Genomic DNA, 288,358 nt, shown 5'->3' on the forward strand with positions numbered 1-288,358 from the left:
TTATCTGTGAAATTTTTCTAAAGACCAAGTTATTCATTGTTTTATATTTCTTAGATTGGTGTTATAAAATTATTAATAAGATTTGCAAAGAATAGAGGTAATTTTGAAAAAATACACCAAGAAGAATAGTTTACTTCACTCCAAGATCATGTTTGTAACTTTGGACTTGTCAATTGTACTTTTTTTTTAACTCTTACACTATAGGCTTGAATATGCAAAGGAGATGGTAGTCAAACATAATCCTACCTAGCTAGATGAGTGTGACAAGGGTATATGTAGAATTTAAATAAATAGATAAGTATTATCCCTAATGAATGGATTGGTAGTCAAAAAAAATCCCATGCCAAGTATCCAATGAGAACTGAAAATTTGAGGGCTTTTGAGTGGTGGATTCAAACAATGAGTTAGAAGAATGTGTTGTCATTCATTGGAAATAGGTTAACAAGAAGTCACAAAATTTTGCAAGTGAAAGTAATGGTAGATTGGCTTACTAGTTAAGATAGTAGAATGCAAGAAATGTATGAAAAAAAGGAATGGATTTAGTTTAGTTACCATCAATGTGATAGTACGAGGGAAGGTCTAAACATGACAAGAAATGTATTAAAGTTATGCAGTGGAAAAAGACTAAAGCCTATGCTATCACAAGTCTAGATGTAGGTGTCTTGATGATCAAGCTAGCCTATAAACATAAACATTAAAAATAGGTAGTCATGGGTGTCTTGTAATTATACTGACTATGCATTTAAAATTTCAAACTATAATTTGAGTAGGATAGCTTTTAGGGTTTTCATTTGTAATCAAAGATTGTGATTTATAAAGAAAAATTTAACATTGAGAAGTGTGTGAAATAAAGATTTGGCAAGAATACAACAAGGAAGAAAAAATATCAAAGAGAGTAAGGACATTATTTCATCTGTGTGAAATAAATAATCCAACAAACATAGTCAGATATGAATTGAGAGCAACAAGAAAGCAAGTGCAAAAATGCATGAGAAGAAGAAGGGCAAAGTACAGAGAAAGATAGAGCCAAGCCATAATATTAGTGGAAGATTAAAGAATCTTCAAGGAGTAAAATTAGAAGATCTATCATGAAAGGTGTGCTAGATACTCAAATCTATTACTCTAGCTTTCTTTCTAACCATTTTATCTATTGCAAGCCTTTAACATGGTAGACTTGTAATAAGTCGTCAAAATCCTCTAACAAGGTATCTCTCAAAAGTGGATCTAAATCCTCTGGTGAGGTAGGCTTAACTGATTAAATGTAATCTTAATAGTTTACTAGTATTCCTAATAGGATGCATTCTTAGAAGGAATAAATGTAATCTCTTAATTAGATACCCTAATACTTGTAAGGAAATGTTAGTGCATATATTTCTCCGACCATGGTTCTCATCCTCTCATTGAGGATTTCCATGTATAAATATATGTGTCATTGATGTATGCTTCTGTATGGAATATTGTATGGTTTTAGTTCTTATCTTTCATTATTTGTTTAAGAGTCAAAGAGGGAGTAAATAAGTGTGTGAAAAGGGTCATTGGTCTAACTAGTAGAATTTTGAAAAGTAAAGATATTGATTCACCTACACCCCCCCCCTTTCTCAGTACTTGTTGGGACCAATAATTGGTATCAGAGCTCATATCCTGACTCATGAGACAACTAGAAGAAGAAATAAACACAATTAAAGAGTTGAAAGATAAATAGATAAAATCCCTAGTCAAGAAAAAATAAGTTGATGAAAAGTTGGGAGAAAGTCAAGAACTAATAGAGAATATTGAGGAACAAAGTTTCTTTGAAAAGTTAGAAGAAGCTATATCAAAACTCATGGAAGAGAATAAAACTCTACAAAAAAAGATCAAGGTTCAAAAGAAAGAATAAGAAAACTCTATAGTAAGACTAGGTGAAGCTATGGACAAGAAAGGTAGTGCCATTCAAGAAAAAGATCAAGCCTACAAAGAATTGAGACTAGCCTAGGAAGCTAGACAACTAGCTAAAGATTTGGTAAAATAAAAAAAAAATGAGATATCTCTCATTATAGAACCGAACTGGTATGTAGATCAAGAAAACTATTGGAGTAACTACTAACATTCCCCTTCGAGATTCGTGACATGGCTTAACCACCTCCTATGTTCTATAAGTTTAGTGGTTGCATCGGGCATTGACAGGTCAATCTTTTGGTGCAACAACAACTCTAGCTTGTAACAAGTGGTATCAAAGCTTGGTCATAGGCTTGAACCTCCTTGGTTAACACTAAAGGGGGGATTGTTAGACTAATCACCAATGTTCCCCTTCAAGATTCATGACATGGCTTAAATGCCTCTTGTGTTCTATAAGTCTAGTGGTTGTATCAAGCATTGATAGGTCAATCTTTTGGTGCAATGGGAACTCTAGCTTGTAATAAAAACAACATACTACATGAGTATGATCATGAAAAGAGAGAATAAATGAGTACTCTAAAAAAGAAGCTAGACAAATGGAGGAGAAAATTTGATAGTTGATGTCAAGCACCAATAAACTATAGTATTTTTCAAGTTATCTAGTGGATGATGATTGGAAGATCAGTATGGAAGCTGAGTATCAGCATATTGATGCAGAGTGCTAGTGTTCATGTTAAGTCATAGATTTGACAAATTTGAGCTGACTATTTTGTTTTCTTGAATTGTATGAAGCATGTAGAAAATAACAATGATAAGTTGGTGGCACAAAATTCAAGGGAGAAGTTTCTAGAGAAACCAAATAGAAAAGTGGGTAGATTCATTGTATCCTACCTAATCCTACCTAGCCCTAAAATGGGCAATTGAGGTTGAACAATAAAAAATATGTAATCTCTATTTATAGAGAGTGTTGGTTAGAAATAAAGGTTGTCATGTGTGAGAACCTAAGGAGGACAAAGAGTCTATAATATGTGCTTCATTTAGTGGCCAAACAATAGAGACTACTATTGGCATGTAAAGAAAGAAGGCTTAAGAGTATGAATGCTTGAAGGGTGAACAAGCTATCAGAGCTGAAGTGTGTGAAAGCCAAGTGAAATAGAGGATTGAAATAGAGATCTGTAATCTACAAGTGAGTTATAATTTGTTATCAATTCAAGCCTTATTGTTACTCTCTAATCATTGTATCATTCTAGGGTAAATCCTTTGGATTAAGGTTGACCTAACAGTCATTTGTAAATCCTTTAACTGGGTGACATTCCAAGTGAATGGTTTAAATTCCTCTAACAAGGCTCACTCCTAATAGGGTGATTGAAATCCTCTAACCAGGTAACATTTAATAATGTGTATTATAACCTTTAACAGGGTTAACCTTCCATAGGACATCACTTCACAAGAGTGAGAATTAATAGCATGTTACTGGTGCTTTTTCCCAAATTGAGTTTCCACATAAAATCATTGTGTCAAATGTGTTATTGAATCTATATTTTTTTTTATTACATTTCAGCAAAGTTGTTTTGACATTCACCTACAAAGTTAAAGTATTGTATGATCTAATGGATGCATGTATGAAAATTTTTTATGGATATGGGTTCACTAATCTATGAAAAGTTTTATTTGTACATGTGGACCTTGGATAACTAATTCACCCCCCCCCCCCCCCACCGCCCACCTAGTTATTGTAAAGAATTCCAACACTAGGATCTGAAGGAGTCCATACATCTAAGAGAGGAGAATCATCAAAGAATAATAACTCAAAGAATAAAAAGAACAAAAGGAAGGTGAAAAGAGATATGTCACCAATAAAACACACTTTCTTTACTATAGTAAAATAGGACATAAGCTACATAATTTCTAGCATAGAAAAGTTGCAACCGACAGTGTCAATGAAGACATAAAACTATGTTATAATTGTCACTAATATGGGCGCAACACACATGAATGCAAAGATCTTAAAAATGAATCAAGAGGAGATAAATAATTATACTAATATGACATGTATGATCATAATTTAAGGAACTATGGATCAAGCAATGGAAAACACCAGTCATCCCATCCAAACAAAATAATATTTTTCTTTGCATGTGGAAATGATGAGCACATTGCATCACAATACAAGTGGTGGATGAAAAAAAAAAGGAAAGAAAGACCATAGAACAACACAAGAAAGATATGTTATAAATATCATAAGATAGGTCATGTAGTCAATAACTATTGGGTAAAATAGAGATCCAAATAGTGCAACATTGGTGAAAAAGGCAAAGGAAAAACCATTGATATCAAGAAAGTCAACAAGGACTTTGCCAAGATGTGGATCAAGAAATAATAAGAAAATACTAGTATAAAGATTGGAGAAGAAACAAGTTCACTAGTAAGTGGTGAGTCCTCTTAATCAAGTTAAGTACATATGAGCTTAATAGGGGCCACACAAGAAAGGTGAATCTTACACGGTCCCCTCATGAAAACCAGTAGGTTATGACTAAGTGACTCAAAAGGTAGTGATTGAGCCTCTCCAAAAGTGGAAGACAATTTTTCCTTAAAATATGAATGTTGGACTAATTTTCATAATGCATTTATTTCTCAATGATAAAGGTAAGTAAGAAACAAGGTTACCATTTGGAGTGTAATGTCACATTTTGTGATGAGTCTATAAATAGGTATCTTTCCAAAAAAAGATTAGTTTTGTAGACTTGAGATTAATAGAATTTTTTCTTGCAAAACCCTAACTATCAAAAGACATTTTTTGTGAAAAAATTGTGTGCAAGAAGCTAAAAATTATTTTGAAACCCTAGGTTTCACTCAGTACAATAGATCAAGAGATAGAGTTAGAGTCAAAGGCATAGGAAAAATTGAGATCTACTTCAAGAAGTTTTAGGAAGACATGCAGAAAAGAAGAAGGATACTAGTTAATTTGATAATTGATTACAAGATAAGAATTTTCTTCTTAGTAGACACAAATAACTTCATGGTACAAGAAGTTGAATGGAGAACTCATTGGTTAACTAAACTTTGAAATGAGATTGAGGAAGAAGCCACATCACAAAGATGCTAGAGAAACATGTTGATAAGAAACAACAAATACTTCAAATAAGAGATGAGATAAACAAAAAAAATCACTAAGAAAGAAGTAGAAGGTTCAAAGAAAATAGAGCCAAAGAAGAATAAAGAAATGAAACAAGTTGTAGAGAAAAAAAAGGAAGAGGTAACACAAAAAGACAAAGAAAGTCCATAGTCTGAAATGGAGAAAAGCTCCACTCTAGAACTTGGGTCAGAAGAAGAGGAAGAGGAAAGAAACAAGAGAAAAAATGAAACATCTAAGCCCTCTATAGTGAATACTTAAAAGAGAAAAAGAAAAAAGGAAAGAAGTAACCCTCTATTGAACTAAAGGAAGAAGAATGAGATCCAAAATTAGATCCTAAAAGATTAAACTCTGCAAAAGAAGGTAAGAATATTTCACCATGAAACATCTTAGATGATATTGAAAATAATGGTAATTGCAATACCAATAGAGATAGATTCTTGAAATTCAATAAAGTAAATAAAAATAAGATAGTACACTCTATACTAGTAAGTTTAATAGCATTTAGTAGAACACCACAAGATGAAGAATCTTAACTACCAAAAGAGTTTTCAGAGATTATCAAAGAGAAGTGGGACAAGGTCATCATTGAGTGGAAGGGTATGTTGGATTAAGATCTCATAAAAATTTATACCAGACCTAAGAAGACAAGAGATCAAAAATCTTGTAAACTCATGTAAATCAAGAACTAATAATGTAGCTTTCATCATCACAAGGTTAAAGATAGATGCATAAGCCAATGCAAAGAAATTATGGTCACAACTCTATGATTGAGACAAAGAAACTCTTGAGAAAGGAGAAGTTAAAGGCCAAAAAGACAAAGAGAGACCTAAAACTATAGGTCCTAGAACCACCAAGAAGAAGCTAGCAGAGAAGCTTGCTGAACAAGTTGAACAAAGGACTTAGATCAGCCAAGATTTGAATAAAAAACCAAAATAAAGTGGATAAATGCAATAGGCCTCCATGGGACCATCTACTACAAAAGAGAAACAAGATGTACAATCCAAAATTATTGGCATAACCATAAGAGAGGAAAGAGATAGTGTACAAGGTGCAATTGGTCAAGATAAGGGTACAAGCCAAAGAGAAAAGGAAGAAGTAGTAAAGGAGAGGGAAACATACCAAGAAATAAGGGATACTTAGTTGCCTCCAATGAAAATTCAAACTGTTGCAAGTGAAAAATAGGAAAAATATATAGATGATGAACAAAGGTAGGAAGTCTTGCAATTCACTCAACTCTAGTAGAAACCAACAATTGAGCCAACTTGAACATCGTCCAAGAGACCGAGGAGTGACACAAAGCCTAAAAAGAGGAAGATATATTTAATGGAATAAAAAAGTAAAAGGATTGAGAAAAGGGATAGAGGAATCCCTAGAACCTAGAGAATCTGACATAATAGAAGATGAAGGAGTGGTATATGATTCTGATGTAGCCCAAGTAGAAAAAATGATGAAGCTAGGAGTATGAGTAAATGAGATAAGAAAGAGAATAAAAGAGATGAGATAAAAGGAGTTAGGAAAGTTTACTAAGCTCACTAAGAGATATAGAAAATGAAGCAAAACAACAAAAGATACAAATTAGCAATAACATTGGTTGATGCTCGTGACATTCTAAAAGGACTTGCAATTGAAGAAACCTTCAATAAGGATGATGATTTAATTACTCAAATGAGAGATGTGATAAGATAGCTTCTTGAAAAGGTAGGTTAGCTTCCAAGGATAGTTTAACAATAGGTTTTAGTGAGACCACTTGAAATGGAAAAGAAACTTATTAAAGAAAAGAAAGGGGAACTTATGACACTCAAGAATGAGTTATCACAAGCTTTGAGAGAGATATCTTTAGTAATCCAAAAATAAAGCATATCACACACCCTAATGAGTGACTTTTATAAGTCAAAGGAAAAGGCTCAAAAATAACTTGATATTGCATCACACGCACTTGATCAAATCCTCGTATCAACATCTGAACACATAACCAAGATACAAGAAACAATGTACCTGTAACCACCAATTTCAATCTAAAGAAGAGAAGAGAACTATTAAACCGATGACACTTTAGTTCTTTATGATTCAAAATGTTGGGCCCATCATTACCGTTCTCAAAGGAATAGATGAACTACTTAGTTTGGCACTGGAAGAGAATGATGAAATGTTTTATTAGAAGCTAAAAAACTATGGAGTGTAGTGCTTGGACTCAAAGATCTGAAGGAGTCATGGGAGATCCTTCTCAAATCATCTTGAGCAACTTACAGAGACATGTTTTAAAATCTATGATGAGTATGACACAAAGAGATTTCTATAACATGGGGAGAAATCAACATAGATCATACTTCCATCCTATCTCTAGTTGTCCCATTTTCATTGATGAAAAAAAGGGGGAGAATAATGAAGTCTATATAGAGAGGGAGATGGATTATGAAGAGGAAGACAAACAAGGAAGGAGAAGATTGAACAAAGAAGGAGAATATTACACAAGGGGAGTAAATAAATATAGAGAGAAAAATAAGAAAGAAATATGACAAGGGGTACAACATAAAAAATTCTAAGGCACCAAACAGGGAGCATGAACCGGTCATATCTCATCCTATAAGTCTTGTTAACATACAAAGTATAAAAGATTTTTCTGTCAATGCCAAAGGGGAGAGTGTTGCACTAGGTTACATCAACCATTAAAATAATGAGTGATGAACCCAAACAATGAGTTAGAAGAATGTGTTTTTATTGATTAGCATTCTATTAGAAAAAATTCAAAAAATATTACAAGTGCAACTACCAATAAACTAGTTTACTGGTGAAGATGGTAGAATGCAATAAATCTATGAAACAAGGAATGGATTTAGTCTATTCACCATCAATGTGATAATACAAGGGAAGGTTTGAACATGAGAAGACATGTATTAGAGTTATGTAGAGGAATATAGCTAAAGGTCGCACTGTCACAAGTCTAGATGTTGGTGTGCAAATGATCAAGCTAGCCTACAAACATAGGCATCTATGGACAGGTAGTTACAAGTGTCTTATGATTATGTTGATTGTACTTTTCAATTTTCAAACTATAATCTGGGAAGGATAACTTTTAGGGTTCTCATTCATAATTAGAGATCATGATTTACAAGAAAAACTTAACACTGAGAAGAGTGTGAGAGAGAGATCTAGAAAGAAGACAAAAAGGAAGAATAGAATATCAAAAAAGCTAAGGATTTTTCTACAACTATGTGAACTAGATAACCCAACATCAGTAGTCAATTGTAAATTGACAGAAATAAGAAAGCAAGTACAAAAATACACAAGAAGGGAAGAGCACAAAGAAAGCCAAACCTAAGCTAGAGTAGTAGTTTAAGATTAGAGCATCTTCAAGGAGCCAAAGTAGAGAATATATCATGCAAGGTGTGCCAGATACTCAGATCTATTACTCTAGTTTTCTTTCTAACCATTTCATATATTGTAAGACTTTAACAAGATAGAATTGTAATAAGTCATCAAAATCATCTAACAAGGTATCTCTCAAAAAGGGATATAAATCCTCTAGCAAGGTAGTCTTTAACTAATTGACTATAATTCCAATAATTTACTGGGATTCTTAATAGGATGTGTTCTTAGAAGGAACAAATGTAAGATCTTAATTGAGTACCCCTTTAATTGCAACGAAAGGCTAGTGGGTATATTACTCCCACAATGGTTGTCATCCTCTCATTGAGGGTTTCCATTTATAAATGTCTATTTCATTGATGTATTCTTATGTGTGGAATATTGTATGGTTTCACTGCTTAGCTTTCATGATTTTTTTAACAATTAAAGAGGTAGTAACTAAGTATGTGAAAAAAATCATTGGACTAACTAGTATAAATTTGAAAAGTAATGGTACTAATTCACCGCGCCCCCCCACCACCCCCCCCCCCCCCCCCCCCCCCACTTAGTTTTTGTTGAGACCAATAGCATGGATGTTGGGTGTAAAAGTCTTTGGGTGATCGAGGAAACCTCTTAGATCGATTCCTTTTTTAGGGATTATGATACATTCAAAGGTGAGATAGGTGGTATAGTATCTATTAAGGTATTTAGTAAAGACTTATGCTCAATGCCAACCCTTGTGTAGTCTCATAAATGAGATTAAGACCTCTCAACCCCATTGACATCTAAAACCATACAGTTTTGCAATGTGAGATTCAAGTGGCTCTTCCCTACACATCACTCAATATCTCCATTGATTGATCATGTAAAGGATACATTAGATAAATCTTGCATGTATTTTGATATTTTAGTCTCAAAGAAGAATATTGATTAAAGTGAGATAAAAAAAAATTGGCTTCTCCTTGCTTTCACTTGGATTATTCCTAAAAGTTTTTTTCCTTGACTAATAGGAACAATAAGGATTAAAAATCATAAAAGTAAGATAGAATGAGAGATTATATATTTCTAAATACCCTGAAAAGGAGAAGAGAATACTCTTATATGAATTTTCTTCACCTCAAATATACAAAATACATGTTAATCCAAGCTTCTAATTAATCTAGGTTCCTTAAAAAACTTAATGAAGACAAAATGTTTGGTTGGAAATATCAAGGTAAATAGAAAAACCACATTTAGTATTTTGATATTTGTATCCTTGACCAAGGCAACCTATAATTTGTAGGTTCAAAGAAAATTTATAGCCAAGTAAGATATTAAGTGAAAACCCAATCAAAAACTCTACACAAAATTGGGTTAGTTGTTACAAAAGATAGTACAAATGATTAGGAATTAGAATCCAAAATATTTTTTTGAAAATTTTGCATCTAGAAGGTAAAATTCACATTTTTTTGGTGTGATAGAACATATAAAATTATACTCTTCACCATATTATTGTGTGATACATTGCAATGAATGATGTAGTGAAATATGTTGTGTAATAAAAATTTACATAACAACATAATAAAGTTTAGCAAAGGGTGCTAATAAGTATAAGGAATGTAAGTGATGAAACTATGTAGAATTTTATCACATTCATTATATTGTTCTATTTCACAATAATCCATACTTATATGGTATAAAATAATTTCAAATTTCAGAAAATAAAGCTAGAAACTTTCTCTAAGTCCCATAGTGGGGGCCAAAAATGTGTGTGTGAAATGTGGTTATTAGTCTCTATCACATAAAACTCTATAGAACCTTACTTCTAAGAGAGAATAGATTCAAATAAGCTAATGATAAATCACACATAAGATCATTTATAGATTTTTATCTTAAGTGCGTAAGATCTATGCAATAATGCTCTCAGATTCACAACATGCCTTAAGAGTACACTCTAGAACCAAAGATTCAAGATAATATATGCAATGAGGATTCAAAATCTAAAGATCTTATCAAATAATGTCATACAAAGTTATATTAAGTGATAAATATTAAGCTAAACATGAATGCAAGTTCAAAAGCTAATAAAGATTAGATAATATTAAGCTATGAAAATAAAATGCTTTATGCTCTAATTGAAAAATGAAAGAAAGGTGATAGAATGCAAAAGTTAGTATGCTTTGAGATAAGGAAGAGACCTCATTCTATTTATGCATAGAAGTCATAACGAGTGTTTGAGATGCAAAGACTAGCAAAAGTGGAGATGTTTCCTTGTTTGATTCATGTGCTCTCATTTTTAGGAACTTCCAAAATGATGTGCTTTTTCACTTTAATTATTTTCTTTTAATTTAATTTTAGAAAATGATTTTATGTGTGCATAGATGTGGGGTCTCTTCATTTATTTAAAAGGTGGGTTTTCTTTTAATTAAATGAGTTAGAAATTGTTGCAAATTTAGGAGATCAAAACTTAGGATAACATTGGACTTTTATTTGAAGGTGGCAAAAGTCTATGTGTAGGCACCCCTATGATTATTTATTTTTCAATTTGTGAATTTTTCAATATTTGTGTAAGATTTTTTAGCTTCCAATGGATTCTTTATTCTAATTTTATAATGCCATCAAGTTTATAAAACACACAAACACTTGCATTCAATTCCTAATATAAACATCAAGTGTATGGTCTCAATTATTTTCATGAGTCATTTCACAAAGAAAATACTTCAATCTACATAAGGTCAATTTTGGGTTTTTAAATGGATGAAGTAGTAGAACTACTAATTATCTAGTTCTTGGTAAGGATTTTGTTTGAAGATCTTTACTTTTACATCTCTTTCAAGTTCTTGCCAAGGCTAAGAAGGTTTTATACAATTTTTGAAGATTACTAGGTGATGACTATTGCAATGTTTTTTTTCCTTCACCCCATTAAGGATGAAGAAATTTCATTTTATAGTGGTTTGGATTACCATATAAAATTTGATTGTTTCCTACTTTAGTCCTCACATCTCATTGGATTTTTTAAATCAACTCGACATGTATGCCTTCTAAGGCTCAAAATTATAAATGCACTACTTTAAAGAAAGTTGAGATAAATATAGGTCTAGAAGCTTGATCATCCAAATAAGTGTGAGAGGATATCACTATTACTTTTATTATCCAAAAATAGTAGACATGGTGTTCATTCTTATAACTTTTATATCTAAAAAAAATATGACATACTTGAAATTTTAATCATCTTAAGAAAAGTAAGAGCATAGGCTTAGTAGCTCCATTCACAAAAAAGGATCCTATTTAAACTATGTGTTTAAAAATTAATTCATTTCAAAATTAAAATGAAAGATGCATTAGACGTAAGGTTTATTGTGTGCACCTTGCTCAAATTTAATAAGCATTTTTTAGTTTTTTTTTTTTACGTACACCTTGGTGATTGTTCCACTTCCTAAGCATCCCCTTCAACAAACATTATCTCAACATAATACAATAAAAGTGCGGAAATACAAAGTAAATGAAAATTGATTTATAACTGTGAAATAAGAAGCCCTTAAACTAAGAATTGGAATTAGCTTTATACAACTTAGGGATTTTCATGAAATGTTCATAAACTTTAACTTCTTCATCTAACTTTTCCAACTCATTTTTATAATGAAACTTTATTTCCTACTTGTCAAGCCTTTTAGTTATTTGGAATTTTGAAAGTGGATTTTTGTACTTTCCTAAAACCTTCCACCTACAAAATAGATGGAACCAAATCAGATTTGGAATTTTATGTCATTACTTGCCAAACACTGAAAGTGTTATCTTACCATTAAAATGTACTAAATTTAAATGTACATATACTGTATTTACTATGTACATGCTAAAATTTACTTAAACAATCATTGGCATTTTAACTATAAGTGCTAAAATAGTAAGTGAATTAATATTTTACTTGCAAGCACTACAAAATATTAAATAGGAAAAATGCATAAGTACTAAAAAAATTCACAAATTGCAACTCCCTATGTGTAAGCATTGTTCTTTTCAGCACTGGTAGATAAGGGTCATGCCATTTTTTATTAGCACTTGCTATATTTGAATAAGCATTGAGTTATTCTCAAATTATTAAGCTATTTTGTCCTTTACACCTTTTAAATGTTTTCCATTTATATGATATATGAATAAATATTTCAAGACCTTCAACAAATATTGTGGCTTTCCTTCATATATCATACTCTTCATAACTCAACATAATTAGAGAGAGGCACACCTCTCTCTCCAAGTTTGATGAAAAATCATATTGTACTTAAATGCATAGGGTTGTTGAGATTAGGGATGCAAATAAAACTAATGCTACATGTCAAGGCTTGGAGAATTGGAGAATAAAGGGCAATAAGAAAGTCATGTTAAGCGGTAAAGCTAACAAGGGAATCCCAATTATAAAGCAACGAATTTTATGATATTGGGATTAGAGATTTTGGAGTCAAAAGAAGATCAAAATTTTAAATCCTAAAGGTTATATACTATATGTAACACCCCGCCAAGGGATCCAAAAGAATTAACCTAAAGTTTCACTAAGTTTGGTAGCATTATTTATTTATTTATTTTTGAAACATGAGAATTAAACTATTCACAACACACACATAGTAACAAAAGCGATAACAACATTCCACTGAAAGTATACATAAATATACATAACAGGTTACATTCCTTAAGGATCCCTTAACATTGAATCACCATTATATCAACTAATATTAATTCTATCTAATACCACATCCACATGAAATAATAATGAAAAGTCTAATGTTCTTAAAACAATATACTTTGGTTCCAAATGTCCCTTAATAAATTACATTTCAGAATGCTCAATCATCCACTGTACATGTCACAGGGTATGAAAGACATAAAAGAATATACATGTAGGAATATAAAGTACATCATCATATTCTAATCCATGATGCAAATGCAATAAAGTAAATGAAACCAAATTCCATACATGATACATCATCATAGAAGATATAAACATACATCATAATTATCTAAGTGTACGGTTCATCACAACCATAAATAGCATCATTAGACCATCGTGGGCCCTAGCCATCCCTCCATGTGTAACATCCCAAGTCATCGAAGAGATCATTGGTATTATCATAGTAGGAATGTCACTCCTAAAACATACTACATCATATGCAGAAAGAAATCTAATCATGCAAAGTAAAGCATAAGATAAGTAAACAACATCATCTATCACATGCTAATCATCAATATAAGGATATGTGTCCACCATCATAATCCATGAATAGAATGAAGATAGATGCCAACAAAGAATGCATCAGCCACAATGTCTCAGACGGATCTCAAATGGTAAGAGTGAAAAAGTACTACCACCCGACTGCATGGAACCTAAATGGCCCACTCCCACCACACTAAGGAGATAATCTCAAGTCCCAAACAGGCTATCAACTCACATAGCAAAAATACTCTCTAAGTCCAAGAATCCAAAAAGTATACTAACTCAAAGGTTTCAACACAAACTGACATCTAATCACAGAGGTACACAAAAACACGTAGGAACCTACTATGTAAGTGAGAAAGTGTCATCACACGGATCACACTAGAGTTACCTTGGTAGTCTCTCTATAGACCCTGGCCCCCTATTAATCCCTATGTGGCCACTAGTATCCTCTCGTACTAATGAGGCATACTACAGAATGCAAGGTCGCAACCAAGCGTTCTCTCTACTCCCATCCTAGTTCGTACTAGCACTCAAGGCATGGGCAAGAACAAGCAATTATCTTATTAGGTTCATTTAAGTCAGTATTAGGTGTAATGTTTTCACTTATTAAACAACTTACAATGAGTTACCCCGGTAACCTCTTAGGGCCCTGGCCCCCATTGTAAGCCACTTCTCGACACTACAAGTAGATAACATACCCTAGGCTCATGGAATCACAAATCACAAAATTAGCTCAGTCCTATACAAGCAACTGGAAAGCATCATAAAGATAATCAAAATAACCACATCAGTTCTCCACGATCAACTGAAAAGCATCCAATGATAATCATAATATCCATCGATTCTCAACAAGCAACCAGAAAGTATCTCAAAATAAATAATATTGATCGAAGACTCCAAAATGGTTGAGTCAACACATGCCACATCATGACATCATCAAGATCAAAACAAACACTTCAATCCCATCATGGCAACTAGAAATTAGTCCAAGTATAACTGATCAATGACTCAAAAATGATTAGGTCAAGTGTCTCATACACATAAATCTCAACTTCACACAAGAAGACTAGAAGCAATAACAATTCAGTAAATACAAACATCTCATAGAGCATACCATCACATAACCATGGTTGGGTTATAAAAATATTGAGATCAAATAACATCAACATGACATCACATTCGCATAACCCCCAAGCCTCTGGTAGACGTCCTATAACTGGTCAACAATCTAGTCAACCCAAAACCCAAAATAGATAGCATATAGAAAACACAAGATGGAAGCACATGTTTTGGTTTGTTAAAATAACTTAGTTGAGTTGAATATGGGGTTCTTAATTTCGTTTAAGAGATAAATATCAAGCGAAGAAAATTGTACGTTTTTCCTAACCCATGTATTGTTTTGATGGATTAAAGTTTTTCCCCATAGCTCTTTTAAGAAGAATTTTCTAAAATGTTTTAAGAATATTTTACTTAATCACTATATTGATAAACAATTCCTCCTTTTAAAAGATCAATTTCCTCTAAATTACTCTAGGAAGAATTATCTATTTTAAATCATTTATCACTTTCAAATACCTAGATTTATAATCTCAATAATTTATAAAACATCCTCGTAATTTATTAAACATCCCCATATTAATTATAATTTATTCTAATCTTTGTAAATACATACTACATCAATAATTGATTTTTACAAATTTAATAACTAAATAAAATTTCATCAACAAATTATATAATAATATATAATAATAATTAATATTAATAAATGTGTAACCCCCCCTGCGGTACGTGGTACCATACTCTATGACTGTCGTTGACGTTACTATTTTTTTTTAATTGTGGTCATACCTTCCTGCGACTACTGTCGCAATTTAAATATGACAGAGCTATGGCTACCTGCTGACACAAGCTTGTGACAGCACTACTGTCGCAGTGCCTGCAGCAGCACAGCCGTCGGCATCGCCATTATTAAGGGGGTGGGGGTATGGTAAATTTGCAAAAAAAAAATTTAAACATTTTTAAAAAATATTTTCCTAATCGCACTCCAATTAAAGTTTTAAGATGTAGCGTTTTAATATATATGATTTTTATATAAACATTTTTTTTAATAATGTTTTCATATTTGTTATTTTACACACACACACACACACACACACACACACACACACACACACACACACACACACACACACACACACATATTTTTAAAATATTTTTGCAATCTATACATAATTAAAATAAGAATTCTCCTATCATGATTGTTCTTCAAATTTACCTATTTAATCCATCTAATAGGTTTGTCTATAAGCATTTAAGCCCTAATCCCATATATTCCTCAAATCTATGCATGTGGGGTTTCTCATATAGAAATTTAAATATTCGTGACAAGATTACATACAACCAAGATATTCAACACATGAAATCCTCAGAAAGCCTTCAAATGACACGAAGAAGACAGGAAGTGGAAGAAGCGAGAATAACATATGCAAAATCACAAGTGTCTACCTGGACACTGATGCTAATTCACTTCTCCTCATAATCTGCAGAGCAAGCTCCTTCCTTCTCCAACATTCATGGATCCACCCAAACACGCTCCCCGAGCTTCTAGGAGTGCTTGAATATAAAGAACTCTCAGGAAGCACCTAGAATGTCTCTAGAAACAACCAGAAGATGAGATAACCGTTGACAACTAAGCACGAGTCTTTTCCAACCTTCTAGATGAGTCACAAGGTTGTAGACACCATGTGCTTAATTTGTGCGCTAACTCATGTGTTGTAGACACATGTGCATTCAAGAGGTGCACTTACTCCTAGGTAGACTTCTAACTTTTATTTTAATTCTTTTATTAATATTATTAATATTATTTATTTATTATTTATTATTATTATTAATTTTAATTTCTTTTATTTAATTCTTTTACTCAATTAATTTCCATTTAATTAATTAAAATCAAAATATCATAATATTATATTAATTTTTCCAAAATAATTAAATTATTAATTAAATCTTTTAATTTTAGACTTAATTAATAGAAAATTCACCAAAGGCCTCCAAAATAAAATATGAAAACCCATCATAGAACAATCCACAAAAAATCAGTCTAAGGGGTTAAAATCACAAATTACGTCATCTGACGCATTCGAAAGGTAAAACATCTCAGATACTTGTCCTACCTTTCTAGGACAAATGGTTTAAGTGTTTAGGATTTTGACTTGAGAATTTATCTCCCCTCTCTTACTATTGAGATAATGCGATAGGGTACTTTCATCCTGGCAATTCAAGGAAGTTGATACCCGATACCTGCAACCTGCATAAAATCTATGCATGTACATATGTGTGTGTGTGTGTGTGTGTGTGTGTGTGCATGCTAAGCTAAACAGGCAATGGCAGGAAGTGGTGCATCGTGTAGATCCTGACTAGAAGGTGACTACGACTCCCTTCCTTAACCACATCAGAAATGCCATACATAAAGAGAATAGACATGCACACCATAAACATGCAAGTATGGGGTAAGTATCCATAAGAAAACACATGTGATAATAAACCATCTAACTAATCATCATCAATAATTGAGAATAATGTAACAATCATCATGCATACATGAAATGTAGAGTTTAAGTAATCTCATTATATATCATTGAATCCATAGCACAATATTTGATAGTCTCAAAACAATGCTACTAACCATCAACATAAAACTGACCTAATAAAGTTCGGCCATGATAGCAACAATTTATCTAGAAAAATGTAAACGAGGGCAAGCACTACACTATAATGAGTAAGATTTAAGAATTTTTGGGATTTGTGGAAACATGTACTTGAATAAGGAAATGTTGAATATGATCTTTACAAAAATTAAAAACTTTTTAGAGTGAAAGGGATCACAATTTAGAGAGAAAGAAGGTGAATGTTTTATGTTACAAAGTGATGAATGAATGAGGACTTTTGAATGTTCAATAAAGTGGGAAATGACTTAAAACCTTAATGAGATTTTTGATCTTTGAGTCTTGGGAATAAAAGGGGATGTTATCCATGAATAGATACATTTGATACTTTGATTATGGAACTTAGATGAGTTGAGAAGACATAAGTAGGTCATCTACATAAGATAGGTAGGTCATCTAGGAAAGATAGGAAGGTCAAATTTCCAACAACATATAAAATATAAAAGAAAACAACCACTAAACCCCACTTATGCCTATGATGAGTCTTCACCATCTGACACTCAGAGGAGGCTATTTTTGATTTATTATATTAGGTATTAAAAAGGGTGGATAAGGTCAAATGCACAATATATAAATAAAACAAAGAAAATATGAGAAAGAAAAACTGGAGTGCTAACATCAACAAAGAGAAATTTTGTGTCAATTTCCTATTATCATGCTTTGGGGTAGCTAAGTGAACTCTCTCTTTAGAGAGTAAGTTAGTGTTTAGTGTCGTAATTTCATGATGAAAATGATAATAATTCATGAGAATCTCTTGAAATTTTAATTAAAATATCAACTCCAAGGTTCTAGGAGGTTGCTTTTCAACTGACTAGGTAGCTCAATTGAAGATAAATGTTTTTGTTTAATGAGGAGGCCTTTGCTAGCTCGATGAGGTCTAATATATAACTCCTTGACACTTAAAAATATTTAGTAGAAAATAAAATTTATATTATTTTATGAATTTTATGGTGATGCATGCAAGTCTAGATCAACATGAGTTCTTAATTTAACTAGATTTTCATGAAAAGAAAATTACGAAGAGATAAGGTAATGAGAAAATAAGAAAATTACTAAAATTAAAATATAAACAAACATAAACCACAAAGGAAATGCATCTACATATTGAATATTCAAAAGGGATAGTAGGATACCAACAAAATTCAGAACAACACAACTACAATCTCCTTAATGCAATTGTCAATGGAACTTTGTAAGATAGTATGATTTTTTGCAATTGATCAAATTGTGCACCCAAAGAAAGTGTGTCCACATGAGAAAAAATTCTATAACACATGTAATAAATCCCCTTCTCAAATTAGTTCACAATATGTGGTTATTTGTGACAAACTCCTAGAATACTAAAATCACACGATAATTCAACACAATAAGAATATAGATCCTTCATTATTTATGAAATATTAATTCACAAAGACAATTCACATTCCAACAAGAATCACTACACACAAAATGAGAGCACAAATAACATACTTTATTGCATAAAATATTGGCCTTGAATACATGTTACAACCCTATATTTACAATGAACCCTCTCCTTCATTTGAATTTTAGAAATAAGGTTTTTGTCATGCAAAGAGTATGCCAAGAATATTAAAACAAAGAAAAATATATAAAAACTAACTCCTAATATGGTTCTAAGTAGGCTTGCACACTTGTTTCCATCAATTAAATGGTGCATGAGCCTTTACATGACTTAAAACTATAAAAAGAAGAAAAAGATATAAGACAAACATCTTTGAGTGGTAGCTAGAGCTTAGGAGCCTTCTAAAAATAGAAACTCATTCTCCTCCATGTGTGTGTTCTAGTTAACCACTACCTTTAGAGGTCCAAGGGTCAAAATTGGAATTTTTTCTTCTAAATCAAAATCTCAATTTTTGAAATCTACTTCTTGTTGATATTTGACCATAATTATGTTTGGATAAGAAGCCTTGAACTTTTGAGTAGATGTAATGATTTATAAAAGATCTGGAAAGTCTAATGATTGATTCTTGGCCCTCACTTCCCCATGAAAATCATGTACCTTTGAGCACACTTCAACAAAATCATCTATCTTAAAATCTAACTCCTTCAATGTCTCCTCAACCTTGAATACACGTTGAATATCATCTTTACAGAACAGTGATTTAAAATATTCTCATAATTATTGTACTAATTCCATCAACCATAAATGTTCCTTGGAGCTATCATCAAAATTCTCTAGGCTTCTCATGCTAGAATAAGTATCTACTTCTAGTATCTGGGCATGAGCCCTTGCATATCTTAGATGTCCTCATACATTGATAGAATGACATTATTCCCACCCTATATCTTGTCAATCTAATCATATATATTATCCACCTATTCCCTTGTGAAAACATTAACCAACATCATATACTTCTACCCTTAATCATTTGTAAAGAAACTAGATCATTAGTCTAGGTGGACACTACATCTACCAATTCAAAATCTTGATTGATTGTAGTTGACAATTTATGCACATTATTGTGAATGTTTTGCAATAAATGCATATTTTCCTTGATGATTACTATCCTTATTCTTCAAAACAAAGATGTCATCTCTTGCAAGCATCCAAAAATAAGTCACTTGGTGGAGGGGTCAGAGCTTATTTCTTAAGGACATCCTTCAAAGCTATCTTAGGGTGAACATTATCAATGGTACCACTACCTCTTTTAAAAACTCTTGCAAAACATTATTCTTTTCCCTTAAAAGTTGTATCTCTTCTTTTCCTTGATCCAATTGATGGAATACTTTCTAGAGATTCATGGTCATCAAAACTTTAGTTGTATAATTGGTAGCCTTACTCAATATAATTTCCTTCATTTGGTAATCTTAGGGGGTTATCGTTTCTATATTGGCATGGCATGTAGGAATGGCTATATGTACAACCAAGTCATCATGTATATTCCTTACTATGAATTCCATCTAATGTGGATCCTTTGGAGGGGGGACAGTTGGTTGTACATCTATCAAAACTCCAATTCCTTTTGTCAAACTCATTATATATCTCCTTTTTTAGGTCTTTACTTCCCATTTTAGCCATGTTGGAGTGGCTCCCAAGGGATACATCTACTGAATAGATGAAAAGGTTGTCACTAATGCTAGCCCTCTGAAATGTCCCTTTCTCTGATTTTATATGTTATTTCACACCTCTAATCAGATTTTCAAGATCAAACAACTAATATCATAAAGATCCACCAAATTTCTGAAGAAACCCCAAATCGGGTATGCCAGAAATAGTGCCAAAAGCTTCACAGCTTCACCTATTATTAATAAATATGAAAGTAAACATTTTTACAAAAATTTGAGCAGAATAACAGCCTATAAAATGACATTTCCAGATCTTTATAACATGCACACAATAGCTCCCAAACGGAGGACAAAAATAATGCTCATCGGGTTCCCGAAAATAGCACAATATAGCCCAGAATCACCACAAAAACTTAATAATCTATCACAGAAGTATAATCATATCCAAATACATATATTCAGCTCTATTTTAATATTTTAAAGTCTGATATACAGCAGCAACCCAAACTGATATGAAATACTCAACTGGAAACACCAAACTCTTACAAAATATACACCCAAAAACCCAAAAATCTGCATTGTTCAGCACAAAGGCAAACTCTGCATGAGCATGCACATGGAATGGCTTCAAAATCCCATCCTTAGCCTTCCTAGAAACCTGCAAACTCCCATTCTTGGGTCTCCCTAGAAACCTGCAAACTCCCATTCTTGGGTCTCCTTCACCACAGGTTTGGCAGCCTCTGAAGAATAACAAAGAAATGAGCAAAAATCAAGTTCTGGAATCAGCCCAAAATGCCTCCAAACCCCTTAAAAGAGGGCATAACCCTAACTCACATCCAAGAGGGGTTAATAAAATATATTTTAATAATAATCTTCATTTATTCTTCCATTAGCTTCCAAAGATTATCCCCTTTTGTTGAAACTTCACCTTTTTGGGCCTACCTGCCTTAGCAAAGATTATTATTTTTTAACTATTTGAAAAGGGGACATGACAAGTCCTCCCCTCCAAAATATTTCTTGTCCTCAAGCAATGGTTGAACAATCAATCAATCAATCCACCTAGATCCCAAATGTAGTCATGAACTATACTACTGCCAATTAACACAGGCTCCTGCAATATCCCCTGCAATATGACCAAGAGGAATCCATAATCAAACTGACAATTATAACTCAACCCAACTCCAAGATCACCACTGCCACAGTTAGAAACCCCTGAGACACAAAATCTTAGAACATCAAAACCCAAGTAAAGTGGACAAATCAAACTACCAACACAGTAAATACCATCAACGCATCCCACTGGCCTATACGGAATGTGCAATCCAACTCTGCAACAATGGTGAATGCTCTCGAATGAAACTGTACCAAGTATGGAGAATCCACACACTGTACAACTCCTGCAGTCAACACAACTCTGCAAATCATTGGCCACTATCTCATAACCATAACTCCCATGCACTGCTGATGGTGAAAAGACATTACAAGATAAAGAGTAAGAAATGGAACCCAAACCAAATTTGCCATGAACAAGTGATATAGCCCATTGTGACTGACTACCAGCTAAGCTAGGAGATGTCATAGCCAAAGCAGTAGAATGAGTAACAATAACTGCTGAAGCATCACTCCCAAACTCCTGCTCTAAGTCATGTATTATCAAGCTGTCAATTGCAGAACCTATCACCATGTCATGCCCATCACAACTCTCATCTCGTGACGTCAAACTGTACCATAATTGATGACAAGCACTAGGAACCAAAGTACATCTTTGTATCATCATCTCATCAACATGGTCATCAAAGGTAAATTGATGAGCGTACCTCACAGTGTAATGCTGATAGAATGCGCCAATCTCAATCAGTGGCTCAGACTATAATCCAGATGAAACTAACTGCAATTGATCATTAAACATGTTGGAACTGACTACTACCTTTGAAGATATCATCAAGGGAGTAGTATTACTAGCAGGAACCATGCCAACTGCCGACTCACCAACATCACACATGATCTTTGATACATCTCTAGTCTCCATGCCATCAGTACTAGAGGCCACCACCATGTCAGGCATACAACAATCTACTACAACACCGACTCAACTGAACCTGACTCTAGTGGGAATGAACTTGATATGCCAATGTTAGTATCAAGGATGGATGCATCCCCATCTCCACTGTCTCTAACAATCTCGACCATGGACATCCTCGGATCACCAAACACCATAGCTTGTGACTGTCTAGAATCAGGTAAAGACTATAGTTGCTCTAACTCCATGGTCACCTTAGCCAAATGAAACTGTGACTCCTTGAAAGCCAACTGTGTACTCTCAAGAATCTCAGAAGTCACCTCAAGCTGCTGAGTAAGCTCACTCACCTCATCTTCCTTGGCCAACAATGCATCGTATGTTGTACTGCCCCACTCCATAAGATAATCTCTATCAGCTACCAACTGCATATAATCTTGTCTTAGAATCTGGATAGCCTCCCATAAAGAGTGGAACTCTGTCAAGGAAAGATAACTGCCTCCCTGCTCATCACTAGTAGGAGAACCCCATCCATAAACGGCTAACAACTGACAAGTAGCATCAAAATGCTGGCAAGCGATAGCAATGTCTCATTCACTAACTCTCAACTGATTAGACACATGATGGCACTGGCTAGACTATCTCCTACAAACCTCCTCTAATGCACTATCTAAAGAAGTATCCTCAAAGTTACTAGTCTCTAGAGTATTACCATCCATATCCTGTGAATCAACTCTAAAGCTCATATCAACATATGGAGTATCAAAAATTGTAGCACTGCTGTCCAACTCCTCTGTACCCAAGGAAACTAAGTCTTCAAAATTTCCCATTGTATCCTCCTCGATGTCATCAATGCCAATATGATCCTAGGACTCATCTGTACACACCGCCAAATATGAAAGATCATCAACACATTCTAGCAAGTATGGTCGACTGGATATATGAACAAAGCCTAACACCGGTGTGTAAATACTAATACCAACATCGGATAAGCTCCTGTCTGACATTGTCCCTATATCCTGGATGTGAATGCAAGATGAACTCGCAACATTATCAATTTCCACATATGATCTACCATTCACAGAAAGCTGAGTATTAGAAGTGCAAGATTAAACTAAACTCAATTTCATGTCATGCTTATCCCCATGTCTCTCCCAGTCTTGTAATGCCAATGGAGTATTCACCAAAGAAGATCGAGTGTCCTCAAGCTCATGAGAAAGCCTGTCAACTTCCTCCTCCTTCCTCCTCAAGGCATCTGAATAGTCTCTGAAAAGGCTAAGAAGATGGTCACGATCTGATAGAAGATGTAAATAACTCAACTTCATCGTTCCCATTCCTTCCCTAATCACTTGTAAGTCAACACAAGGAGACTTTGCCTGAACGCCCTTATGTCTACCCTATAACTAAATCATTTGAATGTGATCCTCTATCATATCCCGCATCCTGTCATGATGAGATAATGAACTCACAATACTATCTTTGTTCACCTTCAGCTGGCTGGACAAATCATGTGAAGTACTACTTGCCTCAACCTCATGTGATGAAGCATCTAACTGTGCCTGGTACTCTTTCTCAGAAAAGTCATGAATGCTCAATGTCTGCTCATCTCTACCAGGTATCTCACCATGATGCACAATAGCATCCTCATAATCATCATCTGAAACCACTATGTTGTAGTCACTGCCTATTGTAACTATACCATCCTGAATAACTGTGACATCACCCTTTGATGACCTGTATACACTTGTCTCAATTTGAGTATCAAGTTGACCATTACTATCAATCTGCGTAATATCCTTTCTCACTACCTCATGTGGCAGAGCAGAATCTGAGACCTCTACCTGGCTATAAGCTAGCTTCTTAGACTCCTCATGCAAGTTCTTGGTAATTGTGTCATCTGCCTTGTGAGAAAATCTACCAAATAGAAATCCAGTCAACTTATCCACCTTAGCTGGGTCGGACAACATGTCATTCATCAGACGGTGGTGCTCAACCAACTGTTCAGACATGTCATGGCTTATTTTTCTAAGTTTATCTTGAATGTCTAAATAACCATCCTTTCTACTGTTCTGACTCTGGATATCAATTGTCCAAGATCGTGTCCTTTGAGACTCTGTACTATACCTGTCCATTCCAAATAAAGTAGAGTGTAACCCCAATAGGTTATAACTTCTTCAAACACCAAGAACTAACATGCAATTGATTAGAAGTAGCATGCAACCATAGATTTTGGCATGCAACTGATTAGAAGCAACATGCAACCACCAAACTCACCAATAACTAACATGCAAATGATTAGAAGTAGCATGCAACCATAGATTTTGACATGCTGCTGATTAGAAGCAACATGCAACCAAAAATTATGACATGCAAGATTTGAGTAGTTGTCAAAACTGACATGCAAGATCTAGGTAGTTGTCAAAACTGACATGCAAGATCTGGGTAGTTGTCAGAACTGACATGCAAGATCTGGGTAGTTGTCAAAACTGACATGCAAACTTCTACAAACCCTCAGGCTGGCAAGATCATGGCTCTGATACCACTAAAATGTCCCTTTCTCTAATTTTATATGTTATTTCATGCCTCTAATCAAATTTTCAAGATCAAACAACTAATATCACAAAGATCCACCAAATTTCTCAAGAAACCCCAAATCGGGTATGCCATAAATAGTGCCAAAAGCTTCACAGCTTCACCTATTATTAATAAATCTAAAAGTAGACATTTTTACAAAAATTTGAGCAACATAACAGCCTATCAAATGACATTTTCAGATCTGTATAACATGCACACAATAGCTCCCAAACGGAGGACAAAAATAATGCTCATCGGGCTCTCGAAAATAGCACAATATAGCCCAAAATCACCACAAAAACTTAATAATTTATCACAGAAGTATAATCATATCCAAATACATATATTTAGCTCTATTTTAATATTTAAAAGTCTGATATACAGCATCAACCCAAACTGATATGAAATACTCAATTGGAAACACCAAACTCTTACAAAATATACACCCGAAAACTCACAAATCTGCACTGTTCAGCACAAAGGAAAACTCTGCATGAGCATGCACATGGAATGGCTTCAAACTCCCATCCTTAGCCTTCTTGGAAACCTAAAAACTCCCATTCTTGGGTCTCCCTGGAAACCTACAAACTCCCGTTCTTGGGTCTCCTTCTCCACAGGTTTGGCAGCCTCTGAAGAATAACAAAGAAATGAGCAAAAATCAAGTTTTGGAATCAGCCTAAAATGCCTCCAAACCCCTTAAAAGAGGGCATAACCCTAACTCATGTCCAAGAGGGGTTAATAAAATATATTTTAATAATAATCTTCATTTATTAGTCCATTAGCTTCCAAAGATTATCCCCTTTTGTTGAAACTTTGCCTTTTTGGGCCTGCCTGCCTTAGCAAAGATTATTATTTTTTAATTATTTGAAAAGGGGACATGACACCCTCTCCCTTTATTCTTTCTCTCTAGAATATTTTCCATAACTAGGGTGGTCATTATGGTTCTAGTAGGAGAGGGAGGTGATTTTACTATTGGAGGAGCTTTCTCTTAACTAAAGTCACTTTCCATGATATGGGAGATTCCTCTCCTTGAACCATATGTGTCTTTCTCTCTATAGTAACTTGAATTTTCTCTTTTGGAATGATATTAGGCACTAGCATGGTATCCTACTTTGGTGGAGAAAGAGGTGGTATTTCTGGCCTTCATAGAGGTGGAGGAGGTATCTGTTAGCATGAACATTGATAGTATTCCTATGTGGGAGTATGTTAGAAATTCTAGAGACATAATTTAGAGCTCATGCATTGCATTCATGATAGTATTTTTCATTGATGTCAACATACTTGTTATTCTATGAAGACTAGAAAAGTTAAAGAGGAAGAAGTGTTTAGCTTAGTTTGAGGACTAAAGATCATATTATTCAAACATGGGGATATGTTCACTAGTATTTCTGGATGCTATAGCTATGAGCATGTACAAAAATATGAAGACTAGTTCAAGTTATGAAGGATTTAGTAAAGACAACTTTTAGACAATATTTCTGGAAAGTGGATGCTAATTTTTTGGTTGTATCTCCTCATATGGATGGAATTGGCTTAAGGATATAAAGGTTTAAGACATGATAGAGATGTTTTGGTTAAGAGAGCATAATGAGATGATCTTTGTGTAAAATGTTATGAAGACTATGAGCTTACAATTTGTTGGTAATCTTGAAAAGCGTAAAACTTGTAATAAAACATGTATTGCAACATCTTAAGGATCTTCTATATTTATTAGAAACTTGGAAAGCCTCAAATCTGAACCATTAATTTTTTTAAGGATTTGGTATAAAGGAAAGGTCATTTCCTTGGTTGTAATCATTAGTGAGATCAAATGTGGTATCCAATGCAAGTAGTTATTGTATAAGATAGCTTGAATGCAAATTTATTTTGATCATGGAAAAGATTGATGATAATTAATCTATTGTTAGCTTCAAGGGAACTATATTGACAAAGGATTTGTTGGTTAGTCACTTCCAAAATTCTGGATATGCTTATCTTGAAGATTGTCTAGTGAATATTGTGTCTAAGGCTATTTGGATAGTGGGTTTAGCTGTCCTCCTTTCAACTCCTAACAGGGTTGGAATCTCCTAACTAGGATTCAATGTCTCTTAATAGGGACTCATATGTATTGATTGTATTTCATTGAATCCTAATAGGGTTTATCCTTTCACAAGGAAATTTATACTAGTACATCATCTTGTGGGCATCATCCCCATCGAGGTTTTCCCTTTTCTCCAGGGTTTCCCTAGTTAACATAATTTGTGTTATTGTGCATGGTTATTTTTCTTTGATTTTTGCATCTAGTTTTTACATATTTTAGAATTAATAAAGATACTAAGAGTTATTCCAATTTCATAGCTAATTCATGCCCCCCCCCCCCCCCCCCCCTGCCCCCCCCATCATGCTCTCAGTTATCTTTGTGGACATTATTTTCTAACAATTGGCATTAGATAATCATTTCCTTGAAGTAAAACCTTAACATCTTTAGGATATTCATGGTGTATTTAAGGAAAGAAAGTCCAAATTTTGATGGAGTTAACTATGATAGCTAGAAGGAAAAGATGAAGACACATTTGCTATGCATAGGTCCAGGATTTTGGTTGGTTACAATAAATAAGAAGATTTTGATTGAAGAAGACATTCTTGTCTCTTAGAAAGAAGCTCAGAAAGATTTATTCATTTATAATATGCTTGCTAGAGAATCACTACTAACAACCCTTTTTGAAGCAAAATATGGATAGGTCAAAACTTTAAGACTTGCTAATGAGATTTGGCTTACTTTAAAAATAATGTTTGAAGGTGATAAACATGTTAAGAAGGCTAGATTGAAAAGTTGGATATGTTTATTTAAAGATGCTAAGATGTTGGAAGATGAAACTATAAGGGGATATTTTTCTAGAATATCAGAGATTTTTATAGGAATTAAGAGTTGTGGAGGTGCAAAGACAAAAAATGAAGTTGTGTAGAAAATTGTGAAGATCTTAACATCTACTTATCATCAGAGAGCACAACTAATTAAATAAGTCATTTCTTGCACTGCTAACTTTACAAGAGAGACTCTACTCTTCTTACAAAAATATAGACATTTAAAATGTGGATGAAATGGAATGGAGAGTTACTTAGAATAGAAATTTATTTTAGCATATAAAGAGATAGATCTACATTGACAAGAAGTGCAAGTAAAGTGGAGATTATACTAGTAGCATCTAAACAAAATATGAAGAAGACAAGAAGATTGAGGAAGGAATTTCCCTACTTATGAGAAGAGAACCTAAAGATTAAAAAAATCTTCTTTGTTGGACATGTGAAGAACTCGGTCATTATTCTTCTAAGTTTCCCAAAAGCCCTTAAAAATTGAAAGTACCTAAGGATGGATTCTATATTGATAAGGATGGTGAAGTTGATTTTAGGATGATAAATTTCGTAGAAGGTAGTGATGATGAGGATGATGAAATTGGATTTTTTTCTATTAAGGAAGAAGGCCCTGAAAAAGAAGAAGTAAGAGAAGAAAAAGAACTGGTATTGTAAATTAAAAAGAAAAAGTTTGATTATGTCTTAGATAGTGGTTGGTCCCATCATATGACTGGAGACATGAATACATTTGTTGAATTCAATAGTTGCGATGGAGAAGTAGTTAGAGTTGGAAATAATGAAACATGTCACATAAAAGGAAAATGATCTCTCGCACTTGATGGAAAGACTAACATTGAAGATGTTTACTTTGTGGGTGGTTTAAGACATTATCTTTTTAGTGTTGGATGACATGTAATAAGGGATATTAGTTATAATTTACAAAGAATACTTGTATCATCAAGAATAAGGATTGTAAATTAATTGGTACTAGTACAAGGACAAGAGGTAATGTATTTTAGTTGAACCCTTTTGAAATGAGATGTTTAATTGTAAAAGTGGATGATAGTTGGTTGTGGCATAAGATATTTTGTTAGATCAACTTTAATAACATTGTGAAGGTTAGTACTACATTTGCAGTTAGATATTTGCCTAAGATTGTGAAACCTACTAATATGATGCACAAATAATATATAATAGAAAACAAAAAGAAAAGTTCATTTCCAAGAAAGGCATTCACTACTTCAGTAAAATTGGAGATTGTGCATACAAATCTAAGTGGCCCCAAAAGAACAAAATCATTTTATGGTGAAAGGTATTTTATGCTTCTTATTGATGATCACACTAGAATGATGTGGGTTGTATTTCTTAGAGATAAATCTAAAGCTTTTAAGAAATTCAATATTTAAAGAGTAGAGTTGAGAATGAATATAGTCTAAAAATTAAATGTTTGAGATTTGATAGAGGGGGAGAATTTATTTCAAATGAGTTTAAAAATTTGTGTGAGGATAGTGGTATAAAGAGACAACTTTTAGCCCCTAAAACACTAAAACAAAATAGATTAGAAGAGAGAAGGAACATATCAATAACAAAGGCAACAAGAGAAATGATTTTTTCGAATAATGTATATATGTATATTGGAGAGAAACAATAAACACATCAATATACACTATGAACAAAGTGAAAATTAGACAAGGTGTTGGTAAGACAATTAATGAACTTTGGTTTGGACATGCACCTTTTGTGAAGTACTTTTAGAATCTTTAGAAGTAAATGCTATATTAAAAGAAATGATGATATTCAAAAGTTTGATTCAAGAAGTGATGAAGGAATTTTTTTCAGTTATTCATTGAAAAGAAAAGCATATAGATGTTTTAATCAAAGATCAAAGACTATTGTTGAAATTTATAATATAAGATTTGATGAAAAGTTTAGAATTCAAGAAAGTATACTTGACTATGATTGTGATTGTTGAAAGTGATAATGTAAGATTTGATGAAAAATTTAGAGTTCAAGAAAGTGTACTTGACTATGATTGTGATGGAGAAGATAATCAAAGAAAGAACAATAAGAATGATGGGCAAGAATTATTTTATGAAGTTGACACTGATTTGTAGACTGAATTACAAGGAGAAATACAAAGAAAAGAACCTAGATTTGAGCCTAGAGAAGAATTCAAAATTGAACATGTGACATTTAATAGAAATGTGACAAAGAATCACCCTACAAAATAGATAATTGAAAGTGTGACAAATAAGTTATGACAAGGAAAAAGGTAAGTGAAGAAATGTGTTTGATTTCTCAAGTTGAACCTAAGAATACTAATGAAGCTTGTAACGATGATAATTGGACTAAAGCTAAGAAAGAAGAACTAGAGTAGATTGAAAAGAACAAGACCTAGGAATTGGTCCCTAGACCTAAAGATAAGAATGATATTGGAACTAAATGGGTATCTAGAAACAAAATGAATGAACAAGGTAAAGTTGTGAGAAACAAAGAAAGATTGATATGTAAAGGTTATTCATAGAAAGAAGGAATTTATTATGAAGAGATTTTTTTACTAGTTGTTATATTAGAAGTAGTGAGAATGTTTTTTACATGTGCAGCTAACAAGAACTTTAAAGTTTATTAAATGGATGTCAAGTAAGCTTTTCTAAATGGAGAACTTTAAGAAGAGGTATACATTCAACAACCTAATGGTTTTCCTTTGAAAAATAAAGAGGATATGATTTATAAATTGAAAAACTCACTGTATGGAATAAAACAAGAACCTAGAGCTTGGTATGCAAGATTGGATAAATATTTAAAAAGTTTGAGATTTGAGAAAGGTGATGATGATAGTAACTTGTATTTGAGAAAGAATGATAATGGCTTACTAATTGTTGAAGTATTTGTGGATGACATTATTTTTGGAGGTAACGATGAAGCAAGTAAGATATTTTTTGAAAAAATGAAGAAAGAATTTGAGATTAGTATAATTGGAGAAATGAAATACTTCTTAGGATTGTAGATTGCACTAAACAAAGATGGGATTTTTATATCAAAAGCTAAGTATCTTAGAGATTTGTTTAAAATATTTGGACTAGAAAGCTGTAAACCTATTGGAAAACCTATAGTAATTGGTTGTAAACTATCTAGAAAATATGAATCCCCTAGTCCTAAATAGAAGAAGTACAGATCTATGATTGGTGGATTTTAGTATTTGATACATACTAGATGTGATATAGCTAATGCAGTTGGAATTGTGTTAAGATTTTAGGAAAATCCTAAAGAGACACATTATACAACAATAAAAAGTTTTTTTAGATATTTGAAAGGCACGCCTGATTATGGTTTATGGTATGACAGATCACTTGATTTCACTTTATATCTGTACGTTGGTGCTGGTTGGGAAGGAAATGTAGGTGACAGAAAGAGCACTAGTGGTGGAGCATTCTTCTTGGGAGGAAAATTGGTTTCTTGGGAAAATTGGTTTCTTGGATAAGTAAGAAATAGGATTGCATTTCATAGAGCACAATAGAAGTATAGTATGTAGCAACAACTAATAATTGTAATCGAATTATTTGGATGAAGAAAATGCTAAAAGGCATTGGGATAGAGTTCATTGAGCCTATTATCACATTGTGATAACACAAGTATAGTGAGTGTGTCAAAGAATCAAGTTTTATATTTTAAAAAAAGCATATATATCTATTAAGTATCACTTTTTGAGAGAGAAAATTGTAGAGAAATAAATTAGATTGGAATATGTTAGTAAAAGGACCACATAGAAAACATATTTACAAAACCTTTGGCTAAGGACACATTTGATTACTTGAGAGGTATGATTAGGGTTATACCCCAACCTACTTTTAAGTATTTGATGCAGAGATTGCATTAATTCAATTTGTAGTAGAGCACTATTTCTTTACCTGGATTGGATGCTTGATGCTTCTCCTATGGGGGAGTATATATGTCTGAGTTGAGTCATTGAGGACTCTTGGTAGTGGCATTTAAGTAGTGTATTTGGATACTTGAGCTTGAATTGATTGTTTGGAAATGATTGAACTTAGAGAATTGACATAATGATACCTTTGTCATTGATGTCAATAGGGGATAGATGTGAACATGAAAAACATTATTGATATATTCATTATGAAAGAGATGTCGATGTATAGAGGGGATTAAAACCTTCCTTATGCATGTTGGTTATTGTATGGTTGTGAGTTGAACATGAAAAACTCTTTACAACCTATTTGAGATTGCAATGTATGTAACATTCATGGGTAACATGAATGGAGGAGAAAAAGTAGATGAGGAAAATATATATTTGGTATTCATGGAGCTTAGATATTATTCATCTATGTTGCCATCAATGCCAAAGTGGGATATTGTTAGCATATATGCTAATGGTATTCATATGGGGGGTATTTTAGCAATGTTGTACATAATTCAAAGCTTATGTGTTGCATTCATGATAGTATTTGTCATTAACATCAACATACTTGTTATTCTATAAAGACTAGAAAAGTTAAAGAGGAAGAAGTGTTTAACACATTTCAAGGAGTGAAGATCAGATTATGTGCACTTGAGGATATTTTTACTAGTATGTCTAGATGCTATAGCTATGAGTGCATACATAAATATGAAGACTGGTTCATGTTGTGAAGGATTTATTGAAGATAACTTTTAGAAAACATTTCTAGAAAATGGATGGTGATATTTTGATTATATCTCCTCACAGGGATCGAATTGGCTTAAGCTCACTGAGATAGAGGTTGAAGACATGACAAAGATGTGTTGGTTAAGAGGGTATAATAAAATAATCATTGCGTGAAAATTTATGAAGGTTGTGAGTTGACTGTTTGTTGGTAATTTTGAAAAGTGCAAAAAATATAATGAAATATGTATTGTAATATCTTAAGAATGTCCTATATTATTATTGTAAATTAGAAAATCCTCAAGGTTGGCTCAAAAACTTGTTTTAGGACTTGGTATAAAGGAAAGGTCATTTCCTTGGTTGTAATCATTAGTGAGATAAGATGTGGGATCTAGTGTGGATAGTTATTGTATAAGAAAACATGAATACAAATATCTTTTGATCTGAGTAGAGATTGATGAGGATTAATGTGCTATGATCTTCAAAGGAATTGTATTGGAAAAAGAGTTTTTGGTTAGTCAGTTCAAATTTTATCTAGAAAATTGTCTAGTGGAGATTGTTTCTGAGGCTATTTGGACAGTGGGTTTAGTTTTCCTTCTTTTAACTCCTAACAAGGTTGGCACAACTCCTAATGGAGTTGGAACCTCCTAAAAAGAATTCAAATTCTCCTAACAGGGACTCATATGTACTTATTATATTTTATTGACTCCTAAGAGGGCATATCCTTTCACAAGGAACTATTATATTAGTTCATCATTTTGTGGGCATCATTACCAATGGGGTTTTCCCTCTGATCAAGGGTTTCCCTAGTTAACATATCTAGTGTTCTTGTGCATGATAATATTTATATGGTTGTTGAATCTACTATTTGTATATTTTGAAATTAATAAAGATATTGAGTGTTGTTTTATATGTATAACTAATTCACCCCCCTCTTAGTTATCTTGGTGGAATTTACTTTCTAACAATATCTCCATTTGACCCTATAGGAATAAAGGAAACATGCCCATATAATCACCTTTCATATCCATGTATAGTGTGTCCCTTATTTCTCTATCCTTTGAGTAGGTTTCCACAGGAATGAAATCATTTCAACAAAATCAAACTCATCCAAGCCATCCCCCACTATAGATTCTGTCAATCCTTCCTTTTCCTGATTGATAGAGTCCTTGATCTGGATAAGTTGGTCATGTGTAACCATGGGATTTTATGTTAGGCTTCTCCTCATTTCCTATTCAACTTCCCTAGCTAAGTGCATCTTTCTATTCAAGGGGATATAATCCATCTGATCCTCATATTCTTCTTCCTTCTCTTCCTTGGGTATAGTTTCAGGGATTTGGGGTGAAGGAGTTCTTTACTTCTTCAATCATCTCCTCTTTACTCCAATAACTATTATTTACGTTCTTCTATTTGGGGTTGACAAAGAGGCTTTTTCTTGACCTCAATGCTCCTCATATTGTGCTTCCTCTTCTTCTTCTACATCCTTTCTCTTTTTCTTTCCCTTTTCCTTCTCCTCCCTACACACATATGCTACCTCTTTTTCATGCATGTTCACTATTTTTGGCCTTATTGGGGACTTCTCCTTATACTTAGGGATAGGAATGTTGGCCCATTTTCCCTTCTTTTTCCTAGCTGGTGCCTCCAAATATGGTACATTGTCATGTTGATGACATGTTAGGCTCAATGCTAGATATCATCATTTTTCTCTCTATTTACCTCAATATTTATGATAGGGTTCTCAAATATCTTATCCTCATTGTAAGTGGGATCTAGGATATTTGGTTTATCCTTATTCCACACTTTAAGGGTATATGCAGTTTCAAAACATTTTCTTCCAGTGCAAGCTCCATCCTATAGTAGTCCTTAATTCATACACCATAATCATCAACACACTTCAACCAATGATCTTCAATAGATGAGTCAGGAATAAAATCCCTTCCTACAATGTGCTTTAACATCCCTATATTATCAAAATAGGGGTAGGCCACTAGGTACTCCTCAAGAGGATTTTTCTCCCATTCCACATCAAAGGTGAATATGTCTTGCTTCCATCTCACTTTATAGGGCTCGAAGGTGGTAGGCCATATCCATGTCTTTCGGCTATGTCTATCCCAAATCCTATCATATGTTGAACTTAGCTATTGGGAAATATCCATTATGATTAGTCTATGTGATGGATAGTGTGGCATCTTCTTTGGGTGTAGTAGAATGCTAACCACCCAGATGTAGGTCAAGGACATGCGGTATTGGATGTAGTATGCTCTCACTTGTATAACCCTCATTGTTGCCTATATTAATAGCCTTTTTTTGTAATCTACATCGATGAACTAGATTACTATGAAGATGAAGTCATTGTTTACTATCTTATACTCTGGGATTTCATCTTGAAGCTTTTTTTCTACCAAGGGTACATAATGTGCGACCAAGCATTGAAATATTCTATACTCCCTCTTCTTATGAACCTTGGATATGTTTAGGCTCTGGCTACCAATAGGTAAAATACATAAGAAGACATATAGAATCGAAGATCATTCTATACTAAAGTAAATTGTTCATCCAATGAGTTGTTGGTGTTTGTACCCTAGTCAATCTTGTTGACTCTAGTTTTGACCATTTCTATAAAATGGACCATTCATGTCTCCAGATGGCTTGTTGCAGGAAGTCCCATCACTATGCTCAAGAGCACTATGTAGTAATCAATATCTACTATCATGTATCTTAAGTCATGTCAACTTTGCCTGGTTTTTTGTGTGTGATTTTCGTAATCAAATACTTATCCTGAACTATATTTTTAACCTCTTTCTAATATTCTTTATACCACCTATATTCACTCTCATATGTAATCTCATGGTATTTATTGGCAACAAGTAGGTGGAACACCTTTTGTATGTTGTTAGACCTAATGTCTATGACAATATCCCCAATAACACTCTTCATGACCTTCTCATTGGAGATGTAATGTTGTGCTAGAGCCATGATTAGTTGTGAAGCCTATATTGATACTAGTGTGAAGCAACATTGAAAAACCCACTTTGTATGAAAAGAGACCATCATCAATCTCTTGTGGGGTTCATTGCAAAGTACCATAAATTTATTCCAATCGATGTGTCCCATCTCTATGTATCTAATATGTGAGTGTAAGTAAATGGAAATGTGAAATATTTAGTACTCCTTGGAACTTGAAGGTTACTGGATTTGGTGATATCTTTGTTGTAGCTTATGATGAGGATGTCATGGTGATCTACAAAAAATGACAAATGTCAGTACGCTTTGTTTCCTAGTGGAAGGTAAAAGGATGCTTGATGACTCAAAACAAGATGACAAAACATACCGACTAGTGAAAAAGGAATAGAAAATAGGAAATTTTACACTTGTGGACCTTGTACACTTGCGCAAGTTACAATGTGTGTAGAAGGGGAAGTGTGAATTTGAGGTAGGGGATGTGTGCACATTGCGCAACTATGTAATGCACACAATTGTGTACATGGGAACTAGCATCAACATTTCTCCTATCATCTTTGTTAAGTGGAGGGCATGGATGTTGCTCACTTGTGCACCTACACATGTGCACAAGGTGTGCAACTATGTAGGTGGTGTACCTTAGTGCACATGCAGTTGTATTTTAAAGGTTACAGATGCTATTATGTATGCAGGTCTACACTCAAGAAGTTCATCGGTAAGAATGTAAGAATAAGGGGCTTGGCATATATTTATAGGGGGGTTGGCATGTAGTGTGGGGAGTTACACACTTGCGCAAGCACACAAGGTGCACACCTTTTGGCATTTCCTTATTAGGGGGAGATTGGGTGTTGCACGCCTTGTGCAATTGTATAACTGTGCAAGTGTGAAAGTATGCACTTTTTTAGTGTTTGCATAAAAATTCACTTGAAACTACCAAATATAGGTGACATCACCTTCTCTTGATTTCTTGACTTAACCAATGGTAATCCCACTCCCTAAGGTACCTTAGAAGGCATCCTATTCTAAGGAGGTTCCCACTAATTAAAATAAAAAGGGGGTCATCATTTTCAAAGTTGAAAATAGGGTGTATATTGTGAAACCACAACAAATACATTTAGAGAAAATAGTTCCATGATATTGAGGAATGAGCTATCTAGGTGAAAGGGGCCCAAGGAATTCAAAATAAAACTCATATTGATAGATGAATGGTTTTGTTTTCTCTCAAAGTTATTTTCTTTGGACATTGTGTACATGTAGAAAATAGAACTATGCAAAAATTTAATTTAGTTCTCATAAATATTTTGGTATGTTAAACTTGATTAATGTAAATGTAGCTCATGTTGTTAATATAAATTTGATTTTTTTTTTTTACATAGGTAAAGGCCATAAGGCCCAAAGTTAGAAATAAATTTCCTATCCGCTTTTGTGAGGTATCCAAGATTAGGGATGGATAAATATTTTTGATCAAAGGTTAACTAATTTAAACATTTGATGCCATCTTTTTGACTTCCATATTTGTAGTTCTACTTTTTTTAGTACTTATTGAAGTACCTATCAAAATAAATAAGCTAAGATCAAGTTATTAGAAATGAGATTAATGTTGTCACAAAATCTTGCACCCTTGTCCAAAGTTTTTACTTAAGGACAACCTTGTGAAACATGGAAACAACCTCCAATTTGTGGGACTTGAACAATGAGGTTGAGTCTCCAGAGAAGGCCACTTCCTTTGCTATCAGGATGCACCTAAACTACACTTGAAAAGAAAAAAGGAGAAGGAATACATGAAAGAAACTACCTAATCTATTCTAAGGAGTTGATGCACCAAAATAGGGTGTTTAATCCTACCTCTTCCCATATATGCATAGTTAACCGATTATAACCTCAAAGAATACAGATTCAAACCTTGTTTAATCTAACAACCACATGTAGATCAAACAAAAAAAGAATGCTATAGGAAGAAACTTCACTCAATATCATTCAAATGCCAAAAATAGATACAATCATGTGAATTGTAGAATATAGACAAGAACATTAACCGAAGGAAAATAAGTCTTGCATAGCGTGTTAATGGTTGAAAGAGATACAACAGAGAATTACAATGGCTTAGAGGCAAAGGGAATTTACAATGTGAATGCAAAACATGCTAAGGAAAATAGAGAAGAATCTCACTATACCTTAGAAGGCTATCAAAATGTGTTTTTATAGCTTAAGCATAACTAGATATTTTTGATTGAGAAACACTTTATAACCACTACATCCAACCATTATTGTAAATCTAGAAAATATCTAATCATGGTACAAAAATGGATGCTAGAAATTCACTTGTACACCAAACAAAGCTTTGAGAGGTCAGGAACAATGGCTATTAACTTCTAATTGAGTAGATGGATCAACAAGTGGTGATGGAGTGTTCTTTTGCATTCATCAAACCTGGGGATTGATGAAATTGGTTGCAGGAGATCAAAAAGATTGGATCTAATGTCAAAGAGTTGCTTACTATGTTATCAATTTGTCAAATTGGCCGCGTCATCAGTCAAGTGGAGTCAAACCATCAGGCCATGTTACATGGACCAATCATCCTTTACCATTATGTCACTCTGTGAAGTCTTCCTACTTTGACCACTAGTGATCATAGCTTCACCACTACCTTTCTTCATTAACAAATATTGCTTGTGAGATCGTGATCAATTGAATGTCGTTTCTTCACAACTTGTCCTTGACATCTTTCATTAACTGTCACGACCTTGTGAAGACTGAGATCTTGACCACATTTGCACCATAGCCATTGTGATCGGAGGTTCATCTCTTAACCTTGTGACCAAGAGAAACAAAGGAAATTTCTTGATTGAAAATCTAACTGTAGCTTTCTCTTAACATGTTATGATAGCACACTGGCCATAGAAAAAAGATCTAATGGTGTGAAATGCAACCTTGAAACATTGAAGATTTTCCCCTTATTGCACTGTCACAATTTAAACCATAGTATGTCAATCTAACCTTGCAACCAAGTGAACACAGTGCAATCGCATTGTCGGGGCTTGAACCTTAGTTAAGCCAACTAACTCTGCGACAATGCAAACACAATGTAATCATGTCTTTGTCATTTGAGCTTCGGTTAAATTTTACCCTGCCTCGATTGTGCGGACCAAAGGGTGATTTGCACAGTCGCAACTGAAAACATTTGAAAGCATAACATGAAGAAAAAGGATATAGCCAATGTTAAATTATTTCATGAAAACCCTAGGTGACCGTTGAGCAGCCTATTATTTGAATTTGGTTTTTTGCAGGAGGGCACTTTTGGTTAACATTTCTGGTGACTCAAAGGGGATGCAAGCCTTCTTAGCATAAGACCAGTGACTGCTAAAGATCCTTTGGGCTATAGAGTCTCCAAAATTGAGAACATATCCACTTCATTACCTCCACTGCATTCTGAGCCATAAAATATGCCCTTCTACCTCTGCAACTCTACAAAACTAGAACCAAAATTCTCTACAATAAAACATGTGTTTGGCACTTCTTGAAAAGAGAAACAAATAGAAAGAAAACTATTCTAACTATGTACATGAAACATTCATTTTTATGAAACAAGGCTTGATATATATTCCATTGACTAAGATAGGCAAGATTTCACCATTAGTTCTACTTAGCTGGAAAGCATTGTCTTGCTTGCAACTAATGATCACATAGGGACCACTCCATAGGGCATCAAATTTTGAATGTTTCCCTACCGTCGCTCTACCTACATCCCACTTCAACACAAGATCACCCTTTATAAAAATTCTAAACTTAGCCTTCTTATCAAAGCTTTCCTTCATCTATTGCTGATGTGTTTCCAAGGTTTGTATTGCTTGATGTCTCTTTTCCTCCAACTTCATTAATTCTACTATTCTTACTATCATAGCATCATTTTCAATTAGTCCCAACTAATGGGCTAATTCTAGGGATGGAAACTCCAATGAAATAGGAAGCCTTGCTTCCCTGCCATAAACCAATGTGAAAGGAGAGTTTCCAATAGCCCTTTTAGGTGTTATTCTATCAACCCAAAGGGAAATTCTCAACTTATGATGCCAACACCTTTGATTATCTTCAATAGTTCTTTTCATTATCCTAATCAGATTCTTGTTGGATGACTTAGCCAAGCCATTACCTTGGAGGTAATAATTGGAAGTTCTCAAGTAAATACCATGATCTTCTACCCATGCACATATCTAAGCTCCTATAAATGACTTGGCATTGTCTAAAATTATGGTGGAAGGGGCACCAAACCTTGTAACAAGTCCATTTATGAATTCAACAACTAAATTCTTAGTAGCATCTTTTAATTCAATTGCCTCTGTCCACCTAGTAAAGTAATCTATAGTAGCTAGAATCCATTTATGACTAGATCTAGAAGGATGATTAATAGGACCAATAAAAATCTAATTCCCATTGGGCAAAAGGTTGATTCACTTGAATAGGATGAAGTGGAAGAGCCACAAGTCTCTACTTACTTGAAAAGAAAGCACATCTTTCACATTTCCTGACATACCTATCAAAATCATGGAACAAGGATGGCCAACAATATCCTACCCTCATTATCTTCATAGCAGTTGTTCTTACTAAAAAGTGGCCACCATTAGGACCATCGTGAAGCTCCTTAATCATTCTCTCTGCTTAACCTACGCCAATACACCTTAACAAAGCTCCATTGAAGTCCTTCCTAAATAGAATACCATCAATTATGGCATAAGGAATGGATTGCAATCTAAAATATCTTCTTTCTTCCCTATCTAATCCCTGAGGATATCCATTTCCTAATAAGAAGGCCATCATGTCATCTATTCAACTCCTTGGATTGTCATCTATGGCCTCATGTTGTTCTGTCAATACTAAGGCAACTTCTTCATCTGATTCATGGGATGAGATCATCTGCTTGCACAACCCTTTCCCTCTTACCAACCTAGTGATCTAGATGTCCACATCATACTCCATCACCTTGGTGATCCAACCTACTCTTTTCTCACTAATATCTCTGCTCAACAAAAAAATCTTTAACACTTGCACGAGGGACCAATAAGTGGATCTTATTGTGGAATACAAGATGTCTAAATTTATTCAAAGATCTTATGACTGCAAGGGCTTGCTTCTCCAAATAGCTATATGTGTCTTCATATTCCTTTGGTCCTTCACTAAAGAAAGCAATAGGTTGTTCTTCGTTCTTATCATTCAATTGAGTCAAAACAGCCAAAATACTTGACTCACCTTCTAAGGTGTAAAGAATGAAATACTTATCAAAATTTGAATTGATGAGAGTGGGAGCTAAGGCTATGTCTACTTTGATCTCTTCAAAACTTGCTTTCCTTCTTTGGTCCATGAAAATACCATATTCTTTTTAAGCATAGTTGGAAAAGGTTTCACCATGGTAGCTAAATTAGGGATATATCTCCTCACAAAATTTATTCTTCTAATAAAACTTTGTAGACCTTTCTTATGACTAGGAAGGGAAAGAGAAAGTATTGCCTTTGTTCTTTCTGGCTTAATGGTTAGACCATCCTTACATACAATTTGTCTTAACAATTTCCCTTGATTAGTGGTAAAGATGCTCTTGCATGGATTCAAAGATACTCCATACTCTCTACATCTTATAAATACTTGCTTGAGATGGCCAAAATGATCTACTACATTCTTTGAATATATTATGATATCATCAAGGTAGACCAACACAAACCTTTCAATCATGTTCTTAAAGGCCATCTCCATTGCCTTTTGAAATGTGGCACCTACATTTATTAGTCCAAAAGGCATTTTACTATAGGCATAGGTACCCCATTTAGTGGTGAAAGTAGTTTTATATTTGTTAGCCTCTTTGACTAACACTTGATTATAACTTGAGAATCCATCCAAGAAAGAGAATCTTTATGAACCACTAACCTTAGATAATATATGTTCCATGAAAGGGAGCAGGTGATGATCCTTAAGGAAGGCTTGGTTAAGATCCCTAAAGTCTACACATAGTCTGATTTCTCCACTTTTCTTCCTAACAGGGACAAGGTTAGCCACCCAAGAGGAATGCTTGATGGGTAAAATGATGTTGGCCTCAATCAATTTGGATAGCTCTTTTGTCATTAATGGCTCAATCTTCAGATTCACTTGCCTCTTTTTGCCTAACAGGTTTGACATCATCAACTAAATCTATAGTATGTTGAAACAAACTTTGATCAAATCCCTTTAAATTGTCATATGTCCAAGCAAATACATCATTAAACTCTTGACACAAATGAACAAAACTTTCTTGTTTGGTTTAGCGTCCTTCCATTGGCAACTATAACTGGCATATGATCATCTTTGTTTGTTGCAAGGTTCATGCCTCTATCCCTTGCTTGGTCATCAGGATAGAAGACACTCTCTAAGGTAATAAGACCCTTAGGAAACTTATTGGAGTTGAGGTTGATGATTTGATCACCATACTGATCATGCAATCTCGACTGCTTTCTATCGAAGAACTCTTCTTTACTTTGTAAGAAACTTACAATTTGTGCATCAAATTCAAAGACCTTCCAATTGATATTATTATTAGGCATAGCGGATCTAGTCACCACTTTAATATTCTGTCTCTTCTCATCTTCAGGACTCCTTGGGACATCATAAGATGCACCCACTACTACAATTCTGTCAACATGTCTATTCTCTTTCCTAGAGATGCTTTGAATATTAAATGCATTGAAATTTTCAAGAAAATCCCATACTCTATGTTTATAAGACTTGAGCAAACCATTCTTGGTAATATTTTGATTCCTTACTTGATTAACCACCAACTCGCTATCTCCATATACACTTAAGATTTGAATTCCTCTTTTTTGAGCAAGTAAGAGACCTTGAATTAATGCCTCATACTCGGCCACATTATTAGTACAACTTAGTTGAAGCCTAAATGAGAAGTAGTACCAATGTAGGAGAAACCAACATCACACCAACCCCTAATCCTTTTTTATTTCTTGAGCATCAACTTGATAGAGAAGTTGGATACTTTAGGGAACAGAAGGGTAAAAATAAAAGGATAAAAACTTTCTCTCAGCAAGTTGAGCCTGAAGAAGAGGCAACTCAAGCACCAGAGCACCAAGGGGCACAAAATGTAGAAGGGGCAGAAAATGTCGAGGTCATCTAAACTCAAGATAATCTGCTAGTGCCACTGCTAGAACAAGGGCAAGGAGTTGAAGTAGAAGCATGGGAAGTGTCTTCACTTGCACAAGAGGAAGAAGCCTCTCCATCAGCTCTCGAGAAAAGAAAGATGAAAACTCCAATTAAAAGGACAAGGAGACAAAAGGTGATAAGAAAGGTTATTTATTTTCTATTAGTCCTAGAAGTTATTTCGGAGGACGAATAATAGGATCACAAAGATGAAAAGGATAACCTTCCCTTGAGTCAAAGGACTCGTCTTGCTAGGGCTACAGAGGTAGAATGGAGAAGAAGCTCCACTATAACACCACCATCCATTCCTACACAACCTATTTAGGTTACGACTTCGAAGGATGAGTTACAACAATGAATTGATGAGCAAGAGGACCAAGGGGCCGATGTCTTTAAGATGTCAAATTTTGATTTCATGCCTTTAGGCACTAAGCTAGTAGGTGACAAGATAAGGGATACCCCAAAAAATCAACCTCCACAAGAGGATTGGAGTCAACTTCCACCTCACCCACAAGGACTTTTAATTGCTCCAACATCATCAAGTCAATATTTATCTTGTTTGGATAAAGGTTAAATTACTCCTCTTCCTCCAAGTAATGAAGAACAGGTACAAGTTGAACATGAAGAAGAGCCACAACAAAGAATTGCCAATGAAGTATCAGAGGAGGGACAAATATATGAGGAACCTCAATAGACTTTCCAAGATACATAGGTGAGGACTGTGGACACAACAGGCATAGAGATGCATGATGTGGATCTCTCACAAAAGGAGAAGACTCTAGAGACGAGTGATAAGAGAAAAGGCCTAGTGGTACAAGCTCCTTCTTCATCTAAGAAAAAATCTCCAATGGAAGATACTCCAAGATGGTTGAGAAAAGAGGTGATGGTTAGACACAAAAGGCAATTGTACTGTACTGAGGAAGAGAGAATGATAGAATTAATTGAAGCTCTCAAGAAACTTGAGCCACCCGTCAGTGATGCACAAACATTGGCCTTTGTTATGAGTGATCAAAATCAAGACTTGTTCACTCATGTTTCTATCCCTCCTCTACATGCAGATATTGAGGATTTGACTCCAAAAGATTATCAAATTAAGGAGGTCTTGCTTGGAAAACCCACTGTGGATACTGCCAAATTAATGGTCACTACAGGAATCAAAGAAGTGTTTAGGAACTTAGAATAGGATGAGTCTAAATTATTAAACCTCCAGAAGCATAATGAAATCCTAAGAGGTTATTTGAATGAAGTAGTTGGTCTGGTGGATCTTGAAAATCTAAAGGAAACTTTAGGTGCGACACTTGATGAGAGGGATAAGGAGATTGTACAATTAGATCCATTTTTGAAGGCTTGTCAGCAATGGCAAGAAAGTTTTTAAGAAAAAGGTGTGCAGATACACCACATGTAGAATAATGCAAATAAGCTAGTTGCTATATTGACCTAGGATTTTGAGTTAATGGATGAAGTACATACCTGGGGTAAAGACTTCCAAGTGTTACAATCAATAAAGGCTCAAAGGTATCGTATGTTGAAGGATGTATATATTGTAGATGAGTTATATAAGACAGATAATTGGATAGAGAAGTTTTTGGATGGTAATTAAGTAATGGAAACATTACATGTGGATATTCATAAGCTCAAGGATCAAACTGAAGAGCAAATTTTGGAGGCAGAGAGACATTATAGTGATGCTTGCCTTGACATTTTTGAAGATGATTCAAGGGATAAACTCATGACTACGCAAGAAGTTGTTGAACAATTTTGCAAGACTTTTGAAGAAGCTTCCACACATGAGGATATTAGACAAGTATTTAAGATCGAAGAGGCATTGCTAGAACTAGATGGGAAATTAGGAGATTTTGCAGAGACTCGTATCGACAAAAAGTAAAGGACAAATACGATGCTTTAGATTTTACGGATGCAACTCAAGTGAGGGAAATTATTGAGAAATTCAAAAGAAAATACGCAAACATAGCTCTAGTATGAAGGGGAACAAAACCTAGAAGCTAGAATTTCAGTTTTGACACTTGGTAAAATTTTGCATTTTTTGGTCTTGTCTTCCAAGGTGCACATGGTGCACTTCTCCCAAGGTGTGCTTCTCCAAAGGTGTGTTGGAAGTTTTTGAAGAAGTTAGAGGTGCACCGACAATTAACTTTCAATTCAAAATTTAGAGCTTTCCATGCATCGAAAACTCATTATGACAGCAATTTAACTCCTACAAACATCTAGAGAAGGTTGAGCTTCTATTTTTGGCATCTCTAGAGACTCCTACATCATCTAATGGATTTCTTTTTCTTAATTTCTCATGCTTTCTTTGTTTTAAGACATGTAAAGGCTCATCCACCCATTAAATGATATAAATAAGGGTGGAGTTCTACTTAACACTAGTTAAAGAGTCAGTTTGTATATAAATAAATAAAAATTATTAGTTTAGAAGCGTATATTTACATGAAGGAATCTCTCACTCTCAACACAAATTGAGGAGAAGATTGCCTATAAATTGAGCAATTAAATATGTATTCCGAACCATTATTTTGATGCAATAATATATGTTATTGGTGCTCTCATTTAGAGTGTAGTTATTATTGCCTGAGTGTGTTATATTTTGTGAATGTATGTTCATGGAATGTAATGAAGCCAATAGTTTTGTTGTGTTATTTTGATTGAGCAATCTTTTAATTTTGGTGTTTGCCAGGTGTTTACAAATTTCGTTGACGTACTTAGTTGGAGAAGAGATCTTATTGTTCCTACATAGCTTTTTGTCTCACATGAGAATACTTTCTATGGCCTTGTGATTTGATGAAAAGTGAAACATTTTACAATTACTAAATTCCCATCGATGATTGCATCAGTAGAATTAAGGAAGCACTACTCCTATTTTTATTGGTTACCTACTAATCTTTTCAAAGGCTTAACTTGCAGATGTGTTGTTTCTGTGGCTTATGTCCATTAGGGATTTACTTTTCAAGTCATATGCTTAAACTTCTTGTTACCCTATCTTTCTTATTTGCTTTTACAAACACTTGGTTAATTTAGAAATTCATATAGTTGCATAGTTAAAACTGCATTCATCAAAAACAAAAATATTTATTTTGTGTGTGGTTATTCTTTTGAGATAGCAAGAAGATTCAATATCTTATCCAAAATCGGTTTGAACCAACAAAGGCCTCCTTGTGAACAAACACATTTATCTTCAACTGAGCAGATTATAGTAGGTCGCAAGATCACTCAGAACCTTGGAGTTGATCCCAGATTAGCTTTTCAAAAGAGGAGTTTGAAAGGATTTATGTCATTAAGCATCGTGCAAAATGATAGCTCAACACTATTTAGACATCACACATTCCTATCGCATCATGTTAGAAGCTTTTACAATCTTTGGTAGATCTCTAACAATAGTACTGTTACTTACCTTCACAATATTATGAAAGTTTATATGACAAAACGTTATATGCCATTACCAATTGTCATTCACTTTAGCAACTAAACAACTTATCTTAAGAGGATTCAGCTGAAAATATTACCTTTGGTTCTTGTACCGATACCAATCAGTTTCCCATACTTGTCCTTGATTATATGTCTTCTCGATGAATTACGGATGATGACCCTTATCAAAAAAATTCCCAACACTCAGCAAATTATGTTTTGAACCATAAACAAAGTATACATCATTAGTGTTAGTCTTACGATAAAGTGTAATGTATCCCTTTCCCTTAATAAGATAAGGAGCATTGCTACCAACTCTAACTACACCATCATTGTAACTTTTAAACTCAACAAATTTATTTTTGTCCCCTGTCATGTGATGTGAGCATCCATTTTTTATTAACATATCAAAATCATTTTTCTCAACCTGTGATACAAGTGTTTTTCTTCTCTAATGGGACTTTCTTCCTTAATAGAAAGAAATCCCATATCATTTGCATTATCATTGTCTAAGAAGTTTATTTTCTTAAATTTAGTCTCATCGTCACTTCCATGCAAACAATCCTTCGGTATCTTTGACTTGCAAGACTTTCTAGGCTCAACTTTTGGTTCTCTCTTTGAACATATGAAAGAAAAGTTATCAAACTCTTTGTAATGCCAACAAATAAAAGTTTTGTTACCTTTGCATTCTCTCTTTACAATTAGTGGAACAAGCTCATCAATTTTCCTTTCCTTCTTGAATTTCTTCCCAATCTCTAGCATAATCTCCACTAGTACATGCACTCTTTGTTACTCTCTTTTATCATTATGTGCACACTAGTTTTGAAAGAAGTTTCACCTCTAGGAAAATTATCTCTTAGTCTATTAGATTCAAATGCTTGCAACTTACCAATCAAAATTTCTCTATTAAATCTTTCATAAGGATAACTTTATTTTGATGCATTCACCTTGTTATCAAAATCAAGGGTTAAATATCTCAAGATTTTGTAGCATCCTCATCTTTTAATAATATTTCTCCACAACTTTTTATGCATGTGCTACTGTTAGTGATTCTCTAAACATATGACCTAATAGATTCATCTTCTTGCATTTTAGCACTTTTTAGGTTAGATTTCCAATTATGTAACCTAACTTTCTTTATATATTCATCACCTTCATATAATCCATCTAATCTAAGCCAAATTTCATAAGCAAGATCAAGACCCTTTGCCTCAACAAATTTTGATTTTGGAAGTGCAGTGATTAGTGCTTCCCTTGCATACATATTGCACAAAATTTTATTTTCCTCATCTGTACTTGAAGGTAGATTGCTTTCCTTCTTCACAACAATTTGGTTTTAGTAATCAATCCCCATGCAGATCAAATGAGTTCACATCTTATCCTTCCAACTATCATAATTGTCTCCATCAAATCTTAAGACTCTCCTTGAATGCCATGGATCTCCTCAAGCTGCTAAGCTTTCTTTATCAAAGACAACTTGATGTTCTGATACCAATTGTTACAAAGTAAAGTCTTCACACACAACTGAGGGGGGTGTGGAGGGCGAATCAGTTGTGACCAAATTAAAACTTAAATCCAACTTATCATATCCAACTTCAATAACCAAAACAATGAAGCATAACAAGGGATAAACCTTGCATAGTCACACAATGATTTGTTGACTAGGGAAACTCTTGATTTGAGGGGAAACCTTGGTGGGGGAGGCACTCACAAGATAGTATAGTAATATATAAGTTCCTCGTGAAAGGATGTGACCCTACTAAGAGCCAAATACAATGCAATCAGTACAATAGTCCATGTTAAAGAACAAATCCCTATTAGGTGGCCTTGAACCCTTGTTAGAAGGTTCTAACCCTATTAAACGTTAATAGGAAGACAACTAGACTCACCGTCCAAATCACTTCAGTCAAAAACAAAGAGTAGATCTTCAAGATCACAAATCCAATGTACTAAATTGATCAATACTGCAACTACATTGCCAATACAATTCCTTTGAAGCTCAAAACCATCAACCAAATCAATCTCTTCTATGTTCTAATGTTGTAGCAATCAAACTTGCATCCTCTAACAAGATCCACAATATTACATATGATTGCATCCAAAGAATATATTTTTCCTTTATAACCTATCCAAATAAGTAATTAGGTTGACCTATTAGAGCTTCCCCAATGCACAATTAATTACATAGGACCTCACTAAGGCATACATGCCTCTTAAAGCATCATTAGAAATTTTACAATCAAGATCAACATGTTACATCATCATAGTCAATTGCTATTAACACATATCACATGTTTCACTTGAGTGGCTTCGTGAGAATGATCTCTAAAATTTGCTAACACAAACATAGCTTTACGAACATATCTTCAATCACAATCCAGGCTTGCTAACCTTTATTCCACTTCGTTAATAAGATACAACTGATTTCCTAACATCTATCTCTAACAATATTTCTTGCACACTAGTTTGCTACCATTCTTCACCAAATGAATTGTAACTCAACCAATATTCAACACAAACATAAGAAAACATAGATATGGCATCTATACTTGTCTATGAACATAATCCTAAGCTCACATAGCTTAACCTATATTGTGCCAACTTCAATGTGTCAATAATCCTCTCCAATGTACATAATTGTTGTTTGTCATGAACTCAATAATATATATTGTCATCAATGACAAAACCTGTCATCAATATACCACATAACTAGCATATCCAAGTGCCAATGAAACCTGTATTCCTAAAGAATTAAACTCAGAATGCTATAATTTAACTCTTGAATAGTTTTTTTTGCCTAAAAAAGTTGACATTAAATTTGTTTATATCCTATGCATTTTCAAACTTTGCAATAAAAACCTTTAACCTAGGGTAAATATGAACTATACCAGAGAGGATAGGCTCCCAGAACTCTAAACTTCATGCATGCAATTCAGGTAGGCTAGGCCAAAAACCTGTAAACCGACAAACGACCCTAGAGCCCAAAAATAGACACATTACGACCTATATCCTCCTCAGCAGCCTCAATCAACTTCAAAGAAATAGCACATGACATGAATATATCCCCTAGCAAGAAGAAGACAGTTGGACACCAGCGAACCATTCGTAGACGCACCCAATCTACTAGAGGCTCCCCCAACAAAAGCTACCCCCGCTGTAGGAAAGGAGGCCAATGATTGAGAAGCAAAAACGCAAAAATCACTTGCAAACGCAGATAGAGAAAGCCCAAGATCTGGACGGGACGCTTTCAAAATTGTTGGGCGTGAGGCTTCATTTAAACCTGTAGACATGTTGGGCCCAATTTTTTTGAGGTTATGTTTCCCTCACAAGTTGGTTGCGTTTCTAGAGATCAAAACAAGCTTAAAAGTTAATCCATAGCATCTTAACATAATGTCTCAGTGAATAGCAATGACACAATCAAGAATAGAAAGAATAGCAATGACACAATCAAGAATAGAAAGAATAGCAATGACACAATCAAGAAGAGAAAGCTAAACTGTTTTTCGATGTGAATGATAAACTTTTACACTATCACACTATGATTTGATGAAAATTGATGATTGGTTGTGATAAAATGAAGTTGGATAAAGATGTGAGCTTATTAAAATCGTGAATATAATGATTGTATTTATGAAATCTTGAGAAGATGAATATAAGAATGATGACAATGATCAACTTAACTACTAATTGATTTTTTTTTCAATTTATAGAGAATAGATTTATTTTTTAATAAATAAGTTTTTATTTAATAATTGTGGAATTAAAGTTTGCATGAGATTGATTGACATAAGAAATTTAAGAAAAATGAAGAAAAATTGATATAAGAAAGAAAATTGAATTTTCTAAACAGAGAATTAATTCAACTAATTTGGTGGATCTAAGAATTTTAAAATATCCTATGTAATGAAGACTAATGAGACAAAAGAGAAGTTACTCAAAATGAAAGCTTACATTTAAGTGATTTATTAAAATGTTATTTAAACAATTCAATATTAAAAAAAGGAACTGAATATTCAGTAAATAAACTATTAGAATGAAAAAAGATTACTCACAGATATAATTAAGGAAATATTAGTATCAAACATTTTTGAATTAAATAATGAGTTCTTTCCCATCAACATGTTGAACTATACAATTAATTTGGTGGATCTAGAAGTATCCTAAGTAATGAATACTCACATTCAAACGATTAATTCAAATGTCATTTAAACAAATAGATATTTAAAAATAAGGTAATTATTCAATAAATGGACAATTAGAATGAAAATTGATTAGTTACATATATAATTCAGAAGATATTAGAATTGAACATTTATAGATTAAATTGTGTGTAATTATCCACCATCAACGTTTCAAACCATACTATATGATTCACATTAGGATGAAGCAATAGCTAGACAAAGTCGTGTAGTATAATCCAAAACATTGGTAAAAAATTAGATATAGATTAATCTAGAAACACTTGATACTAACATAATGGACTATAGAAACTACATGACTATTAAGGAAATAATTTCAATTTCTTCATACATCTAAATTTCAATAAAAAACAGCCAAAACAGTTAGCATGATAAAAGAGCTGAAGAAAGAGAACACAAAAGAAGTTTGCAGTTTCAAGTCATGACCAAGAAAAGGTCATCGACAATCATTAAATTCCCAAATTTTGATACATTAAATTGTTGGTACCAAAACTAGGGGCAACTCAACAGAAGACAGTAGCAACAGGTTGGTTCGTGTATACAAAGGGAACAAATTCATTCTCGAAGATAACATTTACTATCAATTTTCAAAATTCCAATGGCAAACGCAGAGAACTTCAAGATGTACGGTACGTGTCCCGACTTTAGCCCAAAACTCATAGCAATCAGTACCCTCAATGTTTGCATACTGCCATATTTTGACAGCGATGCATGCCTTCTCAAGGACATGAAACGAATTATCATTATTACTAAGGGGTTATAGAGGGAAACCTTGTAAGCTTATTTTCATCTATAAGATACCCATAGTCCGTGAAGATTTCAAGTTAGAAGCTAGTTGTTAGTGCTCACTACTATGAGAAATATGTTGTAGCGCAATATGATCATGTAGACGATGTTTTTGTCTAGTAACAAATTACATTCCAACGACTACATCAGATCATAGAACATGTTTATATGACAGACACGTACCAGAGGAATTCCTATTCTATTACAACATCTTCAGTCTTATTTGGTAGATGAGACCAAGCCATTTTTGTTATAGCAAATGGTTGACTTCCATCTAGATGATGGTAACCATTTTGAGAGCAACGAAACTGAACAAACACGTAAAAGTGATCGAGTTATAAGCTGTCTATTATTAGTGCCCTCATTAATGATTGTACGGGCATTATTGTATTTCTTCTAATATGATGAACCGTTAAACCCATTAATCAGTATTAAGGCATTGGTGCAACTAATCAATCTTAGCATACCTCCATCTATTACAAGTATTATGACTTGTTCTGTGTAACATGATTTATAAATGCCATTTAACTTCCACAGAATGCTAAGTTACCTAGAAAAATAAGATACATAATTAGCTAATTAGCTTAACTTGTACTAGAACTATTTAGCTAGTTTACTACTAGTTCCCTGTGTAGCTTAATAATCGGTGAATTTTTAAGAAGTAATTTTCAAAAGAAACTGGTATAGCTTCTATTAAATTTAATAGAGCTTATTATTAATCTCACAATATTATCATGTAAACCCATCCTTCCCTTTTACCCCAAACCTCTTAATAAATAAGAAACGTTTAGCTTTAAAAAAATTGTATGTTGTCAAGAAACAGGTATAGCTCAAGTTAAATAGAGCTTATTACTAATCTCGCACAATATCATCTTGTTAACCCCTCCTATCCCTTTTACCCCATAATCTTTACTAACCAAGCAAAATATGATACATTGGTTATATTCAGGAAGTGCCAATACTATAAGCTTAATATTATCATGATCAAATAACAACGTAGTGAGAATTTATTTTGCACATAGTTAGAAAAGAAAATTGAAATTCGAACTCAAATCTGAGTACGTTCCACCATGGGCCAAGTACAAATGGAGCTTAAGTATATTTGGTGCACATTGTTTAACAAGCTTGTTAGATATTCTTTTCATCATGACTCAAAGCAAGCTTGCAAACTCCGAAAAACAAAAAACCTCCAAGCAGGAGTACCAAACTTTGCTATTTTTTTCTGATATTCTTCGTCTTCACCACAAGCCTGCTTGCTTATTGTGGCCAAAATTTACATATAGCAGACAACTGATTATCCTGATCAATTAATTTGCAAGATTTCAGCCTATGTGAACAACCCCATTCCATACAGATATTTTCTCTTCATAGCAAGTTTTATATTCTTGGCTAAGCGATTGTACTAGATTCATTATTGGCGATATTTCAACGATAAAAAGAATAGCTTTCTCACATGGTGTGATTCGTTACCATAAATGCCACCAAATTTGACCGTTTTCTTAACATGGAATAGTTGGTAAGAACAAATAATTCTTCCAAACCTGAAATTGCTACTTAAAGATGACAACAGAAAAAGCTTGGAACAGGTAGGACTTTAATGATGATATTTGTGAGATCTGGATGTCTCTTTAACAATTGCCCTTAAGATTTACCATCCTGAAAAGCATACTGAAACTAATTTAAACTTAAATGGTTGGATAGATGTTATCAAGCTGAAAGATTCTGTTCGTCCGATTCATTAAATCCTGCAAGTGTAGCAACCAATACCCAAAACATTAGGAAAGCCACTATGATTGCCCTTAAAATGTGACTGCCAAGTTCTTGTGAGGTTTCGTTGTCATAGGAAGTTCCTTCAATCTCCACCTCATCAGTTCTGCGAAGTGATGCTTTCCTGTTCGTAACTATATCCTTGTCTTCATTAAAGCAGACTCTGGTACAGCATGTACATCTACAATCACCACCTAAGAACAAGGGGACCAACTCAAGATATTCAGACAGTATCCTTGGGTAGTCATCTCCAAGAATGTGTAGCTTCTCATGTGTAGCAGGCTTCAAAACCTGAAAAAAAGAGTCAACTGACTGCTCCAGACACAAGATGCAGAAGAACAAATATGAAATATGTCATGTTTCTTACCTATTGAATGCAACCAAAAAAGATCTTATTTTCATTCTTGATGCTAGGGCATTCTTTATGTACAACATAATAAGTACAGAGCTTATGCAAAAGCATGTGCATGTGTATAGGTCAGTCTAAAGGTTTAGTTAGAAAAACAAGTGCTGCAGGAGTTCCATAAATAAGAATTTGCAATTATTAGTTAAGAAATCTAACATTGTTACCATAGCTGAAATTCACTTTACATACAGTAACATTCATCTTGTGCCATTATTCAAAACGATTTCCCAAATTTACAGTTTCCAATGAAAAATCGAGTTTATGAACAAACTTCTATAATGAGGAGCACAAAGCATCTCAGATACAGGGTAATTGCAAACTAAATAAAGTTTATTCATATTGAGTATAGAATAAAATTATAAAAGTACATATGGATCAAGGCACACATTCAATGGGAAATGTCCTTAAGATGAGGAGTCATTTCTCTTGGTAATGACAACTTTATATTTTATTAGGTCTATAACATGCCTTTGTGGAAAGAAAGAGTCAACCTCAAAGCACTGGTAGAATTAAATATCCAATTGGATGCCTGTTATATTGCAATTGTACTTATGACGGGAATAGGGTCAATCTGCCCAATATCAATCTTCATGTATAATCTAGTTCGAGAAAACATTGGAATCATGCTATTAAAACTTCTACCATTATTCACAATTTCTTGTCCCTATAGATGATGAAATGATCACGTTTTATATTTTCCATAAATTTTAACAACTTGATAACTCCTAGCAGATTGTTACTAAAGGATTTGAACAATAAAACAGATATAAAAGTATCTTCAATGTGGTATTTGGCAATGTCTCATTAAATCTTAACATCTAAGTTTTGTTTACTTTTCAAAACAAAATCTCCTCTAATTCTTATTAAAATTGATTGTTTTGCTTCAATATGACCTTAGGAATAAAAGTTTACTGTTATGAAAATTTAATTTTCACTTAAGAATCAATTTAAAATGTTTCTTTTCAAAAGTCAAAAAATATAGCATAGAAGACCATTACCATGTGCTAGCACTTTTACTTTTAATAACTGAATTTCTTTAGTGATGCCACTTACTTTAGAACAACTAAAAGTGCCTCTTGTTATACTTGCACTGCTATGGAAATTCATAGTCACAATATTTAGACCTTTGTTATTCTAAGCTTGGCACGCCTCATTGATGCAGAGCACATTGTGCTAGACTCAAAACAAGGTTCCAATATTCAGTTTGTTCATTCAACCATCCAATGGTTAGATTCTAAGGGCCTTCCCAAGGACACCCTAAGGCCCTGGCTTACCTTCCCAAGGTTTCTCACTAGCAAGCCTAACAATGAGTTTCCAATTCGAAGCCCCTATTGGCAAATTGCACCTTCTAACTAACAACTACCACATTCACTGTACCAACCAGGACTCTATGCTTCCCAAACCTTCGTGACCTTCAATTAAGGTGGTTTGATACTATTCATCCATTAGAACAATGGGTTTTGATTGTAATAACCCCTGCTGGTACCAACTTGACAAACACCAATTTTCTTTACTTCTCAGATGTTTGACGTTTCTTCAGACACTTTGCATGCAAGCTTAATCTCGTTGTACTTTATTTTCAGATTGTGCTTTTTAAGTTTATAGGCTGCAAATGAGGGTGTTGGTGTTTAAATCTACAGATTTAAAACAAAACCAGAATACCACATAAGGAGATACCTAGGGATTAGCTACTTCCCATTTGCAGCAAAACCTATTTGGATCTGAACCAACTAACGAAGCAATAGTGCTTCCTACACTTTAGGCTCTGCTAACCAAGGCGGGTTTACCTAAGGATTTCAACATCTCTGCATATTTTCACACTACACATCCCTTAAAACAGATTTGGTCTCTTAATCTTCTTGGAATTGAAAACAACTGTTGAATTATAGCAGCTAACTACAAACTCAAAAGCTATTACAATAAGTGAATGACCAACATATAATTCTTTGTCACAAACTTTAGATATTGATTTGATTTAAAATGTTATTTGTGCTATTAAATGATTGCTTCAACTCGTGACCAGTGCCTTATCCATTGTTACACAGAGTCATATCAGTAAATTTTGATCTATTTAATTGACTTGCAACCAAATATATCAATTGTTAACCCTAAATCCCATTCTTATAATATCCCCTCCATATACCTAGAAACCCTATCAACTCACAGAAGCACTTACTTAATTGCTTGAATTAAAAACAACAATGAATTAATATACAACCTATCCAAGCTGCATTAAATGAAATGAACTTTGTTCATTTAACCTCAATGACAAATATATGAAAATGGAGACAAAAATTAAGGACAGATATTTAGTAATTCCCCTTTTTGTATTAATCTTCTTGAGAATGATACATTTATCTTATACAAGACTCAAAAAATAACTCAGGATTTGACTAGTATCTCCTTCATTCATTCACCACGTTCTTGAGATACAAACTTGAAACAACATAAAATCAAAACAAGAAATTGGACTGACTACAAAATAGCATTATCACTAAAAGAAAACAGAATTTGGACCATCACTCCACATCTTGGAAATCCTTTTTATAGAAACAAGGATTGCAACAAGCTTCAGATGGTAGGACACGTGCTCAAAATCCAGTTACAAAACTTTTGCACATGAGACAAAAAAGTTACAAACAGAATATTGGATGTAGCCAAAATTTGAGCAGTTGTTAGTTCGATGTTCAGGATCAACTCTGCGATTTGTAATAGGAGCACACCCATAGCAGGTGAACCGCAAAGATAAGGTGTCTCTATCAGGGAGTTGTCGTCCCTCTTGAAGTTCTTTGACTTTGCTACATGCTCAGTCGCTATCTCCAGATGGTAAGGCTTAGTCCCAAATATGATCTCACAGATGGCAATGTCAGTATCAATATCCGGCTAGGTGGCATCTCTAATTGTATTTAGCTCATCAAGGCACCTGCTCCATTTTTCATCTATTATTGCCTTTACCTCCATAGTAACCTTTCCCATTTTTGTTTCAATTTTGTATAATAGATCAATCGTGCCATACACCATTGTGACATTTGTTTCATTATTGCAATATGCAACAAACCTTGCATGTCTCAAAATGCCATGAAAAGAGGAAGACCACTCCTGCCATTCCTTCACGTTTCCACTTTCATCAACTATAATAGGCACAAAATTTGGGGTCCCTATAGCAATTGTCTTCATTTTATTTTGGACCAATTGTAACTTCCCCGAGAAAAAACCATTTAACTCTTTAACTCTAATCAATTTTCTATCAGAGATAATTGCTCCCTTAGGTAACTCCTTTTTCTATGGCAACATTAGTACAAGGCTATCAAAAAATTGTGTATATGGCCCCCATGTTGTAAATAAAGGGAACAACAAAGATAATGCTTCTGAGCATTGATATTCAGCTCCCTACAAAGCAATATAACTGTTATGCACATTCTGTGAGGAGTACTTCAAGGAGCCTATCTTATGGATCAACAAATTCTGAATTGTTCTGATCTCTACCTCCTTTTCAGCATCAATTCGTCAACTTCCATCTGCTGACTCACAACCACATCTGCTGCATCAGCCTCAGTTTGGGTTTCCTGATCTATGACCTCTCTAATAACCTCTCTAATAAGCCTGGTCACATTCCTCAAATTCTTCACCTCATCTTCAAGGGCAGCCATTCTCTGTTCTAGCACATATGTCTTCTTGAGTTCCTCATATTTCTTTCTTGCATCAATGGATATGCTGTATGTTTGGTAAGCTGCTCTTCAAGCATATACATTTTGTATTTCCTCATTAACGATGCAGTATTGATCAAGTTGTGAATATAGTCACTTGAAACAGTAGTCACATTCCAAAATATCACATTTCCCTGGGGTGAATCTCTTACCTCCATGAGAGTTGGCTTGTCTGACTCAGGGGCCATAGTCTATACAGCCATGGTCCTGGTGTCTACATTGAACCCTGACCCTTGCAACTCTCCAACAATGTTTGTCTCCTCAACTGAGACTGATTTGTCCTGCCTCCTAATCTGGTCAAGCATGAAAGATGAGCTAAGCTCCCATCCTAGGAAAAGTAGCATTCCGCTTCTTTGAACTAGCTCCCTAGCCTCATCCACAATGAGAGTCTCACTGCTTGGGTCATATTCCTGCAACTTTTGCACCAGTTCAGTTGTCTTCTCAAGTGAATCTCTTGGTTGTAGTTGCAATGTAAGTTCATTTTGTTTAACTTTAAACAAGAATGACTTGAATTCCTCTGAATTTATGAAATCATCATCCTTCATAAATTCCTAAGCTTGGACTATCCTTTCATCCAGCATTCTTATTTGAAGATTAGTTTTATTTGGGATTCTTTCATTTTGGTAGGCCTGCCTGATTAAGAAATTATGCCTGATGTTATCAAATTATTGTGTGCCCCTTGGCAGTATCTGCAATGCCTTCTACTTGGCCTGATTTGGGATCTCTATTAGTTTCTGCTTTTTCTTGCCTCCCTTGGCCCATAATGAAATTTCAGGTTGATCATCCTCAACCTCTATCTCAATCACATCCTCCTGTTGTGGGGATTGGGGCTCTACTCTGTCCCTTATTTCTGTAGGCACTTGGGACATTATGCTATCAAAATTGTCCAGGCACTTGTTGTACCTATCTAGGTATTTGATGCAGGGAGGACGATGGATAACTAGGGCCAAAGGCACACCCAGCTACCAAAGTCACGTGCAAGAGTAAACACAGCAGAAACACAACACAAAGAAAATCAACCAAAGGAGATAGACGAGCAAAACACTTTATTGATTCATCAAATCATCAACATACATGCCTAGTTGCAAAGCCTTCTATGTTACAGCCAACATTGCAATTTAGACTTCAATGACTATCTTCACATTCCAACTCCTACTTCTACTCTTCCTTCTATCCTAAGACTCTACCCAAGACCCCTTTAAATACTTGCACGGCCACAAGTGGGCTCTCAACAAATATTAAATGCACATACGAAATTAACATGCAAGGTTGGCCCAAACTAAAACCAAACACAAACAGCTTCGTCAAAGAAGGACCAAAACAAATATTGGCACTCGACAACAGTCGACACATATACAAGCTTGGCACCAACAAGCACTCAACACCAACACGAACTCAGCAACCACAAAGAACTCGACATCAACCACAAACTCGACAGCAACTACAAACTCAACACATATAGAGAACTCGGCAGGAATACAGAACTCGACAACAACTAGGAGCTCTGCAACAACTAAGAAACAAGAAATAAGGATAGCAATGCAACTCAGGATGGTCCTGCATCAAACAATAGGGGTTGAAAGAAATGATTCTCTTGAATCATGCAAGTGTCACAACCTATGTTGAATCCAACTTAGATTGAGATATCCATGTAGCATCTTCAACTGGTATGTTCTTCCACTTTACCAAATGCTCGTAGTAATCTTTATCTCTTGTGCTTTTACCAACTCTTTGATTCAAAACCTGTTCAACCTCTTCAATCTACTTCTTAGGATAATCATTTGTTATAGCAACTTTATCATCTGACTCATGGTACTTATACAAGTCAACAACATTGAATATAGGAGATATATCCATGTCATCAGGTAACTCAACTTTATAAGCATTACCACTGTCTTTTTTAGTTATTGCAAGGTCCAAACTTCTTCATCTTCAACTTACTGTATGTTCCACTAGGAAATTTGTCTTTCTTTAAACGAACCATCACCTCATCACCAACTTCAAAATCATGATGTCTTCTAGACTTATTAACATTCTCCTTATACTTCTGATTACTTTGTTCCAACCTCAACTTCACTTATGCAAAGAATCCATAAAATCAACAAATTCTACCCCTGCAACACTTCTCTTTCTTCACAAGCAACATCCCTCAATTGAGATATTCCTCTAGGTAGCACTTCATTAACAATCTCAAAAGGTATCTTCTATGTACTCCTATTCACAGAATTATTATATGCAAACTCAGCTTGTGTCAACACAAACTCCCAATTATGTGATTTATCTCCAAGTAAACATCTCAGCAAGCTACCCAAGGTTCTATTCACAACCTTTGTTTGTCCATTTGTCTGTGGATGGAATGTAGAACTAAACTTCAATTTGGTATCCATCTTCTTCCACAAAGTCTTCCAAAAATAACCAACAAATTTACTGTCTCTTTCAGAAATAATACTTCTTAGTAATCCATGCAATCTAACAATCTCTTTGAAGAAAATCTCAGCAACATGCTCGGCATCTGATGTCTTCTTACATGGCATAAAATGAGCCATCTTCGAAAATCTATTCACAACAACAAATATAGAATCATACCCCTTTGTTGTCTTAGGTAATCCAAGAACAAAATCCATACTAATGTCACTCCAAGGTTTCTCAGGAACAAAAAATAGGTGTATACAAACCAACATTCTGATTTACTCCTTTTGCAACTTGACAAACTCCACAACTCTTTATAAATTTCTGAACATTCTTATATATCTGTGGCCAATAATACTTCTCTTTTGACAAACTCAATGTCTTATCAATTCCAAAATGTCCAGCCAATCCACCACTATGTTTTTCCTTAATCAAATTAACTCTCATATCACTTTTAGGGACACAATTCAATTCCTTTGAACAACATAACTTCTTGAATGAAATACTCATCATACTTACTCATGTGATCTGATAGATTTGGTGCTCTGCACTCTCTCCACGCCTCAGAAAAATCAGGATTAGTATGATACAACTCCATCTCATCAAAACCAAGAACTTCAACCTTCATCTCGGTCAACAAAGAACGTCTTTTGCTTAATGTATTAGCAACTCGATTAGTGATTCCACTTTTATGCTTAATCACAAATGTGAAACTTTGCAAGTACTCAACCCACTTCATATGTCTCTGATTCAATTTATGTTGACTTCCCAAGTACTGTAAAGCTTTATGATCAGTATACAACACAAACTCCTGAGGAATCAAATAATGTCTCCACTTCTTCAAGGCTTGAAAAATTGCATAAAACTCTTGATCATACACAAAATACTTCCTTCTAGTATCATTCACTTTTCATTAAAGAAAGCAACAAGTTTACCTTCTTGACTCAAAACAACTCCTATTTCACTATCACTTGCATCACATTCAACTTGAAATACCTTATTGAAACTAAGCAAAGCCAATACAAGTAACTCAACAACCTTTTGTTTCAAAGTCTTAAAACTGTTATTAACTCCATGTGTCCACTTGAAATCCTTTTTGTCTCCTCTCATTGTCTCAGTCATAGCATTACAAACAGAACTAAAATTCTTTATAAACTTATGGTAAAAACTAACCAAACAATGAAATCATCTTACCTTACCCACATTCTCAGGTGTAGGCCATTCCAAAATTGTTTTAACCTTCTTAGGGTCCATTCTCAAACCATCAGCTGAAATCACAAATCCCAAATACACAATCTCCTCTTGCATAAAAGAACACCTTTTCAAGTTAATCATCAACTTCTCTTTCAATCTTTGCAATACTTGTCTAACATGCTCAAGATGTTCTTCCTTAGTCTTATTGAATATCTTAATATCATCCAAATAGACAATCACAAACCTACCCAAAAATCTCTTGAGAACCTCATTCTTCAACCTCATGAAAGTACTAGGTGCATTAGTCAAACCAAAAGGCATTACCAACCATTCATACAAACTATCTTTTGTCTTGAAAGCAGTCTTTCATTCATCACCTTCTGATGATAACCACTCTTTAAATCAATCTTGATAAAATACTTTGCTCCACTCAAGCAATCCATTATGTCATCCATCCTCGGCATAGGAAACCTATATTTCACTATGATCTTCTTAATAGCTCTGGAATCAGTACACATTCTTCATTCTCCATTCTTCTTAGGTGCTAATACAACAGGTACAACACATGGACTTAAACTTTCTCTAATCAAACCTTTTTGCAACAACTCATGCACTTGTCTGTAAAGTTTTTCATTCTCTGTAGGTGTCAATCTATATGGTGCTTTATTTAGCAAACTAGCTCCAGTAATCAGATTCATACAATGACATACTTCTTACTGGCGGTAAAACATCAGGAATATTGTCTACAACAATTTATTTATATTCATTTAGCAAATTTTCAATTTCCGCTTGTACTTGGCTTCTACTAGTTTCTGCCACTCGGCCATCACCACCTGTCACTCGGTCACCACTGTTTTTTGTCACTCAACTACTACTAGCACAACTCGGCTTCCTAGGAATTATAGCAAAACATACTTAATTCTTCTTCATTTCTTTTTCAAATTGTTTTCCATTAACCATGCAAATTCTCACAGTAGTACAATTAACTTCATCTAGACTTTCAATTAAAGGCAACAATATTTGTTTTCTCCCATTCACCCAAAGAGTATATTGATTCAATCTTCCATCATGTACAACATATCTATCATATTGACAAGGTCTACCCAACAAAATATGGCAACAATCCATAGGCATAATATTACACAAAACTTCATGAAAACAATATCCAATCTTGAAATTTACAATACATTGTTCACTTACCAATATCTTATGCTCATATTTGATCCATGAAACATGATATGGTTTAGGATGCTTCAGCCTCTGCAACTACAACTTTGTAACCAGCTCTTCTGATGCCAAATTTGTTGAACTTCCACCGTCAATGATCACCTTGCAACATTTTCCAGCCATCGTACATATGGTCTTGAAAAGACTTCTCCTTAGAACAGGTTCTTCAACACTTCCCTTATTACATAAGATTCTTCTCACCATCAGATTTTCTCTAGCCTCAGGTTCACTAGGTGAACCCTCAGTGTCTCCTTGAACCACAACATTTCGGTTACCTTGCCCATTTTCAGAGGATCTACATTCAAAGGATATATGCCCTTCTTTACAACATCTAAAACAATTACCACGAAAACTACCTCTAGAATAAGAATCACCTCATCCTCGGTAAGAATCACCACCTTTCCACTTTGTCTTTCCTTTGTTATCATTTCTCCATTCAGATTTTCCCTTATCTTGCACAAAATTGTTAGATCTGCCACCTTCTCCATAAGATCTACCTCTACCTCCTTAGAATCTACCACCTCTACCTCTTTGTCTTTGTTCATGCTTCTTTGTCAAGATCTCCTCAGCTTTCAAGGCATATTGATATGCTTCCTCCACACTTTCCAATTTCACAAAACTTATTTCATCTTGAATCCCATATCTCAATCCATTTATGTACCTTGCAATTTTCTCAACATCATCATCTACATGTCTAGATCTGATGTCCAATCTATAGAATTCTTTAGTATACTCCTTCACAGTCATGTCTCTATACCTCAAATTTTGCATCTTTCTCAACAAGCTAACTTGGTAATCAGTAGGAAGGAACTTGTTCTTAACCTTGTTCACCTTTTTCACCTAAGTCCTAACCTTCCCCTTTGCTCTCTTTTGTCTATCAGTTTGCAAATGCTCCCACCACAGTGATGCATGACCCTTCAACCTAGTAAATGCAATTTTCACCTGCTTATTATCAGGAGTGTTTTCATACTTAAAGAACTTCTCCATATCAGAGATCCAATCCAACATAGCATTGGTATCCAATTTCCCATCATAATGAACAACTTCTACAGCAGACTTTGAGTTTTCCCTAGACAATACTCTCAAGAATCTTGCCTCATCTTGATCTTCTTCAGGTTTTGGATTAGGGTTTGGTGCAATAGCTTCATCATTACTCACATCATCAAGATGCGCTCCTCTCATTTGGGTTATCTCTATAGCATCTAATCTCATTGCAATTTGTCTCAATGTATCCAGTACGACATTGTCAGCATTTCCTCTACCTCGAAACATCTTTATAGGTTCCTCCAAGATCGTAACCCTCTGCAAGTTGCAGGTCAAATTCTCAGATCTGCTACCCCACAACCAAATCAGCTCAGGGTTCTACACGATCCAACCTCCACAAGGATGAACCTCAAACTCTAATACCACTCGACACAGGGAGGACAATGGATAACTAGGGCCAACGACACACCCAGCTACCAAAGTCACCTACAAGAGTAAACACAGCAGAAACACAACACAAAGAACAACAACCAAAGGAGATAAAAGAGCAAAACACCTTATTGATTCATCAAATCATCAACATACATGCCCAACTGTAAGACCTTCTGGGTTGTAGCCAACATTACAATTCAGAATTCAATGATGATCTTCACATTCCAACTCCTACTTCTACTCTTCTTTCTATCCTAAGACTCCGTCCAAGACCCCTTTAAATACTTGCACGACCACAAGTCGGCCTGTTACAAATTACCAACTAAATAAACCCTTACATTAAATGTATAACCAAGCCACGTCGACTCTCAACAAATATTAAATGCATATACGAAATTAGTGCGCAAGGTCGGCCCAAACTGGAATCAGACACAAACAACTCTATGAAAGAAGGACCATAACAAATACTGGCACTCAGCAACGCTCGGCACCAACAACCACTTCACACCAACATGAACTCGACAACCATAGAGAACTCGGCATCAACCATGAACTCGATAGCAACTACAAACTCGGCAACAATGGAGAACTCGACAACAACTAAGAGCTCGGCAGCAACCAGGAGCTTGGCAACAACTAAGAGCTCGACAACAACTAAGAGCTTGGCAACAACTAGGAGCTCGGCCACAACTAAAAAACAAAAAACAAGCAAGATAGCAATGCAACCCAGGATGCTCCTACATTAGTATCTCTCCTCATGGTAAAAGCCTTTGAATGAGGGATCAACTTTCTTCATTTCTTCTTCCACCCTCATGATCTCTCTCCATGTTGTGGTCGTATTTCTGCAATCCTCTATCTCTAAACAGTTCATTATTACATCCTCTTCCCAGCAAGGCTTTCTATTTGGGAGAGCGTATTTCCTCATTTGTTTTAGTGCATGCCTGACCAAATCATTTGGATCATAGGTTCTAGCAGGGGCCTAGGTAACATGAATTCACTCATACATGCATCTAATTCCTCTGTTGCATCCTTCCCTATAACAAAATCCCATGTCTCGGAATTCCTAGGGACAAAAGAACCCTTTTTAACAGTGGGATTTAAGTACTCCCTATTCATCATTATAAATTGCCAAAAGAATTCTAATTGCCCCAATCTTTCTGGTATATATCTTATCTAGGTAAGACATGAGGGGGTTGAGGACATCTGTAGACCCTTGTCAAGGAAAAATTGTCAAGAAAAAACAAACTAGCCCAATCATGGCTTAGTCTTCTATCCCCATTTGGGCATGCAAAAGGCCTTATTAGCATTTTTACCCCCCAGGAACCCTCTCTATTATGTCAGCTAGCAAATTAGAAATAGGAAATACAAAATCATTGTAAAAAGCAATGGCATTAGAGTAAGGATAAAACCTCTACCAAAATCGAGTCCAGAGTTGCACAGGTAAATTCTCTCCATTTTCCTCAATACCTTCAATGAAATTTGGACTAATGTGCCCTATGTTCTTGTATAAAATAATGTGCATCAATAGTGAGTAGTGGTGGAACTTGAAGTTCTCCATTTCTCTCTTCTGAGCAGCAACAATTTCATTGTGCATCACATTGATTATGTGTGTCACAAAGTCATATCCTGCATTGTGGTGTGTCCTGGATGTCTAGGTCCATTATAAAGATATACCCAGGAGCATTCATGGAGTCATCCAGTCCAATCACCTTATCAACTCCAAATACAGTGTACTGGAAGTATTTGCAGAAAAAATCCAAAGGCATGAAGTCACCTACCACCTTTGGTAGCTCGCCTTTCTCCTTCTTGGCCTTGGGAATATACCTTCTCATGACCTTACCAGTGAAAAAGCTCTTCTGGTTCTTGAAGGTCTCATTCATTTTCTCTTGCTCAATAGGCCTTGTCATTGGTCCTCCAAGGTCGAAGACTTCAATAAAAGTTTCTTTATCAAATTTGCAAAGTACACTCATATCTTTCCTATGGAATCCATGCATGGTAGGATTACAGGACTTGATCAGAGCTTTAACTAGGTCTACATCAACTATTACTTGTAGCATAATCAATTTTGCTAGGTTCCTGATCCAGGGATTACAGATTGGTGGCTTCTCAAATCTATTATTGTAGAAATACCAAAACAACTCATTTCCATTTGTCTCTGGCATAATGACATCCCTACAAAAACTGTATGCATCCTTGAAAATGTGAGAGTTCATTGTTTGTGCATGGGATGATCCTGGGAGAAAATAAACCCATTCGTCAACATACAAGCTAGCTAATTTAGTCTTAGGCTGCTCAACATCTTGAAAATTTTCTTCCACATTGACTTGAGCAATCATCTTTCCCTCTTCTTGCGCCATCTTTTTTGAATTAAACTCCTCAAAACACTCTTTCTGCAACTAAGAACTCTGAAAAATCTTCGCGCTCAATCTTCTTTGCTCTGAATTCTATGAATGTTGTAATTAGAAATCCAATGCATCAATTCTTTATTAGCAATTAAGCAAGGGAACAACATTTATGGTGTCTTTAAGTTAGCATGCATGAGAATTCTCAAAATCTCCAAAAGCATGACAATCTGGGTTTATAGCGCTTGTACTGCCAGCCTTTCAAAATCTTTCTTGCACTTTCAAAAAGTACCTATCTTTTTAATTATCACGAGGTTTCAACAGCCACTTTCTTATAAAAATCTTATGTTGCGACCAGGCGAACACTATAGACTACTTAGTTGTTCGTGGCTTTGCAAGGCTCTTTTACCCTTTTATGCTTTTGCTTGCAACCATGCAAATCCTTTAGTCACTGCTTCGCGGTCTTTCTTTATGCTTAACCTCTCAAGCCTATGACCCAATGATCACTACTTTGAAAGCCTTGTCGCTGCTTCACATCTTCTTTTCTGCTCCATGCACTTAACTGTCTGACTGAGCGAAAACCCTTTAGCCTTGAGTGATCACTTGGTCGCTGCCCTTAATTCCTTTTATTATTTAAATGCACGACATTCTGATTTATAGTAAGACTTGGGATGATCATGTGGTTCATCTAGATACAGTTTTGGGTATTTTGGATCAAGCCTCCTTTTATGCCAAAGAATCTAAGTGTGCTCTTGGTATAATAGAGTTACTTTATCTAGGGCATATTATCAATTTCGATGCAATTCGTATGAACCTGGATAAGATCCGTGCTATTGTGGAGTGGCCTACACTAGAGACCCTGACACTAGTTAAGAGGGTTTATTGGTCTTTGTGCCTTTTATCGTAGGTTTGTGGCCGATTTCTCATGACATGTTGCACACCTTATAGATTTGACCTATAAGGGTGCTTTCCAGTGGTCAACACAGGCAGAGGAATGTTTTGAGAAGTTTAAAACTATTATGACTTCATGTCCAGTGTTGGCTTTGCCTAATTTCTCCAGGCCTTTCGATTTGCATTATGATGCTTCCGGAGAGGGTATTGGTGTCGTTTTATCCTAGGATCGACATCCCATCGTTTTTTAGAGCAGAAAATTGCGGGGTCCTAAGAGAACTTTCAACATTTATGATAAGGAAATGTTAGCTATCATGCACGCTTTGGCTAAATTCAGGGAGCATTTGGTGGGCAGCAAGTTCTGCATTAAAACTGATCATAATAGATTAAGACATTTCTTGGGATAGAGAGATTTGAATGAAAGGCGGCAGAAATGGGTCAGCAAGCTACAGTCTTATGATTTTGATATTTCCTATATCAAGGGGACTCAAAATGTAGTTGTGGATGCTCTTTCGAGGAAACCTCACCTTTGTGCAGTTTCTGATATTTCAAAGGATTGGAGGCATTTAATTATAGCTGAATACGTCAGGGATTAGTGGGCAATAGGTATTGTGGATGGTAGTATTCAGGATGACAGATATTCCCTTTTAGGTGAGTTGATTATCTACAAGGGGAGGATTTATCTGATTCCAGAGACAGTGGTATGTAAGATTATTTTACGGGCATTCCATGATTCTCCTATGGCTGGTCATCCAGGGTTTTTCAAGACTTATAGACAAGCTCAGGAGAGATTTACATGGAAGGGGTTGAAGGATGATGTTCATCACTATGTCCAAGAATGTTCGATTTGTCAGCAGAACAAACACTAACACACATACCCTGCTGGTTTATTACAGCCACTTCCTATTCTCGAAGGTAAGTGAGAGGGGATCTCCATGGACTTCATTGTGGGCTTGCCTAAGGCCCAAGGCTGGGATTGTATATATGTGGTAGTAGATAGACTCACAAAGTATGCTCATTTCTTCCCTATTATCACTACCAATTCAGCTCTGTAGTTGGCTAAATTATTTTTCAGAGAGATCTTTAGGTTACATGGTTTACCTAAAACCATTGTGAGTGACCATGACAATAGATTTATGAATCATTTTTGGCAAGAGAATTTTAGATTGTGTGGGATTGAGTTGACTCCTAGCACCAGCTACCATCCGCAGATTGATGGCCAGACGGAAATAGTGAACAAGTGGGTTGAGGGTTATCTGCGGAATTATGTCTCTTCTCAGCAGAAGGCATGGGTAAAATGGATTCACTTGTGTGAATATTGTTAAAATTCTACTCATCACATGACTATACAGATGTCACCTTTCAGAGCTCTATATGGTTATGATACGTCTAGTTTTGTGGATTTGTTATGTGGTGATAGCAAAGTATCGAGTGTTAGGGAGTTTCTACAGGACAGTTAGGATGTAGTAAGGACCTTGAAAGATAATATATAGAAGGCATAGAATCAGAAAAAGCAGTATGCTGATCAGAAGAGAACAACTCAAACTTATCAGGTAGGGTACATGGTCTACTTGATGTTGCAATTGTATCGACAGTCTTCAATCAAGAAGAGTGGAGCTGAGAAACTTAAGCCGCGATATTATGGACCCTTTTGGATTGTGCGGCGAGTTGGTGAGGTAGCATATGAGTTGCAATTGCCTGATGGTAGCAAAGTTCATAACGTGTTTCATGTTTCACGCCTCAAAGGGGCCTTGGGTAATCATGTGAGACCTTCTCCTGTTTTGCCTCCGTTGGATGACGAAGGGAGATTGGAGTTGATTCTAGAAGCAATACTTGATACTAGAGAAAAGCAATTCCGACAGAGGACCATTCGTGAGTTTTTGGTTAAGTGGCAGAATCTTCCAAATGAGGATGCTACCTAGGAGCCTGAAGATATTCTACAACATTCCGGACTTCGATTGCTTAAAGACAAGCAATCTTGGGGAGGGAGGACTATAATGTCCCTAATTATCGCGACTCTCATGAGCTGATGTCTGGTTTTGGGGGTCTTTGTCATGAGATTGTTATTGCTGGACTTACTATTTTTAGTAAGTAATTATTGGTCAGTTGCTATTTTTGGATTGAGTAGTTCATGCAGGATGGTTCTCTGATTCTGGATATTTGATCTCTCTAAGATTCTTTATTGAAGTCTTTTATCAGCGAGCTTGTTGGCTTAATGATGATTTAATTCACATTTAATAAGCATAGTACTTTATATTATAAAGTTGCTTTTTAAGCGGAAGGTGTGAGAGTGAAGCTAGATGGCTCAATTTGTGTTATAAATACAACTTTTTGTTGAGGAAAGATCATCTTGAAAATATTTTTAATTTGCTCATATCGACTGCATGAGGGTTTGAAGAAGTTTCTAAGTTCTTTCATTTGATAATTGTGTTGAGGTAAACAATTATCTTCTTTCTCCAACTGTACCACTGTGGCTCTGGAGATTTTGTTATTTTAAGGGATTGTCAGAGATTAGTTTCAAGTTGGAATTAATTCGAGTCGGCCTCACTACTCTGCTAGGATACATCTAGAATCTTGACGCCAAGAAGGAAGGCGAATTTGTTTGGAATTACAGTCAACTGAAGTGAAACGTCAAACCACACTATTCTGACCCACGATTACTGCCACTACTACAGATGTCTTTGTTGGGCGTTCATAATATTGGCTGCCAATTCACATATAGCATGACTTTCCCCTGCATAGGGTCAGGCCTGTTACTAATTCTACTGGGGCAATAATCTTTGGTGGCATTGGGATCTGCCTGCTAGATTTCATAGCCACCTTCAACCAGCTCAAAGCCAACCCTACAATTTATTCCAGGTTCTTCTAATATTACAAGTATGAAAATGCAATTGTATTAATTTTGTTTTCTCTTACCAAACGATAATACTTAAACGTGAAGAGAATTGTTTAAATTGAATTGGCTTTATACTGTTTATTTTCCTGAAGTTCAAATAAGCAATCTTGTTCCTTGTCACGGGTAATTCCTTTGAAGTCGACCTTGGTTCTTTACAAATCAAATATAAATGAACTACCTGGCTGCAATGAATGGAATGTTGCAAAAAAACCAAAACTTGCAAATTGCTCTTTTTCTAGCTTCATGGATCTCCCTATTCCAACCCAAGCTCTCAAGTGAGGTTGTGCACCAGGAGTAGAACGTGGTACAAAAAAATTATCCAGCCTAGATTTTTTGATTCTAGAATCAAAGGTAATGTCAGTACTGCTATTAGGGCAGCGCCATTAGCAGGAATAGATGTAAAAGCAATAGCACTAGCAGAAGCACTAGGATGATAGGGAGGAAGGTAAGAACCTTCTCCAACACAACCTACTGAACCTAGGGGTGTAAAACTAGATATAGATGCAGTAATAGATGAGGGTGGACGGGAAGTGGAACTAATTTGAACTAACTCTACTAATTGTTTTTGTCTTAATTCCTTTTCTTGTTCATATTTTTCTAAGGCAACATAACAAAAACATTTAGCCTCATCAGTTGCAACTTTACAAGGCTCAACATCATGTCCATATATGCCAACAATATGGTATTTCAATCTATTTATCCCCCCACTATTAATGGTCTTACAAAATAAGCATTTTGTTTGATTTCTACCTCTACCCGAAAAGCCTATGATGTACTTCCAACACTCATCTTTTCTATTGCCTTTAGAGAGCTTGGGTTTTTTAGTTGGAGGAGCCATTATGAGTAAAGAAGAAAATGTTTTCAAAATGTCAAGGTTGCTGCAATAAGACATTTTAAACCAAAAATTACTATTTAAGCATTGTATATTATGAAGATTTAAAGTAAAAGAAAATCCATAAACATAGAGTAAAAATTCATCTGAAAAACCCATAAGCATATTGAAAAAAATAATTTAAATCCAAAAAATCAACTCTTACCTCTTTCAAATGACTTGATAAGTGTTATAGAAGAGCTCCTATAAACTCTTTGATGATCTAAATGCAAGTATATAGCTGCTCCAATGTCACAAATGCAATCTTTTCTCCTCTTCCTTTCAGCTGGTTGCAAAACAATGACACCTTATTTCTCTTTCTTCCTCTCTTTCTTTCTTTTTCTCACATTAGAGTGTTATGAAAGCCCTTTTAGGGTTATAAGTAAAAGAAACATAAAGAAAATTAGAAAAATAACAAGCAAAATTTTATTTTTTTTAAAGTCCGGATTTGCCCAGCCGCGGTTGGGTCACACACATCATGACCCGCAAGTTACAAGGGTGATCCGCGAGTCTCGAGAGTTGGGCGAATCACCCCAGTTGACCCAGTGAGTCAGGGTTACGGGTTTTTTTTACCAGATCAAGGTAACTCAACTCGCCAACCCGGACGACTCACTTGACTTCCAGCGAGTCTTGTTACTCTGCTCTAAATAGCAGACGTAGGTATCAATAATACCTCCAATTCCCTTCACAAATTCAGTCAACTAAAACCCTCTCCTTAAAAATAGTAGCAATGGTTAGGAGAAATGAAAAATCGAATACCTCAGCACAATTTGTCAAGCAATCTCGAAATAATTCTCAGAATTGAATCTACAATACTTTAGTTGTAGATCCCAAACCCTTATACCTCAGCACGGGCACAAAAATTCAAAACTTCAGAACTGTCACAAAAACAACAAAAGAAAAGTAATATTCAATCGGATGCTTTTCTCATCAAATGGGCTCATATTTATAATCTCCAAATGGCACAAGTTTCCCAAATGAACTCCACTTAAGAAAATATAACAAAGTTCCATTATAATATAATTTATTAATTGCTTTTGGCTCCCAAAAATGACCTTTTCCACCATAACATAATATTCTGACACACAAGGCCACTATTTCTTGTGCCCACGATTTAAAACTTTTCATCCTGGTTCCAACGAGCTATGATACTGAGGTGGCCAACATACAACACCAATAAAAATATCAACCTCAACATATTTAGATGAATAATAATAATAATTGATTTGTCTTGCGAAAATTACTATGGAAGCATCAGAATCAAAATCTGACAACACCACAATAATCCAGATAAAGAAAGATAATGAATGAACCTGACGAGGTGACTTACTATAAATAGATACTCCCTCCAAGATTCTTGGAATCCAAACCAAAAGCCCAAAACAAAAACTAAGAGCATCACTCAACTCCTCTAACTCGATTGAGTTCATTGAAACCAACAATTTGACTTACTATAGTAAGTCCCTCAAACAAAGCCAAAACACACCATAGGTTGTTGGAAAGCCTATAACCCCACAGTCGAGACCCTCAAATCCCACTGTCAACTCACGAGGGCAGTGACAACTCATGAGGGTCGCGATGGTGAACTAACCAAGCCAATCACAAGAGCTTGCTGAAAATCGGGACATTACAGTCCTCCCTCCCTGGGATTGCCTTTCCCCAAGCAATCCCAAAGCAAAATGAACATCATAGTCCACCTGGATCCCAAGAGTAGAATGACGTATTATTCTTGTTGTGTACAAGCAACTCCTATAGCATCAACACCCAAATAAATGATATTAATGACAAAATCATTTAGAAACTGATTGTAGGCATTGATGGCAGTAATAACTCATCAGAAGTCAATCCAACTAAAATACCAACTCTATCAACATCTGAGTCCCTATCAAACTAACACTCACACCCAACTGCATTGTGGAGATGATAACAACCATAAGTAACTAAATCACCAACTCTAACCTCAAATAAACTATCCTAGGTGTGTACATACTGCAAGTGATCTAACTTGTAGCTATCAATCCCATCTGCAAAAGATGGTGCTAACCCATTCCATAATGGATGGTATGAAACTAGAGCCAAACCGCATCGATGTGAAACCAAATCCACTTCCTATGGGTCAAAAGAGAAATGATGAGCACTCCTCACAGTGTAATGCCAATAAAAATTCTCAATCTCTATCTAGGGCTCATCAGCATCAAACTGGGAATCAGGAGATGACTCCAGTCTCTAACTCCAAACTACTAGTTTGGCAGGAATTTGGGCAACCCTCTCAGCAAACCCAACCTCAAAATCCGTGTCGAGAACCATTGTAGCCAAGGTCTCTACAATCTTCCCCACCAATCGTCATGTAGCACGAGAGTCCCGAATGAGTGTACCCTCAATACTCTATATGAATCCTCTTGCAAATCTGAACTCTCAAGTAAATACTCCATGAACAACTTAGTGCATTAGAAGTTATAAGCGGAAGCATCAACCAGCTCCCCTACGATCCACAACTAATCTCTCTGAAAAAATGGCACTACCATCTAATGGTACCAGTTGTATGAAATGAAGAAATAGACTCGCTTCCAATAGAAGGAAGCAAATTACCACAAGAGCTCGTCTCCACTGATGCTCTCACCTCCTCTGTACTTACTACACCCATATCCTAGGCGCATGTGACTGCTATATCATCACGCCCCTCATCACCAACCGTAAGAGAGAAGTCACCACTAACCATAATATGCAATTGAACAGGGTCTGGGGCTGGTGCCGACTGTACCTGCTCCAACTCCACGATAACCTCATCCAACCATGACTACGACTCCTGAAGAGCCAACTGAGTACACTGAAAAGAGTCTACAGTCACCTCAAGCTCCTGGGTGAGCTCTACCACCTCTTTCCCTAACAATGTCTCATGATAGGTGTTACCCCACTCCATAAGGTAATCCTTATCAGCAACTAATTGAGTAATTATGCTTCAAGATCCTGACACCCTCTCGAAGCACATGAATCTCTTCTAGGGAAAGACTACTATTACTCACCTTCAGCTGACTACTCACATGATGCCTATATAACTCTTGACTCCTCTACAAGCATACTGCCTCACTATCTGCATTGTGGTAGGAAACTAAATCAATACTACTCATAACATGTGTGCTATCATCCTCGCACACCTCTGCAACCGAGATACAACTACTCGATACCTCAACCAACACTTCCTCCAGAGAAGTGGAAACCCTCGTTGTATCGTACTCCTCATATGACTCGATTTCCCCCTCAACACAAAGTCCATGTAAATCCTGATCCTTGGACCCATCCAAAACCTTCTCAAAGTCATCACTTGATACCTGGCAAGGTTTATCATACCTAGTGACACTCATAGCATCATCCAACAAATCATCAAAGGTATCCATACTATATGTATCCACATCTCCTAATAGATGCTCAACTGCTATCACCTCACTCTGTACACACGACTCAATGTCAAGTTGCAAATCAATAATGTTAGAGCATGATCCAACATCTGCTAACTCCATTGTAACACCCAGATCACCAATAACACAATTGGATGACTCCATACATACATTAGTACCACCTCAAGGAGCAGCTGCCTCCTATAATGGAGCAACACTATGACAGCTGGCATATAAATCTCCAATAACAATCCCCACCTCGAGAGAGTTAGAACAATCAATAGTAACTACTACCCCAATAGCACGTGTACTATCTACAGCAACAACTTTGGAATCCTCAACCTACTGAAGCTCAGTGCTGCTAACCACCAATAGTGCTGGAACATCCACATGTCTCCATGTGGGAAGTCCATCATCAGAACAATGGATAGGACTAGTGGTTGTCGTACTGAACATAGGTACATCTACCTCTTGAATGCTAACCGGACAGAACTCGAGCCTTCTTCTCTGCATCTTCGATGCTCGTCTCCTGCAAGCGGAAACCATATACCTAGCTACCCTATCACCTGTCTCTAGATCCAATAGCCTCTCAGCCAAACTTTGCTGATGAAGCATAAGTTTCTCCACACTCTCTCTCAAGGCATTTATTTTCCTGCTATCTTCCTCTCTACTTTGCTAGCTTCCGAAACTACCTCTCTACTTTGCTAGCTTCCGAAACTACCAGGCCTCTTATGTCTGTCCATAAATGGAAACAAAAAGAGTGCTAATCACTCCAATCACTACTGCAGATTTGGAATAAGAAAGAATTTCCTACTCCACGGGATGGCAGGAAACTACTCTGATACCACTATAAAGACCATGTCTCAACTCCATTGCTGTGCTGATGACAAAGTTGCTTGTTTTTGTAGATTTTGTTGTTTTCTGATTTTTTTGTATTTTTTCAAGTGTTTTCTTTTTTAGTGTTTTTGAGAATATATAAACAATGGAACATATTTGCCAGGAAAATAAAATGTAATTCTGAAATTTATTTTTGCAATTATAAATGACAATGCAAATGACTATTTTTTAGCGAATTCAGTACATTTCAAATAGTAAATGGGAACCTGATTCGATAATTGCAAAAAGACAATGCAAAGATTATCTACTCGAATATATAAGCCTGTCGTCCCAAATAATTGTATAGAGCTGACTGAAAATCATGTCGTTAGTGGTAATTGCAGACCCTCCTTTCCAAACGCAGGTCACAGGCCCTTCTTCCAGCCCGATATGCAAACGCTGATCACTCAAAATGCTAGTGTTGAACATCAATAGCAAGCCGCAAGCCTTAGGAATTAAATTGCTGGCTTGTTAACACCTACAATTCCTAGAAATATTATCGCAGATCTCATAAACTAATCACCCAGATTTCAATGATGACGTCTAGACCTTCAGAAAGGTTGCAGAAGTCTCTAATGCCAAGAACACTGCCTCCTAGGTGAATCGACAGCCTTAAATGCCCAAAATGTGGCTCTATATAGTAGACACAAGTATCAATAATACCTCTAATTCCCTTCACAAATTCAGTCAACCAAAACCCTCTCCTTAGAAACAACAGCAATAGTCAGGAGGAATGACAAAACGTATACCTTGGCACAATTTGCCAAGTAATCTCAGAATAATTCTCAAAATTGAATCTACAATACTTTAGTTGTAGATCCCAAACCCTTATACTTCAGCAAGGGCACAAAAATTCAGAACTTCAGAAATGTCACAAAGACAACAAAAGAAATATAATATACAATGAGATGCTTTTCTCATCAAATGGGCTCATATTTATAATCTCCAAATGGCACATGTTTCCCAAATGAACTCCACTTAAGAAAATATAATAAAGTGTCATTATAATATAATTTATTAATTGTTGTTGGCTCCCAAAAATGACCTTTTCCACCATAACATAACATTGTGGCACATAAGGCCACTATTTCTTGTGCCCATAATTCAAAACTTTTCATCTCGGTTCCAATGCGCTATGATACTGAGCTGGCCAACATACGACACCAATAAAAATAGCAACCTCAACATATTTAGATGAATAATAATAATAATTCTCTCGTCTTGCAAAAATGATAGTGGAAGCATCAGAATCAAAATCTGACAACACCGCAATGATCCTGAAAAAGAAAGACGATGAATGAACCTGACAGGGTGACTTACCACAAATAGATGCTCCCTCCAAGATTCTTGGAGCCCCAAACAAAACTGAGAGAAACACTCAACTCCTCTAACTCAACTAAGCTCATCGAAACCAACAATTTGACTTACTATAAATTGTAAGTCCCTTAAACATAGCCAAAACACACCATAGGTTGCTGGAAAGCCTATAACCCCACAACTGAGACCCTCAAATCCCTTTGTTAGCTCACAAGGATTGCAATGGTGAGCTTACCAAACCAATTGCATGAACTTGCTGAAAATGGGGACATTACATAGATCCTCTTTAGAAAAGCTTGATGTCGATTTATTTCCTTCATACTTTGTCGCACAAATCCTAAACCATGCCCGTTGTATCTATGTTTAGAAAGGACTTTGAAACCAACTCTATAATGTTTTCCATAAATCTAAAGTAGGAGTTCGATTCAAAGTTGAAATGTCAGGAGGAGAGAATTGGCTCTTATTCTTAATTGCATTAAAGCCTAAAGAGCCCCACTCATCACCAAAATGTGTTAGAAGAAGCTACAATGGATGTAGTAGTGAACAAGTGACACACTAATCCACGTTGAGGCTTCAACTTCAAGTTTGAATTCAAGCACTTTATATTTTCCACGAAAGATAGTGTAAAGCCTAAATTTGTCTCTAAGAGCACTTCTTTGAGAGTAGATGTTCTATCAACTTGTATCATAGAGCAATATAAAAGAGGTTTGGATCCCAGCTCAATTTTCAAACAACTGCTTAATTCTTTATCACCTTCTAGGGTATACATGTGATTGTTATAGATGAATTTGAGTTTGCAATGAAAGAGTGGATAAGATTTCTTGTATAGAATGAACCCAAGTTCTTCTTAAAAGAAGATTATAAGTAAAAGTCATGGACTGATGTAGGTTAAGTGGCAACATCGACTTGAAACATTCTTTATTCTCCAAGGATTATCTCTATACGAGAGAACATCAAGAAAAGTGTCGATATCATCCTCTCCTCTTCTTCTAGTGTATCCTCATCAGTAGAACAAACTTTAGGACAGCAACAAACTTTAGGACAGCAACTAGAAATATTCATCAATGCTTCATCTCTAAAAGAGATGACATTTAAAAAGCTGCTTCTGATATCATTGTCTTGTTCCAAATATCCTCAAACGGGAGGTACACTTTAGGAGAAGGTTCAACATCTTTCCTACAAAATTCATCCCTAGGAGGGAGATTTTTAAAAGTGCTGATAATCTCTTGTAGCATCAAAATGTCCTTATGGGTGGGAACAATTTTGGGAAGAGAAAAATCATAACTATGTATGAAAGGTAGAGCTAAATTATCATCATATACATAAAAAGGAACATCTTGAAGATCTTGGATAAAACTTGAAATTGAACTAGCGAAAGAAGACAACAAATCCACTAATAAAATACACTATAAGCAAACAAGGTACTCATAAATGATATATTTCAAATATGCATGTAATAATATCTGAAAATCAAATGTTTGCAAAATGTTAGTAGCATGGGTTCACAAAAATGTAATGTGGTGAAAATGAGGTGTTTGTTAGTTTGTGCATGAAAACTAGGAACTGGGCCTATGTCCCTTGATTAAATTAACGAGAGTTGATCCACTTGGCTCAACCTCAAATTTGATTGAAAATGATTGAGTACTAGGTGAATTCAACACTCCTTGATTCATTGAAATCGACTATGCAATACATGTCAGTTGGATGCTAGATCTAAGGCCAAAGATAAAAACAATAGAGGATTTTTAACATGCACAACTAGAGAATAAATCTGCTAACTAGGGTTACAGATCAGGAAATAGTAGACATAAAGGAACCTATGTCTGAAATCTAGGTTGAAATTAGGAAGTCAATGTCATTTGGGGTGACCTTGACCTAGGAAGGCTGAATGCCGTTGTAAACAATATTTCTAGGATCATAATGCCACTAAGAATCTTTCCCAAAATTTTGTTAGAAAAGTGCAAGTGAATGTCATGTGTAACCACCTCAACACTGCTTTTTCAGATCTGTGAAAGCTCAATTCGTCGGTATCTGTCTACTCAGTCTACTTCCAGACATATTGTTCCAATTAAGTTGCCCCCACATGCAAAGAAGAGAAAATGTTGCGTTGATCAGGGCTTACCTACTCAAACTCAGCTTTGGAAATAACCATGAAATGAAATGCAATTGAATTGAAATAGAAGCTTTCAAATAGAATGTTAAATCTTATACCTCGGACTTGTTAATGTAATTCTCTTTGAATGTGATCACAAGAGTTGATGCAATAATATGACATCACATAAACTAGATCAATCAAAAGACATGCCTACATGAATATTGTTGTAACTTGCTGGTCCAAAATGCTTAGATCTAAAGAATGTTTTAAGGATCTAATGAGATGAAATGTCACTGGTATGAGTAGCTGCTTGATGTGTCTTGGATGTTCATGATGTGAAAATAAGTTGAATGAATACCCTTTTATAGGTTTCTCAAGGTATTTTGTGAACTAAGACAACCACCATGAGTCATTGAGACACAAGAATTGAGTAACAATTGGCAAGAACCCGACACTGACATATTTGAAATTAGGCCCAATTACGTGCGTCAATGGCACCCAAGGCACCACGACCTCCCAAAACAAGTCAAACAAGCAGGAAATCAGAAAATTTAGTCCAAGACAGCAACTTGGATCACCATGCAAAGATATGATATTAGAGTTTTCAATATTTATGCCTGAAAAAGGCTTGGATAAGAGCTAGGAGACCACACATTAGGCAAGGGCACAAAATATGGTGTAAATTGTACAAGGATATAATTTATGATGCTACATTAGCCTTTAGGCATTTTGACACGCGTACCATTACTTTTTTATTTATTTTTTAATATTTATATCATATGCATATTGACATAAATTGCAGAAGCAATTAGATATTAATTTGTTTGACTTGCATGTGAACTCTGCTGTTGCACTTTCAGGATTCTTCAATGTACATGTCAATATGATTAATGCTTCGTAGCTTTATTAATCTTATGACATGAATATTTAAAAGTTATAAATAAATAACTATATTTTTATATAGCCATTCCCTGTCATACTCAAAAATAGGATAAAAAATCCCATCCCTAAAACATGTCCCCTCTTCACTGTGTCCCAGTGTCCCAAAAACAAGCTGGAATATAGTTTTCCACTTCTCACAGGTGTTCTGAAATAGTAATGAACCCTTAGGAACAAAAAGATTTCATTTTCCTACTTCCATTAACCAATCTCTCTCTGTACCACAGCAGTGTTTCATAACATGCAATGCAGTTGATTGAGACGAAACCTTTATTTTCTCAAGGCTGCAACTCCGCCTAGCTACTACTTAAGTTTAACTTCAAACCCTCGTAACACACAAAACTATACCTTTATAATTTATGATATATGTAAACTGATCGATTACTAATCAATATTTCTTTGATGTAAAAAGTTAATGTTTGTAGCTATGTATTTTGACCTTAATATCCCTAGTAGACCCTCCTAAAATTAGACATCATGGACTTGCAGTCAAAGTTGATTTTCGCTTCCCTATACAATATCAAAAAATAGCTATCTCGTATTAGTTATAGTCTACCATTACTTTCCCTATTTGCATGAAATGCAAATAATCAATGAATTACATTGCCAGTGATAAAATGAAAGACTTAAAATTCCTCATACATATATTCTACATTCACTGCATTGCTTCCTTCCTTAGAAAATGAAGAACTTAAAACAATTAGATCAAAAAGCCTAAATGATTTGAATGCAAGAGAATAAACTCATCCCTGTACAACCATGAACAAATAGTAAACATTACCTGAATAAGTGTTTGTGCAATAACTCGCACAATAGGTGAGAGATTGGTCACATACAAGGCAGCAAGGCGAGTTGGGTAATGATTTTGTAGAAGAATAGCGCAAGACTTCACCATTTGCATTGGAAATCTTAAAGCAGATATCCCTTCACAATCCATCAGAACTGTAATCCTTGGATCCTCCAAATTTAGTAGATTCAAGATTCCATACTCTACCTGAGAAACTGGAAGAGATTAAAGAATTTAGGATGTACCAAACTATATTCACTTTAAAAGCAGCAAATTTTGTTATCGAGAAAATCAAAACCCAAAAGGACATTCATAAATAACTATGATTAAAAATAGGAAGAAATAACTAAAAAAGGATAATAAAGTTAGAGAAAGGCTCTGAAAATAGAATCTTGTAAAATTCAAATATGGAACACTGCAAAAAAAAAAATTAATTTAAGAAAGATATTAAAGCACAAATGTAAAGCAAAACTATTAAAATGTCATTTAAAGTAAAGAATGGGGAAATTCCAACTTCCCCAAAAGCCATAACTTAGCAGTTATCACATTGTTTAGTTAAATTTCTAGATCTGATGAATTGCACCTATAGTATAATGATTATCTTGTAAAGAAGAGCTTTTACCCCAAATCAATATTTTGATTTGAGAGTGTGCCTTTGATATACCTAAGATGCATACCAAGAAAAATTCTTAATAGAATGGAATGTATTGATATACAAATAGATACACTTGTTAGATATGTACTCTAATATAAATGCAGATGAAATGGCATTTCTTGACAGAAACACGACCAAGAGTTAACTAAATTACCATTGCAAACATTGTTTGGACATTGGAGCACAGAACAACCTTCTCAAAAGACTTCAAACTCAGATGAAGCACTGCCAGTTGACAGTAAGACTGACAAAAGTACATGAAGAATAGCAGTGCGTAAAAGCAACATCAATAAAAAATCAAACTTTAGAGAAATCACATAGGATGAATTCTTCAATCAAAACTATCTTGATTGTGACTGTACAATAAGAAAATTTGACATTTTAACTGTTTTTGTTAGTTTGAAACTTTTGTTGGCTTTTATATGATGTGGAAGTCAACAAACTCACTTTCAGAAACAATAACTTACATGACTGGGATGATTATATAGTTCTATTTTAGAATGTATTAAAAAAATCACTGATCAATTTAGGGGTAGCAACAAAGTTCTTATGACAGAAACAAATGCTATATTAGCAACAACAAACTTATTTGAATATTTAATTTTGTGGATTTATTTTGTCACTAACTTGCATCCAATTTCATCAAGTAGGTAAAGCTTTGTCGCTTTATCAGTTTCAAACAAGTGATTTTCATCCTTATCAAATTTAGTTTCATCAAAATCTTGCAATTTTATCTTGTCAATTCACTTCCAAAATTTAAAATATCTGATTCATAACGCAAAATTATTTACATCCCTTGTTCTGACTATCTTGTGATTTCACTCTTTCAAATTAGGTTTCCAAGGCCTTCAAAGTCTACCCCAAATTTAAAACATTGTTGGTTTACAAATGGCACAAAGCTACTACCAAATTTCCATAGGGGAGTGTCCTCTACATTCTGAATGCATAGGCAATGTCCCTTATGTTTTGGCGAAGTGGGGTTGTGCATATATATATGGACATACCATTGCTCATGTATCCCTCATTTTCCATCTTCCTTGAAGATCTCCTTGCCATCTTCAAGTAATTTACAAGGGATATCTTCTAATCAACACCTACATGAGAGGGTGTCCTTGGAATGTTGGGACTCTCAGGGATAAGTCAACTTTAATAATATAACAAGTAATCAAAATTTGACAGAAAATTCAGATTTTAGTTATAAATAATATATTTTTTATTACATTTTGAAATTTTAGCACAACACTTTAGAATGTTTAACAATGTTTATTTATGCAACTGAAACCCCACAAAATATTTATTACTGAGAAGTAATTGGTAAAAATATATGTTGTATAACCAAATGATCGAAAGGATCATTAAATAGAATTTACAAGAATACAAAATTAGCAAGTATCTAATTAGAAACAAAAGAAGATCGTAGTGAGAATCTTATCTACATAACTTACATATTATACATAGATGACTATAAAATAGTAATTAAATACTATTCTAATACCCTACCTTATGGTCAATCCATCAACAACACCAAGCTGCCCCCTAAACTTCACAAACTTATCCAGGCCAAGAGGCCTGTTGAGAATGTCTGTAGTCTGATCCACAGTTGGAACATATCGCAACAAAATTGTTCCGTCTTAGAGTTGGAATATGGGATTCCTACTCAGAAAAAGACTTATAACATTAATTTCTAAAGCTACAGGTTGTTCTTTTTCCTCGAAAAAATTATAATACTGATTCTTTTTCCCGAAAGTTAAAGTGGACAGACGGTCCAATGCTTGTGGATGTTTCTACTAAACGAATTTATAAGATGCTTAAGGATGACTCATCTATTTTCAAATGGATAAATCAATGTTGGGGCCTAGACTGGCCAGACACTGAATGGCACTTTATATTTTTCTTTTTTGGCACTTGCCTACTGAACCAATGAAATCTTGTTTCCATTGGCTTTTACTTCTCAAAAGTTTGGTTGTGGGCTCTGTTTTATCCTCTGTGGATGTTGAGTCTCTCAACTGTGCTCTCTATAATCTTCCTGAGTCTTTTGAGCATCTGTTCTTTGAATGTAATTTTGCTTGTGGTATTTGGTCTATCTTCTTTGGATCTCCTATTGTCTAGATTAGTCATCTTTGCTTATCTTGGAGTGAGGTCTTTGCTGCGTTTGTGGATAATTTTGATCTTAAACTTAACAGGTTTTGATCTATCTGATCTTGTGAGATTTTGTGGTTACTTTGGAAGCAGAGGAATGGAGAGGTGTTTCAAAACAAAAAGAGGAAGCATACTACGTTCAATCTTAAACTCATACACTGCTCTATTATGTTTCAGGTGTCTGCTGTTCTACAGATACCAAAATGTAGCTTCATGATACTTGTTCGTGATGGTGCATTGCTGATCTACAAGGCTGATATACACTGATATGCTGGACTCTAAAGAGCTAGAAATTCTGAATCAATTCATCGAAGATAACAATATTAATGTCGAACGAGAAAATGTCAAGTTAAAGAATCATAGAGACCTGATGCTTGAGTTGGGAAGATCTTGCCAACATCCATCTGATCTCCTGCTTGGTGCCTTTGAATGTGATCAAGCTTAATGCAGTAACAATATCATAGGCCCATGGGGGTTGTAATATTTACTAGAGTGTTTCTTTTTCAATCCACTATTGCTAAGTGTATAAAGTAAAGCAATGTAATAGGTTAATTTGCCAAAGGCACAACCTCATTCTTTATTGATCACGTACATAAGGTAGGCACAGCTGACATGCCATCCAAGGAATTGATATAGTTAGCTCTGGTACTTCAGTAGTTGCTTTTAGATACTGAACTCTCGTTTATTTTAGTCTATATGGTGTAGTAGGCTACTAGCTCTTTAAACTTCTATATGTGCACAGGAGTTTAATTGATTGATTTAATAATATATACAGCTCAGAGCAACCTTTTACCACTTTTTAAAAAATAATGCCATTCCAGTCCTGATTTTCCTGTCATTTCTGTTTCAAATTTAATTTTTTTTATGTCATAATGCTGGTCATCAAAATCAATATAATTAATCTTTGTTTTGTTTCCATCTGCTTTCACACTTTTAACATGTTCTTTTTCTTTTTCTTTTTCTTTTTTTGCATTTAAATATAGCCAACTCAAGTATCCTCTTACCACATTTTTTAAAGTAATGTGATTGCCATCCTAATTTTCCCATTATTTCCAAGTGTTTCAAATTTAATTGTTTGTTATAATGCTGGTTATCAAATATCAGTATAATTAATCTTTTCTTTGATCATATCTATGTTTGCAATTTAACAGGTCATGTTCTTTATTTTTATGCACTTGATATTCATTATGGTGACATAGCGTATATAAAAATTTACTAGGTTTAAATAAAATTTTAATTTTTAAAAAATTTTGCCATTTTGACATGCCTGTCCCAATTTTTTTGAAAAATGGCATAATAGTACCTCTTCGCAGATCCAATACCAATTCCAGTCCCTGGCTCCAATTAACTATGATATTTATATTGACAATTTGCAAACACTTTAATCTTTAACCTAGCATAAACACCTATCCATCTATATGTGGAAACACATGCATACAATAAGCCTCCTAAAATATTGAGTTTCATTTTCATTTTGTGTTGTCTTCACTTTCCTTGTAAATCAAAATTCAAGGTTATTTAAACTTGTCTATCATGACCATATTATTTCTTTCAAGCCATTTATTAAATTCAACACTTGTCACCACTATTCTTTAGTTTATTTAGCCAAAACACATTTGACTGGTTCAATTTATACTCCTAATATTTATCACAATTAGTTGAATAGGTTCACTTCCAAGATTCTTCCAATGCCTTTCTTTTTATTTTTCTATTTGGCCTCAGTTTAAGAATCCTATTGCACCCTGTTTAATGGTTACGGAAGAAAAGAATGCAAGTAGAAGGGACCAAAATTTCTGTTCATGCAGGCACACTCATATATATTATATTTAAGGACAAAGTAATGAAGCAGAATGGGGTTGTTGTTTGGAGGTCTATAGCTGCATTTTGCTAAAGCAAAAGTTTACTAGTTAAAAATGATTAATGATGGTAATACATCCAATGAATAAAGGGAGCAATCTAAATACAATGCTAAATAAATATGTAGAAGAAGTCTCCCCGGTTGAAGGAGAAAGTCAATTCTATCACCTCTGAACCCAAACACATTCAAACTTTGGAGTAGATTATATTGCTAATGAAGAGATTATTCAAGAGCCCATAACAGTCATATAGTCAGTTACAAAAATTCATGGAATGATTAAGTTTGGCACCAAAGATTAAAATGCAGACTAGGCTCCATATTGGCGGGCCAAAGTTAGGACAAGTCATTATTTAAGTACCTGATTTGAGGGCTTCATATACCGTTTCCTGGTGAAGTACCCACATTATGTGCAAAGCATGTGTGAAACTAAATAAGGAGTATTTCTTCAATTACAATTCGGAGTGTGGGGATTCGCAAGAATGTAAGTGCTAAATCCTTTGGCAATGGTATGGCGTACGATAATATTAATCATGTAAATAATCCAAGCATGTTAAGAAATTGATATCAACAGGCATTGAAAGCTCTAGAGTTGTCCAGTGCAAAGTTGAAAAACTCGCCAAGGACTGAAAAAATAACTACACGAATGCTCGGCAACTTTAAAAAATCATAAAATTAATTAGAAATACATTTTTTACCAAACTTCAATGAGGAGTTGCATACAATGAGTACATAAAAGAAACAAGCTGAGTCTAGTTATATTTGATTGATTTAAATGCTAATTGGGTACAAAATGGCATCCTCTCGTGGGATGTTGATGGTTGGAAGTCTAATAATCTTGAGCAAAATTAAGATGACAAATTGTTTTTGTAAAGCTAAAAGTAAATACAACCATAGATGAAATACTTGCCAAGTGGTAAATATTAAATAACATCACTAACTTGCCAAGTTTTGGGCAAGTTCTTCACTAAAACTCAGCAAATCCGACTCAAAAACTTGGCCATAGATGCATAAAATGCCCATCACCTCACGAAAAAAGCATCATTCATTTTTTTGAGGTTTATTTTGCTGCTCAAGAGGCAAAACAGCCTCCCAAGCTTCTCCAAGTTCATTTGAAAGAATTCTAGTCTATTTGGAGAACATTTAAACTGGATTTCTAAGCAAAATTGGAATTCCAAGGAGGTTTTCTGATTTTTTTCTTTCTTTTTAAAATAATTTGATCTTTTTTGTCATATCTAAGTTTATAGAAACTACATAATGTCATTTCCTAAGTATTCTAAATTGCTTAGAATCCAATGAACAAGTTTTAACACCATCTTTTGACAGATTTTACAGATTTCTTCATTGTTTTCTCAAGAATCCCAAAATCTTCAAAAAGTTTCCATTATTTAAACTAGTTTAGTTTATATAATAACAAATAGAGAAGGATTAACTGGTTCATTTTCAGGGTCTGCCTCAGAAGACTTATGCCCACTGGATATGCAGGCACTCCTCCTAAAGGTGCTAGAGATAAGACTTGGAAGTATGCCTTTGAAAGACCAAAACCTGGGTCTATAATTTGCATCAAGTGTAGAAAACTATTTCATCGAGGCATAAACCACCTGAAATAATGTAATGTCCCCATCTTTCTAGCCTCTCAATGGAGTTCTTAGCCTTTCATTCTCCAAAGGCTAAGAGGAGAAACAAGGGAGAAATCAATTAATTATAAAGTTATCAATTATATGAATATCAAAAGATAAACTTATATTTAATTAATGTTAAAACAACAAAATAAAATGTCTTTAGAAGCTTCTTGAAGGATCCACCTCCTCATGTTCCTAGAAGCTTCTCCTTATGTTTCTAGAAGCTTCTTGAAGGATCCACCCCCTCATGTCTCTAGAAGCTTCTTATGTCTCTAGAAGCTTCTTTGTTTCTAGAATCTTCTTGAAGAGTCTACCTCCTCATGTTCCTAGAAGTTTCTTGAAGGATCCACCTCCTCTTGGAGAAAAAGTATAAATAGGGGGGGATCATCAAGTTCTTGACAATTGCTTTGATATGTTCATTTGTGGAACCAAGGGTTTCTCCAAAGTTAGATCAATAGTTGTTAAAAACGATCACTCCCAATGATAAGCATAACTGAGGTGATGAAAGATCCTTCGAAGGGTTGTGATTGTTTGAGTGAGATATTCAATCTTTCACATTGGTATAATTATGTTCAAATTTCATGGATGTCAACTTTGTATGAGAGAGCTTCTAAAGAACATTCATGTGTAAGCCAAGAGTCTTAGCCATTACTCAATGATTATAATCAGTCATTTGCATTCTCATTATAATACAATGATTAGATATTTTTGAAGACTTTTGCAAGCATTTCTATTGTTACCAACTGAAGTTAAGCATATTAGAAGCACTCTACAAGATATACCTTTGTGTAAAGTGTTTGATAAGGTCAAAAACCATAAAATTGAAATCAGAATTAGTAAGGGAATTACAAATAACAACTTGGAGGCATCACTAAGCATGATGTTAGAGGTTGTCATGGGGCCACAAAATAAATAGAAAGAGAAATTAATGCCTTACTTGTAGCCTAGGAAGAGAAAAAGATGCAAAGGGAGAGGGCAACACAAGCCATGAGAGCAACCATAGCTAAATCCCAACATGTTACGATCGAACTTGAAGAAGACGAAGCAACACTTAAGGGCATAATGGACTCTCTTTGTGGCCCTTATCAACATATCCAATGCCACCTTAGCCACCACTTCTAGTACTTCTAATAGAGCACAGACATCAGTATTGTAGTCTCTAGGTGATTATTTGGTGTGCAAAACACATCTAGTGCATACCCGTCATTGGAGGCAACTAGGTGGAATAGGGAGGTACATGAGTGTACAAACATTACTTGTGCTAACTTTTTGTACTTCAAAATCCCTTTCAATGTGGCAAACATGCCACATTGGCTTAATTTGGTTACTGCATTGACTACTGCAAGAAAAGGCTACAAGGCGCCATCTTGTATAGACTTGAGAAGTAGGTTAGTCCAGTTGTTTTAATTTTTAAATGTTTTACATTTAGTTTTAATCAATTATGTTGATTTTTAATTTTTAGAGTATAGAATTAATTTGTGTTCTTTATTTAAATATATAGTATCTACTATTTTGTGTCGAACTTTAAAAAAAAATTTAAATCAAAATTGTGTACTTCAAGTTCATTTCAATTTGTACTTTTAGGTTGCTCACAAATGAAGTTGGGCAAGGGAAGTCGTGGAAGAGAAAAGAATGGAATGGAAAAATATGAATGCACTATTCTTTTTGATGCATAGATGGATCAAAAAACCCGCACCATCATAATTTTTCGGTTATTTGCAAGAATAATGTAGTATTCTTGAAATCGGTGGATGTACATAAGTGACATGTAGATGAGCAAGGTTGACCTAAAATTGGAGTTCCCATAGGTCGACAATTTGTTAGGGGTCGTAGTCAAAGAGCCATGGAGCTTGCAAGGGCTTTGTGAGTCGTCACAAACATTTAGATGGCAGTTTTTAAATATTAGGAGGGATCTCTAATTTTTTGAGAATGATTGATAGTTGGTCCCGAGGTGTTTACGGACCATTCTAGGTGATTTGACACCATCTAGTAAATTTAAGGAGCGTCCTCTTTTTCAGGGAGGTCTATCAATTGACTAGTTGACCACCCAGGAGGAATGTGAAGGAGAGCAAGATGTCTTTTGAGCAATTTTTAATTGGTTAGTGACAATCTCCTACATTTTAGGGTGGATCCTTATTTTTTAGGGGGAACTATCATTATGCCTACAAGACTTAGGCATCATCAGTGATCAAGGGGTTTCAATCAAATTCTAATTATGAGTCCAAATTAGCATTTTATGAATAAATTGGGGCATATTTAAATGTTTCCTGAGTTGCGATTAAATAAATTAATAATAAAGTGGGTATTATTATCACTTCATATTATTATCAGTTAGAATAAGTCCATGGGCCCATTTCCCTAGGAGTAGTCATAATTATTTTGATAAAGAGGCCAATTTTATTAATGGAAAATAATGCCTTGAGGTTCAATTTCTTGAAAGAATAATTTAATAAAAGTATTAAAATAAAAAATGAAAACCCTAGATCCATTCACGCTTCATGGAGAAAGAAGAAAAGAAAGTTGGGTGCTTTTGTTTGAAGCATCAAGGTTTATTATTTTCCTTCTAAAATTGTGGTTAGAGCTCTAACTTCGGAGTTTGTAGTGGTTTTAAGCTTGAAGAATGATATGGTATTAAATCCGAGGATGACCCACCTAATATGAGCTCATATGATATGGTATTTTAATATTTTATTAGTGCAGCAATATCGTTAGCAGGGTCAGTTTACAAAGGAAGTAGCATGATTTGGCGAGCTGTAAAAAAATGGTTAAAAACCCACTTGTAGTTTTAAATATCACAACTCCTCACCAATTTTTGTGGCTCCAAGAGGTCTGGTTAACCCGTGGTGAAATTATTAGAAAGTGGCTGCAAGGTAAATTAAAAGTTCTGCACTCTCTTATATAAAGTAAATTGGTTTGAGAGCAGCAAATTAAAACATTTTAATAATGATTTAAGAAAATTGGATGACAAGAGTTTCACGGGAATGTCGAATGGTTATTGCTTCCTATTGAAAATCAAGAATCAGTTATAAAAACCAAAAGGTTACAGCAGGCTATTTATTGTGCAAATTGGAGGTAAGAGGGGTTCTTTTCCAATAGTCATATGTCTACAGTTGAGAAAGAATACATTTTTCTAAGCTCTGATCGTAACAGAGATGAGGGGAGAATAATATAATTAAATTTTTGTATAACTTGTTTTGAGAGCAGGGTTAACACGATCAAAAGATACAAAGAAGTAATTAAAAATGGCAAACCTTCATTGGATGGACCTGTCACTGCAGGGACTGACGTGGATACTCTTCTTGACCTATTATTGTATTACAAAGCTACGTCAACTATACTCGGTCAAAGCACATGGATTTTACAAGTTACATCGCCAAGTCGACGAAGAAGGACAGAAGGAAAAGTGCCCGATACAAAGGGCAGGTGGAGGAAATTACAAAAACTTCACCGTACAATCAAATGCAGCAAGGTAAGGAGGCTATCAACTCTTTAAATCGATAAAGAGTGTTGAGTTCTTCCCTCTATCACGAATGTCTCCTAATGTTTCTAATTGATTCATGTGATTCAATGTTGCCCACGTGTCTCCTTTATGTCTGCCTTAATCACTTTTTTGTTATACATGTAAAGATTGAAAAGATAAGAAGATAATAAGTTTTGGAAAGATAAGAAGAGAGTTGGTGGATGAAAGAGTATGATTAGTGTAAAGCACGATAAACACCAAGAAGGAATTATGACAAATTCTAAGAGAAATATATACAACTATGTGAAGGGAAGTATACGAAATTATGAGGAAAAATTTTGCAAGGATCTTTCACAACATTTTATTTTCATAACAATGGTAGCTTGGAAATTGATATGTAAATAAATTCTTCAACGATATAAGAGGGGATTTTATGAGAGGAATAAGAACCAATGTTTCATTCCCATTGTTTGAGAAATGCTTATATGGAAGCGTTTTATGATTTGACGCATATGAGTTACGTATTTATTATTATTGATTATTTCATTTATGTACTCTCTTTTTTCTTTTTAATTTTAATACGTACTATAAGAGCTATTTACCCTGACCTTTTCCTTCGAGTATGTTCCTGCAGGAAGAAAGAGATTGATATCAGATTCAAAGGGAATCTGACACTTCTTCAAAAGTAAAGGAGCTCAGAAGATTGATGCTCAAAGGGAGGTTGACACATCTGTTTGAAGAAGTGGATAGAGGATATGTTCCAATTGATTCTTTTTGAAGATCTTGATCATATCATAATAAGAGGGAGTTTATCATGTGTATGACTGCATGATTTAATGGGCCTACCATGTGCGTACACCATGAGGAAGTGACAACTTTCAAATGATATCACTTGTATTTGTAGAAGTTATTGAAAGGTGGTGATCTTACAATAACTTAATTTTCTATTATGATAGATAGCTTACGATATCTGTGCAGATCATGATGGCTTATACCTTACATGGTGGATGTTTATATGGTACGCATTATGAGAATGCGTGTGCGCATACCTTACAAACAATTTTGAGTACGAGGTGAATGTAATGCAAATTGATGTTCTAGAGGCCATTACATAGAGTACTTGGGACTCCTTTCTTTCTTGTAGGTTGCACTACCAGTGCAATAGGCTAAGCCACTTCTATGCCCTCTGGTGTATTTATTTTCACATATCACCTTAGTCTAGGTCTCCGGACCTAGGGAGATCAAATTGCAATTGTCGGAAGGGATATTCACTTCGTCCCACACTAAGGAAGCATCTATCTACTCTTTCTCCTTCCTTATCCATTGTACGAACCTCTTCTGTTGGTTGTGTGCAAACTCCCATCTGCGTACAACCTATCTCTTTTGTCCCTTCCATACGCATATGCTCCTCTGTACAAACTTTTGTATTGGCCAATGCTTGCTATGAACATTCCTTGTTTGCCATCCCCTCCATATGGACTTTTGTACATGTAAAGCCCTTTGTCTCCTTTGTACGCTTCATATGTGTAACCTTCGTACATACTTCCTCTGTATGGGTTGTGTACGTATGACCTCCTCCCTAGCTCTCCATACAGTCGCCTTCCAACATTACTTCATCCTTGCGAATTTTGGTTACTGGGTTATGGCTCTAGGCAATGGGCCTTCTTCTAGTGGGAAAAATATGACATCCCCTGGTGTGCCTTTGATGTGACTTGGCCGGAATTCTTCATGGTTCGAGTTTGAAGACGAGGATGATGCTTCTATATTTGCCCCTTCTCCATCCAAACTTCCATCCTCCTCACCTATGCTCTGTGTCTGGATTGAAGCCTCTTGATCAACCATGAGCCTTAGTTTCTTTTTCCTTGGCTCTCCCCCTATAGTGCTTATTCCAAATGTATCCATATGGAACCAATATGCCACGGCTGGCTTGTAGGGTTCCACCATGTTTGTTGGTATGAAAGTCCTCCTATGCTTTGGGGCTACCTGTGTTCAAACAACTTTTACAAACAAAACTATGGCATGACGGGGCATGTAGTATACCTTATGCTTCAGCTGAAAAAACTCCTTACACCTTTCTGAAAGAGTTGAGCCCAGTAGTATACTCTTCCTACATTCAACCCATTCACTATGGACGGCATCCAAACGGCAATGTCCAATGTGCGGCTCCCACCAGTGAGTTTGCTCTTCACTAAGTCTGTAATGCACCTTCATTCCTCATTTGTTATAAATGGTTTCTTCAGCCCCCAACTGTTATTCTTGCTCAAAATACTATCCAATTCCTGTTCTGTGAGATCACTCTTGCACATCAACCCCAATCATTTTCTTTCTTCCATTATCATTTTCATTGGTGTTTTGGTTGCATACTGCACTCTGTTGGGGACACCGAACACTTTGTTTACCTCTTTTGGGGAGTATGAAAATAGTAAGGGTTTGCTGGAAATATTGAATCTCAGATCTATGCCTTTTTTCTCGTATCCATCCACCATAGTTTTTAAGACAGGATCAATTTCTTTTAGATCAAAAATAGGCATAAAAATGATCTTATCTACTTCAGCCTTGCGCAAAGCCTCCTTTAGTACATGATTTTCCTCTGCATTCTCCCACCATGTTCGGCACTCACTTCCCACCATGCTTTCGAATGTGACATTGGCAATTGTAATCTTTTCTGTGCTCTTCCATCTGTCCTTCTTAGTACCAGACGCCATTTGCCTCACTTTTAATGCCTTGTCTTTTCTTGGATCAATAATTGTTCCTCTCTTGGTGTTTCCTATGCTTGTCTTCACCATCTTATGATGTGTTTTAAGTCTCCAAGTGGCTTTTGTCGAGTTTGATTCACAACTGTTTTTTATCGCCACATGTCTAAACGTATCACCCTGCTTCCTATTTATGGGATTTGTACAGCACAACTACCTGTGTAGGTCCATACATTGTATGACAATTCCCCCAACCCGTACGATCTTTGATTCATCCTTTCACGTACGGAGATTCTTCGTATGACGATATGAATTAATGCTCATATCTTGTACGGTTTGTTGAATTTATTTTGTATGATTGTGTGCTTCAATGTTTGTGCATTGTACAAAAATCCTCCTGATCTTCATATTGGTGTTTGTATGTCGTACAAAACTAGTTTCTCCTCCTTCATGTCTATGATCATATGAAATATGTTCTTCAGGCCTTGTCCATTTGGAATGCAAGTGCTCCCAAGATCTTCTTTTCTCCTCTTGTCGTACGGATTTCTCCTTCTTGACTGCTTCTCTATGTACTTCAATTCCTTCCTCCTTAAGTCATACGGGTTCCTGAGTCCTTATGCTTCTTCCTCGTTCCTTTATAATAGATTTATAACCCTCCTTTTTCTTGTGTGTTTCTTTTTTCCTATTTCTCCGATAATTTTAATTTTATTGGCTTTTCTCTTCTTTTATTACTATGGAATAGATATGAAAAGTCTCTTTACTCTCCTTATAAAGTTTCATCTTGGACCCATTAACGAGGGCTTTTAAAGGGGTGTTGTCCAAGGTGGATAACTTTATTGCTCTGTTGGCCCCCACTTTTGTTATTTTGTAGGGTCCCAACCATCATATTTTGAACTTGTCAGGCTTGATTTCATTCTTGTCATTAAACTTAAGTACTAGATGTCCTAGTTGAAAGTTCAATCCTTTTAAATGTTTGTCATACCAAAATTTTGTTTTGTTTTGTGCTATCTTTGTAGCCCACTGCACCAACATTCTTCTTTCATCTAGTTTTACCAAGGAAATAAGTCTCTATTGTAGGCTCTGCATATCTCCCATTCGGTGCTAAACTGCCAGTATTAGACTTGGTACTATATGTTCGATGAGCATTATGGCCTCTTTCCCGTACATTAAGTCGCAGGGGGTTTGTCCAGTGGTGGCTTTATAGGCAGTTTGAAACACCTAGAGGACTGCAGGCAACCTCACTTCCCAATCCCCTTTTTCAACTCCACATGTCTTGTATAGAATAGTCACCAATACTTGTAGCTTCGGCTTGTATGTTTGCCCTTGAGTAGTATGGACTGGAGAAAGTTTGGAAGATCTTGAACGCACTTGTCATTGTCTCGATTACTTGACTCAAAAGTGTACTCCTCTATCACTTGTGATTTGTAGGGGTATGCCAAATCGAGTAATGGTTTGTTCATAGAGAAATATTGTCGTACTCAGCATCATGTTGTTAGAAAGTGCCTTTGCTTCCACCCATTTGGTGAGGTCCTGTATTGCCACCACTATGTATCTACATTTGTGGGTGTTTCTAGTAGGCAGAGGCCCCACAAAATCAAACCCCCAACGTTCAAATAGCACCTTTGGTTGTGAGGGAAAAAGTGGCATGAAATCTCTTTTGAGGGGCTTGCCTGCCCTTTCGCATGTATCACAACTTAGAACCCATTCCCGAGCATCTACATAAAGTGTAGGCCACTATAGTCCTACTAGTAATACCTTCCTGGCTGTTGCTTCTAGTTCCATATGACCTCCCCCGCCAAACCTTCATGAGACTCTCAGTACTCCCAGGATCTCCTCCATCACACACCTTTGTAGTACCTCATATGGCCCCATTTTACATATCATTGATAAGATGGAATGTCTTTCTTTTCAATGCGATCTTTCTCCTTTCTGCAATTGGCATTTCTGAGGGAAAAGTAGAGGTTGGCAAGTACTAGCAGATACCTTCATACTAATGCGGTAGTAAGGTAATTTGAAATAGATGTGCATCTGGAAAATCCTCGTTCACTCCATTTCCAACAGGTTCTCCTAACTTTACCCTGGACAACAGACCTACAATCACATGGTTCTTTCCTAGACGAACTATGATTTTAAAGGTAAATTCATGTTGAAAGATTCCATGACAGCATCACATTGAGAGAGTTTGTGATGTACGTTGGTTGTGATCTTTGTAGGCCTATCTTATTGAGTGATTCCATGATTTTTATTAATAAGTCACTTGTTCTTTTATTGTCATGTTGAGAGAGTTCATGATTAATCAATTTAGTAGATTTCATATTTGCTAGAGTGAAAGCCCTTGGACCACCCTCTGCGAGTAGGCATGGTGGAAGTCATGACTTTAATTTTATGTGCTTATAAACGAACTATGGTGAATTATGCTATGCTGAGATAACATGTTCTATGAGAATCTTCAATCTATGTAATGAGAATTTATCATTAACATCTTTGGTTTCAGCTACATGTGACTTCCATAATAAAGATCTCTCTCTTGCTAAGAGAGAGTGTTGAAGATTGTAGCAGTGATAGAGATATTTATCTCTGATTTTATGAAATAAAAATACGATCGTTATAACCGTTATGGTCATCTTTAGTTGAAGAAGACATTTGTGATAATTTTTTAAAATAATATTAAATATAGAGACATGTGTCATGCATCATGCATAGAGGCAAACATATGGAAATATGAATAGTTTTTATATTTGGAAATTGAAGAGACCTGCAGTTGTGTAATGAAGAGTCTCTCTATTCCTTATATATGTTGTATCAAGCAAAAGCATTGTACACTTGAACATTTTCTTAATCAATAGAAGTGATATTTTCGTTGTGTGGCTGGGTTTTTCCCTTCAAGTGGAAGGGTCTTCCTAGGTTAATCTGGTGTGTCTTTTGTGCATTTTTTTCTCTCCTCTTATTGTTGTTTACCCTTATTTTCTAGGCTTAACATTAACAGCCTTGACCTTTGGTCTTTGGAGGACATGGATAAAGGTGAAAAAACCAGTCCTAGTTTTCTAATTTCTAGCAGCAGTAATAAATCCTTAACTTCTCATAACATTGTAGCCTCTAATCATACAGAAGTGAGTAATAAAGACTTCTCTTATTGGCACACAAGATGCAAGCATTTGGAGATGGTAAATTCGTTGATGCATCTCATTATAGGTCTGGTTTTAAACACTTTGGATCAGTTGACATAGAGCAGTCTCAAGAGCTTAATGAGGATTGGTTAGAAAAGGCAAGACATGGCAAGTTATTGGCTCATCAAGCCAAGCTCCGTCTTCATAATATTTGTGACTGCCACCACTCATTACATGATGCTGAGAAAAGAATGGCCAATTCAAACAATTTAGTTGTTGGTAACTTTCTTGATGATAATAATAATTTTATTACAGCAACGCTAGTGGGCCAGCCACTCAAAAATTGCCTATGACAGGTGTAGCAATCCATGACTCATATATGGCTGTCTCCTTTGATAGGACAGTGTTATCTTTGTCAGTTGGTCACTTCACATTTTTTGACTCCATATGGATTAGTAGATGCCCTAGTTGGAATCATATAGAGTTCCCTGAGATGGCATTGACTACTTGCGTGATTCACAAGTGTGGGAGTACTAAGAGGTATATCCTTCGGATAGAGACGAAATATGGGATGAATTTCTTGGATTAGCACTGGTTGGATGACATGTCTGGTATCATTCACTTGCTGGTCAGAGTTATGAAAGCGAGGCAAGGTGGCCATTTGTATGGATTGCTTGCCATACAAGATTTCATTCTCACATTATTTAGGTATGTTTTCCATTCATAAATGGTTACTTTACGGTGATGGTATCTTCTACTTCTACATTTCATAAAACAGGCACCAAACTTTGATGTGGGATTTGGAAAGTAGCTTTAAAGATGCATTGGCACTTCAAAGCCCTTGTCACGAATCTCAAGGGGAGAGTTGAACAAATTTCCAACAGTTCCAAGTATTGAGGATATAAGGCATTTTATAAGAGTGAAGCATCGAGAACAATCCATGTTCCACCCAAGGTTAGTATGGGATTGTGCTGGTATAGTGATGTGTTGCTTGTGGACAAGCAATCTCTGAGGAAGGGAGGACAGTAATGTCCCCTTCCTAGCTAACAAGCAAATGAGTAGGGGTTGGCCTATTATTCAATTCCTCATAGGTCGATAGTATGGATAGGGGATTCAGTCAGAGGGCCATGGAGCTTGCAAGGGATTTCTAACCCGTTACAGACATTCAAATGGCAATTCTAGCATTTTAGGAGGGACCCCTATTTTTATGGAATGACAGTTTCGGGGTATCTATGAACCATTACAAATGATTTGAGACAATCTACTAAATTTTAGGGAGGGGTCCTATCTTTTAGGGAGGTCTATCAATTGACTAGTTGATCACTCAAAGGACTATAGGGCAGAGCAAGATTTCATTTTGAACAGTTTCAGTTGACTAGAGACAATCTCCCACTTCTCAGGGCACAACCCTATATTTTAGGAGGAACTATCAATTAGGCATGCATGACATAGGCATCATCAGTGATCACGTGGTTTTGGTCAAATTTCAAATCTGGGTCTAGAATAGCATTTTATGAATAAATTGGGAAATATTTAAATGTTTTTTAATTTGGGATTAAATAAATTAATAATAAAATGAGTATTATTATCACTTTATATTATAATAAGTCCATGGGCTCACTTCCCTAGGAGTAATTAGAATAAGTAATTTTAATAAAGGGGCCAATGTTATTAATGATAAATAGTGCCTTGAGGTTCATTTAATTGGAGGAAATACTTTAATAAATCCATTGAAATAAAAGATGAAAAGCAGAGTTCCAAGAATCCCCATGAAATCGCCTGAATTGCCTATTTGGCGATTCGATTCAACTTGGGCGATTTTTCATTAATCATGAATCAGAATCACCGATTTTTTCCCATGAATCGCCGATTCATGCGATTCATGGAAAAATCGCCTGAATCGGCCGCACAGCAAAGCTTTAAGTTGACTTGATTTTTAATAAAACACATGTTTTTTTTCTTTTCTTTTTGGCCTTTCCTCTTTGTTTTAACCCTAAAGAACCTTCTAATTGTTAAGCATGAGTAGAAAAGAGAAAAAGTGAGAGAGAAGAAGAGAAAAGAAAAACCACAGGTTTCCAACCAGCAAGAAGGAAAAGCACCAAAGAGATTAGAAGTCCATCTGGGGAGGCCATAAATTGCATTGGGAGCATTAAGGAGTCAATAGAAACACTCCCCAACTCATTTGCAAGAGGTAAGTGCTGATTTTTTTTTGCATGTTAGTGTATTATGCATTTTTTGTTAAATTTTTTTAGTTTTCATTTGCAAATCTTGAATGTTTTTTAGTCTTACTAAATTGCAAACTAAGGTTTGTTGTTTTGTAGATTTTGTTTATTATTTTCAAAACTTGATATTTTACTTGAATTTTTTTATTGCAGCAGCTCTTTGCTTTCATTTTCCACAATGGGTAAAAAAGATCAATGTTAAAAATATACCGAAGAGTTTCCTATAAGAAACAAATTTCAAACGAAATGTATGTTTTGTAAAAAAATAAATGGTGGTATTTATAGATTCAAATACCACATTGCTGCTATACCTGAACATGATATTACAATTTGCACTCAACAAACTGCTGAGGCAAAATGCACTTTTTTAGTGGCATTAGAAAATTATGAATAAGAGAAATTGAATAAAAAAATGCAACTTGAAGGGTTAAGGGCTATTGGTTCCTATGCTCCTATAGCCGCATCTGCATCTGCATCAACTTCCGCATCAGTAGGTTGTGTTGGAGAGGGTTCTTCCAAGCCTCCTTTTCATCCTAGTTCTAGTGCCCATGCGAGTGCTAGTGCTAGTCAGTCTTATACCAAGATTGAGGCCAACTCCAACCTATTGTGGCCTAGAGTGCGGAAAAACAGAATGGATAGTTACTTTGTGCCCCGCACTACTCCTAATTCACAACCCACGCTTGAGGGCATGGGTTTGAACAAAGAGATTCATGATACTGTCAAAAAAGAGATTTGCAAATTTTGGTACTTTTGCAACATTCCATTTTTTACAGCCAAGTAATTGACTCTTTTTTCTTTGTTTTTTTAAAGTTAAACTTAAAGCAAATTTTTAATTATATCTACTTGTTTTATGATTCATTGATTAATTATAGATTCGCTTTGCAAGCTTACATAATGATGTGACATCTAAATTTCTAATCATAATCTATTTTGATAGGGCTCCTTATTGGCAAAACATGATAGATGCAGTTGTTATTTGTGGTCCGAGGTTTAAAGCCCCAACTGAGGCTGAGTTGAGTGGAAACCTCTTGGATAAAATGGCAGAGGATATGAAGGTTGAGGTTGAGGAGCACCGAAAGGAGTGGATTGAAAAGGGTTGCACCTCATGACTAATGGTTGGACAGATAGGAGAAATAGAACACTCCTCAATTTTCTTGTATCCTGTGGAGGTGATTGATCATTCTACTTTCCTACATATATAATTGTGAATCGTGATTGAATATTTCAAATTTTGGTTTGTTGATTGTTAATTTGTTGATGATCCATTATAATTCATTGTTTTGTAGGATATACCATGTTCTTCAAATCCATTGATGCTTTTGCTCATATAAAAAATGCCACATACTTATGTGAGGTTATTGAAGAAGTCATAGCAAGGGTGGGGGAACAACATGTGGTGCAGGTGGTGACGGATAATGCAGCAAGTTATGTTGTTGCAGGTAAACTTTTAACTTTTCAAGTTTTGAAAATAAATTTATTTGAGTTTTGAACTTTTTCTAATTCAAAGTTAACTAAATTCTAACATGTTTGAATTTCTAATTAACTTAAAATTGTTGTAGGTAAACTTTTGATGGAGAGGCACCCCACCATATTTTGTCATTTGGTCCCCTTGTGCGGCATTCTACATTGACCTCATGTTGGAGGAAATTGGCAAGCTTGAGTGGGTCAAATCATATGTTGAAAGGGCAAAAAATATATGCAAGTTTATTTATAATCATTCATTTTTCCTTAGCACAATGAGGAAGTGCACAAGAGGCAAGGAGTTAGCTCGTCCAGGCATCACGAGGTTTGCCTCGAATTTCATCACACTACAGTCCTTATTGACATCAAGGGACGATTTGAGGAGCACGTTTGTTGGGCGGGAGTTGATTTCATCTTCCTATGCTACGACCATTGCAGGGGTAGATGTGGTGAATTGCATCTTTGATGATGATGGTTTTTGAAAACCTGCTAAAGAAATCCTTAAGGTAAATTTATTGCAATTTAACATTTAGTATTTAACATTTAATATTTAATTGTTTAATGGTTTAGTTTTACTTTAAGTTATATTATTTTATATTTAAGTTTTGACTGAAATTTTTGTTTTACTTTATATGCAGGTCACTAAGCCCCTTGTATCTCTCCTACGAACTGTTGATGGGGAGAAGCCCTCTATGGGCTACATATATGGGGGCATGGATAGAGCCAAGGAGACCATTAGAGATACCTATGCAAGAGTGCAAGAGAATTATGCCCCTATTTGGGATATCATTGATACGAGATAGCAGAATCAGCTCCACCAACCCATCCATGCAGCAGCTTACTTTTTGAATCCGGCATTTAATTTCCGTCCAGACTTCATGGCGAATGAGGAGGTTCTCACCGGCTTATATACAGTGATCTAGAGGTTGAGTAGTGATGAGGATAGCGCAGCTGCAACCATTGAGCTTGACAAGTTCAATAATAAAGAAGGGCCACTTGTCTCTGGCAAGATGGCCATAGATGCACGGACAACAATACAGCCAAGTAAAAATTAAATAATATATTCATGAATCTAAAGTGTATGACTTATAAGTTGTGCGTGCATTTTAAATTTTAATTGTTGATTATATAATTTTAAAGTTGTAAATGAGACTAATTGTTTTTGTTTTCCCTTATTTCAAATAGATGGTGGCAAATGTTTGGGCCCACAACCCCAAAACTTAAAAAAATTGTCATCCATATTCTGAGTCAACCAAGCAGTGCTTCTGAATGTGAGCGCAATTGGTCCATGTTCGAGCACATCCACTCAAAGAGGAGAAATAGGTTGACTGTGCAGAGGTTGAATGATTTTGTCTTTGTTCCTTACAACCTTCATCTTAGGATCAGACAGATTTTGGGTGTTGGCTCCTCTCTGATCATTCTAGAGGAGATTGATCCAAAATCAGAGTAGCTCACTGAGGTTGTGGATCCAGTCTTCACTGAGGAAGACCATGAGTGGGTTGACCAAGTGGATATAGAGGTTGAGGTTGTAGCCATGGTGGAGGAGGCAGCTAGAGCACGTTTAAGCACTGGTAGACGCACTCGCGTATGCATAGACACAGGCTGTAGTGATATTGTTTGTGAGCCCATCTTACATGCAGGGGATATGGCTTGGCAGTCCTCTAGGACCTACCTTAGACGCCTTTCTAGTAGGCAGACTAGATACTCAGAGGCTGAGGCTGAGGCTACAACCAAACTTGAGGATGATGATGAGGATGATGATGAGGCCTGAGTTGGAGCCTTGTTTTTTCATTTTGTTTACATATATTGATACTGATAGACATACATTTCATGGATCTTCATCTTAGATTTTTACATACATTTATGATTTGATGTCTTATGGATCTTCATCTTACATACATTCTATGTTTTGAATCATTATGATCATATGATTTCTATGTACTTCAGCTAGCCTATTTTACATGTAACATAGTTACGTATGTGATGGATTTATCCTTTATGTTCCATGTTTATGTATGTTAAGTTTTAACGTCTATTTGATGATGTTATAGTGTGTTTAAGTTATATTCAATAAAGGGTGCATGAAATAAGTTTTAAATTGTTAAAATCTCTAAATTTAAAGGGTTTTTTTTTAATTTGTTGATTCATAGCCGATTCATGGGCAATTCATGGCCGATTCACGATTTGATTTGGCCTTGCCGATTTCGATTCTCGTTACTTTGATGAAAAGCCTAGAGCCATTCAAGCTTGATTGAGAAAGCATAAAAGAAAATTGGGGCTTTCATTTAAAGCAACGAGATTTATTATTTTCAATCCAGAATTGTGGTTAAAACTCCAATTTCAAAGTTTGCAGCACTTTTACACTTCAAGAACAAAAAAATCTTTAATTGATCAACTTGGGCGTCCACCTAGCTTGATTGTAGCTTTTATTCAGATTGATTTGTCAACTGGAAAGAGAAATTGAAGCATCAAATTTGTGAGGTGATTGTAATTTGTTGAAGGCAGAATTTCCATATCAGATTCACATTTCAGATTAGTTGCAGAGTAGTGGTAACTTCAAACCCATATATCTCAGACACAGGAGAAGGATTGACATCATCTACAGCTGAGGATTTCATCATTTCAGATTAGATCAGGGCAAAATTCAACATAATAATTGCAAGGTTCATCAGCATTTCTTACCAATCTGTGGGCTAATAAACTTAGCTATACTACCCAAGCAAGCTCATCATCTTCCAGCTGGCCATACATCACTGGGCAGCAGCTGACATCAACATTCGCAGTAGAATTTGTAGCAGATCAGAGGTATTTTGTGTCCAGATTCTTCAGGATTAATCAGCGAGCATAGTTTGGAATTGTAGAAATTCATCACCAATCATATTTATGCAATTTAAACTTGATACGGTTTTTCATGTTGTGTATTTGGCCTAAAATAAATGTCAATATTTTTTCAGTTTAGTTTGAAATTGATTCATAGTTGCTTCATTTCAGCTTTTAGTCCTTTTGTTCATTGAAATTCATATTATCAGAAAAGACAAAATATCAAAATATTAAAAAACAGAAAAATCAGAAAATTGAAAAAAACTCAAAAAACAAACAGATCTTCATAAAGCTGTTCAAAACCAAACAATCAGAGAAATCTGCAGAGCTATTTGCTTGAAATAGTATGCGGGGTCTTTCATTGGATTCCTCCAACAAGGTGAAATCTGCTGAAACTTTTTCTCTGGTGTTGGAGCAAGTTATCGTAGAGGTGGGAGCTAAACATGTGATGCATCTAATTACCAATAATGTACCAGCATATGTGGCAGCTGGTAAAATCCTTCAAGAGAAACACAAAACACTTTTTAAGACACCTTGTGTGGCACATGTCCTTGAGCTCGTCCTTTGGAGGACATGGGCATTGGAGTTCCTTCCATCTTTTAAGCATATTACCATGAATCATATCTATAGGGAAGGAAACTCTTTGGCGGATCATTTGGCAAATGAAGGAGCTGATGGCTCAAATAAGACTGGCGTCTCTCAAAGATCTTGGTCACATGACCTTCTAAATAGGAATGAATTTTTGGGTGATCTTCATATTCTAAGCCCTTGATAATAATTATGTCTTATTTTATTAGATGTCTCTAGGAGGATAGTCTAGCTAGATATATCAAAACTTTAAGTTAGTATTTTTATTTCTAGCGAACTTTATTAGACTAGACATTTAGTATATTCGTGTAATGTCCCCATCTTTTTAGCCTCTCAACAGAGTTCTTAGCCTTTCATTCTTTGAAGGCTAAGTGGAGAAATAAGGTGAAATAATTAAATTAATTTCTTATAAAGTTATTAAATAATTTTAAAATTAAAAAGTAACTTTATATTTAATTAATTTAATTAAAAAGTGACTAAAATAAATATTAAATCATAAGTCACTAAAATAATATTATATTATATGGAAAAGAGAATTTTCTAGAAGCACAACTAATAATTGTTGGAAAGGAGGAAGCTTCTAGAAAAATGCAATAAAATAATATTTTATGTTCTTCTAGAAGGGGTGAAGGAATAGAATAAATAGAGGAGAGAGCCTCATTGTAGGGCATCCAAATTTGATATTGACATTTGCTTGTGCACTTGTGGAGCCAAGGGTTTCTGCAGGACATTTCAGTCATTGAGAACGATAATTCTCTTTGATTGGCAACTTTGAGGCTGTGAAACTATCAGCTGATATTGTTGCATTTGTTGGAGGTGATATTTCAGTCATCTCATTAAAGCTTATTGAGTTTTTGTAGCAATTCATGAAGAAGATACACTTCAGATTTAAGGTTCATTCGATGCCCTCATTTTATCTGCACTTTAGGAGTTAAGCAACTAATTTGGAGGCATATTAGGAAGTCTATAACCCTCTGCTACAGTGCCATCACTACAGGAATTGTGAACAATGTCATTGCTACAGGAATCGTGAATAGTGTCATTGCTACAGGAATCGTGAATAGTGTTATCACTACAGTGGCTGTGAATAGTATTGCTACAATGCTGTGAACAATATCGCTACAGTGCATGACAGATTCTGATCAGTTTTAAAGCTACCTACCAATCTCAGGTTCCCTTCATTTTATCTTCATGTTTATGCATTATCTGAAAATACATCTACATGGTTTGTATGGACAGTCTAATTAGATTGTTGAAGGTATTGTAACCTGATTTCATATCAGAATTTTTATATCAGCAAAATATCAATTTTGAAGTTTGAAATATAATGTTAGTTTGCATGCCAATTGTTTGACATAGTGTCACTTGGCTGTAAGTGTTAATTTGCATTGAATAGATGTCATATATTGCATCAAGAAGAAAAAAAAGTTGTATTTCATGTTAGGTGTAGACTAGGCGGAAGAGAAGTCATTTTTCAGTCATCCTATGATATTAGAAGTCATCTTTCTTATTCTGAAAACAAACTGAAAAATAAAATCAGTCATATATCCCTCTGTTGTACAAGTGTTTGACAAAATTTTTAAAAGCAAATATAGCAAGCTTCAATCAGATTTGGACAGGGATATTACAGTGGTATCAAAGCTTTCATCCTGCCATCCTGTGACCAGTCAAACAGCAGATGAGTGAGAGAGAAATCAGATATTATAGCAGGGAACAACAAAGACAACAATATCAGAATCCTCAGGTTGAAGGGGATACATTCTCAGAAGCATTAAGAGAAAGAGATACTGGCAAAACAGTTCAAAATATGGCAGAAGAAGAAAATAAGGATGCAAGAGCTGAAAGGAAATTTGATACCATGCTTGATATGATGTCACGCTTATTAGCAAAAATGGATCAGCAAGCCACTCAAAATCAAAACACAACTGAACATAGTGAAGTTAATGAGGAAAGGTCTATACATTGCACTGAAGACACTAGAGGATCAGCCTCTAGGCCTCTTTTTCCCACCTTTACACCAAGAGAAGAACAACCACATGCTGCTCCAACTGTTTCTTTTCGAGACGAAGCTAGACAGGCCTACTTGGAGTATACTACTCTCCCTCCTGATATGAGAGAAATATGGAGATTTGATCAATTCATGAAGCAAAGGAATAAGAGAGGAGGAAGGAATGATTACTATGCTCCAAGAAATCACTATCAACAAACACTTGGTAAGAATTCCATGCCTTACTATGATGGAAGTAACAAATGCACAGCTAGGTCTTGGGTTCAAAAGCTTGATAATTATCTTTCTTTGAGACCAATGCCTGAAGAGGATGCCATAAGATTTGCTACACTACATCTTGAAGGAGTTGCTCACGAGTGGTGGTATCATGGGTTAGTCACTCTTGGACACAACCTTATCACTACATATGAGTTTACCAATAGACTGATTGAAAAGTTTGATGTCAAAGATCCTGAGGTGAGTTTCCGTGAATTGGCACAACTAAAACAGCATGGTTCCCTTGATGCTTATGTGAATGACTTCCAATAGTTATCGGTCATGGTTCCTAACATCAATGAAAGAAGATTGGTGGTCTTATTCATGGAAGCATTGATGGAGCCATTTAAGGGTTGGTTGAAAGCTTTCGATACTCCCTCACTACAGGAAGCAATGAAGAAGCCACGAAGCATGGAGTTCACTGCCCCTACCAGCAAGTTTACATCAAAGGGAACATTTTCCAATCGTGACAACAAGAAGTTTCCTAAGGAGGACAAAGCTAAAGGTAAGTCTACTTTTCCGCTTGATCGTGAGACTCTTATTGATTTAAGGAAGAGGAAACTATGCTTCTATTGTAAGGGACCATATGATATTAACCATGACTGCCCTATGAAACCTAAGGGGAAGTCAAATCGTGCAATGTGGGCACTAATTGAAGATTCTGATTCAGACCAGCAATCTGAAATTAATGATTTAGAATCAGAAAAATCAGAACATGATGAAGAATTAGAGGAAGAAGTGAAGCTTAAAGAGGCTCGTCTCACAAGTATTTAGCGAAAAGGGTCTTTTAGGATGCAATGGGTTTTGCTGGTCAAAAGATTATTGCCCTTCTTGATACAGGTGCGACACACAATTTCATTGATACTAGGCTTGTTGAGAGGCGTGGTATACACACTAAGGAGTTTGAGGGAATTCGAGTTAAGGTTGCTGATGGTTACACTCTTAGGTGTGACAAGATGATTTCAAAATTGCCCATGCGCTTGAATAATTATGAGTTCAAGGCAAATTTTTATATGGTGAACATGGGAGACACAAACATGGTTTTGGGAATGACATGGTTACATGACATAGGAATATTCACCCTCAACCTTCGTGAGATGGAAATGAAATTTGAGATGGATGGAAAAACTCATGTGTTGAAAGCACTCAGAGACATCAGTTGCAAGACTATTTCTTTCAGGAAAATGGAACGTCTCTTGCGTCATGACATGGTTGAGTGGGCAACAAGTTGTGTTTTAAAGCCAACACAAGAAGAGCAGCAAAAACGTATTTATCCTCCTGATATACAAGAGTTGAGGATCAAGCATGATAAGGTCATTAGCGAGATTCCACCTAGTAGACCTCCAAATAGAGAGATAGAGCACATCATCGAATTGGAGGAGGGTGCTAAGCCCGTGATAGTCACTCCCTACAAGCACCCTAAGCGGCTCAAAGATGAGATAGAAAAAACTATCAAGGAGTTGCTAGCTATGGGACATATTAGACCAAGTAAGTCACCTTTTGCTTCATCAGTGGTATTGGTTAAAAAGAAGGATGGTACTCTAAGGATGTGTATTGATTATAGAATGCTTAAGAGAACTATCAAGAACAAATATCCCATTCCAAGGATTGATGAGTTGATTGATGAATTGCATGGTGCCAAGTACTTCTCCAAAATTGATCTAAGATCGAGTTACCACCAAATTCATGTGAGCGAAGAAGATATTGAGAAGATAGCTTTTTGTTGCCACTATGGACATTTTGGGTTTGTGGTTATGCCGTTTGGGCTAACCAATGCCCCTGCTACATTCCAGTCTACTATGAATAGGGTATTTCATTCACAGTTGAGGCGATTTGTGTTAGTCTTCTTTGATGATATCTTGGTTTATAGCAGGACATGGGAAGAGCATCTTGCACATCTTAACATAGTTTTGGGTATTCTTGGTAACGAATCTCTATATGCCAAGGAATCTAAATGTGACTTGGGCATGACAGAATTATTATATTTGGGTCACATCATTAGTGCAAGAGGAGTTCAGATGGATCCAGATAAGGTCAAGGCAATTGTTGAGCGGCCCACTCTGACGAATCTAACACAACTTAGAGGAATTTTGGGCTTATGTGGATTCTATTGCAAATTTTTCAATGGGTATTCTCACCATGCAACACCACTTACAGATTTGACCAAGAATGGGTCTTTTGTGTGGACTCGTGAGGCACAAGAATGCTTTGAGATGTTCAAACGACTTATGACTACATGCCCAGTGCTTGCATTGCTGATTTCACTAAACCCTTTGAGTTGCAATGTGACACTTCAGGTGAGAGGGTTGGAGCTATCCTTATGCAAGACAAACATCCAATTGCCTATGAGAGTAGGAAGCAAAGAGGTCCTGAGAGAAGCTACAGTATATATGACAAGGAAATGTTGGCCATAATGCATGCATTGGCCAAGTTAAGACAGTACTTAGTGCGCAGTAAGTTCGTTGTAAAAATAGACCATAATAGCTTGAGACATTTCCTTGGGCAGCAAGATCTTAATGACAGTCAACAGAACTGGGTAAGCAAGTTGCAATCTTATGATTTTGACATTTCTTTTGTCAAAGGTTCACAGAATATAGTCGTTGATGCCTTGTGGCAGAATATGCTAAGGATTCTTGGGCTTCAGGTATTATTGATGGGTCACTGCAGGATGATAGATACACGGTGGTGAATGATCTTATCATTTACAAGGGGAGGATCTTCTTGACTCCAGGATCAGAAGTAAGGAACATAGTATTGAGGTCCTTTCATGATTCACCATTGGCAGGCCATCCCGAGTATTTCAAAACCTATCAACAGGTTCGAGAGAGGTTCACTTGGAAGGGACTAAAATCTGATGTTCTACGATATGTTAGGGAGTGTGTTGTTTGTCAGCAGAACAAACAGGGCCATACATATCCTGCTGATTTATTACAGCCACTTCCAATTCCAAACAGGAAGTGGGAATGTATATCCATGGACTTCATCACAGGGTTGCCAAAAGTAGAAGGTAAGGATTGCGTTTATGTGGTGGTTGATCGCTTGACCAAGTTTGCACATTTCTTTCCAGTCACTATTTCATATTCAGCCACATAGGTTGCCAAACTATTTTTTCGTGAGGTGTTTAGATTGCATGGATTACCACGAAACATTGTAGCGACCGAGACAGTCGATTTATGAGCAATTTATGTGTAAGCTTTCTTCGAGTACTAATTACCACCCTCAGACAGATGGACAAACAGAGATAGTCAACAAATGGGCGGAAGGGTACCTCAGAAATTATATTGCTGGGCAACAAAAAGGGTGGGTTAAGTAGATATACCTTTGTGAGTACTGCTACAACACCACTTACCATCTTTCTATTCAAATGACACCATTCATGGCCTTGTATGGTTATGAGGCTCCTAGCTTTCTTGATTTGTTGATAAGTGATAGCAGAGTACCTAGTGCTAGAGACATGTTACAGCAAAATCAGGATATCATGAGGGCTCTTCATGAAAACATCCGGAAGGCACAAAACCAGCAAAAACAGTATGCAGATCAGAAGAGAGTGGAACGCTCTTTTGAGGTTGGGGACATGGTGTATTTGATGTTGCAGCCCTACAGGCAGTCTACTCTCAAAAAGAGTGGTGCAGAGAAGCTCAAGCTGCGACACTATCGACCCTTTCGAGTCATTGGGCATGTGGGTGAGGTGGCTTACGAGCTAGAGTTGCCAGCGGACAGTAAAGTGCACAATATTTTCCATGTATCACGCCTCAAGAAGACATTGGGACATCATGTCGTTCCTTCTGCAGTTCTACCAACCTTAGATGATGAGGGTAAGTTGATTTTGATACCAGAGGCTATATTAGATTTTAGAGAGAAGCAGTTGAAAAGTCGTGTCATTAGAGAATATTTGATTAAATGGAAGGACCTACCCATTAAGGATGTTACATGGGAGAGTGAAGAGATTCTGCAATATCCAAAGTTGAGATTGCTTGGGGAGAAGCAATTTCCAAAGGGGTGGATTGTAATGTCCCCATTTTTTAGCCTCTCAACGGAGTTCTTAGCTTTTCATTCTTTGAAGGCTAAGTGGAGAAATAAGGTGAAATAATTAAATTAATTTCTTGTAAAGTCATTAAATAATTTAAAAATTAAAAGGTGACTTTATATTTAATTAATTTAATTAAAAAGTGACTAAAATAAATATTAAATCATAAGTCACTAAAATAATATTATATTATATGGAAAAGGGAATCTTCTAGAAGCACAACTAATTATTGTTGGAAAGGAGGAAGCTTCTAGAAAAGTGCAATAAAATAATATTTTATGTTCTTCTAGAAGGGGTGAAGGAATAGAATAAATAGAGGAGAGAGCCTCATTATAGGGCATCCAGATTTGATATTGACATTTGCTTGTGCACTTGTGGAGCCAAGGGTTTTTGCAGGACATTTCAGTCATTGAGAATGATAATTCTCTTTAATTGGCAACTTTGAGGCAGTGAAACTATCAGCTGATATTGTTGCATTTGCTAGAGGTGATATTTCAATCATCTCATTGAAACTTATTGAGTTTTTGCAGCAATTCATGAAGAAGATACACTTCAGATTTAAGGGTCATTCGATGCCCTCATTTTATCTACACTTTAGGAGTTAAGCAGTTAATTCAGAGGCATATTAGGAAGTTTATACCCATCTGCTACAATGTCATCGCTACAGGAATCGTGAACAGTGTCATCGCTACAAGAATCGTGAACAGTATTGCTACAACGTTGTGAACAATATCGCTACAGTGCATGACAGATTCTGATCAGTTTTAAAGCTGCCTACCAATCTCAGGGTCCCTTCATTTTATCTTCATGTTTATGCATTATCTGAAAATACATCTACATGGTTTGTATGGATAGTCTAGTTAGATTGTTGAAGGCATTGTAACCTGATTTTATATCAATTTTGAATTTGAAATATAATGTTAGTTTGCATGCCAACTATTTGACATAATGTCACTTGGCTGTAAGTGTTAATTTGCATTGAATAGATGTCATATATTGCATCAAGAAAAAAAAGAGTTGCATTTCATGTTAGGTGTAGACTAGGCAGAAGAGAAGTCATTTTTCAGTCATCCTATGATATTAGAAGTCATCTTTCTTATTCTGAAAACAAACTGAAAATGAAATCAGTCATATATCCCTCTGTTGTACAAGTGTTTGACAAAATTTCTAATAGCAAATATAGCAAGCTTCAATCAAATTTGGACAAGGATATTACGATTCGACACTTTAGGTTTTTTCGGCAGCTTTATCAAGGGATTCTTGAGATCCACTTTTTTAATCTCCTCTAACACTTTAGTCTTTTATATAAATTTTAATTTTGGATGTACTTCTCATAAGGGATCATTAATTACTTATACAAGTTCGCAAGCACCTTCCATACATGCATAAATTCACTCCTTGTGTGGATCTTAAATGCATTTATTCTCCCAAGAGAAGCGGTTAAGTTGGGCAACCCTTCTTCATAGCTATTTATTAAGGAATGTTGGTCACTTTGTTTGCATTCGAGAATTATGGACACCCCAATTAAAATTACCTCTCCTGCAAGGCACATGGCTTTCGATAAGCCCATAAAGATTGAGAGAATCATGCAGTTCGTCCCTGTTAGAAATAAGGTTGTTTGGAGAGTTGTTCTACAATGCTTACGAACCTAGTATATCAATTGTCCCAACAGGTTCCTCTCTAATACGAACATTGTTGCCATGTTCATAGCAGTAATCTGTCATTTTTATGCTGACAATAATCTTATAGCTAGTCTCTATCGTGAACTATTTGACGACCACCTGTTAGGTGATCTTGACACTGTCCTTATGAACATCAAAGGTGATCTCACCATTCCTCTTGCAGCCAACTTTAATATGCTATATATTAGAACGGAAACTTATCCTACTTACCCGATTATCTTTACAAAGGACCCGACAGGCTTTTGGGAAGATAGGGAAGTCTATCTGAGAAACATTAGGCTTCTCTACTTTTTCACCATCTTGGATCCCACTGATTTAGACTGGCTAGAGCACTACTTCGAAGAAGAAGGGATTCTACATGAGGGAGTCCTGAGAGCCACCATAGAAGATCTTCAAGAAGAATGAATGCTTCTCCTGTCTTTCTTTTTGTTCTCTTGGTTTAGTTTTTGACAAAGATTAAAACTATTACGGTTGTTGGGCTTTGTTGAAATATTACTATTCGACTCTCATTTATATTATTGGATGGGCTGGTCAGTAATATTAATTTTGAATGGAGCCTACTTTCGTAAAATAGTAAATACAGGGTTCTAGACATATTAAATTCTTGCTTAGTATATTTTTGTTAAAATTCATCCCATAGTCTGGTTGAGATGGACATCTCTGCATAAATTTACAAACTTTCATTTTATATATTGTTTGGTCCGAACTGCTGGTTAGTTTTTGAATAATTCAGGTGCTATATATATTGCAGGTTGAATGTCACTTATTGATTTTGTCTTCATTTTTCTTAATATTTCCTGATTAAAAGGATAGTTTATATTTCAATTGGTACTAGGAATTATCAAAATATGATACGACCATAAGCAGAAGTCTGGAACTTACATAATGTGGACTGCAACAGCAGTCTGGTTGATTCCTGGTAGTCTGTGGCCTTTACGGATTGCATGGAGGTGGAAATGATTTTTTTAGTTATATTCTGGAATATTTTTAGCTGATTATTCTCAGCAAGAAGTTGGTTAGTCTGAGTAGTCTGCATCTTTGTCAATTTTTTAAAAAAAATAAGACGAAGGAACTTACATTGAGAAATTAGGGGACCTTATGCCTACTCTCAAGATGTGGGCAAGGTTCCAGTAGCGTTGGATGCTTCTCACTCTAATGGTGGATTGCACGAGTGTAACTATTTCACAATTTTGATATTTTGAGCAAGCTCTATGCATAAAGCCCATTGCCATCAGGAAATTTTCCATGCAGTCTACTTACCCTTCCTAGTAAGGGAGAACAGCTCATGGGGTGGTGAATTGAGTTAAGGAGGTTACAGGAAGCAACAAGCCATTAGCACATAAGGTTGGCATTGGTAAACTTTTTGCTCAAGCATCATATAAGCTGGTTTTGCATTTGTTGTGTTTAATTTTGTTACGCAACAATAAGTTGCCTGAATTTTTTATTTTGTTGGGCCATGCTTATAGGTTTTTTAGGTTTTGTATAGTATTGGACTGTCGTGCCATTTTTTCAGCAAGGCCTCCATCTAATATTCTATGGTGATATTCTAGATGTATGAAATTATGCAAAGGATCCCAACAGAATGTAAAAGAAAAATATGAAGAAGTCACTTACTTTAGCATTTTTATATATAGCACTTCTTTAAACACAACACTTCTGAACCATTTTTCAGGACCTAAAAAGGCTTTTAACATAATAACCCGGACTTTATCCAACATCCTGAAACCTAATAGTAATTTCAAACTTAACCACTAGGTCTTTTATCTATTGTCAGCATAGTTTAAACGCTCGGACTCAGCACACCAAAAAAATAGACTCAGACTCAAACTCATGAGAGACTCATGGAAGGACTTAGCAAAGACTCAGCTAAAGGAGAAAACTGTAAGTCTTACATAAAAACAAAATGAAATTAATACATTTAAAGAACACAAGAGCCATAATTGATATATTACACATCATATGACTCTCAGGCACTCAATATATGGAATATCATCACAGTTGCAAACTTTAAAATGTATAAAAGTAGCAAAATTTTATAAATGTTTACAAAATCAAATATAATGATATGTCCAAATGTGGAAAACAGCAAACTAAAGACTACATCCTCCTCTTTCCCGCTCCTAATATAACCAATATATCGCACCTTGAGACTTGAACTAGTAGGTGTTGAGTTTTTTAAATGAGGGTGTGATTCTTCTTCAACATCAAGTCCTCATCTTCGTCATCCTCCATTTCATCAGAATCACCCTAAAACCTTGTTGTGAGCAAGCACAAAGAACAAATGACTCAAAAAGTGAAAAATAAAGTCAAAAAATAAGTTGTTGGGCATGTCCAAGCAGCAGCAAGAGCCCATCACAAGGACTCGCAAGTCTTGATGTTGGACTCGACTCACAAGTCCACGGCAATTCAACTCGGCTTGCCAATGGACTCACGAGTCCGCAGCAAGTCCTGCAAGTTTTTGAACTATGATTGTCAGAAATCTTAAGAAAAAACTGCTCGAGACCAACCCCTTAAGCAGAATTAGAGAGGACAAGGTACTAACAGATTTTGGAGTATATATTAGACTTCTAAATTTGAGATTTCAGTTCTTGTTTTGTTGGTAAAGTGATCAGAAGCAAAAGTCAATATGACATAACAGCATATAAGAGACAAAGAAGCAGAGTGATTAGGAATCAAAAATTTATTTGGAATGAAGAGACTATCTCAATAGGAAGCAGATTCCTAGATTTTCTTTGCAACTTCTCTTTTCCAATATAGGATGATTAAGGGGAATCGTCCACTGGATAATGTCTTCACCACAAGATGATAAGCACAAATTTTGGTTTTGATAAACTCTCCAGCATCCAATCACCCTCTCCAATACCTGATCACCATGTAACGATGTCTCGCAAATAAATTTCTTTCAAATAACCCACAGTTTGCGGTGACCATTCTTACCATTCTTTAGGTCTGGCTGTGTTCAACATACCTAAATTTATCTTTTACTTCCACTACTTCTAAAAATATATATATGGAGAAAGAATCCGTTAATTTCTATAACTTTTCCAAACATTAATTATCTCTGAAGCACACACGCCCTCTGATACACTAAACTCATAAAAACTCATACTTTTTATGAAGATCTTACCAACTGCCTGTGAAAAGCGTGCTCGCGCATCTGGTTGCAAAGAAGAGCAAGCAAGGCCAATGCGAATAAGAAGACATGGTCTGAATTTGATGTCACAACCATGCCAAAATACCAAGTCTGACCAGCCATCTAGCTCTGGAGGTGAGAGAAAGTAGTATGTTTCCCGCCACCGTATGGTTTTCTTAACTAATGTCATTAGCATAGAAAAGTCACCATTTGCTGCAATATAGAACCTTTCTAGTTCATCATCCTTTATCCTGTCAATATAAGAATCAGACTGTCATTAAAAGATGCTGCTTGATTAAGATGAATTAATTGATCTTAACACTATGACAATAAGACGAATTAATTGATCTTAACACTATGATATAAGAGAATGAATAGAAACCTTAGAGGTAAAGGTTTACAAGATATAACAAATTTCTTTCCAACCCGCATGAAAAATAAATAAAGAAAAAATATCACCTCTTATGTAAACTAATATATACATGGTATAAAAGAAAAAACTAAAACTTCTATAATTCAAACTCCTATTTGAAAACAAATATACAACTCTACTTGCATTTCAAATTAATTTCCTGATTCTAATCCAGTGCCTGTAAATTTGGTAAAAGTTCAAAAATACAGAATGTTTCCATAAAATTTGTAAATTAGTTCAAAAATATCTTCATGTTTTATTATAACATCATAATTCTTGCAAATATAAATAAAAATCTATTAATGACTCAAAATACTCTAATTTGTACAAATATCATTTGTGGCTAGTTGGCAATACTCGGTGATGAATTAGTGATTCTGATAATCTTTTAAATTATTAAATAATAAGTATATCATAAAGTCCCAGTCAAAATTTGCATGTTATTCTAATTTTAAATTTTTATGTACATTCTAGTAACACAATAGAGTTTTAACAGAAATTTTCAGTGTAATTATATATATATATATATATATATATATATATATATATATATATATATATATATATATATATATATATATATATATATATATATAAGTAAACACTAAAGGAACCCGGAACAAATTAAACAAAAGCATATAAAGAAACCTGACTTTCAACCCACTAGAGAAACCACACAATATATCAGTAGCAGAGTATACAAAAAAATCCATGTCTCAATTTTTCAGTGTATTGTTTTCCAGCATTCCTGAAGATTCACTTTAGAGGGTTGGCATAAAGCTGGTAAAAAGTATTATGAATAATTTATACCTAAACATAAACTAAAAAGTGTAAAGAACAAGTAATCATGAAACAAGTGTTTTCTTTAAATAAAACAGTCAAAATAATTTGTCTTCAATTAAATTTTAGAAACCCCAAAGAAAACCAAAATACATAGACAATATCCTGATTCCTGATTTCAATAATGTTATATCTATATTTAACTCCAACCTATTTATATCTCCCTAAATTATTCAACTCTCCTCGTGATAGCCACTTATCAAAAATGGTATTCACAAGGTCAGCACTCAAACTCTAGAATTGGACCTCAACCCTGCAATACTGGTTCAAGTCAAAAGGCATATCAAACTCTAAAATAGGCTTCTACAAATTGTCGCCAAAGGAGGTAATTAATAGAATGATTTGTGTACAAGGAAGAAGGTTAATCCCCAGAAATTGAGAATTTATTTATTTATATAGTGTTACTTTTATAGTTTTATTCTTAGCTAAAGACCAAATTTGCAAACTTGATTAGTTGTATCATCCATCACTCAACCAGAGCTACATTTCTTAGTGAATGCCACGTGTCTACCTATGGCATTTAAAACAATAGTAGAAGAGAGATTTTTCTTCCACGTTTCTTCAGCATGAGCACTTATAGAAATTTCAATCTTACATGACACACAAACAAGATATATACAATTCTCCAAACTATCATAAAAAAATACGCGTGGTGGGTCATATTTGGAAAGTCTTTAATACAAATGTCATTCTTTGTGATCTTATCCTTTGAACATTCTCTCAAGCCATTGACAGAGAACATTTTGAAAAAAACTTATTGAGTTTGGTGGAAACCCTCATTTGGCAAAAACTGCTTGAATTTTGCTCCAAATGACCTAAAATCTAAACCATAGTGGCTTCAATATGTTTTTGATCAACTCTTCAAGAATCAGAAAAAAAAAATTGCAGATTTGCAACCTTCGGAGTGAACTTAGAGGAATTCCTTTCGAAATAACTCCTCCAAGTCTACTCTTTGCCAAAATGCAAAGATATGCACTTCCCAATATGATCTCATAAATCTTTTTAAAATGCCTTGTTTCTTGCCTTCAGAATGCCAAGATCATGTTTTGATACCACTTGGAATGAAACAGTTTGCATAATAAATGAATATAATAGGAAATATGCTGCAGAGACTTGATAATAATATGCAAGGATGTGAGTTCCCAATCATACTTGGATTCAGGTTTGAAGATTCGGTTCACCGGTTTGAGCGAAATATTTTGGGTGTTGGATTTCTTTGGGTCCATCCATACAAAAACCAATTAAAATCAGAAACATATACATATTTGCAGCCATAATAAATTACAAAATACACCACCCTATTAACAGTCAAATATCATAGCAAAATACACCGCATAATAATAGCCAAATATTAGTGAAACTCAAATGCCATGATACATATTAAACTTTCAGGTTAAAAAATAACAATGCCAAGTATCAACAATCATTGATCATTGATCAATGATCAAATATCATATGGACCATCAAAAATGTTATCATTGTCCGTATTTGATGACCATCTTCTTGTAGGTCATTTGACTTGGGCTTACTAGACATGACAGTCATGAACTTGCATGGTATTGAATGAAATAAAAAGGAGTAGGATAGTACTTATAAAGAAATTACAATAAAAGGAAATTAAATACAATAAAATAAGAAATAAAAAGAATCCAAATTTAATGACCATTATACAATCATCTACAACATTACTTTAATTCCCTCCCTTCATGTTATTCTGATAACTAAACCAAGTTGCCCCCTGAATTTTACAAACTTGTCCAAGTTCAAAAACTTGGTCAGAATATCTACAATCTGATCCACAATTAGAGCATAACGCAACATCACAATTCCATCTTTTAAGCTCTACATGTTCAGTTCACTTGAAGAAGACTGGATTCTTGGCAACTTTTAGTGCCCCTTGATTGTCAGAACAATGGTGAAGGCCTTGCTTGAGACATTTTCAACTCAGAAAGCATCTACTGTAGCCATACTTCCTCACATACAGCTTTAATAGTTCCCTGATATTTTACTTCAATCGAGGAAAAAGCTACAGACTACTACTTCTTACTGGTCCATGTGACTACACCCATACCAAGACAATAGATACCTACAAGTAGACTTCCTTTCATCAACAAAAGATACCCAAGTTGATTCTCTAAAATCAAACAGCCAGGGACCCATGTTTTTGCTATACAAAATTCCAAAGTCAAATGTCATTTTCATCTATCTCAGTACACACTTCATTGTAAGCCAACGATCTGCCTTAGGGATTGTCGTGAAAAGAGATATGTAGCTCACAACATAACTAAGATCAGGTCTAGTGGCCATAAGATATATGATACTGCCAACTAGTTGGATTAAAGATGCAACTCACCACAGGTGGATCAGCCCTTTATCTTAAGTTATAGATGAAGATTTGCAATCTACCATCCTGAACTTATCTAGAAAACTCTTGGCATACTTTGACTGAGAAATGAAAATGCTGCCACCTGTCTACCAAACCAATAATGCAAAAGTCACAGATTAGTCATATCAGACACCTTCAGTTTGATTTGCTTAGGCAACTATGACTACCAATAATGATGATATCATCCACATAGATGACAAGAAGAATGATGTCATTACCAGTGATTTTGACTTACAACTTGGGAATCGAAGGACTTCTTTGAAAGCCTAGTGCAACCAAATATTATCAATCTTGATGTAACCATGCCATGGGGGGCCTACTTTAGGCCAAAGAGCTTTTACCAATCTCCATACCTTGTGCTCTTTGCCTCAACCTTGAAACCTTGAGGCTGCAACATGTAGAATTCTACCAAATTACCATTAAAGAAGGCACTCTTCACGTCCAATGGATGGACTTTCCAGTCAAACTTTGTTGCAATGGCTAGAACTGACTGGACAGTGCTAATACTTACTATAGGAGAAAAGATTTTCTCATCAACGCCCTAATTCTGCAAGAAGCTTTTAGCCACCAATCAAGCTTTGTATTTATCAAGAGTTTCATCAGCTTTATACTTCACTTTATAGACCCATTTCCAGCCAATGGGTCTCTACCCCGGTGGAAGATTTGACACAACCCAATTGTTGTCATTTAAAATACTGTGATACTCAACTTCCATAGCCTTTTCCGATTCAGGTTTCCTTTTTGCCTCTAAATAGTTTTGGGGCTCATAAACACTCCGAATATTGGCCATATTCTTCTTGCTCTTGCCTTTAAATGATAAGAGAGTAAATGAGAAAACAAAGTTATATGTAAAAGACTAAAGAATAGAGTCAAAAGCTTACTTAGACGCTTAAATCCCCAAAACAAGGATGAGGCGGTGGAGCTTTGGGATGTAGCCCATAAATTTACCAACTTGGATGCAACCATTGAGGATTTTGTTGTTGGAAATGTTGTCACTAATGTCAAAGGTCAAAGATAAATCGTCATTGATGTTAAGTCAAAGGTGTATGAAAAACTATTGGTTAACTAATTGTTGTTGGTTTCAAGAAAGATTTCGTGAACGATTTGTTATACATTCTCAATGTAGAGGAGTTGGAAGACTGAGGTTTTAAAGAGAAGCAACTAAATGATAGTGAGCAAACAAATGCAGTAATTTAATGTCCAGCAACACTTTACTGAAGACAATATTGACTTCATTAAAAGTTAAAAGTCAATGAATATGAAGCAAAGGCCCAGTCTCCTAGACCTCCTTGTGAAGACTGCAGTGGATGCCTTTGCAGACTTGGTGATAATCACCTTGCCCTTTTTCTTCAAAGGTTCTTCTTCTTCTTCTAATTCTTCTTCATCCTCTGCATGTCCTTCATCTTCACCTTTACCCTCGGTTAACATGAGAGGTGCACTAGATTTCAGTTTGGCTATCCTCCTCTTTCCTTTGTTAACCGCCTGAGGTAGCTTGATTTCCAGCTCTATTCTTGCCTCTGTCTCTTCATAAGTACCAAAGTAAGGAGCCTTGGGATCCACAAGTTCATTGACAAGGGCTTCAATGATATCCTTGTTCTCATCAATGTTTACTTCATAACCAAGAGGCTTAACCCATACAGTTCTAGGCTTGACTGCCTGGATGTATACCTTGTCACAATCAACCATGAAGCACACATCATCCTTGTAGTCCTCAACTAACTTCTTAGGTATCCTGAACCTATTGTTCATTTTGTCTTTAAACACATCAAAGTAGTTGTCCATGATGCTGCCATAGTTTTCTCCCATTTCTGCAATGTATTCATTTATTTGGTACAATACTCGCACATCCTTTCTCCAGTATACAGTGCCTTTGAAAGGAAAAAACCAAGAGGCTTGACCAATACAGTTCTAGGCTTGACTGCCTGGATGTATACCTTGTCACAATCAACCATGAAGCACACATCATCCTTGTAGTCCTCAACTAACTTCTTAGGTATCCTGAACCTATTGTTCATTTTGTCTTTAAACACATCAAAGTAGTTGTCCATGATGCTGCCATAGTTTTCTCCCATTTCTGCAATGTATTCATTTATTTGGTACAATACTGGCACATCCTTTCTCCAGTATACAGTGCCTTTGAAAGGAAAAAACTTTTGAGCGTAGAAGAATAAACATGTTAACAAAGAACCAAATTTGCACGGGTTATTCTTGGAGGTTCTAATGCTTTCCATATTCTTATTGAATTGTCTCAGTAAGAACTCGACAAGGTCATAAGACAAGTTATTCTTCACCACTTTGTACGCCAAGTCCACAGTTTCACATGATACACTGTTGTGACGGCTTGAACTGTATATCTTGTGGGCTATAACATGAATACCAAATTTGAGTTCTGCATCTATAACACTGCTTATTTTCATGCCTCTGCCATGCCACTTGGCTAGGGTTTTCTTTTCCAATTCAGCTCAACCTAGGGTTTTGGTGGTTTTGGCTTTGGCGAGCATGGAAAGACCAGTGATTCAATGAATCATCTTTTTCGTTATCAATATTGGTTGCTCCAACCACAATTGACCATTGTGCACCCGGCTAAGAATATACCTAATCCATTTTATTTGAAATTCTCAAGACATATGGGGAATATGAGTTAAACCTTTTGTTTCCAAATGTAAATGCTCGGGTTTCAAGGTTCCATCAACACACAACTGAGCTAGGGCATCATCCATCTCAAGAGTACCAATTCCTTGAATTGCGCATTAAAATGAATTCTAATGTCATTGATAAGAAGTACCTTGGGAGGAATTTGTGATTGAGCTCCATTAGGGTCTAGGATTTCTACAACCGCGGGCACGAGCTTGAAGTCCGGCGCCTTCCATTCAACACCATGAACCAACATATCATAACCTTTCTTTGCCTTGCTGCTACTATTGGATGCCATTTTGCTTGGTAGCTTGAGAAAACTTCGAAAACGTATGTAGGAAATTCGCTCAAGTCACTTGATTGCACAGAAAATAGCACTTCCCAATAGCTCTCTAAAATTTTCGATGAAATATGAATTTGCTTCCATGCCTTTTTGTCAAAATTTCGCTATTAATGCTTGGTACAGAGGTAGATGAGTTATCCTTATGCTTGACAGGTTGTCATCCACTACTTTGTATTGATCACTCGACGAAGTCTTCGTGACTGCCTTTGTTACTTCCGACCTTGCTCGGTAGAGTCTATGACCCAACCTTACTTGGTAGAGAAGGTAACTCGATAATGACTGATACAGATCATGCTTAGTGATCCCTTTGTATCTTGTATATGGATTTGGATCTTTGTCACCTTTCAACTAAAACTGATTCTGATGTCTTCTTTGATAGCCTGGTTCCAGTTCTTTCTTAAGAACTTAATTAGGAATGGTAGAGTCACCCACTTCTTGAGTGACTCGACCATCATTCTCGGACTAGAATCCTCAATAGACTTAGGAATCCATTGTTGTCTCACTTGTTTTCGAATGTTATCAGCTTTTTCCTCCTTCTCATCTTCAATCTTACCAGTATTCATACAATACTTGGCAAGATGACCAAGTTTTGTACAAATGTAACATCTTATAGTGGTATCTCTTTTCCTCATATGATGTTTAACACAATTCATACCAATGTGTCTATATTCTCCACAATAATGACATCTACACCAGGTATTATAATCCCAACCAAATATTGTCTTTACAATTTGTTCTGCAGGATTCAATGTCTTTGTTTTGCATTCTGATGCCTTGTGTCCATGTTTCTTGCATTATGACAATTGCCTTCAAATTTAGGTTTCTCTTTGCATTCATTAGCCTTGTGACCATGTTGATTGAAATTGTAACATTTTCCATTGAATTTTGCTTTTCCATTATTCCAACATTTGTTTGGTGTATGACCTATCTTACCACAGTGATTGCAAGTAGGTCTTTGATTCCTTTGAACACCTTGTTTGGAGGATTCACCTTCTTCTTTGTATCTAATTCTTGCTTTTTCTTTTTGCTTATAGAGGTTTTTCTCATTCAATTGAACCATGTCTACTTGAGATTTCATCATTCTTTCACTGATTTGCTTCTCAGTGTTTAGGTCATTTTTTAATCTTTCACTGATTTGTTTTTCAAATCTCAGCTCATTTCTTATTCTTTCATTGATTTGTCTTTCAAAATTTAGATCATTTCTTAATCTTTCATTGATCTGTCTTTGGCTCATGATTTCCTCATTTGCATTGGAGATTTGATCAACAAGGTCTACATGCTAAAGGGATTGGTTCTGGATTTCATAGTTTCTTCCATCCATTTCTTCTTTTATCTTGTTTCTTTGTTCCAAGACTTCACATAACCTTACTAACTGAATTTCTTGTTCTATTTTCAGCTTTTTTACTTCTTGTAGGGAGCCTTTCTTTTCTAGGAGTTCTTTGATTGCATCATTTGCTTCATCTAAATTGCTCGAAGGGAAAAAATCTTCAATTCTTTCTTCAATGTAGAGATGATCATTTATTTGACTTGCAAGTTCCTTTCTTCTTTTTAGGGATTGGGAAAGTTGCTCCTTAGCTTTCTTGAGTTGGGCAATGGCCATATCTAGATCCAACTTTTCATTGTCAATAGCTTTGTCAAGTTTGAATATCTCCATATCTTTGGTCTTTGCTCAAGCTGTTAAACTTTCTTCTGAGAACCAAAATGCTCTGATACCAATTGTTGGAAATATTCAAAACTATGCTAAGTTATTGAGAGGGGAGGGGTGAATCAGTAACTTCTAAAACTTCTACCAATTTCAATTCTTAATCCAATAAACCATTTAGCATTTAATTCATCACATTTGAACTAATTGTATGCATGAGAAACTGAAATTATAAAAGCATTCACAACACTTGAACACAATGATTTGCTGACCCAAAAACCTTCCAAATAGAAAGTAAAACTGGAGTGGGGATGATACCCACAAACTTTAGTATTGCAGCATAAAGTTGGCCAGTTAAGGCTTACATTGATCACTTCTGATGATCTACCCTGTTAGGAGCAAATAGGACTACTAGATCCACCTTGTGAGAGGATTTACAAACATACAATGAAGTATGCACTCGGTAAAGAGATTTAGAAAAGACTGTTAGGTCTACCTTGTTAGAGGATTTTGACTGGTTCACCTATTAGGATGAAGCAATAGATCTCTGACTTGCAACTAAATTTACTGATAGAGAATCCTTAGAGTACTGATCACCTTTTTGTGATAGATTTGTCACTACTACTCCTTGTACTGATATAGCCTTTACAATTCTTTATCAATTGTATTCACAATATATTCGCATTCTTGCACTTTGCTGCTCTTCCTTGCATTAATTACTTACACTGGATATGATACAATACATCACATATATATACCAATCCAATTTACAAAATTTCAAAGTCGGCCATGACACAAGTTGACACAAATATTACAAAGTCAGCTCACATGAAGATACTCGGGTTTTGAAGACTAACTCGGTGAGGTTCTGATACTCGGCATCCACTGTCACTACTTGGCATCGTCATGCTCTTGGTAGACGTAGAAGCTCTGTCCATACTAATCACTTTCAAGTAGTCTTGAACTCGGTCTGCACTAGTGACTCAGCAGATACTGTGCAACTTGGCAAACACTAAATTACTCGGTTACCATGGAGTAGCTCGGTTAACATTGTCTTCACATCACATGAACTGATAACTCGGTAGATACTACAATGCTCGGTAACCACTGGCTTCACATCACATGAACTTCGAACTCGGTAACCACTGATAAACTTAGTATACACTGAACTGCTCGATTTGCACTACTGAACTTTACACTAACTAAATATGAATAAGTGTGTGTCACTAATAACAAACTTGACTGATATGTCAACAAGTAAAGGGCAACAAATTTTTCTTCATGGAAAACTCGTGTTATGATTGTTTTAAGAGAAATGGAATTAGAAGAATATGTAGAAACAAATAAAGTCATTCCTGACAATGAGCAAGAGAAAACTACATGGAAAAGACATTCTAACAAAGCTATGAAAATAATTATAGATTCTATGAAAGATCATATTGTCCCTTCAATCTCAAATCTTAATACAGCATTCGAAATGTTTTCTAAAATTAAAGACACTTTTGAGATTAACAAAACTAGCAAACTACTGACATTAAAACAGAATTTGTTATACATTAAAATGAACAATGGAGAATCTATAACGCCATATTTTCTGAGAATATCTAAACTAAAAGATCAACTTGCAACTATTGATAATCAAATTGATGAAAAAGAACTTTCCATGATTGCCCTAAGAGGTCTTCCCATGTCTTGGGAAAACTTTATCAGAGGTCTAAGCTCCCAACCTAAGCTTCCTAAGTTTGAATCTCTCAAAAAATGAATGCACTCAAGAAGAGTCAAGATTAATTATGAGAGGAATCATTTCAAATCAAGAGGGAGAATTTCAAGTTCTTCAAACAAGTACCAGTAATAAGGGAAAAAGAAAGGGAATTCGTCAAGACAACAAGGAATTCAACAAATCATACAGGAAAAGAAATTGGTCCAAAGTACAATGCTTCAAATGTGAAAAATTTGGTCACACTCATAACTTCTATCCAGAACGAAAGAAAATTCAAGCAACCCTAGCAGAAGTTAAGTACGAAAAAGATGAAAATCTTGCATTTTAAGTTTTTTTAACAAAGAGATAAAATGGAACGAGAATCCCATAGTGAGGAAACAAAGGGAGAATGATACATTTCCAAAGTTTGAATACATAAGTGGCATATGCAATGTTTTACTCAAATAAATCAGCTATCTATAAATTCAGTTTTTGAATCAGAGATATTGTATATCAAGATTGATGAGCAATCAACATATATTCTTACGGAACCTCTTGCCAATATTAAATTGGAATATTTCAAAGGTAAACTTGATCATATTGTAATTTTTGAATATTGAACTTAAGTTTCAATTTATATGTGTGTTGATTTCTCTATGGCTGTTTAGTTGCATCAAATATGTAATGAAAGGTAATGATCTTTCATTGACATATGCATTCAAAAGGTAATCTTTGTAAGGTGACAATCTTACAAATGATAGGCCTGTTATTATGATAGTGTTCTGATTTTGTTAGAAGTCATGAATAACAAAACAAGTTATGATTACTCTAGATATTGCTTCGGACAATTAGAGATCATATCTTATACTTGATAGTGTTCATTGCATGAAAACTTAAATTACTTGACGAGTCTCTATTCTTAGAGTGGTAGTGTCAAATAATGTGTTAAGATTAGATATTATAATATATGGATTATTACTTCTCCCTTGCTAAAGAGGGAGTGTTGAAGTTTAGCATCTGTTAGAGTAATCATTAGATTATACGTTCTTGTGCATATATATATATGAGCATATGCATATATACATATAATATATATACATATACACAGATATATATATATAAGTATCTGAGTTTTATGATTGCCTCTGATTCATATCGGGTTGGCTGATGACACTTGCTGTTATACTGATCAGGGATCAGGTTCTTATCGCTGATCTTGCTATGTCCTAACTTCATGCAAGCATCTGATAATGAATCGGGCTATATATGATCTTAGACAAAGTCTAATTATAATTGTTGTGCATTTTGGATATGTACAATGTTTGTATTGCACCTGATAGGTATCGAGCTTGTTGTATTGCTGTGTATAACACCCAATAAGTAACGGACTTGTTATCCTTAACTAATCAAAGCTTACGGCATGAATCATGACCACGTAGGGTCATGACCCTACGGGGGCATGTCTCTTCTATATGACATATATGCTCACCGAACTTGGAGACTGTGCAATCTCAAGTACTAACATATTTGCAGTCCCAAGATCGTTCTTTAACCTGCAGTTTCAAAGTACACATTGTCAGCATTGCCCATTGAAGATTGAATTTGAAGATTTATACATCAGCATTAAGAAAGGTAAGACTGTAATTATCTTTACCAGTATTTCTATTAGAGGTCCTGTATGCAATAACAAAGTGCTCTCTTTATGGTGCTTGGATATTTTATAAACTTGGTAATATTGCGGTGATTTTTCATCTCAAGCTTGGAGGATGCAAACTCTCTTGGCTAATGATCTTGATGTTGTTGAATGATACAGCATTGGGATCCAAGTCAGTGTCAGAGTAGCTATTTAAAGAGTTGCTACACCACAGCCAAGACATTTGTTGGGGTTGTATTTAATTGAGAATATTAGGAGTGAAATGCATGCTGGAATATCACCGTCATCAGAAAATACTAGAGATGTTCAAACAGCAAATCTGAAGGTGAAGTCATCGTCAAAGACCACACTTGAGTCAAGTTTTGAAGGGAGATCACGTCTGGAAACAAGAGAACTATACTTCTTGTGGAACGTAATGTGACTTCTAGGTCTGCAATAATATTCAAATCTGATTATGTATTGTTAAACTATTCTGAATAAGATCTGTGTGGCTGACATCTGGAATTAGTTATCATTGTGTTTACATTTTTTTCATTGTAGAGTGCAAGTTCATATCAATGTATGCACATTTCCTCTAAAGAGAGGAATATGAAACTTATTGACATAAACAATTCAAACCATATGTTGCACTCCTAAACAAAACAAACTTAGTGGTACAATGATATTGGGAAAACTAAAAAATCAGCGAAAAAGGCAGACCTATACAGTGGTCTCAGAGCTAAAAAGGAACAGTATTACCTAAGAAGGAACTTGTCAAATCTCACCATCGACAACCGACCCAGAATTGAACAAGAGGGTAATACATTTATTGCTGAAAATATCGGTGACTGGGATGGAAAAAGCACATAACCAAGTACAAGATAAATGATGAATGAAGTGGCTGGAGTGCAACAAGAGCTCCAGGATACATAACAGCAGATGGCAGCTCTTATGACACAATACATGACAATTAGGAACAACAGGAACCAAGGTAAAAATGATGCAAGAGGACAAGGAAATGGAAGAAACAGTGGCAATGGTGATGGCTCGGTATATAATAGGTCTGATAGACAACGAACTAGAGCAGGAACAACAAGCACTAGGCCACTCATGCCTCAGTTTCCACCAAGACAAGATGTTCAAAGCAATAATGGACCAACTCAACAAGAGATGTGGAATCAGATTTTAGAGGATTAGAGAAATTTTTCAGCAAAGATTCACAAAAAGATGTATTTCAGATGTCTATAGATGTCAGATTGAAACACTTACCCATGAGGGGCAACAGGCAGAACACTATGAGCTTAAAAAGAAAGTGGGTAAGCTCTCCATTCCATTTTTTGATGTTATAGGAAAAATCACAGCTAGAGCTTGGGTGCAGAAACTGGATAAATACTTTCAATTTAATCCAATGCCATAAAATATGTTGCATTGCATCTAGATGGCAATGCTCATGAGTGGTGGTGTCATGGGATGTTGACTTTAGGCCATGATTAATTGACAACCATGTTGAGCTTGCAGAGAACTTGATTGAAAATTTTATACTGACAACCCTTAATTGCATTTTAAGGGATTTGGCACAACTCAAGCAATGGGGTTCAGTTGAGAGATTCATCACGGAGTTTCATAGGTTTTTGGTCCTAGTTATAGATATTTTACCAAAAACCTGTGATATAAAATTGCAGATTCAAACCCAAACAGAAAACCAATATTTAATATAAATTCCAGAACATTAATCGATTTATAACCAGCACATATGCATACGAGAAAACCCAGAAAAGTGTGTTTATTTCCTCCAATATTCAGAAGTACATATTTAAACTAGCAATTAACACAAATAGTTGCCAAATAACGTTACTGTATTATAAAATAGCAATACAATAACACGCGAAAATCGAGAAAATCCAATCTTACAAACAGAAATAACAGTCAGATTGGCAATATAGATAAAACCTGTAAGAAGGCTAGGTTTGTGTCCAACCTCCCAAAAGCTTCTTCAAGGGTTTGCGTCCTCGAAGAGATAAACAGTAACTGTTTCCAGCTCCCAGATTAATATTGTTTTAAATATTATAATCCTCATTACTTCCCATGTGGAGCCTGTTGTACCTTAATCACTTTTTCCAATGTGATGCACACTCTTTTAAGCAATGTGGGATAAAGCACCTTTTTTGTCCTTTAGTCACTTAAGTGAACATAGTACTCTTTTAAAAATAAAGTGACAAGTTAAATGAACTTTAAAAGTCACTTAGCCAGTAAACCATATAATAATCAGGCATCAAAATAAATGACCAAATGAACTCGGATAAGCACATACAATAGCTCGTTGAAAAGCTCTCGGCAAAACGCTTCCAAACCAACACTGAGATATCAAGAATTCTAAGCTCTATTTACTTACTAAAAATAGTAATCATCCAGACAACCTGCCAAAACTGCTCTGATGGGTTTGAAATTGGAAATGTCTAGGCCAAATCTCGAACTGAACCCCGTAAAGAACCTTTTTGCCCCCGAAACCTAGGCGAAGTGAGCTAGCAACACAGAATTATAATGTCCCAAAAAAAAGGGGACATTACAAAGCCTCCCTTCTCAAAGATTGCTTCCCCTCAAGCAATCCGCTCATACCTACAGAAACCAAATGCCAGGATCCCATACTCGCCTCAAGAATGAGGTTCTACTCCTCAGCCAATGTACCCCGGCATGCATCTTCCCAAACTCAAAATGGTGAAATAGTACAATAGGAATCAATGTGCCATATAACTGAATGCTAGGATCCCAAGTCTCGCCATAAAGGGACACCAACTGTCATGTGTTGCTGCCCTGTGTGCCAATACCCTCAGTCAAAATGAATGCCTCACTCCATGAGTGACACTACGAGCCTCTACTGTCAAGTGAGGATGGGAGCTCAACAATATACCAATATCCACCCCAAGATGATAACAACCAAACTCTCCACCTAGCTCCCCAATAAAAGGCAATACATAGGGATGCTCCACCTGGATCCCAAGTGAGAACTCGTGCACTGTCTGAGATACCACTGACCAGCTAATGTAATATTTGTACTACCGTACCACTCCTGCAATATTTGTACCGATGAGAATGACAAATCCGGCCTATCTGACTCCAACACTATATCAACCTAGTGCAAACAAAGTAATCCTAATCTTTGGAACTCTGATGTGTTAGAAAGCCGAAACACACAAATCATAATCTTGTGACCATGTAACAACACAGCATAATCCACCAAACGTAAGATACTATTAACACCTAGATTCCCAATCACCCAATCAACATGACCCTGGATAAGGAAAAGGGTGATTGGTGAATCACCAACATCATGAATGCTAGCACTATCTTCAATACATTGCTGGATAAAAAATGTAGACACCTCATGTGGAACATAAGGTAGTGTATGATCTCCCCACTCATCTGCAAATAACTCATTGACCCCTGAAGGCCAAATGGGATCAGCGAAAATACCACCAACATACACAGGTAAATCACTGATATCTGGAATATACCAACAAGTAAAATCACCAATCAACAAATAGGTCGTGGCCATCTCATAAGAGCTAGGTGATAAATCTCTAGGTGGACTGAAAAATCCCTCAGAGCATGCTAAGGATAAATTTGAACTTCCTACTCCACCATAAGTACCCTCACTTATGTCAAAGTCTTCATTAAAGGAAGGTTCACCATTAATTGAAATCCCTGAATTATCCTCACTTGTTATATCACTAACCATGTGCTCATGTGAAGATGTACAGCTACTATCATAAAAATCAGAATTTCGAGACTCGTCAACTTGCTGATCCATAGAATTTTTCTCATCATAGAAGGTCTCAGAAGGGGAACACGTGATTGAATTACATTGTTTGCCTTCACATCTACCCACTTTATGAATTTCTTTAATGATTTGTGTGATTTCTTGTGCCCTTGAACCTCGGTTATCTTCTTCTTGAGTGGCTGCCCCACTCGTTTGATTTTCAGCTTTGTGGATGGAGTGATGCATTAAGCTCAATTGAAGGCATAGATCATCTACCTCACTCTCTTTGTCCTTTCCAAATTTTATGGCTAGATCTCTATCCATTAATAATTGCAAGTAATCATATTTTATCATTTTCAAAATTTCAAAAATAGTATGTAAGAGAGGACTTGTGACACCACATACATTCCCATGCCTCTCTTCTATCACAATCTTCCGCATGAGATCCTCAACCAATTTGGAAGAATCATCCATCCTTGTCAACACTTGGACAAGCTTGTCCTCTTTGACCAAAAGCATATTCAATAAGTCAAGGAGTGATAATGATTTTTGACCATCTCCTTCGAACACAAGTGGGTTGTTCTCAATAGAGTTTTCTGATCTTTCATCACCTAGGGGAACAACATTTTCAAATATGCCCTCTAACTCAACGTGTGATAAAGCATCTATCCTATCAACACTGCGGTCCATTTGCTCCTCAAAATTTGACATAATTTCCAACCTAGTATCACCATTAAACTTATCCAAGTTAATTTCCATGTCACCAAATAAGATGCTAGTGTTTTCCATGTCTAAATAAGATGGCGAGTTGCCAACGTTGGCGGTTTGGTCAACTCTTCTACCTGGGCCATCAATATGCTCATCAAAAGGACTAGTGTAAACAACTCCATAAGATACTTTTGTCTCCCAATTACCTGCTAGTATACTTGTGCCATTATTAGTACTACTATCAAGTTGATTGATATCTGCCCTATGCAAATTTCTGTAACTATCCTCTGCAAGGAGATCTTGAGCCAATTCATAGTATTTGTTTCTTATCATATCCGTCTTGTTTTGCAGCCCTAGCTGAAAGTCTACATAATTAATGAAAGGAAATTCTTTTTGAAGCTTTGACAGGAATTTGTTGTAATCATCATACAGTCTCCTTACTTCAATTGTACATTCATAAGGATCTTTGACTTGCCCAAGGCTCTTCACTTCTTTCATTATTACGGATATATCTTTCCAGTATGCCATGATACTGTATTTGCATATCTGTTGTAGGTGGAATCTTCAACTCTGCTTCTCAAACAATTATCCCAATACCACTACTTATCGATTCAAATGCTGTAATGATCTCCAACTGTTCTGATTAAATAGTTCAAGACCATGGTAACTGGTGAACTTGCAGTTTTCTATCTTGATGTGTTACTCATGTTTTATATTCCAATAGAACTTGCAGATAACGTCCAGCTCAATAGTCAATATTGTTGTGGCCTAACTGTACTGGTTGTTGGAATCTCGTCTAGAAGGGTATAAGAACTGAATCGACCAACAGAAATCTACGATCTTGCTGCTTTAAAGTCTACTCATTCCTTACTCCAAATTTAAACTCACAACTGACCACTATAATAATACTTGGCCAATTCTAATCACAGAGTTCTGATCTGTAACTGGGTAATTGGTCAAACAGTTGCCTTACAACCCAGCATTGGATGGAGACAATAAATAGCATGCAAATTACACTTGTGCTTCCGACCAAGTATTTGCTCCACACACTTCATCCATCCTAAATCAGGCTGCAATTTCAATGCTGCTACCAAGTAAAAATATACAATTGTATAATGTTTCTGTATTAGAGGTTCAAATTCCAGTAATTTATATCATACTTGATTTGTAACTCCTCCATACTAGCACAGATCACCAGATAAGCATCCAAATTCACCTCCATGCATGCATGTGTGTGATGAGACTTTGTGGGAGGAATAATTTTGATTAATTGAATGTCGTGACTCTGTCGATTCCTTACACCCCTACGATTCCACTTAACCCTGTGATCATTCCAAGGCCATGCATTCATTAATATTTTTTTTGTTTTTAGTGCCAACTTGGACAACTCATCAGAAAATGTAAAAACTTCCACACCCGACTTTTCTTCCATTCGCTAGAAAGTCTATGATAACTTAGAAGAATTCTCAAATATTTCAATTGCCCCAATCCCTTTCCACCAGCACTGCAAAAAAAACCTTAAGGAATTGTATGGACCGTTGCACTGAATTCTTTTCTGTAATGTAACTCCTGCACATGACAATTTGTCTTCTACTTCAAAGGCTCTTCATTCTAGGAGAATAGCGACGAAAAGGAATTTTGAATGGGTGTCGTAACGCTCTAGATATTCCTTGTAATCGATTTAGCCTATGTCGTTTTAACTTCAAGTGTTTGATAGTCTTGTATTAGCATATGCATCCCACGAATCATGTAGACCGTGTTAATGGGTGGCACCTTCTGAAATCGGTATTAACATTTAATGTTGGATGTGTACATATGGGTGGATATTAGACCAAGCTTCAATTGTTACGTTTCATGATTATGTAACTCAACTGCATTTGCGGTTACGTCCAGACTGGACCCGACACCTCACCGGTTATAGTCTAACACATGAAATAACATATTACGTCTTTGTATCCGCTCATCACCGAGTGCTAGAAGATGTTGACCCATACTGAAGGAAAGGTTCTCTCAATGTGGTGACCCAATGCAAAGCCGTGAGTACCTAATTTATCTCCCAAATCATCCTCTGTCGAGGTGTTGTATCCTACCAGTTGCCGATTGTAAACCCGTGGTCTATTCTGTGGTTACACCAATGTCACACCTTTGTTTGCAGACTCGACTTCCTTTATGGAATGACCTTGTTAGTATTCCACCTTACAATGTTTGTGTGTGCTTACTCATGTAAGACGTTGAATCTAATGGCAAATCCGATTGCTATAAACTGCCTATATCTACTGCGATTTCATCTTGAAGATACTATACTAACCCACGCTGATTACCAAAGCCGACTGAGTTCTGCAAAGAAATACTCACGAAGTAAATTTTGTCCTATAGTAGATGGATTCTTTCATCCTGCTTATCGTCCAGTCCCTATATTCTAGTTGATGCTTGCTATGACCTTGGATACTATCGGCAGTTTGTTAGTAGTTACTCCTTCCTGTGAACAACTTCAAGGCATTGATAGTCTATTCCGCTCAAACTGAACTCCAAATTCTTGCTATGGAAACTTACAATGTCGTCGTTGTCTTGCTATCAGTCTATCACTCAGACTTGTAGGTTGGAATTCACGTGTAGACCCTATATGAAGCTGACTTGACGTGGGGAACACCTACCAGTTATTCCATATTCCTCTCTGATACTACGCTGCTATTGGAAGATACGCCCATGAAAATATACTCTTTGCAAACAACTCAAAATCTGACCCAGTTACATTTGGTCCTGAAGTCGACTCACTCTAGTTGGTGTTATTAAGAAAATAGTGCCTTTCCCTGACCAGTCTTCCTCCTATTTACCATGGCCGTTGGAACTCATGTCTAGCCTTCAAATTGAGTTTCCAAAATTGATATTATACTGTACTGAACTAGGTTGTCGTCTAGTTACACGTTTTTCTCTGAAAAATACTTACTGATTCTCAATATTAGATCAAACTTCAATACTCTCAAAATTGAAATTCAATCTCTCGTGAGTGGTCAAATGTAAACCCTGCAGGCTAGCAGGATACACAAGCTCTGATACCACTGTAATATCCCCTTCCGGACATTTTACCAAAACCCTGTGATATAAAAGTGTAGATTTAAACCCAAACAGAAAACCAATATTTAATATAAATTCCAGAACGTTAATCGATTTATAACCAGCAGATATGCATATGAGAAAACCTAGAAAAGTGTGTTTATTTCCTCCAATATTTAGAAGTACATATTTAAACCAGCAATTAACACAAATAGTTGCCAAATAACATTCTGTATTATACAATAGCAATACAATAACACGTGACAATCCAGAAAATCCAATCTTACAAATAGAAATAACAGTCAGATTGGCAATATAGATAAAACCTGTAAGAAGGCTAGGTTTGCGTCCAACCTCCCAAAAGCTTCTTCAAGGGTTTGTGTCCTCGAAGAAATAACCAATAACTGTTTCCAGCTCCCAGATTAATATTTGTTTTAAATATTATAATCCTCATTACTTCCCATGTGGAGCCTGTTGTACCTTTATCACTTTTCCCAATGTGATGCACACTCTTTTAAGCAATGTGGGATAAAGCACATTTTTTTGTCTTTCGGTCACTTAAGTGAACATAGTACTCTTTTAAAAATAAAGTGACAAGTTAAATGAACTTTAAAAGTCACTTAGCCAGTAAACCATATAATCATCAGGCATCAAAATAACTGACCAAATGAACTCGAATAAGCACGTGCAATAGCTCGTTGGAAAGCTCTCGGCGAAACGCTTCCAAACCAACACTGACATATTAAGAATTCTGAGCTACGTTTACTTACTAAAAATAGTAATCATCTAGACAACCTACCAAAACTACTCTGATGGGTCTGAAACTGGAAATGACTAGGCCAAATCTCGAGCTAAACCCCATAAAGAACCTTTTCGCCCCGGAAACCTAGGCGAAGTGAGCTAGCAACACAGAATTATAATATCCCAGAAAAAGGGGACATTACAATCTAGATGGCAATGCTCATGAGTGGTGGCACCATGGGATGTTGACTTTAGGCCATTATCAATTGACAACTATGTTGAGTTTGCAGAGAAATTGATTAAAAATTTTATATTGACAATTCCTAATTGCATTTTAAGGGATTTGGCACAACTCAAGCAATGGGGTTCAGTTGAGACTTTCATCACGGAGTTTCATAGGTTTTTGGTCCTAGTTACAGATATTTCACGGAGGAGATGGTTTTATTCATGGATGGATTAGCAGACCCACTGAGGGGCTGGATTAAGGACTATAATCTCGCTACATTACAAGAAGCTTACAAGAAAGCCACAAATAATGAACCCTCATTATCAAAAGATTCACTCAAAGTGTTTTTAATCTAAAAAGTACGAAGATAAGAAACATTTTCAGAAGGACTCATAGCCTGAGAATGAATCAAAAAATTTGGATGATCAGTTGAATCAATTGAGGACAAAAATGTTGTGTTTTCAGTTTCACTGCAACGAACCATGGGACCCTTCGCATAACCGTATTGTTAAAGCGAAGGCTAAGCTGATTTGAGTAGTTTTCAGCTGAAGAATCAGGTTTAGAAAGAAGTGACGAGGAAGACACATCAGGAGAGGAATCGGGTAATTAGAAGATCAAGCACGGCTTTTAGGTACTGAGAAGGCAATCACCTTTAGGGTGAGGACTGTAATAGAGGGGCAATAAGTTATTACTTTGGTTGACACAAGGGCTGCACATAATTTTCCTCTGAGAAACTGATCAAAAAGAAAGGCTTTAAACTGAGGGGCACAAGCACTTCAGAGTTAATGTGGCTAGCAGGCATAAGTTATGGAGCACCCGCACGATTATTGATCTACAGATACAGATGGGTGATTATGACATGGTGGGAAACTTCTATGTAGTTGACATGGAAGATTCTGATGTCATTCTTGGCATGACCTGGATGAAGTCTCTCCATAGGTTCACCTTTAACTTATAGACAAAATGGAGATCCGGTTTGAGTACCAAGGCAAGAAAGTAGTACTTAGAGCTTTATCAGGCAGTGGGCTCAGGGTTGTATTCCTTAGGAGGATGTAGCACTCGTTTAGACATAATGAGGTGAAATGGGTGGTAGAGTGCCTTATTTTGAATCCTTCAATGTTGTTGATTTGTATTTAACATATATTTGCAGGAGAGATTGTTTAGCTGCAAATCAAATCATTTTGTAAGGGGAATTTTTGTTGATTCATATTTATGCAAAAGCTCGAGAAGTTTGTGAGTTGTGGTCTAAGACTCTGTTCTATTATTCAATAAAGGATATCTTTTGGTGTGGTTGGATTTTTCCCTTAAGTAGGAGGGTTTTCCCAAGCTATCTTGGGTGTCTATGTACTAGTTTTTTGTCCTTTGTTTTGTACTAATGTGGTTCTAAAACATTAACAGGGTATCAGAGCAGGTTTGAAAGAATTGGATCCAAAACCATAAGTATTCAGTTATCTATGTTACTTGTTTCTCTTTCAATTGTCCATTCTCTTCGTGTGACAAATGTAAATAGTTTGAAAGTTGAAGATAGATTATATGTCTCTACAAATTTCTCTTCATGGAAGCCCAGGATTTTGACTGCACTTGAAGAGAATGATCTTCTCGAGTATGTGGATTCAGATTGTGCAAAACCTTGTGAGAAAGCTAAGAAAGGTCATATCGAAAAAGAATAAGATCATGGCCAAGAAGATGTTGATTGTTTCTATCAAGGATCATCTAGTTCCCATTATTTCAAAGTTGAGTTCGGCCAAAGAGATATTTCAGACTCTGAAAAACTTGTACAAATTCAACACCAGCAGAGGCGCAACTTCTGCATGTTAAAATGGCTAGAGGAGAATTGATTATTCGGTACTTCATGAACATTATGGAGTTAAGAGATCAGCTTAGTGCAATTGGTGAATCATCTACAGATAAAGATTTGGTCCTGCTTGCCATGAATGGACTTCACTACTATGAATTTTTCATTCAAGGTATCAGTTGGAGAAATGATGTTTCTAATTTTGATAGGTTGAGAGCTGATTGAATCCAAGAGGAATGCAGATCGGAGGCAAGAGGAATTGGGCAGAAATCTCACAGTGAAAAAGGTCGTGCTCTTGCTGCTCATTCATCTAAAAAAAAGAGGAAGTGAATGGATGAAACAAAAATTCAAGAGATATAGAGATACAGATTAAATGCTTCAGATGTGATAAGTATGGTCACTTTGTCAAAGGTTGTTTATCAAAACCAAAACATCAAGTTGCTGCATGTTGATGTTTTTTCTCCACATAAAGATTCTGATGTCAAATCAGAAGGGTTCTTATTCTAAAGCTTTTTTAGATACTAGGGTGTTCAAATCATTGTTCAATTCTTTTTTGTTTTTTGTTTTAAATTTGAGTGAGTTTTGAGGGTATTGTGTGAATCTCAGAAACTTGGCTACTTCATTTGAATGTACAGTCTCTTCAACTGATTAAGATCTTTTGTTTTAAGATTTGATTGTGTTCCTTCAAGGTGTTCATCAAGTCTTCTATTTTATAGAAGCAGATTCCTTGATTAAAAGGAAACCTACTGCCATCTTTAACCATAATCATCAGATAAATAATTTGTTCCCTGAATAATGTGTTTTCTAAATCTTTTATGTAGTCCTTTAGTATAGTAATTCTTGTATTCTTTCATTTATCTCTTCATATCTCCTCTAGGTAGTTATGATTCTATAAATTATTAGAAATCTCACTTGTTTGCAGGGTGCATCAAGGAGCTGAAGTATGAATTATCTGAAATCCCATGACTCTTCTAAGAGGAGGATATGACAATTAGAGGGAGTTTGTGCAGCAGAGAAAGAGTGTCAAATTCTTTTACTACGTATCAACAAGTCTGTGTGACTGTTAAAGCTCTTTGTTTGGTCAACACAGGAATCAACTCTATTTTGCTGTGATATAATTTATACAGTGAGAATACTGCCGTGCTAAGAACGTGTCTCCATTCAAAGGGAGTTTGACTATTCATGTCAGGCAACCTTTAACAAGGATGTTAGAAGGTTGATAATAGATTGAGAGAATCTCAACTAAGAGGGAGACTCAGAATTCAGATAATCTTCATGTGCCTAATGAGTTCTTCTCTAAGAGGGAGAAGTTCGAGATGCAATCCCTTGATAATGAGTTCATCTCCGAGGTGCAATCCCTTGTTAACGAGTTCTTCTCCGATAGGGAGAAGTTTGAGGTGCAATCCCTTGTTAATGAGATCTTCTCTGAGAGGGAAAAGTTCAAGGTGCAATCCCTTGATAATAAGTTCTCCAGGAGGGAGAAGTTCGTGTGCAATCCTTATCAATGAGTTATTCTCTGAGAGGGAGAGGTTTGAGGTGAAATCCATCATTCCACCCTCTGCGAGTAGGTATGGTGGATCCACCCTCTGCAAGTAGGCATGGTGAAGGCCATGTATGTGACTCCATGACTTATTTTTTTATTTTCATCCTCTAGGAGTAGCTATGATAAATATCATTGTGTTGAGATAACATTTTTTTATTTAAATATTAAGATGTTGTTGACAATACCATTTGATACAACTACTTGCTCTTGCTATGTGATGGATCACTAAAGACCTCTTTCTTGCTAAGAGGGAGTGTTGAAGTAGTAGCTTTGAAATAAGTATTAACATTTTGCTAAGATGGATCACGATTAACATAGTCACGAGAATCGCCCAGAAATTGCGTGAATCGCCAGTTTGGCAATTCGATTCAGGCTTCCCGATTTATTTTGAATCGATAAGTAGGAGATAATTTCCACAACAAGTCAAATTGTGATATTCTATCAAGATTTAACTGTGGGATTTTGAATCAAACTCATTGACCCATGTTTCATGAGTAGTGATTCAACATGAATCCATCTCTCATGAGAATAAATGAAACATTTAGCACTCATTGGATCTAGGTGATGCTAACAAGGGTGAAGCATCGAGACTTCCCAGGAGGTCACCCATCCCAGTACTACTCCAGCCTGAGCGCGCTTAACTACGAAGTTTCCTCCATGACTTAACCCAAAGCTTGCAACCCCATTTGCAAAACCTTCACCAAGTGTTGTGCCTTATGAACCATTTATTAGAAAGCCCCTTAAGCTCATCAATTGATATGTAGGAGATAATTTCCACAAGAAGTCAAATTGTGATATAGCTATTAGGATTTAATTGTGTGATGTTGAGTCAAACTCATTGACCCATGTTTTATGAGTAGTGATTCAACATGAATCCACATCTCATGAGAATAAATGGAACATTTAGCACTCATTGGATCTAGGTGATGCTCACAGGGGTGAAGCACCGGGACTTCCCAGGAGGTCACCCATCCCAGTACTACTCTAGCTTGAGCGCACTTAACTACGGTTCACCAAGTGTTGTGCCTTATGAACCATTCATTAGAAAGCCCCTTAAGCTCATCAATTGATAAGTGGATCCAATGAGTGCTAAATGTTCCATTTATTCTCATGAGAGATGGACTCATGTTGAATCACTACTCGTGAAACCTGGGTCAATGAGTTTGACTCAAAATCACACAGTTAAATCCTGATAGCAATATCACAATTATTTTGAATTGTTGAACCAAATCGGCGATTCATCGCCATGAATTGCATGGATCGTCAATTTAGAGATTCATCCAAAAAATTGCCAAAATCACCTGCATGAATCGTGAAAAATTGGCCCATGCAGCTTGATTAAAAGTCAAGTCAAATTTTTTTAAAGGGCCTTCTAATTGTTTAGTATTAGTAGAAGAGAGGAAAAGTGAGAGAGAAGAAGAGAAAAAAAAACCATAGGTTTGCAACCAGCAAGAAGAAAGAGCACCAAAGATATCAAAAATCCATTTGGGAAAGCCATAAGATTGCATTGGGAGCATTAAGGAGTCAATAGCAACACTCAACTCATTTGCAAAAGGTAAGTGCTAATTGTTTTTTTTGTATGTTGGTGTATTATTCATTTTTTGTTTAATTTTTTTGGTTTTCATTTGCAAATCTTGAATGTTTATTAGTTTAAAACTATGAGGTTTTACTTGAATTTTCTTGTTGGAGTAGCCTTAACTTTCATTTTCCACAATGGGTAAAAAAGATGAATGTTGGAAATATACCGAAGACTTTCCTGGAAGAACAAAATTTCAAACGACATGTATGTCTTGTAAAGATATAAATTCTAGTGGCATTTATAAATTCAAATACCACATTGCTATCATACTTGGACATGATATTACAATTTGCACTCAACAAACTGCTGAGGCAAAACGCACTTATTTAATGGCATTAAAAAAATATGAACAAGAGAAATTAAATAAGAAAAGGCAACTTGAAGGGTTAAGGGCTATTGGCTCCCATGCTCCCACAACGCATTTGCATCCACAGCTGTAGGTTGTGTTGGAGAGGGTTCTTTCAAGCCTCCTTTTCGTCCTAGTACTAGTGCTCGTGCTAGTGTTGATGCTAGTGCTAGTTGTTCTTATACTGAGATTGAGTCCAGCCTATTGCAGCCTAGAGTGCGGAAGAACAGATTGGATAGTTACTTTGTGCCCTGCACTACTCCCGCTCACAACCCACGCTTGAGGGCATGGGTTTAAACAAGGAGATTCATGATGCTGCCAGAAAAGAAATTTGCAAATTTGTTACTTCTACAACATTCCATTTATTGCAGCCACGTAATTGATTCTTTTTTATTTGTTTTCTTTAAGTATAAAGTTAAATTTTGATTATATCTACTTATTTAATCATAGATTCACTTTACATAATGATTCGTCATCTAAATTTCTAATCATAATCTATTTGTGACAAGGCTCCTTATTGACAAAACATGATAGAGTGGTTGATATTTGTGGTCCGGGGTTTAAAGCCCCAAATGAGGCTGAGTCGAGTGGATACCTCTTAGATGAAATGGTAGTAGAGGATATGAAGGTTGAGCTTGAGGACCACTGAAAGGAGTGAACCGAAAAGGGTTGCACCATCATGACTTATGGTTGGAGGTATAGGAGGAATAGAACATTCCTCAATTTTCTTGTTTCCTATGAAGGTGATTGATCATTCTACTTTCCTACATGCATTGTAAATTGTGAATCCTAATTGAATAATTTCAATTTCAATTTGTTGATTGCTAATTTCTTGATGATCCGTGGTAATTCATTGTTTTGTAGGATATACCATGTTCCTCAAATTTATTGATGCTTTCGCTCATATCAAAAATGTCACATACTTATGTGAGGTTATTGAGGAAGTCATAGCAGAGGTAGGGGAAGAAAATGTGGTGCAAATGGTGACGGCTAATGCAGCAAGTTACGTTGTTGCAGGTAAACATTTAACTTTTCAAGTTTTGAAAATAAATTTATTTGAACTTTTCTAACTCTAAGTTTCCTAACATGTTTAAATTTCTAATTAATTTAAAATTGTTATAGGTAAACTTTTGATAGAGAGGCACCCCACCATATTTTGGTCTCCTTGTGTAGCACATTGCCTTGACCTCATGTTGTAGGAAATTAGCAAGCTTGAGCGGGTCAAATGATGCGTAGAAAGGGCCAAAAATATATGCAAGTTTATCTACAATCATGCATTTGTCCTTAGCACAATGAGAGACTACACAGGAGGCAGGGAGTTAGCTCATCTAAGCATCATGAGGTTTGCCTCAAATTTCATCACACTGCAGTCCTTGTTGTCATCAAGGGCAGCATTGAGAAGCATGTTTGTTGGGCGGGAGTGGACTACATCTTCCTATGCTATGACTACTGCATGGATAGATGTGATGAATTGCATCTTTGATGAGGATGGTTTTTTGGAAACCTGCTAAAGAAATCCTTGAGGTAAATTTCTTACAATTTAACATTTAGTATTTATTATTTATTTGTTTAATGATTTAGTTTTACTTTTAGTTTTATATTTAAGTTTTGACTTGAATGTTTATTTTTACATTATATGTAGGTCACTGAGCTCCTCATATCTCTCCTACAAACTTCTGATGGAGAGAAGCCCTCTATGGGCTACATATATGAGGGCATGGATATAGCCAAGGAGGCCATTAGAGCCCAGCATGCAAGAGCGCAGGAAAAGTATGCCCCTATTTAGAAGATCATTGATAGGAGATGATTGAATCAACTCCACCAACCCATCCATGCAACAGCTTATTATCTCAATCCAACATTTTGTTTCCGTCCTAACTTCAAAGTGGATGAGGAGGTTCTCATCGACCTATATACAGTGATCCAGAGGTTGAGTAGTGATGAGGATAGGCAATTGCAACCACTAAGCTAGACAGATTCAATAATAAAATTAGGGCCAAGTTTCTCTAGTAGGATGGTCATAGATGCTAGACAAGAATACAACCAGGTAAACAAAATATATTCTTGAATCTTAAGTTAATGGCTTATAAGTTGTCCATTTTAATTTTTTATTTTGTAATTTTAAAGTTGTAAATGAGACTAATTGTTTTTGTTTTCCTTTATTTTGATAGATGGTGGCAAATGTTTGGGCCCACAATACCAAAACTTCAAAAAATTGCCATCTGTATTCTAAGTACACCAAGAAGCGCTTTTGGATGTGAGCGCAGTTTGTCCATGTTCAAGCATATCCACTTGAAGAGTAGAAATAGGTTGTCTATGTAGAAGTTGAATGATCTTGTCTTTGTTCATTACAACCTTCATCTTAGGATCAGAAAGATTTTGGGCGCTAACTCCTCTCCGATCATTCTGGAGGAGATTGATCCAGAATCAAAGTGACTCATTGAGGTGGATCTGGTCTTCACTAAGGCAGACCATGAGTGGGTTGACCAGGTAGATAGAGAGGTTGAGGCTATGGCCATGGCAGAGGAGATAGCTAGAGCACGTTCAAGCACTAGAAGACATACACACGCACACACAGACACAAACCCTAGTGATGTTGTTCGTGAGCCCATCTTACACGCGGGGGCTATGGCTCAACAATCCTCTAGCTCCTATGATTTCTATTTACTTCAACTACAATTTACATATTACGTGTAACATATGTGATGGATTTATCATTTATGTTCCTTGTTTATTGATGTTAGCTTCTATTTGATGATGTTATAGTGTGTTTAAGTTATATTCATTAAAGGGTGCATGAAATAAGTTTTGAATTGTTAAAATCTCTAAATTTTAAGGGTTTTTTAAATTTGTCAATTCATGGCTGATTCGCAATTTATTTCGGCCTTGCTGATTCCGATTTGATTCCAATTCTCATTACTTTGATCACTAAAGACCTCTTTTTATTTTCAACACTGATTTTAACATCTTCAAAGTTTTTTGGGGTCTTACATTTTATTGTGGTTTCTGTTGCACAAAAGATTCGAGTTTTTTTTAGACAAAAGTGGATCAGCCGCTAATATTTAAATAGACTAGTTCAAGGGCTCATCGAGGAAAGAACCTGGAAGAAAACCCTAAATCCTGGCCATGGTACAAAATGGATGAATAGAATATGGAAACAAGGTGTATATGTGTACAAAAACCACAACACACCTATATACATTCTACCATAGATGTGCATATAAATACACACTTGAATACTCACAAGTGGGCATATTAAAGAACCCCCCTTTGAAAACCTTACTACACAAAAAATTCAAGTTATTTTCCATTCCTACGTTAATATGTTCCCGGCATCGTGGGATGACTTTATGGTACAAAATGGATGAATAGAATATGGAAACAAGGTGTATATGTGTACAAAAACCACAACGCGCCTATATACATTCTACCATAGATGTGCATATAAATACACACTTGAATACTCACAACTGGGCATATCAAAGAACCCCCCTTTGAAAGCCTTACTACACAAAAAATTCAAGTTATTTTCCATTCCTACGTTAATATGTTCCCAACATCGTGGGATGGCTTTATGATGCTTTTGTTATGGTTATTGTGGTGTCAGTTTATTGCGGCAACTTCTTATTGGTGTCGGATTGTTATCTATCATCTATTGACTAACCATGCTTATTGGATTCTTATGCCATATAATTGATGATTGGACTCTCTTATTGTCATCAATTGTTCACATGAATGATGTGTTTTGGCATCTATTTTTTTATGAGGTCGTTCCTCCTCACCAAAAGTTTGTTGGAGTCTCTTTTGCACGCCTGTTGAAGTGTTTGTCGTTTGTCCATATAACTTGGTTTATCTCTATTCACAGTGTGGTCTCTCCAATGGTGCGACTCTTCACTTTTTATTATTATCACTACCATGTTCTAATATATTCTTTACATATAGCATTCATTCTACATACTTCTCAGCTGGAGTAATGCACGCTGAGAATGCTCATCTCTAGTTGAATGTTTATTGATGAATTCATGGAATGGCATATTTCCTTTATGGTCGTCGTTGATTCTTGATGAGATGTTGAACTTCTAAGTGTTATCATTTGTGTAACTCACAAGTTATTTTGTCTCATTGTTATTCAAATGAAGCGCTTTAATTTATTGATATGAAATGGCATTTAATAACACATGGTGTCAGCTCAAACATTTAGAGGTTCAAAGATATCATAATGTTGATCATTACAGATATATCTCTTTTCTCGTGTATTGGTGAGCGGGATTATCAAATTATGCGAGACTGTTGAAATTGTGTCATTTTTTATGTTTCTTGATTGATGGTCAATGTTTTGGGGCAGATAGCATTATTGAGGTTGTTAAAAGTATCATATTATGTTGATGATTGTTTTTGATATATTGTTGGCTATAGAAATATATAGAATCCTTCAATGTTGTTGATTTGTATTTAGCATATATTTGCAAGAGAGATTTTTTTAATTCCTGTATGGAGCATTCATTCTGTGTGTAGCTGCAAATCAATCATTTTGTACATGAAACTTCTGCTAATTCATGTTTGTGTAAAAGCTCAAGAAGTTTGTGAGTTGTGGTCTAAGACTGTTCTATTATTCAATAAAGGAGATCTTTTGGTGTGGCTAGGTTTTTCCCTCAAGCGGGAGGGTTTTCCCAAGGTATCTCGGATGTCTTTGTTTGCTTGTTTTTTGTTCTTTGTTTTATGCTATTTGGTTCTAAAATAATAACAGTTTCTAGTTGAAGTCATAAGAACCTTTTGGGATGAAAGATCATTCAAACACTCTTTCTTAGCAATGCTATTTTGCCCCAAGCTTAAAGTTCTCAACCTCTCACTCAACTTCTAGATTAATGTTTCTTTTGATCTTCTCTTTAAAATTGAAGGCAAGCCTTGTTTCTCATTGAATGTTTGAGGCTGCAATCTCTTCAACTTCTTTCATTTTACCATACGTCAAACACACATGTTTCTTAACCAATTACACGATCATTTTATCCAACCACTCTTGAGTGTGGAGAGAGACTATGATCTTCATGTTGAAGTATAGCATCAGTCGAAGTGATATACTCATTACATTGAGTATTTGTATTCATGATTTATATGAAAATTGTTTTATTTCTTATATTATTGATAAAAAATATATATATGTCTATTTATTTATAAATGACTTAACTAATGATGATTAACTATAGAGGAGTCTTCAAATCTGCATTTGGAAGACATCAATCACATTGGCAATGTTACTACATTTGCAGAAATTATCCTAGAAAAACAACATGGTATCAGAGCCAAACTGCAGATGTAAAGGAGGTTGAGAGATCTCAGAAATATATAAATTGATTCGAAAGATTGCTTCAGTCAAATGTCTTCACATGTAATATGTTGATTGAAGGGTGCAAACTGAGCTGTCAGAAATTAGAAGAGCATGGAACCAAATCTGGAAGGAGATGGCATACATAAAAACTTCTGTCATGAGCAGACCAAAGATCCTCAGCAACTGGCATGGATAGAAATGATATTAGAGTATAGTATTTTCTACTTTTCCAGCAACACAGTTAGGCGCCTGTGCGACTACACATCCAAATGTAACATTCAGGAGCACATGATTAAGGCATTGCTAAATGAAATTTCATTCAGGCATTGCTATAGGAATATACACGGGGGAGTAGTTCGGATCTAACAGGAGATGCAAAGGATTTCTCATGATCTGAATAACATAACAGACATTAGGATAGTGTTCATATATTTGCAACCAATCTGAGAAAACCTATACGAAAAAATGCATATAAACAAATCAGAGAAGATTGCTCTCTAAGAGAAAATACATTATCACCAAACGAAAGGAATAACTCAGATTAAGAGAAGGATTCTGAATGAAAATATATGGGATGACAAGGAAATCACGACAACTAGACCATACAGTCAGTGGGAAGGAGTCTGGTCTTATTTGAGGAGAGCATAAACACGATACCTATTATCTTCCATTCTATATAAATGTAATTTTCGGGAATGCAGGAGTTCATTTGGAAATCACTTATAACGAAAGTCTTGAGCCGCAAAGTATCAAAATAGTTATTGAGATATTAATATTAGCAATGAAGATCACCATGATCAAATACACACTTGTTAATAGGGATGCCAAACTAATTAACAAATATATATTAATGGAAGAGTATACACCAGCTAGATCATTGACAAAATTAAAGATCGTTGACAAACATATGAAGAACTGTAATATATATAGGAATAATTTAATAATAGGGCCTGCAGAGCAAAGGCAAAATAAACTTCTCATGCCTACACGGAGTTATCACAACTATAAATGCTAATGTGGGAAGGAATAATGGGATCTTTGTGCCTGCCTATTTATATATATATATATATATATATATATATATATATATATATATATATATATATATATATATATATATATATATATATATATATCGTGCAGAGGCTGTTCAAAAGTTCGCTCAATAATTTCAAAACGTATCTTGGCACTGGTTGATCCATTATTGACATATCTGGCCCAACAATGCTTAGAAGCCTCAAAACTCCACTACAGATGGATCGTATCTTTAAATGAAGAAATTAAAAAATATGTTATCGGGAAATCTCAGGCGAAGGCCACTGGGAAGAGCGAAAGAATTATTTTCAGAAGAAATACTAAATTAGAGATAAATCACAACCACTAACCAAAGACACGATCCATGTTATTTGAAGTCACCCTAGCACCTTTACAATATAGTCAGACATACTATACAAAGGGACCCACAATAAGATGGGCATTGTAATTAGAAGAGATTCAAATAAAGTTGTCATTCACTACAATACACGTAGATATGAACAAATGCGTACATAAGAAGATAAAAGTCTCGAGAATAAGGGTATGTTTACTAGTAACATTTAAAAGATATGTTTTGCTAGTGATATTTATTTATTTCATAATATTCCTTCTCTTGTTAGAGATTATATGATATTAATATACATGTCACGATAGAATTATATACAAATGAATATGTTTTAAAATGTAAAGATTAAAGTTAACAATGGTACCCATTCAAATGATATTATTTTAAAAAGGAATAATATATATATGGCGATTATATATGTATATATAAGAATGAATATAGATTGAAAAATTGGTTATATATATGAAAAATTGAATATATGCATATATATTTTCAAAGACATATGTAAATTACATATTATCAATATTTTTGGGGAATGATATTATCATATTATGTAAATTATTTTTAAATTTCAATACGTACTATAAGAGTTATGTGCCTTGATCTTTTCTTCCGAGAATGTTATTTCAGTAAAAAGAGGGAGACTAAGATTCAGAAGGAGACTGACATTTCAAGCAACCTTCAAAGAGAGGGAGCAGATAGAGGATATGGTTTCGTCAATTGTCAGCAATATCAATAATATTGATTCAGTGAGAGTAAACCAATGTTGTGATAGAATCTTCAGTGATCGATAACTTGTAACAGTCAAGAGGACTGTAATTCATGCAACTATGTGAATGGACCTACCCCTTGTGTACATCATAAGAAAGTTGTGAGTTTAGTTTAACTATCTACGGGTCTCTCTTTGATAAATGAAACTTGACGTATAAGTTGTAGAGTCATTCAAGTGGCACAATCGTACTCAATCAAGATATTAGCGTATTGTCGACAAATTTGTGTTCGCTTCTACTATTAAGCTTAATGAATGTTTGGAGCTTCAATGCATGAAAAGAGCAAGTTGGAACTTAGAAAGGAGTTGTCATATTTGATACAAAATTGTTCAATAATATAACAATGAGTGTAAATTTTACATTGTGGGGGGAATAATAGTCAATGTTTCATTCCCACTTGAACTTTATTTAGAGGGGAGATGTTCCATTCTCAAATAATCTAAAAAGACAATTTTTGAATCTTCATGTACAGATATGTAGTATTCTTATCGTTTACATTTATCTGCTCTTTGTAGTCTCTCTTATTTGTAATTCTATATATGCTATAAGGGTTATTTGTCTTGATCTTTTCCTTTATGTTTGAAAATATTCTTACAGGAAAATAAGATTGGTACTTTACATATGCTATCTAATATTGTGCAGACTCAATCAAATATTAGTAGCTCCAAATACCCTGATGATCAAGATAGATTAACTGAGGCTCTTGAAGCAAACATCTTTGATGATTGAGATTATGTGGTTCTTCTACATTCAGAGGGAGAATGACACTTCTTCTAAGGCAACGCAAGAGCATAGAAGATTGATACTCAAAGGGAGTCTAGAAATACATGTGGGTGACTACAAGATGTGATGGGCCTACTCCTATTTATATCATGAGGAAGTGATGAATTATCACCAAAAAATCAAACAATTGATTCAAACTAAGTTCGACAGGCATCCTTGAGTGAAGAGAATTTATGGGGAAGTAACTAGAAGACCTGACTTCCTAGGATCGATGTTCAAAGGGAGAAATCCTTTGTGAATGATATCTTCTCTATAAGAAGAAGTTCTAAGTGAAATTCCTTGAAATGCATTCTTCTCTATAAGATAGAAGCGAGGTGAAAACCTTTGTACGACCCTCTGACTGGGTTCATGGTGGGTACTATTTCACATATGATATGTAATGAAAGGTGACGATCTTTCATTGACATATATAAATAGAAGGTAACCATTATAAGATGATGATCTTATAAATGGTAGACCTGTTATCATGACAGGCTTCATTAAGTTGTCCCAGAGTGGTGGAAATCATGATAACGAATAAACAAAAGGTAATCTTTGTAAGATGATGATCTTGCAAATGATAGGCCTGTTATTATGACAGTTTTGTTCTCGATACGTCGGAAGTCACTGATAAACAAAGCATTATGATTACTCTAGATGTTGTTTTGGACAATTAGAGATCATAATATATGTTATGATAGTGTTCATAACATTGTGATTGTAGTTATTTGACAAGTCACTATTTTAGAGTGTTAAAGTCAAATAATGTGTTGTGTATAGATATCCTTGATACTAATATCTCATAAAATGTTTTTGTCACTTCTCCCTTGCTAAGAAGGAGTGTTGAAGTATAGCATCAGTCAAAGTGATATACTCATTACATTGAGTATTTGTATTCATGATTTATATCAACATTGTTTTATGTCTTATATTATTGATAAGAATTATCTATGTGTGTGTGTGTGTGTATTTATTTATAAATGACTTTACTTAACTAATGATGATCAACTATATAGACATGTCTCTTCGTGAGACATGTCTCCTCTCATATTTAGGAGTCTTCAAATCTACATTTGGAAGACATCAATCACATTGGCAATGTTACTACATTTGCAGAAATGATCCTAGAAAAACAACACATTAAAGCATCCAAACTAATCTTCATCTCATTTTCCCAATTAATGGATCCCAGCACGTAGTTTGTGGTTGTTTTAAAATCACTTCTAACCACATTTCCATTGTCCTCTGGCTGATTCGGAATCCTTGTCTCACCCCATTTCTACCTCTCGATCTCATTCATTATCAATCTTGAAGATATTCCCTTAGTTCAAAACCATCGCTCACATTAGCTCAACAGTCCTCTAAGCGTGGGATGTAGATGTGCTGATTCTGAATTGTTGTTTTGATCTTACACATGGGATCAAAATTTTGTCTTGACTCATAAAATCCTAGCCCATAATACTTCATTTTTGCATTTGCTAACTCGATCACTACTAGGTAAGGACACACCTCACCATTAAGTCTAAATGGGAACTTAATTCCTAGCTTGTGCTCATTGTTCATGATTTTGTCATAGGTGAAAAATTATCTTTCCATTTCTATTATAACAATCTTGTTTGTTGGCCTTGGCAATCTCCTCGAGCATTTTGTGTTTCCTGATAAGTGAATGTATGTGAAATTATTCTTTTGAATGTACCATGATCCACATTCTTTGATCAATTTATTTGCTTCGTGTTACATCCCAATTTTGGCTCCATTTGAAATGTTCATATAGTTGTTGAGGTTTCATGTGAAGTCAGTTGACAGATAAAATTAGTTACGACCATGTGAAATGGTAAGATGGTTAATCGTTATAATGTCATATGAAGTTGGCATGCTAGTTAACCGTTATGATGATATTTTAATGTTATTTTGGAAAGTTAGTTATTCATCATGAATTCATGGGAAGTGACATGGCGATTAGTCATTATGATAGTTTATGATTAATAACTTGTTATGGTAATTGTTATTATATTGAGGAATATGATATAATTGTGGAGAATTTCCTTGCAGGAGCGCATCAAGGGGTGGAAGCATTGTCAAAAAAAAATTGGGCACAGGGGCACCACCATAAATGGGAAAATAGGTACGAGTCTTGAACCACCATGGCTAAAGGTAAACAACTAAGCAAGCAAGAGTGTACGTTGGACAATACCATGAGCTATTTGGTCAATCTTTATAACAAGAGAAATATTAAACATTTAATATGATAGGAAAAACTATTACCTCTCTTATTTTGAGACCATGGAAGTGATCAACATTATAAACTTCACATATATATGTATATATGATGCCACCATAATACTCTGATGATATCTATGAATTATACTTATATGTATGTGTATATATGTGTGTGTGTGTGTGCGTGCGCGTATCTAGAGAGAATATAATGATAGAAATAAATTATAAGTACTCTCAAAATTACACATGCATATAGATATATGTATATATAAGTACAATTATAGGTAGAATTAAATAGCATGATGATATATATATATATTTGTTTTGAACCATGGAAAAATATAATCTTTATGTTTAATTATAACTCCATATCGATGAGCGGTGGCTACCTCCATATCGGCATCCATCTTTTAATTTTGAATTTATGAAGCTATTCTTGTAACCAATGTCTTCCTTTGTAACTGAGCACAGGAGGCCATTCTCCCGCGGTTGGAGAAGGAGGAACGCAAACACCACTCACCTTGAAGATATGTGATACCTCTGAACACACATGCAGGAGCCTTCTTGCATATATATATGCTCGCCCTCATCATTCTTACTCTCCCATTTTCGGGTCTGCAGTTCCATTGCTACATACCAATCTTCTTGTGAATCCTCTTTTTTTTTCATAGCTATTGTTTATTCCAAGGCCAGTGTGTATTCATATCGATCAATTGCACTAAATGTGCTCAGTTCATTGGCTAGACTACCAACGTACATCTTCAAGCTGAAGCCATCTCTATTATACATGCACGGGAGTGCCGGCCCATTTTTGGCCTTGATTGATTTCAGATAGTGCTTGAGTCGTGCCTCGTGATTTTCAGGTTATGATTTACGCTTTGTTTTCTTTGTGCTTATTCAGAAGTCAAGAAATAAATTTATCAGATTTTAACCATCAAAAGAAGGCGTCAATATCATTATGAATCCAGAAATTGGAATGAATCACAGCTCTGTGTATATCTTCGTTTACCTTTTCTTTGTGTCTATAAAAGAAAGTTCCATCATGCTGATGGAAAGGCTATTTGCATAGGACTCTTCGAGTATGAATGTGTATTGTGTGTAACTAATTAATCTCTGCCAAGGGGTGCCAGCTTGTCCAGAGGTATTACCAATATACGTCTGAGATGAGCACAACACCATGTTTGATATTGGAAACAATCTGGAAAGAATTGTAAATTCATCTTAAGCCATAGGCCAAGTTTGGGTACAATGAGATGGCTGTAACTAAAATCAGAACTCAATCTTTACTCAAGGGATCTCCTAGGAAAGCACCCATAAGGACCAGCATGGTCAAGATGAAGGGTGGGAGGAGAGAATATCCCTACAACAGAAAGAGCAAAGATGGATCAGTATATATATAATAGAAATAAATAACTAAGTCAGCTCATGGTAGGTCCAATGTTTAGATCTTGATCCCTCATCAAGTGGTGCAATCGATACTTTAGTACCCAGATGCTCAATGGCTGGACAAGGTGTTCCATGTCTATTTCTAGGTAGGGAGGGCCTTTCTCGATTGAGATTGTGTGGGGAATATTAAGGGTCTGCGGTTGGGTGGTTAAACCCCTGACAATGCTTCCCCTCTCCACCAGATACCAAGACATGCACAAGACAGAGATAAGTTATGCATTTAACATCTGTTGGTAACACTTGATGCTAGGACTTGTTCAACACAGAACGGATCTGCAACCATGTCTCTTTTATCGGGTATTCTACTTTTGTATATTTTCAAGTTCAGTTGAAGTTATGCTAGTTAGTTGTTAATGTTATAATCTTTTTCATGTTTCCAAGCAGCTAATTAAGTAAATAAATTACATTTCCCCTTCATTCTGATGATAAAAGCAATTAACTAGAATTCAGCTAATTTGTTACAGTTGTTAAATCTCTTTCATATGAATATGTGAAATAGTTGTTTTTAACTGTCCATCATGCATGTGAATAGGGAAAGTAACGAAATCCAGAATCTATTAATTGTTATTTAAGGTAGGAAAAATAGCTTGTTACAACAATGTTTGCATTATCAACACCATTTGCAAAGTGTGCCAGGGCATGAATACAATAAACTCTGACAATAGTGACCTAGTTCTGCATCCTTCTTTGCATGTCGTCAAAGACCTCATCCCAAACTTCATTACTCACTTTTGCATTCTCTGGTAACTGCATAATCATCTCAGACAGAATCTGGCACGATCTGAACTGTACGGCCTTGTGAGAGACATCTGACAAACATAGCAAAATCCCATAAAACTGTTTCAAGAATGCATCACACATTCTTCCTCACGCTTTTCACCTTTATAAGCCACAAAAGTTGTGACAAATCGAGTGATCCTCTCGACAGTTAGTTCGATCAACTGACTCACACACAATAAGTGATAGACAATCTGAATGAATATCTCAGAAAGTTTCTGCTGAAGCTTATTTGACCATCTCCACGCATGCACATGCCAATAAAAATGATTGATTCCAAACATGAATAAAATCCCATCACCTTCACACATCTATATCTGATACTTGCTATGCATTATGCATACAACCAATCAAAAGAATAAACAAAGGAATACAAAAAAGAGAAGACTAGGTACCACAAACAGAATCTTTTGTTGTGACTGACAATGTCTTCAAAACTCCCACCAATAAAAAAGCGCCAGCGAGGAAAAATGACAACCTTATCATGTGTATGCCAAGAAGGATGAGCTACTAGCCAATTTGAATAGAAAACATGAGGCATATAATATGGGGGCAACAGATGAATACGAACATCACATAAAATGTGATGACATCATATGAAAATGAACACCACATAAAGCACTCTAGGTAATACATACATACAGTAGCATACGAGTATCACAGATAATGCAAACATCATAGATAGTATTAACACTCCAGATGCCACAAAACATGAAATGATGCCACTCCATAAAAAAAGCCAACTGAAATAATATAAAAAAAGACTAGCATAAACTGTAAGCACAGTTGAACTTATCCATGATGCCAAATCATCATAACAGAACACACGGACTTTGAGTCAGCATAAGCATATGAAATACAATATTCTATATCCATGGTGAGGCATTGACTTAATAATATCAAAACATGAGCAAAAGAAACATCGCACAACAGCAACATAATGAAGATGATAATGAAGAACAAAGGACTCAATCACAAGCCCAGCAGTGATGGAGCTAACTACTACCATGTCAGGTTTTGAAGATGTAATTATTTATATACTTAAATTGAACAGGAGAGTGCTCTAGTATTCAAGTATGGGGTGAGAGCATTCTCCTGTTCAATTAAAGTAAAAAATAATAACATTTTCAAAACCTGCCATGATAGTTATCGGGGAAAACCAAACTTCTAGTGGCAAAACCTAATAATAGAATTTATCTCACTAAAGTAAAGTTGCATTTTTACTTATAAACAAGTCAAGAAAATGTCACTTGAATAAATTTTTATTACAAAAAATTACATATTCAAAACCTGCCCTGATAGTTATCCAGGGAACCAGACTTCCAGTAATGAAACCTGATAAGAGAATTTATCTCACTAAAATAAAGCTGCATTTTTACTTTAAAATAAGTAAAGAAAATATGTGACTTGCATAAGTTCTTATCATAGATATATTGAACAGAGAAAAAGAAATGAATAAAATATATATTCTAAAGCAGAGAAAATAGCTCACTTGCATAAGTTTTTGTCATGGGTATATCCAGCAGGGCACATATATTTATCACTAAAACTTGTGAGACATTTTCTCATTTTTTTAAAGTAAAACTTACAGCATTATTTTAGTGAGATAAATTCCATCAACTAAATTATAAATAGATTAGATTTATGTGAAATAATTTCAGCAATACAGTAAATTAGTTTATAAACAAATTACCTTTCAGGCAGTTCAATACCCTGTTTCTCCAATTCCTCCTTCAGTGCTTGCAAAATATTGCGTTGCTTCACATTTTCCACTATTTCCATCTGGTCCCTAGCAATTACAGCATCAAACCATTGTCATTATGTCAGTCAAATATATGTCTTGAATACAAATAAGTTCCCATAAATTATAGTCAGCAACTAATTATGATATTTAAATATCAGAAATTAAGAAAAGTACCTAAACTTGACATTTATGACACTTCTGCAATCTCAATAAGCATAATGTGTAGAGATCAAGAAGTTCTGCAAAAGACCTCTATCTTATGCATAGATTGCCATGTATTGCCAAATGCATAGCAAGTGGTTTTCAAAAGTAGAGTCTTTAATAGGTGTACAGCAAACGCATCACACTAAAGGTGAAATACCATACTAATAGTGTGATATGTAAAAAGGCAAAAGACCTCTATTTTATGCATAGATTGCCATGTATTGCCAAATGCATAGCAAGTGGTTTTCAAAAGTGGAGTCTAATAGGTGTACAGCAAAAAGCATCGCTCTAAAGGTGAGATACCATACTAATAGTGTGATGTGTAAAATGGCAAAAGACCTCTATTTTATGCATAGATTGCCATGTATTGCCAAATGCATAGCAAGTGGTTTTCAAAAGTGGTGTCTTTAATAAGTGTACAGTAAAAAGCATCACTCTAAAGGTGAGAGACCATACTAATAGTGTGATATGTAAAATGGCTTGTACTACTACTACATTGAATTTTGCGTAGCAGATTATCTATCTTCTATAGGTCAAAATCTATATTCGAATGTTATTTCTTTCTTGCCATATTCCCAACACATTCAAACCTGATCAATGAACAAGTGAGAACTAAATTATATATGCCAGCATTGTACTGTAATTACAACTTTGTTTCCTTGTGACCTGGCTCTTTGAACAAAATCTTTTTAGGATGTTATTTCTTTCTTACCTTGTTCCCAGCACATCCAACCACAATCAATGAACAGGTGAAAAGTGAAGACCCAATTACATATGCAACCATTCTACAGTAATTACAACAAGATCCTATGTCATTTCTTGCCAATACACAACTTCCAAGTTGTCTTATTTTCTTCATTTCCTTGTGACCTAGCCCTTTGTTCTGAACTCATTTGAAACAAACTTTATCCTGTAGTTCAGATTGAGAGTAACATCCTACCTTTCACCAAAGTCTATTTGTTCTGTACTAACTGAATCTGAAGCTGTCAAATTATCAGCTTGTGTTTCTGTAGAGCACTCCAACTCCTCAGATGAACCTGCAAAAGCTGTGGCAATTGACAGGAATACCACTGGTCCTGAAAATTCCTGCAATATTCACATCAAACATCAGAAAAGAGACTAACTGTAAAGGAACAGGGTACTCTTACAAATGAACTGTCTATATCATTTATTGCATCTTATAGTCAGTACTAGCTTTTTGGAAGTCCTGCTCTAAAGTAAATATAGCTTTTGTCATAACTGTACTACTGCGTGATGAATTATTTAACTGTTGACAGTTTAGATTTCTAAGTCCGTCATGGACCATAATAGCACTGTTGACTGGTAGAAGACTACAGCATAGACTTTACTTTAACTGTTTGACTATGCAAATTAATTGTCTTTAGCCAGGTTGGCTATTGTGCTTAATTAATGTATTAACTTTCTAGAAATAAAATATACACTTGGAATAAGACCCTCATTGCTACATTGGTTTTTACAAGAAGATGGTTTATACAACAAAAGTGCTTGATTTATTAGATCCTCAGATGATATGGATTAATGGGCAAAAGGAACATGATGGGCAGAAAGTACTCTCATGTGTTATCAAGATGCCCATCATGTTCATTTTGATTCATACTTAAAGGTCTCCACACATGGTATGGATTCTTCTTGTGATGAACTTATTTGTGAAGACAGTGCTGTCCCTAATTCTATCCACAGTTGGGTATAAAAGATGATATTGATGATGAGGATATGTATAATGAAACACTTTTTCCCACCTCATGTGCATTTGACTTATCTCATACACCTACTTGTTCACCTTATTTGGAGAGTCATATGAAAGTGACTGAAGAAAAAAATTGTTGCAGCTCTATCACATTTTGATAACATATATGAGATGGTTGAAAAATATTTTTGTAAGGAACAATTAGAGAGAAGACAAAAGAGACATTATGGAAGGAGATATAATTGGACATCCTTTCTTGTCAGCTCACGTATACTAAGGACATCCTAGAGGCTACCCTAGCGGCATTTCATGAAGCAGAAAATCAGATTATCAAGCTTCATCAAAAATGGAATGTGGCACACTATACTCTAGCACAACATGCAATTATGGGAGTTGAGGAGGTTGTCGGTGATGAAATCATAAGAGTTGATCAGGATGAGCATGTTTCGTCCGCATTCAGTGGCCACATAGTACCCTACCGTATGATAGGTCATCGACCGAGGTTAAGGTTATGCACTGACTATACTATATAGTGCGGAGTGCTCATCACTTTTCGTTTGAACCAATCGTAGAGGACTTGATGAAGCATAGGTGTGGATTGGCTCAGAGGTTGTACCTTCCATTGTGAGACGAAGGTCTTCCATCTTCAAATGATGGGATCTGAGGCTGTCAGTACCTGAATTAGGGTGACTTTGATGTTAGTTACCACCAGTTGAATTACTTGCAAAGTCAACACATCTGTAGGGGTCTTGTAGAGTTTGGATGTAGTTGTGAGGTTCCAGGTTCCTTCAGTGGTTTATATCTCCCTGTCGATGGATGTGAGAGCAATTTGTATTGGGACCTGAGTATTGTCAGAGCTTGCAATATAGCTTGGGTGGGTTCCACTAATGAGCTTCACCACTTCTAGAATGTTGAAGAGGTCAAATTTAAGCGACGGGAGCCCGATAATCACCTTGCGCCTATTTTGATCTTTATGGGTTCCTCATGTGAGCAAGATTTGGATAGTGGGTACGACATATATACTTGCACTATTGATGGAGGCATGACAGGTTGGCTTTTTGAGTTGCTCTCTACTGAGATGTTCACTCTCGTGACACATATTGTTAGATTGCCCCACCATTCCTAGCATGGTGGTTTGGTGAACTTGTCAATTGGGCAGGAACTATCATCTCCATTGGCGCGTGTATTACAGGAGCTAGATTTTGATATCAAGGACATCACATAGGTTTGCACTTGGGACCCAGGTGGAACAATCACGTGGATGGTTATGGATTAGAGAGTTAGGAGAAGTGATTTCTTGCATTCCATTCTCAGTGAAGTTTGGTATTTAGTTAAGCTCCCACTACCTTGTGATCTTAGAGGTGTGTCGATAGAGCTGCAGTGAGGTACTCAATTCGGTACTAAGCATTTCCTTTTATGATAGCAGTGCATAGTAGGTTCTCCCAATTGATTATACACATGAGATGTCTTGCATGTAAAATATTTAGTTGTTTGACATTTAGTTCATGTTGAGTTGGTTTACGACCTTGCTGTTAGAGATGTTTACACCAGTCTAGTGCAACAGTTGGATAGAGTATCATCTTTGAGACAGCTCTAGGATCCAAGCATTTGGTAACAACTTATAGATGCGGATTGCTTGGGGGCAAGCAATCTTTGGGAAGGGAGGGTTGTCATGTCCCCTTTTCTAGCCAGTGAGTCTTGTTGCACCATTAGCCCGTTTTGCCTTGGTCCCAAGGGCAAACCAAGTTTTCTATACAATCAGAATAGTTTTTGGCCTACACGATTTTAGTTGTAGGCTAATTGAGGTTGTTTCAGTGGAGTTTCTAGACACTATTTTTATTAAGTCAGCAAGCTCAACATTCTCAGCATTTCAAAGTTGGACTAGGAGCCTCTTGTTGAGACCTTTTCAGCACACTTGGTTATTGGATTTCAGATCAGTTTTCTCTTGGAGAAACTTGGACGCAAGTTGCTTTCATTTTCCGAACTAGCTTTGAGGACGGAAACCCTCTAGCCAGACAACTTTGGAGGAGAACCCATTGTTCCTAGGAGATGTCATTTCAAGTGTCTCACTTGTGCTTACACTCATCTTTATTGTCCAATCTGACTGTCTATGTTGTACTTAAGATTGGAAAACATTACGTTATTGTATTGATGGTTTTTATAATACAATAGCAAATTTGAAGTTGTTTGGAACTAAGTATTTTAATGAGCATCTACAGGTACATTTGTTGATTATATGTGTGGTTTTATATGCAAAAGATATATTGTGTTTTTTGAAAATTGTTGGTGAGAAAGATTGGGCAAAATATCTATTAGGGATATACGAGAGGGTATTAGAATATTATAATGTTTATTTACTGGTCATCTTAGTTAGTCTTTAGTTTAATAGGTAGTTTCTATCTCTGTCTTTAGTTCACAATTGTTTCTTTTATAAGCACCGTATTTGTAAATCTATATCAGAAGTTTTCATCTCCTCTATTTATTACAACTACAACAACATCAATTTACCATAACACTATTCAGGATCGTAAGGACAGAAACCTTCAGGCTCTTCTTGATGAATCAGATACACACCCAGTTCAACTTTGTGATGCATTCAAAATAAAGATCACACTCCACATACAACTTCTTTCTTAGTATTTTTCAATCTGATTGTGTAACTACATATAAGATTGGATTTTGGTAATATGTTATTGTATTGCTGATCAATCTATTACAATAACTTTGAGCATTTAAATCTGGAAATATTTGGTGTTTGGTTGGTTTTAAACTTGAAGCTATGCATGCATTCGTGGCTTGATAATTCTGAAAATTAATTGTAAGGAATTTCAATAAGTATCTTGGGTAGAATATTATAGTTATTACGAAGTAATTGGTAAAATACTTGCGCGTTATTAACAAAGACCGAGAGATCTATATATACAAAAGAATAAAGCGATATTTCCTTAGGAAACGATCGTAAAGAATAAAAATATTCTATTCTAGCTTAAAAAAAGGTAACGGATAACGACAACTAACTAAATATTAGAAACATTTTAATATTTACAATAGATTACAAACAAATAGCCATTAACTAATAATAGAAACTTATCTATTACAATAATACCCTCCCTTAATGGTTAATCTATCCACAACACATAGTTATCCTCTAAATTTGACAAACTTATCAGGACCAAGAGGCTTGGTGAGAATGTCTACAGTTTGATCTGTGATAGGAACATACTGCAAGTCTATTGTCCTGTCTTCAACCAGATGTCGTATGTAGTGACAGTGAACATCCACGTGCTTGGTTCGTTCATGGAATACTAGATTTTGTGCTAACTTGATAATGCCTTCATTATCAACAAACAAAGTGGCCGGCCCTACTGGTGACATCTACATATCCGCACACATCCGACGAAGCCAAATAGCTTCACAACCTACCTTGATTGCCCCTTTGTATTCGGCCTCTATAGAGGAGAAAGAAATTGCCTGCTGCTTCGTACTGGTCCATGTGACGGCACCTAATCCCAAACTGAACACATCCAAAAGTTAACTTTTTATCGTCAAAATAGCCTGCCCAATCTAATCTGTGAACCCACTGAGTCTACGATTAGAACTTCGAGAATAAAGAAGTCCATAATCTGAAGTACCCTTCACATAACGAAGCACATGTTTTGCTACCATCCAATGATCAGCCTTGGGAGCTATCATAAAGCGTGGGATGTAGCTGACTGCAAAGCTGATATCAGGCCTAGTAGCAGAGAGATACATGAGGTTGCCTACTAGTTGCCTGTATATAGTATCATCAACAGGAGGAGAATCAGACTTGGTTGATAACTTGAGACCTTTCTCCTGAATCAAAGACGTTGAACTGTCAGTGATGCTCAAATCATCCACATAAATAACCAGAAGGATGATGTCACTGTCAATAGTCTTGATGTTCAAATTTCACTCTGAAGAACTCCTCTTGAAGCCTTGATCACTAAGGTACCTATCAATTTTTATGTACCATGCCCTAGGGGCCTGCTTTAAGCCATAGAGAGCTTTCACTAATCTGAGAACTTGATGGTCTTTACCAGCAACCCTTGAAACCAGGAGGTTGTGTCATGTAGACCTCTTCGTGCAGATCACCATTCAGGAAAGCACTCTTGACGTCCATCTGATGGACTTTCCAGCCAAACTATGTTGCCATGGCTAGGACTAATATGATTGTGCTCATCTTTGCGGGAGCAAAGGTCTCCTCATAATCAATGCCCTGATGCTGAGAAAAGCCCTTCGCAACTAAACGAGCTTTGTACTTATCCATAGTACCATCAGATTTGTATTTGATTTTGTAAACCCATTTGCAGCCAATGGGTTTCTTCCCTGGTGGAAGATCAGAAAGGACCCAGGTGTTATTCTTCAACAAACTCTGATGTTCAGATGTCATGGCCTGTTCCCAATCTGGAATTCCTTTAGTCTTAGAATATGTTTGAGGTTCATACACACTATGAATATTGGCCATGAGAGCAAAGTTAACAGACTCTATAGGTTTCCTCTTTTTCTGAGCAATTCTCCCATCAATGAGCTCATCATCACGAAGATCAGTAAGTGTCTTAACCCGCAACGTAGGCCAAAGAGGAGGATGACCAAAATTAGTAGCAAGAGATGCTTGGTAATCAAGTTCCTCATCAGAAGAATTTGGATCAAACTCAGGTGAAGCATCTACAAATCGACGTGATCATGCAAGACAAGCTAGAAGTGTCTGTACAGGGATCACTGGTATAACTAGAGTTGTCAAAGCTGCTGGAGCCCTCCCATCAGGTGGACCTAATGTAAGTCTAACTCCCAAATCATGAGCCTTCATAGGCTGGTATGTTGGATCAAGAATAGGAGAAACAGGCATGAATGTCCCTTGCTGCTCATCAAAGACTACATCACAACTGTACAAGACAAGAGATGTCTCAGTGTCAATCAAGCGGTAGGCTTTGTGAAGACTATCGTATCCAGCAAGCATAAGTTTCTAACTTTTGGCATCCAACTTGGTGCGTGACGCATCAAGGATCCAAACAAAAGCAAGGGAGCAAAAAGCCTTCAAGTGGCTGATTCTAGGCTTGTAACCTGACCAGGCCTCTTTTGGAGTCTTACCTTTGACCGCCACTGTGGGTGATTGGTTCCAAAGATAAACTGCACTGTTGACTGCTTCTGCCTAGAACTTCTTCGGAACATGTCTATGTTTGAGCATGGATCGAGTCATCTCAGTGATTGTTCTATTCCGACGTTCAACTACACTATTTTTTTGTGGTGTGTGGGGTGTGGTTAACTAGCATTTGAAGCCATGAGTATCCAAGAAGCTAGAGAATTCATTAGAACAAATCCCCCCCCCCCCACTATCTAATATAAGAGTAATAATAGATTTCCCAAACTCTTTTTCAATTAAAGGTTTAAACTTCTGAAATATAGGAAATGCAACTGATTTCCTTTTAAGAAAATACACCCACATTTTTCTACTGAAATCATCAACAAACAACAGAAAATACCTGGACCTAAGAACAGGAGTGGCCATAGGGCCGCAGGTATCGGCATGAACAAGCTGAAATACCTGAGAAGCTCGCCATGAATCGCCACTAGTGAAAGGTGTGTGATGTTGCTTCCCAGCCAGGCATGCATCACAAACTCCAAGCTGCTGAGACTGAATCTTTGGCAAACCAAGGACAAGCTCTTCCCGAGCAAGCTGAGAGAGATAATGTACGTTTAAGAGCCAATACTGGTGATGCCAAAGTGTGCTAACAGAAGACTGCCAAGCAGCCACAGCTAAGTCCCGAGAATCACCAGAATGAGTAAGGCGGAAAAGACCATGATCCTCAAGACCCACTGCAACAATTGATTGAGTCGTCCTATCAATGATGGTACATTGATGTGAACTAAAGATAACATCCAACTGTGGAGAATGTCGCAATAACTAATTGATTGAGAATAGATTTAGTTCCATCCCTGGAATGTAGTACACATCAAGGAAAATGAGATTCCTCCCAGCAGAATGAATCTAAATGTTTCCTTTAGCAACAACAATGTACTCTTCTCCGCCACCAAAAATAATAGAATCTGAGTAAGGTCGATATTCAGTGAACCAGTCTTTGTGGTGGGTGAAATGACGAGAGGCACCTGAATCAATATACTAGCCAGATGATTTCACATGATCTGCAAGCTTTTTAGCCATGAAGGTGTAAAAGACAAATTATGTCTACTCAGTATGCTTGGCACTATTCGCTTTGGGCTGCGAACCTGATTGCTTAGATTGGGCAGCTAAGCGTTTCCAACATTCAAACTTCATGTGACCAAACTTGTGCCGATAGTTACATTGAATGTTCTTCTTTCGAGAGCCTTTGAGAGGCTTCTGAAGCTGGAGCGAAGGACTTCTGCTGAGAAGACTGTTGAGGCTTGCCTTTATCCTTCTGAAAGGATTTAGCAGCAAAGGCTTGCTCTATGGAAGTGGAGCTGGAACTGCTACCGAGCTGTTGTTTCCACCGATCATGCTGAAGTAGAAGTGTGCAGAGATCCGTGAACTTCAGATCAACACCAGAAGATGTGATGTTGAGAGTCTCGGTAAAATGCGCGCAGGACTTTGGTAAACTCTAGAGAGTGACAACCACAATGTCCTCTTCCTCCATCTTGCAACCAATGGCAAGCAACTGATCAAAGATTTCTTGAATCCTATTCAGGTGATCCTAGAGCGATGTTCGCTCATCTATGATAATAGAAAATAGAGTGTTCTTCAAGAAGAAGGCTTTGCTTTTGTCAAAAGTCTCATGAAGCTTTTTGAGATGTGCCCATATCTTAGGAACTATCTTGTCGGATGGAATATGAGAGAGCTGATCATCAGCTACGAAAAATTTGAGAAGCATCACCGCCTTCCGATTATTCAAATCCCATGTATCTTGACTAGCACCAAGGGTAGTCGGACACTGTGTAAGACCCAGAACAATCTGATCGATATTCTGATATTGAAAAATTGCTATTATTCGCTGCTTCCAAGTGTCATAATTCCGATCATTGAATTTGGAATTGCTCTCGAGCAAAATACTAGCCAATGATGCCATAGCACATTTTCCAATGAAAAAACATAAAAATCTGTGAAGGCACATTCTTCGAGGCAAAAAATGGAAGACCCAGAAAATTTGAAAGGTGACCCAAAAGAGAGCTTGAAATACCTAGAAAGAATATGTTGTCAGTTTATGGATCTGCTTGCACAAAAATTGAGGCACCCAAAAAAATCGATGACACCCCAATTTAGCTCTCGAAAAACCCATTAAGAATCTATAATCAAAAAAAAAAATTGAGCCCAAAAATTAGAGTTTCAAATAGAAAAGTCCTAAGCTGAAAAAATCTTGAAATCAATGGCAAATCTGCAGCAAAAAACACAATTTCTGGGCACGAATATGTTACTAAAGCTTTTACGAAACCCTCGACGTCACTCCTAGCACTAGATGTGCAGAAAAAAAGGACGAAAATGCCCAAAAAAATCACATTTTTTCAAAAACAGTCGAAAAAAACATGAATATTGATCGTCATTCTCATACAAACCCTAGTTCAAAGCAAATATTTCAGAAAAATAATTTCGAAAATAGGGTCTAATAGTTTCATAAAAAAAATTATGATTTTTGAAAAAATATAAGTGGCTCTAATACCATATTACGAAGTAATTGGTAAAATATTTGCTTGTTATTAACAGAGACCGAGAGGTCTATATATACAAAAGAATAAAGCGATGTTTCCTTAGGAAAGGATTGTAAAGAATAGAAATATTCTATTCTAGCTAAAAGAAAGCTAACAGATAACTACAGCTAACTAAATATTAGAAACATTCTAATATTTACAATAGATTACAAATAGATAACCATTAACTAAGAATAGAAGCTTATCTATTATTGTAATAATAGTTGTATTAAAGCTAAAAATCCTACCATCCTGTACAATATATTCAGGAAAATTACAGATAGTTTAATCAGAAAGCTTTTATCAGAGCAGCATGTTATGTCAGTCTACACTAGAGCAAATTTGTGAAATCTTCACTAAAATATATTTGTAAGATCTTCCCCTTTTTCAGAAATTAAGACATTTGTATTGCTGGTGATTAATTCTCTATTCATTCGATGGTTTCCATATTGTCTAAAGCATAACTATTGTGAGTCATATATACGGTACTCTACTTGACATTGGATTTCTTATATGGGATATTAAACCCATAATAATATATTCTGCCATTGGTAGGAACTTAATAATCAAATGAAAGTTTCCTACATCCACTCACAGCTAATGATGGGCAGAAAATAACCTTCTTGCAACACAAATATTGTAAAGGAGCAAATTTCTTATTTGAGCACTACCTTCATTGATGACTAATTTCTGAAGATCATCTTTTCTAAGGGCTTCAATATGTTTCCGGGGGGAGAAGGGGAGAAGGGTTAAATATTTCCTTGCCTACTATTGAAGAACAACATTAATATATTATTTCCCTTCATTTGTCGTGCGGCGGAGACATCAAGAAAATTCTGTGGAATGTTATCATTAAACAATTTAAAGTATTTTCATCGATTCTTTGTGTCGTATTTGGAAAAAACATTGAAATAGAATATTATTGTGAGCTCCTCTATTTGGCCATAGGCAATAACTATTTGGTTGCAAATAAATCAAGTTGATAAGAGACTAATATAAGGGCTGATTTGTTATACTCAGATTTTTAAATGTTTCACGGCATCATGGGCTTGAGTATTTGATGTAGAGACTCTAGTAATTGCAATTAATATTGCTGAAATCCTAAAAGAATTATTTATCTTTGTCATAATCTTTTCATGAAGCCTGTGATAATTTCCTGGCACACTAATGGTGCATTTTTATAAAGACGGTGATACAATTAGAGTCCTAGTAATCGACGGGAGAATTTGGAGAGACTATCCTTTGTAGCATCTGAGCCTCTTATAGCATTGGAGTTCTTGCAAAAGAAGAATAACATTGTTAAGCAAGTGGAAGAGTTAAAGTTTAACACAGACAACAAGACTTCCAGCTAGAAGTTGTGTTGATGACTCCAACTGACAGCTGCGAGAGAATACAAATGTGAAGTGTCATATGTGATTTACTGAAGTCAGATTTGGACTTCATTTTTAAATGTAGGGCAAAGAATTCATGAAGGAAGGTTTTATTTTTACAGTTGTTTACAAGACTGAATATTGGGTTTTTGGATAGCAAAAATGGTTTGAGGTGATTGTATTCATTCAGAAAATTTGGCAGTATATTATAATCTAGTAAGAACCATTTCAAGTAAGAGATAAGCATCAATATTTCAATGTGACTATACTGAGACAGTAGTATTACCAATTATATAAGAACTTATCAGCCCCATTCAATGCTGGTGAGGACAGAACCATTAAGGTGGAGCTGCTTAAATATTTGTTTGGAAGACTATTGTTGAGATAGGAGTTTCAAAATGAGATGACTAAGTATTGGACCAAATTTCTCAGAAACAGGTTGGCTGGACGACTGACACTGCAAAAGATTCTCGGGGACATGTATACATGAATGAAGTTTAAGAAGAGTGTCCAGACCTAACATGCAAGTTCAAGTCTGCCAGTGGTACATAATTGCATAGTTTGAAACTGGGTGTAGTTGCTCTTCTTTGGATGGAGACCATCGGGTGTCTTTTCTGAAGCTGCCTAAAACTTTGAGTGAATATAGAAAGCATCAAGTAGTGAATTCTTCGTTATTTGAAGCTGAGATCAATGTCATGGCTGGAGACATGTGCGGTATTTTGAGTCCGTTTTGGAAGGATCTGAATAAATCGCAAACTCTCTCTATATAATCCTAACTAATATGGAGATTTGTCAAGAAGCGCAACTGCTTAGATGCAACTGAGAATCATAAAGGAGTTTATCAAGGAGAAAAATGTAACAGTAACTGGTATTGTGTTCAAGTGTTGAAAATACATTAAATGAGCATATTAATGTTGGGAAGAAATAAACCAAGAATTATTAGACCTGGGAAACCAAATCACAACTAACTGCAGAATCTTCAAAGCTAAGGAAGGTTGGGAGAAGGGACTAACTCCAAGACAAGTAAGAACTGGTCTATAACTATTCTTGAATATATAAGTCACTAATCGGAACACTATTCTTGTCAACTCACTGCAAAGTGTTGATCAGCCAAGAACGAACAGGGATATTACAGTCATTCGCAGTTGGTGTAAATTCTTTTAATATTGTAAACTTCACATCAATAAGTCCCACATACACACAAGAGTCTAGTGCTCATGTGGCTACTGGATAATATTGAAATCCAACAATAGAAATTGGAAACTAATCACATAGAGGCACGGTTAGAGTGCGGGTAAGGGAACCACAAAGGAGGTGCATCTATAGGTCAAAGGAAGACAAATGTTGACGGCATAATCAGGAAAAAATTCTCTGAAGTATTGAGTTGGAACGTTGTGGGTGGTCTACCGTGAATCCTGATGCCATATGAAGGTGACAAAGAGCAAGGAATCAATGCAATATTCAATTAAGATCAGACTAAAGTTTGTAACCGAGTTGCCAAGAAACAGAGATCAGAAAACTAGCAAAAAAACAGAGGCAACATCAATCAGTGCTTCTTTTTGAGGAAATTCAGACCATAAAGTCAATGGAAAATCAGAAACACAAGGTATTCTCCAAAGAATTTTATAAGACTTTCAATAATGAACAGCTAAGAGATCTCTCAGAAGAAACCGAAATAGGGAATGTGTTGTTTATCACTAGATTGTAATTGGAGACTATGAAAAGTTTGGATGGAGTCCTTTCTAAGCTAGAAGAATTGGATTTATTTTTATCCAAAGGGGATCAGACTTATTGGAGGCTCTTGAATTAGGCTCTGCAACCCTCCATGGTTGCCTCAGTCCAGCATAGGTTAATGGAACACCAATGTGAGAATGTGAGACTTCTAGTTGCCTCTTGTCTTAGCAAAATTATTTGAATGACAGCCCTGGTTACACCCTATGCTGATAACATTTTGAGGCAGGTTCTAGAACTGATAGTAGATAGCTTGTGCAGATTACAAGAAACAAGAGCCCTACCTTCAGTAAGAGGGCTAAAATCTTGGAACTCGTGGCAAAAACCAGATTTTATATCATCATGTTGGATCTTGGTTGTGAAGGAATGATCCTTCAGTTGTTACAGTGTTTCTTATGTGAGAGTAGGAAACATAATCCAGACATTGTGAGATCATGCATTAAAACTATCGTGTCCCTAATCATAGATGAAAATTATGATGTATGCAAACAACTAAAATTTGATCTGTTGACATTTTGGAGAGCAGGGCATTAAATATCACTTACGTCTTATGAGCTCATGGAAGAATTGATTAAGTATAAGGTATAGAGGTTCAAGGATCACATGATGGTAAGTGAGCTGATAGAAATGGGCATACAGGTTTAAAAGCTCCCCAAAAGAGTAGGAACCAAATGAGGGAAGAACAGATTTGTTTTACATGCCAAGAGGTTTGGTCACTTGAACATGTTTGAAAAAATATTCAGATGGAAAATTTAATGCAGCCAAGTGATGATGGAAATGGAGCCTTGAATTCATCTCTTAAAGGGCATAATGAAGGCACAAACAAAAAGTGTTTTCAATCAGCTAAGGTGGTTAATGTGGAGGAAGAATCAATCATCACCGGTAAGGGGTATTCAGAAATATTTGTTAGTGACTTGTGTTAAGGTGTTAAGGTTTTACCCAGAAATAAAGATAAACAGCATAAGAAAAGTAAATAAAATGCACAAAAGACACAAAAGATTTATCCTGGGAAAACCCTTCCATTTGAAAGAAAAAACCGAACCACTCCAGCAAAATATGACCTTTATTGATTAAAAAAAAAGTTTGAGTACAAGGCTTTCCACTTGATTGCCTTACAATACTAGTAGCAATCATATAAATAGAATCAATTCAGAATCTTCGTATGACACATGAAGGTCTTTTCAAATTCCAAATACACGCGCTTCATATTTCCAAATATTCAACACTTCATATTTTCATGCGCGTACTCCTTCGCATGATGTATGACACATGTCTTTTTATATAATATTAACTTAAATAATACCACAAATGCCTCTTTCAGTTGAAGATGACCATAATGGACATAACAAACATATTTCCATTTAATAAGACCAGAGATAAAGATCTACATCATAGCTACCATCTTCAACTTGCAGATCCCTATTGATTTAACATATGAAGAGTTAAAGTATGTTCAGGAAACCACACAATGAAGATTGTAACTTGCCGACTATAGAAGTAAGGGTAATGAAAATCTTGCTCCCTTAATTATTGACAAATCAGAAAATTTGACAAGAAACAGCCCATATGCCTCAAATAATTTTGGGCAAAAACCTTTATCACTGGAAAATTTGATGGACATGTTATTGGTAACAGAAGAGAAGCTTGTACAAGTGATAACAAGGGTAGATGATTCCTACAAATTTATTGAAGATCCTATGTGAAAGACCAAACGGGAAGAGATGCAAAAGGGAAGTATATGTAGTGTTAATAGCTCTCAATTGCATATCATCAAAGAAGCATTCAAAACAATGAAAGCAAATTACTTGTAGCTGTCAATGGATAGGGATTTACCATTAAATCTGGGGAAGACAAGGAAAATGAGGTAGATGATCTTTGCTACAATCTTAGCATGATTAATTCCTCTCTATAAAAATCAGAAAATCACTTTGTTTTATCCATGAACAAAGACGAAGAGGCGGGCACGAGGGAGTTAGAGATCAAACAAATAGTAGAGGGTGTCGATGAACTGATGAGGGAAGAAATGGGAGACAATATTATCAGCAAGGTGCATATTAGAGACACTTCTAATGTTGGTATCATTAGTACAAGCAAAAGCCATCATACTTTTGGTGAAAAGGTGTTTGCAATGAGTGAAGAGACGAGAAGAGGGAACCACCAGAGTTCTGTTTTTTATAACAGTGGTTATATATGATATATCTTCACAACATCATGAGGATAAAGATGAGCAGACTAACAATAGTTATGAAATTTCATGTGATAGTGATCATTTTGTTGATCGAGGTGAAGAGTTGATTAACGTAGATGGTAAATGAGAAAATTCAGAGTTTTCCTTAATGTGTACTGAGGGCTTCTACAGTTTGTCTAGAGATTTGTCACTGTGTTTCCATGAGATGGTAGCTATCTTTCTATTGGTGAGTGATTTTATCTTTACGCCTACTTCAAATATTAGTGGCTTCCCTACTTGCTCTATTTCAGATTTGGCTTGGCCTACGGGAATTAGTGAGTTGCAGGGTGATTCATGGAGACATCACACATTGTGGTACATGCCTTATGAGATGACTATCTTTCTCGTCTAGGGGCACAGTGACAACAATGTTATCATTCATAATGCTGACCCAGTTTTTGACAGCAACATTTGGGGGCCTGCTGAGTTGATTTCGGGTCATGTTGGAATTGTCTTTTGCAGCATTATGGTTACCTACTTATACAGTTGGCTGATTTAGATGGGCAGTGGATTAATGGACATCTATTTCTACTCCCAGAACCATGTTTACGGGTTGATTTGGGGTCCAAGAGTTGGCAGGATGAATGCTTTGCATTTTGTGGACTATAACAAGTTGCATCACTGTTTGAGACTTGATGAAGTTGTGTTCAAAGTAACGCAGCAGTATTTCTCAAGTTGACTTGGGATCCAAGGATCTCACAACTGTACAAGCTGCATTTTAGTGTTTGGATTGGCAGTATGTCATGTCCTGATTTTAAGAATTCCACAATGGGCTACAAAGAAACTTGCAAATATGGGAATCTGGTATTGAATTGAAGATATATGATTGCGTGAGGACAAGCAATCTCAAGGAGGGCGAACTATAATGTCCCCTTTTTGGGACATTAAGAAATTGCCAACCAAATCAATTAAATAGTAAAATTGACTTAATTGGAAGCTAAAACAGGTCGTTTTTTAATATAATTGGTTACTAATCTCAACTACAGCAGGAGATGGAGCGAACTTCGGACATTGGCGCAATTTTGCAAAAGCAATATTCGGATACACATGCGAAAGAGCGAAATCATGTTGAAGGTGGTTCTAGGCGAAATCAGTTTAAGGACATCCTTGGTCCACACCCTTTTGCCAGCAAGGTGGATCCTAGGGCAACTTTAGGTCTTTAGCAACCAACGCAGAATTCTTAGAAGTGACAGGACCTTGAGACCCCTAGATCTAATTTTGTGTATCAAAAAGGATATCGTCATAGGAAACGAAAACCCAATTTCGTTAATCGACATGGTGGAAAGTGTAGACACCTAAAAACCTTTAGAAAATAAAGTATTTTTATTTTCTGAGAAATTCCTAATGACATCATCATTTATTAATTAATTATTTATTTAATTTATTTATTTATTTTTATGCCATTAAATCCCTTTATCTTAATTAAAAATATTTAATTAAGGAATCCCTCCCAAAAATGTTTAAATCTTATTTAAACATTATTTTCTTATTTATTAATTATTTAATTAATAAATTGACCAAAAAACCCAAAATAAATAAAAAATTTATTTTTTGCCCAAAACTTGGCCAATTTCCTTAAGACCACTAACCTCTTCCAAAATCTTCTAATCCTTCTTTAATTTTGATTAAAGGCTAATCCCATCATTTTCTACCCCTAATCCCAACACAAAATATTTAATTAAGATTAAATATTAATCCTCATGTTTATTAAAAAAGTTTTAATAAATATCTCCTCAACCCAAACCCTTGAAATAAATAAAACTTTATTTATTTCCTAAAAAACTAATTTATCCTCATCCTAAGAAGTTCTAGACTCTTCTAGAAAGTCTTCATCCTCATCCTAGGAAATTCTAGACTATTCTAGAAAGTCTTTATCCTCATCCAAAGTCTAGACTCTTCTAGAAGATGTCTTTAAACCTAATCCTAATCCCCTCCTAACCTTGTCACATTCTCTAAACATGGGTTAAGACTTACTAACCCAAGCCAAAGTTAACAAATATCTCCTCCTTCACCTACCCTCATTAAATGTCATCCACTTGCCTATCCCTAAGCTAATCCTAAACCATCCTAATCCATCCTCTAATCATTTGCACAAGCCTAAGCAAGCTTAAAACCCTCCTAATCAAGCCCAAGTCGGAATTGCTCTCATCTCCCTCAAAATATCTCAACCATAAAACTTTATGAAGCCCACTAGGCCATAAATGACTCTTTCAAGCCCTTTTATTGCTCTTACAAGCCATTATGAGGGTCTTTATGAAGATTTTATCCCTTGAGCCTCCTCTGTTGACTCATCCTTCCCCTTTCCTCCATCCTCTCACCCTGTGACATGTGTCACTCCCTGATTGGCTGTAAGGAAGCACAATCCATGTGCTCTCCTATCATGCAATCTGAGCCCTCCATGACCTTTTCCCCATCCTTGCATCCTAGCCCTTGATCCCTCAAGCCCTTTGCCTATTTAAGGAATCCTCTCCCAAGCCATTTTAAGACAATCCATGAAGTAAAGTCATAATGTCATTTTAAGAAGCCATTTTATATCAAAACCATACACTCACACCCAAATTCCAACTCCATTTGAAGCCCTTTTTGAAGCATAAGCTTGAGTATACATCCTATCTATTTAGACAAAGCCACTCAACAAGAGAGCTTCTTATTGAGAGAGCCCATTAATGGCTCATATTCTCAATTGAGAGTTCATCTTAGTCTATCTTGAAGTTTATGAATTTTTTTTAATTTGTAGAAGCTTCATTTAAATTTGGTTTCTATTAGCATACTAATATTGCTCATATACATTTTGGCACGCCTGGTGGGACCCCACATGGGTCATCTTCATTAGCTTTTTTAGTCAAGTTTTGTATGTCATTTGCTAATTTTGGCTAATTTTGTTTGTTTTTGTGATTGGTAGGATTGTATAAATTGGTTTTGTAGGTCCACATGAGCATGAAGAAGACAAAGGAACTCATAGTCTATCTCATAGTGTTCGCAGATTTTTCAAGCTTATAGGTGGACAAAGCACTTGGAATTCTTCTTCCTCTTCTTGTCTATATTCTTCTTATTCCATCTACTTCTTCTTCTTCTTCTTGTGGGAGATCTTGGCCATTTTTTTTTAAGGATGCAAAATCATACACACTTCTTTTTAGTGCTTAAAATGAACTCCTAAATCATACTTAAATCCATTAAAAACTAAAAATTTGCAAAAAAAAAAAACCTTTTAACAAGTGAAACTAAACCAATGTAATCATTTGCATCCTTGCAATATCAAGGTTTTAGATGCATTCATGCAAAGTTAGGAACACTTCATTTTTGGGAATTTAAAAAGAACTTCAAGTTTCCATTTCAGAAGGTTCAAAATCAACACTAAGTGCACACTAAAATCTAAATCAAACTCAAAGCATCAATCAAGGATAAAATGAACCTCATTTGCAATTATTTTAAAGTTCTTTTAAAAATCTCATGAAAACTGAGAGTCCTAAATGGTTGCCAAAAATTGTCCTAAAAGCTTTGTTATTTGTTCCAAACAAATCTCTTGTTGCAAAATCTTGAATGTTTCTTAAGTTTTTGATGCATCAAAACAATCTAGGAATATCATTTTTGGGCTTAAAATATGCAAACTAGAACACAAAATCTTGAATGAAAACCAAAGTCCAAAGAGTCATTTTCACTTTTGAGTCCAAAACAATCTTGAATGATCTAAGGTTAAAACAAAGCACTTCAAAGTTCTTAAAACAACACACAAAATCTCAATCTTAAATGCTCAAAGGAAAAAACTTGAATGTTTAATCACTTGTCTTTGAATGCATGTTGCTAAAATCACTCTTAAGTGCCATGAATTAAAATCAAGTTTGTTTTTTTTATGAATGCATAATTAAAACAACAAATCCAATCTTGAATGCCATAGATCAAATAATCATCATTTGGGGCATAAAAAGAATCCACATTTTTGAAATCTTCTAAGTTATAAAAACTAATAAAGACGCTTTGAGTACGTTAGTAGTTGGACTCACCCTCTTTAATCACCCATCATTTTAACCATTGGTTGCAATCTCAGTGCCATCTATGAGGATGGGTCTACCTAAGAGGGTGTTAAGTGCTCCACAAAGATCAAACTCCACTCACTTGGGTCTTTAGTGGTTTTTCTAAGTTAGAAAATTCTTTGAATGCGCATTAATTTCGCTCACACTTCATTTGGGCATAAAAATTGGACAAATTTTGACGTGGAGGGCCTCTGGGCGCGCGCTTGGCAATCGAGTTTCACACATCTTTTTTTTGGGCTTAAAACAAACTCACACTCAATCTTGAATGCCTAACAATCAATGAATATTGCATGGTTTGGAGGCATTTTCAATGACGCTCACATTTCTTATGTTGATGATCTCTCGACTTTCATTATGCTGACGATGCTGTCAAATTGGAATGAACATTGTATGCCATAATCACAAGTGTCTTCAATCATAGCTTACAAAATCTAAATCATCAATTGGAATAAACGCGTCTTTTAAAGCCCAAGATTATGTATGTGGTCTTGTTTTACACTTTTTAGGAGGCCTGCTTGGGGATTTCATCACCCCTTGGGACGACCTCAACTCCAACATTCCGGCGGAGTATAAAAATCGGGAGGTGAATCCAAAGACACCTCTCTTGGAATCAAGATTTTGTCACTCGAGCTAAGCCTCAAGAAACTTTATACCCTTGAGAAGTGAAAGAGGAGAAGTGGGTTACCGCTCCTCTCGGCTGTGTGACATCTTTTTGGTTTCATCTACAGTTTTGGGCCTCACGTACGTTGCGTATATCGACGACTCCCTAGCTATAAAAAATTTCATCCTTGTAGAAAGCTTCCTAAGATGTTGGTGTGTTTGACGTGCTTACTCCAAAATTTTGTCTGCTTGTTTGTTCATAGCTTTTGAATGAATGTTTGCCAACTTTGGTCAAAATTCCAAAAAAGCAGAAATCTCCCAGCTCAAGGCATACTCAGCGTAGTTACTGCCTCATCAGAAAATCATCCAAGCTCCCCCGCTGCAACTGAATCTATCTAGTTCCTTGCTTTAGAACAATCCCAGATCCAAAGTCTCTCCAAATCATCCCCCCCAGCCAGCTAGCAACCCAATCCAAAATCACACCCAAGCCTTTAGAGAGTTGTTGTCATTCTGCTAGAATTTGCTATCCAATCAATCCGACCAATCCACCAGCCTCACCAAGGTTATCCCTTTGACAGAGCTTTGTCTAGGGTAATCTAGCTTTGTCACTTGTTATCCCTCATCACCTTGAGCTAAAGGTTGGGATCCACAAGTGGTCAATCTTGTGTCATGCCCATAGGATCATTAGTCTATCCTTAAGTTGACACAATCTCCACCAATCCAGCGCATTGGAAAGCAAAACTCTCACTTTTTGACAGCATGCCCTTGAAGTCTTCCATCCACAGGAAAGCCAAAAATCTCCAGCCAATCCTCCTTAGGTCTGTCATACAGCTTTGACTCTCCCTAGGAAATCCTTCATCAGCCAATCCAAAATCTGCTCTTAATCCAAATCCAACCATGAGCTTCCGTGTTCATCCATATGCAAGACCCCATCCCCATCCGACTCATCATCAAAACATGAAATCCCAAACCTATCATGATGTGTTCGGTCGTATTGTCCTTGCTCCCGCCACCTCCTATTCCAATGATGATGAAAATCTTGTTGACTATGACGGGTATATTGAAAGCCTTAGAAACATTCCCCCAAGCATCCCACAAAATCCATGCATTCTTCCAAACTATCTAGTCATGCCATCTGATATCCCAGCTTCTCCTCCATCACCCAATCAACCAAGCTTCCAATCTTCCACCCCCATCACACTAGCTATTCCTGTCAATCCACCTCCACCTCCGACACACGAGTCTCCAAGGAATCTCCTAGAGGAAATACAAGAAAAGTCGCTTCCAGCAGTCAATAAGCCATGTCATCTAATCCAACCATGTGAAGTAGTCAGTAATGAAGCTTCCCCATCTATAATATCACCTCCATCTCCCATAGCTATCATCCCCATACCATCCGTCAAATTGCTTAAAATCCTTCCACTTCCCGCAAGCATCAAAATCCCACCATCTGTCAAAACCCTCCAAATCCTATCCACATCACCTCCAAGCATTTCCCAAATCTCCCATAATGACCCTTATGCATCCATCTTCTACTCACCCATCTCCACTACTTAATCTCCCATCTATCCATACGCTGCCTTTGAAGAGTCCATCCCTTCACCTCCTATCGCACCATCCACTCCAAACCAATCCTATCAAGATCCTGCCCAAAAGCATGTTGACATCCCCCAAAGCATAAACGAAGATATCATCGTACCATGTCTTCCATCCATAGTGCAGTCACTATCCCCTCTATCTCCAAAACCTCAAGCCATACCTCCTCTACTGCAGGATATCTTTTCATCCCATCAGCTAAATCAAGATCCTATCCTACCATATCCTCCACTCCATGCTTCCATCTTACCACCTATCCAAGTTATTTCACCATCTATAATATACCCTCTTGGTTCACTTACATTCATCCATAGTGGCCTCCTCTCAGCAGAAGAATTAAGAATAGTATCTCCCTATTGCAGTACATCTGATAAAGCACTTCCACCATTTTCTGCAAGCAAAAAGTATCCTCAGCTAGTTCAAATGCTCAATCGATGGCATTATCAAGGTCAAGGTTTAGGACCACAAGAGCAAGGAATTAGAAAGCCTATTATTGCACAAAAAAATCTAGGATTTCATGGTCTTGGATATGTATCCAAAGGCTCACCATCTAAAGGTGTTGGTACACCACACCCCCAAACCAAGCCTATCTCCAAACCGCCCATGCCAGCCTCCCATCACTCCTTCAAGAAATCTTATGTCATCCCCCCTCCACCATCTTTGCAACCTAAAACAACCTACCATATCCCCCCTTCATCCGCTAAATCCATTTTGGGTCCCTATGTCACAAAATCTACCATCCTCCATCCTCCTATCAGCCATCATTCAAATTCTATTCCCTCCATTCCTATGCAAGATCAGCAAAGGCACATATCGAGGCACATCATCCATCATCATCCCCATACACGCTCTCCCATATCCTCTCCATCTCACAAAGCTTCTCCTAACCATCTTCCCAAAGCTTACCACAGCAATGTAAATGCCAACTTCAAAATGCATAAAGCTAAAAATCCACATCCTAGGCAATCATATGTCTATTCTAAAAGACATACTCCAAAAAGGAAAAATCCAATCAAAGAATGCAAAATAATGCAAAAGCCTATGAAAAGAAAATTCAAAACCATGTGGATCCCAAAGAAAAAAGTTGAAACCCAATGCATAATGGCATCCACCATTGCTATTCCTCCTTCCAGTGACTCATGTCCCCCATCTCCTAACTCCATCTTGGGTGCCTATATCCCCAAGCACGCTTCCACAAATCCTCCATCACGCCCGCATCTACCATCTATCCCCCATATGCTCTTTTCACACCCGTCCCAACATCATTGGATGCATCCTGCCAAATCCATATCTTTCGCTATCACCCCACCCTTAGCTTTCGCATCTTGCACAACATCGAACCATCCCGCTATCCTATCATCCTGAGCTTTTGCCTGCTTGTAACTATCTTGGTCAGCTTCAGCTTGTAAATATCTTGGTCCATCAGCTTGTACATCCTCTTTAGCTTAGTACCATTGTATCTATCCAGCGTTCGTGTCAGTTCCTCCTTGATCAGCATCTTGCACACATCGCACATCTTGGTTAGCTATTCCAATGCATCCTTTAGCTAGATCTCCTGTCACCAAAGTGTTATCCTTCTTAGTTTAGCTTGCCAGAAACATCACTCACCCAGATCCACCAACTTAGGTGCTCTCCGATAGATCCTTCCAGGATATAGCTTTCATCATGTCTGATCTTGGTCCGTTAGTACCTCGTCCTACCCATCTCGTTGGCAAACGGTTCTCTTTTGGATTTTCGCTTTCTTTTGACTTGGAATCTTCCTTTTTGGGTCTTGAAGTATCTTTTCCAAGCAATCTTTTTGTTCCCTCCTCAAGGTTGCCATGATCTTCCATATCATGGTATGCTGCGAATGGGGCAATCTGAGTGTAAGGTCTTGATCATGTCTTTTGCTTGTTTTCTTTTCTGCTTGTGGGTTACCAAGTGTCGTTTCCACGCTGCTTCCTCTGGGATTCATGTGTGATGCTGGGGCAATCCTTGCGTGTTTGTTTTGAGTCAGTCCGTCAGTCCTCTAGACAGTTGGTGAAAAGGCCTTGATGTTCTTGGTAACATTGGCAATTAACCAACAGTCCTATAGCAAATCTAGTGCTCAACTACATTGTGGTACTTCTCTTTGAAGTATCCCCTCGCTCAAAAAGCTTCAATGGTTTTCCTTCATCTCCATTATCCCCCATCCATATCCAACATCCGTCTCTCCTACCCCAGCTTATGCATCAGTATCTCTTTGAATCACTCCTCACCTTTAGCTTTAGGGATCCACAATCCTAGTCTTAGGGATCCACCAATCCAAATCAATCCACCAAGCCTCATCTTTCGAGATCCACAATCCTAGTCCTAGGGATCTCCGAAACCCATCTTCCGCCAATCTGAAATCCTGTTGCATCAGCTTTTTAATCCCCTCATCCATCTCCCTATCCTGGATTCCTTTTTATAGCGCTCCGCTCCTTCATCCTCCACCTTCCCTAAAGTCTTAAGCTTGCTTCCTCTTGTGCATCTGATTCTCCTTTATCATTCTCCCATAGTGAGAGTTTGAGCTAATTCAGCCCCTTCTCTTTGCCAATCTGAGTCTTCTTGCTCATCTCGGATTCTTGTACTTTTCAAGAAGTTGTCGAGCCTCGCTTTCTCTCCCCGCCGCCTTCTTGAGGGGGCATCTTGCAGTCCATTCTCTCCTCTTCTGCTCTAGCCTTGGGCATCTTATTTTCTTATCTTATTTATTAATTATTTATTTATTTAATTTATTTATTTATTTTTATGCCATTAAATCCCTTCATCTTAATTAAAAATATTTAATTAAAGAATCCCTCCCAAAAATGTTTAAATCTTATTTAAACATTATTTCCTTATTTATTAATTATTTAATTAATAAATTGACCAAAAAACCCAAAATAAATTAAAAATTTATTTTTTGCCCAAAACTTGGCCAATTTCCTTAAGACCACTAACCTCTTCCAAAATCTTCTAATCCTTCTTTAATTTTGATTAAAGGCTAATCCCATCATTTCCTACCCCTAATCCCAACACAAAATATTTAATTAAGATTAAATATTAATCCTCATGTTTATTAAAAAAGTTTTAATAAATATCTCCTCAACCCAAACCCTTGAAATAAATAAAACTTTATTTATTTCCTAAAAAACTAATTTATCCTCATCCTAAGAAGTTCTAGACTCTTCTAGAAAGTCTTCATCCTCATCCTAGGAAATTCTAGACTATTCTAAAAAGTCTTTATCCTCATCCAAAGTCTAGACTCTTCTAGAAGATGTCTTTAAACCTAATCCTAATCCCCTCCTAACCTTGTCACATTCTCTAAACATGGGTTAAGACTTACTAACCCAAGCCAAAGTTAACAAATATCTCCTCCTTCACCCACCCTCATTAAATGTCATCCACTTGCCTATCCCTAAGCTAATCCTAAACCATCCTAATCCATCCTCTAATCATTTGCACAAGCCTAAGCAAGCTTAAAACCCTCCTAATCAAGCCCAAGTCGAAATTGCTCTCATCTCCCTCAAAATATCTCAACCATAAAACTTTATGAAGCCCACTAGGCCATAAATGACTCTTTCAAGCCCTTTTATTGCTCTTACAAGCCATTATGAGGGTCTTTATGAAGATTTTATCCCTTGAGCCTCCTTTGTTGACTCATCCTTCCTCTTTCCTCCATCCTCTCACCCTGTGACATGTGTCACTCCCTGATTGGCTGTAAGGAAGCACAATCCATGTGCTCTCCTCTCATGCAATCTGAGCCCTCCATGACCTTTTCCCCATCCTTGCATCCTAGCCCTTGATCCCTCAAGCCCTTTGCCTATTTAAGGAATCCTCTCCCAAGCCATTTTAAGACAATCCATGAAGTAAAGTCATAATGCCATTTTAAGAAGCCATTTTACATCAAAACCATACACTCACACCCAAATTCCAACTCCATTTGAAGCCCTTTTTGAAGCATAAGCTTGAGCATACATCCTATCTATTTAGACAAAGCCACTCAACAAGAGAGCTTCTTATTGAGAGAGCCCATTAATGGCTCATATTCTCAATTGAGAGTTCATCTTAGTCTATCTTGAAGTTTATGAATTTTTTTTAGTTTGTAGAAGCTTTATTTAAATTTGGTTTCTATTAGCATACTAACATTGCTCATATACAGAAAGAAGCCCTTAGTGTTTTACTTCTCATTCCCCTTAGATCCAACCTATTTTTGACATCTACTTGGGTCCCTTATTGCCAACCCCACTTTACTCATCAAATGGTATGCATGTTGGGAGTTATAACCCAAATCTTCCACCTTTTTTCTCTTGGCCAAATTATTTGTCGATTCATACCCTTTCCTTCTCGTCGTCCCCAAACAATATCCCACTGTATGCTTCAAAGTAACGAGACTCGGACCTAGCTCAGACTCGGCAAGGGTAACTCGACTCGTGACCTGGCTCAGACTCACTTGTGACTCAGCAATGATTTGGCAAAGTGATAAAACCCTTGAAATTTAGAGTTTTTTTAGGATTTTACTGTTGAATTGATTGCTAACAAGATTGGGATTTTCCTACAACATGGTTTTGTTCCTTTTGAGGAACCCCATTTACCGGTTAGGGTGTATGTTTTGTTGAAAAAACTACAATCATTCCCTACAACAATTACCTTGAAATCAAAGTGAGGTGAGTGGAAGCAAGACATTATTATTCAAGATGCAGGTTCTATCATTTTAAAGTCTGGTTTTCTTGGTCACTATACAAATCAATGTACAGATCCTACTAGTTCGCACCTAGTGGTATGTAAAGATCACACCTCTTATCCTAATAAATGTGTCTTTAAGGCAAATAATATCTATGAGAGCAAGTCTCTACCCTCTTCCCTAAATGAAAATGTTAATGCCAAAGCATCACAATTCAAACCAAGCTCTCCTAATCATTTCTCCTATGTTAATCCTAATCTATGCAAGATGGAAGGCCTGCTACAAAATAAAGGAGATTGTCAAATCTTCTCATTTTTCCCTTCTCATCAAGGTTCTATCTGTATACGTAATAATGTATCGATGGATTTGGTTCCTTCTTATTACTTCTCTTGTGTTCCATGGGTTGGAATTGTCTCCCACAACCAGCTTCTTATGTTTGCTCATTTTCTTAAACATCTTTTTAGAGTTGTTTCTTCATTTTTTGCCCAATATGTGTCTTCTTCTACACTTCATGAGGGCTCCATTAGCTTTGTTAGTTCTGATGCATTATTAGCACCACCTCCTTCTTCCTCCCCTTTGCCTGTCCCCCACCACTCCCATCCTTCGACAAATTGTAGCAAGCCTTATCTTAATGGAATTATTAGAAAGATGATGTTTTCCGACTCCCCAATGATTAATATTTCATCCACACTGTCTAAAATCATTGCTCAAGAAGCTTTAGAGGTTGTGGCTGTTAGGACAGTAGCCAAATCATGCACTGGAGATGTTGATTGTATCCCTGTGCAGAATCTATCGCTTGTTGTTGAAGCAGATCCGGGGTTGCATGGCACTTTCTTTGATCTCGATCCCCTCATTCTTCACCTACCCAGAAGAAGGGTTTCGATTTCATTAAAATTATGTCCATATCTCAAACTACCCTATCTACTTCGCCTTCTTGACTGGTCAAAAAGACACCCAAAAAAAGAGGGAAAAAGCCAAAAGTAGTCAAGGAAAAGATTGAAATTGATGTTGGACTATACAGTCCACACTTCATGGAAAAAAAATTCCAATAGGTAAAAGATCGTCAAGGAGAACCCAATGTTCTCCTTGACAGAAATGAAGATTCTCACGTGGAATGTCATTGGCTCAAGATAGCTCAAGAAACGAAATTATTCCCATGAAACGAAATTGGCTCAAGATAGCTATGAAAATACTATACAAAAATGGCGCCTTTCACTCAAGGTGCCTCAAGAGGCTTGACGACTCTATGGAATCCTAAGTCTCTTCATGGACAGATCGTCCATCAAGAATCTAATTTTCAAATACTTCTCTTTCAACACTTTGATCTCACCTTCTTATTGATCAATGTCCATGGGCCGACGTCCACTTCTAATAAAAAGCGTTTATGGGATCATTTATCTCCTCTCCTTCTATCTCATGAAGGTCACCATATTATTCTTGGGGGTGATTTTATCGCCATCCTTTTCACTAAATGAGAAAAAAGGAGGTATTTCTCCTTCAAACATCTCAATTGAAGACTTCAAAGATTTTGTTCTTGCCAATGATTTAGTTGATATCATGCCATCTAATGGGCTTTTTACTTGGAACAATAAAAGAAAGGGCTTTTTCGCAAATAGCTGAAAGGTTAGAAAGGTTCCTTGTTACTCCTACTTGGAGAGCCTCTAATTTTAATATTCAGTCCCAAATTTTGGCATTTTCAGATTCTGATCATTTTCCTGTAATGTTAGATTTGAATTTGGCGGATTCTTTGCTTGGCCATGTCCGTCGCCCTTCATTTAAGTTCCAGTCTGTTTGGTTTAGGCATCCTGACTTTATGTCCAATCTTTATTACTCGTGGTCATTTGCGCCCATTGAATCTGGTACTAAGATGTTTCATTTTTTTTTAAATGGTTTTTTTAAATCACAGATTAAGTTCTGGAATATTCATACTTTCAAAAACATTTTTGAACAAAAAACCATTTTGAAACTTGAGCTAGATCAAATCAATAATCATATCATTCAGTTTGGTACGAATGATGACACATATGATGGACAAAAGTACCTCCAGTCAGAATGGGAGGAATTATGTTCTAGAGAGGAAGAATATTGGCGGCAGCAATCTAGGGAGTTGTGGCTCCTTGAAGGGGATCACAACACAAGTTTTTTTCATAATTCAGCCAAACAAAAGTGTGCTGCTAAATCTATTTTTTCCAATCATTTTATTTCTGGACAGCAGCTATCTTCAGCACAATATATTCAAGATGAGGGGATCAGATTCTTCAGTGACTTACTAGCCCCACTTCCTTCTCCGCCATGCTCACCAGATTTGGCAAATGAATTGCTGAGTTGTATTCCTTCCTTAGTGACCCCCTCTGATAATCATGCTATTATGGCTCCTTTTACCCTGTTGGAAGTTCGAAAGGTAGTTTTTTCCATGCCTCCTGATAAAGCCCCAGGTCCTGATGCATTACTGCCCATTTTTTCCTTAAGTGTTGGCATTTTATAAGGTGGGAGTTGCTTGAAATTTTGGAAGAATCTCAGAAAAGTACCTATATGCTGAAAAATTTCAACACTACCAATATTACGCTTATCCCTAAAAATCAGAATCCTTCTACTTTTGCTGATTCCAGACCTATTGCGCTTTGTAATACCATTTATAAAATTTTCACTAAAGCTATCTATCTTCGCTTGCAAGACTTGATACCTAGGATCATATCTCCTAAACAGGGTGGTTTTGTGCATAGTAAAGACACCATAGAAGGTGCTCTAGTAAGGTGCTCTAGTAGCACATGAAACTTTGCACTCTATTAATGTTGTTCAACAGGCAGGATTTGTGGTTAAGCTAGATATGATGAAAGCTTACAATAGATTAAATTGGGATTTTCTATTCAAAATTCTTCAAAATTTTGGTTTTGATTCCAAGTGGTGCAAGTGGATCAAGGCCTGTGTATCTGGTGCTCGCTTTTCTATTCTTATTAATGGTGTCCCGAGTGGGTTTTTGGCCTCTTCTCGTGGTGTTAGACAAGGTGATCCACTTTCACCCTTTCTCTTCATTATTATGGCTGAAGCTTTCAGCAGAATTATATCTGCTGCTCATCATGCTAGTTTTTGGTCAGGAGTTCGTATTTCAGGAACCCCCATATCAATAACCCATTCTTTATTTGCTGATGATACCCTTCTTTTTGGTAAATCCACAATTCAGGAAGCAAAATTCATAAAAAGGACCCTTGACTTATAGACTTCTGTTTCAAGGCAGTGTGTAAATCCATTAAAGTCCAAAATCTATATTTTTAATACTTCTACTGTAGTGGCTGACAGAATTATTCTTGCACTGGGATTCACAGTTGGAGAGCTTCCCTCTTCCTACTTAGGAATTCCCTTTTTTATGGGTGCTAATAAAGAGGCTTATTGGGTCCCCATTATTGACCAAATTAAGTCTAGGATTGTTGCTTGGAAAAACAAATGGCTGTCACTTGCTGGTAAAATAGTTTTGGTTAAGTTTGTGCTGTCAGCCATCCCAAACTATTTCATTTCAGTGCTTCACGCACCTAGGTCTGTCATATCCCAAATTGAAAAACTGTTTAGAGAATTTCTATGGAAAGAAAATATGACGGGGAATAAGAAAGTACCTTAGTTTCTCTTAAGGAAATGTCTTATCCTAAATCAGCTGGTGGGGTAGGTATACATGACCTAACTTCAAGAAATCAGGCTTTTGGTGGTAAACTGGTTTGGAATATGTTTGGTAACCATTCGTCGAAATGGTCACAAATTATGCAACACAAATATTTAGATAATTTGGAGGCTAGTTGAATTTTGACAATCTCTGACCCCCCCCATGGGTCTGCCATTTGGAACTTCATGATGTCCCCCAAATTTATCATTACAAGTTATTTATCTTGGCAAATAAATGATGGCTTGTTGGCTAATTTCTGAACTGATTCATGGAATGGTTTTCCTCCTTTAATCCAGAATCAAGATCTTTACCGATTATGCGGGCTTCTATTCAAGCTTGGCGTGTTAATATTGTGGACTTTGTTGATGCCATAGACTTGTTTATAGGAAAACCAACTTGGAAAGATTCCTCTTCTCTTGATATCCCTCATGCTCAATGCACTCTTCTTATGAATATCTTGGCCCAGTGTCATGTTCTCCTTTCTAATAAACAGGATTCCTTATTTTGGGCTCCTTCAAACAATGGGACTTATTCTATCAAGCTTGGTTATAAGGCAGCATGTTATAATCAGGATAATGTTGTGTCTCATAGAGCTTTTAAGTTTTGTTGGAACAAATATGTGTTACCAAAGGCTGGCTGCTTTGTATGGATGGCTTTAAAAAAAAGGATTTTTACGAGTGATGGCCTACATCATTTGAATATTGCCCAACCCTTTAACTGCGTTTTATGCAATGATCAATTGGAAAATGTAGATCATCTCATTTTAAACTATCCTCTTTCTCAGCAATGTTGGTATTTTGTGATGAATATAATGAATCTAGTTATGCCTCTTCCAAATAATCTTTGGGACCTCTTTCAATCTTGGTCCATCCTGCATAATAAATCTTTCTTTGCTTGTATCTAGAAATGTGTTCCTGTGGCCATAGTTTGGGCTATATGGTTGGAGCATAATAAAAGTAGTTTTTGCCAAACTTCTTCCTCCTTAAATGTGGTCTTAGTAAACCTTGAGAAAGTCATTTCTGAAATTGTGATTGCTAGGTGTAAAAGCCTACATGGAAATCATATAGTTTCTCCTTGGGATAACTTCATCATTCATGAATGGAGTAATATTAAATTCCCTTCTTTATCTGTTACATGAGTCCAATCTTACAAAGTGGATCGTTCAAAAATACATTGGTTTCCTCCAGCTAGTAATTTTCTTAAGCTTAACTTTGCTGGTGCATCTAAAGGAAACTCTGGTATTTCTGGTATTGGTGTTGTATTGCAAAACCATCAAGGTGAATTGATCACTTTGAAATCGGAACAAATCGTGCCTGATGCTAATAATGTCACTGAAGCATTGGCTCTTCTCTCAGGTTTAACTCTTGCCCGAAGATTGGGTTTCTCATGCATCAAAGTTGAAAGTGATTCTAATCTAATAAATAATGCATGTATTGTAAGAAAGTCCATAAATTGGAAATTAAGCTACACCCTTCATCATGTGTGGTCCTTACTTGATGAATTTAAATGATGCTATGTTTCTCACACATATCGTGAGGGAAATAGGTTAGCAGATTACCTTGCTAATATGGATTCATCTGATATTAAGCTTGATTCTATAGTAAGCCCTTTTCATTTTGAAGAATTCCCATTATTATGAGAAGTTTTTTTATTTTATGAGACTTATGCCAGTTAGCTGGCCACCCCTTACCTAGTTTCTAGTTTATATGACCTTTTATTGTTTTTGCCCTCCCCTTTGATTTATCTTACATCTTGGCTGCAATATCTTTTAATTTTGTATTGGTATTGTTTTCTTTCATGCCCGAACGATGTGTGATGGCATTATGTGCTTTATGTGCAAGGTGGCATCCATCTTTCTCAAATGGTTGGAGACCTCTCTCTAATCTATACTCCTGTATTTTGCATGTTGACAGAGGTTTGTTGTATTTCTTTTCATTAGTGATTATTTTTCTTAAATTAATTTAGTTTATCTATGTCACAGTACAATCTTTGACTGATACTTCATTTAATACATCTTGAATTCCCTGTTGATTCATGCAGATGAACCAAGTGTTCTCTTGGATTTTGATACTTATTAATATACATCATGTGCTTCCCATTTTTGGGTTGTGGATTTTTTGCTTAGCAGGTGTTACTTTTTTATATTCCCTTTGTCGAGCAGCAGTGTGGTTCGATGGCTGGTTGTTTTCTGGTGACGCTCTAGGCACTTTTTCTTCTTGATGTCTCTTGGAACGTGTTGGAGCTCTTTGTGACTCTATTGGATTTCCTTCTCTTGTTCAATGGTTGAAGACCTCTTTGACTGGTTCTCTCTTCAGTCTACTCTTGTCTGACTCCTTTATATCTAGGTTGGGGAGCTTGTCTTTTATGCATATTTGGGCATTCTTCATCTTCTAAAACTTTTGTAACAATGTTATTGGTTGTTTCTCACTTGGCCAATTCTACAATCTTCTATAGTTGGTTTAGACTTTGATGTGCTATCTGTTCTTGGCTGTTTCTCATGTGGCCAATCTTTGTAAACTTTTCAAGTAGTTATTTTAGGCTTTGTTGGGCTGAAGTGGAGGTTTTCTCACTGGGTTCTTTCCTCCACGAGTCTTTTTTGAACCCATGTAAAAAATAAAATATTATACAGTTGCTATAACCACTTTTGCTGAAAAAATAATAATTTGGGAGCTAAAACAGAAAATTTTAAGAAATCAATTTAATATAGAAAATAAGATGAGGTGGCAAACAGAAGGAAGAGGACGAAAGACAGGAGGAAGCTAAAGAGACACAACTTTGAGCACTTCAGAAGGAAAATAGTTTCATTTCAGATTATGCTTAGATGTATTTGATTTCTGATTTGTTGGAGAAAAAATTGAAGAAGCTTCACCTTCCATTCAAGATCCTGAGGACGGAAACCTTCAACTCTTCTTGGTGAAACGGACACAAACCCTATCCATGTTTGTGGTGGATTTGAGACGGAGTTCATACTGCGCATAAAGGTTCTTTCTTATTATTCTCCAATCTGACTATGTTACTGTATTTAAGATTGGATTTTGGTGTTATGCTATTGTATTGCTGATCAATATAATAAAATAGCTTTGAGTATTTAAATCTGAATAAATTTGGTGTTTTGCTGGTTTTAAACTTGAAACTGTGCATGCATTTGCGGTTTAGTAATTCTAGATATTATTTGTAAGGAATTTGGTTAAGTATCCTGAGTGGGATATTACACTCTTCCACTTCCTCCGGTTGAGAGGCTTCTGCTGATTGGCTTTTATTCCTGGGATTGTCTGATACCACAAAACCTCCCATGTGATCATTAAATCTGATACTAACCGACTGAACCTAGGGGGATCCTCAAGCTGGGGAAAGTCTCTACCAAGATCTAAAATCATTTTACTATTGCTAGGGCCCTTATAAAGCACAGGTTTAATATTATTAATTACATCTTTAAATTTAAGTTCTATTCATTTCAAAGATTTAATATTAATATCCATTTTTAACAGTATAACATAGTTAGAATATGCTAACAAATCTTCCCCAAAACCTACAAAATCTCCAATCTGATTGTCTATTGTCTTAATAATTTCTTTTTGCAAAAGTTATACAAGAAGGTTAGGAAGCAAGACCAATCTTTTGAACCTAAAGGTATTAAGATTGCGAGGATCAAAATTTGGATTCCATTCTAAGAAATAAAAGTTGTGCCCTTCATAGTAAGGGAGTTTTCTAGACAAGAATTGATATTTCAAATTAGTATTTCTAGCAATCAACATAAAAGAAATCTTCCTATAAAATGGTTATACCTAGCTAGCCCTTATAGGTTTCTTGAAACCATGCAGCTACCTCTCTCCAAGAGTCATGTAGCCACACCATGTGGCAAAAACTTCATAGGTCTTGCGATGTCTTTGCATTCCTTCCATAATGTTGCTATTGATTTCAGTGGTAACTTATCATCGAGAACTAGAGCGTGCAATCTTTCCCTACATCACAATATTCCGCCTTCTTTGGTTCTTGTATTGCCTTCTTTGGTGAGATTTGGGGGGTCCTTTCGTGTCTGGTAGCACCCTTGTTTCGTCGCTTCCAAGGTTTTGGAGAAAACTCAAGTCTGAAATTATGGCAATCCTGTTGGAAGCATGAATGTTGATGATATTCCTATGGTGGAGTATTATAGAAACATGATTAGATCATTATCATGATGATATGTTACATTCATTACTGTGTTTGTCATTGATGTCGACATAGCAATTTTCTATGGTATCTAATAGAAGAACAGCAGTAAAGATCAAGTTGGTATGGACAGATCATTGAGTATTTTCAGTAGCAAGGCTAAAGGGAGATTATACTATGTGTTTAGTATATGCAGCTAACCTCGGAAGCATAAGATATGAACTTTGGAAGAAATTATGCAAGTTTCGGTGAAGATTGTTCTGAGATAGAGTTTACAAAGGCATGTTTTGGTAAACTTGTTATATCTCTTAGCAAAGTTATTATCCTGAGAAGCCAAAGTTAAAGATGTGAAGAAGAAATGTTGGTGATGAATGGCTAAGCTCGCTCATCACAATGTTACGTGTATGGAAAGTTATTCAAGTTGCAATGCGAATGATTAATGTTATCGCTAAGTGTAACGTGTTCTTAATGTGGTCCTATAATAATCAATTGAAGGTTTAACAACCGACTCAGGGAATTTTTTTATGGATTTGGTATAAAGGAAGGACATTTTCCTTTATCATGTATGGAGGAATGTGAATGATTGTAAGCAGCACAAAGAGCAGAATGTGAAGATAAGCAGAGCAGAGCAAAAGTGAAGGAAACTTCATTGCCGAGATTTTATTGTGTGATCCGAAGTTTGATACTTGAATCTAAGGTTTGTGACCTGGTCTACAAGGTCTGACAGTGATTGGTTTGGTTGACAGGACAGAGGAAAGAAGTTAAAGTTTAGTACATACAATTACTTTGCAAGGAATAGTTGAGAGATCAGTTTGGCAGTGAGTTCGATGATCTTGCTCCAGAAGCTGTTTGGATAGTGTGTCCTTCTGTCTTTCACAACTCCTAACAGGGATTCAAAGTCTCCTAACAGGGACTCATATGTACTAAATGTTGTAATAGACTTCTAACAAGGTCCACCCTCTAACAAGGAATATTTATATCAGTACATCATCTTGTGGGCATCATTCCCACCGGGGTTTTCCCTCTGATCAAGGGCTTCCCTAGTTAACCTATCAGTGTAATTGTCTATGTGCATCTTGTTATGTTTTTTGTTTACTTTAGTTGAATGGATAAGATTGTTTAAGGTTGACAAATGTTTTAATTATTGGATAACTGATTCACTCCCCCCCCCAGTTATCTTGGTGGACTACTGTTTCTAACAAATCCCTTGGGAGTCTTCTAGGATTTACTTGCAAACGATTATTATTTTTGAGATCCTTGTTAGGAGCCATTTTATGGAACCCTCGTCAAGGTTCTGCAAAGATTTATATTTATAGGTGCCTGATGAGAACTGCCATTCCCAGGAAAAGCATGAGACCTTTGGTATTCGCCTCTTGTTATTAACCAAGCCTCGAGCCTTTGCTCTCTTACCCCTACTGGATTTAATGCTATCCCATCCTTAATCAACATGAGTGTGAGGAGGGCAAGCCTAGGTCCTTCAAAAAGCATATGAAACCCTAGCTTTCTCCTATGCCTATCTACATGCATATTTGATTTTGTCAAAAAAAGACTGTTATTTCCACAATTTCGCAATTCAACAATAGCAGAGCCATTTTTCAGAAGAATGCCATTTTTAAATTTATTATATTAAATTATTATAATAAGAAATTATATTAAATATATAAATAATATATTTATAACAATATAAATATGTTCTATTTTAAGATATATTTTTATTTATTATTTATAAAATACCTACTATAGATAAATAAATAAAAACATAAAAAAATAGTATTCAAATATGTTAAAACATAATATTAATAACATATTAGAATTAACAAAGAGATACAAAACACGCCCAACAATATTTGTTGAATTGATAAACCCTAGTTTAAAGTGAATCCTTTATTTTTTCTACGTATGACACTCATGAACTTTTTATTCGACGACACAGCATTAGCGACTGTTGACAAATCATTTGTAGCCTAATCTTTTTATCTACATCTATGGGTATTCCTTCCCTCCCATCTATGAGATGGAAAAATGGAATAGCACCAAAAAAAAGCATGGAACATAATGGAAAGCCCCCAAAAACATTTTTTTATAGACTATGCATATATCTATACAACAATTAGATGAGTTTCAACAAAACGAATGTTTTCAAATGTTTTGAAGTTCATTGAATTCTGAACCCGATGGCAGGAATTCAAGAAACCCTATGACTTAGCCATTTACCATTAAGGATTCCTCATAGTAAAAGTGCAGTGAATTTTCCTTCATAAAGCTGTTGTAATAAACATTTTTTTAATGAATAAGTTTCTCCTTTATCCAGCAAAAAAATCAAAGAATAAAACTTTATTATGATGAATGAAATAATAAGATGAGCATATAGCATTTTCAAGAGAGCATTACTTACAATTGATAACAATGAAATCAGAGCAGGAATCAAAAAGATGTTGCTTCTGAATTGCAGTATTATCCAGTTAAGGATTATCACATAAGCTAACCACATAAAGATATGTTTCATATTGATTACATTAAACCAGTCCATGGACTAATGCTCATGATCTCATTGCAATAAATCTATTCTGAACGACCATTTATGTACAAGAATGGCACAATTGTATGAAAGGTAACTAAAATGCTCAGCATATCAGGTTTATAGTCGGAAAGAGCAACAATGGAAAAAAAGGTTGATAATTTTTCTAAAAGAATACTAAACAGAGTACTTCATTAACAATTGGAATAAAACAGACAGCGTGGGAACCATAAAAAGACATGGTTTACAACCAACCTGTGTGCCCTTTGCAAGCTGCCTGAAAGGCATCCATTTCTGCAACCAGCTGAATGGGGGGTGATTAAGCAAGCAGATTCCCTGTATGCTCTTCCATAATAGTGGAAACCTTCTTTTAGAGACCCTTCTTACCACCTCTAATGCCACAGTTTTGAGCAGAAAGAACAATAAGTGACTTGAGGATTCTCTAGTTATTTTTACTTGCTTCAACTTAACAATAGGAGAAATAGTATTTTGTAAAAGAGCCTTCGGAACTGATGCTACAAAGGAAGACATATGAGATGCCCCCTTCTTCAATTTCATATTCTTCAGCTCCAAAGTCCTGCTTGAACTTGATTTTTTGATTGTACCTTCCATGTCAACAGCTAACTTCTGTTTCAGGGTACACAGCAATCTGTTTACTCCTTCACAAGGTAAATATCATACCAAGTAGTGTAGTTTATGAGTTTTCTTGTCAAAACAGCCAAGGATTCCCATTATCATTCAAAAGTTTACCAGAAAATTCTTAGTCCAAAAGAGCCTTACAGTGAGAACATTTGATAGTTATTGGCATCAAAGATGGTTTCATGTGATTTGAGTTATTTTAATTTCAGGAAACAGTCTTGTAACTGCTTGTGTATATAAAAGCAGATACTGGTTAGCAGTGAAGATCTGTGTTACGTTTGCATTTCCAAATCTCTGCATTGAGATGACATTTCCCCACTCCCATGAAGATTTGCATCTTTTCTGTGCTAATCATGGTTTGAAGTGGCCCACAAACTCTGCATCTTTACAAATTATTCTTCAAACCTTAATCAATATTTGAGATCTCCAAGCTGGAAGATGTTAAAAACATGAAAGCATCAGTATACGCAGAAATATGTCATTATAGTAGCATAATACAACCAAGAAGAAGAATAAATATTCTATGACATTTATTAGATTAAGAGCTATGAAGGAAACGCACACCTTGCAACAAAATAAACCACATGGAGGAACACCTCAAACTTCGAACTTCTAAATTCATGCAACATTCCTAATACGCATCTTCCTAAAGACTCATTAGAGCTTATAAACAATATTTCTCAAGAAAACTTTGAAGATTGATTAATTGAGTTGACAAAATAATTTATAACAAAGAAATTAAATACCTAGTTTGTTTCAAAAGGATTTTCACTAGAACCTATTTTCATGATGTACTAGCTTGTAAAGCCAGATCTACTTTTGTCTCTGGCAACCACAATTATGCAGATACTTGTACTGTCATGTCCTTATATTTATAAGGTTTTACAAATTAATAATAGAATATATAAAAATAAATTATATTATAATTTATTATTATATATTATAAAGTTATAAACATAATAAGAAATTAATAACATATAATATATATATATACATATATATCATATAATTATAATGCAGTTAATATAATTATTAAAATATAGATAAAAATCATAAAATATATTATAAATATAAATCAGACAATTATAATAAATATATTATTTAAAGAACCAAAGGTTGCAACCTAACAGAATGGTCACAATCTCACATCAAATGAGCTATATAAGGAGGAAGAACATGAGAAATAGAAAAGATATACCTAAGAAATCACATCACAGATAGAAAAGGCAGTTGGAGGGGGAAATCATTCAGGAAGGAAGGAACATTTGATACATCAATTACTGACCATCTGTTTTTAGCAAGTTGGACTCCACATACATATAAACCAATAAATTAAACCAACACATATACGGGGAACTCATAACCAGTTGGGAGAGGCACACATACAGCCATATAAGATAGCTATGCATGCACTCAATAATAGCTGCGATCAAGGAAGGAGATCAGCGCAGAACCATGGTGGTTTAATCTGATTAATGATTGGGCCATTGTGCATGGCCGCTGCAGAAGAATACTGGAGATCAAACAGAAACATCTAATACCATGGATGGTGACTGCTATGCATCAGATGAGAAGCGAAACATCTCCACTGGACAGGAAAGGTTAAGCAACTCCAGAAAAGATTCATTGGCGCTTGATCATAATAATATTCCTATATGTCATGGGTTAAGAAAACATTAGCTGCAATATGCTCATATCACCGCACTGTCTGGAAGACAGGCATATAACAATCACCAAGATTGGGAGCCTGAGCCTAGTATTATATTTGATGTCCTCTATACATGTTCCATGAAGATGAAGAAAGAAAACACACAATATCTACATATCCAAATCGACAGTGACTTTACTTCACTAAAGAAGCTTGTCGTATAGAGTATCTTGAAGAAGAATTACAGATGGTATAGAAGATTTCATTTTGCAATGGGACATCAATACACAATCCAGTCAATACAATATCGAGATGATTAGTGATTCTTATATCAGCTTGGATCTACTTAACCTAAGGCCCTTACAGAAAAGATAAGACTCATTCAGAAATTCATCTTAAGAGTTCACATTATATCACATTCTTTGAATGAGGAAACCATCATTATAACACAAGTCTGCAAACATATAATCTTTGCTTGAAGTATCGATCATTTCACATTGGAATTATAGGAGTTAAATCAAAGATGTCTCCTGCAATTAAAGATAGTCTTACATTTTAATAGATTAAATAAGTGGGACATCTCATGTACCCTAACCCTTTGTACTTTATCCATTATCAGATATATGTCCTTGTCATGTAGACACATATGGTGATGTCTTCAAAGTTCAAACATCAGGAAACTTCATCTAAGGCTTCATTCTCCAACGTATCAAGCTTGTCCTAGAAGTACACAGAACTTCTCTCTAGCATGAGCCTTGGTGAGAATGTTGGTTGTCTATTCTTCAGTGATAATGTATCTCAACTGAAAGTTAGAGAAACCATCTCAACATGGTCTACTCCCTCTGAGTCAATATCATTGGATATCAACAGATGTAGATCCTTAAGTTGCTCCCTCTGTCACAGAGGCATGACTTGTTCATATGCTCCAATCATGGAAAATATCTTGCTCCAAGGGACTCATCATCAGGCACAAGTTTTATTAGTTTAATAATTACAACGTTGTTCACAAAAGCAACTTCCCATACACAAATGTACTTGCCTGATTCCATAGTAATATGAGTGAGTGTAATAAACTATGGATATATCCCCAAATTTGGCTACATCAGGCATTCATGCTAATTTGACTTCCTTCTAAAACTCCAACTACATTTGTCAAACTCATGACCTCCTAGTCCAAGATCGCTTCTAATGTAATGTTAGAGTCCCTCTAAATGCTATTTTTCCTCTTATTTGAAAATGTTTCAGCCATCAACTTATGACTAAGATCCAAAACCACTTTGGAGCTACAATCCTAAGATTGAGTCCTCTACAAAACCTCGGTAGATACCTAATGCACTATTCTTCTTTTCATGTAGGAACATCCCTGGAGACAAAGGAAAAGACCAAGGCAAATAGCTCTTATAGTACATACATGAATACATATAAGAGTGTCTACAATAAGCAAATAAATGTAATATGCAAAAGATTAAAAATACTTATCTCATTATTCAAGAGTAAATACTCGTCAATATCCTTCCTGATATAAGATGCTCCAATGAAGGCCCTGTCGTTAAAAATTGAAATTCAAAGCAAAAAATGCCGTTCACAAAGCAATAGACCTTCGATATGCATCAATTCGGAAAATGCCTTTATAAGAGCATTTATCAAACAATTAGAATGCATAACCAGTGAGCTCTTCCACTTTGCACAAGTCTTTGTAACAGCTGGACCAATTTGTAAACACCAAAACATGACCAAGGAGCAAATAAAATACATTGCCCAACTTCAATTGCGCCTACCCTCTTGACCATCTCTATAAATTCTCCATGGGCTAAAAACAAAGTCCTGCCAGGACTTATGCATTGTTAATTCAAACAATTACACCATCATCAAAGCCCCTCATAATTTGATGTTTAATATCAAATCTTCACGTGTCCAGACCAAGCAAAATTAAGTTGTTGACTTTTATATTAATTTTGATCTATGGATTGCATAGAACCAGGAGGCAAGTAATTCTTCTTCCTCAACTTCCAATAATGCATATACAGTCAAATAGTGCTCATCATCTTTGGCACTAGTGCAATAAGATACAACTATAAATGCTATGGAGCTCTTTCCAAGACCAAAGCAATCTTCTGGAAGACAATTTTAATCCTTAGCTTTAGATTACATGGCAGAGTTTGATAGAAATGCTTATTTCATTATCACTCAAAGAAGCCCATAATATTAGTATTTCATGATAATTTGTCCAGAGTTTTACAATGAAGTGCCAGCCACAAAAAATATGCATCACAGCAGTGCATTCTATATAAAATGTCACTACACTGGAATGCAAACATGCAGTGATCTCTTATTCAATGTATGTATTAATTTACTGTCGTAACTCATAATAACACTTGTGTAAGCCAAATAGCAGCAGCAACAATGTCTAACTTCATCCATACTTAAAGATTTCTTAACTGTGCAGTCACCGTGAAACTCAGGTTGCCCGAATGGTTATTAGGAGGAAACGAAAGTGTTTTATTCATTCATCTTTCCAATTATATTTCCATCCCTTTTTTTCAGCCGATAATGAATGGGCTCATATTTACACATTAATATTCAAAATAGTTTAACTTATGTTATTGTCAAATACATATCAAGCCACCTTGCAATAAGGTATTGCAATATAATCTCACAGAAGATATAATTTGCACAACATCAGAAAAATTAGCCTAATTAACACAATGCCAACATACTTGACTTGTCTCCAGAAATTGCAATATTATGTCTAGTCTTTTAATTCAATTTTCTCCACAAAGGATTTGATTTATTGTCCATACTATGATGAAGCCAATAAAAATTGGTCCTACAGTAGAAAGTAGATTGCTAATATGATATGATGTCACAACACAAAATGTGAAATGCACAGCAAATTAACATTGTTGCTCCCAATTATTATGCTGCACAAAAACCATTTTCAGGATGGAGACTTTCAACAGCAGCGCAGATTTCTTCCTTTGAATATTCATGTCACAGTGATATATAACCTTTGATATCGATGTCCACATATCTAATTCTTCGGTGCCAGAGACAACGGTTTCAATCTCGATTTTTGCTATAGGTTTGACAAAATACAAACGGTTCAAAACTTCCCTTGTTATGTATGCTTTACAAAAAGTTTAATTCAAATTTAAGTTTTCTCAATAGCAGAATACCGTCGATCTCCAGTTTGTCTTTGGTAAACAGCACCATTTCCTTATTGTTATGTATGCTTTACAAAAAGTTTAATTCAAATTTAAGCTTTCTCAATAGCAGAATACCATCGATCTCCAGTTTGTCTTTGATAAACAGCACCATTTCCTTATTCACAAATCTTGGAATTTAATCGAAGATTCTTTGCCGAGCAATCTTGTTGTCACACACATCGTTTTCTCCAATTAAATTTATGCAGTGTGGCAGATAAGAATTCACATATTGCCTTCTCATTTTGTGTCATAATAACCTTCTCTATGTTGTGCACTTATTAGCATAGTACCACGGCGACGAGTCCCCACCCTTTTTCCCTGACGCACCCGGGACAAGGGGACAGTATTCCCACGTCCCCAACGGCGCCACCATTCAGCTGCCATTTCAGCAGGGACGGGGGGACAGGAAAAAGTCCTCTGACCCCTCCAGGGGACGGCTGAGTCCAACCAAAAAAAACTAAAGCAAACATTTTTTAATATTCTATTTGAGGTATTGAATATCTTATCATGTTGCTCAATGTAATCATCTCGACGATGAGATACTCATAATTTTGATATCTATGACTTATGTTATTTAATATGTATATAATAGAAGTTAGAACTCTTTCATTTGCTCATTTGAGTATTTAAAATTTTGATATTTATTGTTCAAAGTTCTACTTTCATGTTCAATGTTCAATACAATGTTCAAGAGTCAACTAATTAAATTTTATTATTTTAGTCAATTAGTATTTTACATCTTTATGTCTTATATTGTTATACATCTTTTCATAATTAGCATTTTAAGTATCATATGTCTAGTGTATACTATATACCCCCTCCCATCCCCTGTCGTCGTCCCCCCACCGTCCCCAAATTGAGGCCCCTTTGTCCCCCCATCCCGGAAACTTGTCCCCCCCGTCCTCACGTTCCCCAGGCCGATGTAACTATGCTTATTAGGCCATAATAAATGGATAGGGTTGAATTTGAGATTGTAATAATCTTAGCTCAAGATCTGAAAATCATAATTAACTTTGGAAAACAAATGTCGATGTTGTCCTTGTTGCTTAACCTTCTATGTATGGTAGACCACGATGGTGTACCATTCATGAGCCTTCGTTCGTGGCTGGGTGAGAATTCTTTCCAAATTATGTTGTGGTTTCTTCTCAGCAGTGAGTACAATATAAAAAGTACAAAGGATTTGGAAATTTGAAAATGACTTGTACAAATGTCTTCCTCTCGTAGCTTCCCAGCACTTGTAAGGAAAGCGTGTGCCCACTTACTATTTTAATTACTCCAAAAGCTTCCTAACTTAATTGATCTTCTAAAGATTTCACAGAAACTTCAGACTATGAGAATATAATATCAATCTCTAATATTAAGTTTTATAAATATTTGCCAATGAGTTGTGCACTGATCCTACCCAAACACTGAGGTGCAATCTACACCTTATCTCCCACAAGGCCCACATTCTTCCCGTCATGTTGAAGATCATCGCCCCCATCCTCAATGGACTCAACCACATGTTAACAGGTTTACTATCTTCAGAAAATGGTGAAGACTGCATTCAACATGGTCAAAATTCTATACATAGAATCACCATCGCAGTATTCTATAACTCACCACATAGATGTCATAGAGATCCCTAAATTTCTATCAGATTTAGAATAAGGGATGTCTTTTACTATTTAAGAATTTAAGGATTTAATCACAGGTTTGTTATGAGCAGATACAAATAAAAAAAATATGGATTTTGATCATATGTCAAGTATGGATGTACTGCGAATCCAATATTAATAAATACTGAATATTAGCAAAGTCTGAATTTAATTCTAGTTGTACTAGATCTTCTCTAGATTGCACATTAATCGATTTCAATATGTTCTAAGCAGATTGGGTCTAGTCATATTTATATTATATTGAACAGACATGTCCTTGAATGGACAAGTCTCCACATGGTGGAGACATGTCCATTCAGTACATATCCATAATATGCAATGATTCACTAATAATCAAGCCCGATCATGATTAGTTATCATTTGCCCTAAATAACAATGCAAATGTAATCATCGATCTTGCAAGACAAATAATCTGAATTAAATCTGAAATATATGTTTGCATATGGCCCGAAACTATGATCATGACTCGAACACTATACATAAGATGAACATAGAAATAACAAGGAAGAATTTGCAGAGGCAGATCGAATATATACTTGGATATAATGATCATATCAAAAAAAATGCAGTCGGTGGCCATGGAGGTCAAAAACAGCAGAAAAATGGTGTTTGCAGGTTATTTGTAAACGCTTGTTATTAAAAGAGACTGAAAGGTCAATTTATACAAAAGAATAAAACGATGTTTCCTTAGGAAACAATCGTAAAGAATAGAAACATTCTGTGTTTCTATTCTAACAGAGAGCTAAAAAACGAAAGCAAACTAAAGCTAACTAGATATTTACAATAGATGACCATTAACTAATAATAGATGACTATCTATTATTGTTATAGATCAGATATATTGAATGATAATAATTTGTATTCTACTGTGATTATATATATGCATTAATATATGTAAGATACATTGGAATAGATGTATGTTAAATACAGATTATAATCATCTAATTTTTATCTGAACGAAGCTACATTATCAACATCCAATGTCCCAAAAAGGGGACATTACAATTCTCCCTTCCCAGAGATTGCTTGCCCTCAAGCAATTTGCACATGTATGCCCAAACCAAATGCCTAGATCCCATTTTAACCTCAAGAATGTTGCTCTACCAATCCAATGCCTATGCTGATGTAAGAATTACCATATATGTAGTTGTGAAGCAATTTATCAAGATCCCACTTATGTAATATACCAAAAATGCCAATGCCAAGATGCCAAATCATCACACAGTTGGGACTATTAGGCAAGTATTGTACACTCACCATGAAAATAATTTGGGGTTAACTTGTCAAGCACTTTTAGGTTGACTTGTCAAGTATTTTTAGGGTTTACTTGTTAACTGACATTGGTAAATTGCCTGAAAGGGTATAAATAAGCTGCGGTGTAATGTAAAATGTATCAGACTGTGATGTGGTCTTCATTGGATAATAAGATTAGACACTACGTTTGGTGGATGTGGCCCAAGATTGGGTAAACCACATTAAATCTTTGTGTTATTCCTTTGAATTATTGATTATCTTTGCATGTAACTGTTAAATTTTTATCTTCTAATCCAAATAGGAACTTTCAAATATAAAGAGATAATAGTATCCCAAGGAGCTATCACACTGGACAACTCTCCAACTCTAAATGATCCACCATGGAAGTGCAAACCCCCCAACATAGGCACATGAAAAGTCATATCAACCCATCCTAAGTTGCTAGTGTAACCTAGAACAATACCCATAGCCCTGAAAACTCTAAGAAAATGGAAATCAATGCCACATAATATATCCTGCCAAAGTAAGTCAAGAAAGACCACACTAGCGAACTCCCTACTAACTACAATCTAGTGTATAAGAAAGAATAATCCAGTCAACTATAAAGTAAAAATCTTAGTATCTCCCCTCATGAAATCCCAGACAAGACTATGATCCATCATCTTCAAGGGACTAGAATAGAAGTCAACATAACAAACACTGGCATCAACTAACCAAGTATTGCCTCTATGGTCAACTACTAAAACACATGACACTGATAGTTAACCTCCAATTGCAGGTATCTTGACACTCGCTAAAATCAACCCATCATCATCTAAGAGCACACATAATAATGTTATGAAGTGACCGTTGTAACTCAAATTCCCCTAAGAGTAAGTGAAGAATAATTGAGTTGCAACCAAAGGATTTCCCACAACTAGTTGCACTAAATTCTGTAAGCGCACAAAATCAAATTGATACTGTGAAGGAACTAGTACAATAGTAAAAAATCTAAAATACCATTGAATACATGAGTCATGAGTATAGAAGTAGCTGAAAATCCATCTATTAAGATCAAATCATATCTACCATCCACACTCAATTAGGAACTCCTCATCTACTAAACCAAACGATCCAACCAACTCATGTGTAGATTAGAATCTGAGCTCATAAGTAGGTCGATTGGTAAGTGGGCAGTAATACTAACTTTAGAAATTAATCCACTACTTGAATCTTGTGACCAAACCTCATCTTTGGAAACTGCACCTCGGTTCCAAATCATGCAATCAATTCCATTCTGATCACTAGATTCAAAAAGAACTCCCTCATGCAACTTGAAGAATGGATTATAAGATATCCAATCAACATCCACCTCAAACAAAGAATTGTCAACCAGCTGAATATTATCCTTTACTCCAAACTCACACTGAGGTTTTCACTGGTCCAAAAATTTATTACTTGATCTTTTGGGATAGTTATCTGAATCATTATTTTATTGAATGTTGTCAAGTTCCTTAATCACTTCCTTGAAAACTCAGCCATTCCTCTATTCTCTTGCTCCCTGAAACGATTAGTGACAACAATATGATCTTTTCCTTATTGAAGAGTCATTTGTGTATTCTCCAATATCTCGAGTATATTTAAACTCCATGCTAAGTGTTGTCCTACATTTTGTCACCACAAAATGTAGGGAACAGTACGAAACTTTTTCAAATTAGTTTCGCATTTCTCTGAGTTTAGTTCATTATTTAATTGGTTAGTATTGATCAACCAATCTGTAACAATTGATATAATGAATCTTTTTACTGAAGGCCTTTGTCAAGTCTTTTTCATTTTGCTTTCTATCAAGCCTTTGCTTGACTTTTGAAGCCTTCATCATTCGTTCTTTGCTTTTGAATGTGTGTTTGTTAGTTTTTAGTCCTTTGGTTTTGCTCATGTCATACCTTTCGTTTTTTCCTTTGATTCAGTCTAACCTAGAGGTCAATCGGAGTTGTCAGTCAAGAGTTATGCCCATTTTAGTGATTCAAAAGTGGACCTTTTAGGTGCAACAGCACAAATTAAAAATATGATATATATTTTCAATTTGACATTCAATTTTTGATAAATATAACTTATATTCACTTTTTGTTATGTTTTTAAGTTACTTTAACTTTAAATTTTTAACTTAAAGTGACTATAGTGCACTTTATGTTATAGTTTTAAGTTGAGTTACTTTTTAATTTTTCACTTAAAATAACTATATAAGTATATAGTTTCACTTTAATTTTTGGTTTTAAAAATCAAATGTTTATTTAAATGTTACTTTTAAATGATGTTTATATGTTATATTTCAAAATATGATAAATGAATATTGTTTATGACCCATTTTGTAACATTTTTATAATTTTAAGTGAATTAAATGACTTACAGTCTTCATAAGTAGACATTTTATATGCAATAACATGTAAAACCCATCAAAAATGGACATTGTACATGTCACTGCATATAAAGTTTACTTTGGTGGACTTTTTTGATGTCATTACATCAAATGTCTATCATAAGTGGACCTTTTTGATGATATTGTATCAAAAGTGAAGTCTTCATGCTTAGACATCTAAAGGTGAGTTGCATTTAAAAACATGCATCCTCCCTCAAAAGGTCTGTTTTTGTCTATGAGCACACTTTAAAACATGTAATGACACCCAAAAAGTGTGATTTTGGAGAGATGCATGTTTTATAATATGTGAGAGATGCATGTTTTCGCTCTGCTAGGGTTTTCTACCTCATGCGATTTTTCAGTTCTCTTGAGTACGTCTCTTCGTCTGAACTTGCCTTTTCTAGGCAACACCTGTCAAACCGCATTTACTGCAGGAGTCTTTAGGCCTTTTTATCATGGCTCCAGCTAGCGGTGACCCCATTGTTTCTAGTGTGCACGCTGCTGCTTCGGACTGCCATGGCGCCGCCTCCGAACAAACGCCCGCGCAAGTTTGTCTCGAAGGTCTTTCACGAGGTAATCCTGATATTATCCTTCCTTTGCAAGAATTTGATGTTGCATGTGACTGGTTAGTGCACCACACCTTGATTAGTTATTTTGTGGGTCAGACTCCTCCTAAAGCTATGCTCAAAGAATGGGTTAACGAGAGCTGGACCCCTCATGGGGTCCGCCTTGATACTGTGCAAAACCTTGCCAAAGGTTTTTTTTAATTTCGTTTCGCCAACCCATCACAAGCAGAGGCGGTTTTCACCAACGGCCCTTGGTATGTTCGTTCTTCTCTGCTTGTTTTCCAAAAATGGTCCCGAGTCTTTACTGTCTCGGATGATAAAAAGCTTAGGGTCCCTATGTGGGTTGAGTTCCCAAGTTTACCCTTGCCATGTTGGCATTTCATTGAGTCCATTGCCCAAACCCTTGGCAAGGTTGTCACCAAGGAGCTTGAGAAATTCTTTAATGCTCGCCCTCAGCGTCGCGTTTGCATCGAAGTTGATCTTTCCAAGGATCTTCGTGATTCCGTGGAAATTCAGATTGGGGCGCAAACCTTCTCTTAGAAGGTGCTTTACCTGAACCTACCTAACACCTGCTATAGGTGCCAATCGGCGGAACAGAAGATTCCAGATTGCCCCTTAGTTACCTCCAGGGAAAAACCCGCGCCTAAAGATGCGCCTGCCAAACAAGCCGAAGGGAAAAAAGATGACTGGGTTTCTGTTGGACACAAGGGCAAGGCTGCCTCGACCCCTTTGCAACCCAAGCAATCTTACGCAACGGTTGCCGTTGTTCCTCCTATTCCCACAGGACGGTCTTCACCAGCTAGCGTGGGGGCGCAGGCGGCTTCGACAGTCCCTCTTCCGAGGGGTTCGCAGGTTTCAAACCCTACTAATGCGCAGGGGATCAAGGCCGCGCCAGGGCTTCTGCCTTGGTCGGGGCTCGCACTTCGTTTGCGGTCTCTTCCATTATGCCACCAGCAACACGATGTTCTCGCAATCCTCCTGGACGTGCGGAGGTACCAGAGATAAAGCGTCAGGCTGTAAGTTCAGAGGATTTCCCGATTGACTTTCACCTGGCCCCTACCTTCTTGCAAAATAGCTACTCCTCTCTCAAGGATGAGGATGACATGGAAGAGTCTCATGAACTGCCTTTCATGGAATGTTAGAGGTCTTACAGACATCACCAGAAAGTACTATGTCCGGGATACCCGTCATAGACTTGGTAATTTGGATTTTTTGTGTTTGCAAGAAGTTAAGATCTCTGGTTTCATGCTTGATGCTGCTTGCCGCGTCATTTGGCCGGATGGCGTTATGTTTTCCTCGCACCGTGATGCTTGCAGAGGTGGTGTAGTTACTCTCCTATCACCTCACCTTCATTCTGCTATTATTTCACACGGTTCTGACCCTACGCATAGAATTGTTTGACTTTTACTTTCCATTAACAATCACTCTTTTGGCGTCATTAATGTTTATGCTCCCAATGACGCTGTTGAAAGAGCCTAGTTGTGGGCCTGGCTAGCTGACAATTTGCCTCCAGCTACTTGGGTCATGTGTGGGGACTTCAATATGGTTGAAGTGGCATCTGACAAAGAAGGCATTCTGCCTTTTCATTGGACAGTTGGGGAAAGAGCAGCTTGGTACCACGTGTAATAAATTGGGCCTGTTTGATCCCAACGCTAACCACCACCAAAGTAGTGGGGTTTGGCACACTTGGTCCAACTTTCGAGCTGGCCCAGATCGTATTTTAAAACGTCTTGATCGTGCCATGATCTTTGCGCAATCTTTTTTCTCCTTTTCTAAGGATCGAGATTTGCCTGTCATTCCTCTGTCAGATGTCACTTTATCTGACCACTATCCTATTTATTTTGGCATTACTTGGCAAACAGCTATCCCCAAGGTGGCTACGTCTCAATTTTACCTCAACAGGTCAGTTCTGATGCATGCTTCCACCATCTCACATATCCTACGTGTCTGGAATTTAGAGCCACGTCCGCACTCTCACAGGGGATGGATTCAATGGTGGAATGATGCCATTGCCAGAACTGTGCGATTCCTGCGCATTTATGGGCGTCAAGTCGCCATTTTTAGAAAAAGGGCTTATGCAGCTAACAACCTTGCCCTCAAGAAAGCTTCTAAGGCTCTCACTCTTAACCCCTTTGATACAGATCTGCAAGTTCATCTTGCCAAGATTCGTCATAACAAGCAAGTTGCTGACAACTATGTTGCCCGTGGAGCTCAACTAAAGGCTTGTCTCCACTGGTTGAAGTTTGGAGACAAAGCCTCAAAGGAATTTTTTCATGCTCTCCGAGCCCATCATACCAAAGTTGGGATTCAAAAGCTCAAACAGGGCACGACTGTTTTGTCCAGTCTCCCCGACATCCTGCAAGCGTTCGTTCGTCATTATGAGAACGTCTTCGCTTCACAGGAAAATTCGGTTGCCCAGGAAGATGGTCTCCGAAAATGCATCTCTGTTACTCCCAACTACCTTGCGGGGGAACAGCGTGCTTTCTGTGAGCAACTTCTTTCCCTCAGGGATCTTAAAGAGGCTGCCTTTTCTATGGCAGATGACAAGTCCCCTGGGTGTGATGGATTTCCCTGTGAGTTTTACAAGCACCTCTGAGAGCAAATTGGCCCTGATCTGCACAGAGTCTATCTTGAAGCATATCATTCTAAAAGCTAAGGAGCCATTATAAATAAAGGAAATATTAAATTCATACCTAAGGCTGGTGATCCGGAGGACATATGCAATTGGAGGCCCATCACCCTTTTGAATGTGGCTTATAAGATAATTGCCAAGGCACTCTCTCTCAAAATTAGGCACATGCTGCCTCTAATTGTGCGGCCTGAGCAAACTGGCTTCATCAAGTCCAGATGCATTCTTGATAACATTATTGTTGTCTGGGAAGGGATGGAATGGGCTCGCAAGTCCAAACAGAAGGCTATCTTTCTGAAGATAGATTCTGCCAAAGCTTATGACTGCATTGAATGGCCCTTCATCCTAGCTATGCTCCAGGCCCTAGGATTTGGTCCCAACTTTATTCAATCCGTGGAGATGCTTTTTGGTGATGCTAATGCTTGCATTACCATTAATAATTCGTAGTTTGAGGCTTTTGGGCTCTTTCGCTCCATTAGGCAAGGTTGCCCCTTAGCTCCAGCGCTTTACGTTCTTGCTCCTGAAGGGTTTGGGTACTTGCTTGCTCATTCTGTTTCCTCAAGATCGGTTCGTGGCATTACCTTGCCTGATTCTACTTCCCAGCTTGTCAATGGGCATTTTGCTGATGATTCCTTCCTTACTCTCCTTGAGGAGGAGGAAAGCATCAACAATGCGCTTTCTTGTCTGCAGTCTTTTTGTCAAGCTTCTGGCTCTGCCATTCAATGGCATAAAACGCTCTACTACCGCCAGTCTTTCTCGCCAGCACCACACTGGCTCAGCCAGTTTGAGTGGAAATGGGTCACTCACGGTGAAGTTTTTCGCTTTCTTGGCATCCCCTTTGCCTTTCAGACTTCCCCTCTGGAGCTTTGGAATGCTGTCCTTGCTAAGATTGCAAAAAAGCTTGATTACTGGATTACCAAGCCGCTCTCTCTTGCTGGTAAATTCCAGATTTGTTCTAAGATTCTGGCGGCCACCCATGTTTATTATTCTTCCTGTTGGGCTCCTTCCAAAGCTTCCTATCTTAAGTTGGAACGCCTGCTCAGAGATTTCCTCTGGGCTTCTGGTTCCGATCATCATGGATTTCATAGAGTCGCCTAGGAATTTTGTTGCCTCCCTAAACAATCTGGTGGCCTCAGTCTGCTTTCCACTCACAAACAAGGCCTTGCGCTTTGTGCCAAATGGATCATTCGAGCTATTACTGGAGATGAAGCTTGGAAGATTCTGGTTCGCCATTGCATTTCTTCCGGCTTCCCTATTAACAGACCTGCGTAGAAGGGGATTGGTTTTCAAACCCTTCTCATCATGCGCAATCTTGTTGTCATACAGGGCTCATTTGTTATCAAGAGCATCTGGAAAGCTTGGGAGGCTATCAAGCCCTAGCTTCATTGGGCTGGGGATGACTTTCGTAATGGTCTCTCCTTCAATCAACAGAATATTTGGTGGTCTCCCCCGTTTGCCATTCAAGGTAACCCTCTTGCTAAGACCCAAGGTGCAAGTACTCTTCATTTTTTCAAACGTGGCATCAGAACTATCAAAGATCTCTTTTCCAAGGTCACTATGAGTTTCAGGACCTGGGAAGACATGCAGGTTTAGTACCGTCTTGTCCATGCAGATCGGCAGACTTTTGACCTATTGCTTTCATCCATCCCTATACATCTAGTGCACAAGGTCGGAATTCAGTCTGGTCGTCCTTGGTGGCATGACTAAAAGTGGTATCCTGGCACTCCTTTTGCCAACTACAAGCCCAATAAGGGATACCGATGGCTTTCGCCCCATCTTCCGATGGTAGACACGCTCAACAAGAGATGGCATTTGCAATCTTCGCTTTCTCAATGGTGAAAACGCTTCAATACCATTTGGTGCACTATTACTGAGCCCAAGATCGCACACTTTGCTTGGTGCCTTGCTTTCCAAGGTCTTCCCCTGGGGCCTCGGCTCAAGCACATAGGGGTTCCTGATCCCAGATGCCCCTTTTGTGGCCAGCTTGAGTCCTTTCTGCATATTTTCTAGTTTTGTAAACGTGCGCAAAATTACTGGCACTGGATTCACGATTTTTTCAAGCCCTTTAGGCCCAAACCATTTTCATGGCACATGATCCTACTGGGTGATTGCCCCAGAATTCCCAGAAAGTACTCCCAAATCTGGCATACATTCAGGATGGAAATTTTGTTTACTCTGTGGAAAGATAGAAATGTTGTTTTATTCACACACAGCTTTTTCGATGTTAACATTGCAATGTACACTAAAGCTTGTATTTGTAACAATGTTATTATGCAGATATAGGTGCAAGCTAACAAAGTTGCCCTAGAAGTTGCTCACATGCAGGAGCTGCTCAACCACTGGGGCAATGCCCCTTGCACTGTGGCTCGAGTACCTCCAGATGCCTCGACAAACACCTCGACGCCTTGTGGCCGCCGGCAACGGCGCCACTCCTCAGGCTGCCATTCGCACACTCCGCGCTCGCAGGCCTCCCGCCATCACTCTCCCAGTGGTGGGGCTGGTAGCTGGCGGTGCCGCTTTGCCTCTCCACCCCGTGGTGGCTCTGGCTGGTCCCCGCCTCCTCCTGGCGCTCATCAAGATACTGCTGGCAAATGGCCCTGCCTGGCGCTGGCGATTTCCCCTCCGCGGCTTGAGGTCAAAGATGCGGAGGCTGCCACTAATCCCCCTGCTGCTGTAGCTCCTGATGACGGCTGGTCTGTGCCCAGCCCGCCCCCCAATCCCAGAACTGATTGGGGTTTCAATGACAAAGATGATCCTCCCCCCTCGACTGCCACTGCTTTGGCAGCCTAAGGTTGCTTTATATGTTTTTTTTTTATGAATAGTTGCTTCTTCTGGCTGATGCCGTGTGTTTAGTTTCGGCTTTGGCCGCTTAAACTCTCTCGCGGAGTGATCGTGTATCCCTAGACCCCTTTTTTGTGAATTGTATTCTTAGTATATTTTTTAATAGAACAGGACTATTCATCATAAAAAAGGTCTATTTTTTATCAAAAAACATGTTTTAATATATGCTATGACAATCAAAAAGTCCATTTTTTAACAAGAACGTGTCTTTTCCCTCCAAGAACCCGATTTTAGAGATCATGAAAGATTTACTTGATGGTTTTGCATGAAATCTTTTCCAATAGCGTTTTTGCTTAGACATGGATTTTCCAATATTGAAAATGGATTTATCTTGCTAAAAAACAATTTTTCACACTCCTTCCAAGGGCACATTTTTGGAACAATCTTCAAATGAATCCATTTTGAGTGATTTAAATCACGTTTTTGCAAGAAACAGAGGAGTTTTGGCATCTTCAATCATTTGCTATACATCTTGGCTCACATTTTTGCACTTAGAAGCCAAAAATGAATTCATTTCATGCCTTTTATGAATCACGTTTTTGCTTAAAACGCCCAAAAAATTGGGGTTTTTATCCACTTTTTTGTGTTTTGAAGCCACTTTTTTTTGCATTTTGATCCATGTATATACATTTGGGGAAGTTGTTTTTGCGTTCCCAAGTCAAAAATGACTCAATAACACACATTTTTTGGCCACCTTTTTGCAAAAATGGCTCAGATTTTTGCATTAAAAAGTCATGTTCTTGTTCAAAAAACTTTTTAAATGACTTTTCAGCCCATACACTTGGATTAAGAGGGGTCATTTTTGAGTTTTAATGTGTGCTCTTGTCTTTGAAGACCACATTTTTGACCTTATTATATCAAATTCGACCATTGAATGTCCATTACTTGCAAGAGCAAAAAAATCAAAAAGTTGTTTGAAAATCTAGATTTGAGGGAGAATTGGTCTTCAAGTCTATAAAACTTGCTACTTTGGCTCTTTAACCTCCAAGTAAGTGGACATTTTCAAACTTGCTCATCAATTCATGCTTATCTTGCTATTTTCATGCATATTTTCGCTTAAGATTGCACATTTGTTCATATATATGCCATAAAAAGTGCATTTTGCCTTTAAAAATGATGAAAACTCTCATTTTCACACTTTTGGAATTTCCCTAAATTCCAAATTCGAATTTGCAAGTTGAAGTGGTTTCCTTGTTGACATGTTTGAGTCTTTTGCCAAAGGCATGTGTTTGTTTTGTGCTTGTTTTTGTGCTTTGTGTTTGCTTGTCGATTTTCTCCACTTTGGAGAAGTTACAAGTTATTTCCCAAGAACTTGTTTTTGCTTCACTTCATGTGAAAGTATCATCACGTTTCACTTTCATTTTCCATATCACAACACATCGCATCTCATCCGACAAATGTGATTACATGTTTTCCATCTCATTCACCATCCGCACATGCATGTAATCCCATTTTCCACTTCCATTTTCATTCTTGCCTCTCCATATGCATTCGCGCCTCCATAAGCAAATACATGGTTTTCCACTTCCCATGTCATTACATGCTTTGCATCTTTTCCATTTGCACTTACATGTAAAGCTCGTCCACCATTCATCTTCGCTTTCCATCTCATCCTTCATCCCTTGTTGCATGTTGCATTTACATGTGATCCATTTTCCGTGTAATGACGTCTTGAAAGCCCAAGTCACATTTTGGAAATCAACAATCTCTATTTGCACGCATTCCCATGCGCCAAGCACTTCACTTTGGAAAAAAAAGAGGTAAAGGTGTTGATGGAAAGTTGTTCCGAGTTCACATTCAGACACCATCGAGAAGGTTTTCAAAGTATCAAAGACTCCAGTTTGTGTTGATCTACAAAAGGGGAATTCATGACCATTTGAACAAGAAAAAGCTTGATCACATCAAGCTATCAAAAGACACAACATCATGGTTATCAAGGTGAATGCAGTGACACGAAATAAAGGAACTCTCGATCCTGTTATCATCCGGGAATCCATCGCCAAGTACAAGGCCGTTCAGAACAATCCCTAAGATTGTTTCAATTCTCTTTTGTCTTTCTTCTTCTTCTTCTTTGATATTTGTAATTGAAGAGAAGGTATTACATGAAGATGCGTAATTACATGTAATACGACTTACATGTGTAATTACATGTAATGCGAGTTGCACGTGCAGTTGCGTGTAACTCTATATTTTCTCTTTTAGTTAGACTAGGTCTAAGTTGATTGAGTTTCTCCCACTTTTTCCTCCACCTTTTTCTCAACTCCTGTGCCTATATAAAGGAGTGCCCTCTCATTGTAAAAATCATCTTTTGTTGTATGCAAGAAAGCTCTGCCACATTTGTGCAAGCATAACTTTCATTGTGTAGTACAAATTTGGGAGAAAAGTAAATAAAAGAAGCAATTGGATTCGAAGCTTTGACTAGAAGCAATTGTAATAGAGCAAATTAGAAGCTTTGACTGTAATTTGTGCCTACTGTCTTGATTCATGTTACTATTGTGTGTTCAATAATAGAGCATAGTGATTTAAGAAGCAATCGGAGCCAAAGCTTTGACTGGGGGCGGTTATGGAAATATATAGCTAGAAGCTTTGTCTATAGCTTATACTTCTTTCTTAATTCGCAAAATAGTTAAGTTATTCTTACCTTTAGGAGTCTCTGTGCCCTAATTGTAAAGCTTTTCCATATAGAAGTAGGACCGGACTTAGAGCCAAACCGGTACATTTTCAGCTAGCCTTTGAGTTGGTGAAGGTTTATCGATATCACTGTTTCCATCTCTTGATAGAAGTGTAGATGGAGATTCACCCTGCGCATTACTCACTCCACAAGTAAGTGGATTCTTTCTTGAAAGTTAAGAAGAAAGGATACTGGTAACACCCTTTTTACAAAATCTCTCGACTTCTTGCTTACCTTGAGTTGATCCAAGGAACAGTGAGAAGGGGGAGCCTTCCCTTTAAGGTAGGAGAGACTGTCTTACACGCTGTGGCTAGTCATCCCATTTTGTGACTGGATTTTTACCCAAAACTGTCAGTTGCAAAATATCCACCCAACACTAAGCGTATTGACCTAATCCTTATTTCCCTTCAATTTATCAATATACACTTCAGAAACTTTTAAGATATGATTTTTGTCTTAAAGTAAACACAAATATTCAGATTTCACAGATCCAAGTGCTACTTTGACCACTTGCAAGTTGGCAAAATAAGAATCACCTTTTGTGCCCCTCTGTCCTTTCCATCTAAGCCATCTTGTAGAGATCTTCAATGATCTATGAGTGTCATTATAATGTACTAAATCTGCAACAACCATATCATCGGTGATCTTCAGTTGGTCCTTCAAAGTATGCATCTCAACACCATCATCTTGAACTACCTTCTTTGATTAGTCCTCCAAAACACTATCATGCATAAGTGAATTAAAACTATAAAGAACACATGATTCATCACACCTTTTGAGGGTGTTGTAAATGTCATCATAGGCCCCAAACTCCTTTCTCGATTGATCTAATTCCAAAGTCAAGGTTGTTGCTATGTCATCATTCTCAAGCAAATTTCTCACCGTATGAAGATTCATGCACCTCACTAGAAACATCTTGAGACTCCGACATGTTCTCTCCTTGAATAAGATGATCCTCATCAAAATGTTTGTCAATCACAACTTACAAGTCACCAGCATAGAAATTCATATATCCCTAACCTATAATAACAGCTGAATCCATCTCCTCACAAGCATTTATGTTATTTTGTTAGAACAAAGTTGTGGAATTCCTATCTTCTTCATCGCTGGTCCAAATGTTTTTGGGTGACTTATCTTCCTTACCCCACAACTGTGATCAGATGTCCAAGTTTTCTGAGATGTGAAACAAATCTACTCCCTCCTCATTTAATTCTTAAGATTTTTGGAAAGCCCTGCAATCTGTAAACCCATTGAGATTAGCTTATTTTCAGTCATTTGTTTCTTGAACCTTTCAATCTTCTGCTCAATCAGCCCTTTTGAGAACTCATAAGCCATGGGTGAGATATTATGCTCCTTTCCCCAAATGGCCAACAAGTCTGATTGCAACGGCTTGTAGATATTATCATCCTCATCTAAGATTAAGGACATAATGGTTTGCATACAAGCCCTCACATTGTCTGGATGTAGTTTTCTGATTTTGGTTAAAAAGCATTGAAACATTTGTAGAACAATTTATCATATTTGAGATCCAATATAATGATAAATGATTCGACTCTTGCCATAATTTCTAAAATATTATCCCTCTTACCAAAAGTAGAGGCTTTGACATCATGTATCTCATGTAGGCTCTCCACAGTCAACTATAGAACTTTCTTCAATGTGTCATCATTATAGGATGTTATAAACGTTGCTGTTTTATGATCTCACTATGACAAAAAGCAACTACAATCTCACATCTTCATAAGGATGTGAAGCCAAGATGTTCGATCTTCAAACAAGTTGATTCCATTCTATGATGGCCCTAGTTATTTAGAGGTCATTCTTTATTATTTGTACTTAAAACCTAGGAACGACATAACACATCCTTGATCATGATTGATAGTATTTATAGATTCAAGCATGTAGAATTTTTTAGGATAAATGTTTTGGATCCCACTCCACAATCCATCATCAAGATAAGGAATTTTTTTGACACACTGAAGAACTTGCGCCTTTATAAAAGGAGAGGAGAGGGAGATTAAATAATAATTGATAAAACGGGAATCTCAACTCAACAAGGTTAAATCAATTACAAGTTCAGAAAATACTAACCTAAAATGATCAAAAACAAACCAAAAGCCTTAGATGATGAAAGAGCATGTGCATAGAAACCAAATGACATATTATTGCAGAAAACATCCAAATTCAAAAAAGCAATCAGCATTACCAATAAATATACAATTTTTCTTTTCTACTAGCAATACTAATTGCGGAAACAATTAAATTCAGAATACAATCAGTATTACCAATAATCATAGAAATTTTAAATATAATTAGTACTGCTAATAGCAAAATGAAAGTTCAGACGAGAGAAAGAGGATGCAATCAGAACAGTTCATTGCTCGTCGTTCACTTCTATCCATGTTGGTTCAGTGTTGAGTCGAGATTTTTTTCCCTCATTTTTCATTCCATCTCCCTTCCCTTCTATTTTTATAGGGTGATCATTGATGTTAAAAATTCTATACAGTTGAATCCAGAAGCACTGTGAATCATAATCACTGATCAGTTATGTTATATCATTATCCTTCCCATCAGAGGCCATTTATTTAGAACGAATCTAATCAAATCAAAAAGAAGCTTCATAATGCCAAATGTGCATTAATCTTAACCGAAGTTATGTGACTGGACAAAATCAACTTACTCTTGAACTTCCAAATTATAATGTGCATTAAGCTTAACCGAAGTTATGTGACTGGACAAAATCAACTTACTCTTGAACTTCTAAATTATCTGGCGCTTGATATAAATAATGAAATTCACAGCTTAATTATTGCATTGAAACTCTGTTTCTTCTACCAGTGAATATCAAAAAATTAATCGACTATTTCGAAGGGGTATGACCAGTTTATTTCATGAGCCTATCCCCACACACAGATCAGCCCTAAAACTACACAAATCTCTAGAATTTATTTTAAGCTCCTTGAACCCTAATAACATTATTAGACCCCCACCACGGGCAATCTGAACAGTTGCAGAAATAATTAGACCCTATTGGACTTGATAGAAAACAAACAATGATGAATTATATAATTTCAAGTCAGCAGTCACCGAGCAGTTTAACAAAAATACTGAGAAAGCATTTAAATCAAAAGAAGATGGGATGTCAGCTGATTCGCCGCTTACCTCATTTCTTTGGCGAATATATCCTGAGAATGAAAATTAAATCTACATACGTCGACTTATAGAGCTTATGTCAAACTGAAATTTGATAACGTCAACATGGCGGTGGCGAGAATCGATCCCAGATACATATTCGAAATTATATTTAAGAATCTGTGATTTGTTTTACTAGTTTCTCTAAATTGACGGGAAATAAAACAGGCGTCAAACGATGGCCATTTATCCGGCGTTAAACCCGGCGATTATGTGTGTGAATTGTTGGCGGCGTGAGGTGCGTGTGATTATTCAATGTGTGGTTGTTTCTGCCCATCACCGTCAATTTATACTACCTCGTCTGCCCTTCCACCGTCTGGCCGTCTTCAAAAATTTCCATAGTGTTTTCTTTAATTTAAGTGAATCGGCCTCGATTCATTTATTATAAACTTCTAAGTCCTTATTCTAAAATACTAGCTATAAGAATTATTTGAGGGGAAATATACAAATAATTATTTTAATTCAAATAATTATTTTAATTCAAATTATAGGGTTGATGATGATAGTAAAATTATTAAAAACAAGAGCTTTTTGTCAGCTGGAGTCCCTATCTTTATCTTTTGGGTTAATTGTAAGCAAAATGTTTAGTGCAATTTATTATTAGATTGCCACAAGATTTTATGGAAAATTTACAAGAAGCAGGCAATGCACTATCTTTTATAACTAAGATCTCTAATAGCACTCACGTAAAAAATAGTACTTTAAATGCACAAATGGACCAATTAGCAATCAAAGAACTATTAGCACATGTAGAATCCATTGCTAGTACATGTTTTTTTAGAACTTTTTATGAACAATAATTAAATGGACTAGTTTCTCCTAATAAACCTATATAATAAAATATAATTTAGATTCTATTTATTCACACCCCCAAGCCATAAGAGCACATATACCATATCCAAATATGTTTTTATTATCATATATAAACAAGGTTGTAGTGCAACTTAGTTCCGACCTGTTAAAAAATGAGATAATTTTTTTATGTGGATTTAGAAATATAGATAATATATTTTGTAAAAATAAATTAAAATTTCAATGTATTAAAAAATATTTTTTATTTATTTTGATTTAAAAGATACATTTGAATTTGTTAAAAATAATATTTTGTTGATATGAAATAAAAATATAATATTTTGTAAAAAGAAATTTAAAATTTCAATGTATTAAAAAAAAATTTGATTTATTTTAATTTACAAGAGACATTTGAATTTGTTAAAAATACTATTTTGTTTATATTTTGTTTATTTTGTTTGTGTAACAGGTAACAGGCAATTATTGTTTGAGTTATAATGGCAAACATTCTTCCTTGACACGGCAAGGGATAAGCGGAGGCGTTGAAGGAGTTACGGGCTGAAATGATGAGTTAGAAGGCAAAAGAGCCACCCCTCTCTCTGCAACTACACTTCCACTTCCACTCCCATTCCTGTTTCCTTCAAGCTACGTATGAAGATCATTGATCTGCTGCAAAATTACAGACGGAGGCTCCCAAATCGCTCTCAAATTGCAGACGGTGGCTCAAAATCTGAGCCTGGGGGCTTGGAAGGCAAAAAATATTGGCCGGCCACATACCACAGGGGGCTACGCCCATATGACCCTGTTATAAAACACGGTATTATTGATATTTGCATTAGTATTCACCATACCACCAGCGGCTTCAATGGCGCCTCCAAATGTACTCATACCAGAGCCATTAAGGCTTCCCAGAAATCCCACATTGCCATCAAGATGCCCCCCATCTCTAGCATTCCACCCAAGCCGTTGGTCACATGGTGATGCTACTCTTGATGTTGTTGGTTATGTTTTCTTCTCGGTGTAAAGGACATGAAAGATTGCAGGCGATTCGAATCTAAGCCATCAACTATGGATGAGGATAAGAAGGTGCGCGACTTTTAAGGCAGCAGATACATAACGTTCCCAGCGAATTGTTGGTGGCAAGAGCTTCCCATGTGTTCGGTAATGGTGTATAATAAAATTCAAAGGAATCAAATCAAGCCCTCGCATTTATGGATCTTCCACATTTCAAAACTTGTTGTCTTTCTAGTTACTGACAATTACTGACAAGAAGATTAAATGCATCCTTATCCTTTTAGATTTTTTTCTACATTTTCCAATTCAAAAAAAAAATTTAAGCCAAGGAAAATAGTATCTGACCAATTAGAAAAAAGAATTTATGTTGTTATAAATAAATTTATAAATATACTGACTAAAACTTTAGGAAAAACTTTGGGTATATGATTGCTTTTTCAAAAAAAGAAATAGAGGGGGGGTAAACAAAAACATTAGTTCCCTGCCTTATATTAAGTGATAGAGGGCCACACCACCCTTACTCACTCACAATCAAGAAAGCAACAATACGGAGACCAAAAAAATGCTTCACAAGAAATTTTATTATACTTGAAGATCCTTACAACACCCACAAGATGATATCAAGCTTCTCCTTGAGCTTCTCCTTCCACAACTTCTACTTCTCAAGTTTCTACTCCTCGAGCTTCCTCTTGAGCTTCCACTCCTCAAGCTTCTCCTTGAGCTTCCACTCCTCAAGCTTCTCCTTGAGCTTGATTACAAATGATAATAAGCTTTGCTTAAATAGGCACTTCTAACCCAAGACATTACAAACACAACCAATGTGGGATAAAAGGTAAATACAACTATCTTTAAAAAAATATTAAATTCCCACCCAAATACAACTAAGCACTCAACAAATATTAAATACATGATTTATCCAAAACTTTCTAGAATTTCCACCTACACACCTCGATTAATGGAATGACAACTATTTTTCTTATTTTCTATTTTATGCCACCTATGCACCTTGAAAATAGAAATTCCTCTTTTTTTTCTTTTCTCCTTTTTATTTTTTATTATTTCTCCTCTAATTTTCGTCACTTTTCTCTCTCCAAAAAAAAAAAAAAAATTTTTTTTTTTTTTTTTCAATTTTTTTTTCATGCAAGATGCTCTTGCATCAGACTCCCCCGGTAGATAGAAAAGTGTCTCCCACACTTTGATGCCAAAAGAAAGATCTACCACCATCTTTATCTTCACCAAAGGCTTCCACCTCAACGGGGACAAGAAAACCACCATGCAAATCTTCCACATCTGCATTACTCTATCAAACACTAGAATCTCAACCATCCAATCAACAAGCTCATGCCCAAGAACAAACTAAATGTAATGCTTCATTAGCAAACTCCCATTCACATCAACAACTAGTGCGTCCATACCAGCAATAACAAACTCCACATCAGCATCCACATGTACATTTCCATCAACACATGCCAAACTCTCAATACTAGCAACCTCATTGCTCACAACAAGATGCTCTACAATACATAACTTACCTCCAACAACAACTGGATCATCCATGACCAAGTGCTCTGCAACATACAAGTCACCACCAACATCAACTAGATCATCCACAACCGAGTGCTCCACAATCTCCTCAACCAATTGATCATGAAAACCAACATCTGTCCTAACATCAATAACATTAGGAATATCTTTAGCAACAACCTCTAGTTGCTCTACAAGTTCTGCATCAGGCTCCATAAACTGATCAGCAAAACCATCCTCTTCCACCTTGACCTTCTTAGCTTTAGCATCCAACCGAGCAAACATCTTAGAAAAATTCCTCTCCACTATATCATGGATTTTCGCAATCATCTTAGCGTCCAATCCTCTTGGAGCCATCTCCCAAGATCTTCGTAAACCCTCTGCAACAAATCCTTCCCACGCTCCTTGTGACAACCAAATTGTTTGCAAGTCAGATCGCAACCTGCCACCTCGCACGAACAATCAGGAACCACATCATAAGTCTAGGACAACAGATTTGCAGTCCACCAGCTCTGATAAACTTTGCCCAACCAAGGTCCTCGTACAAATTGCCTCACACTTTGGCGATCTGCTTGTACACTCAGGATCTCCCGCTCTGATACCACTGATAGAGGGCCACACCACCCTTACTCACTCACAATCAAGAAAGCAACAATACAGAGACCAAAAAAATGCTTCACAAGAAATTTTATTATACTTGAAGATCCTTACAACACCCACAAGATGATATCAATCTTCTCCTTGAGCTTCTCCTTCCACAACTTCTACTTCTCAAGTTTCTACTCCTTGAGCTTCCTCTTGAGCTTCCACTCCGCAAGCTTCTCATTGAGCTTCCACTCCTCAAGCTTCTCCTTGAGCTTGATTACAAATGATAATAAGCTTTGCTTAAATAGGCACTTCTAACCCAAGACATTACAAACACAACCAATGTGGGATAAAAGGTAAATACAACTATCTTTAAAAAAATATTAAATTCCCACCCAAATACAACTAAGCACTCAACAAATATTAAATACATGATTTATCCAAAACTTTCTAGAATTTCCACCTACACACCTCGATTAATGGAATGACAACTATTTTTCTTATTTTCTATTTTATGCCACCTATGCACCTTGAAAATAGAAATTCCTCTTTTTTTTCTTTTCTCCTTTTTATTTTTTATTATTTCTCCTCTAATTTTCGTCACTTTTCTCTCTCCAAAAAAAAAAAAAAAAAATTTTTTTTTTTTTTTTCAATTTTTTTTTCATGCAAGATGCTCCTGCATCATTAAGGCAGGGACTAATAATAATATTAGGAGTGCTTCTTAGTCAAAAATTTTATATATAAAGAAAATTATAGTGTTCAATGAATATTTTGAATTTGATGTTTTTTGATTAGATGTTTTAGTTCATCATATAAATTAATCATTCTAAGAATGGATCTAAAATTACCTTTAAATTGGAGGATGTACTTGTAAATTTGAATCATATTCATCTATTTATCAAAAGTTAAGTCACCTTGATATATTTAACTCCAATCTTGGAGTAGTATTGTTTATATTATTGTGTGGGAAGTTGTTAAATAAAGAAGGTTTTTTTTGTCAAATGTCTATTATTGACTCCCATATAATAAATGTGCAATGACTGTTGGAATATCTTAATGGGAAGAAATCTTCTGAGAAGGGGGGGGGGGGGGGGGGGGCGTGAATTAGAAGTACTGGTCTCTTAACAACTTTTATACCCTTAATAACATATAACTGAAATTGTCATGCATGCATATAAACATTAAACAATCATGTGAAACAAACATTCATCACCGCATAACACTTGGGATTTTGGTGACCCAAAAACCCTCCAGGAATAAGAAGGTAAAACTAGGGTGGGGATGGTACCCACGAAATTACGGCAACAATTGATTTCAACCACTTCTGATGGTTTGCCCTATTAAAGGCCTACCCTGTTAAAGGCTTTACACTGTGCCAATAGTGACCTAGTTAAAGGATTTACAAACACTTTACATGAAGTGTTACCCTATTAAAGGATTTAATCACCTTTTTAAAGGATCTACAAGATAGTTGTTAAGCTAACCTATCAACATAGGGTTTCCTTTCTAATACAATGGCTAAAGAGTATTAGGTATAATAAACCTGATAGCTTACAATCCTTGATTGTTGAATACAGGTGCTTAATCTACTTTCCTTGAACTTGATCTCCTGAGATCTTATATTCGTTCGTGTCCCTTGCTTTGTTCTGATCAACTGAATGTCTAACTGTTGTCTTTTCCACTTAATCTTTTTTTTTTATCAAAGCTCTGTAACAACCTTAAAAAGACTCTGCAATTCCTTCTTATCTCCAACTCACTTTCAATGGCATCAGGACTCCCTTATAAAGATTAGTGGATCATTATGCATACTTGGATAAAGTGTTCCCACTCAAAACCTTGAAATTCACCCATTGGTTGCATGCAATTCCAATTTTCGGATAGGCTGCATGAGGATTGCATAGGGAAAATGGAAGGATTTGATCTTATCTCCTTATCATGTCATGAGTCATGCATAACCGTTTTACATCTTGGTTTGTGTTGGCACAGACTCTTATGCTAATCTTGTGTTGCTCGGCACATGAGGTAATATTGATGCTTGGCACCATCTATTCTGGATTGCTCAGCATCCACTGTGTTTCCTGTGTTACTTGGCTCCTACTGATTCCTTAATTACATAGCCCTTATTATCTTTGCAATGCTCGGCACACACTGTCTTTTGATCTACTCGGCACATGTTGAATTCTGTATAGCTCGGCATATACTGAAATGTGTTCTACTCGGCAACAATTGTAGTTTGATCGGCACTTTCACTGACTCGGCACATAAAGAAATTCTAGCTCGGCTCCCATTGTGTATTCGACATGTATGGTTAAGTGTGTTGACACTCATTTGTCAATCTTTATTTATTTGATCAACAATGACAACTAAGATGTTGTTGTAAGGGGTTAATGTGATGTCAATGTTCTCTATGTGTTAGCTAGTTGGAGGGAGTCAATAAGGGCCAAATTTTAATTTGGGACTTTTGAAGTTCAACGGTCAGTTTTGTATATAATTGAATTGATTCAATTATGTGACTACAAAATTACTCTAAGAAAAGGAAAGAGTAAATTGAAGATTGAATAAATATTGGGGGACATGAGCAAATGAAATTAGGTAAGGGATTAGGTTGATTTTTGATTTTTGTGCTAGAATACACCACATGTAGAGTAGTCATTACTTTAAGGACAAATAAGTGTAAGAAAGTTGAGAGAATCAGCATGCATTTATTCACTATTACATTGTGGTCCAGCTCTCATGTGCATTTAAACTAAAACGAAGATGTGTTAAAGTAAGATAAATAGTCAATATGAAAATAAAATATTCCACTTACTTGAAAAGGATAGAAATAAGGATAACAATTGAGTATATTATCCTTTATTTGAGTAATCTATCTTAGAACTTATAAAATAAAACAAAAATTGAATGAATGCAATTTGTAGAACATTTAAAATTGATAGGCACTAATCAAAGAGTAAAATATAAAAGTGAAGTGTGTATGTTTATTATTGAAATAAGGGTTCATGTAAAGATAGAAAAGAAAATGCACCTCCATCTGAAATGGAAATTATTATGAACTAGTCACGATAACTATTCTCACCAAAGGAATGTTGGTGACATTATTTTCAGCCTCTAGCTTTTTGCACATCAGAGATGTAAGAAATTTGATGAAAGGATAAAAAAGCAATAAGGATGTAAACCCCCTAATATGTAAGAACATTAAAAAAAATGCCACTAAATGATCCAAAGAAATCATGTATAAAAGAGATGTCTCTAATGATTATAAATAACGAGTTCTAAAGACATGAATGAATGACAAGAAACATAGATCAATGTACAATATCACTATGAAAAGCATTGATAAGACTATGAGATGTAATTTCATTAAATATAATTGAGTGTATAATCATTATAAGATAAGATTAATGTAGGCATGTAGTTTTAAGACTAATATAAACATTTTAACGTAGACATTATAATCATGTAAGTATGATAGTAGTAATTGAAAACAAGTTGTGTTATAAGTGGTATTCCTCCGAGTGGAGAAGCACGAAGTGGAAGAAACATTTAACAAGATGTAAGATATAATATAGAAGATGAGATGAAAGAAAATACATACACAAAAGCAAGGGTAGAGTAAAAAGGGGAAAATGAAATAATGAAATACATTACAAAGAGGAGAAACAAAATTCAAGGCATGACAAAATATTATAAATCATAGAAAATATGTTTTTGGTCAAATATTGAGAAAGATTTCCAATCACTCAATATTTTACATTAGATTATTATAAATGTGATGATAAAAGTAGGAGAGAAATGCACAAGTACAACAATAAGGCTCCACTAGTCAAAGTCTTAAACCAATAATGTGAAATTAATCTTCCATCAATATATATTTCTTCCCAATCACAAATTGATATCATATTATCATCTAATACAATTGATTTATTTAATTTTTGCATCTAGTAAGTCATTATGTTAGGTTCTAAACACATGTTACTTAAGTTTATCGTAATATTCCTACTTTAGATGGTATTATCACATTATTTATTTTCTACCTTAAGTGGGCCTTCTACCTTTGGTAGACTTACGACTTTATCATTTTTCCATATTTGAAATTTGATCCACCTTTAGTAGATATACAGGTCACAAATATCTTTTCACTTTTGAGGTTGATCTGCCTTTAGTGGATATGTGACACTTTCACCTTTCCTCCTTAGTTTGGTGATAAGTTGTCTCATTATATATTGTGTCATGAAATTACAATGCTTCTCATTATCTTATGTACTTTGATATTCCCACCTTTCTCTATTTAACCAAGGCGTCTCCTTTTTAATATCACTTCAATTTATTCAATGAAGTGAATTTACTTAATTTAATTATTTTATTGCATCTTTGGTGAGAATACAATTTGTTCTCGTCATACTTATCATGTTTTGTTATTAAGTATTTAATAAGGGCTCTAGATCTTGGGTCAATTCTTACATGACATTAAAGCTTCTATAGTGTCATTAGTTAGACTTCTCAAGATATTTTTAGTCATTTTTTTAGGGACCTATATTGTCCTAAAATGTTAGCACACATGATTGGATGCTTTGTGAGGACCTATTAGACCCATTCTAGTGATTTCAACATCTGAATGTCTATTATGTTTTATCTTGGCAAGATGATCCTCTTTTCCCATATCTTTTAAGCATTCTATGCATCCCATTTAAATTTGAGCTCATTTCTCATGTGACATGCCACCAATGGCGACATGTCCATGGGTTTTGGGGCCCAAATTTTACTCAGGACTTTGTGTCAGGGTTTTATTAGAGGACTTCTTTTGTGGTTGGTCTGGAACAATATTTAATCCCAAAATGATGGAGTATATATAAAAAAAATTCCTATGTCTCCTCATTTTTATATACATTTGTGATGTGCAACTTTTGCAATGAAGCTATCAACATTTTCAAGAAATCAAGAACAATTGGGCAATTGTTCAAAATTTGAGGGCAAGCATTCAAGATCAAGATCTCCATGTCTCCAATCATTAAAGATAATTCAAGTCAAAGGTAATATTCTCCATTTGGTGAAATATTCCCCATTTGGTGAAATATTCCCTCTTATGATGGCCAATTAGAGGAATTCTTAATTGAGCAAGAAGATACATCCTTCCACCCATAATCTCTCACCTTCACAAGTGTTTATCAAGTATATCTACATTCAAGATCCAGAAGTGGAATTTCTAGATCTATTCATTTGTAATGGAATATGTTATTCTATATATCATATTCCTATGCCAACTTTTTCAATCTCAAGTACATTCAAGCATCTTCATTGGTATGAGTGATTTCTATATCTGTCTTTGAGGATTTATGCAAAGCAAATCCATCATTTGTCTTTCTTTATGCAGTTTAATGCCATTTTCTAAGGTTGATTCCTAAACAAGGGTTTGAAAAAGGAAAAATTATTTTGACAACCTTTTCCCCAATTTTATGTGTGGAAGAATAGGTTACAAAGTTATCTCGCTAGATTTGGGAAGATTGGGAGAAGTCAAACGATCTATGAATTTTTTTACAAAAACATCAAGGGAAAATCACCATTAACATCATGTCTTAGGTACATGTCATCATTATCATCATGTCCCTAACATTTTGAGATTATATTTTAGCCATAGGTTAGATCTATCTTCTAGTTTGCATTTATGTACATCTTAAATCTCTCTATGTCTATTACAATGTATTTTACCAATTTTCAATCACTTTCCTTATTAATGATTTACATTTCTATATTTAGTCACTATCATTTTATCAATTACATATTTTGGATAAGGATCATTGTCCCAATTTAGCACTTGAGTCACCTCTTGAGCCTATTGGGGCATCTCCTTTTGAAATGTGCAACCAATGAAAAAGGAAGTGATTTATCCATCCATATATGTTTGCTTCCATTTTTACCTTGTACATATTTGGTGAACCTAGTCATAGCATTTCTAATTCTAATTTTATATTTTGATCTACATTGTATTTTTGTATCCCTAAGAGACTCATGATAAATATGGATAGTAGGTTGCACCGTATGAAATGACCTCCATGATTTTAGAAGTCATCTCTTCATAGCTGGTGTTTGGGAAAAGGAAGAAGATAACCTTAAACAAATAACATAATCTAAGGGAGATGATTCACCAAATAAAATCGTGTAGGATGGGGCTAAGAGTGCATAACATAGTATTATTAAGACTTCACCCTTTATGGTCAGAGATCCACATATTTATTCTCATTGGACTGATGCACCATAGACCTTTCATTATTGGATAGGATACTAAGAAGCCAAAGTCAGCATACATTGGTAAAAAAATGTTCATATCCCAAGTATGGAAGTACTCATAGGGGTCCAAATAAAGACACAAAACTATAGAAGAGTGTGAAAAACTCTTCACCTATGGACAAAATATGTGACATTATTTTCTAAAAAATAGAAATAATTTATATAAAGTTCAAATGAAAAGACTTCACTTCTTAAAACTAATCTTCTTGAGGAGTAGGTTACAAATGTACAATTCATCCTTTCTTCTAGATGTATTTGTTAAGAGAGAGAAATTGTCATGATGACAAGTACATCCAAATAAGAAAAATTATTGCATCAACATAAATAAATTGGATCATGTATGCAAAGAAAGACATTGTTAAACATAGACATAGTTTCCATATTTCATTAAGAGAAAGCATTCCAATCATGGAGAATATGCCCCAAAATACATCAAATATTACAATATATATACCCTTAGCTAATAATCTATAGAGATTTTTTTTTCTTGTATTAAAATTCTCTAAAAAATATTTTAGAATATTTATCAACTCATTGGATAAAGTGCAATGTCCAACCTCCTTTCTTCTTATAAGCCCCCATATTTTATAGAAAATCCCTTAATTGACATGATCAAAGAATGATCATGATTAGTTATAATCGATCGACATGCCAAAAAATTAGGTATGAATCTATCAATCCCTCATGTTGTCGACAAGTGTCTCTCTATTATTGGTGATTCTTAATTGTTCACTAGATGGGATAAAAGAATGAACAATGGTGGTTTGATTAGAGATGACCATGATTGTATGAACCAACCAAAAATTGTACTTAAGAAAGGTTTGCATTGTCATTAGATGTGACAACCTTCATGCAAGAGCATATTACTCAAATATGCACTAGTGGATCTTGAGAGTGTGAGTATCCATGGAGGACATACATCATACTTGAAGAGATTGAAGGAGAGACATCCTCTGCAAAGGGGCTTGAAATTCTATTGAAAGTGTATTTGCTAGAAGGTTTCACACACATAGGGCATGTCCCTTCAATAGCTCAGAATCTCCACTCATGTATCTGCACATGAAACAAGCAATGTTAGAAATAAAATGGGTAGGCATATTTCCATGCATGCTTATTCTCTTTCATGTTTCTCTCTTCTACATATGTTATGTTCATAGCCATTTTAGTATGCTAGAAGGAGCATGTTAATGTTCTGGTGATGGGTCTTTAAGAAGATCCATATCTGGAGCTCTAACAAAAAAAATTCAACACCTTGCAGGTATCTTTGAGGCTTGTGAATGGGATGGATTAGCTGCAATAAGGATCAAGTTGTCAACCATTCCACACAATGAGGGATATGCTTTCCTCCACTTTTCTGAAATCTTTCATGTCATCTGAATTTCATCATGATTATCATGCTATAATGTATTTGATATGTCCACATCTTGTATGGTGCTTCTATTACATCTTTTCATTTTCAATAAAGATGAAGTAATTTGCAATTTTTATTTCTCATGTGAATACTTTTTCTATAATGTGGAGAAACATAGCAATTCTCACATGGCAAAAAAACATTATGTTACTCTTACATCTCTTTCTCTTTACTAATTCATGCAAGATTGAACAAACATAACTCATGGTGTCCACTCTTGCATTGTAAGAAAAATTAATGTCCACAGCTCCACTTAATACAAGGAATCAAAATTCATAACTCAAACTGACAAGCAGCATTAAGGTAAACAATACCAATTTAACTGTGTGAAAATGGGTAACAACAACATCAAACATATTTATCCAAATAGTTTTAGACCCAGTCTTTTCTACATAATTGTTAGCTTATTACTATTTTTTTAACCAATCATTAACTCTATAAAAAAAATAGCTCCACAAACTTATCAGCTCACTAAGAAGACTTTCCACAAACTTATCAATTAATTGAGAAGATTTTATAATTCATGACACTATTATTCAAATGTTTCTTAATTTGTGATGTAATAAACTCATCATATCTCTAACACAGACTTGAATATATCTTAAAGACCACATTCAAACAACATCAACCAAACAAATGTCTTTCTAGACAATAAAACTCCAATATGTCTTCACAAAAGTGTGTATACCTTATTGCCATGATGAGAAGGTATCCAACATCCAATCTCAAGAAGGAAAATAGATGAAGAATCCCCACTAGACACTGAATTTTGAGTCATTTAATAGAAGAAACAACATCTAGAATCTATGTCAGGCAACCATCAAAAATACCCTTTATATTCCACAACAAAAATGTCTTGTCCATTTCTTTTAAGTCTTTTGTAGATGTTAAATAGTCACCACACTCTTTAACATTATTAAAAAACTTAGTAATACGTCATGTCGTGTTACATCTATAGAAAACCAGACCACCCCTATAATACCTTGCAATATGTATTTCCTTGTTACATTTATTAAAAAAGAAAACCATCATTTTTCATTTTAGTAGTTATATTATTCTAGGCATTGATATTTATTTTGTATTCAACTGTTTGGTGTTAATATCCATTACAATCACAAAAATATGCATTGAAGTTGTTGACATATTTCTTTATATTCACTTTAATTCTACACTAAACTACCTTATGCCCTAACTTATTACATTGAAAGCATCTTTCATTGAAAATATAATTCCTTCTCAAGATTCTATACTCATTAACTTTATGTCCTACACTTCTTCAACAAAAATAGATATCATAAAAATTAGACTACCTACAAAGAATATAAATGGATCTTTGATTCTTCATCCTTTTTTTGTCATTTTCCTACATTAAATTCCTTTTTTCTTCTTCTACTTTATCTCCATTAATTCTTAAGTTCCAATTACTTCTAGTTAACCACATTCTTCTTGTCTTTAGTCCTACTTTGATCATCCATAATATTCTTATCTTATATCACCTTCTTCTAAATTATCATGTACTTTTTGTCTTACTCTTGTTTTTAGTTAACTATCCTCTTATTGTATTCCTCTTTCTTATGGTCTTCTATAAACTAATCATCACATTTTAAAAATATTTTGATCCACTTTTTTCTTTTGGTCTACCTTATCCTCATTGTTTTCTTCTCACTTCTTCTCTACTATAGTTTAATCAACTTCTACTAGGTATTCTGATTCAACATTTCTTTCCTCGGCTTCCTTTGACAAATTGTATTATACTTTATCTTGATTAAGTTCCATTTCTATTAGGATTAGATGACAAGAATATAATAGTTACATGCAAAACTAAGAAATAATGCAAAGAAACAAACTGCATAGAAATAGAACAAAAGAAACAAAAATGTAACGTGGTTCACTCAATCTTGGGATATGTCCACCAAATATAGGGTCCAATATATTTAGTGATTCAATTTGATTAAAATCTTAACCCTTGCTATTCAATATCGATGCAAGAAGCTACTAAATTATCATATGAAAATCTCTAACTGTAATTCATTTTATACAAGACATATCAATTACAAAATTAGGGTTAGAATATGTCATGTAATAGGAACATACCTCACAACATATTTTATAATAATAAATTCATTTTTTACCTCAAGGGGTGCTGCTCCAAGATTCCACAAGGGACACTACCTCTTGAATCTATCTTGGGGGGGTGTTACCCCTAAACCCCTATAGAAAATTATGGGTGGAAACTATACCGATGAGAGTGGGGAAAAATTAACCTCTGAGTTTGATTAGGCTCTATATAATAATTTTTCTACATCATCTCCACATTTATAATTGTATTGAGTTAGAAAATAAAAATTCTTGTATCTATCTTCAAATAATTGATGTAACCATGAGTCCTGTAGCTTTTTGCAACTTTTTTACCAATCTATTTATTTATAACAGTATAAAAATTACTTTTGAACATGACTTAATGACCCTTTTTCTTATTTGAATAACACTTGAAAAATTATGTTTCAAGCTTTCAACATAAAAACGTCATCAATTCTATTCTTATCATCAATTGAAATGGTTCTTATGCCTTAAATTTTAGCACCTCCTTCTCTTGAAAATCCAATTCCTCCACTATCATAATATTCAAAATTGATAAAAATTATTTATCTCTTATTATATGATTTGAACATTTGGAATATATGATCCATGTATCTTCGACAACTTTAGCATGCAAAGTAACCTTCTCTCTTTTTTGAAAAATGGCTAAAAATATGGACTCTTCAAATGTTTCATTATTATCTTTTTTTTTTTGAAAAAATATTCTTCCATGGAACATAATCTATTTTTACCTCTGGCTTTGAAATTACATTTCTTTCTAAGATATATTTTCTTTTGATTGCCTTTTCCTCTCCATCTTTTGAATCACAATGATAATTCTTATACTTTCAATCATTAGAAAAACATCCTGTCATTCCACAATTGAAATACTTAAGAGGAAACTTACCTTTGTAGCAACTACTACCTTACTTTAATCTTCTTAAAATATATGCTTCAACATCCTCTATCATCTAACATGTCTCCAACTTTACATCTTCAACAACTCTAAATCTAATCTCTCTCTTTTCGCTTTCAATGTCTACAATCTTCAATGTATAAACTTAATGATCTTATCAATGTAATATTGAGTTAGATCAATTATCTCACTTAATGAGTATTTAATTAGTATTAATGTTTGAGTGGGGTTGTCGTTATACCAAAAGATTGATATGTTAGTGCCTAATAGAACCACTCAACTTATAGTACACAAGAGGCGGTTAAGCCCTTGTAAATATAGCTTTCAATAGTCTCATTTTCTTCTTTCTTATTTTGTCTTTAATTTTCCTTCATACACTAGAATCATCTTGTCCCAGATCTCTTTTGCACCTTTCAAACCTTTCACTTTTCTTAAAGAATTATCACATAGACTACTAAAAATAATTTCTCTTGCTTTTAGATTTGATGTATTTGTATTTATTCTTTAGTAATCAAATATTTTCTAAAAGGGGGATAAAATTGATGTCAATTGGGCTAAGGAGAATTATTAGGGGTGTCATTTATGACAACATATTACTAAGTTTGAGATGGCAGAAGTCAGAATGAAGTTTGGAGTAAGTATACTTAAAAAATTATCTAAGTACAATACAAGTAAACAAGGAACATGCATATAGTTTTGTTTGGGAAGCTTCACAAGAAGCATTTTAGGGTACGCAGGCCAAATAGAAGATAGTACATACACTATAGAATATGTGGTTAAGCCTTAAAAAGTTATTATTAAGTTTTGCATGATTTTTGGAAGGATTTCCCGTGACTGGTATAACAACACAAAATAGGGCATCTGGTAGAGTATTGAGTTTTTGGTTAAAGAATTATTTTGGCTTCACAAAATAATTACTTAACAAGGTAGGGATGACATCCTAGATGTTAACCCTCACATGGAAAAAGCTAATTTGAATATTTAGTACTTTGCAAGGTAGCACAAGACCGAAAGATCAAAGTTTTGGGTATAAGAGTTATTCTTTATTTAGCAATTTTGCCAATTGTATTATAATGATATGATCGCTATATGAAAACTTTTTATGTACTGTATAGATGTAAAATTGATGATATCGATAGAGAAAAATAGTTGTATCTTTGTTTTGTGAAGAGGAACTACAAGGACAAATCAGATATTGAAGATATTAATGTTGGAATTCTTTAGAATAACTAAGAGTGGGGTGAATCAATTATCCAAGGTCCAGATGTACAAATAAAAATTTTCAATGCTTAGTAGACCCATATCCATAAAACATTATCATACATGCATCCATTAGATCATACAATACTTAAACTTTGTAGGTTACTATCCTAGGTCAAAACAACTTTGCAAAAATATAAACATGAAACAACATAAGAACATTCACACAATTCGACACAAGGATTTTACGTGAAAACACTATTTGGAAAAAACCACTAGTAACATGCTACTAATTCTCACTCTTCTAAAGTGATGCCCTGTGAAAGGCCAACCCTATTAAATATTATAATACACACTGTTAAATGTGACCTAGTTAAATGATTTCAATAACCCTATTAGGAGTGAACCTTGTTAGAGGACTTTAGACCATTCCATTAGAATGTTACCCAGTTAAATGATTTACAAATGACTATTAGGTCAACCTTAATCTAAAGGATTTACCCTAGACTGATACAATGATTAGAAAGTAACAGTAAGGCTTGATCTAATAACAAATTACAACTCACTTGCAAATTATGAATCTTTTTTCAGTCCTCCACTTTGCTTGACATTCATATTTTTTAGCTCTAATAGCTTGTTCACCCTTCAAGCATTCATACTCTTAAGCCTTCTTGCTTTGCATGCCAACTGTAGTCACCTCTATTCAGCCGCTAAATGAAGCAATACCCTAGACTCCTTGTCTTCCTTAGGTTCTCGCACATGGCAACCTTTTCTTTTGACCATCTCTATAAATAGAGAATTTAGATCTTTTTCTTCTTAACCACAATCATCCATTTTAGGTTGTGATAGGATTAGGTAGGATACAATGAATCTACCTACTTTTCCATTTGGTTCCTCTAGAAACTTCTTCTACAATCTTCCTTAAATTTGCCTCAAAATATTTTACCTTGAATTCTATGCCACTAGCGCATCATAGTTATCTTCCACACGCTTTACATAATTCAAGAAAATAAAATAGTTGGCTCAGATTTATCAAATCTTTGATTTAACACTGTTTGTTGTCACTCGGCATCTATACTATTTTGTCACTCAACCAACACTAGTTCACTTGGCAAATACTAAAGTTTATTGATGCTCAACACCAACTAAAATTTACTCAACATATACTAACAATCACTCAGCTTGCACTGTTTTTCATCTTTGCTCGACACCTTGATTTTCACTCGACTTCTACTGATTTTTGCTCAACTTGCACTGACTGCTTAATAAGGCTTGACAAACACTTTTCTTTGTTGATCTTCTCCAAGTCTTAACTTGAGTAATCTTTCATTTCAGACTCTAAGTAGATAAACAATACATAGTATCAATGTCTTACTTGGTCTTAGTGCTTCTTTTACATACCAAATAACTCAACCTTTCTCTAGGTGTTATTGTTATCTCATATTTTCAAATCTTCTTCATCAATCAACTAAATAATAGCTTTCAGACCAAAAGACAATTGTCTCACTAACAGGTAGCAGGGTTGACATCATTGAAAAAATAATGATTGTTCCATTACAGGTTCTTCACTTCAAAACAATCTTATATCAACAATCTCCCTCTTTGGCATTGATGGCAAACCGATACCAACAATAATAACCAAAAAAAAAAATCTTTGAAATTTCTCCCTCTATTAGTGTAGTATATGTCCTTCCTCTGTGTAGCATAATGTGAGCTTTGTCAAGTTCCTTTAATGTATCTTCTCCCTCTTTCTTATATCTCCCTCTTTAGAGTATCTCTCCCTCATTTTGATATTCAGGTATTTATCTCTACTTATCTCTTTCAATACTTATCTTTCTTTCAACTTATTTTTAGGTACTTTATCTCCCTCTTTGACAACAATACCAAAGACTTGTCGTCTCTGTATGTAGATATAATCAATTCAGGTTCTCCTTCTGTCACCTTGCATGTGACTGTATGTCTTCTAATTCAGCTTCTTCATTATTTTAGGTAGCTCCTAAAGTAATATCCACTGCATCAAGTTTTAAGATAAAATATTTAGCTTAGTTGATGTAAGACACTACTCATGCTTCTTAAGTAGCTTTGGATAGGGGTATTGCTCTTAGTTTACTTCTAAGATACTCATGAGCATCCTTAGGTAAAGGTTTTGTGAATATATCAGCTATCCATTCTTTTGTATTCACATATTCCATCCTTACTTCTTTGTCTTGAACTAACTCTCTCAAGTAATGATACTTGATTGCAATGTGCTTAGTCTTTGTGTGCATCACGGGGTTCTTTGATAGGTTTATAACACTTGTATTATCACAATAAAGCACCATAGATTTAGTGATTTCCTTCATACCTTTAAGTAGTTGTTTGATCTATACCACATTTGTATAATTTACCACAATACCCACATATTCAACTTTAGTAGTAGATTGAGATATGCAATATTGTTTCTTGTTGGTCTAGGTGACCAATATCTTTCCTAAGAAAAATGCTCCACTACTTGTGCTCTTTCTATCATCAATGTTTCTAGCCCAATCAACATCTGTGTAGGCTCTTAACTCAAATTTTTCATTTTTCTTGTAGTATAAACCATAGTCTTGTGTTCCTTTTTAAAGATAAAACATTCAGCTTAATTGATGCAGGGCACTACTCATGCTTCTTAAGTAACTTTGGTTAGGGGTGTTTCCCTTAGTTCACTTCTAAGATACTCATGAGCATCCTTAGGTAAAGGTTTTGTGAATATATCAGCTATCTGTTCTTTTGTATTCACATATTCCATCCTTACTTCTTTGTCTTGAACTAACTCTCTCAAGTAATAATATTTGATTGCAATGTGCTTAGTCTTTGTGTGCATCATAAGGTTCTTTGATATGTTTATAACACTTGTATTATCACAATAAAGCACCAAAATTTTAGTGATTTCCTTCATACCTTTGAGTAGTTGTTTGATCTATACCACATTTGTATAATTTACTGCAATACCCACATATTTAGCTTTAGCAATAAATTGAGATATTCAATTTTGTTTCTTGTTGCTCTAGGTGACCAATCTCTTTCCTAAGAAAAATGCTCCACCACTTGTGCTCTTTCTATTATCAATGTTTCCAGCCCAATCAACATTTGTGTAGGCTCTTAACTCAAAATTTTCATTTTTCTTGTAGTATAAACCACAGTCTTTTGTTCCTTTCAAATATCTCATAATTCTCTTAACAACCATCAAATGATTCTCCTTAGGATTTGTAGAAAATCTTGCAACAATCCCAACATTTAATGCAATATCAGGTTTTTTATGTACTACATACTGAAACTTACCAATCACAGACTTGTACAATGTTTGATTCACATCAGGAGAATCTTTAGTCTTTGATAGTTTGTGTCTTATCGCCATAGGAGTGCTAACTGGTTTTCAATCTTCCAATCTAAAAAAATTCAATTTTTCTTTCAAATACTTAGACTGAGTGATGTATATACCATATTTCATCTAATATACTTGCAAAACAACAAAGAACTTGATTTCTTCAAACAAATACATCTCAAAATCTTTCTTCATTTCATTTGCAAATGCCTTACATAATATATCTTGACCTCCAAATATGATATTATCAAAAAAAAAAATTAGCGAGTAAAATACCTTTACCTCCTATCTACAAATACATATTATTATTATCATTAGTCTTCTCAAAACCAATCTTCACTAGATAATTGTGAAGCCTTTCATACCATGCTCTTGGGGCTTGCTTTAAGCCATATAAAGCTTTGCGTAGTCTACATACCATGCTCTTGTTGTTAGTATCAACAAATCCTTTAGGTTGTTCTATGTAAATATCTTCTTTTAATATACCATTCATAAATGTTGACTTCACATCCATTTGATAAACTCTAAAACCTTTATATGTAGAGTAAGCAAGTATAGTTCTTACTCCTTCCAATCTTGCAATGGGAGCAAATATTTCTCCATAGTCTATTCCTTCTTCTTATGCATACCCCTTGCAAACTAATCTTGCCTTATTCCTCGTGACTTCACCATTTTCATGTAACTTGTTTCTATACACCCACTTGGTTCCAATCACATTCTTGTCCTCTAGTCTAGGAACTAGAGTCCATGTTTTGTTCTCAATTTGATCAATCTCTTCTTTCATGGCTTTACTCCAATCCTTATTTTATAAGGCATCATTTACTATCTTAGGCACTTGTATTATCAACAAACATCTATCACTTCTCAACTTGTTCTTTGTCATTGTTCTAGCATCTTTATCTCCAATAATTTATTCAGCAGGGTGATGTCTTTTGACATACTTTGACAATCTTGGTTTTGCTCTTCTTTCTTCAATAGGTATGTCAACTTTAGAATCACTATGTACTTCTCTATTAGGTAACTCAATGTTTCTTTCATGTACACTTATCTTAGAATTAGAATGTGCCTCAGCTTCTGTCTGCAACTCTGCTCTTGACTATAACTCGGTTCCTAAATGCAACTCGACATTCATTGTACGTGACTCGACAGTCATAAAACTTGTTGTTGAATTCTGACTTGGTTTACAACATCTTTATTAGCAGACATACCTTCATAAAAGTATACAAAGGATTTGTACTCTTTAGCTTCTTTCATAGGTTTAGCTTCATGTACCTCTGTATATTCATCAAACTTCACATTTACAATTTTCACAACTTTGTTAGTGTTAGTATCGAAACACTTATAAGCTTTACTTGTTGTGGAATAGTCAAGGAATATAACTTTTTTCACTTTTAACATCTAATTTACCATTACTATAATCTTTAAGAATGTAGCACTTGCTTCCAAATACCTTAAAATATTTTACATTGGGTGAATATCCATACCATAATTCAAAAGGTGTTAAATGAGTACCTTTCTTGACTTGTACGCGGTCCAAGGTATAGACAATTGTTCTTACAACTTCTTTCTAGTATTTCAAAGCAACATTCTTCTCCATCATGAGTGTCCTAGCATGGTCCATTACATATCTATTCCTCTTTTGAGAAATTCCATTTTGTGGAGGTGTCCTAGGTGAAGGATTTGAGCAAATACGCAAACCAAATCCACGAAGCCTTCAAATACTTGCATGTAGAAAACCTGTCACAAAGAAGAAGAAAAAAAGAGGAGGCAAGGGTTTTCTCTAAAAACATGCAAATTGTATTCTCAGATAAAGAAAAGATAAAGATTACAAAGAGATCAATCCTTATAAAAGGATATCAAAACCCGAAAAGGGTAACTTAAAAAGTTACAAAAGGTAACCTAAAAGGTAAAAGATATTTAATAATTACTAATTAATTATTAAATAGAGAATACAAAAAGCACATAAAGTGCAATCTTAAGAAGAGAGAAAAGGTAATATAATTAATGAAATTAAATTAACTTTTCTCTCTAACACCCCCCCCACCCCTTAAGATGAGCAACAATGCAGCTACAAACAATGCAGAAAGAACAAGGAAACTACAATGCAATGTTGAAAGCAAACTTGGGTCCTGGCAACAAAGCTTGATGAGGTACACAATCATAACCAAATCTCTATGAAATGGAGAAAACTCAGTGAAAAAAACTCTACTGCAAAAAGAGATAGCTAAAAACTTAGTGAAGGACCACAGAGGCCTCCAACTAGAGGAATGCTATACAAAATAGGAACAAAGAGCGATCATAAAGAAACTTTAGTGAAGCATGAAGAAATCGCAAACTCTGTCAAAAAAAAACTATTGATCTATAGAACCTCCTTTGAAATAGAACCTAACCAGGTAGAGAAGACTATAATTTGTATCAAATCAGGAAGCAAACAAAGGCAAACAACTGAACTCAAAAAATATAGATGGCATGAAACACCAAAGCCTGAAGAGTTGATCAATCAAACCAAGGAAGCATGAGAAACAATAGAAGACCCCCCCCCCCCCCCCCCCCCACAATGCGGACAAGGGTGAGGTGACAGGAAACTAAGAAAGTGGTCCAATATCTCTTGCAAAATAGAAATAACCAAGAACATCAAGAGTGAGGAAGAGGTACTAACACCTATAAAGGCACGTGTCATTGACACATCATGGGGCTAATGTCATGGAAGAGACACTCACTTGATAAAGGAAGAGGGCACTAAAAGGAAAGCAACTATCCCCCCATGGCACTTTATAATGTAGTGCAAGTACAATAAGTCACAATGATGAAAAAGATCTCGAAAAAGAAAGGAGTGATACTTTATCTCAGTGTGTTTGCATAAATGTGCTTACAAAGGAAATTAAAAATGATCAGAAAGGGAAAAGAGTTATTTCAACAGATAGTACATCCCAAAAGAAGAGATCCCATGCCATGAAAATAATCCCCAGACCTGAAACATCCAAGCTATCCACCATAGTGCAATAAAAAAAAAACATTATAGAAAGAGCATGGAGCAGAATCTAGAAGAAAACCAATATTTCTAAAAAGAGGACTGAACTAGCTTTCCAAAAATATAACATTTTTAAAAAATGGAGTTGGGATGCTCAAGATATGCCTTCCAGAGTGAAAAATAGAACACCTAGCTTTGACTGCCCAAACAAGAAACCAAACTACATCAAAACTCAACAAATCTTGTGCCATTGTCTCTATCTCAAAACTAGCTTTCCAACACTTCTTTCGGATTAAAAAAGACGTCTGCATGCTCGAGATATCAGAAAAAATCAACACAGCTCCTGGAAATGCATCAAAAAAATTATTATTTTGTTAAAAATACTTTTTAAAAACAAACCGTGCCACTAACAGAGCGGTGGCCAAGCGATGCTTTGGGTGGTGGAGTCACAACGATGGTGGTGGAAGGGAGGTACCACTGGTAGTAGTGGTCGTCTAGGCATTAACGGTTGTCAGGAGCTGTTAGGGTCAACAGGACTGCCGATGGTTGCCACTAGTGGTTACCACTAACTGTGAGCGGTCTCAGTGACCGTTGACTTTTTTTTTAACTACAGCGGCCAAAAAGGCTAAAAAATTTATTTTATTTTTTTGATTTTTCACAAAAAATGCATCAGAGTGCATACAGGAGGTCATATTGCCTTCTGGGCAAAATGTTTTTCCTCTCGGATCAATGTTGTCCAAAGCAAATGAACTTTATATGGAAATAGGGGTTTTGACACCTTCTGAATCCATCCGTGAGGACTATTTGGCCTCAAGTTGCTCCAAAAATTAGTGATTTCGCTATTTTCTTAAGAAATACCTTAAAAACTTCAAATCTAATCCATCAAACCCTCATTCTTCTTTTTTCTCCAAATATTCAACAAGCCATAATAGATCTAGCTTTGATACCATGAAGAATTTGAGCAAATACGTAAATCAAATCCATGAAGCCCTCTAATACCTGCATGTAGAAAATCTGTCATAGAGAAGAAAAAGACAAGAGGAGGCAAGGGTTTTCTCTGAAAACATGCAAATTGTATTCTCAGATAGAGAAAAGAGAAAGATTACAAAGAGATCAATCCTTATAAAAGAAGATTGAAACCCAAAAAGGGTAAATTAAAAAGTTACAAAGGGTCACCTAAAAGGTAAAAGCTATTTAATAATTACTAATTAATTATTAAATAGAGAATACAAAAATGCATAAAATGAAATCTTAAGAAGGGAGAAAAGATAATTTAATTAATGAAATTAAATTAACCTTTTTCTCTAACACTAGGTGCAAAAGTCTGTCTTTTGATTCCTCTATCATTATAGAACATCTCAAACTCATTTGATGTAAATTCTCCACCTCTATCAGATCTCAGACATTTCAAGCTTTTACCTATCTCCTTTTCAACTCTAGCTAAGTACCACTTAAACATTTGGAAAGCATCAGATTTATGTTTCCAAAACATAACTGTTATCATCCTAGAGTAACCATCAACAAATATGATAATGTACTTGTCATCTTTGTAGCTTTTCACATCAATTGGTCCACACAAATCAGTATGAACAATTTCCTAAATTTTTTTAGAGGTGTGAGTCTTACTTTTAAAGCTAGATTTTGTCATCTTACCCAACTAACATTGTTTACAAATCATATTGTCAGGGTTTCTTCAGTTTAGGCAAACCTCTGACTCTTTTCATGTTACTGATACTTACGAAGTTATCAAAGTTAACATGACATAACCTCTTGTGTCATAAACACACATCATCAAATTCTACAATAAGACAAGTAGCATCATTCACATCAAGATAAAATAGATTGCCTCTAGTCTGATCACCTTTTCCAATTAGTTTCTCATCAATGTCATAGATCTTTTCTATCTTGTTCTCAAAATCAAATTTGTAACTTGAACTATTTGGTTGTGATCAACAAGTTATAGTTAAATCCTTCTACATAATAAGCATTGTCACACATGATCTTTTATGTGAGTTTGATTGATCTTTTTCCTTTTATCAGACATGGTGCATCATTACCAAACGTTACACTATTTCCATCATAATAATCAAGGGTAATGAACTTACTTTTATCTCCAATCATGTGATGTGAACACCCACTATCAATTATCTATCTATCACTCTTGTTCACATAATATACTAGTGCAGTTGACTCATCCTCATCAGAATCATCCTTCCTTGCAACATACACCACTTCATCACCATGGTCATCAGATCCATCTTTGGTTTCCTCCTCAGTAATGTAGAAATACTTCTTTTCTTTATCTTTTTAATCTTTGTTGTCCTCATCTCTTTTACTTTTGTATTTTTCTCCACTTCTATTGTTCTTCTTCTCTGGACATTTAGCAACAATATGATCAACCTCATTACAATTAAAGCACATGATAGGTAACTTACCTTAGAATTTTCCTTTGCCTCTGTAAAATTTCCTTGCCAGCAATGGTTCAAGTTGTTCTACATTCTCCTCATTTGTATCACTATCACTAGAAACATATTTGACCTTTTTCTTCTTCTCTTTAGGTTCTTTTAATGATAGTTTAGTTATGAAAAAAAATTCAACATTCTCATATTTGAAATTATCAAAATTATAGAGTTCAAAGCCAATGAGTCTACCTATCAATCCTTCAAAGGTCAAATCATTACCAGATGTACACCTTAGTTCTTATATGGAAGAGACTCTAATAGCATAGATGGGTAGTAGGGTTCTTGGTACTTTGTTGATCATAATCTTATCTTCAATCTGACCAGTTACTCCTCTAATACCATTAACTACTTCTTTTTACTCTAGCACAATATTGAACTATATTCTCACCTTCTTGCATTCTCATATCATCAAATTTACCTCTTAGACTTTCAAATTTGGCTCTTAGCATATTTTTGTCTCCTCCGTAGATCTTTTCTTTTACATCCCACATCTTCTTAGTAGTATCACATTCCTTGATGTAATCAAACTCAGTGTAGCTTAGGGAAAATGCAATCTCTAACATAACCTGATTGTGTTCTTTCTTCTTTTTCAGATCCTCAGTAGTTAAGGCTCCAATAGGGTCAACATGCTCAATGGTGATGATAGACTGTACAAGGTCTCCAAGACCTCCTAGGTGTAGCTTCATCAGACTTTTCCATGCAGGGAATCTCTCCTTGTTAAGCTTGAGTACCTCTCTTTTAGACATCTTGATCTTTTTCTTTTGGTACCTTAAAACTATTCAATACTTAGTAGATCCATATTTATAAAACTTTATCATACATGCATTCATTAGATCATACAATACTTAAACTTTGTAGGTTATTGTCCTAAGTCAAAACAACTTTGCAGAAATGTAAACATGAAACAACTAAGAACATTCACACAATTTGACACAAGGATTTTATGTGGAAACCCAATTTGGAAAAAACCACCAGTAACATGCTACTAATTATCACTCTTCTGAAGTGATGTCCTGTGAAAGGCCAACTCTATTAAAGGTTATAATACACATTGTTAAATGTGACCTGGTTAAAGGATTTCAATCACCCTGTTAGGAGTGAGACTTGTTAGAGGAATTTAGACCATTCTATTAGAGTGTCACTTGATTAAAGGATTTAGAAATGACTATTAGGTCAACCTTATTCCAAAGGGTTTACCCTAGACTGATATAATGATTAGAAAGTAACAGTAAGGCTTGACCTGATAACAAAGTACAACTCACTTTGAGATTATAGATCTTTGTTTCAGTCCTTCATTCTACTTGGCATTCATACTCTTCAGCTCTGATAGCTTGTTCACCTTTTAAGAATTCATACTCTTAAGCCTTCTTGCTTTGCATGCCAACTACAGTCACCTTTGTTCGACCACCGAATGAAACAATACCCTAGACTCCTTGTCTTCCTTAGGTTCTCGCACATGACAACCTTTGCTTCTGACCAACTATCGGGGTAAAAGCACAAACCTATGTCACCCTTTTGTAAAAGAAATGGTTAACAAAAGTATAACTACTCAACTTAAATGGCAGAATACTGCTATTATTATTTAGAATTTGAAAATGAAGTAAACTAATAAAATGTGTAGAAATGGAAGAAGTTTAGGATTATAATTTTAAATAATTATTTGGAATAAGAATTGATGTATTTTCCTATTTTTATAGGTAATTTTTTAGTTACTGAAAAATGTTGAAAATTAAGAGTCTAGTTCCCACCACAAAATTATATGGAAATAAACTTATTTCCCCTTGCTCTTAGACTATGTTGTAGATAACATATTTAGCTAGAAAAATCAAAAATAAAAATTGGCTTTAGACCTATATTTTCTCTTTTATAATGATTCAAATTTTAACTTACTTGAAATCGATAGTTTTCATCTCCCACCACATTTTTCAAAACAAATCTATTCTAACCAGAAGAAAAATTGTATACTCTAAAAGAAGACTCTCTCCTATCAAATGTAATACAATTTTTTCTTTTTGATATGATTTAATATTTTTTCTTTCTCAAAATCGACATCTTTTCAAGTGTTAAAATACATGCCTATAGAATTTTTATATTTTAATATATTTTATCTAATCAAAACACTATAAACTCTATGTGAGAATATTTTTGACTTTGAGATTTACAAAATGGTGTTTATAAGTTATTAAAAAAATATTATAAAAAATAGTAAGAGTTATTGAAACATTCATTTTTCTAAAATAATTTTATTTCTTTAGTAATTGGATACAAAGTAGTATAAAACAAACATTTAATGGACATTTCCAATTGGAAAAGTGTGAAACCATATATAACTTAGCTAGATTGAATTTATCTAGACCATATGTTTGAAAGAAAAATGATTCTTAGATAAAAATACTCAAATTTAATCTTTTTGATAAGTCAACCTAAAAGGTGACATAGCTTTGTACTTTTACCTCTCTATAAATAGAGAATTTAAATTTTTTTCTACTTAACCACAATCATCTATTTTAGGGTTAGATAGGATTAGGTAGGATAGAATGAATCTACCCTCTTTTCCATTTAGTTCCTCTAGAAATATCTTCTATAATCTTCCTTAAATTTGCCTCAAAATAGTTTACCTTAAATTTTGTGCCACCAACTCATCATAGTTATCTTCCACATGCTTCACATAATTCAAGAAAACAAAATAGTCGGCTCAGGTTCATCAAATCTTCAATTTAACATTGTTTGCTATCACTCAACATCTATACTATTCTGTCACTCAAGCAACACTAATTCACTCGGCAAATACTAAAGTATATTGATGCTTGACACCAACTAAACTTTACTTGGTATATACTAAAAATCACTCAACTTGCACTATTTTTCATCTTTTCTCAACACCTCTTGATTTTCACTTAGCTTCTATTGATTTCTGCTTAGCTTGCACTGACTGCTTGGCAAGGCTTGGTAGACACTTTTCTTGATCTTCTTCCAGTCTTAACTTGAGTAATACTTCATTTTAGAATTTAAGTAGATAAACAATACACTAAAGTATCAATATCTTACTTGGTCTTAGTGCTTCTTTTACATACCAAATAACTCAACCTTTCCCTAGGTGTTATTGTTATCTCCTCTTTTCAAATCCTCTTCATCAATCAACTAAATAATAACTTTCAGACCAAAAAGCAATTGTCTCACTAGCAAGTAGCAGGTTTGACATCATTAACAAAATAATGATTGTTCCATCATAGGTTCTTCACTTCAAAACAATCTTATATTAATAATTAACACTGTCAAGTTTTTGAATCTATTCATATAACTTGTAAAGTTATATATGCATGTTTGGGCTATGGGCTCAACTTGTATTTTGTATTGTAATAACAAATTCTAATAGGGTTGAGGCATTTAATAAGGCCTAATCCTCTAACAAAAATAAATACACTATATGAATGTATTATACTCCTAATAGGGTCAATATCTTTCACAATATACTTATGATTAGTGGATCATTTTGTAAGTACTATTCCCATTAGAGTTTCCCCTGGGCTAGTGTTTCCCTAGTTAACAAAACATGGTGTTATGAGTTTATTTATGTTGTGCATGGTTTTACTTTTTAGTTTATTATTATATGCAAGTTTAAGATTTGTAAATGATATTCATAGTTGGGTAGAAAATAGTTGAAGCATATTACTGAGATTTGCAAATGTTATTTGAGTCGGCTATATTTTGTAATTGATATAATATGCTTTGTAATATGTGGAACCTAAATGTAATTTATTATAATGGTTCTATATTGTTTATTGTATATTGGGAGAGCCTTAGGCCCCTGAAGAGAAAGTTTAATAACTTAAGGAGATCCATGGTTACATTCAGGAAAGAAAATTCAAAATTTAATGGAGTTGACTATAAAAGAATGGAATGATAGGATGAAGACTCACTTTCTATGCATGGGAGAATATGATTGGTTGGTTACAAGGGACAACACAAATTTTATTGAGGAGATATATTTGACAAACTACATACAAGAAGACAAGGATCTATTCATGTATAATATGTAGGCCAGAGAAACATTATTATCAACTATTCATGAAATAAAGTATGTTGAGGTAAAGGGTTTATATCTTGCTAATGAAATTTGGATTAAGTTCAAAACTCTATTTGAAGGAGACAAATTTGCAAATAATCAGAATGAGGATGGAATTTTCATATCACAAACTAAATATCTTGATCATTTGTTGAATTTTTTTGGTTTAGATAATTGTAAACCACATTGGACACATATGGTTATAGGATGCAAATTATCAAGCAAGGATTGATTTCCTAGTACAGAACAAACAAGATACAAATATATAATAGAATGATTGTAGTATTTGACTCATACAAGACCTGATATGTCTAATGTGTTTAGAAATGTGGCAAGATTTCAAACAGATCCTAAAGAGACACTTTTGACAACAATAAAAATAATTTTCAGATATTTGAGGGGTACACCTGATTGTGGCTTATGGTATGACATGTCCCATGACTTTACCTTGTGTTCATATACAAATGCAGATTGGGTAGGAAATGTTGATGATAGGAAAAACACTAGTGGTTTAGCATTATTTTAGGAGGAAGATTGGTAGCATGGATGAGTAAGAAACAAAATTGTATATCATAATCTATAGTAGAAGCAAAGTATGTAGCAACAACAAATAATTGTAATCAAGTTATTTGGATGAAGCAGATGTTACAAGGCACTTGTATTGAATTTTTAGAACTTATTATCATTCATTGTGACAACACAAGCATAACTAGTATACCAAAGAATCTGATATTACATTCAAAGACTAAGCATATTACAATAACGTACCACTTTCTTGGAGGAAATGTAGCATAGAAATAAATCAAATTGGAGTATATTATCACAAAGGAGCATATCACATAGATTTTAACAAAAAAAATGGATAAGGATACTTTTGAGTACTTATGAGGTATGCTTGGGGTCATGGCCCAACATTCGTCAGAGTAATTGATGCAAGATTGCATCAGTCCAGTATATTATGAGCTTATTTTTACATCTAATACCGATTGTTAGAAAGTAAAGTCCACTAGTACAACTAAGTCGGGGTGGGGGTGTGAATGAATTATATGCTTTAAATAACTTTTATCAACTTAAAAAAATATGAAACATATAATCAAAATATATAGCAACCACAAGATAACAACCATGCAATGTGACACAATATATATTAACTAGGGAAACACTTGATAATAGGGGAAAACTAGGTAGGAATGATGCCCACAAGGTGATGTACTAATATAAATGCTCCTTGTGAAAGGATGTGAACTTATGAGGAGCTAAGTAAGTACAATTAGTACATATGAGTCCCGGGTAGGAGACTTTGAATCTCTTTCAAAAGATTCCAACCCTATTAGGAATTGTACCAACCCTATTAGCAGTTCAAAGAAAGACAACTAAACCCATTGCCTAAATTTCTTTAGAACTATCCTTACTAAAAACCTATCTCAGAGAAATAAACTAGCTGAAACAAAAACATATCATTGCCAATATAGTTCCTTGAAGTCCATAACTTATCCTCAACATCAAACACTTCTCTAACCTTCATAAATTCACATCCAAAGTTCACATAACATAACATATGACCGCATATGATCTCACTAATGAAAAATGTTACTTGCAACCAAAGAAAACATCTTTCCTTTATACCAAGTCCTAATAACTAATTGAGTCAACCTTGAGGTTTTCCCAATATACAACGAATAATATAGGACTATCATAAGATATTATATATAGGTTCCACATGTTACAAAGAATATTATCAATTACAAAATATAGTTGGCCTCCAAGGAATAACCTGCACTGTTGTAAACTTACAATTGGAACAATTGTTGTTTTCTCATTGATGTCAAATCTACTGATAAGACATATTGCTACCTAATCTAAATGTCATATCCATTTGATCAAGATGAAGAGGATTTGAGAGATTTCTCATAACAACAGAACCTAGAGGAAAGCTTGAGTTATGGAAAAGAAGCTACAATGGACATTTGATTAGTTAGACTTTTATAAGACAAAGTGATTGTTTATATCAAAAATGTAAAGCTAAGCCAAGCAATAGAGTAAATGATTAAGGAATGCCAAGTAAGTGATGAGAAAATCTAATGTTGACTGAGCAAGATAGTTGATACTAAGTCAAAGGTTTTACAATGACTAATAGATTAAGTGATGACTGAGTGTCAGAACTTAGTGATTGCTGAGTGACATTTCTTTGAATGAATTTGAGGAAATCATGATTTCTAGCTGCCTAATTTGATTTCTTAGGATATGTAAACAATGTTGAAGATAATATTGATGAGTTGGATCATTAAATTAAAGGAGAGGATTAGGCATAATACCTATGATCTAATTCAATAGATGAGAAGATTCTAGAAAAGAAGGAAGATGAACATATATAATGAACCTGATTAACCAGATCGTAAGCCCTAAGATCTATGGTGATCAAGGAAAATGACAAAGAAAGAATTAGCTATTTAAAGAGGTATAGATCCGAACTTAGAGAAGAGGTGTACAGAGAAAGGTGGATCAAAGATACACAAGGGTGAATACAAGTGTGTAAGAGTGAGAGAAAATCAAAAGGAGATTGCTTGCACAGATGTTGCTGATATTGATAAGTAAATCTAAGAAGATGGCTTAAGTTTTGTTGAAAGGAGAAGATTGATTGCTTGAAGGGTTGTCAAGCGAATCAAGAATAGAGATGACAATGTGAAGCTTATTAGTGAATTAACACATAAATTGAATTGATAAAGTAAGTTGTAATCATGCAGATCAAAACCCCATAGTTTTCTTTCTAATAATAATAAACAATTTGTATTCAAATCCTTTAAATAGAGGTTGACCTAATAGTCATTTGAAGGACTTAACAATCTATGTAAATTCTTTAATAAGGCGACGTTCTAAATAGAATGATCAAAGTCCTCTAACAAGGCCACTCCTAACTAGGTGATTAAATCCTCTAACCAGGTCACATTTAATAGTGTACATTGTAATCTTTAACAGGGTTGGCTCCTAATAGAGCTCAATTCTAAAGAGTGAAAAAGTAGTGACATGCTATTGGTGGTTTTTTTCCAAATTGGGTTTCCACATAAAATCCTAGTGTCAAACTTGTGTTGAATGCTTTATATGTTTTACATTTGATAAATTTTACATTCAACAAAGTATGCTATGTTTAGAACAATAATTTTGTTTATCATTATAGTAGAGATTGAGCAACAACAGTATAAACAAAACAATGAATGTTTTGATGTTTAATTGTTAAAATGGTACTTATGGACCTTGAGTAACTGATTCACCACCCCCCTCTTAGTTATTCTAAACATTTTTAATAATTAATATTAGAGTTGAGTGCTTAAAATTTTGAAGGTACTTAAAGCTAAAGACCATGACACAAAAGAGAGGTACCAAAGCTAAACAAGGAGAACTTTCCTGCATGGCAAATCTTGATGAGGTTGCACATATCTAGTATCAGTGATGTTGCTATCAAGTTTGTAGGCAATGAGTATGTGAATATGACAACTACTCCTCTGATAGCTGATCAACTGAAGCAAAAGCAATAATGCAATCAAGTAATGTTGGAGATTGCCTCAATCCTAAGCTATGTCGAGTTTGATGACTTAAAAGAATGTGATAATGCAAAGAAGATGTGGGACAAACTAAAAACCATATATGGAGGTGATGATAATGTCTTGAGAGCCAAATCAGAGAGTCTAAGAGGTAAATTTGATGACATGATAATGATGTAAGAAGAGGATATAGTGCAATACTGCACAAGAGTCAATAAGTTGTTAATGTTAGTCATGGTGTAAATGAAGAAATCAAAGATGAAATAGTAATAAGAAAGGTATTGAGGACTCTACTTCCTATATATGCCATTAGAGTGTTTGCAATTTAAGAACTAAGATGTACTCCAGGTAACACTTTGACTTTGGAAGGTGTAATTGGTAGGCTTTCTACTTTTGAGATGTCTAACTTTAATAACTACACACCTGCTACTATTGAATCTGCCTTTAAGTCACAACTGGTTCTTAGCAAAAAGAAAGGAAAACATGTGAAGAGTGGCAGTGATAGTTCTAATGATGATCTTGATGAACTTGAAGCCCTTATTGGAAAAAGATTTGGAAGAGGTAAAGGTAAATACAAAGGTAAACTACCTATTATTTGTTTTTCATGCAACAAAGTTGGTCAAATTGCTGCTAGGTGTCCTAATAGAGAAGATAAGGATGAAATGAAGGAAAGAAAATACAAAGGAAGAAGAGATTACCAAGATTACAAGAGAAACAAAGATGACAAAGGTAAGAAATCTTGTCATATTGTTAAAGAAGAAACTAAAAATGAATCTGAAATTAATGATGATGAAGTTGTCTATTTTTCTATAAAAGAAGATTATGATGAAGATGAGAAAACTGCATTAATCTCATATATAAACAAAAATGACAGATAGATAATTGACAATGGTTGTTCTAATCATATGAGTGGTGATAAAGATAAATTTGAGGAAATTGGTCCATATGAAGGTGGATGTGTTAAATTTGGTAATGATATCCCATGTGTTGTAAAAGGTGAAGGTACTATTAAACTAATTGACAAGATAAAATGTGACAATGTTTACTAGGTTAAAGGACTTAACTATAATCTGTTGAGTGTTTCATAGTTGAACAAATTAGGTTACATAGTTGAATTCCATTATAGGAAGGCCAAGATATATGATGTTGATAGTAAGCTAATTAGAAGTGGTGATCGGCCAATAGGTAACTTGTTCTATCTAGATTTTTCTCATGATACATGTTTGAATGCACAATAAGAAGATGTTTGGTTATGGCGCAAGAGGTTATGTCATGTGAACTTTGACAATTCGGTGAACATCAGAGCTCTTTGATCCTCTTTTTGAAGCTTAATCACTTGAGGAAATCTGCAATGTCCTTTAAGAAGGATAGTTTGAAGTTTGACGACACTAACTATGCACTTTAGAAAGGAGGTATTATTATAAACTTAATTTTCATGGGTATAGAATATGGGAAGATTAAAAAGGATCCTTACTAAATCCGAGATCTAAAGAAAGTAGAAAAAGTAGAGATAAAGAAATTTTATTGCAATATGATTATGAAGGAATCCCTACATAGTGCCCTAGTTAACATCAAATGTATTATTGTGATTGAATATGATATAATCATGAAGTTTGGATAAAATTTCAATCACTTTATGAAGTACTTGTGCTACAAGAGATGTTGCAATTTATGAAAGGAAATTTTAGAATTTATGAGCATAAGCAAAGATGAAAACATCAAGAAATATGTGTAGAAGATTACAATAGTTACCTATAGAATTAGAGTTGATGGTGGAACCATTATTGAAGATGAGATTGTGTCAAATATTCTTAGATCCTTTCTGTGTTTCTAAGACACTAAGGTTGCATCTATTTGTTAGAGTAATTAAATATTTTTCATTTTGCTCATCAAGAATGTCTCATCTATGGATCTGGCAATTGCAGCCTCCATAACTTTTGCTTCTCTTTTTCTGTGACAGGTGTTTGCATGCAAGTGATTCTTGGGATCTGTAGGGTCGATCTTTCATCAACTTCAACATGGTATTAGATCTCTAGATCTTCATGCCCCTATTCTATTTATGAGAAGTTTGGTTTGGCTTTTAGATATGTGCTTTTTGTTTTAGAGGGTTTTATTTTTCAAAGTTATTTTGTATTGAATCTAGGGGGTCACTAATTTTTAGGTCACTTTGAGCCCAAACAGACATCAATGTTGAGCTCAAAGTGCCCAAAAACCTCTATTTTCTTATTAAAATTGTCTAATTTGGGCACTGTTGGAAGTTGAGGCCACACAAATTTGCTCCTAGATTGGGCACATTTCTTAAGGTGGCATTTTTTATTTTTTGGCACATTTCTCGAGGCAGTGATTTTCAGATTTTTGTTTTGAGAATCAAGATTTTCTATCACGTTTCTTGCAGCAATGATTTTCTAAATTTTGGTACCCAAATCGAGATTTTTGGGACATTTTCTGAGGTGGCAATTTTGTGATTTTTGACACAAAAAGCGAGATTTTTTTGCCACACAAATCGAGATTTTCGATCATGCAAATCAAGATTTTTTTGGGTATCCAAATTGAGATAGTTTTGCTACAAAACTAGCACACTTTCCAATGTAATTTATGGTATTGGTGGACACATTTTTTGAGACATTTGGCACGAATCCTAAGGAAACATTTTTTTTTTCAATTCCAACACTTTTTTGGACCTGCTTGTGATTTTTTAGTTGTAACTTACTCATCCGTACTTTGTTTTTTGCAAATGAAATATCGTTGGAAAGCTAGTTCTGAGCCTGTCGTGATATTGCAATTTATTTGGACTTTTGATGTTGCATGGTTTCCAATTTATATAGTTAAAGTCAGAGGTTTTATTTTGCACTCTGAGAGACATATCTTGAGACATTCTGTTTTCCAGATTCTGATCCACCATTCAATTTTTATTTTTTTTGCATTATAATGGGTATCTCGGTTATTTCAAGCCTAGAAATCAATTTTTTTATTTCAGATGATTTTTCATGGATTGTACTATCCTGATGTCTCTTTTGATCTTTGTTGACATTCTTTTGTAGTATTTTTGCAAATGCTTTGAGATAAAGTGTCACTCTATTGCATTTTGGGATCTCGCACATCTTTGTGTTTTGCTATACCCACACTACATTATAAAGTTACTTGGGGGGTTTCATGTTGGTCATATTCACCATCTTCCATTGTTAAGTGAGTATTCCTTCCATGATATTAGCCTCATGATGTGTTAATGACATGTGTCATTATAGGTGTTTGTACTTCTTTTGCACTCTCGATGTTCCTGATTCTTCTTTCTACAAGAGATATTGCATTGAGTTTCAATGTTCATATCTTACCTCTCAACATTATAGGGAGGGTTATGTTGGTTCTATTTCTTTCTTAGTTTGATGGAGTGAGCTATGCATTTAGTATTTGATCCTATGTACTAGGTGATTGCAGTGGTTGGACAGCTATGCATTTCAGTGAGATGGATCATTTACCATATAGACATTCTTTCATTCCTATTTTTGGAGGCCATGCAAATGCCTTTCATCTTCAATTCATCATCTCTTCAGACTTAGTCTTCTCTACCTAGTCACATTCTATACAGTGAAGGTTCTTCATATCAACAGTTTGACAATGTTTGCAGGTTCATACTCCAGTGGTGTTCTTCATGATCATCCTTTTGTTCTTATCTTCTAGAACATTCTTTCCATCTCTTTTTGGAGTAGGGTTTTTCCCATGTGGTTTTCTCTATTTCTCCTCTTTTCAGAGATTTGGTTGTGCTTGGGTACCTCATCAGGCCTTGTTGTCGGAACCCAATTTCCTTTCAGTAGTAGTTTCTAGGTTTTTAGCTACTCCCTAAGTTTATCTTAAGTGGGGGGTGTTAGAGTAATAAAATATTTTCTTATTAATTAAATCATATTTATTTAATTACTAAGTCACTTATTATCTCTAGTTTACTTAAGCTAAACTTTAGGCATATAATGATCAATTATTTTATTAATTATTATCGTGCAACCTAGGTTTTACCTGTTAGGGTTTTGGTCTCCTTTTGTAAGGATTGATCTCTTTGTAATTTCAATTAATTCACTTTTGATAATAACAATTTCTCTTTTTGCTCATCAAGAATGTCTCAATTATGGATTTGACAATTCTAACCTCCATAACTTTTGCTTCTTTCTTTTTGTGACAGGTGTTTGCATGCAGGTGATTCTTGGGAGCTGTGGGCTTGATTTTTCATCAACTTCAACACTATTGAGGAGATCAAAACTATTTAAACTATGTTGAGGGGATTATTGGTCGGTAAGTTATCTACTTTTGAAATGAATACACTAGGAGATGTTTTACCAAAGGCAGAATCAATATTTAAATTTATGATATATAAGGGAAAGAATAAGATTGATCATGATGTTTCTACAAGCTCTACTAGTTTTTCTAGATTGGTAGATATGCTAAGGAATGAGAAGAAATTGAAGAATAGGAAAGGAATCAAGTGGAATTGCAAGGTATGATTACTAGAAGGTCATCGAGAGGGGAAGAAAAGTATGAAGGAAAATTGCCTTTGAAATACTTTGTGTGTAATAAGATCAGTCATTTTGCATCTAGATGTCCAAAAAGAGTTCCTAAACATAAGCTAAGGAATTTTAATATTAGAAGAAATATTATTATTGTGCTATTGATGATGAATTTGAAAATAATGAGGATGAGATTTTTTAATTACTATTAAAGATGAAAATGTTATGGTTAAAGAGAAAGATCTTGTTACCCAACTAGATAAGAAGGATGAACAAATAATGGAAAGTGGATATTCAATTATATGAAAGTTGAAGTGAATAATTTTGTAAAGCTTTACAAGTATCATGGTGGTATTATTAAATTCAGTGAAAGTACTCCTTGTTTGAAAATAGGAAGAGGTTCAATTATTGTTGATGGTAAGTATAGTACTACTGATGTCTTATTTATTGATGGAATAAAGCATAATCTTTTCAGTGTTGGATAATTGGTGGATAAAAGGTTACAATTTACAACTCAAGGATGAAATGGTCACCATCACAAATGATCTAGTAATTGAGATGGAATATGGAAAAAATTTCAAAGCAAATATTTTTCATTTGATTACACGAGGGAATAGGTGTTTGGTTGCAGAGATTGATGACATTTGGTTGTGGCATAAGATATTTTGTCATGTGAATTTTGATAACATTATGAAGATTAGTTCTTCTAATACTATGAGAGACTTACTAAAGTTGAAAAATGTTGATAACACATTATGAAAAGAATGTACTATGAGAAAGAAGAATAGAGCTAATCTAAAAAAAAGACATATTTTTCTACTAGACTTTTAGATTTGGGTCACACAAATATATATTCTCTAACTAAGACAAGGACTAAGGTAAGATTTGGGTCACACAAATATATATTCTCTAACTAAGACAAGGACTAAGGTAAGACAAAAGTAATTTGTGTGATTTTATCCTTTAGTATTTCAAATTCCTCTTCTTTCTCTCACAAGTCTTGATAATGCTCATTATGTAGTCATTGAAACCCTCTCTTCTCCATTTCTCACAAAGTCTTTTGCCTTAACACAGCTCAATGAAGTCTAAATCCTACAAATAGAGTGGTGTATATACTAGGTGGTAGTTCTTGAAGACCTTGATTATTAATGGGTACATTTCCTTCTTCATCATACATTTGTACATTTTCATGTCACAACTCATCAAATGACCCTCATATTAATAACAATATGACAATTTCTATATTTACATCTCCTAAATTTTGGGCAACTTCAGCTAATTGATGTAGGCTATCCACATTTTGAATATTATTTTTAATGTTATCAATAGAATAATTTTAAACTATAGGGGCTTCTTCTTCTATGATATTAATAGAATTATCTTCAATAAATTCCTCTTTAAGAGGTTCTTCTTTGTCTTCATTAACATGGTCATTAGTAGATGTCTTATCACTTCCACATTCCCAGACTGAGACAAATATCCCTCTTTTACTTTTTCTTCCACAACTACATCCCCACTTCTTTCCATTACACCCACATAATTAGACAAGCCTTCTTGCACAAAATTAACTTCCATCGAAACATCCCCCATATTATCCTCTAGTTCCTTATCCTATTTTTGTATTTTCATTTTTTTCGCTACGGATTCAAAGGACTCAATGTCCACAACTAGGGTTTATTGGATAAGGATGTCTTTAGGAGTCTTTTATGTTAGTTTACCACTTCTCTTTATGGGTGTTTCTGTTTTGGTTTTGGAAGTGAGTCCCATCTTTTTTCTTTTCATGGAGGTTCCTCCTTCAACAGAGGCTATAAGAGTTTTCTCGTAAGATGATTTTCTTTTGTGAAGGGATTTTATATTATGAATAAATTTGTTCCTCTGGAGGTTCTTCCATGGTCATAGATTTTATTTTTTATTAACCATTGGAAGCCCTTGTTTTAACAAGTGTTTGAGGGGTTTCACGTATTTTGACATTAGGAGAATTATTTTTACTAAAGGTAAATGATGAAGAGGTAGACATTTTTAGGAGTTTTAGATACAACATGAGGTTTCTTCATCGAGGTTTTCTTCCATAGGCACATTTGAGGGTGCAGGCTCTACTAGATTTTCTCAGTCCCTTCTAGTGTATTAACCCTTCAACATAATCTGACCCCCCGTGGTCCCACATTTTCTTGAACAAAATTATCAAGAGAAATAAAATTATCCTAAGAGATTGTAGACATCTCCTGTAGAGACCTTTATACTATCAACTTTATAAAAAATAGTGAGACACCAAATTAGGAGTACCTTTTTTCACTTGATATTCTCTCTACGGTAAAAAAATGTGGAGGAAGTTTGCAAGGTTCACAAGTCTGTTGCCATGCCTTAGGTGTTAGTAGTTTGAAATGTACAAAATGTAGATAGCACATTCTTCCTTCCCAAGTGAAATATTGCATGATATACATAGCACACTACATGTATGGAATTATAATTAAGTTTCACTTAGTGCCCTGCTTCCTGTCAACCTCTAATGGTGGGTCTGAATGGAGTGTGAACTGAGTTTGTGTAGAATAGGAGTCTCGAGTCTCTAGAAAACTTGATCCTTCCCTTGGTAACCTTGTAACCTCTAAGATTACCTTGGCATTTCTATTGTAGAGAGTGTTGAAAAATTGGAAGGTAACTTCTTTAACATAACTTTTTATCTTGAGGAAATAATATAACAATCCTCATTCTTCAAACTTAGGTCTATATGCATGATCTCAATATATAACATTGTGAATTGTAGTTCATGTCAGACCATGTCACAACCCATCATGGCCAAAACCTTCATGTATCACAAGAATTGACTTCTCATCAATTCCCAAACCTTTAGAAAAAAATTTAGGAGTAAATTTTCAATGCATAAGGATGAAAAGGTACTAACTAGGCTAAGGAGAAATAGACAAATTAACTAGGTAAAAGAATTTTGCAACTCTATTCTTCATTTTCTTTTTTTTTGAAAGTGGGGGTTGAAAGGGAAGCCTATTTTGCTTTTAATTTCTATGGAAATCTTTAGTATTTGGAGATAGGTCGTGCACACTAGATTTCCTTACCTTATTATGTCACATTAACTTATGTTGGAATTTAATTATTTTCATCAAAGGTGTTTAAAAATTCATTACATATGACATGATAAATTCTTATGACTCATACATCAGTCGTGACCTTGACACATAATCATGTAAAAGATTGACTAGACTAACTCATTCTTGAAGAAATAATATAACCATCCCCATTCTTCAAACTTAGGTCTATATGCATGATCTCATAGTATAACATTGTGAAATGTAGTTCATGACAAACCATGTCACAACCCATCATGGCCAAAAGCTTCATGTATCACAATAACTGACTTTTCACCAATTCCCAAATCTCTAAAAAAAAAATTAGGAGTCAATTCTCAATGCGTAAGGATGAATGGGTACTAACTAGGTAGAAGAATTTTGCAACTCTATTCTTCATCTGCATTTTTGTTTTGAAAGTGGGGGTTAAAAGGGAAGCCTATTTTTCTTTTAATTTCTATGAAAATCTTTAGTATTTTGAGATAGTACGTGCACACTAGATTTCCTTACCTTATTATGTCACATTAACTTATTTTGGAATTTAATGATTTTCATCAAAGGTATTTAAAAGTTCATTACATATGTCATGATAAATGCTTATGACTCATACATCACTCATGACCTTGACACATAATCATGCAAAAGATTGACTAGACTAACTCCTTCCCCCCCACTTAAGGTGAACAATAGGTCCCTCTATTGTTGGCATGGGTCAGGTTAGTAGGTATATGACAAATACATAAAAAATTGTATTAAAATGAAAGTAATAAAAATTGAATACAAACAAAAGGGTTAAGTACTACTTACCTCTTTCACAATAATGATGAAGTGAACTACTACTTCATAATTGCATGTACTAGAATGACTATGGGATTGTCGATGAGGTGGTGTTATGGACGAGAGAGAACAATAGAGAGGTGATTTATTATGATGTAAAAGTTTTATTGTGAATTTACTAGAAAAGAGCATTAGGGTGTTGAAAAGTGGTCACATGGTCGATCCTCTTTTTCTAAAAGAGGTGTGCAGGGGTATTTTTCTTCAAATTGATGTAGAAACTCTGCACAATTTCACATCTTGTTATACAACCTGAGCCTATATCCATTGACCAATAGTTTTGTTAATAGTTATATAACACCATTTTCATACATGAAGGTTATTTCATAGGGTCCCAACCACCACATTTGAAATTTTCCCGGTGTGTGCTGATATTTGGAATCATAAAATAGTGCCTAGTTGCCAATTTCAAACTGTTAGGTAGGAAATGTGAATCAAGGATACAAAACATAATTTCATCACATTACCTACTTAGATATGCAAGTATATGATATAGAAGGAGAGAAGATAAGAAAAGAAAATCCTTTCAATCTCAATTCTAGAGAACTAGTCCTAGGGATATTAGTGTTAACCGAATGAAAAAGGACTATCAATGCAAACTATATCTAGGAAGAATAAAGGAAAGATATCCAATTCATTAAAGACTCTCATTGTATGTATGTCTAACAAAAACTAGATATATGTAGATATTGTGAAAAGACAAAGGAGAAAAAGGAACGCACCTTTGAAATCTATTTGTACTTGTTCTTGATCAAAATGAACAAAGATTATTAGATTCAGGCCTGAAACTGCTTAACAAACGAAACCCAATTTTTTTTTGGCAAAATATTAGAGGCGAACTAGATCTTTAGGGGCAAAATAAAATATTTAGGGGTGCAGTGCACCCCTAATAATGGTGTGTGATACTGATTTTTATTTTCAATTTTGAAGAAAACTAAAAAGGGTACTCCAATCTACAACTTGTTTGTCTATTTGATAACTACAACCTGCAATAAAAAATAATTTTTGTTGTTGATGGTGGGGGGGTTGCCTTGGTCAAACCCCAGTTTATGAATTAACCTTTCATTGAAATAACATGTAAAGTAAATGTATGAATTCACCTTACAAAAGCCAAATCTTTTGAATCAAATGCAATGTGTTTACTTTACCAATGTATTTGGGCCAAGAGATTAAGATGAATGGATGTAGAAGATGCAAAAAATATATTCGATGGATTGAAGAATATCTTAAAGATAAAATCCTTCATTTGATTGAATTCTTGAACCCTTGATCTTCAATGGAGTAATGCTTGAATGAATGCTTGAAGACTTGAAATTTGAATGCTTGAGAGCTAGAGCATGTGGTTGCTTGAGCACTTGAGAATGAGATGTTGTGATATGATTGTGTATATGAAATGGAGAAAATGGAAGGGTTTACATAGAGCTCATAATTAACTAACTTCTTCTGGGGCTGACTAACCTAGAAGTTAACACTTGAAGATCCTAGAAGATGAGACTCAAAGAGGGGAGCTAAAATAGGGCTTCACCAGGGGTACATTGCACCCTTGATTATCCCATCAGAGGTGGAATCTACCCCTAATTGGTTAGGGGTGCATTGCACCCTTGATGATTAGGTACACAAACCCCGAGGTTACCTTAGGGCTCCAAAATAGGTCACAAGATCCTGAAATTAGGTCCCAATTATGATGAAATCTTGTTTCGGTGCAAGGAGTAGATTCCAAGTGGATAGATGAATAAAAGGAAGGACCTAGGGGAAATAGATCCTACATTGAGTTTAACACTATGAAAATAGGAGCTTTAAAGAGGATCTATTAGGTTTTACCCCAATTCCACCTAGGAGAAAGGTCAAAAAAGGGAAGAAGAGATGAAAGTGAGAAAGAGATTGATGATCTTGCATTAAATAGGTTCTAAAATTTTATTAAATTGGAGTGCTTCTAATTTAATATGGTACATTTTCCACCAACTTTAGCGAGAGTATGGACTCAATCCAAGCTCTTGGTAAAGTAGAGTACAACACATATGATAATCTTTTTAAAATCTAGGAGAGAAAGAATCCATCAAGCCCTCAAGGGTTTGAGACTTTGCTAACTCCTAAAAAATAATGAGAGAGAGGTCACTAACATAAAATAAAGAGTGATTATCTTGCCCGTTAGGGTGGCCACCCTACTATGAATCACTGAAAGAGTTGCTACAAACGATGGCATTGAAATAGTCTAACAAGGTGGTAACCCACTAGTCAACTAATCACAAGACCCACCAATAGATCAATGTTCTTCACATCACCATGGTAAGGTTTAGTAAGGATTTGTTACTCATGTATAGGACTTAGAAAATTGTTATTTGCTACCCATAAATTACATTTGTCTTATAAGCATGTAAAGGAAAGAGAAACCCAATATCAAGAATGTTCACTTCCTAGACTGAATGTGTGCATAAAGAATCCATTCTTTAGGACAATACATAATCTATAAAGGTATTCATAAGATATGTACATTGAAAGATAAGGATGAAGTAGTAATGCATATATTTGATGCTAACTTAGGAAGCATACTAAGCAACAAAAGCTAAAGTACCCTTAGATAGATTTAGAATATGTATTCACTACCCCATGATTGGAATGCAAAAATGAGTAGAGTGTATGCCCCCATGTTAAAGTCATTTCTAACACTTCAACATGAGCAATCACTTTAATGGAGTATATGAACAATCATCAAAGGATGTTTCCACTATGAGATGCCCCCAGAAGAAGACAAATCAAGGGAAATGAAAACATAACATGTAAGACAACAAAAGTGATCTACTAACTTTGGGGTCAGTATGATCATATGATAATATAAGTATTATATCAAGTATGACATGTCATCATCCCCCAAAGGAAGTAGAATTACACCACAATGGAAGAAAGATACATAAGACTTACAAAGAAGAGTCTTTTTGGACAACCATCATGGAGACCAAAAAGAATTGGTGCTACCATGTCACAAATCCAAGTAGACAACACAAGGATACAAGTACAAACAATAACAAATGTACACCATAACATAGAATGAGCAATAGAAGAAATAAGATATGTACAAATAGAATAATGTTATGATGTGGCAATGTATTTATCGTCTTACACCAATGAAACAACAAGGGTTATTTTTGTTCTGCATGTTTCCCCTGTGGTGGTGGCTAATACTGTTGTCTCTTCTACCCTGGCTGCTAGTTCGTCTCTAGATTTTGTTGTCCCAGTTTCTGGTGTGGATTTTGCTGCTATCTCTGTTAGTTCGTCCACTCCTTTGGCTCCTTTTGTGTTGGTAGCTAGTCCATCTCTCCCAGTTTCTTGTATGGATTCGGTTGTTGTCTCTATTATTTTGTCCACTCCATGCATGTTGATGGTGGATTTGCCTTTGGCTCCTTCTATGGTGGTAGTTGGTCCATCTCTAGATTCTGTTGTCCCATTTTTTAGTGTTTCCAAGTTGTCTCCTCCTGTGGTTTCTTTTCAGGGTGTTGTTGCTCTGTCTCAGGCTTCTGCTGTCACTTCCTCTTCTATGACCTTTTACATAGCTATGGGGGTTTTAGGTTCTAGCTATGATGGTGTTGATTTTCAATGGCAGAAGGCTATTGGTTTGGTGGAGGATGGATGGACCACAGTAAAAGGAAAAAAGGTCAAGCCTTCCAATCCCTCTTTTGATATGGCATTACAGTCCAAAAAGAAGGGGTCAAAAGGGAAAGTTTGAAGTGGCTGTCTTTTTTTTTATCTCCTGGCTTTTGGCCTGTTGTCCTCTGTAGTGTCCCCTGGCTCTTTTGGCCTATAGTTCTTTGTAGTGTGTCTCACCATGGGGTTTCAAGAGCCTGGTCAAAGCCTATTTTTGTGGATGTAGTGTTCTGTTTTATATGTGTTGTCACCTTGGTCACCTTTTGTTTGGTGACCTGTTCCACCTTGAGTTGTTGTTTCATGTAAGGTTATAGGCATCCTTAAAAACTTGTTAGGGGTTTTAGGTGCCCATTCAAAACCTATTTGTGTGGCTGATGAGTACCGTATTATTTGTGATGCCACCTTGGTCACTGTGTCATGTTGGGTGACCTCTTTCACCTTTGGACTGTAGTTTTATTTGGTTTGGGCTTCTTTGAAAATTTCATGAGTTGTAAAGGGTTTCAGACTCCCTTCAAAACCTATTTTTCTTATAAAAAACAACAAGGGCCATTTAAAGAAATCTAAACATACATTAAGAAAATACAATAAAAGGGAAGCACACAAAAAACTACTCTACTATCTGCACTCACTTCAAGAATTTTTCTCTCCTCCCCTATCTCGATCACTAGTGATAAGATAAGGTGAATAAATTGCAAGAGGAGTTGTGGACAACATGGTAGGAAAAATATCTAACTCCAAAGAAGGACTCTCAGGATAGTCACCATGCTCAGGTGTAGATGTAAATGTAAGCTGCATAGAAAGCATATTAGGCAAATCAACGTCAATATCAATAATCTCATGCTCATCATCACCTGAAGTATCATCTTCATCTATATTAATAAAAATAGAATCAAAGATAGGAATATACATATCATTAACTTCCTCATAGACATGGGCTAGTGAGAAGCATTCATACAAGATTTAGCATGAGCTTGATGGTTCTTTTGATGTTGACTATGCTTAGTTTTATTAGAAATTTGTTGAGAAGATGAAGGGGGGATAAAAAACCATAGGTTCCTTACCTTTTGATGACACAAGAGGAGGAACAAAAAAAGGCTAAGATGTAAAAGTATAAGTTGCACTAGGAGGAACCATACAAGGAGAAGGGTCCATACTAGTAGAAGGAACCACACTTGGAGGAGCAAGAGATGGTTGACCATTAGAAATAGAAGAAATACATGTAGAATTTGTAGGGAAAAGACCATGAGGCATACTTAGCTTGGAAATATTTAGGCATTTATATTATTGATACCAACAAAATATATAGTATAGATGAGTAGGAGAAGTAGTTAGAAGAGAAAGCCAAAATAAATCAAGAGTAGAAAAATTCAAGGGCTAGAAGGATGATATAGAATATGATTGATCGTCTTAATCTCACCATCATAAGGAAATTTAATACATTGATGAATAGGAGAAGCAATATCTTGCATGACAATCAACCGAGGTAAACCAAGCTTCACTTGGAATTGATCAAAAGTAGGAATGGCAACAAAGGTACTATTCACCACTTTACCACAGAGCTCAAAAGGAAAAGAGATGGAACCTTGTGGAGGATACAAGAAACTGTTACAAGTCTAAATCCAAGTATCAGTTAGGTCATAGAAGTCACGATGTCTCCTCTTATTATAAAGACGTTTCTCAGTGATGATATCAATGATTGAAGTAGGATCAATAAGACACCCATAAGAAGGATATTTAGTGATCAAAGCAGCAATATAAAGAGGACCATCTAGAGCCTTAAATATACCAACATCAATGAATGAGATAGTAAGGTCTCTAGTACACTTATGATTTAGTTTGGTTTTAGTTTGAGCATTATATGTAGAGAGAATGCCTTCCTTATGTGGAGGTGGAGGTTGAATCACATGTTCCACAACATTACCAAAATTATCATTCTCTCATTGTAAGGTATTATAAGCAACATTCACTTTAGGAGGAATGAAAGAAGAAGAATGTTGAAAAATAGTATTAGTAGTATGTTGAGGAAAATGATTAGTGTAGGTTTGAAGATTTTGATTTAGAGGCATATCATCTTTTAAAGGAGAAACAATATGAATAATGTAAAAAGACAAAGGACTACTAGTATCACATGTAGGAACATTAAAGTTAGATTGAGTGAAAGAAGCAAGTTGTTACTATAAAGAAGACATCATCTAAGAAAGACTAAGGATAGTGGAATCATAAGAAGGGATACATGAAACAAGAACATTTAACGCACTAGAAAAATTCTATGAATTAGCTAAAATGGAAGAAACTATGTGTGGAATACTCAGAAACATCGTAGAAGGACTAGGATAAGTGAAAGGAACATTATTATATGAAGGCTGTGAAGTCAGAAATAAAGTAGGCAGAACATTCACATGAAAATAAGGGACAAGAAGAATACTAAGAGGATTAGATACCTGAATGTAAGTAGTCACAATAGGAGGGACGTAAGTGGAAATGCTAGACATAGGCATAGAAATAGGCAAAATAGGCTCAAGAGTAGAAACAGGAGGAGCCATCCCTGCTTTAGAAGGAACTTGATTCAAAGGCTTAGCATGAGCATGGACAAGGTGTGTAAGAACACAAAAAATATTAACACCACGTTCTTCATTATAGATCACTTTTTTAAGAGCATCAAAAGAAGAAATAGCCTCAATATTATGATTTTCTTGTAAAAGCCAATCATGCATTTAATCAATCTCAGTAGCAAGCTTCTCAAAATTTTCAGGAGGAACTCTCAAAGCCTCATTCTCATCATGATATAAGTGGGAAGATTCATTCTCCATAGAAGGGTTAGAATCATGAGAAACCATAGGATCACTAAGGTTTCAAAGAAGAGGAGAAGAGGATTCCAGATAAAAAAGATCCACAAGTCTATGACTTCTCCTAACAAGAATGCTCTAAGTAGGACTGAAAGTAGTAAAGCTCATACACCAAACAAGGAAAGAAGACACTAAGAGATATAACCTTATGATATGAATTCCAAAGCAATATAATATAAACCAAGATATAAAACATGCAAAGATAGATCAAGATAGATAACTTTAAATGAAAAATATAACACCAAATTATAAGTGGAAATGTCATAAGTCAAGTTCACCAATAAATGTTAGGTAGAGAATGTGAATCAAGGATACAAAACCTAAGTTCATCACATAACCTACTTAAATATGTGAGGATATGATAGAAGGAGCGAACACAAGGAAAATAATCCTTTCAACCTCAATTCTAGAGAGCTAGGTCTATGGAGATCAATGCTAATTGAATGAACAAGGAGAACTAATGCAAATTAGATCTAAGAAGAATAGAGAAAAGATATCCAATTCCTTAAAGATCCTCGATGTGTGTATGTGTTTTGAAAACTAGATATATGTAGATATTTTGAAAAGACAAAGGAGGAAAAGGAACACATCTTTGAAATATGTTTGTGCTTGCTATTCTTGATAAAAATTTGTGGAGATTGTTAGATCTAAGCCTGAAATTATGCAACAAATGAAACCTAGAAATATTTTAGCAAAATGTCAGGGGAAAACTGGATCTTTAGGGGAAAAATAGAATCTTTAGGGGTGTATTGAACCACTAATGATGGTGTGTGACACTAATTCCAATTTTGCAATTTCAAAGAAAGCTGAAAATGGTACCTCGGTCTGCAACCTGTTTGTCGATTCAATATCCAAAACTTGAAATTAAAAAGTATTTTTGTTGTTGATGAGGGGGTTTTCCTTGGTCAAACCCCAGTTTATGAATTAACCTCAAATTGAAATAATTAAAATAGCATGTAAAGTAAATGTACAAATTCACCTTACAAAAGCACTATCTCTTGAATTGAATGCAATGTGCTTACTTCACAAATAGATTTGGACCAAGAAGATGAAGATGAATGGATGTAGAAGGTGCAAAAAAGGATATCAGATGGATTGAATAAGATCTTGAAGATAAAATCCTTCAATTTCTTGAATTCTTGAATACTTGATCTTTAATGGAGGAATGCTTGAATGAATGCTTAAAGACTTGAAGACTTGAAAGTTAAACACTTGAGAGCTAGAGATTGTTGCCGCTTAAGCACTTGAGAATGAGATGTTGTGATATGATTGTGTATATGAAATGGAGAAAATGAAAGCATTTATATAGATCTTACAAGCCAAATAACCTAGAAGCTAACACCCAAACATCTCAAAACATGAGACCTAAAAAGGAGATCCAAGATAAGGCTTTCTCAGGGGTGCATTGCATCTCTTATTGGACCATCAGAGGTAGACTATGACCTTGATAATTAAGTGCACAAACCCCTGAGACTAGCTCAAGGCTCCAAAATGATTCTCAAGATCCAGAAATCAGGTCTAGATCCTAAGGAAATCCTATTTTTGTGTGAGTACATTCCAAGTGGATATATGAATGAAAGGAAGGACCTAGCGGAAATGGATCCTACCTTGATCTTAAAACCATGAAAATAGGAGATTTAAAGAGGATCTATTAGGTTTTTCCCTAATTCCACCTAGGACAATGGACAAAAAATGGAAGAAGAGATGAAAGAGAGAAAGATATTGAGGATCTCACATCAAATAGATGTTAAACCTTCATTAAATTGGAGTGTTTCCAATTTAAGATGGTACACAAAATTCTTATCCTTAATGAATTTTTCATGTCATTGTTTCATCTACTTCTGAATGATCTCTATGTTATGCAATGGAAACTTTTTGTATTGATCTAATCCATTGAGTTGCATTATTGTTTCCCTCTATGCTCGAGTTAAATCAATATCTAGGTCAAGTGTTGTCCTTAATATTTTGTAGTCAAATTCAATGGGCATTAATACATATCTCCAATATACCAACTCAAATGGTGTAAAACCCATAGTCAATTTCCATGTGCTACACTATGCCCATATAGCTTCTTGGAGATTGTTTGCTTAATCCTTCTTGGGAATGGATACTATTTTTGTCAAGATAGACTCTATCTCCCTTTTGGTGGTTTCATCTTTCTAATTTACCTGAGAATGATATGGGGATGATTGCATGTATCTAATGTTGTATTCATGGAGTAGGGAAGCAATAAGTGTTAAGGTGAAGTGTGTCCCTTGGTTTGTCACAATCTCCTTAGGAACTCCAAATGTTGTGAATATTTCCTCATAGAGAAATTATGCTACCTTATTGTCTTGTATGTGTTTCATAGGCCTAGCTTCCATCCATTTGGTAAGATAATCCATGCAAACCAATATGTATGATTTTCCATTTGATGAAGGTTCAATTAGTCCAACAAATTCTAGTCCCCATTTATCAAATGGAGTGACCACTACCTGAGGGAAAAAGGGGCATCTCATCTGATTTTGTAGGCCTCCCCATTCTTTGGAAACAATCATACCTCTTAATATAATTAGCTACATATTTATGCAATGTGGGCCAATAATATGTGTTAAGAATCTTGAGTGTTTTCCTTTTGACATCAAAATGTCCACCATAGGGTTCATCATAGAAAGTGTAAATTATATCAGAGGTCTTATTCTCTTAGACACATCTGTTCATTACTTGATCTAGTCCTATATAAAACATACATCATGTTATCCACAAGAAGTTAAATCTCTTCTCTATCATCAGCCTTCTTTCTCTCAGTGAAAAATTGATCAGGGTTTTACCAAAAGCCAGAGAACTAGATATCTCAGCATACCATGGGTTGTGCATTGAAATAGAAAACAGGTTTTCATCAAGAAAAATATCATCAATGGTTTTAGGATCATTACGAACTTGCAATATTGACAAGATATCAATCACAACATTGGCCTTGCCTATCTTGTCCACAATTGTGATATCAAATTCCTACATTAGAAGTACCCATCTTGCCAATTGTCCTTTGATGGAAGGTTTATTCACTAGGTACTTGAAGGCTCCATGATCAATGTGAACAAATATCTTATACACAATGATATAGTGTCCGAATTTGTTTAGTACATAAATTACTACAAGTATTTCCTTATTTGTTACTATGTAGTTCAGTTGAACCCTTGAGGATTCTTGTAGACATAATAGATTGTATGTTCTACCACCCTTTATTTTTATCCTAGGACTACTCCAACAACATAATCTAACGCATAAGTGTGTATATGAAGGAGAATTGACCAATTTGGTCCTCTTAACATTGGTGCCTAGGTAAGAACCTATTTCATGTTTTCAAAAGATTTTTCACATTCATTGCTCCAATTAGCTTATACCTCCTTCTTCAATAAGTTGTATAGAAGGGTTGCTAATTGACTGAATTCTTTTATAGACTTTCTATAGTATCATGCAATGGTTTTTTTAGTGTTGAATCTTCATCAATTGGTAATTCTGTCTCTTCGGGCAACCACAATTTGGCGAATAAATCATACATATGGGGTCAATCGTGTCACTTATATATTACATAATTTGATTCCAAAGTTTGGGCCAATCGCCCATTAGTTTACATGTAATTGGTCCCACATCCCGATCTAATCGCCAATGTAATATGCATTTAGGACACAATTACTTCTAATTTTTTCTAGCCTTTACCTAGTGTTTTCTTATTGGACAATTTTATTTCACCCTTAGCATAACAAAATATTTTCCCTAGGGACAAGTGTCACGTCCATTTTACCGATGTGTGTCTCCAACTATCCTTGTTTAGCCAACTATTTTATATTTTGGGCTTACATAAGGCACATCATTTTTCCTACTTTTTACATAACCACTTGTGAGTCCTGCCCAATTGGCCAACACAGTTTGATATAAATACATTCATATGATACTTTTATTTTACACAATTTTCTCTTTTCTGATTTGGTATTTCTTATTGGCGTTGAAGTTTTAGAGTGCTAAGTGCATTGTCCAGTCGTGACTTGTAGTTTTTCTTAAAGGCAAGTGAATTTTAATTTATTTTTTATGTGATTTCTTTGGACACCTCACTGCTCACTACTGAGATAAGATTGTAAATTTTATTGGGTAGTACCATAGTAGGTACTCCTTTTATATGAACAAGTCATATTATTATTATATATACATTATAGTCTAAGTAGTCTATTGTCACAATCTTTTGTTTAATAAGTTGATATTTATTTGCAACCTTTATTGGTTTGCGATGTCAAACAAGAAGGGATCTTGTAAGATCCCTGAATTTAGGGAAATCCAAGAGAGGCCACCAAAATGAAAAACCTTATCAACATACTTTGCTAGTAGAAATAGTGGCAACCTACAAGATTAATAACCTACATCTCTAGTGTATATTGAAGAAGGGGATTCATCACAAGTTGGAGAGCATTTTGAAGAAGTTCAAGTTGGTGAACCTGACATCTCAATCAAGGATGAACTTTAAGATGATTTTGAGGTAGTTCCCCTAAGTAAGGAGTCACAAATTGATATTATAGACTTGGGCGAGAAAAGAAAAGGTGATGCCAAAAATGATATCATATACTTGGGCAAGAAAACCAAAGTGATGCTAAAAATGATGTTTGTGCACAAAAGGGGAAAAGATATCTAGAATAAAAAAAGATTGATCTCACTAATATCTGTCAAAAAGAAATCTTCAATTAGAATGTGCGGAAAAGTTTTGGCTCATTGAACCAGTACCCGATCCAATTCATGGTGAGCCTCTTGTAGAATGCAAATGTAAGATTCACACAGAGATATCAAAGAAGGAAAAGAGGTTGTTGCTTAAACTTGATACCATAGAAAAGCATGGCAATAAATTTTGCAAAAAGGAAACTATAGATGCAATTGAAAAATCCATGGTAACTTGGAGAATGAAGGAATTTTTTCTACATATCAGGGGTACAAAATTATACGAGCTACATGAGAAATTGTGGGAGAAGTGTCTTGGAGTAAAAGTTTGCATTGAAGCTTTCCACGAGAAAGCAATGGAATTGAAAAACATGGGAAAAGTTGTTCAGTTAAGTGTCACCTTTTATATTTTGAGTAGATTGTGTCCTATGATAGACTACCCTTCATTGAGTGTTTTATTGTACTTTTTGAAAGTTCAAAAATATCTAAACAGTCATTGGTCACTAAAAAAATGGATGGGAATGGGCTAGTTATCTTGTATAGGTTGAAAAAAAAGATATGACAACAAAAATAAAATAGTTACATTTTATTGCATTGTCTCTATATGAAGTTACAACAATTTATAATATTTCCTGCATGTGCATGCATGTTTATACTGTGAATGATCTTTTTTGTCAACCTTTTCTACAACCTGTTGCTAAAATGAAGTGTAGTGCACCAATATAAAATTTATATGAACTATTAAAGAGTACTCTAATTTACTGTGGAGGTATGGATAACATGGAGATTTCCAAAAACTTGGTGTGCATTGGAGCAGATGGAGATTCGATTATGCAAGGTCATAAATGTGGTCTTTGCACAAAGATCCATGAACATTTGACACCCTACATTGTTCCCATTCATTGCATAGCCCATCAAATGAATCTAGCTTTTGGAGTTGTTGGTGGTTTTGGTTGTGTGCATAAAGTTGAATCTTTAATCAAAGAAATTTACCAATGCTTTTGTCGAAGGCCAAAACAAGTCTGAGAATTTTAACACTTTGTTGAAGGACTTATTGATGGGTGGAAGCTTCTTAAAGATAATGGTACCAGATGGATTTGTTTGGATGGACTAGTGCATCGAGTATTCTCTGAATATCAATCATTTCTTGGACTAATCAACTCAACGCGATAAAAAAATTCCTCAACTCTATTTGATTTTAAGTAATGTTAAGATACTCTTAATTTTAACAACTCTTCTCCCCATGCTAGACAAAATGAGAAATATTATGAAAAAGGTTCAAAAAAGAGCTATGTACATTGTAAAATATGTTAAGCTACGTAAAACGACATGTCTGAACCTGGATACTTTGTATAAAATACAACAATTAGATGAATCAAGGTTTACAAAGTGGATAATAATCACAGATTTCAACAATCCTGAGAACTTTTTATATATTGGTGTAAATGATGAGGTATGTGCTAGAGTACATAGAGTTGACATACCAATGCAATACTATGCTTTCATTGACCTCAAAGAATCAACAAATGAGCCAAAAAAGGTACTTTCATGTGTTAAAAGTGAAGACTTCAAGAGGATTATTGAATTTGTGCTTGAGTCTATCAAGCAAGTTTGCTACAGTCTTTCCTAAAAAAATAGAATCTTATTCCCTCCATACAAACTGCTTGAGGTAATGTCTATTCTTTTTCCTTAATATTGGACTCTGAACAACCTGAATTATTTTTGAAAGAGGATGATGACTTTGATTAACCATTTTTGTAAAAGTAAAGTAATTAATGGAGTAACTATAAATAGAATTTTAGATGATTCTCGATTGAGAGATCAATCATTGTGTTTTTACAAAAATAATGAGAGAACAATTTGATCTTATGGAGAACCCAAATAAAGGGGGATCAGGAACAAAGCTTTGGAAAAACCTTAGTCAGAATGATCAATTGAGAGATTTAATACCACAATCTTTCAATCTTGTTGAATCATGATTAACAATGATATTGGGTTTGTGGAGGATGAGAGAGTTTTTAGTACTTTAGGGTTCCTGAATTCAAAGGTTAGAAACAAGTTAGATAGAAATTTGGATAATTATTTGAGGCTCTATACTTCTAAATATGAGGTATATAATTTCCCTTACGACAAGGCTCTGAGCATTTGGAGAAATAAATGTCAAAGGAGAGGGTTGGTGAACATTTCAAACCCAAGTGGCAATGGCAGTAGTAGAATAAATGGCACTAGCACTGCTTCCTATACTGGTACAAGAAGTAATGACGATAGAGTTGACTTTGGCATGCATGCTAACTATGAATCTGAAGAAAATACAATGAACAATCAAATGTTATATGAAGTTGATGGCAAGGATTCCAATGATAGTGATGATGAGGCAATGTGGCAACTATAGTAGCTTCTTTGTGAGTCAATTAGTAGGCTAGTAGCTTTTGACTTACCAAGTTAAAATTAATCTATGTGTGAATAACATTTATGGATAATATTGTTTTTAAAATGTTTTATTGTGAATTTAGACCCTTAGTTAAAGATATTTATTTTCAAATATTGATATTGCATCATGAATTATGAATTTAATTTTTTTTTGTCTAAGTTATACATCTATAAAGACTAAGACTCTATCTACTAATTAATTCTATTTGTAAAAGTCAATTTATACCCTTCTCTGTGCTTTTGTAGATGTTTAATTTTTTTTAGACATGTTGAGATTTTCACGATTCTTGTTTATTTCAAAAAAATTGTATAATAAATCAATATGTAACATAATGCATTTAACTTTAGGGTCTCTATGTAAAAATCTTAAACAATAGAATTATACAAATTTAGAGCCTAGAGAAGTAGAATATTAATACCCTTCGCAAATAACTCTAAATTTCCTTTTATATATACAAGGGAGAAATAAAAGATACAAGTCGATTTATAATTGTATATTATCAGTACTACATTATGCATGTACATTGACAATCGTACAATTTTTTCAAGTAGGACTAGGAAAAAATATTCCAACTGCTCTAGGTTGAGGGCTCCAACTATCTTGATTCTTGATTCCTATAATAATTAACAAAGCTAAAATTAAATTAAAATTATAAAGATCAACAAGTAACAAAATATTTATATTACTATCACTTACTAAGTAGTTGTACTATGAATATGATCGAGGAGATGACCCAAGGAGGTTTTTTTGGGTGCTCCATTCTACATCATTTAGAAAATCCATATTATTCAGGCTATAGCTAAATAGATGTAACCTCGTCAATAGTGCATACTTCAAAGAGATATTTTTATATGAATCAAACAATTTATCCATAGCTGTATTCAATGTTGACAATGGTTTGATGCGACTTGCAATTTGATCTCGAATGGTTTCCTCAGACAAGTTACCTAATTTAATATTCATGATGTTCTACAACTTTTCCATGTAATCTTCTCTTTCAAGGAATTTTCCTTGCGATTCGAAAGGATTTGGTAATCCATCATTTAACATGTGGAGTATGTTGTGATTCATCTTCATCAAGTCTTTGGAATAAAATTTCATAGCTTCCTCTACTTCCATTACTATCTTACAATTTTAGATAACAACTATTGCCATTATAGAGACATCGATGTGATTATTTATTCCTTGACTTGTTAATTCCCTCTCACTAGATCTCTTCACTTTATGCAAAATTTGTTTAACAATATTTTCTATGGGACTGGGGAAGATCCTTTTTAATCTTCAAAAATGTTTTTTAGATTTTCAAAGACATCTCTAATATTGTTATTTAATTCAAGCAATTCAAACAAGCTATCAGTATTCTACATTATTTTCCCCAAAATCTCTTGTTTGATATGCTTGAATATGTTTCTTTATCTCTCCTTGACATGTTTTTTAGAAGATGTAGTTATATTTTGTGAAATTGCATTCTCCATGACCTTTTTCATTTCAAACATCTCCATTTCACTCTTTTTTCTTCTTTTTTCCTCTGCTTTCCCTTGCTAATTAGTTGCACATTTCGTCTCATTCTCTAATTTTTTCTTCAAATTATGAATTGTCTTTGCAATAGAATCCTCTCTTTTATTCTCATTATCCATTCCATTCTTCAAATTATGGATTTTCTTTGCATTATACTTCTCTTTTTTCTTCTCGTTATCCAATTCCTTCTTCAAATCATGAACTATCTTTGCAATAGACTCCTCTTTTTTCTTCTTGTTCTGCAGTTCCTTCTTAAAACCATGGATTGTCTTTGTAGTAGACTCCTCTTTTTTCTTCTTATTCTCCATTTCCTTCTTCAAACAATGGATTGTCTTTCTAGTAGAATCCTATTTTTTCTTTTCATTCTCCAATTCCTTCTTCATATTAATGATTGTCTTTGTAGTAAAGGAGTCCTTTTTCCTTTGGTTCTCCAATTCAATCTTCAAATTATTATTTTCCTTTGTAGAAGACCCCATCGCATTTTTCAATTTATTGTTTACCTATGCATTATACTCTACAGACTTCAACAACTGTGTAGAAGAGGATTTTGCATCATCAAATTTTTTATTTCTCTCATCCAATTCTTTAGTTAGTTTTTTCAGTTGTTCATCCATTTTTTCTTGTTGCATGATTGCCTCTTTAGAAGAAGAATTTTGTATCCTCTTTTACAATTCTTGAACCTATAGTCTACTACTTTCTACCTAGCCTTCATATTTTCCATGTTGGCCTGCAACTTTTCTATTTGCGTCGCAAGCCTTCTATTCTCCCTCTTTGCTTTTAGAAGTGTAGAGTAGATCATTTTGTTAGTCTTGTTTTATATATTTATTTTGTTAATATTTTTCACTTTCAAGGAATCCATTTGGAGAGTGCTAACTTGAAAATCATTAGGATTTATTGGACTTTCTGGTGGATTATTATATTTAGCTATGAGCATAATAGCCATGAAGCTCATCATTTTTATGTTTGGGTCGTATGCTGGAAATATACTACTAGTGTCAGATGCAAGATCTTCATAATGAGCTCCATCAACTACATCACTTTTCAACGTCTTCATGATTTGCCTATTTCTTATGTTTGTCTGTTCAAATTTTGCTACAAAGTCATTAAAATGAAAATTTGGGGATGCTGAGACAATTGAGTGTTTGAATGGTGAAATATCGCTCATTACTCCAGTTACTCCACCTACATCAGCGGTTCTAACATTTATATTTTGAGGATTTCGAACAACCTGAAGATGACCCATTCCAAATACAAGAGTTTTAGGACTATTTTTAAGGTTTTTTTTAATAGCTACTCGTGCATACATTGTTGTAGTAACCAGTGACATTGTTGTCATTATAATTATCATATATTTTTTGGTTTATTGTACTAAGTTCACTCGTGCCATTGGGTTCAAATTCAAATGGATTTGAAGATTTAAAAAAATACTGTATTGGGTTGACCTTCTGAAGTATAACATTTTTCCCCTTTGTAGATGAATCATATTCAATCTCATCGGAGATTCCAATAATTGGTTTACTTCCACTTTTTGGTGGAGCTAGTACAACAATTAGATGCCAAACCCCTTCACCTCTTACACTAAGGCCACCTAAATCTACATAATCTATGTTTTGTATCATACTTTCCTCTGCAATATACATTTCTTTAATAGGATCATTCATTTAAAAAAAATTCTTTGAGTCCTAGTTGACCTGAGATCCTAAGTAGCTTGAATGTCTTCATCAGACTCACTTCGACTATCACTGCCAGTTCACCCATATCGATATGCTACAGATGGATTCTCTTTATTCCAATAATCGTTAAAAAGTTCATCCTCCTCAATTTCCCCAAAAGGTGCTAAGGTCTTTGGGTCACCCAAATTCTTCCTCATTTCCCAAAAATCATTCATTTTGGTTTGAGACCAATATTCAAATCTGCATGCCTCTTTAAGTTCTTTCGACATAGATTTATTAGAAGGTTCAACAATTATCTTGTAGAAATTATGTATGTCACTGGCTTTGGTTATGTGACTCTGAGATGTGTAATGTCATAATTTAGAATGACAATTCTTGTATTGAAATATTATTCTCTATTGCATGTTTCTCATTTCTTTCTTAACCCTGTCACAGGAATCCATGTTTTAAACTTTTTTGCTAGTGATATCTCTCCATGCTGATATTTTCTTGCAAAGTTCCCATTGGCAATAGGTCTTGCTTTTATTATGTTGAGCGGACCATAACTCTAGCAAGTGATCTAGATCATAATTCTAGTGAGTGACAAGATCAAAGATTCAACAATTCATTTGCCACTTTGAAACCATTTCTCTCAAATGTGAGCCCTCCACATGAGAAAGGCAAGGAAGGAAATATCATTTTATTTTGTTGTCCACTTAACAATTCATCTGTGCTCTCCATCTAGTATACATATTCCAATACAAAAAATCTCTTTGTCACATGCATTGAAAGTTTGCACGGTTCAGTTGCAAAACTGTAAAACCTTAGCACAGTATAATCTTCAAGAACTAGTCAACCAATTAAATTTGACTTATTAATTGAATGCAATCTCTACAAGACACAAACAATCTAGGCATCATAGTGCCTATAATTTTGTGAGGCCTCGCCCCGACCCATGATAGCATAGTGATACATTATTATTTTGATACTCATGACTCGATATGTCGAGACACTGTCGGATACTTTGAACATATTATATTATTTCATGTTGTGTGATGTTTACTTTCAGATATTTGAGTTCGTTATATAATGCTTTTTGAACATGTATGTTGATGAAGTAATTAAATGTAGGATTAACACTTTGAGTATGCAATTTTAATGATTGAGAATATGAGTAGAACGAGAGAAACCCTGATTAATTAAAAGATGTATGTTTTAATTTATGTGATTTCCCTGACACGTATATACATATGTGCATGTGATTTTATGGAGCTGCTGATGTGTGCAAGATATTTTAGCTGAGAAACCCGATAGAGGAACGGAATTGAACCCTATGTGCCATTTGTGGAAACCTTGTTGTTCATATCTTAACTATATTGTGAGATGTATGAATGTATCTTTCTATAATTTAGTAAATGTTAACGTTCGTAACAGTATTTTTATAGTGTCGCTTGACACTCGTGAATTTGTATGTGCATTCCAGCATGCTAGTTAGGGTGAGTTGAGTTACCTACGAACCTTAGTAGGACTAAGTTAGTGCACTTTTTGCTAATATATTTTTAATCGAGTTTAGTTACCCCTAATCCGGATTAGTGTTTAAGCTACTTTTTGGAGTTGTTAGATAGTCCTAAAAATTCCTAGCATTTGTTTGGTCCCTAATCAATCCCTAAGGCCTTAAATCATGAAATCTTAATACGCAAGGGGTATGGGTATGGGTTGGGGGCATTGTCCACCCCCTAGCCCCTTTTGTTGACTTTTATGGTCACTCAAAAAGTCAATTTTTGCTTTAGGGCGAAAATATAATGTTTTCACCATGGGTTGAATGACCCTAACCCCACCTTGAGGTTAGCCTTAGGTTTAGTAAAGTTAGAAACCTCTAGATCTTTAGGCAAGTGGGGAGGAGTTATTGGATTTTGGGAGAGGTAGTTGAGTTTGGATCTTATTTAGAGGCTTTTTTGAGGAGGTTTGGGTTGTTCACCCAACCTCTAGTTTTAGCGGGATTTTCAGAATTGAAGGAGAAGTAGAGGAAAGCTAGCTCTTCTCAAACTTGTTCATTGCCATAACCTGTTTTCTTGAAGGTGGGAATACTTTACCTCATTTTGGTTTTATGTAGTGCTTCATGTTTTTGTTTTATCACTTATGTATGTTTATATGTGTGTTGAGTATGTTGGGTGGGATTGGAAACAATTTTTTTCAAACTTTTTCCTTTGTGTTTGCTTTGAATTTCAAAGTTTTCTTTCATGGGTGTTTGGCATTACTCACCCTTGGATAGGGCAAAAGTGGCCATTTTCGGGGAAAGGTCTTCAGTTGGACTCCAATAGTGTAGAGTCTCTTCTTAGGACGAGAAGAGGGAGAGAGGGTAGGGTGTTATGGGCCCCTACTTGTCAGCACAAACCATGTATGAATTTTGGCATAAAAGAATGGAAGAATGGAAGTTCTTGAGTTATAGCCCCAATTGGGCACCTGTTTTGGTGTTGTGTTTAACATCTCCTGTTGGAAAAGTCCACCTTCTCCCTAGTGTTGATTCAATGTCGAACCTATTGTGAGAACTCGATTTGGGAATGAATGACTGATGTTGTCTCCTTGTTATGTTGTTTTGTCACCTGGTCAATTTTCGTTCTCTCCATGATCTTAGCAACGTATTGCAGAAAATGAAAGGAATCCCTTGTTAAAGGCCACGAAAGGAAATTTATATTCTTTGTTTGGAATTCAGTTATGTTCAGGATTGAAATCCTGTGTAAAATGTTTTTAAAACTATTTTTTGTAATGGCAATGATGTTTGGTTTTCTTCTTGGTTCTTTCCCAGCGGAGCCTTTGAACCAGGTTGTCAATAAAATAGTTGAGTGATATCATTCTTATGAGGTTTTCGTATTTTCTTTTCAGTTATAGGAATGAATATCAAGATAAGATAGAATGATGATGTTCAATTTTGCGAATTTCAAGTGCAAATATGTTAAGGCAAATTAACAAATAAGTAAATAAATGATATTATGTTATGTATGGAATGTTGATTCAATTTCGTAGTAATAGGAAAAAAAAAAAGATCAATCTTGCAATGTTGTTTAAAAGAATTATTCAATTTCTTGGCTTACCTATGTTTTGGCAAAATTTAATAGTGTTAAAAAAAAATATTACTCCCTTGTTAGAAAAACACATTGCTTGACAAATCATCACTTAGGCAAAATGACACTTAGAAAAAAAAAAAAATTGTTTCCTAGAGAAAAAGCCCTATGGATTTTGTATGGGCTTGGTGTTTAATTCCACATTGTAACAAAGAATATTCTCTGTGAATCTTTTTAAGTTTAAAATTCAAAATTCAAAAAAATAATAATAACAAGAAAAAATGCATAAAGTGAATGAGCTAATAAACTAAATATCTTAAATATCCTATTTTTTCCCCCTAACTAACTTTTAGCTTTTACTCTCCAAAGATGGGCACATGCATTCCCTGTCTTGACTGACACGCTTTAAATTGGGTTGGAGGATAGTTGTGTGCTAACCCAAGTCTAATGCTTTAAATTGGGGTTTAAACCCTTGTACTCCCAACTTGAACTCGCAGCCTCCTTTGTTGACCACGTAACATGGGATTGGATGAGCATGTGTTTAGGCAACAGTAAACCCAATGCTAGCCTTGTCCCTTACCTTTTTGCTTTGCCTAGGGAGCCTTGTTCTACGTGTGGAAGGTGAGTACCTGCGCATGACAGGCTAGGTCAGCGCTTGAGGAGGGTGATGTGATGTGGGGGGGGGGGTGCAAAGGAAGGTGTTGGCAGGATGTTGAGTTGGCATTAATGCCAAAGACATTAACTAAGGGTCTTTTACTAAAAACTCCACCCTTTGTTTTGGTGTGCCCACCTTGGGTTGTCATGCACAGTAATTGAGGGGGGGCACATCTACCACAAAGTATGCCTAGTCAGCGCTTGGACAGCGCACTGCAGACTTGGGCAGTGTGGTATGTGGCTTTAGGGTAGTTGGTGGTAGTGTTAGGATAGTGAGTATTTAGTTTAGTTTGTTATTTATTTAAAAGTTCTTTTTTAAGTTAGTTGTAATTTTTGATTAGTTTAATTTTATGTTTGTTAGTATCTAGTTTAGTTTTTTATTTATTTAAAAGTTTTTTTTAGTTAGTTATAAATTATGATTAGTTTAAATTTATGTTAGTTAAATTTAGTTTAGTATTAGTATTAATATTTTTAAACATTATTAAGTAGTGATTAGAAAAAAAGGTTTAATAATTGTCTTGTTTTTAATTATAATTATTTTAGTATGTTTTAAATTAAATAATTTATGGAATGGTTAGTTAAATTTTGTTATTAAGTGTTAGGATGTTAAGTTATTAGTATTAATTAGTATTGGTTGAAAGTGTTTAGATTATAAGATTAATTTAGAAACTAGTTCTAATTTAGTAGAAATTTCATCAATATATTTAAAGGTGTTAGTAAACTTCGTGTGAGCTATTATCTTGTCTTAGTATGTTAGTATATGATAGACTAATAGATAATGTTAATTTGTTTTGTTTAGTTAAATTTAAGTTCAATTTATATTGTTATTCAAATAATTTCAATATATCGTTGTACTCTTAATGTAATCACGAAATCAAATGTTGATACCAATTTAATAACGAGAATTTAACTTTAAACGATGTATTCCTTCTCATGATTGTAAACTTAAGATGAAATGTAGTAAACCTATTCCATCACTTGCAATCAAACCCTTAAACTTTAGTGAACCTAATTATCATTACTTTAAAAGAAAAATTATGTGTTTTTGCCCTTGTATTTTGGGCATGACAAATTTTATGGTAAATAGGTGCCAGAAATAAGTCTAAAAAATGGTTGTAATTATTATTATTACCAATCATCCACATCTTACGTGTCCACTCATATACTAGACTTGAAGACTTTGATTTCTTCTGGGTTTTCTCATCAAAATTATAGACCTCAATAACAAGCTTGTTGTTCCCAGTCTCAAATATTAGGCAATGCTTTGCTAAAAGAAAGTAGCACAATTACGTGGTGAACCTAAATTTCTTCTGTGAACCTTATTAAATCATTAGCAATTTTTCTTGCATAGATTCAACAATGTGCTAAACATAATTATATCTTACTCCTACCTTGTCAATTGAATCGCTTCAACAATGGATATTATAAATCATTTAAAGAACACTAGCAACCATTTCCCTATTACTTTCCAATCCTAGGAAAAATGCTAATAATGAAATAGTATTTCAAACCCATGGCACAAAAATATCATAATCATAAGGAGGCTTATGATCTTTGTCTAGTTTAAGACTATTACTAGTATTATTAGTAGATAACTCTAAGCTTATTAAAACTTTAATATAGAAATCTTGAAAAACTCTTACCAGTTTTTCATAAGCCTGTGCTAGTCTATCCAACTCAATGTACACATTAAATCTATCTTCTTTAAACCCTAGGTCAAATAGAGTGCAATATTTACTTTGTGATACACAAAATTTAGACAAAATTACACTAATTTTTAAATTATTTTTTTCTACAAGGTGCTCAACTAGGTTAACTACACGCATAACTAAATTAAGTTACAACTACAATTGGTAATCGTGTGGTACGTTTATGTTGTTCAAGTTGGATGTTTAAGAGAATCGTGTTTAGGTTTCAATTTCCTATTTTCAAAGTTCACTAACTAAATGTTTTAGTTGATGTTCTAGCTTTTCAAATCGTTTCCTAGTTGCCAATTATCATGTTTATGTTTTAATTCACCAAGGGGTCATTTATAAAGTCTATTGTTTATCAAGTTTCAATTAAAAAAGAAATCATGTTATCATGATTTATTTTTAGTTAGCCCACTGAAGCCATTAGAATATATATATATATATATATATATATATATATATATATATATATATATATATATATATATATATATATATATATATATATATATATATATATATATATATATATATATATATATATAATTATATAATTTACATATTATATTATTAAATTATATACATTAAATGATAAAATAACATATAAAATAAATAATAAATATTTTTAAATATTATACATATTAAATATTATAACATTAAATAATGTATAATATATCATAAAATATAATTCAATAAATTATAAAATTAATGAAAATAAAAATAAAACCACATATTTTTTCAAATGTTGCCACACTCTCCTTAAATAAAAGGTCAACTGCGCCCCCCCCCCCTTTAATCAAGGCAACATTCTAATGGATTTTTTTTGAAGACCTCTAACAAGGTCACTCCTAATAGGGTGACAGTGTGTTTTATAACCTTTAACAGGGTTGACTCTTAACCAAGCTAACTTCAAAATATTGAAAAAGCAATAGCATGTTACTTGGTGGTTTTTTTCTCAAATTGGGGTTCCACATTAAATCCTAGTTCCATACTTGTGTGAATGTTGTTTCCATGTTTCATGATATTTACTATTATATGTTTTTACAATTTGGATAACACTAAACAAAGAGCTAGGAGTTTATGTGAATAAGTTGGATTATTGTTGATTTACTATATTGACTCAGTGGATTTATGAGTGTGATTAAGTTGTTTGAAGTTGTTAAAAGTTGAATTGGTACATCTGGACTCAAGGATAATTGATTCACCCCCTTCTTAGTTATTCTAATCATTCTACCAATTGATATCAGAGCTTTGGTGCTTGAAAGGAAAGTTTGAAGGGACTAAGATAAAGATCAAGATTTACAAAACAGAGGTTCCCAAGCTGATCAAAGAGAACTTCTTAGCATGATAATGTTTGATGAGATTGCATTTATCTAGAATTGGAGAATCTACCATGTACTATTTGGATAATGAATACATAGAAGCACCTAGACCCATGATAATTAAGAAAAGAAAAACAGAAGCACAATCAAATGATGATAGATCTGACATCTTCCCTAAGTTATGCTGAGTTTGATGATGTGAAGGATTGCACTACTACAAAGAAAATGTGGGATAAGTTGACACAAATTCATGGAGGAGACAAAAATGTGTTAAGAGATAAAGTTGAAAGTTTGAGAGGCAAGTTTGATGACATGAGAATGGAAGAAGGATAAAATTTTTCCCAGTATTATGGTTGAATCAAAGAAGTGGTGATTGTAATTAGAGCTGCTAAATAAGATATACCTAAAGAGACTAGATCAACAAGGTGTTAAGAACTTTACTTCCTATTTATGCCATTAGAGTATCTGCAATACAAGAACTGAGATGTATGCCTTGTAATGACCTAACTTTGAATAGTCTAATTGGTAGACTCATTGCATTTGAATTATCAAACTTTGGAAATTATACACTTTCTAGTGTTGAATATGCTTTCAAGTCTCAACTAATCCTTGATGGAACCAAAAGAAGAGAAAGTTCAAAAAGTAAGCTTGTGGACATTGATAGTGAATTCGATGATGATCTTGAGGATATAGAAGCATTATTGGAAAGAAGGCTACCAAAAGGAAAAGAAAAATACAAAGGTAAACTTACTAGAATCTATTTTACATGTAATAAAGTAGGTCATATTTGTGCAAGGTGTCCTAACAAAGATGAAAATGAGGAAAGGAAATATAATAGATACCAAGGAAGGAGAGACAAAAGACACCAACTTCCTTAACCTTCTGGCACTGGGCAGGCATCAACAATTGACGTAAGAAAGACTACAAGGGAAAAGGTAAGAAATCTTGTTAAGTTGCTAAATAAGATGGTTCTGAAAGTGATTCTGCTCAACATGATGAAGAAGTTGTGTATGTTACAATGAAAGATGAATCTGATGAAGATAAAAAGTTTGAGGAAACCACTCTTATTTCACATGTTAGTAAGAATGATAAATGGATAATTGATAGTGGTTTCTCACGTCATATGACTAGTGATACAAGTTTGAAAAGCTAAAACACTATAATGGAAGTTGTGTTAAGTTTGGAGATGATACAACAAGCTATGCGAAAGGAAAATGATCTATTATATTGAATGACAAGATAAGATGTGATAATGCATATTGGGTTGATAGACTAAAATATAATCTGTTGAGTGTGGCACAACTAAATAGTTCAAGCTACTGAGTTGAATTTCAAAACAAAAAGACAAAAATATATGATGTCACTGATGAATTAATTGGAAGTTGGGAGCAAATAAGAGGTAACTCATTCTATCTAGACCTATTTGAAAATACACGTTTATTTGCACAATTTGAAGATGTTTAGTTATGGTATAAGAGGTTGTCATGTGAACTTTGATAATTTTGTAAACATTAGTTAGATGGAAAGAGTAAGAGGATTACCAAGATTGACAAAACCCAATAAAGTGATCTGCAAACAATGTCAAATGGGAAAAATGATGAAGTCTAGTTTCAAGAGCAAGACCTATTCTTTTGATGATATTTTGGAGTTGGTTCATATCAATTTATGTGGTCCTATTGAAATGCAAAGTTATTATGGTGACAAGTACTTTATCCTATTTGTTGATGATTCTCTAAAATGATGACTATGTTGTTTCTCAAAGGAAAATTTGATTCTTTTCAAATGTTTAAGTGGTATTTGGCTAGAGTTAAAAAAGAAATAGGTAAAAGTCTAAAATGCTTGAGATTAGATAGAGGAGATGAATTCATACTAGAGGAGTTCAATACATTCTAAAATGACAAAGGAATCAACAAATAAATGTCCACACCAAGGACTCCACCACAAAATGGGATAGTTGAAACAAGAAACAAATAAATCATGGATTGTGCAAGAACATTGATGATGGAAAATAATGTTTCACAAAAGTATTGGATAAAAGCTATAAGTATTTTTGTTTATACACTTAACCAAGTTTAAGTCAAGAAAGGTACAAATAAAATCCCTTTTGAACTGTGGTATGACTATGCACCTAATGCCAAATATTCAAAGTATTTGGAAGAAAGTGTTATAGATTGAAAGATTCAAGGAATGGAAAACTTGATGCAACTAGTGATGAAGGTATATTCTTAGGATATTCTACTAAAAGCAAGGCATACAAGTGTTTGAATACTAACATAAGAAAATTTGTGGAAAGTGCAAATGTTAGAGTTGACGAATTTACAAAAAAGAATGAAAAAAATGCAAGGAACCTGAAGATTATAGAAATCTTGTATAAATTTATGAAGGAGAACCAAGTTCTTTACTTGAACAAGAGAAAGAGGTTGCAGAGCATCAACAGACATGCACTACCAAGTTTACAATAGAGAAGCTCTACTAACCATCAACAAGCTGCTAAACATTAGGAAGAGGGGATGAAAAATCAAACAGAGGACGTTGAGTTATAGTAGGAGATCATACATAAAGAAGATGAGAAAGTTGGACCAAGCGAACTACAAAAAGGAGAAAAAAGATCTGAACATGTTTTAGCAAAATATGTGAGAAGACACCACACACCTGATCAAATCATTGGAGATAAAGGTTTAGGAGTCATGACAAGAAACAAGTTATAGAATGATACATGTCTAATATGTGAGTTTGAGCCAATAAGAGTTAAAGATGCATTGGAAAATGAAGATTGGATTAATCAAATAGATAAGAAAGAAAACATGGACATTGGTACTAAGGCCAAATGATAAGAATGTGATTGAAACCAAGTGGGTATTTAGAAACAAGTTGAATGAGAAAGGTGAAGTCACAAGGTACAAAGAAAGATTGATTTGCAAGGAATATGTACAAGAGGAATGAATTTAATACAGAGAGATATTTTCTCCAGTTGCAATTTTGGAAGGATTAAGAACATTACTTGCATATGCTGCATACAAAGGATTCAAAGTATATCAAATGGATGTCAAATCTACATTTTTGAAAGGAATCTTAGAAGAAGAAGTTTACATTGAACAACCTGAAGTATTTTTTAAAACTAAAAATAAATTTATTTCATAGAAAAAAAGGAAGTAAAATTATATTTCACAATCCATAGTAGAAGCTGAATATGTTGCAGCAGTAGTTAATTGCTCAAACACAATGTGGATCAAACAATAATTGGAAGGTATGAAGGAAGATATTATTGAACTCATGGTGATATATTGTGATAACACAAGTTCTATAAACATACATAAAGACAAAACACATTGTAATCAAGTATCATTACTTAATGAAATTAGTGCAAGACAAAGAAGTAAGACTGGAATATGTGAATAAAAAGGAGCAGATAGCTAATATATTCACTAAGGCACTATCCAAGGATTTATTTGTGTATCTAAGAGGTAGATTAGGGATCATTCCCCTATCTAAAGAAAATTAAGAAGGGATACAACAATACATTAATTGTTATGATCATAATATCTTATGAATTGATGTAGGAGATCGCACTCTAGGAGCTACCTAAATATGTGAAAAGAAGGACATAAGCATGAGTTGATAAAGTTGCAAGTAGGAACATGATGATATAGTCAAGGAAAAAAATAAATAAAGATGATAGAGGAGAGATAATTCAAAGATCAGTCATTATAGAGGATGATGTCTTTGGCATTGTTGTCAAAGAGGGAGATGTGTACCAAGTTACCATCCAATATCTAAAGATGTGTGAGGGAGATGTGTGTCTAGTTACAATTAGAATCTCAATTTGTATCATAGAGGAAGAAGTGTAAAAGAAATATAAAGAGGGAACATATCAGATATTGCATGGATGAGAATTGAAATGAAACTAAGGATATTGCATGGATAAGAATCAGAATGTAGCTAAGGATATTAATGAAGGTTTGTTAGAGAGAATAAAGGGAGTTGACAATGAAAGTCCAAAGAACACTTTTTCCATTGCATGGCAACTAAAGATTTTTCCATTAATGTCAAAGAGGGAGATGGTTGGAACCACAATTGGAAAATTTGTTATATTGTCAATGATGTCAATTCTTATCGGTAAGACATTTTCTAACAGTGTAGAGTGTCATATTATTTGATTGATGAAGAGGATTTGAAAAGAGAGATAACAAGATGAACTAGTAAAGTGATTGCGTAAAGAGGAGCAAGAATGATGGAACCATAAGGGCACTTGATTGGTTAGTATTTGACAAGATCATATGTTGTTTGATCATTTTATTAAATGATGAAGAAAGACGATTCAAAGTGTAGAAGAGATGATTGATTGAAGTCAAGAAGTTAAGTAAAACACTAGTTTGACCAAGAAACATGTTACTAGGTCAATAAAGAAGTTAAGAATTACTAAGTAGAAGATTAAGGAACTTAAGTATTAGCTGAGTGATGGCAATGACCGAGCAAGATGAAGAGAAACATAAGTAATGACCGAGCACGGTAATGGTCGAGCAAGTCAATGTAAGCTGAGTGATATAGATCAATAGTGACCAAACTACCTAGTGGTGACCGAGCATAGTAATGGTCGATTAAGCCAGTGTAAGCCGAATGATACAGATCAATAGTGACCAAACTACCCAGTGATGACCGAGTGTTAGAAAATTAACAATTTGAGAAACAATGAAGATTTGAGGCTAGCATAGTTGAAATATGGAATAGTCCAAATAGATTAAAGATAAGGATTGACGAGTTGACATATTTACTGTATGAGTTAGGTTTGTTACACCATCAAAGATGAAGATTCAACAAGAAGTTTCCAAAAGTTTCAAGGAAAGAAGAAGAAAGAAAAGTGAATGAACAAATTCAATGAACCTAATCAAAGCCTAAGATCTACAATTATATTTAAGAAAAAAATTATTAAACCAGAGATAGAGAATGTGATGAAGACCAGTCAATGAATAGGAATGTGCCAAATAGAGATATGAAAATGCAAAGTTAGGTGTGATTTATCAGATCAACCTAGTTGTTACTTTCTAACCATTATGGTAGTAAAAAAATTTTAAACAAGGTTGACCTAACAGTCATGTTGTAAACCCTTTAATCAAGGTAACATTCTGATAGGATGTTTTTGAAGACCTCTAATAAGGTCAGTCTTAATAGGGTGATTAAATCCTTTAACATGGTCATACCTAACAATGTGTTTTGTAACCTTTGATAGGGTTGACTCTTAATTGAGCTCACTTTAGAAGAGTGAAAAAATGGTAGCATGTTACCTGGTGGTTTTTCCCAAATTGAGTTTCCACATTAAATCCCGGTGTCATACTTGTGTGAATGTTGTTTTCATGTTTCATGCTATTTACTGTTATATGTTTATGCAATTTGGCTAACACTAAACATAAAGTTAGGAGTTGATATGAATAAGTTGGATTACTAATGATTTTCTATATTGACCAAGTGGATTTATGAGTGTGATTAAGCTGTTAAAAGTTGAATTGGTACATCTTAACCTAAGGATAATTGATTCACACCCCGCCCCCCTCTCAATTATTCTAATAATTCTAACATGTTTTATTAATATTTAAATAATTTTTGTAGTTGTGCCTAATAGCTATGGAGGTTTTAATGGCAAAAATTACTACTCAATTTACCCTTTGGTTAATTAAAGCTTAAACATAATATTTGGAAACTAGGGAACGATTTGAAAACCTAAAACATCAACTTAATCATTTAGTTATTGAACTTTGAAAATAGGAAATTGGAACCTAAACATGATTCTCTTAAACATCTAACTTGAACTATCAATCTAAACAACATAAATACACAACTTGATTATCAATTGTAGTTGTAACTCAATTAAGTTATGCGTTCACATAACCTAGTTTAACCTTTTGAAAAAAAAACAAATTGTTGGTGTGTTTTGTTTGAATTAAGTTATGTGTTTTGTTAACCTAGTTAAACAATAAATTTTGGGCACGTTAAAGCTACCTTCTTTAAACCCTAGGTAAAATAGAGTGCAAGATTCACTCTTAGTTATGGATAAAATTTCCTCATGAGTATTTTGGTTTACAATTTCATTTATATTTTCATCATAATTTTGAATGCATAGCATAACAATTTTTGGGCAAGGGAATACTTGAGGTACCATCAAGCGTGCTAATTTACTAACTCACATAGCAAGTTTATTTGTATACGCATCAATACTTTTGTTAGATTTGAAATGTTTTATCCCATTTTGTGGATCTTCCCAATTATTACACAATAAAAATCTAATTCTCATGATTCCCCTATCTTCATGGATAACAGGATAAAAAATATCATGATATTTATTGGTGAAACCTAAAATTTTTACTAGTTCACTGAGGTCTATTATGTCCTTTTGGCTTGCACTCGTACTGGAGGATTTTGACTTTGTTTTGACCATGAGTGCTATTGGTATTTAACCTTCATGAGTCGTAACTAAAATTTGACAATCAACAGTTATAATTCAAACTTGAAGTGCTAATTTACAAATTGTAGACCTAAGACTCCTACTGCAAAACATAAAATTAAAAAATAAAATACCTAGAATCGAGATTTAATTATTGGAATTTGAATTTGAGTTGCAACTGCTCTAGCATAGAGAATGTGTACTCTCTTGTGATCCTCAAGTTTCAGAACAAAATTTAGTCATAGTCTACACAGGCATATAAGCCTTTTCCTGAAGACAAATTTGAAAACCCTATAGTCTTGACTCTTAGACTCTTGAAATATTCATAGTCTGAAAAGATTAAAAGCAAAATTTTAAAACCTAAGTAATTAATAATTATTAATGGTTTAAATTACTATACAATGCACATATAATAGGTAAAGTTAAAACTACTAACATTAATACTAGTAATAATAATGTACATTGGTAGAATTCTTAAATAAATTAAATAATAATAAACAAACTTGTAAATCAATAGCCTGAGATGAATTTCGGGTCAATTTGGGGAATGCTATCTCTTTTTCTTAGATTCATTTGGATTTGTGACACGTGTCATCTCACTATTTGATATAGTGAGATGACACATATCATGAATCCAGATGAATCTAGGAAAAAGTGACAACATTCCCTAAATCAACCTGAAATTCATCCCAGGTCGTTGATCTTTCTTTTAATCAATGGTCAAACATAAGAAATAGTCCTAAAGGCTAATTCATGAGTGAAAAGTAATACAATATGATTAAATTTGTCATCTTTGATCATAGTGAGTGGATTTGGGACATGTGTCCTGATTTCAGGAATAATTATACTATATATTATAATGTTTAGAATTAGGCCGAAAATAGAGTCGAGGCCATTGATCTATCTTAGATTGACAATCCAGATCAATTCCTTGCACCATAACAATGATAACATGCAAAGTGACAATGACCAAGTTGGGAACAAAAATGAAAACAATATTAATTGACACTTAATGGATTGGTAGACTACAAGTACACTATAAAGTGTACACTTGGCATATGGGCCATGACCCACCCGTGACTCTATAAATTTGCAACAAATTATTGAAAGTGTAATTCATATTAAAAAAATAAATTAAATTGTCAATTTGTTAATAAATTGAAACGATTAAAAAAGTTCCCTTTTATTATTTAACAATGAACATGATTACGCTGCAAGCTTGCAATAGCATGCATCTGTCATCAATTATTGAAGTTTACTAGAGGCCGTATAAATTTTCATTCAAACAATTAATTTTGAATCTTTGGTAATTTTATTTTTAATATAATCTTTGACTTTAAGAGATCTTTGAAAAAAAGTTAAAACTATTTACTACTTTTAGTTTTAAAAATTGTTTTAAACTATGAATCAATTATGAAACCCTAAAGGGAAAGTTAAAACCATTTTTTGTTTTTAACAGTTAAATTTTTATAACATGCTAACAATTTAACATGGCATTTGAAAAAAATATTACTCAATAACAATAATAGTTGAAGCAATTTAAATTTTAAAAAAATTAAACAACAATTCACACGTTGACAGGAACAACGAATTGAGAAGCCAAAAAGTAACATTTTCATCAATTAATTAGATATTGTTTACATATTGATAACATAAATATTCAAAATAGTTGATTTTAATATTTACAGCCAAGGGTAGGGCCCAATTCGAGACTCGAGTAGTAATAGTTTTTAGCAAAAAAATATGTTTAATTTTTTTTTTCCCCCTAGGGCATGGGTTAGTTCAACAGGGTCCAGGGAATAGGAAACAGGGAACAGGGGACATTGCGGAAAGTTGGGAGTCCTCAATGGAGATTTAAAGCCTTCAATCAGAAAGGGCTTCAAGTCCCTCTGCAAAAAATCTTTAAGAGATGATTATATTACTGAACTCGTCTAGCCATGTGTAGTTAGTGTCGTTGATGTTGTCCAACATCAACCACTTTCGCAAAAAATCCCTACCAAGATGCACCCACTTCTAATTTTCTATTGGGATAACCACCAACATTCCCTTTCAAGATTTCTGACATGGATTAATTGCCTTGTTTTTCCTATTAGTGGTTGTATCAAGCATTGACATGTTGATCTTTTGGTGCAATAGTAACTCTAGCTTGTAACAAGTGTTATGAGAGATTGGTTACAAGTTCAAATCTCCTTGAGTAACATTTAAGGGGGGAACTGTTGGACTAACTGTCAACATTCCCCTTTTAGATTTGTGCCATAGATTAACCAAATCCTATGTCCTATAAGTCTAGTGGTTGTACCAGGTATTGGTAAGTCAATCTTTTGGTGCAATGACAACCCTAGCTTGTAACATTTTTCTTCTTTTGATTGGGAGGGGAGCATTGGTAGGTTCTACTTGACCACTAATATCTTCATGAATAAACCTCCTAAGGGAGGATCTCACTCTTCTTCTCATATTCATACAGATAAATAAAACTAGTTTGAAATATCTTTTACAAGAACAAAGAACATGCTAAGAAGAAATTTCTAAGAATATTTCTAAAAATCGGAGAATGACTAAAATAGCTTCTTAGTTTGACGACATCCGCAACAATGGTGTCAAAAATGATGACCTAATTAATTAGAGTAATAATTAGGATGTTTTCTCTCATACCTATAGATTAGATATCCTTTAAGTAGTCATTAGGTTGACTATAGGTTCATTTATCTACCAAAACCAAGGGATGTAGTCTTAAAATGTTATAACATAGTATATGCACTATGATGCCATTGTTTCCATCATTATTTTACTTGAAGAAGAACTTATTGAAATAAAGTACTAAAAAGTAATTCTATGTTGTCTGAAACTAAAAGCTTAATTAATCCAAATTACTTAAACAAAATCCAATTTTCAAGTAGGGATCTACTCTTCCTACCTTGACTACAAGAATAGTCATAGGTTTTGTTACCTAGTGACTACTGGACACTATAGGAATGAATAAATTCTATAAAAAACAAGAAATGTAAATATTCACTCACCAAGTGGGCCCCCTTGGGTGAGAAATCTAGAATTGACCATAAAAGTTATTGAAACTTAAACATATCCTTTGTATTCATAATTGAAAATCTGATCATACATAATAAATTGAAAACTACAATCTTACTATTGGAAAGCACATTACAATTGACTTCTATATTATTTCCACTCTATCCTAAAACTAATAGAAGTATGAACAACTTATTTATAACCTAACAACCTTAACTAACTCCTACACAACTAGGCATCCCCCAACCAGATGATGAGTTGTAGTAGTTAGTTCATTACAACCACATTTAGAGAAATTCTCTCAACCAAAAAGAACTAGTCTTTACATTAAGTGCAAGGGAGAAAATATAGGTCGGTCCCCAATAAGATTTTATTCAAACTAGAATACTTTCGTGTTGAATTATTTACAATAAACAATGAGTATACTACCTATTTATGATACTTGGTCCTCCACTCTCTTGATGGTCTTAGAACAAGTCAATAAATATTGTGGTTTTGGTTGCCTTTGAACTAGATTGTTGCCTATTTTCTTTCATGTCCTTGCATGATTGACTTGGTCCTGCAATCGAGAGAGTAGAACAAGCATACACCTCAGTGATTGAACATAATATTCATCAATTCATCTTAATAAAAATATCTATGTATTCAACCCATTTGTGTAGGAAAAGAACCTATGTGGTTGTAGGAACCCATTTACACTTCAATCATTCATAGACCTATTATGAGTTTTATCATGAGTTTTATCTATAATGAGTAAAGTTTTTCCTAATCATGCCACAACAAAAGCATATACTTAAGTACTTTAGACCTATTAATATTCTTACAAGAGTCCTTGTGATACCATGGTAAAAAATCAAGTCCTAGACTAACAATATCATAAAACCACATAACATTAGGTCATAAAATGGTCTCATCAATGATTATAGTCTTGATAGAACTATATCGAGAAACTGGAGCAAATGTTTCCTCGTAGTCAATTTCCTCCTTTTGAGAAAATCCTCTAGCAACAAATCTTCTTTATATTTTTAAGTACCGCCATCTACAACGTGTTTGATTTTGAAGACTAACATAGAGGAAACCATTGATTTATTCTTTGGTTCGGGTGCATTGTCCCAAACATCATACTTAATAATAGATTGATATTCTTTTGTCATGGAATCTTTCCAAACATTGAATTTGAAAGCTTCCCCAACATTAGATGAATCTAATTTTATTATTTCACTCACTAAGGCAACATAGCTTGAATATCTATGAGCTCTTTTTCTTTCCCTGAAGGTTCCTTTAAGTATTACAAAAATTTTACCCTCTTGAATCACCTTCCTTTCCCATAGAGGTCTCTTCCAGTTCACAATAATGTATCTAGGCCCATTAACATGATCCATAGGAAAATTTGGATTAACATCTTCCATAATTTCATGGATCTCCCTCTGAATCTCAAAAGCATGCCATTCTTCTATATTTTTAAGAGACTCTTGATTTTCAATGTCCATCTCATGAATGTCTTTGGATATTTTAAATGCAATATCTTCTTCAAAGATTACATCCTTTTTTAGATCAATTAATTTTTGTCCAGGAATAACTCCTCTAAGCTTTAGATGTTTCACTGTAGCTTAGAAATATTCCCTTTTTTACTAAGGGTTCTAGTTTATTTTTCTTTTCTTTAGGTATGTGAATGTAAACAAGATAACCAAAGATTTCCAAGTGGCTTATATTAGGTTTTATCCCAGTAAATGATTCTTTGAGAGTTTTTTAAGCCAAAAGGGAGTGAGGACAACTAGTTTAGGCATAAATGTTGGAGGCTTATCCCAATAGGAGGTATGAAGGTTTTGGTCATGCATCATGGCTTTGGTTGCTTCTACAATTGTCATATTTTTACTTTCTGCCAATCATTTTGTTGAGGGTTATAAGTAATACTAGATCTGAACATCACTAAATTTTTTTTGAAGTTATCAGAGATATACTCTTCTCCATCATCTAATCTCAAGGTCTTGATCTTTTCCCAAACATTTTTCCTCCTAGAGCTTTGAATTCCATAAACCTCATAAGGACTTCATCAAACTCTTTACATTTCAAAAAATATATCCAAGTATTCCTAGAATAATCATCTACAAAAATAACATAGTATAAGAATCCTCTTAAACAAGTTACTGTCTTAGGTCCACATAAATATGAGTGAATAAGTTCCAATACATGTTTAGGTCTACTTCCACTATTATGGAAGATGTCTTTAGTGTTCTTTCCCAAGACATATCCTTTGCAAGTTCATGTTCTTGTTTAAGCTTAGGTAATCCTGTCATTGTTTTATCTATTGATGGTAAAGCACACAAATGGATTTTCCCTAATATTCTATGTCAAATATCACTTGTATTTGAAGATTTATGAATTAAGGGTTTAGAAGGATAAGTTCAAAGTTTATATAAACATCCATCTTGAAATCCTACGGTGCGAGCTTTCTTGATATTTGAAATCATAGGCCATGCTAGAAATTTACCATCTATGAAGGTAATTTGGTATCCTTTGTATTCAAGGGCTGATATGGAGACCAAGTTTTTCTTGATTCTTGGTACAAATAATACACCTATTAATTGAAGAGAAATGCCTAATTCAAGTGTATAGTACAAGTTTTGGTTCCATTCACAAGGTAATTAGAATAATCTCTAATGGTGACTTCCTCATCTGAACTTTCCACCAAGTATAGAAGTCTTTCTAAGTTCTTTTTAGAGCTTCCCTTACTAACTTCAACAAAGGAGGCTTGAGGTATGTTTGGACACTTAATTACATAGTGACATAATTTATCACATCTAAAGCATTGTACTTTAGACACATCCCTCCTTTTCTTGAATGATCTTTTTTATTTGTCTTTCTTCTTTTCGAGGATTCCTCTTTTACCCTTCTTGTGAGAATGATAATATAGAACTTGAATATCTTCCTTTGTGGAGTTTTGACCAATCCCTCTTGTGACTAGTCTCGACTCTTCTTGAATGCAATCAATTTTTAGACGATCAAACTTAAAAAGTTTAGATTGAGCACTCATCACCTTGATGAAAGCTTCCCAAGATGTTGGAAG

General features: G+C 35.1%; 2 protein-coding genes across 8 annotated transcripts in view; both read right to left on the reverse strand.

Moving 5' to 3' along the window:
- Positions 1-51,910: 51,910 nt before the first annotated feature.
- Positions 51,911-212,000, reverse strand: LOC149543521 (SEC14 cytosolic factor family protein / phosphoglyceride transfer family protein). 7 transcript variants are annotated; one of them, XM_089798314.1, is made up of 8 exons: positions 211,710-212,000; positions 189,821-190,110; positions 189,296-189,699; positions 154,059-154,204; positions 152,864-152,959; positions 113,145-113,401; positions 79,418-79,638; positions 51,911-52,946 (listed from the first exon to the last, which is right to left on the reverse strand). In XM_089798314.1, exons 3-8 carry the CDS (start codon positions 189,650-189,652, stop codon positions 52,596-52,598), a joined length of 1,428 nt encoding a protein of 475 aa, XP_089654440.1. In that variant the 5' UTR covers positions 189,653-189,699; positions 189,821-190,110; positions 211,710-212,000; the 3' UTR covers positions 51,911-52,595. The 7 variants fall into 7 exon arrangements, with proteins under 7 accessions (XP_089654440.1, XP_089654441.1, XP_089654442.1 ...); XM_089798315.1 differs by lacking the exon at positions 211,710-212,000 and adding an exon at positions 211,298-211,639; XM_089798316.1 differs by having other exon boundaries at positions 51,911-52,849; positions 189,296-190,110.
- Positions 212,001-285,329: 73,329 nt separating this feature from the next.
- Positions 285,330-288,358, reverse strand: part of LOC149543522 (uncharacterized) — a 9,732-nt gene continuing 6,703 nt past the window's right edge. The window contains exon 5 of the mRNA XM_089798319.1: positions 285,330-285,850. Coding sequence (XP_089654445.1) covers positions 285,759-285,850 — 92 coding nt within the window. The 3' untranslated portion in view covers positions 285,330-285,758. The remainder of the gene's footprint in view (positions 285,851-288,358) is intronic.

The sequence above is a fragment of the Cupressus sempervirens genome, chromosome 8 (genome assembly GCF_028749045.1).
Source record: "Cupressus sempervirens isolate cs-2001-9-10 chromosome 8, ASM2874904v1, whole genome shotgun sequence".
Classification (NCBI taxonomy): domain Eukaryota; kingdom Viridiplantae; phylum Streptophyta; class Pinopsida; order Cupressales; family Cupressaceae; genus Cupressus; species Cupressus sempervirens.

What these genes read in the sequence shown, in the direction of transcription:
- LOC149543521 (XM_089798311.1), bottom strand. Translation starts at nt 189,652, where the DNA reads ATGGAAGGTACAATCAAAAAATCAAGTTCAAGCAGGACTTTGGAGCTG. An exon ending in AGCTTGCAAAGGGCACACAG is followed by an intron (nt 154,205 to 189,295) that starts GTTGGTTGTAAA and finishes TGAATATTGCAG; the next exon opens with GAATTTTCAGGACCAGTGGT. An exon ending in CAAATAGACTTTGGTGAAAG is followed by an intron (nt 152,960 to 154,058) that starts GTAGGATGTTAC and finishes TGTAATTGCTAG; the next exon opens with GGACCAGATGGAAATAGTGG.